This window comes from Ascidia mentula, chromosome 5 (genome assembly GCF_947561715.1).
Source record: "Ascidia mentula chromosome 5, kaAscMent1.1, whole genome shotgun sequence".
In the NCBI taxonomy this organism is placed as follows: domain Eukaryota; kingdom Metazoa; phylum Chordata; class Ascidiacea; order Phlebobranchia; family Ascidiidae; genus Ascidia; species Ascidia mentula.
In genome coordinates, this window is record NC_138570.1 from 19,932,444 (window position 1) to 20,195,262 (window position 262,819).

The 262,819-nt window shown below is 38.4% G+C and overlaps 18 protein-coding genes, 3 long non-coding RNA genes and 9 pseudogenes across 25 annotated transcripts; 12 read left to right on the plus strand and 18 right to left on the minus strand.

The window, feature by feature from the left end:
- Positions 1–499: 499 nt before the first annotated feature.
- Positions 500–2,693, minus strand: LOC145903164 (uncharacterized). The gene is made up of 3 exons (XM_082991237.1): positions 2,688–2,693; positions 1,801–2,080; positions 500–1,593 (listed from the first exon to the last, which is right to left on the minus strand). The coding sequence occupies exons 1-3, from the start codon at positions 2,691–2,693 to the stop codon at positions 500–502; spliced, it is 1,380 nt and encodes a 459-aa protein (XP_082847363.1).
- Positions 2,694–2,734: 41 nt separating this feature from the next.
- Positions 2,735–4,906, plus strand: LOC145903165 (cathepsin 8-like). Its single transcript, XM_082991238.1, has 7 exons — positions 2,735–2,795; positions 2,902–3,044; positions 3,199–3,423; positions 3,480–3,656; positions 4,025–4,193; positions 4,292–4,433; positions 4,652–4,906. Exons 1-7 carry the CDS (start codon positions 2,735–2,737, stop codon positions 4,773–4,775), a joined length of 1,041 nt encoding a protein of 346 aa, XP_082847364.1. The 3' UTR covers positions 4,776–4,906.
- Positions 4,907–36,565: 31,659 nt separating this feature from the next.
- LOC145903467 (GATOR2 complex protein WDR24-like) lies at positions 36,566–41,937 on the minus strand (annotated as a pseudogene).
- An 865-nt stretch (positions 41,938–42,802) lies between these two features.
- On the minus strand, positions 42,803–45,983 carry LOC145903166 (ankyrin and armadillo repeat-containing protein-like; annotated as a pseudogene).
- A 2,821-nt stretch (positions 45,984–48,804) lies between these two features.
- LOC145903532 (uncharacterized) lies at positions 48,805–49,938 on the minus strand. Of its 2 annotated transcripts, none has more exons than XR_014402658.1 (2): positions 49,801–49,938; positions 48,805–49,581 (listed from the first exon to the last, which is right to left on the minus strand). XR_014402658.1 is itself a non-coding variant. In XM_082991618.1 (2 exons), exons 1-2 carry the CDS (start codon positions 49,858–49,860, stop codon positions 49,031–49,033), a joined length of 717 nt encoding a protein of 238 aa, XP_082847744.1. In that variant the 5' UTR covers positions 49,861–49,920; the 3' UTR covers positions 48,805–49,030. The 2 variants fall into 2 exon arrangements, 1 of the variants encoding a protein (XP_082847744.1); XM_082991618.1 differs by having other exon boundaries at positions 48,805–49,687; positions 49,801–49,920.
- A 3,666-nt stretch (positions 49,939–53,604) lies between these two features.
- Positions 53,605–55,533, minus strand: LOC145903167 (uncharacterized). The gene has a single exon (XM_082991239.1). The coding sequence runs from the start codon at positions 55,531–55,533 to the stop codon at positions 53,605–53,607; it is 1,929 nt and encodes a 642-aa protein (XP_082847365.1).
- Positions 55,534–55,549: 16 nt separating this feature from the next.
- Positions 55,550–57,610, plus strand: LOC145903168 (uncharacterized). Its single transcript, XM_082991241.1, has one exon. The coding sequence runs from the start codon at positions 55,550–55,552 to the stop codon at positions 57,608–57,610; it is 2,061 nt and encodes a 686-aa protein (XP_082847367.1).
- A 566-nt stretch (positions 57,611–58,176) lies between these two features.
- On the plus strand, positions 58,177–62,211 carry LOC145903169 (cathepsin 8-like). The gene is made up of 7 exons (XM_082991242.1): positions 58,177–58,237; positions 58,346–58,488; positions 58,644–58,868; positions 58,925–59,101; positions 59,469–59,637; positions 59,736–59,880; positions 61,786–62,211. Exons 1-7 carry the CDS (start codon positions 58,177–58,179, stop codon positions 61,910–61,912), a joined length of 1,047 nt encoding a protein of 348 aa, XP_082847368.1. The 3' UTR covers positions 61,913–62,211.
- Positions 62,212–67,147: 4,936 nt separating this feature from the next.
- LOC145903171 (uncharacterized) lies at positions 67,148–68,065 on the minus strand (annotated as a pseudogene).
- Positions 68,066–76,142: 8,077 nt separating this feature from the next.
- Positions 76,143–78,229, plus strand: LOC145903173 (protein NLRC3-like). Its single transcript, XM_082991245.1, has 4 exons — positions 76,143–76,238; positions 76,453–76,560; positions 76,740–76,772; positions 76,908–78,229. Exons 1-4 carry the CDS (start codon positions 76,160–76,162, stop codon positions 78,227–78,229), a joined length of 1,542 nt encoding a protein of 513 aa, XP_082847371.1. The 5' UTR covers positions 76,143–76,159.
- A 668-nt stretch (positions 78,230–78,897) lies between these two features.
- On the plus strand, positions 78,898–80,680 carry LOC145903783 (uncharacterized). Its single transcript, XM_082991924.1, has 5 exons — positions 78,898–78,984; positions 79,413–79,484; positions 79,844–80,076; positions 80,302–80,472; positions 80,540–80,680. Exons 1-5 carry the CDS (start codon positions 78,957–78,959, stop codon positions 80,672–80,674), a joined length of 639 nt encoding a protein of 212 aa, XP_082848050.1. The 5' UTR covers positions 78,898–78,956; the 3' UTR covers positions 80,675–80,680.
- A 3,234-nt stretch (positions 80,681–83,914) lies between these two features.
- On the minus strand, positions 83,915–89,629 carry LOC145902750 (GATOR2 complex protein WDR24-like; annotated as a pseudogene). Its single transcript, XR_014402624.1, has 11 exons — positions 89,232–89,629; positions 88,705–88,914; positions 88,011–88,154; positions 87,125–87,262; positions 86,783–86,972; positions 86,022–86,711; positions 85,543–85,706; positions 85,244–85,331; positions 84,845–85,113; positions 84,395–84,563; positions 83,915–84,217 (listed from the first exon to the last, which is right to left on the minus strand). The product of XR_014402624.1 is annotated as a GATOR2 complex protein WDR24-like (transcript).
- Positions 89,630–90,450: 821 nt separating this feature from the next.
- Positions 90,451–95,001, minus strand: LOC145903174 (ankyrin and armadillo repeat-containing protein-like). Its single transcript, XM_082991246.1, has 13 exons — positions 94,776–95,001; positions 94,337–94,462; positions 93,814–94,013; positions 93,470–93,676; positions 92,703–92,856; positions 92,335–92,496; positions 92,049–92,146; positions 91,863–91,985; positions 91,450–91,608; positions 91,187–91,304; positions 90,964–91,101; positions 90,628–90,807; positions 90,451–90,509 (listed from the first exon to the last, which is right to left on the minus strand). The coding sequence occupies exons 1-13, from the start codon at positions 94,999–95,001 to the stop codon at positions 90,451–90,453; spliced, it is 1,950 nt and encodes a 649-aa protein (XP_082847372.1).
- Positions 95,002–96,667: 1,666 nt separating this feature from the next.
- LOC145903175 (uncharacterized) lies at positions 96,668–97,928 on the minus strand. Its single transcript, XM_082991247.1, has 4 exons — positions 97,880–97,928; positions 97,554–97,705; positions 96,982–97,142; positions 96,668–96,674 (listed from the first exon to the last, which is right to left on the minus strand). The coding sequence occupies exons 1-4, from the start codon at positions 97,926–97,928 to the stop codon at positions 96,668–96,670; spliced, it is 369 nt and encodes a 122-aa protein (XP_082847373.1).
- Positions 97,929–99,993: 2,065 nt separating this feature from the next.
- Positions 99,994–102,397, plus strand: LOC145903177 (cathepsin 8-like). Its single transcript, XM_082991248.1, has 7 exons — positions 99,994–100,054; positions 100,161–100,303; positions 100,458–100,682; positions 100,739–100,915; positions 101,287–101,437; positions 101,536–101,677; positions 101,897–102,397. The coding sequence occupies exons 1-7, from the start codon at positions 99,994–99,996 to the stop codon at positions 102,021–102,023; spliced, it is 1,026 nt and encodes a 341-aa protein (XP_082847374.1). The 3' UTR covers positions 102,024–102,397.
- A 9,922-nt stretch (positions 102,398–112,319) lies between these two features.
- On the minus strand, positions 112,320–112,850 carry LOC145903303 (uncharacterized; annotated as a pseudogene).
- Positions 112,851–117,475: 4,625 nt separating this feature from the next.
- Positions 117,476–122,059, plus strand: LOC145903443 (protein NLRC3-like). The gene is made up of 9 exons (XM_082991524.1): positions 117,476–117,642; positions 117,851–117,958; positions 118,138–118,170; positions 118,311–119,615; positions 120,269–120,361; positions 120,791–120,862; positions 121,222–121,454; positions 121,665–121,829; positions 121,898–122,059. The coding sequence occupies exons 1-9, from the start codon at positions 117,561–117,563 to the stop codon at positions 122,000–122,002; spliced, it is 2,196 nt and encodes a 731-aa protein (XP_082847650.1). The 5' UTR covers positions 117,476–117,560; the 3' UTR covers positions 122,003–122,059.
- A 2,215-nt stretch (positions 122,060–124,274) lies between these two features.
- Positions 124,275–129,391, minus strand: LOC145902546 (GATOR2 complex protein WDR24-like). The gene is made up of 11 exons (XM_082990561.1): positions 129,154–129,391; positions 128,629–128,838; positions 128,138–128,281; positions 127,698–127,835; positions 127,362–127,544; positions 126,561–127,274; positions 126,079–126,242; positions 125,780–125,867; positions 125,374–125,642; positions 124,872–125,040; positions 124,275–124,646 (listed from the first exon to the last, which is right to left on the minus strand). Exons 1-11 carry the CDS (start codon positions 129,325–129,327, stop codon positions 124,344–124,346), a joined length of 2,556 nt encoding a protein of 851 aa, XP_082846687.1. The 5' UTR covers positions 129,328–129,391; the 3' UTR covers positions 124,275–124,343.
- A 7,880-nt stretch (positions 129,392–137,271) lies between these two features.
- Positions 137,272–138,660, plus strand: LOC145903178 (crustapain-like). The gene is made up of 5 exons (XM_082991249.1): positions 137,272–137,332; positions 137,441–137,583; positions 137,748–137,972; positions 138,029–138,315; positions 138,534–138,660. The coding sequence occupies exons 1-5, from the start codon at positions 137,272–137,274 to the stop codon at positions 138,658–138,660; spliced, it is 843 nt and encodes a 280-aa protein (XP_082847375.1).
- A 36,111-nt stretch (positions 138,661–174,771) lies between these two features.
- Positions 174,772–207,767, minus strand: LOC145903179 (GATOR2 complex protein WDR24-like; annotated as a pseudogene).
- Positions 188,012–196,927, plus strand: LOC145901672 (uromodulin-like). Its single transcript, XM_082989430.1, has 11 exons — positions 188,012–188,017; positions 191,041–191,222; positions 192,606–192,687; positions 192,800–192,938; positions 193,482–193,533; positions 193,909–194,074; positions 195,201–195,367; positions 195,434–195,614; positions 196,039–196,109; positions 196,401–196,587; positions 196,808–196,927. The coding sequence occupies exons 1-11, from the start codon at positions 188,012–188,014 to the stop codon at positions 196,925–196,927; spliced, it is 1,353 nt and encodes a 450-aa protein (XP_082845556.1).
- On the plus strand, positions 197,223–197,883 carry LOC145903839 (uncharacterized). Its single transcript, XR_014402697.1, has 2 exons — positions 197,223–197,327; positions 197,604–197,883. It is a non-coding gene; the product is annotated as an uncharacterized LOC145903839 (long non-coding RNA).
- LOC145901673 (ankyrin and armadillo repeat-containing protein-like) lies at positions 199,288–204,978 on the minus strand (annotated as a pseudogene).
- A 599-nt stretch (positions 207,768–208,366) lies between the features above and the next one.
- On the minus strand, positions 208,367–213,426 carry LOC145903180 (uncharacterized). Its single transcript, XM_082991251.1, has 5 exons — positions 213,286–213,426; positions 209,357–209,846; positions 209,196–209,322; positions 208,770–208,905; positions 208,367–208,438 (listed from the first exon to the last, which is right to left on the minus strand). The coding sequence occupies exons 1-5, from the start codon at positions 213,424–213,426 to the stop codon at positions 208,367–208,369; spliced, it is 966 nt and encodes a 321-aa protein (XP_082847377.1).
- Positions 213,427–214,070: 644 nt separating this feature from the next.
- Positions 214,071–216,651, plus strand: LOC145903181 (protein NLRC3-like). Its single transcript, XM_082991252.1, has 4 exons — positions 214,071–214,229; positions 214,443–214,550; positions 214,730–214,762; positions 215,330–216,651. Exons 1-4 carry the CDS (start codon positions 214,151–214,153, stop codon positions 216,649–216,651), a joined length of 1,542 nt encoding a protein of 513 aa, XP_082847378.1. The 5' UTR covers positions 214,071–214,150.
- A 1,712-nt stretch (positions 216,652–218,363) lies between these two features.
- On the plus strand, positions 218,364–219,046 carry LOC145901487 (uncharacterized). Its single transcript, XR_014402527.1, has 3 exons — positions 218,364–218,490; positions 218,719–218,883; positions 218,951–219,046. It is a non-coding gene; the product is annotated as an uncharacterized LOC145901487 (long non-coding RNA).
- A 2,289-nt stretch (positions 219,047–221,335) lies between these two features.
- Positions 221,336–227,135, minus strand: LOC145902692 (GATOR2 complex protein WDR24-like; annotated as a pseudogene). The gene is made up of 11 exons (XR_014402621.1): positions 226,480–227,135; positions 225,955–226,164; positions 225,457–225,600; positions 224,569–224,706; positions 224,242–224,424; positions 223,463–224,154; positions 223,000–223,163; positions 222,758–222,845; positions 222,349–222,626; positions 221,906–222,074; positions 221,336–221,729 (listed from the first exon to the last, which is right to left on the minus strand). The product of XR_014402621.1 is annotated as a GATOR2 complex protein WDR24-like (transcript).
- Positions 227,136–227,701: 566 nt separating this feature from the next.
- On the minus strand, positions 227,702–257,146 carry LOC145903182 (ankyrin and armadillo repeat-containing protein-like). Its single transcript, XM_082991253.1, has 16 exons — positions 257,100–257,146; positions 256,321–256,550; positions 255,856–256,038; positions 255,374–255,499; positions 254,851–255,050; positions 254,510–254,716; positions 254,079–254,255; positions 230,115–230,289; positions 229,797–229,937; positions 229,430–229,539; positions 229,244–229,366; positions 228,686–228,844; positions 228,438–228,540; positions 228,215–228,352; positions 227,879–228,058; positions 227,702–227,760 (listed from the first exon to the last, which is right to left on the minus strand). Exons 1-16 carry the CDS (start codon positions 257,144–257,146, stop codon positions 227,702–227,704), a joined length of 2,358 nt encoding a protein of 785 aa, XP_082847379.1.
- Positions 231,276–233,772, minus strand: LOC145901488 (uncharacterized). Its single transcript, XR_014402528.1, has 3 exons — positions 233,577–233,772; positions 231,768–232,432; positions 231,276–231,444 (listed from the first exon to the last, which is right to left on the minus strand). It is a non-coding gene; the product is annotated as an uncharacterized LOC145901488 (long non-coding RNA).
- LOC145901484 (GATOR2 complex protein WDR24-like) lies at positions 245,462–251,077 on the minus strand (annotated as a pseudogene). The gene is made up of 11 exons (XR_014402525.1): positions 250,853–251,077; positions 250,334–250,540; positions 249,872–250,012; positions 248,984–249,121; positions 248,657–248,839; positions 247,859–248,570; positions 247,378–247,543; positions 247,083–247,170; positions 246,704–246,972; positions 246,203–246,371; positions 245,462–246,021 (listed from the first exon to the last, which is right to left on the minus strand). The product of XR_014402525.1 is annotated as a GATOR2 complex protein WDR24-like (transcript).
- Positions 257,147–262,819: the final 5,673 nt, after the last annotated feature.

The window sequence follows — 262,819 nt, forward strand, 5'->3', positions numbered from 1 at the left end:
ATTGTGCATTGTTGGAGTGTGACTTCAGTGTATATGCAGAGAAACTTATACGCAGCAAAATGATGTAATACATAATATGTCCTGACGCGGCAATAGTGATAACTTATCATATACCCTGCTATTTTTGTTGCCAGGCATACTAATTAATCAGAATTGCTCTTCTGGCACTTAGTTTCTAACGTGTTTATTGGAAACCAACGTTTCGTCTGCCATCCGGCGAGACTTCTTCAGGGTTATGTCAACAATAAAGCATCACGCACATAAAACACTAAAAACGTAGGAAAAACGCAGGAAAAACACAAGGAAAAAGGAATAGATAACACTGGCACCGCTTGCATCGTCACGTGAACCAGGTGTGTAGCGGGGCGTAACATTTACAACAAGTTGTTGTATACAGCTGGAAAATATACGCATTGCTCCTTATCGTTTATGCAATTGTCGTTTTTATGGATGTGGAGCGTCTCCAGGAACAGACGTTTTGTATGATCGTCCTCCATCTCTAGGATTTGCACGTCATCAAAGTTAACTCGGTGGCAGCGTGTTTTGCCAGTGCTTTCCTCTGGCTGTTCTTCGCTGCAACGTCGCGGCGATGCTCTTTTAACCGGGTCTGTAACCTTCTCCCTGTCTCGCCGATGTACGCTCCACCGCAGTCCTTGCACGGAATGTAATAGACAACGCCTTTTGGTTGGACCGTGCCCTTCTCGATAGGATGAGACAACATCCTGCCCAGTGTTCTGTGTGGCTTAGTGTAGACCGCAATACCATAGTCCAACATCATACGCCTTAGCGTGTCTGTTAGAACCGGAACATATGGCAAAACGATCGTACCGGTAGTTGGCGCTGTTTCTTGTGGCTTGACCGCAGGCTTTCTTCTAAACATCCATGACGGATACTGATGTTTCCGCAGTACCTTCTTTATGAACTTCACCTCTTTATCACGGTCTTCTTCTCGGGAAACCAGAGCCTCGGCTCTATCCATCAGCGACCGCACTACCGCTGTCTTGTGTTGTATCGGATGTGCCGACTTAAACGACAAGTACCGATTGGTGTGCGTCGGCTTTCGATACACACGAGTGCTGATCAAACCTTTCTCATCACGGATAACCTCTGTATCTAAAAACGGTAATTTACCACCACTTTCCTTTTCTAAAGTGAATTTGATTGAATCTTCCACATGGTTAATGTGGGTAAGGAACAACTGGAGCTGTGCTTCGTCAACGATGGCGAAGGTGTCGTCGACATATCGCTTCCAGTAACGAGGAGGATGCGCAAAAGTGGCGAGTGCCTTATCCTCAATTGTTTCCATTACAATGTTCGCCACTACCACAGAGATGGGAGAACCCATCGCCGTACCAAACACCTGTTGGTAAAACACACCACGAAAGGAAAAATAGGTGGCGTTCAAACATAATTTCAGCCCTTCTGCGATATCCTCACAGGATAGCAACGTGCGTTGCTCAAGGTTACTGTCATCTTTTAAGCGTGCCATGACATTAGTAACAGCTACCGATATTGGCACATTGGTGAAAAGAGACACGACGTCAAAGGACACCATACATTCACCATCCGCTATTGTCAAATCCCTCAATTCGGCTGCAAATTCACGTGAGTTTTTAACGTGATATGGGCTATTCCCAACCAAAGGGGAAATAATCCTTGCTATAAATTTGGCGAGCATATAAGACGGGGACCCGATAAAGGAAACAATGGGTCTGAGGGGTACGCCTGGCTTGTGGACCTTGGGAAGCCCGTACAATTCGGGCGTCCTACCGTCTGTGCAATGCAGCTGTCGAAACTTACCAACAGATAACGCCTCACGCTCCCTGTGTAAGTAACCGATGAAGCGGTTTATCTTTCGTTCTAAAGACAGGGTCGGGTTTCTGGACAACTTTTTGTAAGTTTTTGCGTCATTTAAAAGTTCCAGCAGTTTAGTGTTATATTCGGAACGGTTCATGACCACCGTTCGATTGCCCTTGTCGGCACGCAATATGACGATATTCTGGTTGTTGCGAAGTTCTCGTGCAGCCGACAAATATGACCTAGGGGTGTTAGAGCCAACGGTATTGTGGCCACTGTGGTCCTATCGAGAAGGGCACGGTCCAACCAAAAGGCGTTGTCTATTACATTCCGTGCAAGGACTGCGGTGGAGCGTACATCGGCGAGACAGGGAGAAGGTTACAGACCCGGTTAAAAGAGCATCGCCGCGACGTTGCAGCGAAGAACAGCCAGAGGACAGCACTGGCAAAACACGCTGCCACACTCGGCCACCGAGTTAACTTTGATGACGTGCAAATCCTAGAGATGGAGGACGATCATACAAAACGTCTGTTCCTGGAGACGCTCCACATCCATAAAAACGACAATTGCATAAACGATAAGGAGCAATGCGTATATTTTCCTGCTGTATACAACAACTTGTTGTAAATGTTACGCCCCGCTACACACCTGGTTCACGTGACGATGCAAGCGGTGCCAGTGTTATCTATTCCTTTTTCCTTGTGTTTTTCCTGCGTTTTTCCTACGTTTTTAGTGTTTTATGTGCGTGATGCTTTACTGTTGACATAACCCTGAAGAAGTCTCGCCGGATGGCAGACGAAACGTTGGTTTCCAATAAACACGTTAGAAACTAAGTGCCAGAAGAGCAATTCTGATTAATTATCATATACCGTTATCATGTTTACACTTACTGGCATTTTTATGTAGGCATAACTTTTTTGCTTCAACGTACTGAACAATGTTTGGCGATCTTGATGATGACGTAGATCAAGTATGGAATGAGTGGATCGCAAAATACAGTACGTTTATTCCTGGTTTCAACCAAATTGCTTCAATAAGTTTCATTCTTATTTTACACCCAATTAACATTTATAGTTATGTTGCAGTTATTTCGATGGTTTGCAGATAAACAATATTTAAACGAGGACGAACTTCGTGAAAGAAAAATTATTTGGGAAAGAAGTTTAGCTGAAGTGAAAGAACACAATGAAGATTTCAAGACTGGAAAGTTCACATACAGGATTTCACTGACACAGTTCAGCGATCGGGTAAAAAAACAACACATGTCCAAACAATGCAGTAATGTTTCATACAATAGTGGCTGATCCAGCTAGACTGCGATGCCTGGGCTGCGAAACCTGTTAACCTAATGACTTCCTACTAAGTTTGAATAAACGTTTGTTTAAATACATTTCCACACAGAAAAACGATGAAATTCCATGGATGGACGATCGGAATGTGGCAGAATGTTACAGACCACCCTTGTTATTCGGAGCATCGAAACTGTGCGAAGAACCTCAAGAAACTGACCCAGATGTTGGCATTGAGGAACCCAACCCTGAAAGTTTTGACTGGAGGGACAAGGGTTGTGTAACACCGGTGCAAGACCAAGGAACTGAGTTACCCGTTTGCTGGATATTCAGTGCAGTAAGCGTTCGTAACAAATGCCTAACTAGTATAACTACTGTGATTTAAATATGCAGGTAGCAGCCGTTGAATCTCATCACAAGATAAACAATGGAGAATTGGTCAAACTTTCTGAACAACAATTAGTTGATTGTGACAAAAAGGGTGGAGGAACAGGAGATCTGGAATGGGCGTTTAATTACATTCGAAGGAATGGACTCGTTTTTGAGCATGAATATCCTTTTATTGGCAAGGTTTGTTCAACGAAAATCCATTTTTAATATTAAGCAATAATTGGATCTTCAGTGTGCTTTTTTCCTCATAACATACTTCCCATAGACGTCCATTACTAAAGTACCTTGTAGATTGCCAGAGTTATAACGCAACCACCACTAAAGTACTGGTTTTTGTAATTGAGAGTCTTGAAAAGAGATACGTTTAATTGTATCTTCCAGTACTGGTTTGGTTTGAGAAACCAAACATCAAAATCAGCAAAACTTATTAGGTTGAACCAATGTAATCGAAATTTACGAAAAGATCTTCGTAAATAAAAAGTTACATAACATACATCGTGATTTGGTGAAAATATGTGTACGACAATTTGAGCTGTTACATTGGACAGAGAACACGATGCAGAGATGGACCTTGTAGACGTATCGGAATCAAAGGATTCAAGAAAATAAAAAGATGTGAAAAAGAACTTGAAAATGTGGTGGCGAAAGTTGGGCCGGTTGCTGTCAGTTTGGTTGTTTCAAATAAATCCAAATTCCACGCTCACACCAACTATGAAGGTAACTTTTTGAAAACAACTTCTTATAATTTAACTGTAAATAAATTTGCCTCTTTGCGAGCAAATATTAAATATCATAGCAGTGCAATGAACTTTCAGATATATTTTATGATCCTGATTGGGAAAAAGGTTTAAATCCAACGAACGAAAACGCGTTACGTCACACAGTGTTGGTCGTTGGTTATGGAAAAGATCAGAGCAAACCACATGGCGAAGACAAGTACTGGATTATCAAGAACAGGTATACCATCATATTTTTGTGTAAACGCCATAAGACAACATGTTATAAAACATTAGTTACCAATGTGGAACAAAACCAAACTACAACAAATCAGCAAAGTGTTTATCGTTTCAATCGTGTACAATTATACCTTTAATAAGATATATCCTTGTTGGTAAAGTCTTTGAAAACTTCTTAAAAATACTTTAAAACTTCTCAAATTGAGAATATTTACTCAGTTGGGGAGTTGACGATGATTCGGGTTTCAAGAAAATTGCCAAAGATCGAGACAACAATTGTTCTGTTTCCGGACGAGCAATTTATCCTGTTGGCGTGGGTTGCTACTCACCAGAGGAAAGCTAGACCACAGTTAAAAATTGTCAATGTGCCAAGAAGAATAAAAACGTAACAAGGACTCGCATATTTTGACTAAAATAATAAAATAGTTTTCGACCAGTCCGACCACACTTGAAAAGCCCGTGAGGTAACTACGTAGCAACCAGGATAACGTTGCCATGTAATTTTCTGGTGATTGTTTGTTGGTCGTCTCCATGGCGCCAGTTTTCCTGTGTAAAGTTTAACCCGGATTTCCAGTAACTGATTGTCTTCTGTTAAATGACATAATACTCTTTGCTTTATGTGTTAACTATGTGTACTTGCATACTGAAAGTATATTTGTTAATGCGTGTGACTAAATCTTTGACTAACTTTTTATCAAAGTAGTTTTGATGAAGTAATAAAGATGTATTTAGTGTAATTCTCTGCATCGGGTTTTCAATTAAAGTCATGCTAGGGAAGAACATAAGAACTAACGTGCGACTTTATGTCAAATGTACTGAACAAATAGGATTTCACAATTAAATGTTACTCAAGTTATATTAGATTTATGTATCGCAAAATTGGAGAACAAGTTAGAAAAAAAATGCAGCGGTTGAAGAATGCAATGCATCACAACGCAATTAAAAATGTGGGTAAATTCAATATTATCAAGTGTCCATAAAACTAATATCAAAGGAACAAAAATCCATGTTTAATATTTACATCCCAGTAATAAATGCTTAACTGATCGGAACCGGGGGCACCCTGGGGTTGTGGATTATTGATTTAAGCGTGTGAGAAGTCACAAGGTTTGTGTTAAAAAACTTCAAATTTCAACATTCTGCCCCAGGCTTTAATGCAGATTCTTAATTTCTTTGCTGCATTCGGGCCACTTTGAAACGTAAATTCCAATGCGAAAAACATGTGGCCTTGTAATTATCATGCTTTTTGTCTTTGGTTTAAATTAATGCCGGATAATTGTCCATGCTTTAACAGTTTGATATTTCGACAATTTCTACGAAGGAATGTGAACCGTTAAGTTATCATTATATACCTTAGTTGTTCAGCCACAATTTACACTTCCGTCAGGATGTTTATATTACTTGTGGTACAATCTATCCGCGGTGGAGTTAACATGGACGTGAGCCACAAGCAAAACGTTGCGCGTCATCTTCTCCACTGTGGTGAATGCAGATATCATAGAAAATTTAATACATGAGTTACAACTCTGTGATGTTTGATCCCGAAATAAAAGTGAGAACATGCATACGATGAACAAACTCTCCTTTGTTTGTGATCAACGTTGTAATTATCTATATATAGCGTCCTGAAACCCGGTAGCAATAAACATTGCTGGGCTTGCACGCACGTTCAATTTCCGTACCGTGTTTACTGCGTGCCTTTGATTGCAGTATTATGATGTCATGCAGTACCTGGTACAAGATTAATCTCAGGTTGTTTGGTGGGAGACGAGATTAGAAGATGAAGTAAGCGCTTGGCGCTGCGTGTCGCGATTGCTAAAGTAGTGTTTGCCACAAAACTGGAAATTGACAATTGCACACGCGTCCTTGAAAACACCTATTTATAAAAGTCGGGATGGTTGAACCCAGAATAATAGTTGAATGTGCCTGATATTCTGAATGCAAACGAAGAACAGGAAACAATGCAAACGAATGTCGTTTTGCAAACACTTTTCAACCACCTGTCTGCAAAAAATAAGTAACTTTAATAATGACAAATTGATTGCAAAAATAACCATAACATAAGAGTCCAGTTTAATCTTACCCTCCTGGTATATTAAAATCTTAACTGATCGAAACCTGACCGCACCCAGGGGTTTAAATAACATTGAGTTAAGTGTGTGAGAAGTCGAGATTTTGTTTTAATAAAGTCGCCTGAAACATTCGATCGGAGCAAAATATTGTAAACAAAATAAAATCAGAACCGAAATGTGAAACTTTCTGCCCCCAGGCTTCGGTGCACATATTGTTACGTCATTTTGTCTGACACGCGACTGCAATTTCGCTCTTTCTGCATTCGGGCAACTTTGAAACGTAAATTCCAATGCAAGCCGTTTGTGACGTTAAAAATCATTAAAGCCGGAGAATCTTTCTCGCTTAAAGGCTTAGTAACATTTCCTTTAAAATATTATCTTTTGTCAAGTCGTCATGTAAGGTATTGACCTGAATGTGGATTTGTTCTCTTATCAAAAATGACCTGTTTATATTGCTTTTGTTGGTTCCACTGCAAGCGACGATTTAGAATAAAATTTCTCTTGCAAGTAAAACGTTTGCGCATCACCTCTGTTGCGATGTCTGCTCATATCATAGAAAGCGTGAAACATTCAATATTCTGTGCATGGATGCGCGTTGAAATCACCTCATGTTTATTCACATATTTATGATGTCATGCGGTACCTGTCCGACCACACTTGAAAAGCCCGTGAGGTAACTACGTAGCAACCAGGATAACGTTGCCATGTAATTTTCTGGTGATTGTTTGTTGGTCGTCTCCATGGCGCCAGTTTTCCTGTGTAAAGTTTAACCCGGATTTCCAGTAACTGATTGTCTTCTGTTAAATGACATAATACTCTTTGCTTTGTGTGTTAACTATGTGTACTTGCATACTGAAAGTGTATTTCTTAATGCGTGTGACTAAATCTTTGACTAACTTTTTATCAAAGTAGTTTTGATGAAGTAATAAAGATGTATTTAGTGTAATTCTCTGCATCGGGTTTTCAATTAAAGTCATGCTAGGGAAGAACATAGGAAATCACGTGCGACTTTATGTCAAATGTACTGAACAAATAGGATTTCCCAATCAAATTCTACTCAAGTTATATTAGATTTATGTATCGCAAAATTGGAGAACAAATTAGAAATAAAAAATGCAGCGATTGAAGAGTGCAATTCATCATAACGCAATTAAAAATTTGGGTAAATTCAATATTATCAAGTGCCCATAAAACTAATATCAAAGGAACAAAAATCCATGTTTAATATTTACATCCCAGTAATAAATGCTTAACTGATCGGAACCGGGGGCACCCTGGGGTTGTGGATTATTGATTTAAGCGTGTGAGAAGTCACAAGGTTTGTGTTAAAAAAAACTTCAAGTTTCAACATTCTGCCCCAGGCTTCAATGCAGATTCTTACGTCATTTTGTCTGACTCGCGCCTTGAAATTTGTTTGCTGCATTCGGGCAACTTTGAAACGTAAATTCCAATGCGAAAAACATGTGGCCTTGTAATTATCATGCTTTTTGTCTTTGGTTAAAATTAATGCCTTATGATTGTCCATGCTTTGGTTAATACCTTTGGTTCTTCAGCCACAATTCACGCTTCCGTCTGGAATTTGTATTATTTGTGGTACAATCTATTTAAGTCTAGGGTGCACAACTTGCCGCGGCACGGCCTCATGTGGTCGTGGATGCTAATTCATGCAGCCGTACACATGCGTGAAAGTACTTTTGTATTGACGCCATACATTGTTAAAACCGAATAAGAAAACAAAACTCACGGGTTTTCTCATAATTCTGAGTATACTCAGAATAAGAAAAATTGTTAACTTTATAACAATTTTAGGCATAGGTAAATGCGAAATTATCAGTATGGACTCACTGGCGGCCGTTGGTGAAATAAAGTTTGCGCAATGCGGCCGGCATTAACAAAAAGTTTGTGCGTCTCTGATCTAAGTGGATGTGAGCCACAAGCAAAACGTTGCGCGTCATCTTCTCCACTGTGGTGAATGCAGATATCATAGAAAATTTAATACATGAATTACAACTCTGTGATGTTTGATACCGAAATAAAAGTGAGAACATGCATACGATGAACAAACTCTCCTTTGTTTGTGATCAACGTTGTAATTATTTATATATAGCGTCCTGAAACCCGGTAGCAATAAACATTGCTGGGCTTTGCACGCACGTTCAAATCTCCTTACCGTGTTTACTGGGTGTCTGTGATTGCAGTGTTATGATGTCATGCAGTACCTGGTACAAGATTAATCTCAGGTTGTTTGATGGGAGACGAGATTAGATGATGAAGTAAGCGCTTGGTGCTGCGTGTCGCGATTGCTAAAAGTAGCGTTTGCCACAAAAACTTGAAATTGACAATTTGCCAACGCTTCTTTGAAAACACCTATTTATAAAAGTCGGGATGGTTGAACCCAGAATAATAGTTGAATGTGTCTGATATTCTGAATGCAAACGAAGAACAGGAAATAATGCAAACGAATGTCGTTTTGCGAACACTTTTCAACCACATGTCTGTAAAAAATGTGTACCTTTATTAATGACAAATTGATTGTAAAAATAACCTTGATATAAAGAGTTATGTTTAATCTTACCCTCCTGGTATTAAATTCTTAACTGATCGAAACCTGACCGCACCCAGGGGTTTAAGTAACATTGAGTTAAATCTGTGAGAGGTCGAGAATTTTGTTTTAATAAAGTCGCCTGAAACGTTCGATCGGAGCAAAATATTGTAAATAAAATAAAATCAGAACCGAAATGTGAAACTTTCTGCCCCCAGGCTTCAGTGCACATATTGTTACGTCATTTTTCTGACACACGACGGCAATTTTGGTCTTTCTGCATTCGGGCAACTTTGAAACGTAAATTCCAATGTAAATCGATGGTGACGTTGAAAAATATTAAAGCCAGAGAATCGTTCCTGCCTCAAAGACTTGACATTTACTATAAAATATTATCATCTGTCAAGTCGTCATATAAGGTATTGACCTGAATGTGGAGTTGTTCTCTCATTAAAATATTTACCTGTTTCTATTACTTTTGTTGGTTGTGCCGCAAGCGACGATTTAGAATAAAATTTCTCTTGCAAGTAAAACGTTTGCGTATCACCTCTGTTGCGATGTCTGCTCATATCATAGAAAGCATGAAACATTAAATATTCTGTGCATAGATGCGCGTTGAAATCACCTCATGTTTATTCACATATTCATGATGTCATGCAGTACCTGGTACAAGATTAGTGTTAGGCGGTGCGTGTCGCGATTGCTAAAAGTAGCAACAACTTCACCTCATGTGGTTGGGAAGTTACCTGCTGCGTGTTTAGTGGTAATGCAGTTTTTCTATAAAGCCGGGAGTCTTGCAGCTGTTTGTCCGCATTCAGTTGCCTGGGACAGGAAGGTGTCGAGGGACAGGTAAAGAAAAGTGTTAAGAAATAATACGAGATCTAACTAACTTGGATGCAAATTACTTGGGTCGCATTACAAGAAATTGTCGATTAACATTGGTAGCTCACATTGTAATCCTTGTCCTCAGTTTCGCCACATTTAACGTTTCTCTGTGAAGTAAGTACGTATCCTCGACAACACAAAGCGTGTACGTCTAAAGAACAACAGGTTACCTTACAATAAAGATAATGCAAGTCAGGGAAAATAAATGACTGCAGGAATCAGCCTGTGCAGGTCGCGGTGATCGGTGGACTCCTTTTGGAGGCTCAGGAATATAATAGAGATAATGCAAGTTCACAATTGTTTGGTCGAATACAAAACAAAGACGTGAGCAGAAGAATGTGATAAAAATAATGTAGTGTTGATATTAGTCACAAGAGTAAGTTTTGTAGCTGTTTCAAAACAGGTTTGTACGCATGTAGTTCGATGGAACGGTTAATCAAACGTTTCTTCTCAAAAAAGGTCATGCTTTATCATTGAATCCATATTTTCACATGATTGTTTATATCGTTGTCATAGCAACGAAAGCGTGGGAGTGGCGCACCTAGTGGCATTAATTGCTAGTTGATTGTTACGATGTTTTACAATCGGTTTACATTCTTTGTAACTTCATGTGTAGAATTTATTGCAACAAGTTGATTTTTAAGATTCTCCCTTGATTTGAAATGGAATTTATTTTCTTCTCATGTTTGTTCCTGCAAGTTGCTGCAGGTATTTATATAAAGACATTATGTTAAAATCGTTATATGTTATTCACGAATATATTACACGTCGTACTTGTGTAGGTGGAGGTTCGTCAACTTGCCGACCATCAGCGTATAGTGGACACAGTACTGGTTTCCGCATCTCACAATCTTGTTCAAGTTATGGGAAAGTTTTATCCACTGGAAATAATGGGGGAATTGCTGCAATACATTTGTGCTTCAGAACACTCGGCAACAACATTTGTTCGGTAAAAATACTCGCTCTGTAGTTCTACTAAACCAACCTTAACTTTAAGTTGTGGGAGATCTTGTGCTTACGTGAACCAAACTTATCACATTAAGTTGATAAATATTCTGTTCGCTACTGAAAGATATAAAAATAGTCAGCGTGACGAGAAACACTTTTGTTATTTTTGCGGATCGAATATTCTACTTTAACATTTGTGCCTGTTTTCAGTTTTCTAAAAGATTTATTCAGGAATCCGTGGTTTTAATATTTTCTTGCATTGATGTCAAAACGACCTGAAAGCCAACCATGGAACCAACTCATTCATGCGGAACAACTTACGTCACATACTTTCGAAAAAAACTTAAATAATTCTTTATTGTAAATTCACTTTTAATTAATATTTGTTAACAACAAGTCAACCTCCAACTAATGAGGTAATCTGAAAACCTATTCCAAAACAACTGCTTGAAGAGGTGCCAATCGTTTGATAGTCAACAAAACGAACGTAAACCAAACCATGCGTGTAATGCATTGAGATACAAAATGACATTTTTGTCAGAGAGATATAATACTGGTACAGGGAAATCCCCATTTTCTTGCTAATTTATTATATATTATATTATGTTATAATTTTAATGTAGGTTTACGAAGGAAGCAACACAAACGGTGCCTTGTTAGGAACGTTTACTGGTGATGGAAGCACAACAGGAATTGTGAAATCAGATACCGGTTCCATGTATTTGAGTTGTCCCACGTTGCGAGGTTCTCCTAATCCCTACTTTGTATTCATAAAAGGTAAGAAACCAAAACAAACCAGACAATCTAAGAAACAAGCAGGAAATGTATTTGAATATCACAAATCGATTAAACTTAAGATGCAACCGCATTCATTAATTATTAAATGTTTAACATCGGTTTTGTCGACGAATATTAAACACCGTTAAACAGTCACGCTTCACTAAACCTTTACATTTTTAAAATAGTAAAAATTTCCCCAGTGAAGAAGATATTTGTATTTTTTCTGAATTTCGGAAAGAATCGTTTTGTGAATCACTGAAAGACTTCAACAGTTTTTGGAGTTTAAAAAAACTTTGTCCTGATAAAGTTCGATTGCATAACGACCGAAATGTCGACCAAGCAAATAATTATTTGCCATAAGAACTTATGAGGTTTTGCAACTATATGCCTAAGATTTAAACGTTTGAAAACAATTGAACCCTTTAAGATTTAAACGCTTTATATATTTTTTGTGAAAACTAAAGTTCGAACTAGTTTGATTTGAAAATAATTCTAAAACTGGTAAAAAAAATCGCTTTGAAGAAAGTTCGATTGAAACTTAAACTCTGTAAATACGCGTTATGAGACTTCGATGGATTCAGATAATGTCAAGATTGCAATAAATCTAACGTCCTTGACATACAGTGTACACAAAAACATTCAAAAAAAAATTAGTTTTGTAACCGAGCTGGTGGAAAAACATCTGCGAAACAAATATCCACACAAAATGTGTTAAAATGATAAATATTTGGTTAAATTGGAATCTGAGCTGAACTGCATTGAAACCACTTTCATCTAAAGTCCGGGCTAAATTCAACGCTTTTGCTGAGCAGTAATCACTCTCCTGTCTGAACGTGTAGAGTGGATTAAGCTACACTTATGCGGCTGCTCACAACGCGTCAGACTAGCTTCACATATGAGAAGGTGACCACCACCGTATAGCGCAGCACAAACATGTATATTTTTTTACTACACCGGGAATCGAACCCAGGATATCCAAAGCACCACGATCAGATTTAAACATACTTTCGTATTTGTGAATACAATTTTTAACGAAGGTAACAACAATTGTTTGATTCAGTTTCCAATACGTCACCAACTTATTTGCCAGCATTAGTCTTTTTCCGTCGAATATTAAAGATTCGGTCAAATACTGAAACAATAAAAACGTTTAATGCAACATAAATTAAGTAAAATACTATATTTTTTAGAGTGATTCCCAACAGGAATTGCCGCGGTATACAATTGATTGAAGTTTATACGATGCTGTGCAGTGATATTATAACAAAAATTGTCAACTTATAGTCGTAATGAAAAAAGTGGACTTGCTCTGATTCCGCCAACTTTCAGTTTAATTTTATTTCTACAATCTCATGCAAGGACGTAAAATACGAAATGTTTTTTAGTTAACGAACAATCTTGTGATTCGGAGTTGAACGTGGACGATCTTCCAACAACTCTTGTTCTTCCAACTTCGAGCGATGGAAACTTGTTACAATACCTAGCTTGTAATTATACTGTGAAAAGCCCAGTGCGATGTAATTTCACAATATCTGCTTCAGCTTCTTCTCGGTTCGGTAATACTGGAGACTATAGGGACGGTCTGTACGTAAGTTAATAGGATCGGATTTTTTTAAAAATGAAAGTAGGTTAATTTGATCTCCTGTACCTTGCTGTTGAATAGATTTTATCTGATGATCCTTCACATCCTGGGGTAATTATTGGCGGGGATCAAATAATAAAACTTCAAGCCCGAAGAATTAATATTCAAATATTCGTTTATTACTCTGGCACTCCTCATCCTTCAATCAACATCAGCTCAGGTTTGTATTAAACCAAGTTCGAGAATAATGTGAAGCGGAAGTAATGAAGTGGATTGAACAAGTTGAGCAACCGATCATATAAAGTGACTTAAGCACAAACCGATTACATAATTCACAAATGCGGACACTGTGTAGTGCACAATGCTTAGTGTGTGTGGACGACATAGTTATTATGTGTCTGACTCATGAAAGATTGAAACCAAATATTTTCCACATAAGTTTTCACGGGGACAGTTGTGTGTCACCATAAACATTTCCACTAAATAACTTTGCCTCCGATATTACGCACTTCTTGTGTTTGCAAGCTGTTACTTTGGTTTTCGATGCAAAGCTAACTGTGTGACGGTCAGCTGCTTTCATTTTAAAACTTCAAGTAATTAATGTAAACATAATAGTCAGAAAGAATAAAAAAAAAATCTATTGCGACAAAATAAGGTATATTGACCCAGGAATAGTTTTGATCTAAAATCAGCGCAGTTTAAAACAGGAAAGGTGAAACTAGAATATTATTTATTTTCAGATTGCAAGATGTATCACGAAATGGAATGCAACACCAATTCTATCAAGTTGAAGTAAGACTTAAAATTTCTAGAAATTGCTAGAGAATTAAATAGTTTTTTCATGAATTGTTACTTTGGATTTATCCAAACTAAACCAAAAAAATAGAAAAACAAATATACAAAATTTAAAAATATTATTGATGTTGTAGACATTTATTGATCAACTTCTATTATCATTTGATCTGTTAAATTAGAACGACAACTTTTAACTTTGTTTTAATTATAAGTTTTGTTGCTTAAATGAAATTTGTTTTGATAAAACTTCAGTTAACCTAAAAAAAAATCAAAATGAAATTGTGATCACAGTTATTGTAAGTAATCACAATCTCATTTTGATGTCGATCTTTTCTTACTGATTTAAACGAAATATTACACGTCTATTATTTGCTTCTATTGTTTTTTCATAGTTCAAAAAGTTAGCGACACATTTTACAACATCAACTTCACCAATCTTTTGGTTATTTAAACAACTTTTATTCCAGTGTCAGTTCTTATGGGTTAAGTAAATTGGAAGCAAGCGGAAAAGATATTTTGTATATTTCGAATCGTACAATGACAAGTCTTGATTCTCTCCCTGGAAGTTGTAAAGTTGCAGCGAAAAATCCTGTTTTCCAATTTGAACTGGATGCGTGTCCTTCAACTCTGGAGGTAATTGTGTTCAGTGAAGAAATATTGTCCGATGTACATCTGAATTTATTGAATCTTGCAGTAAATAATCTGGTCAGCAATACTGTTAATAATAATATGGTTATTATATAGAAAAGTGGGGTAGTTCAGTAGCAGAAAAAACTACTGTGACCCCCTTAGGGCAACCGAGTTGTACAACTGCGTCTCGGTCCTCGCACTCAAAGGGGCCGACACATTTTCTTCGAACATGGGCAGTACCAAACCATAACCAACAACCTAGACCCTAGCACAGCAACAGTTGAAACACATTGATTGTCAAGCGCTAGTCGCTCTGCTTATGTAGTCAGCGATTGCCAACGTGTTGATACCGTATGGAATTGTTACGCAACTTGAAGTTGCTTACCGATTTAGTCAATCAAGTCTGTTACTTATATAGCTTGATTACCTGTGCCCTAGATAGGTTGTTTTATGTTTAGGTGGACTTTGTTGTCCGAAAAGTAGTTATGTTTATTTTGGCTTTATTTATAATTTATGTTATATATATGGCTTTATGGTCTAAATGACGTGGTTCATGACACAACTGTAATGTCGCTACCTATAAAGGCTAGCATTTCTTCACCAGCTACCGGCTCAACAAGTTTTTCCTGCTAAATTGTTCGATTAGGTCGTGGCCTAAACCGGGAATTAGATCATTTCTTCGATGCCGCTTTGTTTGAGATTACAACTTGGTCATGCGTTGAACGCGTGATTACAATGAGTTTGGTTTTAACTTCTGCCTATAAATTAGTCATGATTTTTTAGCCTTTTTTCTTTGTAAACATGTGTTGTGCAGCGACACCACTGACGCAACCTGAATCAATAGATAAGTCTCGTGTAGGAGGTGACTTCCATTATGTTCACTAACTTTGCACCTTAATGACGTCATCGTCGTTATAGTTGTTGACCTATTTTCAAAGCGGTAATACTTGACTTCACTCATAACTTAAAGACGTCACTCACGTTGTGAATAGTTTAACTGATGATTTGTGTAATTTGTGAGTGCACGTATAATGAGTTGCGATTTTCTTGATATTTTCTCTGAATTACTTTCGTAGAAAACTTAAATCAACCTAAGTTTTGTAAACGAACTTAGCAATTAGGCATATTAATCTTGACTGAGATAAAGTACGCCATAAACCTTCAAAAATCATGTAACAAGAGCATAGTCTTCATTATTAATTATTCAAACAAAAATATACTTTACATGTTTTTGAAAGAAATCCCAAAGCAACGTAAGCATCATGTACCAAGTTCGCAATTACAAATTTACTACTCAAGTTGTGAGACGGACAACTTACAATCCACTCTGGGAAATATCGTGCTTTATTCCAGGAATGTTAAACAGAGATATCAAAACTGCTTCTGGAGCAATATCAACTAAACTGTACGCATTGTAATATATTTACTTTTTTAGTTTGGTGAAATTCATGCTTTTGTTGAAACTTAACAGGAAAGAAAGTTATCTGACTTCACATCGTAGTGTCGGGAATATTACGATCAGATTTGAGTTGTTTAGTGACGAGCAAATGAAAAATCCACTCAGATCAAATTCAATCGTCCAAGTTCCAAACTTCGTTTACGCTAAGGTTGATTCGGCCAGTGGAAGTGGAAAGTTTCACACATCTCTAAGGGTATGTTTGTTCAATAATAATTTGAAACAAATATGTCTCAGTATTCTGTGCATGATTAAGGCTCTGCTGGTCATCAGTTAAGTCGTAGAAGTGTGGCCTAAAATACACATATATGCGTTCACACATGGCATAATGTTATGCTAAATAAATAAATTCATTAATGAATTTCTCGAAGTCAAGTTTGTGAATAAATTAACTTTTAATAGAAAAACTTTGTTGACCATTCTACTCCTTTATAACTAAACTTACGTCACAAGTTGGCTGACCCTAAAGGCGCTTGCCGTTATTGGAACTGACAAGACGTTGTTTATTTATGTATGGTTTCTATTATATATGTTAGGAAATTTTTTTTACATAATTAGTGATAGGATTCCTTGTTTAGCCACTGTTTTATTCAAACTCTATTTGTCAGTTAAAATCGTGCTGGGTCAGCAACCTGGATTCTGATGAAGGAGGTTTGAAATATGAACTCATCACAGAAAGGTAAAAATGTCGCTGAAACAAAACCTTCCAAATACATTCCTGTCAATTATGTTCAAGTGAAAGTGATTTAAGAATTGCAGAAAACATAAGCATGAAATTTCACATATTTTCAACCTTACACACTATTTCTCATTTAAATTCAGTGTTTGTTTAATTTGTATTTCATGCCACAATATTAACACAGGTCTATAGAAATTTGTTTTATTCTTAATTAAAATGTTTGACGGCTTCTTATTAGAGATTTGTTCGAGTTAAAATATAAAAAGTTTACAGATAAAATCATATTATCGCAGTTGCAAAGTTGTCCACGAGATGGAGTCTGAAGATTCAATCGTAATTTTGAGAAACTACCAAAGCACTTTCGTATCCTTTAAGTTTCGCTCATTCGTGTGGAACAACGTGTCTGTGAACGAACAATCACTGTACGCTCACTGTTACGTGCAATTATGCGACAATGCCAACCACAATTGTCAACAACCGGTGAGGTTTTATACGCAGTAACATATTGGTTGTTTTGCACAAATACAAAACTAATTTTACGATACATTTTCGAACTAGTAATTATGGAAATACATAGCAATATAAGATAATACTTTTACATATGTGTTTCACAGGATTGCTCACAAAGACGTGAACGGCGATCAGTGGATGCGGATATAGAAGAGATTTTAACGGTTGGACCATTCTACGTTTCAGCTCCGGATTTGTGTGGAAAGGTGAGGTGACACAAAGTTTAGATACCTCGGTATATTGTGTGATAAAAATATGCATCAGGCCAAACTGCACGACGAATGCAAGCCAAGTTTATAGCATGTAGGTAAGTGGTACAAGGAGATATGTGTAAACAGGGTAATCTACTTGGAAACAAAATTTTGCAGGCTGTTTTCCGATGACGTAATAGATTAACATGCAATCGCAACTAAATTTAAAATTAATGTTGAATTTGTAACAAAAACGTAGTCTGCCAGTCTTGCAATATTGCATGATACAAAAGCAGAATAAACTTGGTTCGATCTTTCGAATGCAATTTCATAATTGTTCGCACACCAAATATAGATTTTGTTTAAGAGGTCAATTCTTCGCAAATGAAATGTTTCCCGTTAATTGAGCAACTACAAAATTTATGCATATTGTAGGAAAATGGTGGATGTTCAGATTTCTGTAACGATGAACTTGGAGTTGTTCAATGTTCTTGTTTTAAAGGCCGCTATCTTGGGAATGAAGAAAAAACTTGCATTGGTGAGAATACAGTTTAGATAAATATTATCATTTATTATACCTCGTTCTTCATACAGAGATATGTTGGATTCTGGTGATATATCAATTCTAGTTATTATCATTCATATTCTTACCAAGCAATTTGCGACAATGATTAATATTTTTCTTATGTTTTAATAAATTTGTGCGAGTTAATATTCACCATACATATCTAACTTTACCTATTTATGTGCATATGTGCAGATGTGGAAGAAGCATTGAAATCTGAAGGTTTGCAGCACATGAAAGGTGTTTACATATCAGTTGGATTCATCGTTCTCCTGCTTGTTATGGTGCTGGGGTTGGTTGCTTGGTTTATAAGAGGAAGATTCAACGAGAGAACTGATCGTAGATCGTTGCAGTCGAAGACATACATGTTCATCCCTGCCAAATAACTGATCGTTTGCTGCCAAGTTGTATTTGTATTAAACACGTGCATGAATACTTGACTAACTGAGTTTGTGGAACACGTTGTAAATACAAGCCTCCATATGTATGTTTACAATTTTGAGTTTTGTGGTCATACAGACTAGAGGAATTACTCCCAGTATTGTGTTCCATCTGAGATAATGGAATACGTGAGTTCTGTACACTTCATTATTCATTATGCCACGTTGTCCTGTAAATGTGTCTGTCGTATTTCAAGGTTACCAACCTAACTCATAAAAAAAAACCTTACACAAACGTGCGGAGTACCTCGGACAAAAATATGCATTTCGAAGTCAGCAACTGATCTCGATTTCATCAAAGACTAGCTTACATTATTGAAGGTTTGCCTATTACAACTAGCCGTGTTGTGAGGTAAGATTCAAATCGTCCACATACAGTACGGTCAAAAACATATAAAAGGGGACTGAAATTTGCAATCAATTCATGTCTTTTCTGTACGATGTTTATCTCCATATATATTGCTTTACTCAACGGACTTTGTTTGTTTTTCTGTTCGCCTCTTTGGAAAGAGTTTTAATCAACGCAATCACTACCTTCAAGTCAACTAAGAAGATTTCAAACTGTTCGGTCCTGGAAGTGAATAATTTCTCATCAAAACCAGAGTGCAAAGTGTGCAACCCAAATTAAGTGACTGCTGGGCACTTTGTTACACTTTTCCATTACGAGTCAGTTGTGGTGTTAAATGCATGCATGGAACGCTTGGTTTATAAGAGGAAGATTCGACGAGAGATCGTAGATCGTTGCAGTCGAAGACATACATGTACATCCCTGCTAAATAACTGATCGTTTGCTGCCAAGTTGTATTTGTATTAAACACGTGCATGAATACTTGACTAACTGAGTTTGTGTAACACGTTGTAAATACAAGTCATCATATCTATGTACAATTTTGATTTATGTCGTCACACAGAATATGGGAATCTAAGATAATGGCACACATGAGATCTGTACTTCATTGTTCATGTTGCGATGTAATCTTGTCAATGGATTTGTCGTATTTCAAGTTGATTAGGTTACGAAACAACAACCTTAGTTGATGGTTTGATGCTTATGAGTATCCTATAAAGAACAATGGTAATGAAACGGTAAAATGACCACAAATCAAATCGATTGTATGTCACGCGAAAAGTGAACAATATCCACCAGAAATAAGAAATATTCAGATTGCATGTGACGTTAGGTGGACACACGGCAGTGCTGGCCAAAGCAAAACGCAATATATGACAAGAAAACGGCAAGCCGAAGCCCAGTTTGGGCTACGAAGTATTTTTACGTTGTTTCATCCCATTATCAAGCAAGCGCCGATAGACTATTGGATTTATTGGAAAACCCACCGGATCACGATAAGTACAATTCACTAAAGCAACGGTTAATAAACACTTACGACTGCTCGGATTATGAAAGAGCGCATAAACTGTTACATATATCTGAACTTGGAGACCGATCTCAAGCAGAATTAATGAATGAGATGCTGTCATTGTTAGGTCGCCGTAAGCAGTGTTTTTTTTGTTATATCTTTCTGCAAAGGATGCCCGAAGAAATACGAATTATACTCGCAAAAGAAGATTTTGACGACCCACGTGTTTTGCACAACGTGCTACCATTCTATGGAAGGCAAGGGCCGAGGAGTGCTATGCGTTCACGGCTGCCGCAAAGGTAGACAAGCGCAACGCGCTCGCGGCGTCTCCACGTGCATCTACATGCACTGCAGCAAGTCAGAAATTGAGGTAAGCGTTTTTCCGGCTTCACATCTTGCTCGTCAACAGCAAGCTAAAGGAATCAAGTTAATTGCAGCTAACGGAAACTAACGGCAGCTAACGGCAGCTAACGGCAGCTAACGGCAGCTAACGGCAGCTAACGGCAGCTAACGGCAGCTAACGGCAGCTAACGGCAGCTAACGGCAGCTAACGGCAGCTAACGGCAGCTAACGGCAGCTAACGGCAGCTAACGGCAGCTAACGGCAGCTAACGGCAGCTAACGGCAGCTAACGGCAGCTAACGGCAGCTAACGGCAGCTAACGGCAGCTAACGGCAGCTAACGGCAGCTAACGGCAGCTAACGGCAGCTAACGGCAGCTAACGGCAGCTAACGGCAGCTAACGGCAGCTAACGGCAGCTAACGGCAGCTAACGGCAGCTAACGGCAGCTAACGGCAGCTAACGGCAGCTAACGGCAGCTAACGGCAGCTAACGGCAGCAGGATGAATACTTTTGGGAAAAAGATGCTCAAACTCGCAGCAGGCAAATTTCGTTGAAAATGCATACTTGCCGCTGTATCGCAACCTATTCTGGGAGCCGACTTTCTGCGTGCACATTCCTTGCTGGTAGATCTATACGTCACAGTTGCCTTGTTCATTCATAATCGTTCGCCAGCATTCCTACAAAACATAACAAATCGTCGCGCATTTGCAAATTGACCACATCTACTGGCGTTTTTACAAATCTTGTCTCACGATTTCCGTCTTTAACCGCACCGAAGTTTTCCAGCATTGCCCCCAGACACAAGGTCCAGCATCGCATTTGCGCTAATGGACCACTGGTTCATGCAAAGGCACGTCGTTTATCTCCCGAAAAGCTTGCAATCGCTAGAGCGGAGTTTTCCGAGATGCTTCAAATGGGGATCATTCGTCGTTCATCTGGTCCTTGGGCCGCACCACTACATATGGTACCAAAGTCATCAGGTAAAATTCGCTCCTGCGGTGACTACCGCCGCGTAAATGTGTTTACCCAGCCAGATCGCTACAACATTCCGCATATTCAAGACTTTAACATCGCGGTTGTCCGGCGCCAAGGTATTTTCTAAGATCGATCTAGTTCGGGGCTACCACCAGGTTAAGACATCCAAAAAAATTGCTATCATAACTTCGTTTGGATTGTTTGTATTCCTAAGAATGCTTTCGGCCTAAATAATGCAGCCCAGACTTTCTAACGGCTTATAGACCAGGTTTGTCAATCTTTACCATTTGTTTTCGTTTACCTGGACGACATACTGGTGACCAGCACTTCCCAAGTCAACATAAACTACACCTGGCCTTCTAATCAACTTAAACAAATGTGTTTTTGTAAAAAACAAATCCAGTTTCTAGGTCATTTGGTTGATGCCGAAGGCTCAAAACCTTTGTCCAGTAAAGTGGAAGTCATAGAAAAATTTCCTCGGCCCACCGCTGTTAATGGTTTGCAAAGATTTGCTGGAATGATAAACTTTTATCACAGATTTATTCCTTCTGCCGCAAGTATCATGTCCCCCATTTATAATTCCATGTCCAAAAGGAATGCTCAGCTGCAGTGGTCTCGTGATTTGCAATGTGCTTTTGACGCAGCAAAACTTGCGCTGGCAAATGCAACGAAACTTAACCATCCACATCGTGATACCACAGTCGCCCTGACTGTTAATGCATCTGATAGGGTTGTAGGAGCGGTGCTTAAACAGCATATAAACGGGGTTTGCAAACCTCCCTTTTTTTAGTCGTCATTTGCGTGCTAACGAGATGAAGTACAGCGCTTTCCGACCGAGAGTTGCTGGCGGCTCATCTGGCTATTCGGCACTTCCGATACTTTCTGGAGGGCCGCATATTTACCCTCTACACCGACCACAAATTGTTGACTTTTGCGTTACAAGGGCATCGGATCTTTTCGGCAAGACAACAGCATCACTTGTCCGTCATATCCGAATATACAACGGACCTTCGTCATGTACAAGGTAAATAAAATTGTGTTGCTGATACATTATCCAAAGCAGTGATTGGCTCCATTCAAAATCCTGCAATCAATCTGGATCACATTACTCTTACCAAAGCACAGCATGTTTCACAAGTTGGGGGGCGCTTGATGACATGGAAAAATTTCTCTTGTAGCGTAAGTCAGTGTTTCCCACCGGTGGTACTTATAACCACTAGTGGTATGCGACCGCATTCCAGGTGGTACGCGAGCACCTTTCCCTGATTATCTTAGCTCTTACTTGGTGGAACGTGCGTTTAGCGCCTTCACCACTTTTTTAGATATAAAAAGAAATCGTCTTGATTTCGGCAGTTGAGGAACTTACCATTGTTTTTGTCAGACATGAAATCTGATATTGAGAAATTTGTGTCATTCCACCAACCTCACCAATCGCATGAATTGAAAATAAATTCCTTGTGATTTTTGTATGTTCTGTTGGGCGTTGTTAAATGACTAAGGTGTTTAGGGGGGCGGTACAGAAAAAAAGTTTGAGAAACACTGGTCTAGCCCATCCATCAGTCAGAACAACAATCATTTCGTCAAGGTTTGTGCGGCGGTTTAAACAAGCAAGTTGCAGAGTGGGCTCGACAATGCTTGCAGTGCCAACGTGCAAAGATTCAAACTTTTTTTTTTTTTGACCACACCGGGATTCGACCAATGATATCCTGGCCACGAATCCCGATCAGATTTTCTTCTTGGTATATGGGTCGGGCGCTTGACCAATGCTGCCAATCACCCGCCATCATGACTTACCACGTTGATATTGATATTGTTGGTCCTCTACCGCCATCACAAGGAAGTAGATACTTACTTACCATCGTCGACTGCCCAGAAGCCATGTGGCGGATGCCACCCTTGAATTTATTGAAGCGTGATGCGTTTTGCTTTGTGTGTCTCGCCCTTTTTCTGTGCCTTTCTTTAGAAATTTAGCGTGATCTTGCAACGACACGCGGTCAATAAAATACAATACATGCTCAAACACCCACTTCAATATCAAGATAATTACGCAACAGATAAAAAGTGCCTCATGCTTGTGACAACGTCTTTTTCAAATGATGAACGTGAGTTGTCCAGGTTATAGTCTGTCATCATTGTAAACCCCGAGATATTTAATATTATTTGATCGCATGAGGTTTCATGTCCGATGATGATGGGGAAATCCCCAGTGCTTGAGGTGGAAGGGGAAATACAATAGGAACTTTGTCTCCGAATGTTAAGGGAAACCACAGGTGTCCTATTTAATCCAAGGCCTTATTTCCGGTTTTGTTTGTGTTTCAAATGAATAAGTGAACATTGTGAATCTTGAAGAACAAATGAAAACGTTAACTTGCTCGTGAACATCCAACCAGGATTTGTTTCCACGCTGACATTAGAGCGGTTACCATTTATAGAAAAATTTGTATTATTTACCTGTGGTCGACATATGTATGGAGTGATAATAAAACGATTCCATAGGATTGTTTTGTGCAATATCCCGCATGGTTTAAGTGATACCGGAAGCCCTTATGACTGACAAATATCTGTAAAGTCGAGGCCAAAAGCGCATGCTCTTAATTATTCGTACAGAAGGTTGCAGCTTAGGAAGAAAGCAGCCCTCAAACATGCTAAATAACGCCCTAAAGTTGTTTCTGTGTAATGTTAAACTTTAGGTGACTTTGCTTACATAAAGTTTGTCGTCAGCTGTGACGTCAACAATTTGAGAGCGCTCAGCTCGGTAAATACTCAAACCACCTCACAGATGGTCGATGGGGATTTCCTTGGTTTATGCGTGGCATGGTTAAACTAGTGCGTTCTGCTTCCATATTGCGAGTCTTGACAAAACAAATCGTAAAACAGGTGATGTCAGAGGTCAGGTGCTTCATGGAACAACATGTTTCCGTCCCAAATTGAGTCAATACGATTTTAGTCAATTTTTGTTAATTTAAATTCGATGCTAGAATTTTAATAATACAAACCGCCTGAGGGCGCCAAAGAATTAAATGCTGAGTTACAAAGTTGATCGGCGACTGGTGAGCGGGCAATTATCCAACCGATAAAGGCGTTTGTCCCACATACACCTAATAAAACAATTGATCGGGATTTTGCCGATATTCGAAACCTGCTGGTGCGGCAAAATAATCGACCACCGGTGTGGATAAATGCAGAGCGTATGTTATCTCGAGTTCTGTATGCCAAGCAACAAAACCTCAACTTTTCACCAAAAGGTTACAGTCGTGTGGAGTGACGTCAACCTTCAAAACCTTTGAAATAACGAAGTTTAATTTGTATTTGACAACGAATTTCGTTTAAAAGCAATTTTAAACGCTTCCACAAGCCTGCAGAAGAGAGCCATAGGATGATATTTTGTTAGTAAATTGCAACTAGGCGTCACTTCCACAGCAACACTTACCCAATGGCACTAACATAAAGCATTATACATCGGTATTACGTCATCGTGGACTACGAATTCGACAACCGAATCGTAAGAATAATTAGTCCCGTTCACAAGTCCGCGTATAATGTTGATCGTCAACCATTGCTGCTCCCTGGTTTGGACCTGTATATTGGGTATGGCTGTTCAAGTCAAACGGATAACTAAACAACGACAATACATTCAATTTAACAGCCACCGAAAATCTTCAAGCTGGTGAAAAATGTTCAAACGCAAATATCTACGAATATCCTCCCTTTTGTAACCTTAAGATTGAATGAAATTCGGTGTGTGAAAGTGAATAATTAACCAGAAAGCACATAAAGTCCGTTTAATACTTGATTAAATTGAATAAAATTCCGAATGTGAAAGTAAACGCTTAACCACATAAAGTTCGTTTGTCAAAGATGACGTCAAAAGTTACAAAGAGTTCAACTTCTTTATTACATGTCTTGATTAAACAAATCGTAAACCAGGTGAAACCAGAAGTCAGGTCGGTCGTATTGATGGTCGTCGATCAATGTGTGTTGTCTCATGCTGGGAAAAATCAAATTAAATCCAATGTTCATCACTTGGAACGATCACTACTCATCGGTGTCCATGTATTCATTCATTTATTTAACATCGCATGTGTTTGTGTGGCCACAAATTGCATTTCTATCCATGAAACTTCAGTGACGAATTACCACAAATACGATATAATCAGACTACAATAACAGTTAGTACTCAACGCAGTGACACGCACTGATCAATAACTTGCTCTAAAATGACATGTTGGACACGTGACACGTGACATGTGACATATAACCAGTTACCATCCAATTTTTCATGTTTGGATTTACTTTTATTTCTTGTTCTGACTATAGCACATTGAATAGCTTGCTGCTGTCGTCAAAGTTAGAGCAAAGTTTGTCGTGATTTAATCTTTTTACAAGTTTTTTGCTTGGTATCCGTAATATAATCAATGTATTTTGTATGTTGAGAGTGCACGTGATGAATGGGGTTGTTGGCTTCACAAAATTAATGGATGTTTTGAGTATCACGTCTAAATGCTGATGGTGAACAGTTAACAACACTTCACTTAAGCATAAGCTTGTGAAATTGAAGTGCACAATTTCTAAATCGCGGAAATTCCCCCAACTAACGCACAGTCTCGTTTCATCTAAAAATATAGTTGTAAGTTAATACTTATGAGCAAAGGCTGTAATGGAAATCGGCTTTCCTATAAGTTTGTTTGTCAGCTGTGACGACAAACTTTCGAGCGCGCTTTCAGCTTCTCCATTCCGAGTCTTGATTAAACACATCGTAAACCAGGCTAAGCGAGAGGCCATTAAACAACTTATTTGTGTCACGTTTACTCCTGACATACCAGGAACATATTCGAAAATCCTAGAGCATAATTGTCATTAAACTTGATTGATACACGAATAAACTCAACATTTGTTGTGGAAAACATTGATATTAACTTAAATAATCCCATACGACGACCATAGACAACAAAATTAAATGCAAGGGATTAAAATTTTCTGCACGAATAAATATCCCATATATTAAATAAAACACGACTTTATCACAAATTTCATTATGATTTGAATTCGGTTCTGTTGTGTTAATATGAAAAACCGCTTGAGGACGCTAAAGAATCAAATGTAACTTTATTTCCGCGTGTCGATAAATGCTGATAGAATTGTATGTAAATTAGTTCATCTCAGCCCCAGTGTGTTAACACGAAAAGAGTTGTGTGAAGTGACGTCAACCTCCTAAACTTTAACTTTCGAAATAACGACATTTTAATTGGGATTTTCAGTTAAAAACAGAGCTTCGGTCCATCGTTGGAAGCAGTTAATGTTGCGTTGTTGCAAAATAAACAAAGACTTTCAGATTCACAGCACACTTGCAGGTCGCACTGTGGACATCACTTTGTAATACATCTAGGTGTGCCATTTTTGCAGCGATAATTTTTCCACGGCATTCGCGAGTTTCTCATTTTGATTTAGTGTTAAATTTGCCAAAAGTTGGTCACCGTGGAGTACGAAAAAGTATTAAATCCGCGTAATGCTGATCGTCGACCAATGCTGTAACACGCTGGTTTCAAACCATTGGGGTTTGGATAATCAGCCTCTATGTTTGGTATAGGTCTTTAACGTCAAACTGTTGACTAAACTACGTCATTATATATAAGCTAACAACCACCGATAACCGTCCATGTAGCGAATCACATTGCTCCGAAACCCTGGTTTATCTAACCTTAAAACTTGATATTTAAAACAAAGTTTGTTTGTCAACTGTGACGTCAAACGTTCGAGCGAGCGAGCGTTCAGCTTCTCCATTTCGAGTCTTGATTAAACAAATCGTAAACCAGTTGAAGTCAGATACACGGCTGCTGTGGAAGGCTTTTGAATGCGCGTTGTTGCAAATCCAATAAAGTCTTTCAGTCTCGCCCCAAGCACAGTGGAAAATGTTTCGTAAATGAGTAGATTTGTACTGGGTTTAAACTCTTGTACATATTAAGTTGTGTTTGGAGTTTTGATTATTTGGTCGAAACACGTTTTGTGGTCAGTTTTGAAAAAAATCTCGAAAATCTCAATTTTAAACAAATCGTAAACCAGGTGAAGCCAGAGGTCACGTCCTTCAGGGAACAACATGTTTGCGCCAATGAGGGTTAATAATTGTCTGCAATTTGCGTTTGTCAACGAGGCTTGGATTTTTTCATCATCAATACAGAAGTCAAGTTGAATCGCTCGCTGAAAGCGGAACTTTCGTATAGCAAGAAAAAACGTCATTTGTTAAAAGCATGAGGTTCGCGTTGGCATAACTACAACAACGATAAATGCAGAATAAGACAAAATATCGTCTTAACCACGAATAGTAGGCTTGATTATTTACCATTTGAGTTATTCACCATATGGGTTCGAGAATTAGCAGTTAACGTGGTGCTTCAATATCGAAACTTCGTGTTTCTTGAGGTCCATATTTGGGACGAGACGCTACACGTGCGAAATCTTGGTTTACTTCACCTTAAAGTTGTCTGTTTAAATTCAGTAAGCTGGAGCACAATTAAATTTGTTTGTCCATTATGACGTCAAACGTTACGACGCGTTCGGTTTCTTTGTTCGAATCTTTATTCAAACAAATCATAAACTAGAAGCCAAAGTTCGGGCACGCCATGAAACAACATGTTTGTGTCACGAGCGCTGTGTGACGCAGCAGGATGAGAATTATTTACTCGAGAATTGCGCGCGCGCAAAGTTCGTCGACGTGGAATACGAAAATGTGCAGATATTTCACATCTTGCTACGTCACACAACACACGTGAATTTCGAAATCCGAATCATGCAAAGTGATTTTTCCAATGGTCGGGGATAATTGTGGACCAATATGTATTGTTTAGCGCTACTTCGGTCCAGGTGAAGTAAGCAAATTAAGTTTTAATGTCGCTTTCATATTTACCACACGGCTTTAGAAAGATATTGTAGGTAAAGAAAACATTGTCACAAAACCTTTCCCATCAGTCATACATTGTTTGAGGCAGTGATTACTTTATATTGTGACGTAATAAGTAAGGCGTGGTACTACACTTTGACACGCTTGGTTACTCACTGGTGAATCCATGCAACTGAACCAATTTCTCACTCAAAAGCGTAAACTGTTTGGAAGGTCAACAATACGCAGACGGTGGTTGTGAAGTAAGTGGCGCACTGCCTTTGTTTGCTGAAGGTTTCTTACTCGGAAAAACTGTGGCTTGCGAGTCTAGCAGGAACCAGACCAGCTAAGTACGAAAAGTCAAAGGTTTATTTCGTCATCTGTACAGAAGTTAAATCGCTCGCTAAAGCTGTGCTTTCGTATAGCAAGAAAGCGCCATTTGTTAAAAGCATGGGGTTCGCGTTGGCAAAACTACAACAACGATAAATGCAGAATAAGACAAAATATCGTTTTAACCACGAATAGTAGCCTTGATTATTTAACACTTGCGTTGTGTGGGTTCAAGCAAATCTTCAAATAACAGAGAACTCGCAGTTAACATCGGTCTGACATTGAAAGCAATTAAATTCGCACTGGATTTGAACGAGTGGTGCTTCGATATCCGTGCGCAAAAACAGTTGAAAACGATACGTCATCATATGAAAAGTGTTAGCCATCGAAAATTATATTTGGTGCGAGACGCTACACGTCCGAAAATCCTGGTTTACTTCACCTTAAAAAGTTGCTTGTAAACTGGAGCGCAGATTAGTTTTGTTTGTCAGCTATGACGTCAAACGTCGAGCGCGCGTTTAGCTTCTCCATTACATGGGTCTTTATTAAACAAATCGTAAACCAGGCTAAGCGAGAGGTCATGTCTTTCATGAAACAACATGTTTGTGTCACGTTTACCCCAGACATACCAGGATCATATTCGAAAATCCAAATGTATTGAAGCATGAATTATGAGCATAGGAATGGGTCTGAACCATATTGCAAGTAGAAAACATAGTAGACAATAGTAGCCAGGATAACCAGAGCAGAAATTAATTTAGGATATAAAGATCCTATTCCAATTCCTGCCAAATTGCCTGAAATTTAACACAAATTTAAATTCTGAAAAAAAGGGCCACACCTATATTCCAAAAATTTTTATGTTTTCTATTTTTTGGATGTCTCAGCCCATTTCTTTTATTCTCAAAATTTTAGTAAATCTGTTTTTGGTGAAAGCACACAAGCTTGCTTAAAACCTGATTAAAGACCAATTTAATTATTAAACTGATCTAAACAGACCACAACACCCGAATTTTTTAAATGTTTGCTCAATAGTGCCACAAAGCGGTAGCGTCCACAGTCGTCTGCGCAACGATAACTGGGTTACAGAGGTCACAATGTCACAAGCAGGGTGAAAGGATTGCGCTGGAGTACCAACGAAATATCTTTGTGTTTTATTTACATAAATAAGTTTATGCAGACTTTCTTTGGTTTTAAAGAGTTGCAAGATTAATCTGTACTGAGGTTTTGTTTTGTAGTTTAAGCTTGGATTAAAGAAATGATTTCTGTGAGCTGCATTTATGTTTGTTTACAGTGAAAAGGTTTCAAAAATTGTGACAAGTTGCTGCATTTGTTTTCGAAAGAGGGACATTGCCGACAAACATCATGACGGAGTCAGAAAGCAAGAGAAGAATGACTACAACAATTTCAGAATCTGGTTCGAAAGTTGTCCAACGGAAAGCAGGTCTAATGTGTTATTCTCTCCTTTATTACATAAAACTGAGTGCAAAGTTACTAAAATGAATTATGCCTTATACTAAACCTTAGCTTTATTGGGAATGTATCATGCATAGTGACTTTTTAATTAAAGTAGCCTAACTAAAATGAAATTTTTATTTTTAGGCAAGTAATGTACAAATGATATTTCAGGCACTAACAAGATATTAACTTTGAATCAGATTCCACACAGCACATATCAGCACCGGGAGCAACCATAACTGGTAGCATTGCTGCAGTTCAGGGCAATGTCAATCAACCAACAATAATAAACCACTACAATACTCCAGGTATATTTGTCAACTGATCAATGCACTGTAAACTAATGCAACATTAAATGGTACATTCTGTTTATGTTCACATTTAATTTTTGCAATGAAACTTTTTAACCTTTGCACCAACCAACCGTTTCATTTTATACAAAGCCGATATTATACCCTTAAAGTCAGATTAGTGTGAATTTTTGCAGGTCCATCAAACGAAGGTGAACAAGCAGATGAAAGTAAGCTGTTTCATCCTCTTTACTGCATTTAAAATATTTACCTAGATAATGTCTGACAATAATGCCCGAATGCTTCCATATGATAATGTCTAGTGAGCCATAATTACTTGTCTCTAGTTATATTTCTGTCTGCAGACAAAAAGCAGCGAGAAGCCATTCAAATCACCAAACATGAACAGGACAAAATTAAGTCTGTCACACCTCTTTCTGGTTTAAATGAAGAAGGAATCCCAGATGTTTGTCCACAGCTGGAGAAACGTGATTTCTACCAAGGTATTGATACCAAGAAAGGTGAAGAGTTTGTGCCATCAACAATAAGGTACAATGAAAATAAAGTTAAAGGAGAGCGTATAACTTTTGATGAGCTGCTTTCCACAATCGAAAGTGGTGATCAGTTTCTTGCCATTATTGGCGCAGCTGGTGCAGGGAAATCCACTTTGTCCAAGAAACTTTTGAGAAAAAACAAAGATGGGTATTTGGTGTTACACCTAAGTTTCATGAATTTAGATTATGGAGATAAAAAACTCACACTTCAAGAACTCCTACTTGATAGGCAGTTTCCAGATGTTGAGCAAACTGACCTTGATGCTGCATTTAAATGGATGAAACAAAACCAAGAAAAATGTGTTTTGGTATTTGATGGTCTGGACCAGGCAACATGGTCATTAGAAAATATGAAGCGAATTAATACAGATTATAAAACTCCGTTCACAGTTCAACAGCTTGTTGCTAATCTCTGCAGCAAAACCCTGTTCAAAAAATCATCATTGATCTTTACATCACGTCCTCATTCACTGCTTTCCATTCCTATGGGACTTCGTCCAAAACCCACTATATATATCCGTGACCTTACTACAGAAAACACGAAGAAGCTATTTGATTTCTTTGCTGGAGAAAAGGCAAACGAACTGTGGGAAAAACTTAAAGAAACTCCAGAAATGCTAGACTTTTGTCACAATCCATTACTTTTGCAGTTTGCTGTGTATGCTGGTTTGTTTGGTGACAAAAACTGTTTTGGCACAATTACAAGCTTATTTGATGTTGTTTTGCAACAACTCGATGCATCCGAGCATGCTAAGGGTAGTATACACTTTTTGAGAGAAGCACTTGGCAGAATGGCATATAATGGAATGACTCGCAAAACTGTTGTATTTGCCCACCAAGAACTCTCAAATGTGGGCCTGGAGTATCTTAAAGTACAAGATGTAATAATAAAACTACCAAAATTTTCGTGGTTTTCAGAAAGAAAAGTTTTCGATGTTGCAGCTTCTTGTTTTTTCTTTGTTCACCAAATGATTCAGGAATTTTCTGCTGCTTCGTACATTTCCTTGTTCATGCCAGATGAAGACTTTGACAAATTCCTTGATACATTGGTTGGAGAAGAACACTGGAACATGACGCGACGATTTGTTTGTGGCCTCTTGCTTGGAAAGGAAAGTTGTAAGTACATTCCTTAATCTGTATATTTTGTGTCATAAGGTTTGCAGGCTTGGCACCCCACGCATTGCTGCCTGGCTGGATCAGCCACTTTTTCCTGACAAGTCGGAGCAAAATTTGAAAAATCAAGCTCCCGGTGAGGTTTGAACTTACGACCCTGGTATATGAGCTCAGTGGTTTCACGGGGTATATTGTGGCGAAGGGACACTGGTGCGCAACCGCACAACTTGCCAGGCAACCTTCACATACACGTAGGGGATCTCTACCACCGTATCAGATAACGCAGTAATATTTCATGCAATGGCATGATCGCCCAACTGCACAGTTCCTTGCTTGGCGATACTGCCAATCATGCCATTGCATGAAATATTAGTGGTATAGATCTCCTGTAGCTCAGTTGGTAGAGCGTTGGTTGTCCCATGGTCATGAGTTCAAACCTCACCTGATTTTTCAAATCTTGCTCCGACTTGTCAGGAAAAAGGCTGCAATGCCTGGGCTGCCAAGCCTGAAAACACAATATTCGCGATACGTTAGCTGTGATCGCCAAGCAAGGACCTGCGCAGTGGGGCGATCATGCCATTGCATGAAATGTTACTGCGTTTTGTGTCATAATTTCTTTTTTGCTGACAGCTTCAAGAAGTGACAATACTGAAACCAACTTGGACCCTGGATGTGCTACTAGTTCCGCTAGCAAGATGACATTCCCCAGCATTCCACAAAAAGGTTTTGTTGCATTTGATGTTGCCAGTTAAGCTGTTAAGGTCAAGTAACTGAAAATATTTCAAAAACTTGCAAAACTGGACCAAAACTAAATGCCAGCCTAACTTCAATGTGAATCTAGCAGGCTACAAGTTGGAGTAAACCAATGAATCTGCTTTGTGTTATTCGCATGTATCGGTCATTGCCCTGTCTTCATAACATTACAAAAATACGCAGTCGCGTATGCTATTTGAATTAACATATTTATACTCAACAATTTCACAGCACTGCGGTTAGGTTTGCACAGCGCTTTTTACACTTCACATGGTAACGCAAATCTTCAACAAATAATGGCTGTGTTTGTAAAAATATATATGAGTGCAAATAATTCGTCCAACCAAATACATTTTTACAATTTCCATTGCAAATGTTGGTCTTTCTTGTTTTCCAGACAAACGTGCGAAATTATTGGATGCGCTTTCAAGATATCTCCAATCTCAACCCTTGCAATACCATCTACTGAGTGAGTAAATGATATAAATGCCAACAGTTTAATGCGTGTTTGTAAACACAACATTTATTTATGTAACAATGGGTGGGTTTGTTACGTCACACAGTCATTGTTTGAACCGAACACTCAGTGCAGTTTTTTTCAGTTGCTAAAAAATCTTGTAAAGGAAGGTCGTGTTTATTTCTTTCATAATATTTTGTGATAATTTAAACCTTTTATATTGGATTGATTTGTTGGTTCTTGTGTTGATTAAATCCGACTTAAACGTGGAGAATTCTGTGCAAGAATAAAGTAAGTTTTATTTTAAGTGATTTTATAAAAACTAGAAACCAGACATCTGCTTTTTGATAAACTTGCTTCTGTTTTGTTTCAGATTTATTTCTTGATTTGAAGGAAATCCAAAAATGCCATCTAGAAATATTCGCCAGGTTTTGTCCTGGGAAGTTGGATTTTTCCGCAACCCGACTTCACTCAATCCTTGAGGTTTTGTCGGATTTTTTACCAAAAGTTACAACAAATGATTTGTTGCTGTGTATGTGGGATTGCGAACTGAACTCCGAAGATTTAACGATTATTTGTGAAGCAATAAAAAGAATGGAATACGGGGTTTGTTCGGTGTTTCTTTATTTTCTGAATAAGTTTTTATTTGAATAAAAGCATTTTTTACCAAAGTTTTCGATTTTAAGAAAAATGACATAAAATATTTTTATTGTAGTTTAGGGAATAATTTTGTTTGTGTATTTTTTACTCTTTTCCAGTTTTAATATTTGTTTATTCCTGGTTTAAAGAGAATCAAAACATTTCCTACAAACAATATTTATATTTTAAACAGTTGTATTATCTCGCCCTGAGTGGAAACGACTTTCATGGAAGAGAAGATGGGGAAAAAATTTGTGGGATTTTACCGAAGGTTGGGATGTTGTTGAGTCTGCGTTACTGCAAATTGGATCCGGATTCGATTAAGATGGTGGAGGACGCACTTGGGAATATGGAAGATCCTGTGAGGATTTAATTTAAAATATTTATTTGTAAATATTAATAAAATCAAAACTTTTGTGACTTTTCAGCCGGAAGTTGAGGATTTGGATGATCAGTCCCCCCACACCTACGATTCTGACTCCAGTGGTTCGGATTCGAGTGATCCTGACTCCAGTGGTTCGGATTGAAGCAGAAGCTCAACACAAAAACTACCTCATGTTCCTCATAATTATTTGTGTTTTCGTGATTCCTCAAAAATAAATAAATTTAACAAAAACAAAACTTCCGCCATTTTTTTTTCTTCCGCAGCAGTCACCAAGACCGAAACTTTAACGATGCCGGTAGGGTTTTTTAAACAAATAGAAATAAAATTAGGATTGAACACCGGGCCGATTTTTTTGGCAATTAAAATACGTGCAGTTTTAAAAACAAAGATTTACACTTTTGATTTAAAGATTTAATATTTTAGTTAATATCTGTTTGTAAATTTAGCACGTTACGACCAACCAATAGATGCGTGAATTTGATAAGTTTTCCAACTTCTGTCATTTCGTCAAAATTGTTTTTTAAAAACTAAATTAAATATCATGTTCGAATAAACACAAATTGAAAAGATATCACAAAATCAAGACAGCTTATGACAAGCAACGAATTAACAATTGGGAAAACGTGATTCAGGCTTGGGAAGAGTAATTTAACGTATCCTTTGTAATTTAGTTTACTGGAATCGCAGCTAGGGCAATAAAGGAGTCTGGGCCTAGGCTTCTTTTTCCGGTAGATACTCTAACACGTCACGAACGGACGATAGGGATTTCCCCGGCTCTTGCGTAGCTACTTAAACTTGCGTTTTCACGAGACTAAGCAATAGTACAACTCCAATATTAGGTTTATTATAGCACAAACCTTATTACGTACAAAGAGCGTCATGTTTTTTAGCGGGATTTGTTTGAAGGCCGTGAATTTCGACACTATAGGACATGTGTACCATTGTCTATCAGCACGTGGAGAACGAAACGTTTCGTTTATGTAAGATGTTTCGTTTGTTTTTAAAATACCTCTGTGCAATGCCTTAATAATTTTTTTTAGTTCGGAAAGAATGATATTTCCAACAAACATGTCCAAAGCGCTGGTTTAACCATGCCACGCATGAACCAAGGAAACCGACCGTTCGTGAGGCGGTTAGAGAATTGTCGCCGCACAGCACATGTATATACTAAAAAAAGGCCAAAGCGTATAACTATCTTATGACCGAGAGTTAAAACCAAAGTCATTGTAATCACGCGTTCAACGCATGTCCGAGTTGTGATGTCCAATAAAACGACATGGGAAAAAAGAAGAACTCATTTCCGGTTTAGGTCAATTCCTGATCGGACAATTTAATAGGAAAAACTTGCCGAGCTGGTGGCAGGTGAAAAAATTGTAGCCGGTAGAAGCAGCCACATTATAGTTGTGTTATAAACCATGTAATTTGGGAAATAAAGCCATATAGGTAACTTAGGCAACAAAACTAACTGCGTAAATCAAGTTAAAATAATTATAGGCATTTCTTTGCCAAAATTTAAACACAAGTACTTCTTTCGCAAATGAAAAATAATGCTTTTATAAACATAACTACTTTTAGTTATTCGGAAAACAAAGTCAATCTAAACATAAACAACCTATTTAGGGCACTTAGATAATCAAGCTACATAAATAACTGACGTAATCGACCAACTTCAAGTTGCATTAAAGTTGCGCAACAACTCCAAATAAGGTATCAATACGTGTGGCCAACCGCAGACTATATAAGCAGAGCGACTAGCGCCTGCCAAATCAGTGTGTTTTAACTGTTGCTGTGTAAGGGTCTAGGCTGTTGGTTCTGCTTTAGTACTCTCCGTGTTTTGAAGAAACTTCTGTGCTGTGTTGTATTATATTACTGGATTATAAACGATAAACGGATTTATGAACAACTTTGAACTGGTTTGAAGCTTGGTGGATGTATGTGCTTAGTCGGGGCTTAGACTATTTAGAAAACGCACAGACTTGTGCAAAGGAGTTATTTAACTCCAACAGTAACCTTGAGATAGCGAAGGCAAGTTGCCTACGAGGCCGAGTTGCCATCGAGACTCGGTCGGATCCTTTGGGTGCGAGGCCCGAGACGCAGTCGTACCCCACGGTCCCGCAGCGGGGGCGTACGCCGACAGTATCTACCACTTTTCCGACAAGTCGGAGCGAGATATGCAAAATAACCCCACCTGCTGGTATGTTTCAAACTAAGGCAATGGGTTAACCAGACCCAACGCTCTACCAACTGAGCTACGCGATTTCAGAGATTTGAAGGTAGTTTATAATGGTCAAGATACACTGGTGAGTCAGCACACAACTTTACTAACGATCTTCACATCTCTACCACTAATCACACCACGCAGAAATATATCATGATATCATATGTGAAGGTTAGCTATTGTCGATGAGGTTGCCAAGTACGGGTTTTCATAGTAGAGCGATCCTGACTAGTTCCTGCGTTAGTAATTCGTACAACCATGTATTTGCCTGTGGTCGAGTCAAGACATCAACTTGCAGTCATTTTTATTGATTTTAAAGACAGTGATATCTGCATGTTATAGGAATATCGTTTTTCTGACATTGTTTTATCCAAGTTGCCACACAGTTGGAATGTCCCCCGAAGCTACAGCCTTGACAATATGTGTAGAGTCCGCGCACTTGAAGTTGACAGTACAAACACGTGACTGGTTTGTTTTTGTGTTCGGCATCAATGCGTCGGTCACATGACCAGGGGTTACTCTGGGGCATTCGTCGTTGGCAGACTTGGCAGCCCAGGGTGAAAGTTGAAGAGGATGAAAGAGATTGGATTGCAGGAACTCGGCTCAGCTTTACAACCTGAATGAAAATTGTAAAGCTAGCACAGTGCCACTCAACAGCTGCACTGATGAGACCTTACAGGCCGAAACAGTGCATGTGCACACTCTGTCTGCAGCTTTGAATGAAAATTATTTTAATTGACAAATGTGAAAAAGAGTTGAATTTGTTGATGTCCTGGTGCAAGTTTCAAACTAAAAGTAAATGTATTGATATTGTCGCAACTTGGATAAAAAGGGAACAGTGGCAATCTGTATACAACTTACACAATTCATATTATTGGCTCCACTTTGCTTATCATAGAGTAGTTATTTCACCTGAGCATGTTGTATCCATAACCTGTTCTTTGCCAACAAATCAAGGTAGGAGTTTTGCCAATGATCAACTGTTTCAACATCAATAGGAAGGTTATATGTGGATGGATAGGATGACATTGCAAGCAACATACACACTGGACTTTGCACATCATTCATTTCAGCAAAAAATCTGCAAATACATTGACAGCAAACTGAAAACTGTTAGAGTTTTGTGAAAAAATAGAAAAAGAAATTCAACTCCACAACTAATTTTGAGTGAATAAACATTATTGAAGGTTATGTGTGTTGTGGATGGCAACATTAGAGAGAAGAACATTCTTGTAAAGACTTTTTACCTACGTACAAGCAGTTGGCACATTATTTTATCTCATTGTCTGGTAAGTGTTAGTTCGGTTGTTTCAAAACATGCTGTTAATGAATTGTTGTATTTCTAATAATGTATTAAAATCCAAACACAGCAATCTTCAGACAGCTCAGATCGATTTATTTAGAGAAAAATATATTTCGCCTAAAACGGCATCATCAGTTTCTCCATTTACCAAAACTTATTCAAATAGATTCTATTTGAATAAGTTTTGGTAAATGGAGAAACTGATGATGCCGTTTTAGGCGAAATATATTTTTCTCTAAATAAATCGATCTGAGCTGTCTGAAGATTGCTGTGTTTGGATTTTAATACATTATTATTGATACGGTGTGCGATCGACAGCCTGCCAGGGGCCTTTGGTTTTTTTGATCCAGATTTGATTTACTAATCACATTGTTGTATTTCTTTGTCAATTTTAAAAATGCGATGTTTTGCCGGAATGCTTTGAACTGCACAAACTTACTCTAATTGCTGACAGGCAATCTCTTCTTTAATTGAATCGAGTGGAGCTGGCCAGAGAGTGGGACACACACTGATGACTCCATCTGAGATGTTAAGCTCCTCATCAGCAGGAGATGTTGAGGAAGAAGAATCCATCTCCTTGGTAATGACCTTCTCATGCCACCTCCCACCGTGAGCAGTCAGGATTCGTTTTTCAGATTCATTTTCAATGTTCATTCCAGAAGGTGCATCTATTCGACCAAACTTTGATATCGCGTCCAGTTCGATGTCCTGAAAAAGACAGGAGATTGTTTCTTACATCTTTCATTACTTAGGGTGTGGTGCAACCTTAAAACTGTGTTCACAGCAACCATATGTTTAGCAACACAAAACAGTGTGGCCTATCTATCTATATATATCGATCACACCTCTCTCTGTTGGAACGCTTCAGTTGGAACGAGATATTCGTGCTCAGACAAAAACTCAGCTTCTGATGTTATTCCACCATAACCAAACCTAAATCATTAAACTAGATTACAGACTATAATTTCCACTACATCAATTTTAGACATCTTGGTGTTTAATTGTAACACCCTGAATTCTGTTGTGGATGCAGCAACAGGAAAGCATGATAATATATTCTTTTACCAGTTTTTGCACAATTGTGTTGCAACAAACTTTGCATGATTTTATATTTGAGAATAATATCTCTAAACTACCCAGGGTCATCATCTGTCATGTAGAGATCAGGTTCTGATTGTCGTCCTCGAGCGATATCAGTGAGATAATCTTCTACCTCAAGTCTTCCATCATCAGAACGTTGATCAGCTTCCCCACCATGGATTGCTGAACCATTCAATGCATGCGAACCATGCAGTTCATCCTACAGCAAACACAAACCAGTTATTGTGTGTGGAAGCAATCTTGTTAAAATTTATATCCAACGACTAGTGATAATCAATATTTGCCATGTTTTGAACAAATGCTGCTATAACGTTAGAAAATCATTTTGTTTTTTAAACATCAAACCATGGTCACAAGAATCCTTTGATTCCATCCCCACAAAAAAACATGGCATAATTATATGTCTGAATACCAGGCATTTTGCAACAATTTATGAGGTGAAGATCTGTAACAATTGTTTATTCAGTAGCAGATATTACGTCACTAAAACCACCTCACCTTTTTCACAGTGAGTGAGTGCCTTTTGTTTTTTGCCTCTGCTTTTTCTAACTTTTCTGAAACTTCAGGTTGTGATTTGTTCAAATGAATCTCTTTGTTGAAAAAAACTCCAAGCAATTTCCACTTCCGAGCAACATTACAGAATCCACCTTTCAAAGCAACATCAGAGTTGTGCGAGCAAAGCTCTTCGAATGTCATTTTTGTCCCACTTCCATCTAAAACATAGTTTTTCGCAACATGCCTAAATTGGTTAAGAGTTAATTGCTCTACAACAGAGTCTGTCATAGTTGGATAATCATCAAAGTCCGAACTTGGTTTTAAATCAGACTTGGTGCTTGAAAATATTCTGAACTTTGATCTGGAATTAAGAAAGTTGTTTTGTCTTTGAAATGCAACTGGCGAAGAAGGACTGGAAATACTCAAACCGTCCAAATCAATCACGTCTTTTGATCCAGTCTTCCATCCAAATATTATTGGTAATTTTGAAGCAGAACCAGTGGGACTCTGTGTCCTGGGTGTTGATGCTGTGGCTTGACTTGCAAGGGCGATATGACCACATGAGCTGATGGCAAGTCCACTACTCATGGCCTGCTTAGCTGGACAAGAAGCGTCAAGTAATGAATGCATCATGAGACGGCCATCTTTCGAACATGACAAAATAAAATTTGGATCTGACTTTTTCCAAACTATTCCAGAGGGGCTGTCTGTGTGATCCTTAAAATATGTTCAGTTCATTGTTTAAAAAGTAAATCAATCAAAAAACAAATGGTTGTTTGATACAACTACAATTATAATTCATACCTGGAAATGAGCAAATGGGACATATTTCCTATGCAGATGCCAAATGTTCACGCTGAATTCAAGCATCATAGATATAGTAGCAAGTTGCTCTGGATGGTGGGGTCTCCATTTAACCGAAGCTACGGACGACATGGTTGGAACATTGTTTATTTCTTTCTCCCTGTTGTTTTCAATCGACCAAACCTGGCATGCGACAAGTGGAAACAAGGGAAAACAAATATTTAACACGGACAATGATTAGATCCATTACCAGCAATAACATGAAAACCACCTTTCACACGCCCCCCAGTGCAAAAACAGAGTTAAAAAATTATTCGTGTTATTACAATCACTCACCTTAACCATGTTATCACGCCCTCCAGTGGCAAGAGTCATTTTGTGATCTGGATCAGGGTGCCAGTCAAGAGTATACACAGATCCCTTGTGTGCGATAAACTGGTGAACGTAACCTGTAGGTCGCCTGTAATCCCATATCTAGTAACAACAACAACCAAAATTAACATGAAAACTTTTGGTGCAATATTTTAATTTTTTCTCACTAAAATGCTGAGTTTGCATTTATACCGGGAACATTTTTAGTATCACAAGCACTGGTTTACTGTTTCACTGGAAGGACATACCAACTATTTCAAAAAAACCTAGATTTTGAATTGGTTTCATATGTTACAATATGACAGTGAGGGGATTTTCACAACATGACAGCATTAAATATCCAGATTCAGTTTAAAATTGGCTGCAGGTATTTTTAAATAAGTTAGCACACCCCTAAAACTTACTTGTACATAACCATTATCGAAGCTAGCAGCAAAAATAAAATATTCATGAGGATTGAACTGAACACTTCTCACGCCATCAGCTTTGCTTTGAAATGTGTAGGTACTTTCCCTTCTCCTCAAATCAAACAGCTTCATCGTTCCGTCCTTTAAAAAACAAATGATACAATATGGCTTCTAAGCTTGTCATTTGAATAAACACATAAAATATATTTTTATAAAAGGCTTGTGTCATATGACAATGCAAATTTAAACAAACTTGTCTAACGGTCTTGACAGGTCCCATCTACATAAGAAACACATTTTTATTTAAAAACCATACATATATAAAACACCTGTGATCCACTTAGCAAAAGATTTCCTTCCGAGTTGTGAAACGAAACTTTTGTGAACGTGCGACGATGTTCAGACAATATAGCGAGCTTCTTCTCACGACCAGGAGTGTTTAAATCCCAAGCTTCAACCGCTCCATTAGTAGCAGCAGTTGCGATCAAATTTCATCCACGGGACTCCAACCCACGTCAGAACAACTCATGTTCAAACCCTGAAATGAAAAAACAAAACATTTTAATTAATTGTGTATGTGTGAACTAATTATGCTGATGAACAGCAATTGTAATCTTGAAAAATTTGGTTAAGCATGCAGCCACAGGTAAAAGCTAATTTGATTTCAATAACTTATGATGTATTATTTTGTTGGGTGGTAACTGGCTTTGGCCAGTCATGAGCAAAGAAAAATACCAATATCCCTCCCTTAAAAATACAACAGCAATTGCAAAAATACACACTTATAACATGAAACGAAAACACAATCAGCTCTATCAGACTTAGTGGCACACATTAATTCCATCGGAGCAAACCTGTTTTCTTCCAACATGAAGATTAAGGTGCTCGCTGAAACCATTAACCTCATCAACATGATAAATTTTCAACAGAGACCGTCCAGCGATGACCACTTTACTGTTGTCTTTACTGAGGCAAAGTGCATTCACTGCTGTTCCAACATCTATTGAAACGGCTTTGTTTCTCTTCATAATTTCAAGTTTTCCGATGAAATATGCGGTGTTTTATATTTAATATCACTTCCACAACACATAAGCACTTTGGTTTACAGAAGACAAGGTCATGAAATTTATTGTATATTTAAAGAACAACACACTGGCTCTGTTTGCCCTTGTAATTTTGATAAAATTACACAATAACCACAATTATTCCAATCCGACCCAGAAAAACCATTTAAGCGCAGATGCAAAGGTGATTTTTCACAGATAAAGAAACCTGCTTACGGTTAACTACATAAGTACTGTAGCAGCAAGTTCTTAAACAAACTAATTCCCGAGAAAATGTAAACAAAACAAATTCGTCTCTTGCACGCTTAAGTGATTTTCCAAAACGAACAGCGATTTTATCCTCGCAACCAGAACATTAACTTTTCTAATGCTGATTGCTGACTTGCAATAATTACCTATTTTTTTTGTATACACAAAATAGGCAGATTGAATCAAGGTGATATACATTTTGCATGAACGAGCAATATTCTATATTACAAATATTCGGTTGGAAGCCAACAATTTATTGTAGTAAAGCTACTCGATTTCTACAAAAACTTAAGGTAAATATGCATATGTCTAACTTTGTCAAACATACTTTACTAAGTGCACACGATGCAATTATGAGTAAAAAAATGTTACATCAGTGGAAGAATCTGGGATGTTTACAGTTTTATAAATCTCACAAAACGTGTCACTTCAAAAGGGAATGCAAGAACATAAAAAAACAGCATCGTATCTTTCACATAATACAGGAAGCATACAAATTTCCACAGTGAAATATTTACAAACTACACGAATTTGTCGCGCAACTGCATACAATGTTTTGAACCTGACAAGAAAAGAAAAACAGGAAACTGTTGTTCTAAAATAAGTAAAACAAAGGAACAGAAAAGTTTTATTTGTTTGTAGAAACTTTTCTGTTGGCCGGGGAAATCGAACGTGCTCTCATCGTCCGGTGAGCAGCTCTGAAAAAATCCACATTTCAGTGTTCCTGTATTTTAACGTACACTACGAGGCATTTCCTACCCGTTAACATGTAAGGTGTTTCCCCTCGTTTGCGCTGTTTGAGGTCTTGACGGCGCTAAATAAACAAAGGTTAATATTTTTATGATTGAAATAAACCCCAGAACTTTTGCTGCATGAAAGCTTGTGTCTAAGCTCAGTAGAAATGTACGTTAACACAAATTGTAACGAACTTACTCCTCTTTTCTTTAACAATCGGCAAACCGATGGTCGCCTGTCGTTTAAACTCGGCTACAAACTCATCAGACACTTTTCCATCTTCATCCAAATTGTCTGTAAGAGTGACGTAAAGGCCTTCAGTCGCTCTACATGACGTCATCAACTCTCTGCTCGCCGTTCGGTTGAAAGATAAATATTCTGAAAATGTCATCATAAAGTTTAAACCACGTGGAAATAGATAATTGTCAATGTAATACATAAGGTAATAGGGAAACCAAGTGCATGTTTTCCTAAACAATCTCACGTTATTTTGTCACCCGACAACTCCATAGAAATCATATATAGACAGCCAACCTAATGCCTGGGCAGCAGTTTGTCGAACCAACTGATTCTCCGACTTCACTTTACCAAGAAGTTTCTCCACAGCGCCGCAAGTGACGATGGCTTCAGGAACGCCCGCCCTCGTGTGGGCGAGTGACGCAAGATAATCCGCTGTAATACGTCATCATTACGTCATCTTTCTTTCATGTGAAACTACAAATCACCCAAAAAGTCGAATATATATTTCAACACGTACCTGCCATTGCCACTACGTCATCGTTGACGTCATCGAGGAAGTTGACGAGCGTAATGACGCCTCTAGCGGAAGATTCGACAAGGGAAGTGTTTGTTATGATGCGAGCGAGAACAACCAGCTGTTAAATACACAACTGCTATAACTTAAAACCACTTCCTTCACGCTTTCGTCCCACATAAACCACAAGGTTTAGATTATTGCATGAGGTTTTAATTCATCTCACAAAGCTTTCTCAGATACAAGATATTTCTTTCCAACTTTACCTGAAAAGCTGCGGTAGTTTTAAAAATCGGATCCTTGCACCGAAATAAATCCTCAAACGTTGTGAGGCTCAAACCACCCAAGCGTGAAATCCGTTGTTGTTGTTGGATTCGGTTGAATGCGAACATGGTTAGTGCGGATACTGCTTGTAATTTCACCGCCTTAGAAAGAACAAAACAATTGTTAGTAAAAATTACGTCCAATTCGTTCACATATAAACTTGCACACGCAATTAACTTTATCGCCAATTATTTGTACGTAAATTTCAATAGAAAGTAAATACCCTGGCTTAAAGCAAGCTTCGCAGATTCAACAGGAGTTGTGGGAAACAAGTAGTAGAGGTGGGGATTACCCACCCGGTACTATATATTGAGCATTCTTTATTACATCACAAAGGTTTTACAACAAACCCACCATACTGGGCGAGTTGCAGACTTGCAGAATAATTTCGAATCCGAATTCGTCCAATTCGTTCCGTTTGTCTTCGTTCTCCTGACAACCGCTAACAAGACACGATAAACAAATGGAGAAGATCGACCTTTAGAACAAACATCTTTTGTTTAATCGCGACTCTATGACGTAATTTCTGGCATCGCGTCACCTGCATCTTCTCGTCACGTGACGTTTTCCACACTCTGTTGACCAGCAGCTCAATGGCGCCCTCTTCGGCAATTGTGAGTTGAGAGTTCTAGTTGTTTATGTGGGCTACACCTGGACCGATGTGAAAATAAAGTGAAATAATAATAAACAAATTTATCAAAAACAAACTTTAGGAAATTCACTGATTTTACAAACACAAAATATTGCATTCTGAACGAAAGTTAAAGCTCCCTCTAATGCTTTAGAAAACAAAAAAGCTTCACGCGCAGCCATTGTCGTTATGATAATACCTGAAATGCACGTTACAGAGGTAGGAAAAATTGTCACGTACCAATGCACATCTTGTTGATAGCATCCAGTGTTCCCATGACGACTTTCCGACTGGTTTTCTCCAACCTGAGCAACCGGATGAGCGGAGGGATAGTGTTGTCACGTGACAAACGCGCCTGACTCGATGAACTTTTCCAGCTCCATGCTACCACCGCCTGGCAACCTACAAACGAGTCAATACATTCCAGCCATTGACATCATGAAATCGTTTTGCTAAAATACTCCGCGAAGAATCTTTTTAGCGACAACTTCCACTGATTGGGATCTTGTGTTTCCTGAACTCATTTTGTTTTACCGACATACACTGTTTTATTTTTAATATTATTCGTTTGTTTTATTTCAAATATCAGAAATAAAGCAACTTTTTACCGATCAACTGAAGCGTGTCGGATTTGCTGAGTAACATGTCAATTATTTGACTCGTCCCGATTCTGCGAGCAATTGCTCTCTGCTGCTCAGGGTGGTGACCGGCCAACGACCACAGTGCGCATGCGCCGCGTTCCTTCACCTCATCCGACCAAATCTGTTACGAAAATGACAGTTGATGGAAATCTTTACATTGGGTTGATTAATATTTTTTTTCAAAATGGAAAGGAAAAATCAAAAAATGCCGTAAAAGAGTTCCACTAAAAGTCACAAGGTTTCAATAAAAAAATTCTTTAAACTTGACAAACTTGATTTTTGTAACTTCATTCTCTACTTAATTGAAACAGACGACACAGAGCGGTCGGAGCTTCTTCTAACGACGCCTCGTGTTGGGCTCCCTGGTTCCCTCTAGTAATGCATCCAACAGCAAGCGCAGCTTTCATCTGAGCGGGAATGCAATGACCTCGCAAATATCGCCACCAGCGGCGCTAAGACTCCGATTTGAACAAACTCGTTCTGCGTGAAATCTTCGGTTAACTTTTCAACTTTCTGACATTTAGAAAACAACAAAAAAGACCAATTTAATATTTCCATAAATCTTTTGTAAAAACAACACCGGCCAAACAAAATGATTACTGCAAGCAATATAAACAACGACTTCACTTCTTGACTGAAATTATTCAATTCTTTAACAGGTGCAAAATCCCACAAGTGTGGATCAATATTTAGGTCACAATTCACAACAAGCTTCATCCCCACACCCGTTATACCTGGTTGTCCTGGTTGTCATCGCAAACAGCAGCAATCGCGTCAGCAGTCGCCGTCTGAAGCGAATCGTCCTTCACCGTGAGAAAATCAACCAGGAACCCGGAAGCTCCACACTCCATAATTCTCCGCTGGATGTCGCCCGCACCACTCGTGTCTCCCCGACAGACTGAAGCCAGGGTGTTGATAAACAAAAAAAAAACAAAAAAAAAAACAAAAAAAAAAGCCAGGGTGTTGATGACGTTGACAAGCACATCCACAACCCGGAACAATACAAGCTGGAAAGTTACAATTACCTCAAATCCCATGGGAAGTATACGACGGACGTGAGGCATCGGTTTTAAACTAACTGCAAAATTTAATCAAGAATTCCCCTCCTGTATTTCTGACTCACGTCAACTTGGAGGAGTTCAACTAACGGCCGGATACCACCATGTGCGGCGATGCGTGACGCGTTGTCATCCACGTGGGCGAGATCCGAGAGAACGACAGAAGAACGCGATTGAATCTCGCATCTCTCATCCGTAGATTCCAGATCCTGGTTCTCCGGATCATGATCGTGGGAGGCCATGGGTTTCAACAGAGAAATAAGTGCTGCGAAAAATAGTTCCCGATTGAAAAGAAACAAGTCTGACCAATCGACGGCATATTCAATACATTTTACACTTAACTTAATCAAATGCTGCACGATAAGCATACATTGCACAAATTACATAATTTTTACGCAAAGTTACTGCAGACATGAACAGAAAACGTGATACATAAAATAGCACCGATAAAACCATGAGGGTTTCCGAGTCAGACACACAAGTTCTCTTCCGTGTTCACGTGGTTTTCAAAAATACTGAACTGGTATTCAAGTACGATTTCTATCCCGACAAAAGTGAAATATTAACCACGTGACTTAACACTTACTTGGAATCGCGCCAGCGTTCGCAATCTCAACTCTGACGTCATCCTGTTCCGACATGAGGCAAATAACAGAACAAGCGAGTGATCTTATGGGAGAAGTCGTCTCGTCTTCCAAATCCTTCCCTAAACCTTCAACACAAATGTTCACTGAGTCCTCGACCACAAAGTTCGATGGTTTGGGATTTCTGTAGTTACAACTTGGACTCCAACCCCAAACACACACTCGGTGCATCCGCGTAAAGATTTAACGAAGCTTATTGCGGGAATAAAAACGTTGCAGCGACATCTAGCGGTAAACAACACATGTCTTTTAGTGAGTGCCAGTCAGGTTTAGTGGGTGTTTCGACCATTAGGTTTCATCCCTGCAGCTTTTGGGCCAGTGACGAAACATCCGGGCGAACACCACGCACAGTCGCCGGGATAGCTTTAAATTTAATTTACCCGACGAAAAACATGTGTCCACATTAACCACAGTTAAAAACGAACCAGAATCAAGGGACATGGTTCCTGACTTGGGTCTTTTTCTTGCGCTCCGGAGCAAATTAACAAGAGGAGGAACTGCATCAACCGCCAACAGAGGGCGCCAGTAAGTCGGTGTGCGATGAAGCAGAACCTCGAGGCAACGAAGCGAAGCGTCTTGGCGGGAAACGAATCGGCATTCCAGCATTTCTTAAATAGAGAATTTGTTTTTTGTGAGGTTGCAATAATGTTAGGGAATAATAAATAAATAAATTGTCACATTTTCCACACACAGAGTTTCTGACTTATTCCGAAAATAAACAACATTTACACAAATTTACAACATACAACCGATGAAACCAAAGTTCCTAAAAGAGTCATCCACCCTGTTATTAAATTGGTGAATACATACGCATATACACAAAGCATCGTCAGCGTAATTTCAGTATGTTATTATTACGCAACAATGACGTCACTCACCAACTAATGCTGGCCACACGTTTAAACTTTCCTCGTCATCACCATCCTTCCTCCCCTCCAAACTAATCAAATATTTGATGACGTCAGTGTTGTAACTGGGGGTGCTCTTGTCACGGGACCGTCATTGTTGACGTCACGCGATCGCACGGTGGCGCCAGACTTGATGGGAAATTTGAGACAATCGTGCGCCCCACTTGAGGCAGCAACGAGCAGTGGTGTAGCGTTGTCCCTGTTTCAACAACATTGGTGAAGGCGCTCGACGTTATATTAAGCACAAAAAGCCTGATCGGAATTCATGGCAAGGAGAGTCAGGGTTCGAACCCCGGTGTGGTAAAAGATCAGCAGCTGTTTTTCATTAAATCCCCATTTTCGTGACGTATTTGTTTCATTGATGACGAAATTAGCAGTGGTTGGATACCGGGTTAGTTTAAATAAGTGCATATACACAGGGATGAGTCAGACCTAACCCGAATATCGTACGTGGAATGCGCTCCACTCAGATTGTAACAACATCGCTAGGAATCACACACCTGTTTATATAATAATGTCGCTGTTTCTTTTGAGACCAATTAGATTTGATGACGCAACTCTAGCAATATATGATAAATGTGCGGCAAGTTGAAAGTAAAAATAAACTAGGTTGATATATACTGGTTAGTGCAGTAATTATGGATGTGTGTTAGATCTGCGGATACATGCACGCACTGTTTCAATCTATAAAGGTCTCATCAGTGCAGCTGGTGACTGTGACACTGGCTGGGACAACTTGGATACTGACAGGGACACAGATTTTAATTTCAAGGTGTCTGTGGTGTAAGTGTGCATGGTAGTCTACAAGCTAGCCCAGTGCCACAGTCACACCAAACTGCACTAATGAGACCTTATAGGATGAAATATTGTGTGCACGTGTCCGCATTTCTCATGGATTCTTATGGCTCTTTACTGCTTGTAAGGAAGAAACACATTTAGTGCTTGTTTTGTAGTTTGACTGATTCTGTTTAAAGTCAGAATACTGCACTTCATTATAGATATTTTGATAACCCAACCCCCGTTTTGCCATTGTGAATTATTAAACATATATATAATGTTTTTGTTGCTGCCAGGCATATTGTAACTTAATAATCTGTTCTTCTGGCAAAGATAAAACGTAACTTTATTCACCGACGTTTCGCCTGTTATTCAACAAGGCTTCCTCAAGGTAATGGTACAGTGCAGCACACAACTAACGCCAAAAAACGTGCCAACACGAAAAAGGGGATAACGCTAACACCGCTTGTAAAATCATGTGATGTATAAAAAATGGGCGGGAAAACTACAGTTACAGTAAGTTGTTATAGAGCACCGGGAAGTAAACGCACTGTTCCCTATCATTAACACAGCGATTGTTCTTGTGGATGTGGAGCGCTTCTAGGAAGAGGCGCTTTGTATGGTCCACCTCCTTTTCCAAAACCTTAGCCTTGTCAAAGGCGATCTGATGACCTTTTAAGGCAGCATGCTTGGCTAACGCTGTTTTATTTGCGTCTTTCGACGCAACGTCGCGGCGGTGCTCCTTAATTCTGGTTTTCAAGGCTCTTCCGGTTTCCCCGATGTAGACACCCTCGCACTCTCCACATGGAATTGAATAAACTACTCCTTTTGGTTCCGCTACCTCCATGACAATGGAGGTAGCGGAACCGCTGCGAAAAATAGTTTTGACCCCAAACTTATTGTACCTCACTTTTGCCTTCATTTTAACACATACCGCAGGTTCAAGTATTTTCCCATGGATCATCATGAGATCACAAACAAAATAACATAAATTTGTCTTATCAGACTTACCAGAAGCAGTGTTTCCACAAACTATTTGAGCAGTCGGTTGGGATTTGAGAACTGCAAATAAATCATTAAACGAAGTTGGTCGGATCCATGAAGTTCCACCATTAAATAATTTAAGCCTGGTTGCTTTTAGTTGCACTAACCTGACCTTTTTAAGGTCCTAAGAAACAAAAACTGTTGAACATTTCTTGAGATACAATGTTGTTTAATTCAAGTATTTGTTGGTAACAGAAAAGGAATCAGGAAGTTTGTACATTTTATTGCATGTTGTACCTCAATGTCTGAACATTTTTCCAGCAGTTTTGGGTCAGCATCTGTTGCAGAAGATTTCATTGCATCAAGTATGGGACGATATCCTGTACAACGACAAATGTCTCCATCAAAACTATCTTTGCTCGGTTGGAGTTGGATCTTCTGATAAAAGGCTAAAAAGACGAGAGGGTTACTTTATGGTTTTATTGGCAACTACATATAACCAAGCATATACTGCAATGATTTAATATAATAAGCACAGTTGTGTTTGAAAGGCCAGAAAAACATACTCTGAATAACCCACCACAAATTTTCTGTGTATTCTAATTTATAAGCGAACCTGTACATATTCATGACGAAGCCAGGAGTGCAATAACCACACTGTGAACCATCAAACTCAGCTACACGAGTTTGTATTGCATTGTAGCCATCTCTTCGTGACCCAAGTCCTTCCACAGTTGTTACTCTGCACCCGTCCACTGAAGCAAGCAGGCTGAGGCACTAAATACATTTGTCAATACATAAATTTTTTTTAATGTGCATTTTTATGTCAAACACAGTAAAATTAGTTAATGAATAGAAAGCATCTGCATATCAGTTATGATTAAACAACAAACCAGAACATAGAGTTTAACTTTTAACATTCACCGAGTTTACAGCTTCTATCTTTCCAGGAGTTTTCTCCATGGCAACCACGCAACATCCACATCCACTCCCTCATAACACATCACTTTTGTTCCAGTGAGTCCTGGTTGTGATCGGAGCCATGAGTTCAGGCTCATCATGGGATCCACATCATCAACTGAACAAAGCAAACAGGTTTACAACAACTAATAATTTCTACTTCTATCTTTAACAAACATGTCCACATTTTTTGTGTTATCTGTTGCCAACAACTAAAATTAACTAAATAAAAATGCATTAAAAAGCTAAAAAAAGAAATGCAGAAGATTTTTGCATATAAGCTTCAACAAACCTGTATACAGTTGTCCATTTACATGGAATGATATTGAGGTACTTGTCATTGTACCAAGTATAACCACCTAAAGTGGATGAATAGAAAGTTTTGTCCCACGTATTTAAGAAATTCCTACAAAATCTTGTTGACAAAAAATGCACCATCAGTTTTGTATTAAAATTTATAACCTTTTACAATGGGGTTGAGAGATAAAATATAAAAAAGACAAACCACAGCAATTAATTCATGGATGGATCCCGGATTGGAAAGTTTGTTTTTTTGCGCGGATTTTGTTTTTGGCGATCGTTAATTGTGCAGACGATCGCAACGTTTTTTTCGTATGTTAGTGCATTACAGACAACTATGGAAAACAAGTAGAAGTTACAGAGTTGATCGTAATAATTACAGTGTCAAATAAAAATATAAGTAAAGTGATCGAGAAAGTGGTCAAATATGAAATACTGCCAAATGCAAAAACTGTCTGCAAGAATTTGTCAGAAACAACCAATCTGGGGGCTTACCTATCTAACAACTAATTCTAAAACTGACTACACAAAAACATGATGATAAATCTTGATAATATAAATTTAAATTAACGTGAAAACAAACTTTCGCACGTCAGGTAATACACAAAAGCTTTCACAGCATTGTAATTAAACTCCGCTGGTGAACTCTCTGTGACGCTTAGCTGAAAAGTCATCATTCATTTGTTTTTCTGAGTTTCCATTTTTTCCTAAAAACGTGACTTGGCACTGGACAGATAGGGGATTTCCCAGTTTGTTAAAATAATGACGTCAGTGTTTTTTTGATGATCAGAAAAGGTTGTGCTTCAGGGGCCGTTTTCTGACGCCATAAAAATTTAGGGATTTTTGGAAGACCATAATTTCATCTGTTTTTTTTTTTTCAATTACAATACATTTTCCAAACAGAAATAAAAAAGAATTTTGTGTCCTAAGATTGCGGAACCTTCCCTTAACGCGAAACATAGACTGTACGTTTCAAGTTACGCCTCAACTACTATGCAAAATGTAACGGTTACGACCCACTGAAACTAAACACGCCCAGTCTCCTCGCAACCAGCATTCAGTTGTTAAGTGTGTAGTAGTTTGCTGATTCACTGAAGATTTGTAAGGGTTAGTATTTGTTACTAAGATTGTTTTTTTACTGACTTCGCGAGCAATCGGTAAAGAAAACCTGAAACTCTGGCTTATTGTGAGTTGGGCAGGGGTCTACTTTCATATTGAACTGAGAAAACGTTATGCGGAAACGTTTTGTAGAAAATGTTGATTTTTCGTATTTGTGTTACGCTTCTTAAACCAAACGCTTTCCAAGGTCCTCAGGACGCTGTATTACCGGCTCACCACAAGCCTGTTCCAGCACAATGGTTTTCCAATCAGATTAAATCTTGTTCATAAAACTTTAAAATACAAGCAGGCGAATAACGATCTACAAAGCAGCCTGGCAGTCCTCTTTCAGAGTCTCGCGTTAGTCCCGTTTCTATCTTTTATATCACTCGTGATTGGCCCAATCGTGTCACGTGAGAGAGAGGGAGTTAGCGCTGCTATGTAAAATCAACGTGCGGTGACTGGTGCGTTCGAGACAATTACGTGAATTAAAATATAAATTAACATAAAAACATTTAATTAAGTAGGCGGAAGGTTTAAGAATAAGAGGTGAAAAAACGTGGCGATGAATACGTGAATACGTGATATAATAAAGCGTGAAAACTTGGAAAGAAAACGTCAAACGAGTGATCGCAGGTTCTTTTGCGCTACATTTGTGGAGTTAACTTTTAAGATAACCAGTTATCTGCAGACAGTTGTGCACACGGTTTCGACCTATTGGGTCTCATCAGTGTATTTGATGACTGACGACGGTCTGGTCGACTAACAAGCCACACAGACACTATTTGAGTTGTATGTGGAGGTTAAATATAAACATCACATTTTATGATTATATTTGCGATCAATCAACTTACCAACGTTGGAATTCAAGGATGTAATTCAATGGTTCTCAAACTGTTCGTCGGGACGCCCTGGTGCATTCATTTCAATTTCCAAAAGCGTCGGGTAACTTGAAACCCAGCCTTTCACGATAATCAGTGCGTCACAAGTACTGTGAATATCTCCAAATGCGTCGCACTGCAATATGTTCATTTACTTATTTGTTTCAACACCGAGATTCGAACCCACGACATCCTGGGGACGAATCCCGATCGCTTTTTTTGTTTGTATGACTCGGGTGATTTAACCGAAGTTTTCATTCGATGTGCTCTCCAGCGACACCTATCTAATCAGCCACAGTCATTTCTCATGACGTAACAGCGGTCGGTTTCGCTTTGCAATCAATCGTTTTGATCGCGCAGCGTTAAAATGAGTTGAAAGCGAGAAGTTGGTAAATCATGTGTGACGTCAAGCAAGTAGCCATGGTGGAGACTCATAGTTTTATGTACGGTTGTGTATGCGTACAAATCTGTTGTATTCGAACAAGAATTTGTATGTTAAATCTTATATGTTGCTCACAGCAGTAGTTGATTAAATTATTCCAGCAAGTTTGTTGCTAACGCTGCCAGGCATACTATTTGTAATTAAAAGCTCTTCTGGCAAAAGAAAACTTGTTAGATCGACGTTTCGGTTGTCATACAACAACCTTCATCAGGATAATGAAGTAAAAAAACGCCCACACGGTGATAAATATTCACGCGCGCATAAAGCACAAAAAAGGCAAAAAAGGGCAAAAAAGGCGAAGGAAACAACACAAGCTAGGAAGCGGGGATGGGGGGAAACACCAATAATAGAAAACGCGCGTCAACAGGACGAAACCGAGGTCTAAAGCATAGCGCCTCGAGGTGCGCAAGACCATAACGTTCAACCAGGGGGCATGTCGTGCAGACCGTTTATCAAATTGCGATAAACGGGTGGAAAGAAGGTTTCCCTCTTATCATTAAGTGCGCACCCATGTGCGTTTATATGAACAGACTCGATGAACATCCTCTTGTATCTGTCCTTTTCCCGGTCCAGAATTATTGTGTTCTCAAAATTAACCGTGTGTCCTGTTGCTGCAACATGTTGCGACAATGCCGTCCCTGCCACCTTATTGGGCTTGCCAACATCCCGTTGATGTTCCTTTAGACGTGTTCTTAGGGCGCGACCCGTCTCACCAATGTACACCTTCTCACACCCTCCACATGGAATGCGGTATACTACCCCTCTAGCATCTAGCGTACCACCAGCGCGATCTTTAGGATGCGATACCAAGGAGCGTAGTGTAACCGCAGGACGCTCGTACACCAGGATGGAAAAGTCCTCCAGCAGTCTCTTTAAGGTCTCTGAAAGTCCTGGAAAATATGGGAGAACAACCACACCAGCGGTGGGACTTTTGTTGCACTTAGGCAGGGATGCAGGATTTTGTCGCAGAAAGGAGATTGGGTAACCATTTCTTAAAAGAGCATCCCGCACACTACCCACCTCTTGTTCTCGGGCCTTTTCCTCTGTAACAAGATTGTCCGCTCTGGTGTATAGTGCACGCACTACAGCCCGCTTGTGGGATATAGGGTGCGCTGACCGGAAAGATAGATACCTGTCAGAATGTGTCGGTTTTCGGTAAACACTCGTGCGTAGGGACCCACGGTTTTCCCTTTGAACAGCAACATCTAAAAACGATAAAATCCCACCATGCTCAACCTCCATGGTGAACTTAATGCTCGCTTCGATCGAGTTGAGGTGCTCAAGCAGCGATTCCACGTAGTCGCGATGCACAACCACAAACGTATCGTCCACGTAACGTCGCCACAAGCGTGGGGGACTCAAAAACGTTGACAACGCTCTTTGCTCCACGGACTCCATGACTATGTTGGCGACCACCACTGAAAGCGGAGACCCCATGGCTGTACCAAATATTTGCTTGTAAAATTCACCTTTGAACGACAAATAGGTGGCGTCCAGACAAAGTTGAATGCACTCCACGATCTCCGGTAGTGGCCACGAACAACGTGCCTCCAATGTTTCATCTCTCTGCAGTCTTTCTGCCGCCACTTCCACCGCCAACTTCACCGGTACGTTTGTGAAGAGAGAGACGACATCAAATGATACCATTACCTCTTCGTGGTCCACGCGCAATTCTTTCACCTGTGCCGCAAAATCAATAGAATTCCGGACGGTCTCATCCGTTGCACCCACAAGGGGGGCCAAAATACGGGCCACATGTTTAGCAAGATTATACGTTGGAGATCCTACGAACGACACAATAGGCCTAAGTGGAACCCCAGGTTTATGAATCTTTGGAAGACCATAAAGACACGGCGTCCGCCCATCCGTGCTATGCAACTCGAAAAACTCCCTTATTGATAACACTTGCTTATCCCTGTGTAAGCGTCCAACCATTGCATTAACCTTTCGTTCGACAACGTGACAGGGATCCCTCTTCACTTTGCGGTAGGTCTTTTCGTCAGCCAACATTAACTTAAGCTTGTTCTCGTAATCCGATCTATTCATAACCACCGTCACATTTCCTTTGTCCGCAGGGAGTATTACAATGTCATTATTATGGCGTAACTGCTTGATAGCTGCGAACTCTTCCCTTGACAAATTAGGCTGCGCCCGTTGATGGCTCTTGATGCAGTTAACCACTTTGCTCTGCAACATAGATTTTATGTGGGCCGGCTGGTGCGCAATTCCTTTCTCTACAGACGCTACGATTTGCCTCCAGGGTACACTTGACTGCGCGACGGCGAAGTTCAACCCCAAGGAAAGGACTTCCGATTGTTGGGGCGAAAGCGGGCTACTGGAAAGATTCATTACCCACTTTTTGCTAATGGTTGTGACACCCTGTCGATTCGATCCGTTGTTACACAACTTCAAGCAAGAGGGTGCGCTACGCTTGTCGAAGTTGTGTAACAACGGATCGAATCGACAGGGTGTCACAACCATTAGCAAAAAGTGGGTAATGAATCTTTCCAGTAGCCCGCTTTCGCCCCAACAATCGGAAGTCCTTTCCTTGGGGTTGAACTTCGCCGTCGCGCAGTCAAGTGTACCCTGGAGGCAAATCGTAGCGTCTGTAGAGAAAGGAATTGCGCACCAGCCGGCCCACATAAAATCTATGTTGCAGAGCAAAGTGGTTAACTGCATCAAGAGCCATCAACGGGCGCAGCCTAATTTGTCAAGGGAAGAGTTCGCAGCTATCAAGCAGTTACGCCATAATAATGACATTGTAATACTCCCTGCGGACAAAGGAAATGTGACGGTGGTTATGAATAGATCGGATTACGAGAACAAGCTTAAGTTAATGTTGGCTGACGAAAAGACCTACCGCAAAGTGAAGAGGGATCCCTGTCACGTTGTCGAACGAAAGGTTAATGCAATGGTTGGACGCTTACACAGGGATAAGCAAGTGTTATCAATAAGGGAGTTTTTCGAGTTGCATAGCACGGATGGGCGGACGCCGTGTCTTTATGGTCTTCCAAAGATTCATAAACCTGGGGTTCCACTTAGGCCTATTGTGTCGTTCGTAGGATCTCCAACGTATAATCTTGCTAAACATGTGGCCCGTATTTTGGCCCCCCTTGTGGGTGCAACGGATGAGACCGTCCGGAATTCTATTGATTTTGCGGCACAGGTGAAAGAATTGCGCGTGGACCACGAAGAGGTAATGGTATCATTTGATGTCGTCTCTCTCTTCACAAACGTACCGGTGAAGTTGGCGGTGGAAGTGGCGGCAGAAAGACTGCAGAGAGATGAAACATTGGAGGCACGTTGTTCGTGGCCACTACCGGAGATCGTGGAGTGCATTCAACTTTGTCTGGACGCCACCTATTTGTCGTTCAAAGGTGAATTTTACAAGCAAATATTTGGTACAGCCATGGGGTCTCCGCTTTCAGTGGTGGTCGCCAACATAGTCATGGAGTCCGTGGAGCAAAGAGCGTTGTCAACGTTTTTGAGTCCCCCACGCTTGTGGCGACGTTACGTGGACGATACGTTTGTGGTTGTGCATCGCGACTACGTGAAATCGCTGCTTGAGCACCTCAACTCGATCGAAGCGAGCATTAAGTTCACCATGGAGGTTGAGCATGGTGGGATTTTATCGTTTTTAGATGTTGCTGTTCAAAGGGAAAACCGTGGGTCCCTACGCACGAGTGTTTACCGAAAACCGACACATTCTGACAGGTATCTATCTTTCCGGTCAGCGCACCCTATATCCCACAAGCGGGCTGTAGTGCGTGCACTATACACCAGAGCGGACAATCTTGTTACAGAGGAAAAGGCCCGAGAACAAGAGGTGGGTAGTGTGCGGGATGCTCTTTTAAGAAATGGTTACCCAATCTCCTTTCTGCGACAAAATCCTGCATCCCTGCCTAAGTGCAACAAAAGTCCCACCGCTGGTGTGGTTGTTCTCCCATATTTTCCAGGACTTTCAGAGACCTTAAAGAGACTGCTGGAGGACTTTTCCATCCTGGTGTACGAGCGTCCTGCGGTTACACTACGCTCCTTGGTATCGCATCCTAAAGATCGCGCTGGTGGTACGCTAGATGCTAGAGGGGTAGTATACCGCATTCCATGTGGAGGGTGTGAGAAGGTGTACATTGGTGAGACGGGTCGCGCCCTAAGAACACGTCTAAAGGAACATCAACGGGATGTTGGCAAGCCCAATAAGGTGGCAGGGACGGCATTGTCGCAACATGTTGCAGCAACAGGACACACGGTTAATTTTGAGAACACAATAATTCTGGACCGGGAAAAGGACAGATACAAGAGGATGTTCATCGAGTCTGTTCATATAAACGCACATGGGTGCGCACTTAATGATAAGAGGGAAACCTTCTTTCCACCCGTTTATCGCAATTTGATAAACGGTCTGCACGACATGCCCCCTGGTTGAACGTTATGGTCTTGCGCACCTCGAGGCGCTATGCTTTAGACCTCGGTTTCGTCCTGTTGACGCGCGTTTTCTATTATTGGTGTTTCCCCCCATCCCCGCTTCCTAGCTTGTGTTGTTTCCTTCGCCTTTTTTGCCCTTTTTTGCCTTTTTTGTGCTTTATGCGCGCGTGAATATTTATCACCGTGTGGGCGTTTTTTTACTTCATTATCCTGATGAAGGTTGTTGTATGACAACCGAAACGTCGATCTAACAAGTTTTCTTTTGCCAGAAGAGCTTTTAATTACAAATATTCCAGCAAGTACTTAGTTATTTATAACAACAATTAAAGTTAATTAGCTAATCAAAAACATTGATTTGTTTATCAAGTGTAGTCACCACGTATTGTATACTATTGGAATGTGACTGCAGCGTATATACAGAAACTTATACGCAGCAAAATGATGTAACCCATAGTATATCCTGGCGTTGAAATGGTGATAACTTATCATATACCGTTATCATGTTAATACATACTGGCATTTTTATGTAGGCATAACTTTTTTATTTCAACGTGCTGAGCCTGAACAATGTTTGGCGATCTTGATGATGACGTAGATCAAGTATGGAATGAGTGGATCGCAAAATACAGTAAGTTTATTCCTGGTTTCCACCAAATTGCTTTAATAAGTTTCATTCTTAATTTACATCGATTTAACATTTAGAGTTATATGTTGCAGTTATTTCGATGGTTTGCAGATAAACAATATTTAAACGAGGACGAACTTCGTGAAAGAAAAATTATTTGGGAAAGAAGTTTAGCTGAAGTGAAAGAACACAATGAAGATTTCAAGACTGGAAAGTTCACGTACAGGATTTCACTAACACAGTTCAGCGATCGGGTAAAAAAACAACACATGTCCAACTCAACTCAGTAATGTTTCATACAATGGTGGCTGATCCACCTACACTGCGATACCTGGGCTGCGAAGCCTGATAACCTAATGACTTCCTACTAAGTTTGAGTGAACGTTTGTTTAAATACATTTCAACACAGAAAAACGATGAACTCCCATGGATGGACGATCGGAATGTGGCAGAATGTTACAGACCGCCCTTGTTATTCGGAGCATCGAAACTGTGCGAAGAACCTCAAGAAACTGACCCAAATGTTGGCATTGAGGGACCCAACCCTGAAAGTTTTGACTGGAGGGACAAGGGTTGTGTAACACCGGTGCAAGACCAAGGAACAGAGTTACCCGCTTGCTGGATATTCAGTGCAGTAAGCGTTCGTAACAAATGCCTAACTGGTATAACTACTGTGATTTAAATATGCAGGTTGGAGCCGTTGAATCTCATCACAAGATAAACAACGGAGAATTGGTCAAACTTTCTGAACAACAATTAGTTGATTGTGACAAAAAGGGTGGAGGTACAGGAGATCTGGAATGGGCTTTTGATTACATTCGAAGGAATGGACTCGTTTTTGAACATGAATATCCGTTCATTGGAAAGGTTTATTTAAAGAAAATCTATTTTTAATATTAAGCAACAATTGGATCTTCAGTCTGCTTTTATCTCATAACATACTTCCCATAGACGTCCATTACTAAAGTACCTTGTAGATTGCCGGAGTTATAACGTAACCACCATTGAAGTACTGGTTTCTGTAATTGAGAGTCTTGAAAATAGATACGTTTGATTGTATCTTCCAGAACTGGTTTGGTTTGAGAAACCAAACATCAAAATCAGCAAAACTTATTAGGTTGAACCATTGTAATCGAAATTTACGAAAAGATCTTCGTAAACAAAAAGTTACATAACATACATCATGATTTGGCGAAAATATGTGTACGACAATTAGTGCTGTTACATTGGACAGAGAACACGATGCAGAGATGGACCTTGCAGACGCATCGAAATCAAAGGATTCAGGAAAATAAATGGATGTGAAAAAGAACTTGAAAATGTGGTGGCGAAAGTTGGGCCGGTTGCTGTCAGTTTGGTTGTTTCAAATAAATCCAAATTCCACGCTCACACAAACTATGAAGGTAACTTATTGAAAACAACCTCTTATAATTTAACTGTAAATAAATTTGCCTCTTTGCAAGCAAATATTAAATATCATAGCAGTGTAATGAACTTTCAGATATATTTTATGATCCTGATTGGGAAAAAGGTTTAAATCCAACGAACGAAAACGCGTTACGTCACACAGTGTTGGTCGTTGGTTATGGAAAAGATCAGAGCAAACCACGTGGCGAAGACAATAAGTACTGGATTATCAAGAACAGGTATACGATCATGTTTTGTGTAAACGCCATAAGACAACATGTTATAAAACATTAGTTACCAATGTGGAACAAAACCAAACTACAACAAATCAGTCAAGTGTTTATCGTTTTTATCGTGCACAATTATACCTTAAATAAGATATATCCTTGTTGGTAAAGTCTTTAAAACTTCTTAAAAATACTTTAAAATTTCTCAAATTGACAATATTTGCTCATTGTAACGTAATTTTCATGAATTATGAATCTGACGCTCTTCTGGTGGAGAACAACAAATATACACCTTTTGTTTAAAAAAAGATTGTATTTTCTGACGTTTCGCCTGTACGTACGACTAGGCTTCTTCAGAGAATAAAACAAACACAGTAGCGAAGCGAACCCACAGGGCAAAGAAATTGAGCGACGAAAAACAAAAGGGCGTAACAGCTAAAACACAGCGGGACATAATTCAATGGACAACATCGATCATGGGTCAAACGGCCAAACATGGGAAACAAAAGTCACGAATTGTTACGGGCGAAATTGCGGAACACGGGCGAAAGTACTTTTCCATCGTTCCGATTTAAAACATTCGGTAGCCAATTAATATAATAATTTTCCACAACCAACCGTTTTGCCAAAATTGTTTCTTGTTTTAATACTTTTGCTTCCTTCCAATTGATACGGTGGTCGGTGTCAAGCATGTGGGCACATAGGGCAGATTTATTGGGTTCCATATTGCGTATGGCTGCCTTGTGTTCTTTAATACGGGACGTTAAATTGCGCTTAGTCTGGCCAATATACACAGTGTTACAATCAAGACAAGGGATTAAGTAAACTACACCGGTCATTTGAAGCATGGGAATACGGTCTTTAGGTTTGGGAAACATGTTTTCTAAAGTGCATACCGGTTTCATGGCAACTTTTACGCCAGTGGCATTGAGTATTCTTGATATCCGCTCAGAAACTCCCTGTACATATGGTATGGAAGTGAATGCTGTGTATGTTTGTGTGGGTTTGTTGTGTGTGTGGGTGTGAGATTTAGGTTAGTGGGAAATTTGTTTAGTTTTAGAACGTTCCGAATGTGTTTGCGTTCAACTCTCCGAGTGTGTGGATCGGCAATATGTGTAATCGTTCTGTTATATAAGGTTCTGGCCACAGTGAGTTTTTGATGTTTCGGATGGTGTGAGGTGTATTGTAAGTAGCGGTTAGTGTGTGTAGGCTTGTAAAAATGGAGGTGGTAAGTTTCCCGTCCGGGTTTGCAGTGACGTTTACGTCCAAAAATGACAGACTATGGTCATGTTGTGTTTCCCGGGTAAACTTAATAGAAGGTTCGATGCTGTTTATGTGGTTATGAAACCCTGCGACCTCGTCTTTTGCTATGATGACGTACGTGTCATCGACATAGCGGAGCCAAAGTCGCGGGGGTGTTTTGAAGGAAGCAAGAGCGGTTTGCTCAAGTTGTTCCATTATAATGTTGGCCAGAACCGGTGAAATGGGAGAGCCCATGGGGGTGCCAAAAATTTGTTGGAAAATGTCGTGTTTATATGTGAAAACAGTCGAGTCTAAGCACAACTGTAATGCCTCTTGGATGTGTGTTAACTTAAGATTGGTACGTTCATGTAGTGTTGTGTCTTGTTGTAGTTGGTCCGATGTTGTCCATTGAATTATGTCCCGCTGTGTTTTAGCTGTTACGCCCTTTTGTTTTTCGTCGCTCAATTTCTTTGCCCTGTGGGTTCGCTTCGCTACTGTGTTTGTTTTATTCTCTGAAGAAGCCTAGTCGTACGTACAGGCGAAACGTCAGAAAATACAATCTTTTTTAAACAAAAGGTGTATATTTGTTGTTCTCCACCAGAAGAGCGTCAGATTCATAATTCATTATGATACCTGGTGGTCAAAGCCTATTTTCAGTTTTCAATATTTGCTCAGTTGGGGAGTTGGTGACGATGATTCGGGTTTCAAGAAAATTGCCAAAGATCGAGACAACAATTGTTTTGTTTCCGGACAAGCAATTTATCCTGTTGGCGTGGGTTGCTACTCACCAGAGGAAAGCTAGACCACAGTTAAAAATTGTCAATGTGCCAAGAAGAATAAAAACGTAACAAGGACTCGCATATTTTGACTAAAATAGTAAAATAGTTTTCGATCAGTCCGACCACACTTGAAAAGCCCGTGAGGTAACTACGTAGCAACCAGAATAACGTTGCCATGTAATTTTCTGGTGATTGTTTGTTGGTCGTCTCCATGGCGCCGGTTTTCCTGTGTAAAGTTTAACCCGGTTTTCCAGTAACTGAATGTCTTCTGTTAAATGCTTGCTGTGAACAATCTTTTTTCAGAACCTCTAAATCGTCACCCCTCTCACTGGTATATGAAGTGTGCTTTTATATCAGGCGCAGCCTCTACTACCTGACATAATACTCTTTGCTTTATGTGTTAACTATGCGTACTTGCATACTGAAAGTGTATTTGTTAATGCGTGTGTCTAAATCTTTGACTAACTTTTTATCAAAGTAGTTTTAATGAAGTAATAAAGATGTATTTAGTGTAATTCTCTGCATCAGGTTTTCAACCAAAGTCATGCTAGGGAAGAACATAAGAACTCACGTGCGACTTTATGTCAAATGTGCTGAACAAATAGGATTTCCCAATTAAATTCTACTCAAGTTATATTAGATTTATGTATCGCAAAATTGAAAAACAAACTATAAAAAAATGCAGCGATTGAAGAGTGCAATTTATCATAACGCAATTAAAAATTTGGGTAAATTCAATATTATCAAGTGTACAAAAAACTAATATCAACAGAACAAAAATCCATGTTTAATATTTACGTTTACATATTTACAACTTATCGGAACCGGGGGCACCCTGGGGTTGTGGATTATTGATTTAAGCGTGTGAGAAGTCACAAGGTTTGTGTCAAAAAACTTCAAATTTCAACATTCTGCCCAGGCTTTAATGCAGATTCTTAAATGCAGACGTCATTTTGTCTGACTGCGCCTTGAAATTTCTTTGCTGCATTCGGGCCACTTTGAAACGTAAATTCCAATGCGAAAAACATGTGGCCTTGTAATTATCATGCTTTTTGTCTTTGGTTAAAATTAATGCCGGATAATTGTCCATGCTTTAACGGTTTAGTCTTTTCACAATTTCTACGAAGGAATGTGAACCGTGATGTTGTCATAAAATACCTTTGGTTGTTCAGCCACAATTTACGCTTCCGTCGGAATTTTTATATTATTTGTGGAACAATCTATTCCGGTGGAGTTAACATGGATGTGAGCCACAAGCAAAACGTTGCGCGTCATCTTCTCCACTGTGGTGAATGCAGATATCATAGAAAATTTAATACATGAGTTACAACTCTGTGATGTTTGAACCCGAAATAAAAGTGAGAACATGCATACGATGAACAAACTCTCCTTAGTTTGTGATCAACGTTGTAATTATCTATATATAGCGTCCTGAAACCCGGTAGTAATAAACATTGCTGGGCTTGCACGCACTTTCAATCTCTTTACCGTGTTTACTGCAAACTTGTGATTGATTGCAGTATTACTGATGGCATGCAGTACCTGGTACAAGATTAATCTCAGGTTGTTTGGTGGGAGACGAGATTAGAAGATGAAGCAAGAGCTTGGTGCTGCATGTCGCGTTTGCTAAAAGTAGCGTTTGCGGCAAAAAATTGAAATTGACATTTGCAAACGCGTCCTTGAAAACACCTATTTATAAAAGTCGGGATGGTTGAACCCAGAATAATAGTTGAATGGGTCGGATATTCTGAATGTAAACGAAGAACAGGAAACATTGCAAACGAATGTCGTTTTGCGAACACATTTCAACCACATGTCTGTAAAAAATGTGTAACTTTAATAATGACAAATTTATTGCAAAAATAACCTTGATATAAAGAGTTCTGTTTAATCTTACCCTCCTGGTATTAAATGCTTAACTCAAGGTATTGACCTGAATGTGGAGTTGTTCTGTCATTAAAAATTACTTGTTTGTGTTACTTTTGTTGGTTGTGCTGCAAGCGACGATTTAGAATAAAATTGGTCTTGCAAGTAAAACGTTTGCGCATCACCTCTGTTGCGATGTCTGCTCATATCATAGAAAGTGTGAAACATTAAATATTCTGTGCATAGATGCGCGTTGAAATCACCTCATGTTTATTCACATATTCATGAATTCATGCAGCACCTGGTACAAGATTAGTGCTTGGCGGTGCGTGTCCCGACTGCTGAAAGTAGCAACAACTTCACCCCATCAGTCATTTTGTCGAAGTTGAGTTGTTTTTGTTCAGAATAAGTTTCTGAGTAAAGGTGAAAATATCAATGAAGCAAACAGCTCAAAGATGTTTAATATCAGACAAATATATTTCGCCTAAAGAGGCATCATCAGTTTCTGTGACTGCAGAGTGTATAAATCATAAGCAATGTAACCATTTAAATTAACACAAGGTTTATAACTTCTATTACAATAACTTCTATTCTCTTCATTTGTCGATGTTATGAAAAACATTTGAAATGGAAATTATTTTCCTCTTATGTTTGTATCGGCAAGTTGCAGGTTTTTGGCCATCTGCAGGTATTTATATGAAGACATTGTGTTAAAATCGTTATATGTTATTCACGAATATATTACACGTCGTACTTGTGTAGATTTGATGACGTCCAAATGCCGACCATCAGCTTATAGTGGACAGAGAACTAGTTTCAACATCTTAATATTTTGTCCAACGTTTGAGAGAGGTTTATCCACTGGAAATGATGAGAGAATTGCTGCAATACATTTGTCCTCCAGATCACTCGGCAACAAGATTTGTTCGGTGAAAATACTCGCTCTGTTGTTCTACTCAACCAACCTTAACTTTAAGTTGTGGGAGATCTTGTGTTTACGTGAACCAAACTTATTACAACATGTTTATAAATATTCCTGTTCGCAACTGCAAGATATAAAAATAATTAGCGTGACGATAAATTCTAACGTTATTTTTGCGGATCGAATATTCTACTTCAACATTTGTGGCATTTTTTAATTATCTGTATAATTTATTCAGGTGTCAGTGGTTGAATTCTTTTCTGATAATGATAATAAAACAACCTGAAAGCGAACCATAGAAATAACTGACTAATGCGTTTAGAGGGCAAATACCGGTATGTGGAACAGGGAAATTCCTATTTTTCATACCAGTTATTTGTATGTTTTGTTATATTGTAGGTTTTCGAAGGAAAAATAGGACCCGGTGACATGACAGGAGTCTTGTTAGGAGAGTTTACTGGTAATGGGAGTGCAACAGGAATTGTGAAATCAGATACAGGTTTCATGTATTTACATTGTTGGACGATGAAAGGCATTCCTTCTGTGACTTTTCCCTTCGTTGCATTCATGGAAGGTAAGAAACGTAAAATCAAACAATGTAAGAAACAAGCAGGAAATGTATTTGAATATCATAAATCGATTAAAGTTAAGATGCAACGGCATTCGGCCAACTTTCAGTTTAATTTAATTTCTACAAACTCATGCAAGTACGTAAAATACGAAATGTTGTTTAGTCAACGAACAATCTTGTGATTCGGAGTTGAACGTGGACGATCTTCCAACAACTCTTGTTCTTCCAACTTCGAGCGATGGGAACTTGTTACAACGCCTAGCTTGTAATTATACTGTGACAAGCCCAGTGAGATGTAATTTCACAATATCTGCTTCCTCTGTTAGCCCTAGGTTTGAAGGCCCTGACGGACTCTATGTAAGCTGCATTCTGAAAGTTTTCGTGACTGCCATTATAGAGACGTTGTTGTTATCTTTGATATAAAACAAACTAAGTTCATTTGACCTACTGTACCTTGTTGTTGGATAGATTTTATCCGATGATCCTTCACATCCTGGGGTAATTGTTGGCGGGGATCAAATTATAAAACTTCAAGCCCGAAGAATTAATATTCAAATATTCGTATATGACTCTGACACTCCTCCTCCTTCAATCAGCATCAGCTCAGGTTTGTATTATATCAAGTTCGACAATAATGTGTGGCAGAAGTAATGAAGTGGGTTGAACAAGTTGAACAACCGAACATATAAAGAGACTTAAACAAAAACCGATTACATAATTTAAAAATGCGGACACTGTGTAGTGCACAATGCTTAGTGTGTGTGGATGACGTAGTTATTATGTGTCTGACTTATGGAATTTTCAAACAAATATTTTTCATACAAGTTTGTGTTTAATTAAACCCTGTTCTCACGGGGAAAGTTATGTGTCACCATAAGCACTTTCACTACATGGCTTTGCCTATGATATTACGCACTTCTTGTGTTTGCAAGATTTTGCTTGACATTTCGATGCAAAGCTAACTCTGTGATGGTCAGCTGCTTTCATTTTTAAAACTTTAAGTAATTAATGTAAACATAATAGTCAGAAAGATTAACTGAGAATATAAATTGAGACGAAATAAGGTTTATTGGCCCAGAAATATTTTTGCACTAAAATCAAAGTAGTTTAAAACAGGAAAAGTGAAACAAGAATATTATTTTATATTCAGATTGCAAGATGTATAACGAAATGGAATGCAACACAAATTCTATCAAGTTAAAGTAAGATTTAAAATTTATAAAAATTGCTAGAGGAATAAATATTTTTTTCATGAATTTGTTACTTTGAATTCATCCAAACTAAACCAAAACAATGATATAAAATTTCTTTGTTTTAGTTATAAGTTTTGTTGCTTAAATGAAATTTGTTTTGATAAAACTTCAGTTAATCTAAAATAATAAACAAGTTATGATGAGTAATCACAATCTCATTCAGATGTCGGTCATCCGAACTTTTCTAACTGATTATAAATATAAACGACATCTTACACATCTATTGTTTTCGTTGGTGCAAAGCACGGAATTGAGAGTGCGAAGTTGTGGCGGTTGGTGTAGAGACGTTTTTAAGGGATAGCCCGTGAACACCTCTGAGTGAACAAGATGTTTCCTGTCAACGTCGACAAGCAGGCGATTAGCGCGGAGAAAGTCAGCACCGAGCAGTGGACGTGAGACATCGGCCAACACGAACTTCCATTTGTAAACACCAGAGGGGATGTGGAGTTGAACAACTTTGTAGCCGTAAGTGGCTATGGAGCTTCCATTAGCGGCCTTGAGAACGGAACCCTTAGGTATAGTGCGACGTTCGAAGCCAGTGGGCGAAAGTGCGCGACTTCAGCACCAGTGTCAACCCAAAAGTTGCGGCCGGAAACTTTGTCCCACAGAAAGAACAGGCTTAAAGAGTCGCCGGTTGCCCCAGCCATTACAGGCAACCGGCGTTGTTGTTTCCCTAATAAGAGCACGGGGGGCAACATTGGCGCGCGTCTGCTCCAAAGCGCCTGTGATAGAAGCACATGCTGGAGGGCTTCGCAGTGCGGCGTGGAGTTGACCGAGTGCGTTGCTCCTTGCTGACAGCAAATTCCGCGTTGTGATTACGAGAAAGCCATAATAAATCCGCCCGTTGGGCAAGCTGCCGCGGATCTGCAGTATCTTCACTGACCAAAACCACCCTAATATCTTCAGACATGTGCTGCAGGAATAAGTGATGAAAAAGAAAGCAAGCGTGGTGGTCACCTAGCAAGGCAAACATTTCGTCTATGAAAACCGACGGTTTCTTGTCACCTAACGGTGGCATGTTCAGGAGACGGGCTGTACGTTCTTGTGGGGAAAGAGCAAATGATTGCAGCAAGCGCCTTCGAATGGCTTCAAACTTGTTTTCGGCAGGCGGTCGTTCAAGCAAGTCAATAAGTCGCGCTGCTGTGGCCTGGTCCAAGGCCGAAACCACGTGAAAGTACTTTGTTTCATCTGCTGTGATCTTCTTTATCGCAAACTGCGCCTCAGCTTGCTGCAACCAAACACGTGGTTGGGTTGGCCAGAACGTGGGCAGCTTAAGCGCGACAGCATGTTTCGTCCCTTTGACCTTCAAATAATGTTTTTGGAGCCTCGGGGTCACCAGAAAAGCGGTTGATCCTTTATTGCGAGAGTTGCACAGTCAGAAGAGATCGAAAAACACAAAAAACACGGGTATTTAAGTTGGCAACTGCGACACGAGAAAAAGGCAATAGCACGCTTCAATGCATAGGTGAACACTACAGTTCGGTCGCCACAAGAGTACGATATGAATTTGTAACAACTTTTTAAACAAAATCAACGTTGACATTTAAACCTTAATATTTATCATTGCCTTCATGGAAGCAGACAAATAAGAACCAGGAAAGTTTCTTCTCGATCAAATTAAACCAAAAACATTGTTATACGAGACACACGTGAATATTATAACTGTGCTAAAAAAGCAGTAGCTTTTTATTACAGGATCAGCTTGGCTTTTGATCAGGAATATATATTTCGCCCCAAGGGCATCTTCAGTTCCTTGCAGTAAACACAATACAAGATATTAAAAAACGTCTTATTCAAAAGCCAGGCTGATCCTGTAGAAAAAAGCTACTGCTTTTTTGGCATTATTAGGAAAGTAACAGTAATCGCTAGGCCTGCATCTGCAGTTTTGGATAGATCTCATTATTTCAATTTTTGAAGTCAGTATTATAACTGTGCAACAGTTTTCTTTGCCTCACACAAAAACCAATCATAAATTAGATATTTGTATACATACAGTATATAGATATAATTAATTTGCGATCAACTTCTTTTGTCATGAAATAGAATCCTTGTTTAAAACGATGCACTAAACTATTGCTTTGTATGATGTAGGCACAGTAAGAGTTATGCAAAAAAAGCAAAATTTTTATTTAAAAATTTTACATCTCTGTGACACCGCGAGGAAAGAAATGTGATCATGGATCTGCGTTTAATTGGCGATTAACGATGCAACCATGTAGTTGCGCCACTCGTATCAGTTGTGTCTGATTGAAATATACAGGTTTCAAACAATCAATGAACAACGCCCTGTAGACACCCACCAAATACCAGGTAGATCGTGTTTCATGTTATCGCGCTGGATGCGTTCCTTTGTATGGAGACCTAGGGTTGGTTATTGTCTATGCACAGAAACAATAAGTAGTGTAAGAGAATGTATAGAAATCATAAAATTTACAACCGCCGCAACAATACTGGAGCAGGGGTTCTTAAACTGTGGTCAGCAGCGACTGCGCTGGGAACCGTGAAGATTTAGCAGAAAGAGAATGTATAGAAATCATTAGTGTTATTAGCCCGCGAAAACGTCGGCCCGTCGCCCGGGCGAGGAGGGTTTGCCGTGTCTTCACTTCTGTAGCCTGGCGCCCCGTCCGAGAAAGTGCGTCGCCCATTAGGGACTGTGGTCGGTTACCGGTGGGCAACGTCTTGAAACACGGACCGAGTGGTCTAACGTGCGCGCGAGCTACTGGAAAGTGCGAAACGAATAGGCGCAGTGAAGGTAAATGTTGGCGCGGTCCGGCGGAGGTGAGATGCCGTTTCTCGCGTGATGCATTCTTTCGCCCGCTCGGGCGAAAAAGTCCGAGGCGATTCTGACGTAAAATTCTTTAGACAAATTTGGATATAGGGGCGAACATGATTAAAAGAAATCATAGCAGTGATTCGTAGACATTGTATATTATTACATTGTTGTTGCGCTATCTTAGAAATTGAAAGTTGTTGACAATCGCTGTCTAATTATGCGTCTGGCGTAATATTTAAGACTGATCTCAAGTTGCTGTCCCAATAAAATCATACTTGCCGTTCTTCGCATGAAAAGGACTTTCGTGAAGTTTCGATTAACAGGCTTAAGTAAAGACCTTGTGAATCGGAGGTGTAAAATAAACTAGCTTTACGATATGTTTTATTTCTCAGAGAACAATGTGACCAGTGCGGTTGGGACAAATTAGCGACTCAGTTGCCAAATAGATCATATTTCTTGTTTTTGTTCCTTAGTACGCGTACATTGTTTGTCATATGGATGTGAATTAAAAATACTTAAGGTGCAACAAACAGCCATTGTTCCAAATGAGAAAAGCGATAGTGACAAAACAATGAAACAATACACAGATGCGTGGAGAAAAACAATCGCGATTTGATTTGGAGTCGCATTGTTCTCACTCTACAACTCGCCTCACAATAAGTGCGTTACGGTTGTTCGTGGACTCTCTCCACTCATCAACCCTGCTTTGCTTTGCGTTCGAAATGCGGAACTAACTCCGGACAGTATTACGTAAGGCAGCAGTTACTTTGTGAAAACAGCTTGTTTATTTGTAATTGGAAGTTAATATTCAAAGCAAAGCAAGTTTATAATGACATTTATAAGTGAATTGTGATCAGGAGCAAACGTTTTTGTTATGATTGAAGTTAAATGTGTGACATTGATCCTTGTGAATGGGCTGGATGTTTTTTTTTGGGGGGGGGGGGGGGGTTGTAATGTAATTACAGAGGTTGTAATGTATGGTGATGTGCTATGATTATTTAGGTTCCAATACATACGCATTGTTCTGGTGTGGTAATATGCTTGTAAAATGGAGATGTGAACACTTATTGAACGTACATATAACTAAAATTCAACACTAATATATGTCTGCAATTGTTCTTCGTTATTGCTTTCCATAAGGTAAACAACAACACACATGAAATGAGCACAGCATGAGTTCTGCCACATGAATGAGGAATTTCCATTTCGATTTATAATCTATGGATCAAGTAATGAGAAATCAGACCGTTTATTGCGTTTAATCGTGTTTCATGTTATCGCGCTGGATGCGTTCCTTTGTATGGCGACACAGGGTTGGTTTTTGTATATGCGCAGAAACACTGAGTGATGTAAATAATGAATGTTACGGGACAGCAGGGTGGAGACAAAACTTTCCTTCAGTCGACTTTAAATCTGGTAAAACTTGGTGTTTGGGCGAATTGTTGATCGATCAGCCTTGAATTAGCTTAGCCGAGCGTTTGCTATTTTGAATTCTGATTTTGTATTGGAAGTAAATTTATAATGTATAGTATTTATATACAGAATAATTTCTAATACTATTGAAAAGTTACAGCAGAAAGATGGGTTAAATGCTTATGTAATAAACCGCCAGTGAGTACATAAATGCGGGTTAGTTCTGGATTAGATGAAAGAATTAACTGTGCTGTTTTCGCAAATGTATTTATTCGAGAATTGCGCGCGCGCAAAGTTCGTCGACGTGCAATACCAAAATGCATCGTTCGCCGAATCGTCCAAAGTGATTTTTCCAAAGCTCAGGTATTGATAATTGTGGACCAATAAATGTTGTCTCGCGCTGTTTCGGTACAATTTAACCCTGGTTGGATTTGTTAAATGTCCCGGGTTAATTTGTGTCTAAACCAGTTGACGTTTAATACAAACATGTAAGATTATATCCTCACATGTTAACAAGCTTCAGGTGGCGATCAAAGCGATTAGATTGCTAAATCCATTATGTCTAGGCCTATCATCAGATTGGACAAAATGGGCCATGCATTTGCGCCATTCAATTACTGCACTCGTAAACTTTTTAACCGATAATGGAGTCTGGCGCTACTTCGGTCCAGGTGACGTAAGCAAATTAAGTTTTAATGTCGCTTTCATATTTACCACACGGCTTTGGAAAGATATTGTAGGTAAAGAAAACATTGTAACAAAACCTTTCCCATCAGTCATACATTGTTTGAGGCAGTGATTACTTTATATTGGGCCGTAATAAGTAAGGCGTGGTGTGCCACACTTTGACATGCTTGGTTACTTACTGGTGAATCCATGCAACTGAACCAATTTCTCACTCAAAAGCGTAAACTGTTTGGAATGTAAACAATACACAGACGGTGGTTGTGACGTAAGTGGCGCACTGCCTTTGTTTGCTGAAGGTTTCTTACTCGCAAAAACTGTGGCTTGTTGGTCTTGGAGGAACCAGCCCAGCTAAGTACGAAATGTCAAAGATTGCTTTCGTCATTTTAAACAGAAGTTAAGTTGAGTCGCTCGTTTAAGCTGCGCTTTCGTGTAGCAAGAAAGCTCTATTATTTGAAAGCACTGAGTTCCCGTTGGCAACAACTACAACAACGATAAATGCAGACACAAAATATCGTTTTAACCACGAACAGAAGGCTTGATTATTTATCACTTGCGTTGTTTGGGTTCAAGCAAATCTTAACATCGGTCTGCCATTGAAAGCAATTAAATTCGCACTGGATTTGAACGAGCGGTGTTTCGATATCTGTGCGCAAAAACGGTTGAAAACGATACGTCATCATATCAAAAGTGTTAGCCATCGAAAATTATATTTGAGACCAGATGCTACACGTCCGAAAAACCTGGTTTACTTCACCTTAAAGTTGCTTAGAACCTGGAGCGCAGATTAATTTTCTTTGTCAACTATGACGTCAACGTTCGAGCGCGCGTTTAGTTTCTCCATTACGAGTCTTCATTAAACAAATCATAAACCAGGTGAAGCCAGAGGTCAGGACCTTGTGTCACGTTTACTCCTGACATACCAGGATCGTATTCAAAAATCCTAGAGCATAATTGTCATTAAACTTTATTGAAACACGAATAAACTCAACAATTTCACAGGAAAATATTGATATTAATTTAAATGATTCCACACGATGACCACAGAAAACAAAATCAACACAAGGGATTAAAATTTTCTGCACGAATAAATATCCCATATATTAAATAAAACACGGCTTTATCGCAAATTTCATTATGATTTAATTTCGGATCCATTGTGTTAATATGGAAAACCGCTTGAGGACGCTAAAGAATGAAATGTAACTTTATTTCCGCGTGTCGATAAATGCTGATAGAATTGTATGTAAATTAGTTCATCTCAGCCCCAGTGTGTTAACACGAAAAGATTTGTGTGAAGTGACGTCAACCTCCTAAACTTTAATTTTCGAAATAACGACATTTTAATTGGAATTTGCAGTTGAAAACGGAGCTTCGGTCCATCGTTGGATGCGATTAATGGCGCGTTGTTGCAAAATAAACAAAGACTCTCAGATTCACAGCACACTTGCAGGTCGCACTGTGGACATCACTTTGTAATACATCTAGGTGTGCCATTTTTACAGCGATAATTTCTCCACGGCATTCGCGAGTTTCTCATTTTTAATTTAGTGTTAAATTTGCCAAAAGTTGGTCACCGTGGAGTACGAAAAAGGAAATTAGTCCACGTAATGCTGATCGTCGACCAATGTTGTAACACGCTGGTTTCAAACAATTGGGGTTTGGATAATCAGCCTGCATATTTGGCAAAGGTAATTAATGTCAAACTGTTGACTAAACTACGTCATTATATTTAAGTTAATAGCCACTGAAAATCGTCCATCTGGCGAATCATATTGTGTCGAAATCCTGGTTTATGTAACCTTAAAATTGAATATTTAAAATCGGTATGTAAAACTGTACGCTTGACCAGAAAGCACACAAATTTGTTTGTCAGCTATGACGTCAAACGTTCGAGCGCGCGTTCAGCTTCCCCATTTCAAGTCTTGATTAAACAAATCGTAAACCAGGTGGAGTCAGATACACGGCTGCTGTGGAAGGCTTTTAAATGCGCGTTGTTGCAAATCAAATAATGTCTTTCAGTCTCGCCCCAAGCACAGTGGAAGTTGTTTCGTAAATGAGTAGATTTGTACTGGGTTTAAACTCTTGTACATAGAAAGTTGTGTTTGGAGTTTTGATTATTTGGTCGAAACACGTTTTGTGGTCAGTTTTGAAGAAAATCTCGAAAATCTCAATTTTAAACAAATCGTAAACCAGGTTAAGCCAGAGGTCAGGTCCTTCAGGGAACAACATGTTTGCGCCAATGAGGGTTAATAATTGTCTGCAATTTGCGTTTGTCACGAGGCTTGGATTTTTTCATCATCAATACAGAAGTCAAGTTGAATCGCTCGCTGAAAGCGGAACTTTCGTATAGCAAGAAAAATGTCATTTGTTAAAAGCATGAGGTTCGCGTTGGCAAAACTACTACAACGATAATTGCAGAATGAGACAAAATATCGTCTTAACCACGAATAGTAAGCTTGATTATTTACCATTTGAGTTATTTACCATATGGGTTAGAGAATTAGCAGTTAACGTCGGCACTTTGTTTTGCTGTTTTGAACGAGTGGTGCTTCAATATCGAAACTTCATGTTTCTTGAGGTCGGTTATGAGGAAAAACGGTTGAAAAAGATTCGTCATCATATTTAAAGTGTTAGCCAACGAAAGTTATATTTGGGACGAGACGCTACACGTGCGAAATCTTGGTTTACTTCACCTTAAAGTTGTCTGTTTAAATTCAGTAAGCTGGAGCACAATTAAATTTGTTTGTCCATTATGACGTCAAACGTTACGACGCGTTCGGTTTCTTTGTTCGAATCTTTATTCAAACAAATGATAAACTAGAAGCCAAAGTTTGGGCACGCCATCACAAAACATGTTTGTGTCACGTGTGCTGTGTGACGTAGCAGGATGAGAATTGTTTACTCGAGAATTGCGCGCGCGCAAAGTTCGTGGACGTAGAATACGAAAATGTGCAGATATTTCACATCTTGCTACGTCACACAACACACGTGAATTTCGAAATCCGAATCGTGCAAAGTGATTTTTCCAATGGTCGGGGATAATTGTGGACCAATATGTATTGTTTAGCGCTACTTCGGTCCAGGTGACGTAAGCAAATTAAGTTTTAATGTCGCTTTCATATTTACCACACGGCTTTAGAAAGATATTGTAGGTAAAGAAAACATTGTCACAAAACCTTTCCCATCAGTCATACATTGTTTAAGGCAGTGATTACTTTATATTGTGACGTAATAAGTAAGGCGTGGTGTGCCACACTTTGACACGCTTTGCTACTCACTGGTGAATCCATACAACTGAACCAATTTCTCACTCAAAAGCGTAAACTGTTTGGAATGTAAACAATACACAGACGGTGGTTGTGACGTAAGTGGCGCACTGCCTTTGTTTGCTGAAGGTTTCTCACTCGCAAAAACTGTGGCTTGTTGGTCTAGGAGGAACCAGCCCAGCCAAGTACGAAACGTTAAAGGTTGCTTTCGTCATCTGTACAGAAGTTAAATCGCTCGCTTAAGCTGTGCTTTCGTATAGCAAGAAAGCGCCATTTGTTAAAAGCATGGGGTTCGCGTTGGCAACAACTACAACAACGACAATTGCAGAATGACACAAAATATCGTTTTAACCACGAATAGTAGGATCAGTTACCACTTGCGTTGTGTGGGTTCAAGCAAATCTTCAAATAAGAGAGAAGTCGCAGTTAACATCGGTCTGCCATTGAAAGCAATTAAATGCGCACTGGATTTGAACGAGTGGTGCTTCGATATCCGTGTTTAAAAACGGTTGAAAACGATACGTCATCATATTAAAAGTGTTAGCCATCATAAATTATATGTGGGACGAGAAGCTACACATCCGAAAATCCTGGTTTACTTCACCTTAAAGTTGCTTAGAACCTAGAGCGCAGATTAATTTTGTTTGTCAACTATGACGTCAAACGTCGAGCGCGCGTTTAGCTTCTCCATTACGAGTCTTCATTAAACAAATCGTAAACCAGGTGAAGACAGAGTTCAGGTCCTTCATGAAACAACATGTTTTTGTCACGTTTACTCCTGACATACCAGGATCATATTCGAAAATCCAAATGTATTGAAGCATGAATTATGAGCATAGGAATGGGTCTGAACCATATTGCAAGTAGTAGACAATAGTAGCCAGGATAACCAGAGCAGAAATTAATTTAGGATATAAGGATCCTATTCCAATTCGTTTTCAGCCAAATTGCCTGAAATTTAACACAAATTTAAATTCTGAAAAAAAGGGCCAGACCTACATTCCAAAAATTTTTATGTTTTCTATTTTTTGGATGTCTCAGCCCATTTCTTTTATTCTCTTAATTTTAGTAAATCTGTTTTTGGTGAAAGCACACAAGCTTGCTTAAAACCTGATTAAAGACCAATTTAATTATTTAACTGATCTAAACAGACCACAACACCCGAATTTTTTAAATGTTTGCTCAATAGTGCCACAAAGCGGTAGCGTCTACAGTCGCCTGCGCAACGATAACTGGGTTACAGAGGTCACAATGTCACAAGCAGGGTGAAAGGATTGCGCTGGAGTACCAACGAAATATCTTTGTGTTTTATTTACATAAATAAGTTTATGCAGACTTTCTTTGGTTTTAAAGAGTTGCAAGATTAATCTGTACTGAGGTTTTGTTTTGTAGTTTGAGCTTGGATTAAAGAAATGATTTCTGTGAGCTGCATTTATGTTTGTTTACAGTGAAAAGGTTTCAAAAATTGTGACAAGTTGCTGCATTTGTTTTCGAAAGAGGGACATTGCCGACAAACATCATGACGGAGTCAGAAAGCAAGAGAAGAATGACTACAACAATTTCAGAATCTGGTTCGAATGTTGTCCAACGGAAAGCAGGTCTAATGTGTTATTCTCTCCTTTATTACATAAAACTGAGTGGAAAGTTACTAAAATCAATTATGCCTCATACTAAACCTTAGCTTTATTGGGAATGTATCATGCATAGTGACTTTTTAATTAAAGTAGCCTAACTAAAATGAAATTTTTATTTTTAGGCAAGTAATGTACATATGATATTTCAGGCACTAACAAGATATTAACTTTGAATCAGATTCCACACAGCACATATCAGCACCAGGAGCAACCATAACTGGTAGCATTGCTGCAGTTCAGGGCAATGTCAATCAACCAATAATAATAAACCACTACAATACTCCAGGTATATTTGTCAACTGATCAATGCACTGTAAACTAATGCAACATTAAATGGTACATTCTGTTTATGTTCACATTTAATTTTTGCAATGAAACTTTTTAACCTTTGCACCAACCAACCGTTTCATTTTATACAAAGCCGATATTATACCCTTAAAGTCAGATTAGTGTGAATTTTTGCAGGTCCATCAAACGAAGGTGAACAAGCAGATGAAAGTAAGCTGTTTCATCCTCTTTACTGCATTTAAAATATTTACCTAGATAATGTCTGACAATAATGCCCGAATGCTTCCATATGATAATGTCTAGTGAGCCATAATTACTTGTCTCTAGTTATATTTCTGTCTGCAGACAAAAAGCAGCGAGAAGCCATTCAAATCATCAAACATGAACAGGACAAAATTAAGTCTGTCACACCTCTTTCTGGTTTAAATGAAGAAGGAATCCCAGATGTTTGTCCACAGCTGGAGAAACGTGATTTCTACCAAGGTATTGATACCAAGAAAGGTGAAGAGTTTGTGCCATCAACAATAAGGTACAATGAAAATAAAGTTAAAGGAGAGCCCATAACTTTTGATGAGCTGCTTTCCACAATCGAAAGTGGTGATCAGTTTCTTGCCATTATTGGCGCAGCTGGTGCAGGGAAATCCACTTTGTCCAAGAAACTTTTGAGAAAAAACAAAGATGGGTATTTGGTGTTACACCTAAGTTTCATGAATTTAGATTATGGAGGTAAAAAACTCACACTTCAAGAACTCCTACTTGATAGGCAGTTTCCAGATGTTGAGCAAACTGTCCTTGATGCTGCATTTAAATGGATGAAACAAAACCAAGAAAAATGTGTTTTGGTATTTGATGGTCTGGACCAGGCAACATGGTCATTAGAAAATATGAAGCGAATTAATACAGATTATAAAACTCGGTTCACAGTTCAACAGCTTGTTGCTAATCTCTGCAGCAAAACCCTGTTCAAAAAATCATCATTGATCTTTACATCACGTCCTCATTCACTGCTTTCCATTCCTGTGGGACTTCGTCCAAAACCCACTATATATATCCGTGACCTTACTACAGAAAACACGAAGAAGCTATTTGATTTCTTTGCTGGAGAAAAGGCAAACGAACTGTGGGAAAAACTTAAAGAAACTCCAGAAATGCTAGACTTTTGTCACAATCCATTACTTTTGCAGTTTGCTGTGTATGCTGGTTTGTTTGGTGACAAAAACTGTTTTGGCACAATTACAAGCTTATTTGATGTTGTTTTGCAACAACTCGATGCATCCGAGCATGCTAAGGGTAGTATACACTTTTTGAGAGAAGCACTTGGCAGAATGGCATATAATGGAATGACTCGTAAAACTGTTGTATTTACCCACCAAGAACTCTCAAATGTGGGCCTGGAGTATCTTAAAGTACAAGATGTTATAATAAAACTACCAAAATTTTCGTGGTTTTCAGAAAGAAAAGTTTTCGATGTTGCAGCTTCTTGTTTTTTCTTTGTTCACCAAATGATTCAGGAATTTTCTGCTGCTTCGTACATTTCCTTGTTCATGCCAGATGAAAACTTCGACAAATTCCTTGATACATTGGTTGGAGAAGAACACTGGAACATGACGCGACGATTTGTTTGTGGCCTCTTGCTTGGAAAGGAAAGTTGTAAGTACATTCCTTAATCTGTATATTTTGTGTCATAAGGTTTGCAGGCTTGGCACCCCACGCATTGCTGCCTGGCTGGATCAGCCACTTTTTCCTGACAAGTCGGAGCAAAATTTGAAAAATCAAGCTCCCGGTGAGGTTTGAACTCACGACCCTGGGCTGACCAGGCACAACGTTCTACCAACTGAGCTACAGGAGTTCAGTGGTTTCACGGGGTATATTGTGGCGAAGGGACACTGGTGCGCAAGCGCACAACTTGCCAGGCAACCTTCACATACACGTAGGGGATCTCTACCACCGTATCAGATAACGCAGTAATATTTCATGCAATGGCATGATCGCCCAACTGCACAGTTCCTTGCTTGGCGATACTGCCAATCATGCCATTGCATGAAATATTAGTGGTATAGATCTCCTGTAGCTCAGTTGGTAGAGCGTTGGTTGGCCCATGGTCATGAGTTCAAACCTCACCTGATTTTTCAAATCTTGCTCCGACTTGTCAGGAAAAAGTGGCTGATCCAGCTAGGCTGCAATGCCTGGGCTGCCAAGCCTGAAAACACAATATTCGCGATACGTTAGCTGTGATCGCCAAGCATGCAAGGACCTGCGCAGTGGGGCGATCATGCCATTGCATGAAATGTTACTGCGTTTTGTGTCATAATTTCTTTTTTGCTGACAGCTTCAAGAAGTGACAATACTGAAACCAACTTGGACCCTGGATGTGCTACTAGTTCCGCTAGCAAGATGACATTCCCCAGCATTCCACAAAAAGGTTTTGTTGCATTTGATGTTGCCAGTTAAGCTGTTAAGGTCAAGTAACTGAAAATATTTCAAAAACTTGCAAAACTGGACCAAAACTAAATGCCAACCTAACTTCAATGTGAATCTAGCAGGCTACAAGTTGGAGTAAACCAATGAAATCTGCTTTTTGTTATTCTCATGTATCGGTCATTGCCTTGCCTTCATAACATTACAAAAATACGCAGTCGCGTATGCTATTTGAATTAACATATTTAAACTCAACAATTTCACAGCACTGCGGTTAGGTGTGCAAAGCGCTTTTTACACTTCACTTGGTAACGCAAATCTTCAACAAATAATGGCTGTGTTTGTAAAAATATATATGAGTGCAAATAATTCGTCCAACCAAATGCATTTTTACAATTTCCATTGCAAATGTTGGTCTTTCTTGTTTTCCAGACAAACCTGCGAAATTATTGGATGCGCTTTCAAGATATCTCCAATCTCAACCCAGGGAATACGATCTACTGAGTGAGTAAATGATATAAATGCCAACAGTTTAATGCGCGATTGTAAACATTACATTTATTTATGTAACAATGGGTGGGTTTGTTACGTCACACAGTCATTGTTTGAACCGAACACTCAGTGCAGTTTTTTTCAGTTGCTGAAAAATCTTGTAAAGGAAGGTCGTGTTTATTTCTGTCCTAATTTTGTGATAATTTAAACGTTTTATATTGGATTGATTTGTTGGTTCTTGTGTTGATTAAATCCGACTTAAACGTGGGGAATTCTGTGCAAGAATAAAGTAAGTTTTATTTTAAGTGATTTTATTAAAACTGGAAACCAGACATCTGCTTTTTAATAAACTTGTTCCTGTTTTGTTTCAGATTTATTCCTGGATTTGAAGGAAATCGAAAAATGCCATCTAGAAAAACTCGCCAGGTTTTGTCCTGAGATGTTGGATTTTTCCGAAACCCGACTTCACCCAATCGTTCAGGTTTTGTCGGAATTTTTACCAAAAGTTACAAGAAACGATTTGTGGCTGTCGATGATTGTTTGCCACCTGAACTCCGAAGATTTAACGATTATTTGTGAAGCAATAAAAAGAATGAAATACGGGGTTTGTTCGGTTTTTGTTTATTTTCTGAATAAGTTTTTATTTGAATAAAAGCATTTTTTACCAAAGTTTTCGATTTTAAGAAAAATGACATAAAATATTTTTAATGCAGTTTAGGGAATAAATTTGTTTGTGTATTTTTTACTCTTTTCCGGTTTTAATATTTGTTTATTCCGTTTTAAAGAGCATCAAAACATTTCCTACAAACAATATTTATATTTTAAATAGTTGGAAGATCTCGACCTGGGTGGAAACGACTTTCATCGAATAGAAGATGTCGAAAAAATTTGTTGGATTGTACCGAAGGTTGGGGGGTTGGGGTTGGATCTGGATTACTGCAAATTGGATCCGGATTCGATTAAGATGGTGAAGGACGCGCTTGGGAATATGGAAGATCCTGTGAGGATTTAATTTAAAATATTTATTTGTAAATTTTAATAAAATCAAAACTTTTGTGACTTTTCAGCCGGAAGTTTGGGGTTTGGATGAAGGTGATCAGTTCCCCCCCACCTCCGATTCTGACTCCAGTGGTTCGGATTCGATTGATCCTGACTCCAGTGGTTCGGATTCGAGTTATACTGACTCCAGTGGTTCGGATTGAAGCAGAAGCTCAACACAAAAACTACCTCATGTTCCTCATAATTATTCGTGTTTTCGTGATTCCTCAAAAATAAATAAATTTAACAAAAACAAAACTTCCGCCATTTTTTTTTCTTCCGCAGCAGTCGCCAAGACCGAAACTTTAACGATGCCGGTAGGGGTTTTTGAACAAATAGAAATAAAATTAGGATTGAACACCGGGCCGATTTTTTTGGCAATTAAAATACGTGCAATTTTAAAAACAAAGATTTACACTTTTGATTTAAAGATTTAATATTTTAGTTAATATCTGTTTGTAAATTGAGCACATTACGACCAACCAATAGATGCCGCGAATGTAATAAGTTTTCCAACTTCTGTCATTTCGTCAAAATTGTTTTTTTTTGAAACAAAATTAAATATCATGTTCGAATAAACACAAAAGATATCACAAAATCAAGACAGCTTATGACAAGCAAAGAATGAACAATAAGGAAAACGTGATTCAGGCTTGGGAACAGTAATTTAACGTATCCTATGTAATTTAGTTCACTGGAATCGCAGCTAGGGCAATAAAGGAGTCTGGGCCTAGGCTACTTTTTCCGGTAGATACTCTAACACGTCACGAACGGACGATAGGGATTTCCCCGGCTCTTGCGTAGCTACTTAAAATCGCGTTTTCACGAGACTAAGCAATAGTGCAACTCCAATATTTGGTTCATTATAGCACAAACCTTATTACGTACAAAGAGCGTCATGTTTTTTGCGGGATTTGTTTGGAGGCCGTGAATTTCGACACTATAGGACATGTGTACCATTGTCTATCAGCACGTGGTGAACGAAACGTTTCGTTTAGGTAAGAAGTTTTCTTGTTTTTAAAATACCTCTGTGCAATGCCTTAATAATTATTTTAGTTCGGAAAGAATGATATTTCCAACAAACAGGTCCAAAGCGCTGGTTTAACCATGCCACGCATGAACCAAGGAAACCGACCGTTCGTGAGGCGGTTAGAGAATTGTCGCCGCACAACACATGTATATACTAAAAAAGCCCAAAGCGTATAACTATCTTATGACCGAGAGTTATAACCAAAGTCATTGTAATCACGCGTTCAACGCATGTCCGAGTTGTGATGTCCAATAAAACGACATGGGAAAAAAAGAAGAACCAATTTCCGGTTTAGGTCAATTCCTGATCGGACAATTTAACAAAAAAAAACTTGCCGAGCTGGTGGCAGGTGAAAAAATTGTAGCCGGTAGAAGCAGCCACATTATAGTTGTGTTATAAACCATGTAATTTGGGAAATAAAGCCATATAGGTAACTTAGGCAACAAAACTAACTGCGTAAATCAAGTTAAAATAATTATAGGAATTTCTTTGCCAAATAATAAATAAGGTTAATTTAAACACAAGTATTTTTTTCGCAAATGATAAAAGAAGCTTAAATAAACATAACTACTTTTAGTTATTCGGAAAACAAAGTCAACCTAAACATAAACAACCTATTTAGGGTACTTAGATAATCAAGCTATATAAATAACTGACGTAATCAACCAACTTCAAGTTGCATTAAAGTTGCGCAACAACTCCAAATAAGGTATCAATTCGTGTGGCCAACCCCAGACTGTATAAGCAGAGCGACTAGCGCCTGCCAAATTAGTGTGTTTTAACTGTTGCTGTGTAAGGGTCTAGGCTGTTGGTTCTGCTTTTGGACCTATATAGGTATTAATTTGGGCAAATTCTGTTTTCAAGGCCCTCTGCAATAATGCACCTGGTGACTTTTCCACTTGTTTCCCAACAACCGTTGATGGGTCTTGTGACTTACATAGGGACCTAATATTCTTCAAGGTTAAAAAAAAATTGCTGCTCCTGGATGAAACGGTACAGAGCAAGGACTTGTTACGCCTCCTGGAAGATCATATCACTAACAGGGGGGGTCATAACCAGCCCTGGAGGGTTGCCTAGGTACTTTTTCAGCAACTAACTTTGCTGCAATTGCATGGAGAAGAGTTGGGACTTACACAAAAACTCAAATGAGTGGGTAGTTAAACGATTCAATTTTCTGCAAAATTAGGTTTCATTTTTTGTTGCTTGTTTTACCAAAATACTGAGTAACCAGGGTGGCAAATGACCCTAGGGGGGCGGCTAAACCATTTTTTCACACACAAATTTTGATCAAAATTTGTAGATATGGGATGAACCTTTCATAAAATCAAAAATGATTGGACACTTAAACGATTCATTTTTCCACAAATACAGCCTGAATTTTTTACTCCATTTTCACCATAATTTTCAGCAGCACCCACCATCAAGTAACTACCTCATTAAAATAGCCCAAAACCCCACTAAAACTGCCCCAAACACCCTAAAATTCGCCATGACAACAGCACGCACATGTGCGCTCATTCACCCGTTAATTTAACTTAATTGCGTCACTGCTTTGCTTACTGATGCATGACTTTGCATTGTGACACAGGCCTACACGTTGGGCATTTCCCAGCACCAAAACTAATTTTCATAGAAATACCAATATGCGTCCTTTAGTGCTCTCCATGTTTTGAATAAACTTCTGTGCTGTATTATATTACTGGATTATAAACAATAAACGGATTTATGAACACCTTTGGACTGGTTTGAAGCTTGGTGGATGTATGTGTTTAGTCGGGAGTTAGACTACTTAGAAGACGCACAGACTTGTGTAAAGGAGTTATTTAACCCCAACAGTAACCTTGAGATAGAGAAGGCAAGTTTCTTACGAGGCCGAGTTGCCATCGAGACTCGGTCGGATCCTTTGGGTGCGAGGCCCGAGACGCAGTCGTACCCCACGATCCCGCAGTGGGGGCGTACGCCGACAGTATCTACCACTTTTTTCCGACAAGTCGGAGCGAGATATGCAAAATAACCCCATCTGCTGGTATGTTTCTAACTAAAGGCAATGGGTTAACCAGACCCAACGCTCTACCAACTGAGCTACGCGATTTCAGAGATTTGAAGGTAGTTTATAATGGTCAAGATACACTGGTGAGTCAGCACACAACTTTCCTAACGATCTCAAAATCTCTACCACTAATCACACCACGCAGAAATGTATCATGATACTATATGTCAAGGTTAGCTATTGTAGATGAGGTTGCCAAGTACGGGTTTTCACAGTAGAGCGATCCTGTCTAGTTCCTGCGTTAGTAATTCGTACAACTATAAACAACCATGTATTTGCCTGCGGTCGAGTCAAGATATCAGCTTGCATTCATTTTTATTGATTTTACAGACAGTGATATCTGCATGTTATAGGAATATCGTTTTTCTGACACTGTTTTATCCAAGTTGCCACACAGTTGGAATGTCCCCCGAAGCTACAGCCTTGACAATATGTGTAGAGTCCGCGCACTTGAAGTTGACAGTAGAAACACGTGACTGGTTTGTTTTTGTGTTCCGCATCAATGCGTCGGTCACATGACCAGGGGTTACTCTGGGGCATTCGTCGTTGGCAGACTTGGCAGCCCAGGGTGAAAGTTGAAGAGGATGAGAGAGATTGGATTGCAGGAACTCGGCTCAGTTTTACAACCTGAACGAAAACTACTTTCATCAACAAATGCGAAAAAGAGTTTAATCTGTTGATGTCCTGGTGCAAGTTTCAAACTAAAAGTAATTGTATTGATATTGGCATAACATAAAATAAAAAGTAAAAAATTAACAAGAAAAGAACTGCAAATTGAAACAAAACGTACAGTAGTTATTCCACCTGAGCATGTTGTATCCATAACCTGTTCTTTGCCAACAAATCAAGGTAGGAGTTTTGCCAATGATCAACTGTTTCAACATCAATAGGAAGGTTATATGTGGATGGATAGGATGACATTGCAAGCAGCATACACACTGGACTTTGCACATCATTCATTTCAGCAAAAAATCTGAAAATACATTGAATACAACACATGTAGCATGTTGAAACCTGTGAATGTTTTGAGAAAATAAAAAAGTAAATTCAACACAAGAACTATTTTTGAGTGAATAAACATTCTTGTAAAGACTTTTACCTATGTACAAGCAGTTGGCAGATTATTTTATCTCATTGTCTGGTGAGTGTTAGTTCTGTTGTTTTAAAAATATGCTGTTGATGAATCGTTGCATTTCTTTGTCAATTTCAAAAATACGATGTTTTGTCGGAATATTTTAAACTGCGCAAACTCACTCTAATTGCTGACAGGCAATCCCTTCTTTAATTGAATCGAGTGGGGCCGGCCAGAGAGTGGGACACACACTGATGACTCCATCTGAGATGTTAAGCTCCTCATCAGCAGGAGATGTTGAGGAAGAAGAATTCATCTCCTTGGTAACGACCTTCTCATGCCACCTCCCACCGTGAGCAGTCAGGATTCGTTTTTCAGATTCATTTTCAATATTCATTCCAGAAGGTGCATCTATTCGACCAAACTTTGATATCGTGTCCGGCTCGATGTCCTGAAAAAGACAGGAGATTGTTTCTTACATCTTTCATTACTTAGTGTAACCTTAAAACGGTGTTCACAGCAACCATATGTTTAGCAACACAAAACACTGTGGCCTATCTATCTATATATATTGATCACACCTCTCTCTGTTGGAAAGCTTCAGCTGGAACAAGATATTCGTGCTCAGACAAAAACTCAGCTTCTGATGTCATTCCACCATAACCAAACCTAAATCATTGAACTAGATTACAGATTATAATTTCCACTACATGTTTTAATTTTGGACATCTTGGTGTTTAATTGTAGATAACACCGTGAATTTTGTTGCGGATGCAGCAACAGGAAAGCATGATAATATATTCTTTTACTAATTTATGCACAATTGTGTTGCAACAAACTTTGCATGATTTTATATTTAAGAATAATATCTCTAAACTACCCAGGGTCATCATCTGTCATGTAGAGATCAGGTTCTGACTGTCGCCCCCGAGCGATATCAGTGAGATAATCTTCTACCTCAAGTCTTCCATCATCAGAACGTTGATCAGCTTCCCCACCATGGATTGCTGAACCATTCAATGCATGTGAACCATGCAGTTCATCCTACAGCAAACACAAACCAGTCATTGTGTGTAGAAGCAATCTTGTTAACATTTATATCCAACGACTAGTGATAATCAATATTTGCCATGTTTTGTTATGAACAAATGCTGCTATAACGTTAGAAAATCATTTTGTTTTTTAAACATCAAACCATGGTCACAAGAATCCTTCGATTCCACCCCAAAAAAACATGGCATAATTATATCTATTCCTACAACTGTCTGCATACCATGCATTTCGCAACTATTTATGAGGTGAAGATCTGTAACAATTGTTTATTCAGTAGCACATATTACGTCACTAAAACCACCTTACCTTTTTCACAGTGAGTGAGTGCCTTTTGTTTTTTGCCTCTGCTTTTTCCAACTTTTCTGAAACTTCAGGTTGTGATTTGTTCAAATGAATCTCTTTGTTGAAAAACACTCCAAGCAATTTCCACGTCCGAGCAACATTACAGAATCCACCTTTCAAAGCAACATCAGAGTTGTGCGAGCAAAGCTCTTCGAAAGTCATTTTTGTCCCACTTCCATCTAAAACATAGTTTTTCGCAACAAACCTAAATTGGTTAAGAGTTAATTGCTCTACAACAAAGTCTGTCATAGTTGGATAATCATCAAAGTCAGAACTTGGTGCTTGAAAATATTCTGAACTTTGATCTGGAATTAAGAAAGTTGTTTTGTCTTTGAAATGCAACTGGCGAAGAAGGACTGGAAATACTCAAACCGTCCAAATCAATCACGTCTTTTGATCAAGTTTTCCATCCAAATATTGTTGGTAATTTTGAAGCAGAACCAGTGGGACTCTGTGTCCTTGGTGTTGATGCTGTGGTTTGACTTGCGTGGGCGATATGACCACATGAGCTGATGGCAAGTCCACTACTCATGGCCTGCTTAGCTGGACAAGAAGCGTCAAGTAATGAATGCATCATGAGACGGCCATCTTTCGAACATGACAAAATAAAATTTGGATCTGACTTTTTCCAAACTATTCCAGAGGGTGATCCTTAAAATATGTTCAGTTCATTGTTTAAAAAGTAAATTAATCAAAAAACAAATGGTTGTTTGATACAACTACAATTCATACCTGGAAATGAGCAAATGGGACATATTTCCTATGCAGATGCCAAATGTTCACGCTGAATTCAAGCATCATAGATATAGTAGCAAGTTGCTCTGGATGGTGGGGTCTCCATTTAACCGAAGCTACGGACGACATGGTTGGAACATTGTTTATTTCTTTCTCCCTGTTGTTTTCAATCGACCAAACCTGGAATGTGACAATTGGAAACATTGGAAAACAATATTTAACACTGACAATGATTAGATCCGTTACCAGCAATGACACGAAAAGCACCTTTCACACGCCCTCCAGTGCAAAAACAGAGTTGAAAACTTATTCGTGTTATTACAATCACCCACCTTAACCATATTATCACGCCCTCCAGTGGCAAGAGTCATTTTGTGATCTGGTTCCGGGTGCCAGTCGAGAGTATACACAGATCCCTTGTGTGCGATAAACTGGTGAACGTAACCTGTAGGTCGCCTGTAATCCCATATCTAGTAACAACAACAACCAAAATTAACATGAAAACTTTTGGTGCAATATTCTGATTTGCTCTCACTAAAATGCTGAGTTTGCATTTAAACTGAGAACATTTTTAGTATCACAAGCACTGGTTTACTGTTTCACTGCATTTATATTTACCAAAAGGACAGACCAAATATTTCAAAAAAACTTACATTTTAAATTGGTTTTATATGTTAGAACAGTGTGGTCCAACTAAATTTCGTCGCAGGCCATAACAAACCGTTAGTTTATCCCACAGGCCATTGTACATACGGAATTACGGATCGAAATTGCTATTACACGAATAGCACAACTCAATTTTTGATAAATGCGATTTGTGGTCGAGCAGCTTCTTTTAACGAAAGGGGTCGTGTAAACAGGAATTTGGTTGTGGCCATGCAAAGAGTCGCACAAAGTTGTGTTTCAAGTCAGGTTACAATTCTCGGGCAAACGAAAATTAGATCACGGGCCAAAATTTGCCCGCGGGCCTGTAGTTGGACCACGCTGTGTTAGAATATAACAGTGAGGTGATTTTAACAAAAATCAATTTAATGTGAGATTCCTTGAGTCGGTTTGAGTTGTTTTATTTATTCCATGACATCCATGTGCTTCTGGCATTATTATTTTATTATATTTCTATGATAACATGTTTACAACACGACAGCATTAAATATCCAGATTCAGTCGAAAATTGGCTGCAGGTATTTTTATGAAAATTAGCACACCCCTAAAACTTACTTGTACATAACCATTATCGAAGTTGGCAGCAAAAATAAAATATTCATGAGGATTGAACTGAACACTTCTCACGCCATCAGCTTTGCTTTGAAACGTGTAGGTACTTTCCCTTCTCCACAAATCAAACAGCTTCATCGTTCCGTCCTTAAAAAACAAATGATGCAGTGTTGCTTCTAAGCTTGTGATTTGAATAAACACATAAAATATATTTTTATAAACTTTACACTTCGCTTTGACTTGTTTGCAGCCAAAAGTAAAATAACACTTATAATACAGAAAATTTGTAACAGAAAAATGTACGTGCTCCTGTAAGACGTGTTACAAGTTACATTGAGCACCAAACTAAACTTTATCGATCAAGATTTGTGATTGCGAAAAAGGCTTGTGTCACAAAAAATGCAAATTTGAACAAACTTGTCTTATGGTCTTGACAGGTCCCATCTATGTAAGAAACTCATTTTTATTTAAAAACCATACATATATATAACACCTGTGATGCACCCGCGCGAGCCTTATCTGTGACGTCGGTCAGGTCAGCTCCTTATATTGATGGAGCTCTACCAATCGCGTCAGTCAAACTGATGATGACAAAAGTTTTTGTCGAAACGTCTTTAACATGACAGTGTTAATAACAATATGGGCCAGTCTATTCATACTCAGCATTATGAGAAAACCTGTGAGTTGTGTTTCATACCTGTGATCCACTTAGCAAAAGATTTCCTTCCGAGTTGTGAAACGACACTTTGGTGACCGTGCAACGATGTTCAGACAATATAGCGAGCTTCTTCTCACGACCAGGAGTGTTTAAATACCAAGGTACAACCGCTCCATTAGTAGCAGCGGTTGCGATCAAATTTTCATCCACGGAACTCCAACCCACGTCAGAACAACTCATGTTCAAACCCTGAAATGAAAAAACAAAACATTTTAATTAATTGTGTATGTGTGAACTAATAATGCTGATGAACAGCAATTGTAATCACATGAAAAATTAGGTTAAGCATGCAGCCACAGGTAAAAGCTGATTTGATTTCAATAACTTATGATGTATTATTTTGTTGGGTGGTAACTGGCTTTGGCCAGTCATGAGCAAAGAAAAATACCAATATCCCTCCCTTAAAAATACAACAGCAATTGCAAAAACATACACTTATAACATGAAACGAAACACAATCAGCACTATCAAACACAGTGGCACACATTAATTCCATCGCAGCACACCTGTTTTCTTCCAACATGAAGATTAAGGTGCTCGCTGAAACCATTAACCTCATCAACATGATAAATTTTCAACTGAGACCTTCCAGCGATGACCACTTTACTGTTGTCCTTACTGAGGCAAAGTGCATTCACTGCTGTTCCAACATCTATTGAAACGGCTTTGTTTCTCTTCATAATTTCAAGTTTTCCGATGAAATATGTGGTGTTTTATATTTAATATCACTTCCACAACACATAAGCACTTTGGTTTACAGAAGACAAGGTCATGAAATTTATTGTATATTTAAAGAACAACACACTGGCTCTGTTTGCCTTTGCAAATTTTTGATAAAATTACACAATAACAACAATTATTCCAATCCGACCCAGAAAAACCATTTAAGCGCAGATGCAAAGGTGATTTTTCACAGATAAAGAAACCTGCTTACGGTTAACTACATCAAGTACTGTAGCAGCAAGTTCTTAAACAAACTAATTCCCGAGAAAATGTAAACAAAACAAATTCGTCTCTTGCACGCTTCAGTGATTTTCCAACACGAACAGCGATTTTATCCTCGCAACCAGAACATTAACTTTTCTAATGCTGATTGCTGACTTGCAATAATTACCTAATTTTTTTGTATACACAAAATAGGCAGATTGAATCAAGTTGATATACATTTTGCATGAACGAGCAATATTCTATATTACAAATATTCGGTTGGAAGCCAACAATTTATTGTAGTAAAGCTACTCGATTTCTACAAAAATTTAAGGTAAATATGCATATGTCTAACTTTGTCAAACATTCTTTACTAAGTACACACGATGCAATTATGAGTAAAAAAATGTTACATCAGTGGAAGAATCTGGGATGTTCACAGTTTTATAAATCTCACAAAACGTGTCACTTCAAAAAGGAATGCAAGAACATAAAAAACAGCATCTAACAATCTTTCACATAATACAGGAAGCATACAAATTTTCACAGTGAAATATTTACAAACTACACGAACTTGTCGCGCAACTGCATACAATGTTTTGAACCTGACAAGAAAAGCAAAACAGGAAACTGTTGTTCTAAAATAAGTAAAACTTGGGAACAGAAAAGTTTTGTTTCTCTGTAGAAACTGTTCTGTTGGCCGGGGAAATCGAACGTGCTCTCATCGTCCGGTGAGCAGCTCTGAAAAAATCCACATTTCAGTGTTCCTGTATTTTAACGCACACTACGAGGTATTTCCTACCCGTTAACATGTAAGGTGTTTCCCCTCGTTTGCGCTGTTTGAGGTCTTGACGGCCCTGAATAAACAAAGGTTGATATTTTTATGATTGAAATAAACCCCAGAACTTTTGCTGCATGAAAGCTTGTGTCTAAGCTCAGTAGAATGTACGTTAACACAAATTGTAACGAACTTACTCCTCTTTTCTTTAACAATCGGCAAACCGATGGTCGCCTGTCGTTTAAACTCGGCTACAAACTCATCAGACACTTTTCCATCTTCACCCAAATTGTCTGTAAGAGTGACGTAAAGGCCTTCGGTCGCTCTACATGACGTCATCAACTCTCTGCTCGCCGTTCGGTTGAAAGATAAATATCCTGAAAATGTCATCATAAAGTTTAAACCACGTGGAAATAGTTAAATGTCAATGTAATACATAAGGTAATAGGGAAACCAAGTGCATGTTTTCCTAAACAATCTCACGTTATTTTGTCACCCGACAACTCCATAGAAATCGTATATAGACAGCTAACCTAATGCCTGGGCAGCAGTTTGTCGAACCAACTGATTCTCCGACTTCACTTTACCAAGAAGTTTCTCCACAGCGCCGCAAGTGACGATGGCTTCAGGAACGCCCGCCCTCGTGTGGGCGAGTGACGCAAGATAATCCGCTGTAATACGTCATCATTACGTCATCTTTCTTTCATGTAAAACTACAAATCACCCAAAAAGTCGAATATATATTTCAACACGTACCTGCCATTGCCACTACGTCATCGTTGACGTCATCGAGGAAGTTGACGAGCGTAATGACGCCTCTAGCGGAAGATTCGACAAGGGAAGTGTTTGCTATGATGCGAGCGAGAACAACCAGCTGTTAAATACACAACTGCTATAACTTAAAACCAATTCCTCCACGCTTTCGTCCCACATAAACCACAAGGTTTAAATTATTGCATGAGGTTTTAATTCATCTCACAAAGCTGTCTAAGATACAAGATATTTCTTTCCAACTTTACCTGAAAAGCTGCGGTAGTTTTAAAAATCGGATCCTTGCACCGAAATAAATCCTCAAACGTTGTGAGGCTCAAACCACCCAAGCGTGAAATCCGTTGTTGTTGTTGGATTCGGTTGAATGCGAATATGGTTAGTGCGGATACTGCTTGTAATTTCACCGCCTTAGAAAGAACAAAACAATTGTTAGTAAAAAATACTTCCAATTCGTTCACACATAAACTATGCACACGCAATTAACTTTATCGCCAATTATTTGTACGTAAATTTCAATAGAAAGTAAATACCCTGGCTTAAAGCAAGCTTCGCAGATTCAACAGGAGTTGTGAGTAACAAGTAGTAGAGGTGGGGATTACCCACCCGGTACTATATATTGAGCATTCTTTATTACATCACAAAGGTTTTACAACAAACCCACCATACTGGGCGAGTTGCAGACTTGCAGAATAATTTCGAATCCGAATCCGTCCAATTCGTTCAGTTTGTCTTCGTTCTCCTGACAACCGCTAACAAGACACGATAAACAATGGAGAAGATCGACCTTTAGAACAAACATCCTTTGTTTAATCGCGACTCTATGACGTAATTTCTGGCATCGCGTCACCTGCATCTTCTCGTCACGTGACGTTTTCCACACTCTGTTGACCAGCAGCTCAATGGCGCCCTCTTCGGCAATTGTGAGTTGAGAGTTTAGGAAATTCACTGATTTTACAAACACAAAATATTGGATTCTGAACGAAACCAGTATTTTCTAATAGTGAAAAAAAAACAACACCAGACGTTCAAGCTCCCTCTAACGCTTTAGGAAACAAAAAAGCGTTCACGCGCAGCCATTGTCGTTGATAATACCTGAAATGCACGTTACAGAGGAAGGAAAAATTGTCACGCACCAATGCACATCTTGTTGATAGCGTCCAGTGTTCCCATGACGACTTTCCGACTGGTTTTCTCCAACCTGAGCAACCGGATGAGCGGAGGGATAGTGTTGTCACGTGACAAACGCGCCTGACTCGATGAACTTTTCCAGCTCCATGCTGCCACCGCCTGGCAACCTACAAACGAGTCAATACATTCCAACCATTGACATCATAAAATCGTTTTGCTAAAATACTCCGCGAAGAATCTTTTTAGCGACAACTTCCACTGATTGGGATCTTGTGTTTCCTGAAGTCATTTTGTTTTACCGTCATACACTGTTTCATTTTTAATATTATTCGTTTGTTTTTTTTCAAATATCAGAAATAAAGCAACTTTTTACCGATCAACTGAAGCGTGTCGGATTTGCTGAGTAACATGTCAATGATTTGACTCGTCCCGATTCTGCGAGCAATTGCTCTCTGCTGCTCAGGGTGGTGACCGGCCAACGACCACAGTGCGCATGCGCCGCGTTCCTTCACCTCATCCGACCAAATCTGTTACGAAAATGACAGTTGATGGAAATCTTTACATTGGGTTGAATAATATTTTTTTGCAAAATGGAAAGGAAAAATTAAAAAATGCCGTAAAAGAGTTCCACTAAAAGTCACAAGGTTTTAATAAGAAATTTCTTTAAACTTGACAAACTTGTTTTTTGTGACTTCATTCTCTACTTACTTGAAACAGACGACACAGAGCGGTCGGAGCTTCTTCTAACTACGCCTCGTGTTGGGCTCCCTGGTTCCCTCTAGTGATGCATCCAACAGCAAGCGCAGCTTTCATCTGAGCGGGAATGCAATGGCCTCGCAATATCGCCACCAGCGGCGCTAACACTCCGATTTGAACAAAATCGTTCTGTGTAAAATCTTCGGTTAAGTTTTCAACTTTCTGGCATTTAGGAAACAACAAAAAAGACCAATTTTAATATTTCAGTAAATCTTTTGTAAAAACAACACTGGCCAAACAAAATGATTACTGCAAGCAATATAAACAACGACTTCACTTCTTGACTGAAAATATTCAATTCTTCAACAGGTGCAAAATCCCACAAGTGTGGATTAATATTTAGGTCACAATTCACAACAAGCTTCATCCCCACACCCGTTATACCTGGTTGTCCTGGTTGTCATCGCAAACAGCGGCAATCGCGTCAGCAGTCGCCGTCTGAAGCGAATCGTCCTTCACCGTGAGAAAATCAACCAGGAACCCGGAAGCTCCACACTCCATAATTCTCCGCTGGATGTCGCCCGCACCACTCGTGTCTTCCCGACAGAGTGAAGCCAGGGTGTTGATGACGTTGACAAGCACATCCACAACCTGGAACAATACAAGCTGGAAAGTTGCAATTACCTTAAATCCCATGGGAAATATACGACGGACGTGAGGCATCGGTTTTAAACCAACTAAAAGCAATAAATTTAATCCAGAATTCCCCTCCTGTATTTCTGACTCACGTCAACTTGGAGGAGTTCAACTAACGGTCGGATACCACCATGTGCGGCGATGCGTGACGCGTTGTCATCCACGTAAGCGAGATCCGAGAGAACGACGGAGGAACGCGATTGAATCTCGCATCTCTCATCCGTAGATTCCAGATCCTGGCTCTCCGGATCAAGATCGTGGGAGGCCATGGGTTTTAACAGAGAAATAAGAGCTGCGAAAAATAGTCCCCGATTGAAAAGAAACAAGTCTGACCAATCGACGGCATATTCAATATATTTTACACTTAACTTAATCAAATGCTGCACGATAAGCATACATTGCACAAATTACATAATTTTTACACAATGTTACTGCAGACATGAACAGAAAACGTGACACATAAAATAGCACCGATAAAACCATGAGGGTTTCCGAGTCCGACACACAATTTCTCTTCCGTTTTTACGTGGTTTTCAAAAAAATACTGAACTGGTATTCAACTACGATTTCTATCCTGACAAAAGTGAAATATTAACCACGTGACTTAACACCTACTTGGAATCGCGCCAGCATTCGCAATCTCAACTCTGACGTCATCCTGTTCCGACATGAGGCAAATAACAGAACAAGCGATTGATCTTATGGGTGAAGTCGTCTCGTCTTCCAAATCCTTCCCTAAACCTTCAACACAAATGTTCACTGAGTCCTCGACCACAAAGTTTGATGGTTTGGGATTTCTGGAGTTACAACTTGGACTCCAACCACAAACACACACTCGGTGCATCCGCGTAAAGATTTACCGAAGCTTATTGCGGGAATAAAAACGTTGTAGCGACATCTAGCGGCAAACAACACATGTCTTTTAGTGAGTGCCAGTCAGGTTTAGTGGGTGTTTCGACCATTAGGTCTCATCCCTGTAGCTTTTGGGGCCAGTGACGAAACATCCGGGCGAACACCACGCACAGTCGCCGGGATAGCTTTAAATTTAATTTACCCGACGAAAAACATGTGCCCACATGGACCACAGTTAAAAACGAACCAGAATCAAGGGACATGGTTCCTGACTTGGGTCTTCTTCTTGCGCTCCGGAGCAAATTAACAAGAGGAGGAACTGCATCAGCCGCCAACAGAGGGCGCCAGTAAGTCGGTGTGCGATGAAGCAGAACCTCGAGGCAACGAAGCGAAGCGTCTTGGCGGGAAACGGATCGGCATTCCAGCATTTCTTAAATAGAGAATTTGTTTTTTGTGAGGTTACAATAATGTTAGGGAATAATAAATAAATAAATTGTCACATTTTCCACACACAGAGTTTCCGACTTATTCCGAAAATAAACAAAATTTACACAAATTTACAACATACAACCGATGAAACCAAAGTTCCTAAAAGAGTCATCCACCCTGTTATTAAATTGGTGAATACATACGAATATACACAAAGCATCGTCAGCGTAATTTCAGTATGTCATGGTACTATTACGCAACCAGTGACGTCACTCACCAACTAATGCTGGCCACACGTTTAACCTTTCCTCGTCATCACCATTCTTCCTCCCCTCCAAACTAATCAAATATTTGATGACGTCAGTGTGGTAACTGAGGGCTGCTCTTTGCACGGGACCGTCATTGTTGACGTCACGCGATCGCACGGTGGCGCCAGACTTGATGAGAAATTTGAGGCAATCGTGTGCCCCACTTGAGGCAGCAACGAGCAGTGGTGTAGCGTTGTCTCTGTTTCAACAACATTGGTGAAGGCGCTCGACGTTATATTAGGCAAAAGACTCCTGATTGGGATTCATGGCAAGGAGAGTCAGGGTTCGAACCCCGGTGTGGTAAAAAATCACCAGCTGTTTTTCATTAAATTCCCATTTTCGTGACGTATTTGTTTCATTGATGACGAAATTAGCAGTGGTTGGATACCGGGTTAGTTTAAATAAGTGCATATACACAGGGATGAGTCAGACCTAACCCGAATATCGTACGTGGAATGCGCTCCACTCAGATTGTAACAACGTCGCTAGGAATCTTACACCTGTTTATATAATAATGTCCCTGTTTCTTTTGAGACCAATTAGAATTGATGACGCAACTCTAGCAATATACGATAAATGTGCGGCAAGTTGAAAGTAAAAATAAACTAGGTTGATATATACTGGTTAGTACAGTAGTTACGGATGTGTGTTAGATCTGCGGACACATGCACGCACTGTTTCAATCTATAAAGGTCTCATCAGTGCAGCTGGTGACTGTGGCACTGGGACTTGGATACTGACAGGGACACAGATTTTAACTTTGTGGTGTCTGTGGTGTAAGTGTGCATGGTAGTCTACAAGCTAGCCCAGTGCCACAGTCACACCAAACTGCACTAATGAGACCTTATAGAATGAAATATTGTGTGCAAGTGTCTGCAGTTCTCATGCATTATTATGGCTCTTTACTGCTTGTAAGGAAGAAACACACGTTGTGCTTGTTTTGTAGTTTGACTGATTCTGTTTGAAGTCAGAATACTGCACTTCATTATAGAACAAAAAATTTAAGCTGGTTTAGTGCCTTTTTGAACCCTATTTTGATAACCCAACCCCCGTTGTGTAATATTAAACATATATATATATATATATATGTCTATGCACGTCTTTACCCTTGACAGATCCAAGTATGGAAACTCATTATCACACGATCAACCCAAATCCACCAACCTGTGATCCACTCAGCAAAAGATTTCCATCAGAGTTGTGAAACTTTTGTGATCGTGCGACGATGTTCAGACAATATAGCGAGCTTCTTTTCACAACCAGAAGTGTTTGAATCCCAAGCTACAACCGCTCCATTAGTAGCAGCAGTCGCGATCTAGTTTACATCCATGGCACTCCAATCCACATCAACTCATGTTCAAACCCTAAAATTTGTAAAAAAAAATTCATTTCAGCTAATTATGTGTTAGGGCTAACATGCTGATGACCAGGAATTGTGATCAAATCAAATATTAGGTTTAGCAAACTATGTCAACTTTATGATTTTATTTGGTTGCGACTAGCAACAAGTTACAATATAAACTTAATGTTTGTTCTTTAAACAAGCAGTTGCCTGAATACTCAACAGCAATAATTTTATATAAATAAGCACAGTTGTGTTTGAAAGGCCAGAAAAACATACTCTGAATAACCCACCACAAATTTTCTCTGTATTCTAATTTATAAGCGAACCTGTACATATTCATGACGAAGCCAGGAGTGCAATAACCACACTGTGAACCATCGAACTCAGCTACACGAGTTTGTATTGTATTGTAGCCATCTCTTCGTGACCCAAGTCCTTCCACAGTTGTTACTCTGCACCCGTCCACTGAAGCAAGCAGGCTGAGGCACTTAATACATTTGTCAATACATAAGTTATTTTTAAATATGCCTTTTTTATGCCAAACACAGTAAAATTATTTCATGTGTATTTCTGCATGGTTACAATAGGCTTGGACAACATACCATGACATGAAAATTTATTAACTATGCAGAAACAAAAATTTTAGACAAATGAACTTATAAATGTTATCCCATAATGTTATCATGTATAAGCAAAACAGTTATGATTCTTTTTATAATGAGATGCAGACAGGGCTCCATAAGTCAAGAGCTATCTGGTCGACTAGTCTGCAGCTCACTATAAAAACATGTTGTTATATTGATTATTTATATTATATATCTAAAAAGAAAACTCCTTGCAAAACATCTTTAATTTAAGACATGCACCACAGACTAATCAAACAGCTTCCAAAACTCACCGAGTTTACAGCTTCTATCTTTCCGGGAGTTTTCTCCATGGCAACCACGCAACATCCACATCCTCCCTCATAACACATCACTTTTGTTCCAGTGAGTCCTGGTTGTGATCGGAGCCATGAGTTCAGGCTCATCATCGGATCCACATCATCAACTGAACAAAGCAAACAGGTTTACAACAACTAATAATTTCTACTTCTATCTTTAACAAACACGTCCACATTTTTGTGACAGCTATTGCCAACAACTAAAATTAACTAAATTAAAATGCATTAAACGCCTAAAAAAAGAAATGCAGAAGTTTTTTTGCAAATAAGTTTCAACAAACCTGTATACAGTTGTCCATTTACATGGAATGATATTGAGGTACTTGTCATTGTACCAAGTATAACCACCTAAAGTGGAAGCATAGATAGTTTCGTCGTATTTAAGAATTAGCTACAAAATTTTGTTGACAAAAAATGCACCATCGGTTTTGTATTAAAATTAATAACCTTTTACAATGGGGTTGAGAGATAAAATATATAAAAAAAATTCACAAATGGCTGACAAACCACAGCAAATCAATACATGGATCCCAGAGTGGAAAGTTTGTTTTTTGCTCAGAGGATTTTGTTTTGGCGATCGTTATTTGCGCAGACGTTTTTTTCATATGTTAATGCATTAGTTCATTAATATTTTGCGGATTATCGGTAAATTTTCACAAAATTATTTGACATTTTTTCCTAAAACATGATAATGATAAATCTTGATAATATAAATTTAAAATTAACGTGAAAACAAAACTTTTGTAAATCAGAAGAAATACACAAGAGCTTTCACAGCATTGGAATTAAATCTCGCTGGTAAACTCCCTGCGACGCATAGCTGAAAAGTCATCATTCATTTGTTTTCTGAGTTTACATTTTTACCTGAAAACGTGACTTCGCACGGAATGGACAGGGGATTTCCCAATACGTGAAATAATTACGTCAGCTATTTTTAATGATCAGAAATGGTTGGGCTTCAGGGGCCTTTTAACTGACACTATAAAAAATTAAGGATTTTTGTAAGGCCACAGTTTCATCTGTTTCTTTCCACAGCAATACATTTTCCAAACAGAAATAGAAACAAAATTTGTGTCCGAAAAGAACCTCCCCTTACGCGAAACCCTGTGTAGGTTTCAAGTTACGCATCAACTTCTTTGTAACGGTTACGACCCACTGAAACTAAACACACCCTGTCTCCTCGCAACCAGCATTCAGTTGCTAAGTGTGTAGTAGTTTGCTGATTCACTGAAGGTTTGCAAGGGTTAATATTTGTCACTAAGCTTGTTCTAGCTGACTTTGCGAGCAATCAGTTAAGAAACCGTGAAACTCTGGCTTATTTTGAAGTGGACAGGGGTCTACTTTCACATTGAACTGAGAAAACGATACGCGGAAACGGTTTGAGTTATAGTAGAAGTTAAAAAGAAACATTGGATTTTATGATTATGATGATACATGCGATCAATCAACTCACCAAAGTTGGAATTTAAGGATGTAATTTAATGGTTCTCAAACTGGTCGTCGCGTTACCTCGGTGCGTTGTTTCGAATATCCAAGGGCGTCGGGTAACTTAAAACCCGGCCTTTTACAATAATCAGTGCGTCTCACGTACTGTGCATATCTGCAAATGCGTCGCACTGCAATATGTTCAATTACTTATTTGTTGCCACACCGGGATTCAAACCCGCGACATCCTGTGGACGAATCCCGATCGCTCTTTTGTTTGTTTGACTCGGGTGCTTTAACCGATGTAGAAGTTTTATGTCATTCGATGTGCTCTCCAGCGACACTTATCGAATCAGCCACATATATATAAAGTCATTTCCTTCAATGACGTAACAGCGGTCGGTTTCGCTTTGCAATTTATTGATTTGATTGCGCAGCGTTAAATTGAGTTGAAAGCGAAGTTGGTAAATGATATGTGACGTCAAGTAGCAAATGTTGAGACTCACAGTTTTATGTACGGTTGTGAATGCGTACAAAGCTATTGTATTTGAACAAGAATTTGTATGTTAAATTTTATTTGTTACTCACGGAAAAGAAGATAACATTTATGATTTAATCGATAGCAAACAAAACAAGATCTTGGTTTATTTACTTGCGATAAAAAGCACAGCAGTAGTTTAGCGTTGATTAAATTATTCCGGCAATTACTAAGTTATTTATTCCAACATTTAATTTAGTTGATTAGCTAATTAAAAAGCACTGATTAGTTTATCAAATGTAGTATCACCCCATATTGTGCATTGTTGGAATGTGGCTGCACCGTATATGCAGAGAAACTTACACGCAGCAAAATGATGTAATACATAATATGCCATGACGTGGCGTGATAACTTATCATATACCGTTATCATGTTTATACTTACTGGCATTTTTATGTAGGCATAACTTTTTTGCTTCAACGTACTGAACAATGTTTGGCGATCTTGATGATGACGTAGATCAAGTATGGAATGAGTGGATCGCAAAATACAGTAAGTTTATTCCTGGTTTCCACCAAATTGCTTTAATAGGTTTCATTCTTAATTTACATCGATTTAACATTTAGAGTTATGTTGCAGTTATTTCGATGGTTTGCAGATAAACAATATTTAAACGAGGACGAACTTCTTGAAAGAAAAAGTATTTGGGAAACAAGTTTAGCTGAAGTGAAAGAACACAATGAAGATTTCAAGACTGGAAAGTTCACATACAGGATTTCACTGACACAGTTCAGCGATCGGGTAAAAAACAACACATGTCCAAATCAACGCAGTAATGTTTCATACAATGGTGGCTGATCCACCTACACTGCGATACCTGGGCTGCGAAGCCTGATAACCTAATGACTTCCTACTAAGTTTGAGTGAACGTTTGTTTAACTACATTTCCACACAGAAAAACGATGAACTCCCATGGATGGACGATCGGAATGTGGCAGAATGTTACAGACCGCCCTTGTTATTCGGAGCATCGAAAATGTGCGAAGAACCTCACGACACTGACCCAAATGTTGGCACTGAGGAACCCAACCCTGAAAGTATTGACTGGAGGGTCAAGGGTTGTGTAACACCGGTGCAAGACCAAGGAACAGAGTTACCCGCTTGCTGGATATTCAGTGCAGTAAGCGTTCGTAACAAATGCCTAACTGGTATAACTACTGTGATTTAAATATGCAGGTTGGAGCCGTTGAATCTCATCACAAGATAAATAACGGAGAATTGGTTAAACTTTCTGAACAACAATTAGTTGATTGCGACAAAAAGGGTGGAGGAACAGGAGATCTGGAATGGGCGTTTGATTACATTCGAAGGAATGGACTCGTTTTTGAACATGAATATCCGTTCATTGGCAAGGTTTATTTAAAGAAAATATATTTTTAACATTCAACAATAATTGGATCTTCAGTGTGCTTTTAACCTCATATCATACTTCCCATAGACGTCCATTACTAAAGTACCTTGTAGATTGCCAGAGTTATAACGTAACCACCACTAAAGTACTAGTTTCTGCAAATAAGAGTCTTAAAAATGGATACGTTTAATTGTATCTTCCAGTACTGGTTAGTTTTGAGAAACCAAACATGGAAATTAGCAAAACTTATTAGGTTGAACCATTGAAATCGAAATTTACGAAAAGATCTTCGTAAACAAAAAGTTACATAACTTATTGCATTATGATTTGGTGAAAATATGTGTACGACAATTTGTGCTGTTACATTGGACAGAGAACACGATGCAGAGATGGACCCTGCAGACGTATCGGAATCAAAGGATTCAAGAAAATAAAAGGATGTGAAAAAGAGCTTGAAAATGTGGTGGCTGTCAGTTTGGTTGCTTCAAATAAATCCAAATTCCACGCTCACACAAACTATGAAGGTAACTATTTGAAAACAACTTCTTATAACTTAACTGTAAATAAATTTGCCATTTTGCGAGCAAATATTAAAAATCATAGCAGTGTAATGAACTTTCAGACATATTTTATGATCCTGATTGGGAAAAAGGTTTAAATCCAACGAACGAAAACGCGTTACGTCACACAGTGTTGGTCGTTGGTTATGGAAAAGATCAGAGCAAACCACGTGGCGAGGACAAGTACTGGATTATCAAGAACAGGTATACGATCATATTTTTGTGTAAATGCCATGAAGACAACATGTTATAAACCATTAGTAACCAATGTGGAACAAAACCAAACTACAACAAATCAGCAAAGTGTTTATCGTTTTTATCGTGTACAATTATGCCTTAAATATGATACATCCTTGTTGGTAAAGTCTTTAAAAACTTCTTACAAATACTGTAAAATTTCTCAAATTGAGAATATTTGCTCAGTTGGGGAGTTGGTGACGATGATTCGGGTTTCAAGAAAATTGCCAAAGATCGAGACAACAATTGTTTTGTTTCCGGACAAGCAATTTATCCTGTTGGCGTGGGTTGCTACTCACCAGAGAAAAGCTAGACCACAGTTAAATAATGTCAATGTGCCAAGAAGAATAAAAACGTAACAAGGACTCGCATATTTTGACTAAAATAGTAAAATAGTTTTCGATCAGTCCGATCACACTTGAAAGGCCCGTAACGTAACTACGTAGCAACCAAGATAACGTTGTCATGTAATTTGCTGGTGATTGTTTGTTGGTCGTCTCCATGGCGCCAGTTTTCCTGTGTAACGTTTAACCCGGTTTTCCAGTAACTGAATGTCTTCTGTTAAATGCTTGCTGTGAACAATCTTTTTTCAGAACCTCTAAATCGTCACCCCTCTCACTAGTATAGTGTGCTTTTATCAGTCTCAGCCTCTACTACTTAACCTAATAGTCTCCGCTTTATGTGTTAACTCTGTATGCTTACATACCGATAGTGTATTTGTTAATGCGTGTGTCTAATTCTTTGACTAACTTTGTATCAATGTAGTTTTGATGAAATAATAAAGATGTATGTAGTATAATTCTCTGCATCATGTTTTCAATTAAACTCAGGAAAAGGAACAACATAAGCACCCATGTGCGACTTTATGTCAAATGTACTGAACAAATATGATTTCCCAATCAAATTCTACGCAAGTTATATTAGATTTATGTATCGCAAAATTGGAGAACAAATTAGAAAAAAAATGCAGCGATTAAAGAGTGCAATTCATCATAACGCAATTAAAAATGTGGGTAAATTCAATATTATCAAGTGTCCATAAAACTAATATCAAAGGAGCAAAAATCCATGTTTAATATTTACATCCCAGTAATAAATGCTTAACTGATTGGAACCGGGGGCACCCTGGGGTTGTGAATTATTGAGTTAAGCGTGTGAGAAGTCACAAGGTTTGTGTTAAAAAACTTCAAATTTCAACATTCTGCCCCAGGCTTCAATGCAGATTCTTACGTCATTTTGTCTGACTCGCGCCTTGAAATTTGTTTGCTGCATTCGGGCCACTTTGAAACGTAAATTCCAATGCGAAAAACATGTGGCCTTGTAATTATCATGCTTTTTATCTTTTTTAAAAATTAATGCCGGATAATTGTCCATGATTTAACGGTTTAGTCTTTTCACAATTTCTACGAAGGAATGTCAACCGTGATGTTGTCATAAAATACCTTTGGTTGTTCAGCCACAATTTACGCTTCCGTCGGAATTTTTATATTATTTGTGGTGCAACCTATCCAGGTGGAGTTAACATGGACGTAAGCCACAAGCAAAACGTTGCGCGTCATCTTCTCCACTGTGCTGAATGCAGATATCATAGACAATTTAATACATTAGTTACAACTCTGTGATGTTTGGTCCCCCGAAGTAAAAGTGAGAACATGCATACGATGAACAAACTCTCCTTTGTTTGTGATCAACGTTGTAATTATCTATATATAGCGTCCTGAAACCCGGTAGTAATAAACGTTGCTGGGCTTTGCACGCACGTTCAATCTCCTTATCATGTTTACTGCGTGTCTGTGATTGCAGTGTTATGATGTCATGCAGTACCTGGTACAAGATTAATCTCAGGTTGTTTGGTGGGAGACGAGATTAGAAGATGAAGTAAGCGCTTGGCGGTGCATGTTGCGATTGCTAAAGTAGTGTTTGCCACAAAAACTTGAAATTGACAATTTGCAAACGCGTCCTTGAAAACACCTATTTATAAAAGTCGGGATGGTTGAACCCAGAATAATAGTTGAATTTGTCTGATATTCTGAATGCAAACGAAGAACAGGAAACATTGCAAACGAATGTCGTTTTGCGAACACTTTTCAACCACATGTGTGTAAAAAATGTGTAACTTTAATAATGACAAATTTATTGCAAAAATAACCTTAACATAAGAGTCCAGTTTAATCTTACCCTCCTGGTATTAAATTCTTAACTGATCGAAACCTGACCGCATCCAAGGGTTTAAATAACATTGAGTTAAGTGCGTGAGAAGTCGAGAATTTTGTTTTAATAAAGTCGCCTGAAACATTCGATCGGAGCAAAATATTATAAATAAAATAAAATCAGAACCGAAATGTGAAACTTTCTGCCCCCAGGCTTCCGTGCACATATTGTTACGTCATTTTGTCTGACACGCGAATGCAATTTCGGTCTTTCTGCATTCGGGCAACTTTGAAACGTAAATTCCAATGCAAGCCGTTGGTCACGTTAAAAATCATTAAAGCCGGAGAATCTTTCTCGCTTAAAGGCTTATTGATATTTCCTTTAAAATATTATCTTCTGTCAAGTCTTCATGTAAGGTATTGACCTGAATGTGGAGTTGTTCTCTTATTAAAAATTACCTGTTTCTATTAATTTTGTTAGTTGTGCTGCAAGCGACGATTTAGAATAAAATTTCTCTTGCAAGTAAAACGTTTGCGCATCACCTCTGTTGCGATGTCTGCTCATGTCATAAAAAGCGTGAAGCATTCAATATTCTGTGCATGGATGCGCGTTGAAATCACCTCATGTTTATTCACATATTCATGAAATCATGCAGTTCCAGGTACAAGATTAGTGTTAGGCGGTACGTGTTGCAATTGCTAAAAGTAGCAACAACTTCACCTCATGTGGTTGGGAAGTTACCTGCTGCGTGTTTAGTGGTAATGCAGTTTTTCTATAAAGCCGGGAGTCTTGCAGCTGTTTGTCCGCATTCAGTTGCCTGGGACAGGAAGGTGTCGAGGGACAGGTAAAGAAAAGTGTTAAGAAATAATACGAGATCTAACTAACTTGGATGCAAATTACTTGGGTCGCATTACAAGAAATTGTCGATTAACATTGGTAACTCACATTGTAATCTTGGAATGCAGTTTTCTAACATTTAACGTTGATCTATGAAGTAAGCTTGAGGTACAATGTTGCATGTCCTCGCCAAGACAAAACGTGTACGTCCAAAGTACAACAGGTTACCTTACAATAGAGATAATGAAAGCCTAAAAAAATGTGGTAAATTACTGCAGGAATCAACCCGTGCAGGTCGCGGTGACCGGTGGATCTGTTTTTACAAATCAATATATTATATTCCTGTGACTCGGAGTAAAGCACGATCACCGCCTGTGTGTAATTTTTATTTTTTCTCATAAATAATAATTTCGCCTGTTGGCATCCTCAGTTTCTGTCTTATTCAAATTGAAATGTTTCCACTCCTTTTGGAGTCTCAGGAATATAACAGATATAATGCAAGTTCACAATTGTTAATGCGAATACAAAGCAAAGACGTGAGCAGAAGAATGTGATAAAAATAATGTAGTGTTGATATTAATCACAAGAGTAAGTTTTGTAGCTGTTTCAAAACATGTTTGTGTGTAGTTCGGTGGAACGGTTAATGAAACACTTCTTTTCTAAAATAGGTCATGCTTTACCATTGCATCGACATTTTCACATGATTGTTTATATCGTTGTCATAGCACCGAATGCGTGGGTGTGGCGCACCTAGTGGCCATATTTGAAAGTTAATTATCACGACGGTTGACAATTGGTTTGCATTCTTTGTAACTTCATATATGGAATTTATTGCAACAAGTTGATTTTTAAGATTCTCCCATCAGTCTTAGAAGTCAGTTCGCTGAACAGTATAGCTGCCCTTGTTAATGTGATTAAGTTTACGCACGGTGTTGACGCTGTCTTTGTACTCACAGTGTCTCTCTTGCATTTGTACACACGTGAAGCGTGTGGTATTCAATCTTCTGCCGCCCAAAGTTATCGGTAAGCATTGTGTGTGTTACGTCATAGTGGCGCATTGTAGTTTATGTTGCCTGTTTCGTTTAGGTGTAACTGCTTGGACCGTTTTTGTGGTCCAGAGTTTCCCGGTTCCCAAATAGTTGGTGAGCGTTATGCTGTAATTATCTACGTGAAGTGTATTTGTTTGACACATTGCCTTCTGTGTAGAAACCGTGTTCTAAGGGTCCACGTGTCCTATACGTGTCTTTCGTCTCCTCCCGACGTCTGTACCGTCTATACTTCGAATACATTCCATCTTGCGTACGAGTGCGTACTGCACATTCGATAACAAACATAACATCAACTGAGTGAGCGAGTTTGAGGCCCATTAAAGATACGCGTTTTAACTGCGGGAATTCCGCCTCGTGTGACGTTCCGCGCCAAGAACCGGGGCGCGTTCAACGGACGTTACACTCTGCATCAGGTTTTCAATTAAAGTCAGGTTAGGGAAGAACATAAGAACTCACGTGCGACTTTATGTCAAATGTACTGAACAAATAGGATTTCCCAATTATATGTTACTCAAGTTATATTAGATTTATGTATCGCAAAAATGGGAAGCAAATTATAAAAAATAGTAACGATTGAAGAGTGCAATTCATCATAACGTAATTAAATAATTGGGTAAACTCAGTTTGATCAAATGTACATAAAACAAATATCAACAGAACAAAAGGTCATGTTTAATATTTACATCCCAGTAATAAATGCTTAACTGATCGGAACCGGGGGCACCCTGGGGTTGTGAATTATTGAGTTAAGCGTGTGAGAAGTCACAAGGTTTGTGTTAAAAAACTTCAAATTTCAACATTCTGCCCCAGGCTTCAATGCAGATTCTTACGTCATTTTGTCTGACTCGCGCCTTGAAATTTGTTTGCTGCATTCGGGCCACTTTGAAACGTAAATTCCAATGCGAAAAACATGTGGCCTTGTAATTATCATGCTTTTTATCTTTTTTAAAAATTAATGCCGGATAATTGTCCATGATTTAACGGTTTAGTCTTTTCACAATTTCTACGAAGGAATGTCAACCGTGATGTTGTCATAAAATACCTTTGGTTGTTCAGCCACAATTTACGCTTCCGTCGGAATTTTTATATTATTTGTGGTGCAACCTATCCAGGTGGAGTTAACATGGACGTAAGCCACAAGCAAAACGTTGCGCGTCATCTTCTCCACTGTGCTGAATGCAGATATCATAGACAATTTAATACATTAGTTACAACTCTGTGATGTTTGGTCCCCCGAAGTAAAAGTGAGAACATGCATACGATGAACAAACTCTCCTTTGTTTGTGATCAACGTTGTAATTATCTATATATAGCGTCCTGAAACCCGGTAGTAATAAACGTTGCTGGGCTTTGCACGCACGTTCAATCTCCTTATCATGTTTACTGCGTGTCTGTGATTGCAGTGTTATGATGTCATGCAGTACCTGGTACAAGATTAATCTCAGGTTGTTTGGTGGGAGACGAGATTAGAAGATGAAGTAAGCGCTTGGCGGTGCATGTCGCGATTGCTAAAAGTATCGTTTGCCACAAAAACTTGAAATTGACAATTTGCAAACGCGTCCTTGAAAACACCTATTTATAAAAGTCGGGATGGTTGAACCCAGAATAATAGTTGAATTTGTCTGATATTCTGAATGCAAACGAAGAACAGGAAACATTGCAAACGAATGTCGTTTTGCGAACACTTTTCAACCACATGTGTGTAAAAAATGTGTAACTTTAATAATGACAAATTTATTGCAAAAATAACCTTAACATAAGAGTCCAGTTTAATCTTACCCTCCTGGTATTAAATTCTTAACTGATCGAAACCTGACCGCATCCAAGGGTTTAAATAACATTGAGTTAAGTGCGTGAGAAGTCGAGAATTTTGTTTTAATAAAGTCGCCTGAAACATTCGATCGGAGCAAAATATTATAAATAAAATAAAATCAGAACCGAAATGTGAAACTTTCTGCCCCCAGGCTTCAGCGTACATATTGTTACGTCATTTTGTCTGACACGCGAATGCAATTTCGGTCTTTCTGCATTCGGGCAACTTTGAAACGTAAATTCCAATGCAAGCCGTTGGTCACGTTAAAAATCATTAAAGCCGGAGAATCTTTCTCGCTTAAAGGCTTATTGATATTTCCTTTAAAATATTATCTTCTGTCAAGTCTTCATGTAAGGTATTGACCTGAATGTGGAGTTGTTCTCTTATTAAAAATTACCTGTTTCTATTAATTTTGTTAGTTGTGCTGCAAGCGACGATTTAGAATAAAATTGCTCTTGCAAGTAAAACGTTTGCGCATCACCTCTGTTGCGATGTCTGCTCATGTCATAAAAAGCGTGAAGCATTCAATATTCTGTGCATGGATGCGCGTTGAAATCACCTCATGTTTATTCACATATTCATGAAATCATGCAGTTCCAGGTACAAGATTAGTGTTAGGCGGTACGTGTTGCAATTGCTAAAAGTAGCAACAACTTCACCTCATGTGGTTGGGAAGTTACCTGCTGCGTGTTTAGTGGTAATGCAGTTTTTCTATAAAGCCGGGAGTCTTGCAGCTGTTTGTCCGCATTCAGTTGCCTGGGACAGGAAGGTGTCGAGGGACAGGTAAAGAAAAGTGTTAAGAAATAATACGAGATCTAACTAACTTGGATGCAAATTACTTGGGTCGTATTACAAGAAATTGTCGATTAACATTGGTAACTCACATTGTAATCTTGGAATGCAGTTTTCTAACATTTAACGTTGATCTATGAAGTAAGCTTGAGGTACAATGTTGCATGTCCTCGCCAAGACAAAACGTGTACGTCCAAAGTACAACAGGTTACCTTACAATAGAGATAATGAAAGCCTAAAAAAATGTGGTAAATTACTGCAGGAATCAACCTGTGCAGGTCGCGGTGACCGGTGGATCTGTTTTTACAAATCAATATATTATATTCCTGTGACTCGGAGTAAAGCACGATCACCGCCTGTGTGTAATTTTTATTTTTTCTCATAAATAATAATTTCGCCTGTTGGCATCCTCAGTTTCTGTCTTATTCAAATTGAAATGTTTCCACTCCTTTTGGAGTCTCAGGAATATAACAGATATAATGCAAGTTCACAATTGTTAATGCGAATACAAAGCAAAGACGTGAGCAGAAGAATGTGATAAAAATAATGTAGTGTTGATATTAATCACAAGAGTAAGTTTTGTAGCTGTTTCAAAACATGTTTGTGTGTAGTTCGGTGGAACGGTTAATGAAACACTTCTTTTCTAAAATAGGTCATGCTTTACCATTGCATCGACATTTTCACATGATTGTTTATATCGTTGTCATAGCACCGAATGCGTGGGTGTGGCGCACCTAGTGGCCATATTTGAAAGTTAATTATCACGACGGTTGACAATTGGTTTGCATTCTTTGTAACTTCATATATGGAATTTATTGCAACAAGTTGATTTTTAAGATTCTCCCATCAGTCTTAGAAGTCAGTTCGCTGAACAGTATAGCTGCCCTTGTTAATGTGATTAAGTTTACGCACGGTGTTGACGCTGTCTTTGTACTCACAGTGTCTCTCTTGCATTTGTACACACGTGAAGCGTGTGGTATTCAATCTTCTGTCGCCCAAAGTTATCGGTAAGCATTGTGTGTGTTACGTCATAGTGGCGCATTGTAGTTTATGTTGCCTGTTTCGTTTAGGTGTAACTGCTTGGACCGTTTTTGTGGTCCAGAGTTTCCCGGTTCCCAAATAGTTGGTGAGCGTTATGCTGTAATTATCTACGTGAAGTGTATTTGTTTGACACATTGCCTTCTGTGTAGAAACCGTGTTCTAAGGGTCCACGTGTCCTATACGTGTCTTTCGTCTCCTCCCGACGTCTGTACCGTCTATACTTCGAATACATTCCATCTTGCGTACGAGTGCGTACTGCACATTCGATAACAAACATAACATCAACTGAGTGAGCGAGTTTGAGGCCCATTAAAGATACGCGTTTTAACTGCAGGAATTCCACCTCGTGTGACGTTCCGCGCCAAGAACCGGGGCGCGTTCAACGGACGTTACACTCTGCATCAGGTTTTCAATTAAAGTCATGCTAGGGAAGAACATAAGAACTCACGTGCGACTTTATGTCAAATGTACTGAACAAATAGGATTTCCCAATTAAATGTTACTCAAGTTACATTAGATTTATGTATCGCAAAAATGGGAAACAAATTATAAAAAATAGTAACGATTGAAGAGTGCAATTCATCATAACGTAATTAAATAATTGGGTAAACTCAGTTTGATCAAATGTACATAAAACAAATATCAACAGAACAAAAGGTCATGTTTAATATTTACATCGCAGTAATAAATGCTTAACTGATCGGAACCGGGGGCACCCTGGGGTTGTGGATTAATGATTTAAGCATGTGAGAAGTCACAAGGTTTGTGTTAAAAAACTTCAAATTTCAACATTCTGCACCAGGCTTGCACAACCCCAGGGTGCACATTTACGAGGCGCGAGTCAGACAAAATGACGTAAGAATCTGCATTTTGTCTCGCGCCTCGAAATTTGTTTGCTGCATTCTGGCAACTTTGAAACGTAAATTCCAATGCGAACCGTTTGAGGCTTTGTAATTATCATGCTTTTTGTCTTTGGTTAAAATTGAAGAAAGATAATTGTTCATGCCTCAGCGGTTTGGTCTTTCGACAATTTCTACGAAGGAATGTCAACCGTGAAGTTGTCATAAAATACCTTGGTTATTCAGCCACAATTTACACTTCCGTCAGGATTTTTATATTATTTGTGGTACAATCTATCCGCGGTGGAGTTAGCATGGACGTGAGCCACAAGCAAAACGTTGCGCGTCATCTTCTCCACTGTGGTGTATGCAGATATCATAGACAATTCAAAACGTGAGTTACATCTCTGTGATGTTTGATCCCGAAATAAAAGTGAGAACATGCATACGATGAACAAATTCTCCTTAGTTTGTGATCAACGTTGTAATTATCTATATATAGCGTCCTGAAACCCGGTAGAAATAAACATTGCTGGGCTTGCACGCACGTTCAATCTCCTTACCGTGTTTACTGCAAACTGCTAGTAATTAACATTACTTGCACGCACGTTCAATCTCCTTACCGTGTTTACTGCAAACTGCTAGTAATTAACATTACTTGCACGCACGTTCAATCTCCTTGCCGTGTTTGCTGCAAACTGCTAGTAATTAACATTACTTGCACGCACGTTCAATCTCCTTACCGTGTTTACTGCAAACTTGTGATTGCAGTATTATAATGACGTTATGCAGTACCTGGTACAAGGCTAATCTCAGGTTGTTTGGTGGGAGACGAGATTAGAAGATGAAGTAAGCGCTTGGCGCTGCGTGTCGCGAAGTAGCGTTTGCCGCAAAAACTTGAAATTCACAATTGCAAACGCGTTCTTGAAAACACCTATTTATAAAATTCGGGATTGTTGAACCCAGAATAATAGTTGAATGTGTCTGATATTCTGAATGCAAACGAAGAACAGGAAACAATGCAAACGAATGTCGTTTTGCGAACACTTTTCAACCACATGTCTGTAAAAAATGTGTAACTTTAATAATGACAAATTTATTGCAAAAATAACCTTGATATAAAGAGTTCTGTTTAATCTTACCCTCCTGGTATTAAATGCTTAACTCAAGGTATTGACCTGAATGTGGAGTTGTTCTGTCATTAAAAATTACCTGTTTGTGTTACTTTTGTTGGTTGTGCTGCAAGCGACGATTTAGAATAAAATTGCTCTTGCAAGTAAAACGTTTGCGCATCACCTCTGTTGCGATGTCTGCTCATATCATAGAAAGCTTGAAACATTAAATATTCTGTGCATGGATGCGCGTTGAAATCACCTCATGTTTATTCACATATTCATGAAGTCATGCAGTACCTGGTACAAGATTAGTGCTTGGCGGTGCGTGTTGCGATTGCCAAAAATAGCAACAACTTCACCTCATGTGGTTGGGAAGTTACCTGCTGCGTGTTTAGTGGTAATGCAGTTTTTCTATAAAGCCGGGGGTCTTGCAGCTGTTTGTCCGCATTCAGTTGCCTGGGACAGGAAGGTGTCGAGGGACAGGTGAAGAACAGTGAAAAATGTTATTCAGACAACTTTAAAGAAATTGTCAATTTACAGTGGTATCTCACATTGTAATCCTATCAAGCAACTTCTTAAAGTGCATGTGACACGGAAAAAAAAAACATGTTAATAGTTAAACTAAGAGATGGTCATAACTTTAAACAATTTTTGGCGAAAAAGGTAGCTTGATATGGCGACTGGTTTCTGAGATACAGCTGATCAAAGTCGCAATTTTACCGCTGCGAACGAAATCGTGCGAAAGAGAGATTATTGTTGCGTGACGTCATATAATGTCAACCAAAAAGTTGCGGCCGGAAACTTTGTCCCAAAGAAAGAACAGGCTGAAAGAAACGCCGGTTGCCCCTGTCATTACAGGCAACCGGCGTTGTCGTTTCCCTGATAAGAGCACGGAGAGCAACATTGGCGCGCGTCTGCTCCAAAGCGCCTGTGATAGAAGCACATGCTGAAGGGCTTCGCAGTGCGTGGAGTTCACCGAGTGCGTTGCTCCTTGCTGACAGCAAATTCCGCGTTGTGATTACGAGAAAGCCATAATAAATCTGCCCGTTGGGAAAGCTGCCGCGAATCTGCAGTATCTTCACTGACCAAAACCACCCTAATATCTTCAGACATGTGCTGCAGGAAAAAGTGATGAAAAAGAAAGCAAGCGTGGTGGTCACCTAGCAAGGCAAACATTTCGTCCATGAAAACCGACGGTTTCTTGTCACCTAACGGTGGCATGTTTAGGAGACGGGCTGCACGTTCTTGTGGGGACAGGGCAAATGATTGCAGCAAGCGCCTTCGAATGGCTTCAAACTTGTTTTCGGCAGGCGGTCGTTCAAGCAAGTCAATAAGTCGCGCTGCTGTGGCCTGGTCCAAGGCCGAAACCACGTGAAAGTACTTTGTTTCATCTGCTGTGATTTTCTTTATCGCAAACTGCGCCTCAGCTTACTGCAACCAAACACGTGGTTGGGTTGGACAGAACGTGAGCAGCTTAAGTGCGACAGCGTGTTCAGTCTCCATGACCTCCGTTTTGGAGCCTCGGGGTCACCAGTAAGGCGGTTGATGCTATATTGCGAGAATAGCGCAGAGTCAGAAGAACGAGCAACACAAAAAATACGAGTATATAAGGTGGTAACCGCGACACGAGAAAAAGGCAATAGCACGCTTCAATGCACAGGCGAACACTACAGTTCGGTCGCCTCATACCAACCATTTGATAGACCCCTTCAAAAATCATGGGGTCAGCGTTCACTGTAGTTCCTGCAGATCTAAACATAGTAAACGTAAAAATAATTGTGAAATAACTTCAAGAAAAGACAAAAAAAAAACAACCAAAATATGTTACGGAGAATTCTTACCATCAAACGAGCATTACCAGTTCATCTGTGGTGGAGTTATCTGACGTTGGTTTATTTTGTATCAGGAAAACCAAACCAAACATACGTTAACATTGATTTGTATTCTGTTGGCTTGTTTCGAGGAATGCAACTATATTTACAACGCGTATGACGTATTATTGCTTTGACACATACTTTTCAGACAATGTCCAATGTCGTATATCAACCCCCAAGACTTCAAAACTGTCGCCAGAACCTTGATCCAAACAAAGTACGTTTTGCGTGCAGTGATGCGTGACGAGTGAAGAGAAAAGTTTCGTGATGACCACGTGATCGGTGGGTTGCTATAACAACAGTTGGCCTACCCAGAGCACATGTATTTTTAATCGAACCAAGATAATGATGAACAAAGTACAATATGTTGTTGAAGCCTTACAGTACACAGGACAATGTAGGCAAGCGCAATACTTGAAACAATGAAAACATGCGCACACAAAGCACTTGATTGTGTAATCGCGAGCCGCACTGAAAGAATATTTTGTACGGTTTTAAGGTACAACATACTATTTGAATTAATAAATCAAGCACTCAGTCTAAGGTGAGATTCTTGAGCAAACATGTACGTTATCATGTCCTAAATAACAAACAACCTTGGTTGCAATTTGTATATTTTTAAATCGTTAAAATGGTCGAACTACGAACAATACAGTGTAAATACCTCAAACCGCTACCGCGTAAAACAGCAAAGTTATCTACGTATTTGTTAATTTACCAACAATATATTGTCAATCTTTCCGCCGTCGACTCACTCGCTTTGTCCGCAGTAAGATTGTGACGCAACAAATACCAGCTGCCCAGCCAAGCGGAACACACAGTATTTCCTCTCTCAGAGCTCAACGAAAATGCGGAACTAAATTCACAGCCGTTGACTTGGGCAGAATTAATGAGGAAACTATTACTTTGTGAAAGCGGATTGATTCCTTTATTCGTTCTCAAGTGAAGATTGCAGTAAGCAAAATTGACTACAAACAAGTTCAATACATGTTCTCCAAGCATGGTTTCAGGAAATAGGCAAGGTTTGCGCGAGGTTTTATCGACGAAAGTGTGTGGCGCGTATGCATATGACTTGGTGGCAACTAATAGAGCGGCGGGCGACGGTAGGGTTGGAGTGAGTTATCGTCGAATTTAGCATAGGGTCCTCGACTGAATTGGTTAAAGTATAATTTCATTCGATAGTAGGTGGTTTTGTATAGGATTGTTGTTTCAAAAGAACAGCTTGGGCCAACGTTTCTGCAAGGTTTTATCGGCGAAAGTGTACATCGGACCACCCTTAAACCGTGTTTACAATACAGCAGCGTACAGCAGCAGCTTAATGTGCTTTAGACAAGTTTAATATTTTTGGAAAGCTTGATTTTAGTGCTTTCGTTTGGTTGGAAATTGATAGCGGGGTAATTTCTTGAGAAAAAAAATTTTTTTTTCAATTAGCCTCTGGTCCAATGCCAATCTTTCCGCCGTCGACTCTCTTGTTTTGTCCGCAGCAAGATTGTGACGCAACAAATATCAGCTGCCCAGCCAAGCGGAACCCACATTATTTCCTCTCTCAACGCCCAACGAAAATGCGGAACTAAACTCACAGCCGTTGACTTGGGCAGAATTTGTGAGGAAACTGTTACTTTGTGAAAGCGTCTTGATTCCTTTATTCATTCTCAAGTGAAGATTGCAGCAAGCAAACCTTTATCACAAACAAGTTTAAAAGATGTTCTCCAAGCATGATTTTATGGAATAGCCCGAGTTGAAATTTGAGCCACAATGCTGAGAAAAAAACGCTTAGAAGTTTGTTTGTTGTGAGTTGGGCCCACATCAGTTATACATACTTTGAGGCAGTGATTACTTTATATTGTGACGTAATAAGTAAGGCGTGGTACCACACTTTGACACGCTTGGTTACTCACTGGTGAATCCATACAACTGAAGCAATTTCTCACTCAAAAGCGTAAACTGTTTGGAAGGTAAACAATACACAGACGGTGGTTGTGACGTAAGTGGCGCACTGCCTATGTTTGCTGAAGGTTTCTTACTCGCAAAAACTGTGGCTTGTGGGTCTTGGAGGGACCAGCCCAGCTAAGTACGAAAAGTCAAATGTTTGTTTCGTCATCTAAACAGAAGTTAAATCGCTCGCTTAAGCTGTGCTTTCGTATAGCAAGAAAGCGCCATTTGTTAAAGTGCATATGACACGGCCATGACAACTTTGCGTAAAACTAAAGGTACATCTACAACAAACATATATCCAAAGTTTTACGGCTCTACGTCAACTAAAAAATGTAGAAAACTGCACGAAAAGTAACGGCGACCAAAGATCGTAAACCTTTTGCGCTGAGGAGAAAAGGACATCGGCGCTTGCGTCGAAAAAATGCATTGTTTAGATAGGAGAAGGTGCCTGTTTTTGCAGATATCAAATAGTTTCAAACTTAGGAGAATCCACAGATTACGTTACCTTAAAGGTCAGGACAGGGTTTTGCATCACACAAAAATTTGGCATTGTGACGTCACGAATCGAAGGCTTATTTGTCCCTAATTAACGGAAGACCATAGGGTATAGCAGAAACGATATAACTGTGAATGGACAAAACGACAATGCTAAACTAATGGTTTGTCTCTGTCGTGTTTTCAAAAGTTCATGTATCACGTTCGCGATCATAAATGCTGTAACAACAAGAACACCCTGTCCCAGTAACTGTTTTACTATTACACAACTAAATTAGACATAATAGGTCGAACAGCGGCCATCTGACTTCAGCTTAAATTAAAATCAAAATCCGTTTATTGCACTTGTTCACTTTTTGTTGTTTAATGCAATATTATGCTTAAATCAGTTTTACAATGTTTTCCATTCCTACGCATAAGGCTTGCTGCCAGCACTCGCGCACGACCGAAGCACCTTCTATGACGTCACGCAACAATATCTCGCTTTCGCACGATTTCGTTTCGCAGCAAAAGTGCGACTTTGATCAGCCGTATCTCAGAAACCAGTCATCGTATCAAGCTACTTTTTTCGCCAAAAATGTTCTAAAGTTATGCACATTTCTTAGTTTGATTATTAACATGTTTGATTTTTACGTGTCATATGCACTTTAAAAGCATGGGGTTCGCGTTGGCAACTACTACAACAACGATAATTGCAGAATGAGACAAAATATCGTTTTAATCACGAATAGTAGGCTTGATTATTCACCACTTGCGTTGTGTGGGTTCAAGCAAATCTTCAAATAACAGAGAACTCGCAGTTAACATTGGTCTGCCATTGAAAGCAATTAAATTCGCACTGGATTTGAACGAGTGGTGCTTCGATATCCGTGCGCAAAAACGATTGAAAACGATACGTCATCATATTAAAAGTGTTAGCCATCGAAAATTAAATGTGGGGCGAGACGCTACACGTCCGAAAATCCTGGTTTACTTCACCTTAAAGTTGCTTGTAAACTGGAGCGCAGATTAATTTTGTTTGTCAACTATGACGTCAAACGTTCGAGCGCGCGTTTAGCTTCTCCATTACGAGTCTTCATCAAACAAATCGTAAACCAGGTGAAGACAGAGTTCAGGTCCTTCATGAAACAACATGTTTGTGTCACGTTTACTCCAGACATACCAGGATCATATTCGAAAATTCAAATGTATTGAAGCATGAATTATGAGCATGGGAATGGGTCTGAACCATATTGCAAGTAGAAAACATAGTAGACAATAGTAGCCAGGATAACCAGAGCAGAAATTAATTTAGGATATAAGGATCCTATTCCAATTCGTTTTCTGCCAAATTGCCTGAAATTTGGCTGCAATTTAACACAAATTTAAATTCTGAAAAAACGGCCAGACCCTTATTACAAAAAAATGATATGTTTAAGCCCATTTCTTTTCTTCTATTAATTTTAGTAAATCTGTTTTTGGTGAAAGCACACAAGCTTGCTTAAACCCTGGTTAAAGACCAATTTAATTATTCAACTGTTCTTAACAGACCACAAAACCCGGATTTTTTTAATGTTTGCTCAATAGTGCCACAAAGCGGTAGCGTCCACAGTCGCCTGCGCAACGATGGGTTGCAGATGTCGCAATGTCACATACAGGGTGAAAGGATTGCGCTGGAGTATTCTTGTGTTTTTTTACATAAATAAGTTTATGCAGACTTTCTAAGTTTTTTTCAAGTTTTAAAGAGTTGCTAGATTAATCTGTACTGAGGTTTTGTTTTGTAGTTTAAGCTTGGATTAAAGAAATGATTTCTGTGAGCTGCATTTATGTTTATTTACAGTGCAAAAGGTTTCAAACACTGAAAAGGTTTAAAAAATTGTGCCAAGTTGCTGCATTTGTTTTCGAAAGAAAGACACTGCCGACAAACATCATGACGGACACAGAAAGTAAGAGAAGAAGAATGACTACAACAATTTCAGAATCTGGTTCGAAAGTTGACCAACAGAAAGCAGGTCTAATGTGTTATTCTCTCCTTTGTTGCATAAAATTGAATGGAAAGTTACTAAAATCAATTATGCCTTAAACTAAACCTTAGCTTTATTGGGAATGTATCATGCATAGTGACTTTTTAATTAAAGTGATTAAAATAAAATTTTGTTTTTAGGCAAGTAATGTACAAATGCTATTTTAGGCACTAACAAGATATTAACTTTGAATCAGATTCCACACAGCACATATCAGCATCAGGAGCAACCATAACTGGTAGCAATGCCGGGGTTCAAGGTGATGTCAATCAACCAACAATAATAATCAACTACAATACTCCAGGTATATTTGTCAACTGATCAATGCACTGTAAACTAATGCAACATTAAATGGTACATTCTGTTTATGTTCACATTTAATTTTTGCAATAAAACTTTTTAACCTTTGCACCAACATACCATTTCATTTTATACAAAGACGATATTATGCCCTTAAAGTCAGATTAGTGTGAATTTTTGCAGGTCCATCAAAAGAAGATGACCAAGCAGATGAAAGTAAGCTCTTGTATCCTCTTTACTGCGGCATTTAAAATATTAAACTCCATAATGTCTCACGATAATGCCTAAATGCTTTCTTATGATAATGTGTAGTTAGCCATAATTACAAGTATCTTCAGTTATATGTCTGTTTGCAGAAAAAACGCAGCAAGAAGCCATTCAAATCATCAAAAATCAACAGGATGAAATTAAGTCTGTCACATCTCTTTTTGGTTTAAATGAAGAAGGAATCCCAGATGTTTGTCCACAGTTGGAGAAACGTGATTTTTACAAAGGTATTGATACCAAGAAAGGTGAAGAGTTTGTGCCATCAACAATAAGGTACAATGAAAATAAAGTTAAAGGAGAGCGTATAACTTTTGATGAGCTGCTTTCCACAATCGAAAGTGGTAATCAGTTTCTTGCCATTGTTGGCGCAGCTGGTGCAGGGAAATCCACTTTGTCCAAGAAACTTTTGAGAAAAAACAAAGATGGGTATTTGGTGTTACACCTAAGTTTCATGAATTTAGATTATGGAAATGAAAAACTCACACTTCAAGAACTCCTACTTGATAAGCAGTTTCCAGAAGTTGATCAAACTGTCCTTGATGCTGCATTTAAATGGATGAAACAAAACCAAGAAAAATGTGTTTTGGTATTTGATGGTCTGGACCAGGCAACATGGTCATTAGAAAATATGAAGCGAATTAATACAGATTATAAAACTCGGTTCACAATTCAACAGCTTGTTGCCAATCTCTGCAGCAAAACCCTGCTCAAAAAATCATCATTGATCTTTACATCACGTCCTCATTCACTGCTTTCCATTCCTGTGGGACTTCGTCCAAAACCCACTATATATATCCATGACCTTACTACAGAAAACACGAAGAAGCTATTTGATTTCTATGCTGGAGAAAAGGCAAACGAACTGTGGGAAAAACTTAAAGAAACTCCAGAAATGCTAGACTTTTGTCACAATCCATTGCTTTTGCAGTTTGCTGTGAATGTTGGTTTGTCTAGTGACAAAAGCTGTTTTGGCACAATTACAAGCTTATTTGATGTAGTTTTGCAACAACTCGATCAATCCAACCACGCAAAGGGTAGTATACTCTCTTTGAGAGAACCACTTGGCAGAATGGCATATAATGGAATGACTCGTAAAACTGTTGTATTTACCCACCAAGAACTCTCAAATGTGGGCCTGGAGTGTCTTAACGTACAGGATGTTGTAATAAAACTACCAAACTTTTCGTGGTTTTTAGAAAGAAAAGTTTTCGATGTTGCAGATTCTTGTTTTTTCTTTGTTCACCAAATGATTCAGGAATTTTCTGCTGCTTCGTACATTTCCTTGTTCATGCCAGATGAAGACTTCGACAAATTCCTTGATACATTGGTTGGAGAAGAACACTGGAACATGACGCGACGATTTGTTTGTGGCCTCTTGCTTGGAAAGGAAAGTTGTAAGTACATTCCTTGATCTGTATATTTTGTGTCATAAGGTTTGCAGGCTTGGCAACCCACGCATTGTAGCCTAGAAAAGTCAGAGCAAGATTTCAAAAATCAAGCTCCCGGTGAGGCTTGAACTCACGACCCTGGGCTAACCAGGCCCAACGCTCTACCAACTGAGCTAAAGGAGCTCAGTGGTTTCACGGGGTATATTGTGGCCAAGGTACACTGGTGCGCAAGCGCACAACTTGCCAGGCAACCTTCATATATACGTAGGGGATCTCTACCACCGTATCAGATAACGCAGTAATATTTCATGCAATGGCATGATCGCCCAACTGCACAGTTCCTTGCTTGGCGATACTGCCAATCATGCCATTGCATGAAATATTAGTGGTATAGATCTCCTATAGCTCAGTTGGTAGAGCGTTGGTTGGCCCATGGTCATGAGTTCAAACCTCACCTGATTTTTCAAATCTTGCTCCGACTTGTCAGGAAAAAGTGGCTGTTCCAGCTAGGCTGCAATGCCTGGGCTGCCAAGCCTGAAAACACAATATTCGCGATACGTTAGCTGTGATCGCCAAGCAAGGACCTGCGCAGTGGGGCGATCATGCCATTGCATGAAATGTTACTGCGTTTTGTGTCATAATTTCTTTTTTGCTGACAGCTTCAAGAAGTGACAATACTGAAACCAACTTGGAGCCTGGATGTGCTACTAGTTCCGCTAGCAAGAGGACATTCCCCAGCATTCCACAAAAAGGTTTTGTTGCATTTGATGTTGCCAGTTAAGCTGTTAAGGTCAAGTAACTGAAAATATTTCAAAAACTTGCAAAACTGGACCAAAACTAAATGCCAACGTAACTTCAATGTGAGTCTAGCAGGCTACAAGTTGGAGTAAACCAATCAAATCTGCTTTTTGTTATTCTCATGTATCGGTCATTGCCTTGCCTTCATAACATTACAAAAATACGCAGTCGCGTATGCTATTTGAATTGACATATTTATACTCAACAATTTCACAGCACTGCGGTTAGTTTTGCACTGCGTTTTTTAACACAGCACATGGTAACGCAAAGCTTCTACAAATAGTGGCTGTGTTTGTAAAAATATATATGAGTGCAAATGATTCGTGCAACCAAATACATTTTAACAATTTCCATTGCAAATGTTGATCTTTCTTGTTTTCCAGACAAAAGTGCGAAATTATTGGATGCCCTTTCAAGATATCTCCAATCTCAACCCAGGGGTTACGATCTACTGAGTGAGTAAATGATATAAATGCCAACAGTTTAATGCGTGTTTGTAAACATTACATTTATTTATGTAACAATGGGTGGATTTGTTACGTCACACAGCCATTGTTTGAACCGAACACTCAGTGCAGTTTTTTTCAGTTGTGAAAAAATCTTGTAAAGGAAGGTCGTGTTTATTTCTGTCCTAATATTTTGTGATAATTTAAACGTTTTATATTGGATTGATTTGTTGGTTCTTGTGTTGATTAAATCCGACTTAAACGTGGAGAATTCTGTGCAAGAATAAAGTAAGTTTTATTTTAAGTGATTTTATTAAAACTGGAAACCAGACATCTGCTTTTTTGTAAACTTTCCTGTTTTGTTTCAGATTTATTTCTTGATTTGAAGGAAATCCAAAAATGCCATCTAGAAAAAATCGCTAGGTTTTGTCCTCTGGGGTTGTATTTTTCCTATACCCGACTTCACTCAATCGTTGAGGTTTTGTCGGAATTTTTACCAAAAGTTACAAGAAATGATTTGTGGCTGGTGATGATGAATTGCGGCCTGAACTCCGAAGATTTAACGATTATTTGTGAAGCAATAAAAAGAATGGAATACGGGGTTTGTTCGGATAAATAAGTTTTTATTTAAATAAAAGCATTTTTTACCAAAGTTTTCGATTTTAAGAAAATTGACATAAAATATTTTTATTGTAGTTTAGGGAATAATTTTGTTTGTGTATTTTTTACTCTTTTCCAGTTAATATTTGTTTATTCCTGGTTTAAAGAGCATCAAAACATTTCCTACAAACAATATTTATATTTTAAATAGTTGGAAGTTCTCGACCTGAGTTTGAACGACTTTCATCGAAGAGATGGGGAAAAAATTTGTGGGATTTTACCGAAGGTTGGGTGGAGGTTGGAGCTGAGTTGGTGCAAATTGGATCCGGATTCGATTAAGATGGTGGAAGACGCACTTGGGAATATGAGAGTTCCTGTGAGGATTTAATTTAAAAGATTTATTTGTAATTTTTATTAAAATCAAAAACTTTTGTGACTTTTCAGCCGGACGTTTGGGGTTTGGATGAAGGTGAACAGTTCTACCCCACCTCCTATCCTGACTCCAGTGGTTCGGATTCGAGTTATACTGACTCCAGTGGGTCGGATTGAAGCAGAAGCTCAACACAAAAACTACCTCGTGTTCCTCATAATTATTTGTTTTCGTGATTCCTCAAAAATAAATAAATTTAACAAAAACAAAACTTCCGCCATTTTTTTTTCTTCCGCAGCGGTCACCAAGACCGAAACTTTAACGATGCCGGTAGGGGTTTTTAAACAAATAGAAATAAAATTAGGATTGAACACCGGGCCGATTTTTTTGGCAATTAAAATACGTGCAGTTTTAAAAACAGAGAATTGCACATTTGATTTAAAGATTTAATATTTTAGTTAATATCTGTTTGTAAATTTTAGCACGTAACGACCAACCAATAGATGCGCGAATTTGATAAGTTTTTCAACTTCTGTCATTTCGTCAAAATTGTTTTTTTTTAAAACAAAATTAAATATCATGTTCGAATAAACACAAATTGAAATGACATCACAAAATCAAGACAGCTTATGACAAGCAACGAATTAACAATTAGGAAAACGTGATTCGGGCTTGGGAAGAGTAATTTAACGTATCCTTTGTAATTTAGTTCACTGGAATCGCAGCTAGGGCAATAAAGGAGTCTGGGCCCAGGCTACTTTTCCCGGTAGATTCTCTAACACGTCACGAACGGACGATGGGGATTTCCCCGGCTCTTGCGTAGCTACTTAAACTTGTGTTTTCACGAGACTAAGCAATAGTACAACTCCAATATTAGGTTTATTATAGCACAAACCTTATTACGTACAAAGAGCGTCATGTTTTTTTGCGGGATTTGTTCGAAGGCCGTGGATTTCGACACTATAGGACATGTGTACCATTGTCTATCAGCACGTGGTGAACGAAACGTTTCGTTTATGTAAGATGTTTTCTTGTTTTTAAAATACCTCTGTGCAATGCCTTAATAATTATTTTAGTTCGGAAAGAATGATATTTCCAACAAACATGTCCAAAGCGCTGGTTTAACCACGGCACGCGTGAACCAAGGAAACCGACCGTTCGTGAGGTGGTTAGAGTATTGTCGCCGCACAATACATGTATATACTAAAAAAGGCCCAAAGCGTATAACTATCTTATGACCGAGAGTTAAAACCAAAGTCATTGTAATCACGCGTTCAACGCATGTCCGAGTTGTGATGTCCAATAAAACGACATGGGGAAAAAATTAAGAATTAATTTCCGGTTTAGGTCAATTCCTCTGATCGGACAATTTAATGAGAAAAACTTGCCGAGCTGGTGGCAGGTGAAAAAATTGTAGCCGGTAGAAGCAGCCACATTAAAGTTGTGTTTTAAACTATGTAATTTGGGAAATAAAGCCATATAGGTAACTTAGGCAACAAAACTAACTGCGTAAATCAAGTAAAAATAATTATAGGAATTTCTTTGCCAAAATTTAAACACAAGTACTTCTTTCGCAAATGATAAATAAAGCTTAAATAAACATAACTACTTTTAGTTATTCGGAAAACAAAGTCAACCTAAACATAAACAACCTTATTTAGGGCACTTAGATAATCAAGCTATATGAATAACTGACGTAATCGACCAACTTCAAGTTGCATTAAAGTTGCGCAACAACTCCAAATAGGGTATCAATACGTGTGGCCAACCGCAGACTACATAAGCAGGGCGACTAGCGCCTGCCAAATTAGTGTGTTTTAACTGATGCTGTGTAAGGGTCTAGGCTGTTGGTTCTGCTTTAGTACTCTCCATGTTTTGAAGAAACTTCTGTGCTGTGCTGTATTATATTACTGGATTGTCGAAAATGTACGGATTTATAAACAACTTTGAACTGGTTTGAAGCTTGGTGGATGGATTTGCTGTAACCTTGAGATAGCGAAGGCAAGTTGCCTACGAGGCCGAGTTGCCATCGAGACTTGGTCGGATCCTTTGGGTGCGAGGCCCGAGACGCAGTCGTACCCCACGGTCCCGCAGCGGAGGCGTACGCCGACAGTATCTACCACTTTTTTCCGACAAGTCGGAGCGAGATATGCAAAATAACCCCACCCGCTGGTATGTTTCAAACTAAAGGCAATGGGTTAACCAGACCCAACGCTCTACCAACTGAGCTACGCGATTTCAGAGATTTGAAGGTAGTTTATAATGGTCAAGATACACTGGTGAGTCAGCACACAACTTTACTAACGATCTTCACATCTCTACCACTAATCATACCACGCAGAAATATATCGCGATATCATATGTGAAGGTTGGCTATTGTAGATGAGGTTGCCAAGTACGGGTTTTCACAGTAGAGCGATCCTGTCTAGTTCCTGCGTTAATAATTCGTACAACCATAAACAAACATGTATTTGCCTGCGGTCGAGTCAAGACATCAGCTTGCATTCATGTTTATTGATTTTACAGACAGTGATATCTGCATGTTATAGGAATATCGTTTTTCTGACATTGTTTTATCCAAGTTGCCACACAGTTGGAATGTCCCCCGAAGCTACAGCCTTGACAATATGTGTAGAGTCCGCGCACTTGAAGTTGACAGTAGAAGCACGTGACTGGTTTGTTTTTGTGTTCGGCATCAATGCGTCGGTCACATGACCAGGGGTTACTCTGGGGCATTCGTCGTTGGCAGACTTGGCATCCCAGGGTGAAAGTTGAAGAGGATGAGAGAGATTGGATTGCAGGAACTCGGCTCAGCTTTACAACCTGAATGAAAATTGTAAAGCTAGCACAGTGCCACTCAACAGCTGCACTGATGACACCTTACAGGCCGAAACAGTGCATGTACACACTCTGTCTGCAGCTTTGAATGAAAATTATTTTAATTGACAAATGTTGATATTGTCGTAACTTGGATAAAAAAGGGAACAGTGGCCATCTGTATACAACTTACACAGCTCCACTTTGCTTATCATAGAGTAGTTATTTCACCTGAGCATGTTGTATCCATAACCTGTTCTTTGCCAACAAATCAAGGTAGGAGTTTTGCCAATGATCAACTGTTTCAACATCAATAGGAAGGTTATATGTGGATGGATAGGATGACATTGCAAGCAACATACACACTGGACTTTGCACATCATTCATTTCAGCAAAAAATCTGCAAATACATTGAATACAACGCATGCAGCAAACTGAAAACTGTTAGAGTTTTGTGAAAAAATAGAAAAAGAAATTCAACTCCACAACTATTTTTGAGTGAATAAACATGACTGAAGGTTATGTGTGTTGTGGATGGCAACTTTAGAGTAAAGAACATTCTTGTAAAGACTTTTTACCTACGTACAAGCAGTTGGCAGATTATTTTATCTCATTGTCTGGTAAGTGTTAGTTCTGTTGTTTCAAAAATATGCTGTTGATAAATCGTTGTATTTCTTTGTCAATTTCAAAAATACGATGTTTTGCCGGAATGCTTTGAACTGCACAAACTCACTCTAATTGCTGACAGGCAATCTCTTCTTTGATTGAATCGAGTGGAGCCGGCCAGAGAGTGGGACACACACTGATGACTCCATCTGAGATGTTAAGCTCCTCATCAGCAGGAGATGTTGAGGAAGAAGAATTCATCTCCTTGGTAACGACCTTCTCATGCCACCTCCCACCGTGAGCAGTCAGGATTCGTTTTTCAGATTCATTTTCAATATTCATTCCAGAAGGTGCATCTATTCGACCAAACTTTGATATCGCGTCCAGTTCGATGTCCTGAAAAAGACAGGAGATTGTTTCTTACATCTTTCATTACTTAGGGTGTGGTGCAACCTTAAAACTGTGTTCACAGCAACCATATGTTTAGCAACACAAAACACTGTGGCCTATCTATCTATATATATTGATCACACCTCTCTCTGTTGGAACGCTTCAGTTGGAACAAGATATTCGTGCTCAGACAAAAACTCAGCTTCCGATGTTATTCCACCATAACCAAACCTAAATCATTAAACTAGATTACAGATTATAATTTCCACTACATGTTTTAATTTTGGACATCTTGGTGTTTAATTGTAGATAACACCGTGAATTTTGTTGCGGATGCAGCAACAGGAAAGCATGATAATATATTCTTTTACTAGTTTATGCACAATTGTGTTGCAACAAACTTTGCATGACTTTATATTTAAGAATAATATCTCTGAACTACCCAGGGTCATCATCTGTCATGTAGAGATCAGGTTCTGATTGTCGTCCTCGAGCGATATCAGTGAGATAATCTTCTACCTCAAGTCTTCCATCATCAGAACGTTGATCAGCTTCCCCACCATGGATTGCTGAACCATTCAATGCATGTGAACCATGCAGTTCATCCTACAGCAAACATAAACCAGTCATTGTGTGTAGAAGCAACCTTGGTAAAATTCATGTCCAACAATTAGTGATAATCAATATTTGCCATGCCATGTTATGAACAAATACTGGTTTAACTTTAGAAAATCATTTTGTTTTTTAAACATCAAACCATGGTCACAAGAATCCTTCGATTCCATCCCCATAAAAAAACATGGCATAATTATATCTATTCCTACAACTTTCTGCATACCAGGCATTTCGCAACTACTCATAAGGTGAAGATCTGCAACAATTGTTTATTCAGTAGCAGATATTACGTCACTAAAACCACCTCACCTTTTTCACAGTGAGTGAGTGCCTTTTGTTTTTGGCCTCTGCTTTTTCTAACTTTTCTGAAACTTCAGGTTGTGATTTGTTCAAATGAATCTCTTTGTTGAAAAAAACTCCAAGCAATTTCCACGTCCCAGCAACATTACAGAATCCACCTTTCAAAGCAACATCAGAGTTGTGCGAGCAAAGCTCTTCGAAAGTCATTTTTGTCCCACTTCCATCTAAAACATAGTTTTTCGCAACAAACCTAAATTGGTTAAGAGTTAATTGCTCTACAACAGAGTCTGTCATAGTTGGATAATCATCAAAGTCAGAACTTGGTTTTAAATTAGACTTGGTGCTTAAAAATATTCTGAACTTTGATCTGGAATTAAGAAAGTTGTTTTGTCTTTGAAATGCAACTGGCGAAGAAGGACTGGAAATACTCAAACCGTCCAAATCAATCACGTCTTTTGATCCAGTCTTCCATCCAAATATTGTTGGTAATTTTGAAGCAGAACCAGTGGGACTCTGTGCCCTGGGTGTTGATGCTGTGGCTTGACTTGCGAGGGCGATATGACCACATGAGCTGATGGCAAGTCCACTACTCATGGCCTGCTTAGCTGGACAAATAGCGTCAAGTAATGAATGCATCATGAGACGGCCATCTTTCGAACATGACAAAATAAAATTTGGATCAGACTTTTTCCAAACTATTCCAGAGGGGCTGTCTGTGTGATCCTTAAAATATGTTTAGTTCATTGTTTAAACAGAAAAATAATCAAAAAACAAATGGTTGTTTGATACAACTACAATTATAATTCATACCTGGAAATGAGCAAATGGGACATATTTCCTATGCAGATGCCAAATGTTCACGCTGAATTCAAGCATCATAGATATAGTAGCAAGTTGCTCGGGATGGTGGGGTCTCCATTTAACCGAAGCTACGGACGACATGGTTGGAACATTGTTTATTTCTTTCTCCCTGTTGTTTTCAATCGACCAAACCTGGAATGTGACAAGTGGAAACATTGGAAAACAAATATTTAACACGGACAATGATTAGATCCATTACCAGCAATGACATGAAAACCACCTTTCACACGCCCTCCAGTGCAAAAACAGAGTTAAAAAATTATTCGTGTTATTACAATCACTCACCTTAACCATGTTATCACGCCCTCCAGTGGCAAGAGTCATTTTATGATCTGGATCAGGGTGCCAGTCAAGAGTATACACAGATCCCTTGTGTGCGATAAACTGGTGAACGTAACCTGTAGGTCGCCTGTAATCCCATATCTAGTAACAACAACAACCAAAATTAACATGAAAACTTTCGGTGCAATATTTTAATTTTTTCTCACTAAAATGCTGAGTTTGCATTTAAACGGAGAACATTTTTAGTATCACAAGCACTGGTTTACTGTTTCACTGGAAGGACATACCAAATATTTCAAAAAAACCTAGATTTTGAAATGGTTTCATATGTTACAATATGACAGTGAGGGGATTTTCACAACATGACAGCATTAAATATCCAGATTCAGTTGAAAATTGGCTGCAGGTATTTTTAAATAAGTTAGCACACCCCTAAAACTTACTTGTACATAACCATTATCGAAGCTAGCAGCAAAAATAAAATATTCATGAGGATTGAACTGAACACTTCTCACGCCATCAGCTTTGCTTTGAAACGTGTAGGTACTTTCCCTTCTCCTCAAATCAAACAGCTTCATCGTTCCGTCCTTTAAAAAACAAATGATGCAATATGGCTTCTAAGCTTGTTATTTGAATAAACACATATTTTTATAAACTTTACACTCTGCTTTGACTTGTAGGCAGCCAAAAGCAAAATATCACTTGTGATGCATATATTTTCTTACAGAAAAATGTACATGCTCTGCTCCTGTAAGAAGTGTTACAAGTTATATTGAGCACAAAAATAAACTTTAACGAACAAGATTTGCTGATTGCGAAAAAGGCTTGTGTCATATGACAATGCAAATTTAAACAAACTTGTCTAACGGTCTTGACAGGTCCCATCTACATAAGAAACACATTTTTATTTAAAAACCACCCATATATAAAACACCTGTGATCCACTTAGCAAAAGATTTCCTTCCGAGTTGTGAAACGAAACTTTTGTGACCGTGCGACGATGTTCAGACAATATAGCGAGCTTCTTTTCACGACCAGGAGTGTTTAAATCCCAAGCTACAACCGCTCCATTAGTAGCAGCAGTTGCGATCAAATTTTCATCCACGGGACTCCAACCCACGTCAGAACAACTCATGTTCAAACCCTGAAATGAAAAAACAAAACATTTTATTTAATTGTGTATGTGTAAACTAATTATGCTGATGAACAGCAATTGTAATCTTAAAAAATTAGGTTAAGCATGCAGCCACAGGTAAAAGCTAATTTGATTTCAATAACTTATGATGTATTGTTTTGTTGGGTGGTAACTGGCTTTGGCCAGTCATGAGCAAATAAAAATACCAATATCCCTCCCTTAAAAATACAACAGCAATTGCAAAAACATACACTTATAACATGAAACGAAACACAATCAGCACTATCAAACTTAGTGGCACACATTAATTCCATCGGAGCAAACCTGTTTTCTTCCAATATGAAGATTAAGGTGCTCGCTGAAACCATTAACCTCATCAACATGATAAATTTTCAACAGAGACCGTCCAGCGATGACCACTTTACTGTTGTCCTTACTGAGGCAAAGTGCATTCACTGCTGTTCCAACATCTATTGAAACGGCTTTGTTTCTCTTCATAATTTCAAGTTTTCCGATGAAATATGCGGTGTTTTATATTTAATATCACTTCCACAACACATAAGCACTTTGGTTTACAGAAGACAAGGTCATGAAATTTATTGTATATTTAAAGAACAACACACTGGCTCTGTTTGCCCTTGCAAATTTTTGATAAAATTACACAATAACAACAATTATTCCAATCCGACCCAGAAAAACCATTTAAGCGCAGATGCAAAGGTGATTTTTCAGATATAAAGAAACCTGCTTACGGTTAACTACATAAGTACTGTAGCAGCAAGTTCTTAAACAAACTAATTCCCAAGAAAATGTAAACAAAACAAATTCGTCTCTTGCACGCTTCAGTGATTTTCCAACACGAACAGCGATTTTATCCTCGCAACCAGAACATTAACTTTTCTGGAAGATACTTTTACACCGGGTCACAAAGTTTTTTCCAAACTTGATCCACATATAAACCTATGCAACATAGAAATCTGTGCGAATATTAACGCTACGATTTCGTGTAGTATTTCAAGTTAAATTTACAAACAAAAATAACAGGTGGTTGCCCTGTTCACGCCTAATCTTTAAAATTTGCACGGAATTCTGTTTTACACAGACTTATACGTGGATCAAGTTTGGAAAAAACTTTGTTACCCAGTGTAGTAGCATTTTCCAACTGTTCTAATGCTGATTGCTGACTTGCAATAATTACCTAATTTTTTTTTGTACACACAAAATAGGCTGATTGAATCAAGTTGATATACATTTTGCATGAACGAGCAATATTCTATATTACAAATATTCGGTTGGAAGCCAACAATGTATGGTAGTAAAGCTACTCGATTTCTACAAAAATTTAAGTTAAATATGCATATGTCTAACTTTGTCAAACATTCTTTACTAAGTACACACGATGCAATTATGAGTAAAAAAATGTTACATCAGTGGAAGAATCTGGGATGTTCACAGTTTTATAAATCTCACAAAACGTGTCACTTCAAAAGGGAATGCAAGAACATAAAAAAACAGCATCGTATCTTTCACATAATACAGGAAGCATACAAATTTTCACAGTGAAATATTTACAAACTACACGAACTTGTCGCGCAACTGCATACAATGTTTTGAACCTGACAAGAAAAGAAAAACAGGAAACTGTTGTTCTAAAATAAGTAAAACAAAGGAACAGAAAAGTTTTATTTGTTAGTAGAAACTTTTCTGTTGGCCGGGGAAATCGAGCGTGCTCTCATCGTCCGGTGAAAAGCTCTGAAAAAATCCACATTTCTGTGTTCCTGTATTTTAACGTACGCTACGAGGCATTTCCTACCCGTTAACATGTAAGGTGTTTCCCCTCGTTTGCGCTGTTTGAGGTCTTGACGGCCCTGAATAAACAAAGGTTGATATTTTTATGATTGAAATAAACCCCAGAACTTTTGCTGCATGAAAGCTTGTGTCTAAGCTCAGTAGAATGTACGTTAACACAAATTGTAACGAACTTACTCCTCTTATCTTTAACAATCGGCAAACCGATGGTCGCCTGTCGTTTAAACTCGGCTACAAACTCATTAGACACTTTTCCATCTTCACCCAAATTATCCGTAAGAGTGACGTAAAGGCCTTCAGTCGCTCTACATGACGTCATCAACTCTCTGCTCGCCGTTCGGTTGAAAGATAAATATCCTAAAAATGTCATCATAAAGTTTAAACCACGTGGAAATAGATAAATGTCAATGTAATACATAAGGTAATAGGGAAACCAAGTGCATGTTTTCCTAAACAATCTCACGTTATTTTGTCACCCGACAACTCCATAGAAATCATATATAGACAACCAACCTAATGCCTGGGCAGCAGTTTGTCGAATCAACTGATTCTCCGACTTCACTTTACCAAGAAGTTTCTCCACAGCGCCGCAAGTGACGATGGCTTCAGGAACGCCAGCCCTCGTGTGGGCGAGTGACGCAAGATAATCCGCTGTAATACGTCATCATTACGTCATCTTTCTTTCATGTGAAACTACAAATCACCCAAAAAGTCGAATATATATTTCAACACGTACCTGCCATTGCCACTACGTCATCGTTGACGTCATCGAGGAAGTTGACGAGCGTAATGACGCCTCTAGCGGAAGATTCGACAAGGGAAGTGTTTGTTATGATGCGAGCGAGAACAACCAGCTGTTAAATACACAACTGCTATAACTTATAACCACTTCCTCCACGCTTTCGTCCCACATAAACCACAAGGTTTAGATTATTGCATGAGGTTTTGATTCATCTCACAAAGCTTTCTCAGATACAAGATATTTCTTTCCAACTTTACCTGAAAAGCTGCGGTAGTTTTAAAAATCGGATCCTTGCACCGAAATAAATCCTCAAACGTTATGAGGCTCAAACCACCCAAGCGTGAAATCCGTTGTTGTTGTTGGATTCGGTTGAATGCGAACATGGTTAGTGCGGATACTGCTTGTAATTTCACCGCCTTAGAAAGAACAAAACAATTGTTAGTAAAAATTACTTCCAATTCGTTCACACATAAACTATGCACACGCAATTAACTTTATCGCCAATTATTTGTACGTAAATTTCAATAGAAAGTAAATACCCTGGCTTAAAGCAAGCTTCGCAGATTCAACAGGAGTTGTGGGAAACAAGTAGTAGAGGTGGGGATTACCCACCCGGTGCTATATATTGAGCATTCTTTATTACATCACAAAGGTTTTACAACAAACCCACCATACTGGGCGAGTTGCAGACTTGCAGACTTGCAGAATAATTTCGAATCCGAATTCGTCCAATTCGTTCAGTTTGTCTTCGTTCTCCTGACAACCGCTAACAAGACACGATAAACAATGGAGAAGATCGACCTTTAGAACAAACATCTTTTGTTTAATCGCGACTCTATGACGTAATTTCTGGCATCGCGTCACCTGCATCTTCTCGTCACGTGACGTTTTCCACACTCTGTTGACCAGCAGCTCAATGGCGCCCTCTTCGGCAATTGTGAGTTGAGAGTTCTTGTTGTTATGTGGGGTACACCTGGACCCATGTGAAAATAAAGTGAAATAATAATAAACAAATTTATCAAAAACAAACTTTAGGAAATTCACTGATTTTACAAACACAAAATATTGGATTCTGAACGAAAGTTAAAGCTCCCTCTAATGCTTTAGAAAACAAAAAAGCTTCACGCGCAGCCATTGTCGTTATGATAATACCTGAAATGCACGTTACAGAGGTAGGAAAAATTGTCACGCACCTTTACACAAACATTTACACAAATTTACAACATACAACCGATGAAACCAAAGTTCCTAAAAGAGTCATCCACCCTGTTATTAAATTGGTGAATACATACGCATATACACAAAGCATCGTCAGCGTAATTTCAGTATGTTATTATTACGCAACAATGACGTCACTCACCAACTAATGCTGGCCACACGTTTAAACTTTCCTCGTCATCACCATCCTTCCTCCCCTCCAAACTAATCAAATATTTGATGACGTCAGTGTTGTAACTGGGGGTGCTCTTGTCACGGGACCGTCATTGTTGACGTCACGCGATCGCACGGTGGCGCCAGACTTGATGGGAAATTTGAGGCAATCGTGCGCCCCACTTGAGGCAGCAACGAGCAGTGGTGTAGCGTTGTCCCTGTTTCAACAACATTGGTGAAGGCGCTCGACGTTATATTAAGCACAAAAAGCCTGATCGGAATTCATGGCAAGGAGAGTCAGGGTTCGAACCCCGGTGTGGTAAAAGATCAGCAGCTGTTTTTCATTAAATTCCCATTTTCGTGACGTATTTGTTTCATTGATGACGAAATTAGCAGTGGTTGGATACCGGGTTAGTTTAAATAAGTGCATATACACAGGGATGAGTCAGACCTAACCCGAATATCGTATGTGGAATGCGCTCCACTCAGATTGTAACAACGTCGCTAGGAATCACACACCTGTTTATATAATAATGTCGCTGTTTCTTTTGAGACCAATTAGAATTGATGACGCAACTCTAGCAATATATGATAAATGTGCGGCAAGTTGAAAGTAAAAATAAACTAGGTTGATATATACTGGTTAGTGCAGTAATTATGGATGTGTGTTAGATCTGCGGACACATGCACGCACTGTTTCAATCTATAAAGGTCTCATCAGTGCAGCTGGTGACTGTGACACTGGCTGGGACAACTTGGATACTGACAGGGACACAGATTTTAATTTCAAGGTGTCTGTGGTGTAAGTGTGCATGGTAGCCTACAAGCTAGCCCAGTGCCACAGTCACACCAAACTGCACTGATGAGACCTTATAGGATGAAATATTGTGTGCAAGTGTCTGCAGTTCTCATGGATTCTTATGGCTCTTTACTGCTTGTAAGGAAGAAACACATTTAGTGCTTGTTTTGTAGTTTGACTGATTCTGTTTAAAGTCAGAATACTGCACTTCATTATAGATATTTTGATAACCCAACCCCCGTTTTGCCATTGTGAATTATTAAACATATATGTTTATGCACGTCTTATGGCCTCGGCAGATCCCAGCATGGAAACTCGTTATCACACGATCATCTAAAATCCACCAACCTGTGATCCACTCAGCGAAAGATTTCCATGAGAGTTGTGACACTTTCGTGACCGTGTGACCAACATTCAGACAATATAGCAAGCCAGAAGTGTTTAAATCCCAAGCTACAATCGCTTCATTAGTAGCAGCAGTTGCGGTCAAGTTTACATCCACAGGACTCCAACCCATGTCAACTCATGTTTAAGCCCTGAAATTAAAAAAAATGCTAATTATGTGTTAGGACAAACATGTTGATGACCAGGTACTGTGATCATGTCAAATGTTAGGCTTAGTGAATTATGTCAACTATATGATTTTATTGGGTGATGACTAGCAACATGTTACAATATAAACTTGTTGATGTTTGTTGTTTAAACAAACAGTTGCCTGAATACTCAGGGCTATAGGGTGAGAAATTCTTACCACAAACAAATCAAAGTTTGGGTCAACTTCTGACATTGTAAATGCAAGTTGAATTATAACCACAATTACTTTAATCATTATCACAGCTTTGTTTTCACCCCAAACTTATTGCACCTCATTTTTGCCTTCATTTTGACACATACTATAGGTTCAAGTATTTTCCCATGGATCATCATGAGATCACAAACAAAAAAACAGAAATTTGTCGTGTCAGATTTACCAGAAGCAGTGTTTCCACAAATTATTTGAGCAGTCGGTTGGGATTTGAGAACTGCAACTAAATCATTGAACGAAGTTGGTCGGATCCATGAAGTTCCACCATTAAATAATTCAAGCCTGGTTGCTTTTTGTTGCACTAACTTTCGTTTGTTGCATTTTGAATGACATAAATCCTTTTCAAGATCCTAAGAAACAAAAACTGTTAAAAATTTCTAGAGATACAATGTTGTTTAATTAAAGTATTTGTTGGTAACAGAAAAGGAATCAGGAAGTTTGTACATTTTATTGCATTTGTCAATACATAAGATTTTTTATAAATATGCATTTTTATGTCAAACACAGCAAAATTAGTTCGTGAATAGGAAGCATCTGCATATCAGTTGTGATTAAATAACAAACCAAGACATAGAGTTTAACTTTTAACATTCACCAAGTTTACAGCTTCTATCTTTCCGGGAGTTTTCTCCATGGCAACCACGCAACATCCACATCCACTCCCTCATAACACATAACTTTTGTTCCAGTGAGTCCTGGTTGTGATCGGAGCCATGAGTTCAGGCTCATCATCGGATCCACATCATCAACTGAACAAAGCAAACAGGTTTACAACAACTAATAACTTCTACTTCTATCTTTAACAAACATGTCCACATTTTTGTGTCAGCTATTGCCAACAACTAAAATTAACTTAATAAAAATGCATTAAAAGCCTTAAAAAAAGAAACGCAGAAGTTTTTTTGCAAATAAGCTTCAACAAACCTGTATACAGTTGTCCATTTACATGGAATGATATTGAGGTACTTGTCATTGTACCAAGTATAACCACCTAAAGTGGAAGCATAGATAGTTCTTTCGAATTAAGAATTAGCTACAAAATTTTGTTGACAAAAAATGCACCATCGGTTTTGTTTTAAAATTAATAACCTTTCACAACGGGGTTGAGAGATAAAATATATAAAAAAATTCACAAATTGCTGACAAACCACAGCAAATCAATACATGGATCCCAGAGTGGAAAGTTTGTTTTTTGCTCAGAGGATTTTGTATTGGCGATCGTTAACTGCGCAGACGATCGCAACGTTTTTTTCATATGTTAATGCATTAGTTCATTCATATAGTGCGGATTATTGGTAAATTTAGCAAAATTGTTTGACATTTTTTCCAGTCTTGAATGGATCATCCAAGATTTTCACAAAGGCAGTACATTTGAAGGACAACCATTGAACACCAGCAGAAGTTACAGAGTTGTACGTAATAATTACAGTGTCAAATAAAAATATAAGTGATCGAAAAAGTGGTCAAATATGAAATATTGCCAAATGCAATTTAAACTGCCTGCAAGAATTCCGTCAAATTTGAAGAATTTGTCAGAAACAACCAATCTGGGGGCTTACCTATATAAAAACTAATTGTAACGAAAAAATCAAGCAATTCAAAACAGACCACACAAAACCATGCTGATGATAAATCATAAGGTTCACAGGCTTCGCAGCCAAGGCCTTGCTATGCGTAAGCATGGCATTACTTCTGCGTTGTCTGATGATAAATCTTGATAATATAAATTTAAAATTAACGTGAAAACAAAAACATTTGCAAATCAGAAGAAATACACAAGAGGTCTTACAGCATTGGAATTAAATCTCGCTGGCAAACTCTCTGCGACGCTTAGCTTAAAAGTCATCATTCATTTGTTTTTCTGAGTTTCCATTTTTTCCTTAAAACGTGACTTGGCACTGGACCGATAGGGGATTTCCCAATTCGCAAAAATAGTGACGTCAGCTATTTTTAATGATCAGAAATGGTTGGTCTTCAGGGTCCTTTTAACTGACGCCACAATTTTATCTGTTTCTTTCCATAACAATACATTTTCCAAACAGATATAGAAACAAAATTTGTGTCCGAAGAGAACCTCCTCTTACGCGAAACCCTGTGTAGGTTTCAAGTTACGCCTCAACTTCTATGTAACGGTTACGACCCACTGAAACTAAACACACCCTGTCTCCTCGCAACCAGCATTCAGTTGCTAAGTGTGTAGTAGTTTGCTGATTCACTGAAGGTTTGCAAGGGTTAATATTTGTCACTAAGCTTGTTCTAGCTGACTTTGCGAGCAATCAGTTAAGAAACCGTGAAACTCTGGCTTATTGTGAGGAGGACAGGGGTCTACTTTCATATTGAACTGAGAAAACGATATGCGGAAACGGTTTGAGTTATAATTAAGTTAAAGATAAACATTGGATTTTATGATTATGGTGATACATGCGATCAATCAACTCACCAAAGTTGGAATTTAAGGATGTAATTTAATGGTTCTCAAACTGGTCGTCGCGTTACCTCGGTGCGTTGTATCGAATATCCAAGGGTGTCGGATTCGAACCCGCGAGATCCTGTGGACGAATCCCGATCGCTCTTTTGTTTGTATTTTGTTTGACTCGGGTGCTTTCACCGATGTAGAAGTTTTATGTCAATCGATGTGCTCTCCAGCGACACCTATCGAATCAGCCACATATATATAAAGTCATTTCCTTCAATGACGTAACAGCGGTCGGTTGTTTATCAAATGTAGTATCACCCCATATTGTGTACTGTTGGAATGTGTGAACAGTGTATATGCAGAGAAACTTATACGCAGCAAAATGATGTAATACATAATATGCCCTGACGTGGCGTGATAACTTATCATATACCGTTATCATGTTTATACTTACTCGCATGTTTATGTAGGCATAATTTTTTGCTTCAACGTACTGAACAATGTTTGGCGATCTTGATGATGACGTAGATCAAGTATGGAATGAGTGGATCGCAAAATACAGTAAGTTTATTCCTGGTTTCCACCAAATTGCTTTGATAAGTTTCATTCTTATTTTACACCCAATTAACATTTATAGTTATATGTTGCAGTTATTTCGATGGTTTGCAGATAAACAATATTTAAACGAGGACGAACTTCGTGAAAGAAAAAGTATTTGGGAAAGAAGTTTAGCTGAAGTGAAAGAACACAATGAAGATTTCAAGACTGGAAAGTTCACGTACAGGATTTCTCTAACACAGTTCAGCGATCGGGTAAAAAACAACACATGTCCAAATCAACTCAGTAAACCATTGCATGTTTCATGCAATGGTTGCTGATGCAGCCAGACTGCGATACCTGGGCTGCGAAACCTGTTAACCTAATGATTTCCAACTAAGTTTTGAGTAAACGTTTGTTTAAATACATTTCAACACAGAAAAACGATGAACTCCCATGGATGGACGATCGGAATGTGGCAGAATGTTACAGACCACCCTTGTTATTCGGAGCATCGAAAATGTGCGAAGAACCTCAAGAAACTGATCCAAATGCTGGCATTGAGGAACCCAACCCTGAAAGTTTTGACTGGAGGGACACGGGTTGTGTAACACCCGTGAAGGACCAAGGAACTGAGTTACCCGCTTGCTGGATATTCAGTGCAGTAAGCGTTCGTTACAAATGCCTAACTGGTATAACTACCGTGATTTAAATATGCAGGTAGCAGCCGTTGAATCTCATCACAAGATAAACAATGGAGAATTGGTCAAACTTTCTGAACAACAATTAGTTGATTGTGACAAAAAGGGTGGAGGTACAGGAGATCTGGAATGGGCGTTTGATTACATTGGGAGGAATGGCCTCGTATTTGAACATGAATATCCGTTCATTGGCAAGGTTTGTCCAACGAACGAAAACGCGTTACGCCACACAGTGTTGGTCGTTGGTTATGGAAAAGATCAGAGCAAACCACGTGGCGAAGACAAGTACTGGATTATCAAGAACAGGTATACCATCATATTTTTGTGTAAACGCCATAAGACAACATGTTATAAAACATTAGTTACCAATGTGGAACAAAACCAAACTACAACAAATCAGCAAAGTGTTTATCGTTTTTATCGTGTACAATTATACCTTTAATAAGATATATCCTTGTTGGTAAAGTCTTTGAAAACTTCTTAAAAATACTTTAAAATTTCTCAAATTGACAATATTTGCTCAGTTGGGGAGTTGGTGACGATGATTCGGGTTTCAAGAAAATTGCCAAAGATCGAGACAACAATTGTTCTGTTTCTGGACAAGCAATTTATCCTGTTGGCGTGGGTTGCTACTCACCAGAGGAAAGCTAGACCACAGTTAAAAATTGTCAATGTGCCAAGAAGAATAAAAACGTAACAAGGACTCGCATATTTTGACTAAAATAGTAAAATAGTTTTCGATCAGTCCGACCACACTTGAAAAGCCCGTGAGGTAACTACGTAGCAACCAGGATAACGTTGCCATGTAATTTTCTGGTGATTGTTTGTTGGTCGTCTCCATGGCGCCAGTTTTCCTGTGTAAAGTTTAACCCGGATTTCCAGTAACTGATTGTCTTCTGTTAAATGACATAATACTCTTTGCTTTATGTGTTAACTATGTGTACTTGCATACTGAAAGTGTATTTGTTAATGCGTGTGACTAAATCTTTGACTAACTTTTTATCAAAGTAGTTTTAATGAAGTAATAAAGATGTATTTAGTGTAATTCTCTGCATCGGGTTTTCAATTAAAGTCATGCTAGGGAAGAACATAAGAACTAACGTGCGACTTTATGTCAAATGTACTGAACAAATAGGATTTCCCAATTAAATTCTACTCAAGTTATATTAGATTTATGTATCGCAAAATTGGAGAACAAGTTAGAAAAAAAATGCAGCGGTTGAAGAATGCAATTCATCACAACGTAATTAAAAATGTGGGTAAATTCAATATTATCAAGTGTCCATAAAACTAATATCAAAGGAACAAAAATCCATGTTTAATATTTACATCCCAGTAATAAATGCTTAACTGATCGGAACCGGGAGCACCCTGGGGTTGTGGATTATTGATTTAGGCGTGTGAGAAGTCACAAGGTTTGTGTCAAAAAACTTCAAATTTCAACATTCTGCCCCAGGCTTTAATGCAGATTCTTACGTCATTTTGTCTGACTCGCGCCTTGAAATTTCTTTGCTGCATTCGGGCCACTTTGAAACGTAAATTCCAATGCGAAAAACATGTGGCCTTGTAATTATCATGCTTTTTGTCTTTGGTTTAAATTAATGCCGGATAATTGTCCATGCGTTAACGGTTTGATATTTCGACAATTTCTACGAAGGAATGTGAACCGTTAAGTTATCATTATATACCTTAGTTGTTCAGCCACAATTTACACTTCCGTCAGGATGTTTATATTACTTGTGGTACAATCTATCCGCGGTGGAGTTAACATGGACGTGAGCCACAAGCAAAACGTTGCGCGTCATCTTCTCCACTGTGATGAATGCAGATATCATAGAAAATTTAATACATGAGTTACAACTCTGTGATGTTTGATCCCGAAATAAAAGTGAGAACATGCATACGATGAACAAACTCTCCTTTGTTTGTGATCAACGTTGTAATTATTTATATATAGCGTCCTGAAACCCGGTAGTAATAAACATTGCTGGGCTTGCACGCACGTTCAATTTCCGTACCGTGTTTACTGCGTGCCTTTGATTGCAGTATTATGATGTCATGCAGTACCTGGTACAAGATTAATCTCAGGTTGTTTGGTGGGAGACGAGATTAGAAGATGAAGTAAGCGCTTGACGGTGCATGTTGCGATTGCTAAAGTAGTGTTTGCCACAAAAACTGGAAATTGACAATTGCACACGCGTCCTTGAAAACACCTATTTATAAAAGTCGGGATGGTTGAACCCAGAATAATAGTTGAATGGGTCTGATATTCTGAATGTAAACGAAGAACAGGAAACATTGCAAACGAATGTCGTTTTGCAAACACTTTTCAACCACCGGTCTGCAAAAAATAAGTAACTTTAATTATGACAAATTGATTGCAAAAATAACCTTAACATAAGAGTCAAGTTTAATCTTACCCTCCTGGTATTAAATTCTTAACTGATCGAAACCAGACCGCACCCAGGGGTTTAAATAACATTGAGTTAAGTGTGTGAGAAGTCGAGAATTTTGTTTTAATAAAGTCGCCTGAAACATTCAATCGGAGCAAAATATTGTAAATAAAATAAAATTAGAGCCGAAATGTGAAACTTTCTGCCCCCAGGCTTCAGCGCACATATTGTTACGTCATTTTGTCTGACACGCGACTGCAATTTCGCTCTTTCTGCATTCGGGCAACTTTGAAACGTAAATTCCAATGCAAGCCGTTTGTGACGTTAAAAATCATTAAAGCCGGAGAATCTTTCTCGCTTAAAGGCTTAGTAACATTTCCTTTAAAATATTATCTTTTGTCAAGTCGTCATGTAAGGTATTGACCTGAATGTGGATTTGTTCTCTTATCAAAAATGACCTGTTTCTTTTACTTTTGTTGGTTCCGCTGCAAGCGACGATTTAGAATAAAATTTCTCTTGCAAGTAAAACGTTTGCGCATCACCTCTGTTGCGATGTCTGCTCATATCATAGAAAGCATGAAACATTCAATATTCTGTGCATGGATGCGCGTTGAAATCACCTCATGTTTATTCACATATTTATGATGTCATGCGGTACCTGTCCGACCACACTTGAAAAGCCCGTGAGGTAACTACGTAGCAACCAGGATAACGTTGCCATGTAATTTTCTGGTGATTGTTTGTTGGTCGTCTCCATGGCGCCAGTTTTCCTGTGTAAAGTTTAACTCGGATTTCCAGTAACTGATTGTCTTCTGTTAAATGACATAATACTCTTTGCTTTATGTGTTAACTATGTGTACTTGCATACTGAAAGTGTATTTGTTAATGCGTGTGACTAAATCTTTGACTAACTTTGTATCAATGTAGTTTTAATGAAGTAATAAAGATGTATTTAGTGTAATTCTCTGCATCGGGTTTTCAATTAAAGTCATGCTAGGGAAGAACATAGGAAATCACGTGCGACTTTATGTCAAATGTACTGAACAAATAGGATTTCCCAATTAAATTCTACTCAAGTTATATTAGATTTATGTATCGCAAAATTGGAGAACAAGTTAGAAAAAAAATGCAGCGGTTGAAGAATGCAATTCATCATAACGCAATTAAAAATGTGGGTAAATTCAATATTATCAAATGTACATAAAACTAATATCAACAGAACAAAAATCCATGTTTAATATTTACATCCCAGTAATAAATGCTTAACTGATCGGAACCGGGGGCACCCTGGGGTTGTGGATTATTGATTTAAGCGTGTGAGAAGTCACAAGGTTTGTGTTAAAAAAACTTCAAATTTCAACATTCTGCCCCAGGCTTTAATGCAGATTCTTACGTCATTTTGTCTGACTCGCGCCTTGAAATTTCTTTGCTGCATTCGGGCCACTTTGAAACGTAAATTCCAATGCGAAAAACATGTGGCCTTGTAATTATCATGCTTTTTGTCTTTGGTTTAAATTAATGCCGGATAATTGTCCATGCTTTAACGGTTTGATATTTCGACAATTTCTACGAAGGAATGTGAACCGTTAAGTTATCATTATATACCTTAGTTGTTCAGCCACAATTTACACTTCCGTCAGGATGTTTATATTACTTGTGGTACAATCTATCCGCGGTGGAGTTAACATGGACGTGAGCCACAAGCAAAACGTTGCGCGTCATCTTCTCCACTGTGGTGAATGCAGATATCATAGAAAATTTAATACATGAGTTACATCTCTGTGATGTTTGGTCCCGAAATAAAAGTGAGAACATGCATACGATGAGCAAACTCTCCTTAGTTTGTGATCAACGTTGTAATTATCTATATATAGCGTCCTGAAACCCGGTAGTAATAAACATTGCTGGGCTTTGCACGCACATTCAATCACCTTTCCGTGTTTACTGCGTGTCTGTGATTGCAGTGTTATGATGTCATGCAGTACCTGGTACAAGATTAATCTGAGGTTGTTTGATGGGAGACGAGATTAGATGATGAAGTAAGCGCTTGGTGCTGCGTGTCGCGATTGCTAAAAGTAGCGTTTGCCACAAAAACTTGAAATTGACAATTTGCCAACGCTTCCTTGAAAACACCTATTTATAATAGTCGGGATGGTTGAACCCAGAATAATAGTTGAATGTGTCTGATATTCTGAATGCAAACGAAGAACAGGAAACAATGCAAACGAATGTCGTTTTGCGAACACTTTTCAACCACCTGTCTGTAAAAAATAAGTAACTTTAATAATGACAAATTGATTGCAAAAATAACCTTGATATAAAGAGTCCAGTTTAATCTTACCCTCCTGGTATTATATGCTTAACTGATCGAAACCAGACCGCACCCAGGGGTTTAAATAACATTGAGTTAAGTGTGTGAGAAGTCGAGATTTTGTTTTAATAAAGTCGCCTGAAACGTTCGATCGGAGCAAAATATTGTAAACAAAATAAAATCAGAACCGAAATGTGAAACTTTCTGCCCCCAGGCTTCCGTGCACATATTGTTACGTCATTTTTCTGACACACGACGGCAATTTTGGTCTTTCTGCATTCGGGCAACTTTGAAACGTAAATTCCAATGTAAATCGTTGGTGACGTTGAAAAATATTAAAGCCAGAGAATCGTTCCAGCCTCAAAGACTTGACATTTACTATAAAATATTATCATCTGTCAAGTCGTCATATAAGGTATTGACCTGAATGTGGAGTTGTTCTCTCATTAAAATATTTACCTGTTTCTATTACTTTTGTTAGTTGTGCTGCAAGCGACGATTTAGAATAAAATTTCTCTTGCAAGTAAAACGTTTGCGCATCACCTCTGTTGCGATGTCTGCTCATATCATAGAAAGCATGAAACATTAAATATTCTGTGCATGGATGCGCGTTGAAATCACCTCATGTTTATTCACATATTCATGATGTCATGCAGTACCTGGTACAAGATTAGTGTTAGGCGGTGCGTGTCGCGATTGCTAAAAGTAGCAACAACTTCACCTCATGTGGTTGGGAAGTTACCTGCTGCGTGTTTAGTGGTAATGCAATTTTTCTATAAAGCCGGGGGTCTTGCAGCTGTTTGTCCGCATTCAGTTGCCTGGGACAGGAAGGTGTCGAGGGACAGGTAAAGAAAAGTGTTAAGAAATAATACGAGATCTAACTAACTTGGATGCAAATTACTTGGGTCGTATTACAAGAAATTGTCGATTAACATTGGTAGCTCACATTGTAATCCTTGTCCTCAGTTTCGCCACATTTAACGTTTCTCTGTGAAGTAAGTACGTATCCTCGACAACACAAAGCGTGTACGTCTAAAGAACAACAGGTTACCTTACAATAAAGATAATGCAAGCCAGGGAAAATAAATGACTGCAGGAATCAGCCTGTGCAGGTCGCGGTGATCGGTGGACTCCTTTTGGAGGCTCAGGAATATAATAGAGATAATGCAAGTTCAAAATTGTTTGGTCGAATACAAAACAAAGACGTGAGCAGAAGAATGTGATAAAAATAATGTAGTGTTGATATTAGTCACAAGAGTAAGTTTTGTAGCTGTTTCAAAACATGTTTGTACGCATGTAGTTCGATGGGACGGTTAATCAAACGTTTCTTCTCAAAAAAGGTCATGCTTTATCATTGAATCCATATTTTCACATGATTGTTTATATCGTTGTCATAGCAATGAAAGCGTGGGAGTGGCGCACCTAGTGGCATTAATTGCTAGTTGATTGTTACGATGTTTTACAATCGGTTTCCATTCTTTGTAACTTCATGTGTAGAATTTATTGCAACAAGTTGATTTTTAAGATTCTCCCTTCATTTGAAATGGAATTTATTTTCTTCTTATGTTTGTTCCTGCAAGTTGCTGCAGGTATTTATATAAAGACATTATGTTAAAATCGTTATATGTTATTCACGAATATATTACACGTCGTACTTGTGTAGGTGGAGGTTCGTCCACTTGCCGACCATCAGCTTATGGTAGACACAAAACAGCTTTCTACATCTCACCATCTTGTTCAAGTTATGGGCAAGTTTTATCAACTGGAAATGATGGGGGAATTGCTGCTATACATTTGCACTACAGAACACTCGGCAACAACATTTGTTCGGTGAAAATACTCGCTCTGTAGTTCAACCCAACTAACCTTAACTTTGAGTTGTGGGAGATCTTGTGCTTATGTGAACCAAACTTATCACATTAAGTTGATAAATATTCCTGTTCGCTACTGAAAGATATAAAAATAGTCAGCGTGACGAGAAACACTTTTGTTATTTTTGCGGATCGAATATTCCGCTTTAACATTTGTGACATTTTTCAATTTACTAAAAGATTTATCCAGGAATCCGTGGTTTTAATATTTTCTGACATTGATGTCAAAACGACCTGAAAGCCAACCATGGAACCAACTCATTCATGCGGAACAACTTACGTCACATACTTTCGAAAAAAACTTAAATAATTCTTTATTGTAAATTCACTTTTAATTAATATTTGTCAACAACATGTCAACCTCCAACTAATGAGGTAATCTGAAAACCTATTCCAAAACAACTACTTCAAGACGAGCCAATCGTTTGATAGTCAACAAAACGAACGTAAACCAAACCACGCGTGTAATACATTGAGAAACAAAATGACATTTTTGTCAGAGAGATATAATACTGGTACAGGGAAATCCCCATTTTCTTGCTAATTTATAATATATTATATTATGTTATAATTTTAATGTAGGTTTACGAAGGAAGCAACACAAACGGTGCCTTGTTAGGAACGTTTACTGGTGATGGAAGCACAACAGGAATTGTGAAATCAGATACCGGTTCCATGTATTTCAGTTGTCCCACGTTGCGAGGCATTTCTTCTTCTTCCTATCCCTACTTTGCATTCATAAAAGGTAAGAAACCAAAACAAACCAAACAATCTAAGAAACAAGCAGGAAATGTATTTGAATATCACAAATCGATTAAACTTAAGATGCCACCGCATTCATTAATTATTAAATGTTTAACATCGGTTTTGTCGACGAATATTAAACACCGTTAAACAGTCACGCTTCAATGAACCTTTACATTTTTAAAATAGTAAAAATTTCCCTAGTGAAGAAGATATTTGTATTTTTTCTGAATTTCGGAAAGAATCGTTTTGTGAATCACTGAAAGACTTCAACAATTTTTGGAATTTAAAAAAGCTTTGTCCTGATAAAGTTCGATTGCATAACGACCGAAATGTCGACCAAGCAAATAATTATTTGCCATAAGAACTTATGAGGTTTTGCAACTATATGCCTAAGATTTAAACGTTTAAAAACAATTGAACCCTTTAAGATTTAAACGCTTTATATTTAAACGCTTTATATTTTTTTTGTGAAAACTAAAGTTCGAATTAGTTTGATGCGAAAATAATTCTAAAACTGGTAAAAAAAATCCCTTTGAAGAAAGTTCGATTGAAACTTAAACTCTGTAAATACGCGTTATGAGACTTCGATGGATTCAGATAATGTCAAGATTACAATAAATCTAACGTCCTTGACATACAGTGGACACAAAAACTTTTGAAAAACAATTAGTTTTGTAACCGAGCTGGTGGAAAAACATCTGCGAAACAAATATCCACACAAAACGTAAAATGTTGCAAAATGAAAAATATTTGGTTAAATTGGAATCCAAGCTGAACTCCATTGAAACCACTTTCATCTAAAGTCCGGGCTAAATTCAAAAACTCCTGACCATTAGCATTCCAGGCATCCTGTCTGAACCTTTTTGCTGAGCTGTAATAACTCTCCTGTCTGAACGTGTAGAGTGGATTAAGCTACACTTATGCAGCTGCTCACAACGCGTCAGACTAGCTTCACATATGTGAAGGTGACCACCACCGTATAGCGCAGCACAAACATGTATATTTTTTTACTACACCTGGAATCGAACCCAGGATATCCAAAGCACCACGATCAGATTTTAACATACTTTCGTATTTGTGAATACAATTTTTAACGAAGGTAACAACAATTGTTTGATTCAGTTTCCAATACGTCACCAACTTATTTGCCAGCATTAGTCTTTTTCCGTCGAATATTAAAGATTTGGTCAAACACTGAAACAATAAAAACGTTTGATGCAACAAACAATTAAAGTAAAAATATACAGTATTTAATACAGTGGTTTCCAGCAGGAATTGCCGCGGTACAATCGATTCCAAGTTTATACGATGCTGTGCAGTGATATTATCACAAAAATTGTCAACTTATAGTCGTGTTTCGGTCGAAAAAAGTGGACTTGCTCTGATTCGGCCAACTTTCAGTTTAATTTAATTTCTACAAACTCATGCAAGTACTTGAATTATGAAATGTTGTTTAGTTAACGAACAATCTTGTGATTCGGAATTGAACGTGGACGATCTTCCAACAACTCTTGTTCTTCCAACTTCGAGCAATGGAAACTTGTTACGATACATAGCTTGTAATTATACTGTGACAAGCCCAGTGCGATGTAATTTCACAATATCTGCTTCAGCTTCTTCTCGGTTCGGTAATAATGCTGAAGGCTATGGGGACGGTCTGTACGTAAGTTACAAAGCTTTTGTTGCTGTCTCAATATAGGAACGACTTTTTTAAAATTAAACAAACTAAGTTCATTTGATCTACTGTACCTTGTTGTTGGATAGATTTTATCGGATGATCCTTCACATCCTGGGGTAATTGTTGGCGGGGATCAAATAATAAACCTTCAAGCCCGAAGAATTAATATTCAAATATTCGTATATCACTCTGACACTCCACCTCCTTCAATCAACATCAGCTCAGGTTTGTATTATATCAAGTTCGACAATAATGTGTGGCAGAAGTAATGAAGTGGGTTGAACAAGTTGAGCAACCGATCATATAAAGAGACTTAAACACAAACCGATTACATAATTTAAAAATGCGGACACTGTGTAGTGCACAATGCTTAGTGTGTGTGGATGACGTAGTTATTATGTGTCTGACTCGTGAAAGTTTAAAACCAAATATTTTCCACATAAGTTCTCAAGGGGACAGTTATGTGTCACCGTAAACACTTCCACTAAATAGCTTTGCCTCCGATATTACGCACTTCTTGTGTTTGCAAGATTTTGCTTGACATTTCGATGCAAAGCTAACTCTGTGATGGTCAGCTGCTTTCATTTTTAAAACTTCAAGTAATTAATGTAAACATAATAGTCAGAAAGAATATCTGAGAAAATAATTACGTGAATCTATTGCGACGAAATAAGGTTTGTTGACCCAGGAATAATTTTGATCTAAAATCAGCGCAGTTTAAAACAGGAAAGGTGAAACTAGAATATTATTTTATCTTCAGATTGCCAGATGTATAATGAAATGGAATGCAACACAAATTCTATCAAGTTAAAGTAAGACTTAAAATTGCTAGAAATTGCTAGAGAATTAAATAGTTTTTTCATGAAGTTGTTGCTTTGAATTTATCCAAACTAAACCAAAACAATACAAATAAAAGATATAAAATATAAAAATATTATTCATATTGTAGACATTTATAGACTTGTTAACTTCCATCATCACTCAATCTGTTAAATTAGAACGACAACTTTTAACTTTGTATTGGTTATAAGTTTTGTTGCTTCAATGACATTTATAGACTTGTTAACTTCCATTATCACTTAATCTGTTAAATTAGAACGACAACTTTTAACTTTGTATTGGTTATAAGTTTTGTTGCTTCAATGAAATTTATTTTGATAAAACTTCAGTTAATCTAAAAAAATAATCCAGTTATAATAAGTTATCACAATCTCATTGAGATGTCGGTCATCCGAACTTTTCTAACTGATTATAAATCTAAACGAAATCTTACACGTCTATTATTTGCTTCTATTATTTTTCATAGTTCAAAAAATTAGCGACACATTTTACAACATCAATTTCACCAATCTTACAGTTATTTAAACAACTTTTGTTCCAGTGTCAGTTCCCATGGGTTAAGTAGATTGGAAGCAAGCGGAAAAGATATTTTGTATATTTCGAATCGTACAATGACAAGTCTTGATTCTCTCCCTGGAAGTTGTAAAGTTGCAGCGAAAAATCCTGTTTTCCAGTTTGAACTGGATGCGTGTCCTTCAACTCTGGAGGTAATTATGTTTAGTGAAGAAATATTGTCCGATGTACGTCTGAATTTATTGAATCTGACTGAAACTAATCTGGTCCGATATGCACTTAACAATAATATGGTTATTACATACAAATGTGTCGCCTCATTTAGAGCGACCAAGGGGTACGAGTGCGTATCGGGCATCGCACCCAACGGGGCTGACTGAGTCTCGATGGCAACTCGGCCTCGTAGGCAACTTGCCTTCTCTATCTCAAGGATACTGTTGGAGTTAAATAACTCCTTTACGCAATCCACCAAGCTTCAAACCAGTCCAAAGTTGTTTATAAATCCGTTTATTGTCGATTATCCAGTAAAGTAATACAGCACATGGCGCTTCAGAACATAGGCAGTACTAAACCATAACCAACAGCCTAGACCCTAACACGGCAACAGTTGAAACACATTGATTTTCAGGCGCATAGTCTCTCTGCTTATGTAGTCAGCGATTGCCAACGTGTTGATACCGTATGGAATTGTTACTCAACTTGAAGTATGCTTACCGATTTAATCGATCAAAGTCTGTTACTTATATAGCTTGATTACCTGTGCCCTAGATAGGTTGTTTTATGTTAAGGTGGACTTTGTTGTCCGAAAAGTAGTTATGTTTATTTTGGCTTTATTTATAATTTATGATATCTATGTGGCTTTATGGCCTAAATGACGTGGTTCATGACACAACTGTAATGTCCCTACCTAAAAAGGCTAGCATTTCTTCACCAGCTACCGGCTCAACAAGTTTTTCCTGCTAAATTGTTCGATTAGGTCGTGGCCTAAACCGGGAATTAGCTCATTTCTTCGATGCCGCTTTGTTTGAGATTACAACTTGGTCATGCGTTGAACGCGTGATTTCAATGAGTTTGGTTTTAACTTCTGCCTATAAATTAGTCATGATTTTTTAGCCTTTTTTCTTTGTAAACATGTGTTGTGCAGCGACACCACTGACGCAACCTGAATCAATAGATAAGTCTCATGTAAGAGGTGACTTCCATTATCTTCACTAACTTTGCACGTTAATGACGTCGTCGTCGTTAGAGTCGTTGACCTATTTTCAAAGCGGTAATATTTGACTTCAGTCACAACTTACATGACGCCACTAACGTTGTGAATAGTTTTTGTGTAATTTGTGAGTGCACGTATAATGAGTTGCGATTTTCTTGATATTTTCTCTGAATTACTTTCGTAGAAAACTTAAATCAACCTAAGGTTTGTAAACTTAGCAATTAGGCATATTTATCTGAACTGAGATAAAGTCATAAACCTTCAAAAAACATGTAACAATTTTTATTATCGACCAACTGATAAGAGCATGGTCTTCATTATTAATTATTCAAACAAAAATATACTTAACATGTTTTTGAAAGAAATCCCAAAGCAACGTCAGCATCATGTACCAAGTTCGCAATTACAAATTTACTACTCAAGTTGTGAGACGGACAACTTACAATCCACTCTGGGAAATATCGTGCTTTATTCCGGGAATGTTAAACAGAGATATCAAAACTGCTTCTGGAGCAATATCAACTAAACTGTACGCATTGTAATATATTTACTTTTTTAGTTTGGTGAAATTCATGTTTTTGTTGAAACTTAACAGGAAAGAAAGTTATCTGACTTCACATCGTAGTGTCGGGAGTATTACGATCAGATTTCAGTTGTTTAGTGACGAGCAAATGACAAATCCACTCAGATCAAATTCAATCGTCCAAGTTCCAAACTTCGTTTACGCTAAGGTTGATTCGGCCAGTGGAAGTGGAAAGTTTCACACATCTCTAAGGGTATGTTTGTTCAATGATAATTTGAAACAAATATGTCTCAGTATTCTGTGCATTATTAAGGCTCTGCTGGTCATAAGTTAAGTCGTAGAAGTGTGGCCTGAAATACACATATATGCGTTCACACACGGTAAAAATTTTATGCTAAATAAATAAATTCATCAATGAATTTCTCGAAGTAGAGTTTGTGAATAAATTAACTTTTAATACGAAAACTTCGTTGACCATTCTACTCCTTTATTACTAAACTTACGTCACAAGTTGGCTGACCCTAAAGGCGCTTGCCGTTATTGGAACTGACAAGACGTTGTTTATTTATGTATGGTTTCTATTATATATGTTAGGAATTTTTTTTTACATAATTTGTGATAGGATTCCATGTTTAGCCAATGTTTTAATGAAACTCTGTTTGTCAGTTAAAATCGTGCTGGGTCAGCAACATGGATTCTGATGAAGGAGGTTTGAAATATGAACTCATCACACAAAGGTAAAAATGTCGCTGAAACAAAACCTTCCAAATACATTCCTGTCAATTATGTTCAAGTGAAAGTGATTTAAGAATGTCAGAAAACATAAGCATGAAACTTCACATATTTCCAACCTTACACACTATTTCTCATTTAAATTCAGTGTTTGTTTAACTTCTATTTCTTGCCACAATATTAACACAGGTCTATAGAAATTTGTTTTATTCTTGCTTAAAATGTTTGAAGGCATCTTATTAGAGATTTGTTCGAGTTAAAATATACAAAGTTTACAGATAAAATCATATAATCGCAGTTGCAAAGTCGTCCACGAGTTGGAGTCTGAAGATTCAATTGTAATTTTGAGAAACTACCAAAGCACTTTCGTATCCTTTAAGTTTCGCTCATTCGTGTGGAACAACGTGTCTGTGAACGAACAATCCTTGTACGCTCACTGTTACGTGCAATTATGCGACAATGCCAACCACAATTGTCAACAACCGGTGAGGTTTTATACACAGTAACATATTGGTTGTTTTGCACAAATACAAAACTAATTTTACGATACATTTTCGAACTAGTAATTATGGAAATACATAGCAATATAAGATAATACTTTTACATATGTGTTTCACAGGATTGCTCACAAAGACGTGAACGGCGATCAGTGGATGCGGATATAGAAGAAATTTTAACGGTTGGACCATTCTACGTTTCAGCTCCGGATTTGTGTGGAAAGGTGAGGTGGCACAAAGTTTAGATACCTCGGTATATTGTGTGATAAAAATATGCATCAGGCCAAACTGCGCGACGAATGCAAGCCAAGTTTATAGCATGTAGGTAAGTGGTACAAGGAGATATGTGTAAACAGGGTAATCTACTTGGAAACAAAATTTTGCAGGCTGTTTTCCGATGACGTAATAGATTAACATGCAATCGCAACTAAATTTAAAATTAATGTTGAATTTGTAACAAAAACGTAGTCTGCCAGTCTTGCAATATTGCATGATACAAAAGCAGAATAAACTTGGTTCGATCTTTCGAATGCAATTTCATAATTGTTCGCACACCAAATATAGATTTTGTTTAAGAGGTCAATTCTTCGCAAATGAATTTTTCCCCGTTAATTGAGCAACTACAAAATTTATGCATATTGTAGGAAAATGGTGGATGTTCAGATTTCTGTAACGATGAACTTGGAGTTGTCCAATGTTCTTGTTTTAAAGGCCGCTATCTCGGGAATGACGAAAAAACTTGTATTGGTGAGAATACAGTTTAGATAAATATTATAATTTATTATACCTCGTTCTTCATACAGAGATATGTTGGATTCTGGTGATATATCAATTCTAGTTATTATCTGATAAGTTATTATCTAGTTATTATCATTCATATTCTTACCAAGCAATTTGCGACAATGATTAATATTTTTCTTATGTTTTAATATATTTGTGCGAGTTAATATTCACCATACTTATCTAACTTTACCCATGGTATGTGCATGTGTGCAGATGTGGAAGAAGCATTGAAATCTGAAGGTTTGCAACACATAAAAGGTGTTTACATATCAGTTGGATTCATCGTTCTCCTGCTTGTTATGGTGCTGGGGTTGGTTGCTTGGTTTATAAGAGGAAGATTCAACGAGAGAACTGATCGTAGATCGTTGCAGTCGAAGACATACATGTACATCCCTGCTAAATAACTGATCGTTTGCTGCCAAGTTGTATTTGTATTAAACACGTGCATGAATACTTGACTAACTGAGTTTGTGTAACACGTTGTAAATACAAGTCATCATATCTATGTACAATTTTGATTTATGTCGTCACACAGAATATGGGAATCTAAGATAATGGCACACATGAGATCTGTACTTCATTGTTCATGTTGCGATGTAATCTTGTCAATAGATTTGTCGTATTTGAAGTTTATTAGGTTACGAAACAACAACCTTAGTTGATGGTTTGATGCTTATGAGTATCCTATTGAGAAAAATGGTAATGAAACGGTAAAATGACCACAAATCAAATCGATTGTATGTCACGCGAAAAGTGAACAATATCCACCAGAAATAAGAAATATTCAGATTGCATGTGACGTTAGGTGGACACACGGCAGTGCTGGCCAAAGCAAAACGCAATATATGACAAGAAAACGGCAAGCCGAAGCCCAGTTTGCGCTACGAAGTATTTTTACATTGTTTCGTTCCTTAATCAAGCAAGCGCCGGTAGACTATTGGATTTATTGAAAAACCCACCGGATAATGATAAGTAGAATTCACTAAAGCAACGGTTAATAAACACTTACGACTGCTCGGATTATGAAAGAGCGCATAAACTGTTACATATATCTGAACTTGGAGACCGATCTCAAGCAGAATTAATGGTCGCCGTAAGCAGTGTTTTTTTCGTTATATCTTTCTGCAAAGGATGCCCGAAGAAATACGAATTATACTCGCAAAAGAAGATTTTGACGACCCACGTGTTTTGCACAACGTGCTACCATTCTATGGAAGGCAAGGGCCGAGGAGTGCTATGCGTTCACGGCTGCCGCAAAGGTAGACAAGCGCAACGCGCTCGCGGCGTCTCCACGTGCATCTACATGCACTGCAGCAAGTCAGAAACTTTGTTTTTACCATCAGCGTTTTGGTGAAAAGGCAAAGAAATGTCAACCTCCCTGCAGTTTCTAGGGAAACTCGTCAGCCGGCCGTTGTTAGTTGCTTCATCGGCCGGCAAAGCTCCTCTTTCACATTTGGGATCAAACCACTCGCCGTTATTTCTTAGTTGATACAGGCGCCGAAGTAAGCGTTTTTCTGGCATCACGTCTTGCTCGTCAACAGCAAGCTAAAGGAATCAAGTTAATTGCAGCTAACGGTAGCAGTATGAATACTTTTGTGGAAAAGATACTCAACCTGGAACCCGCAGCTGGCAAATTTCGTTGGAAATTCATACTTGCCGCTGTATCGCAACCTCTACTGGGAGCCTACTTCCTGCGTGCACATTCCTTGCTGGTAGATCTACGTCACAGTTGCCTTGTTCATTCATAATCGTTCGCCAGTATTCCTACAAAAGGCACAAATGACAAATCGTCGCGCATTTGCAAATTAACCACATCTACTGACGATTTTACAAATCTTGTCTCACGATTTCCGTCTTTAACCGCACCGAAGTTTTCCAGCATTGACCCCAGACACAAGGTCCAGCATCGCATTTGCACAAATGGACCACCGATTCATGCAAAGGCACGTCGTTTATCCCCCGAAAAGCTTGCAATCGCTAGAGCGGTGTTTGCCAAGATGCTTCAAATGGGGATCATTCGTCGTTCATCTAGTCCTTGGGCCGCACCACTACATATGGTACCAAAGTCATCAGGTGAATGGCGCCCCTGCGGTGACTACCGCCGCGTAAATGTGTTTACCCAGCCAGATCGCTACAGCATTCCGCATATTCAAGACTTTAACATCGCGGTTATCCGGCGCCAAGATATTTTCTAAGATCGATCTAGTTCGGGGCTACCACCAGGTAAAGACATCCAAAAAATTGCTATCATAACTCCGTTTGGATTGTTTGAATTCCTAAGAATGCTTTCGGCCCAAATAATGCAGCCCAGACTTTCTAACGGCTTATAGACCAGGTTTGTCAATCTTTACCATTTGTTTTTGTTTACCTGGACGACATATTGGTGACCAGCACTTCCCCAAGTCAACAAAATTACACCTGGCCTTCTAATCAACTTAAAACAAATGTGTTTTTGTAAAAAACAAATCCAGTTTCTAGGTCATTTGGTTGATGCCGAAGGCTCAAAACCTTTGCCCAAAGTGGAAGTCATAGAAAAATTTCCTTGACCCACCACTGTTAAAGGTTTGCAGAGATTTGCTGGAATGATAAACTTTTATCACAGATTTATTCCTTCTGTCGCAAGTATCATGTTCCCCATTTATACCATCGTCGACTGGCCAGAAGCCATGTGGCGGATGCCACCCTTGAATTTATTGAAGCGTGATGCGTTTTGCTTTGTGTGTCTCGCCCTTTTTCTGCGCCTTTCTTTAGAAATTTAACGTGATCTTGCAACGACGCGCGGTCAATAAAATACAATACATGCTCAAACACCCACTTCAATATCAAGATAATTACGCAACAGATAAAAAGTGCCTCATGCTTGTGACAACGTCTTTTTCAAATGATGAACGTGAGTTGTCCAGGTTATAGTCTGTCATCATTGTAAACCCCGTGATATTTAATATTATTTGATCGCATAAGGTTTTCATGTCCGATGGTGATGGGGAAATCCCCAGTGCTTGAGGTGGAAGGGGAAACATTAGGAACTTTGTTTCCGAATGTTAAGAGAAACCACAGGTGTCCTGTTTAAGCCAAGGCCTCCGGTTTCTCCTTGTGTTTCAAAAGAATAACTGAACATTGTGAATCTTGAAGAACAAATGAAAACGTTAACTTGCTCGTGAACATCCAACCAGAGTTTGTTTCTACGCTGACATTAGAGCAGTTACCATTTATAGAATAATTTGTATTATTTACCTGTGGTCGACATATGTATGGAGTGATAATAAAACGATTCCATAGGATTGTTTTGTGCAATATCCCGCATGGTTTAAGTGATACCGGAAGCCCTTATGACTGACAAATATCTGTAAAGTCGAGACCAAAAGCGCATGCTCTTAATTATTCGTACAGAAGGTTGCAGCTTAGGAAGAAAGCACCCCTCAAACATGCTAAATAACGCCCGAAAGTTGTTTCTGTGTAATGTTAAACTTTAGGTGACTTTGCTTACATAAAGTTTGTCGTCAGCTGTGACGTCAACAATTTGAGAGCGCTCAGCTCGGTAAATACTCAAACCACCTCACAGATGGTCGATGGGGATTTCCTTGGTTTATGCGTGGCATGGTTAAACTAGTGCGTTCTGCTTCCATATTGCGAGTCTTGACAAAACAAATCACTTCATGGAACAACATGTTTCCGTCCCAAATTGAGTCAATACGATTTTAGTCAATTTTTGTTAATTTAAATTCGATGCTAGAATTTTAATAATACAAACCGCCTGAGGGCGCCAAAGAATTAAATGCAGAGTTACAAAGTTGATCGGCGACTGGTGAGCGGGCAATTATCCAACCGATAAAGGCGTTTGTCCCACATACACCGAATAAAACAACTGATCGGGATTTTGCCCATATTCGAAACCTGCTGGTGCGGCAAAATAATCGACCACCGGTGTGGATAAATGAAGAGCGTTATCTCGAGTTCTGCATGTCAAACAACTAAACCTAAACATTTCACCAAAAGGTTGCAGTCGTGTGGAGTGACGACAACCTTCAAAACCTTTGAAATAACGAAGTTTAATTTGTATTTGACAACGAATTTCGTTTAAAAGCAATTTTAAACGCTTCCACAAGCCTGCAGAAGAGAGCTATAGGATGATATTTTGTTAGTAAATTGCAACTAGGCGTCACTTCCACAGCAACACTTACCCAATGGCACTAACATAAAGCATTATACATCGGTATTACGTCATCGTGGACTACGAATTCGACAACCGAATCGTAAGAATATTTAGTCCCGTTCACAAGTCCGCGTGTAATGTTGATCGTCAACCATTGCTGCTCCCTGGTTTCAAATAATTGATGGTTGGAAAATGGACCTGTATATTGGGTATGGCAGATTCAAGTCAAACGGATAACTAAACAAGGACAATACATTCAATTTAATAGCCACCGAAAATCTTCAAGCCGGTGAAAAATGTTCAAACGCAAATATCTACGAATATCCTCCCTTTTGTAACCTTAAGATTGAATGAAATTCGGTGTGTGAAAGTGAATAATTAACCAGAAAGCACATAAAGTTCGTTTAATACTTGATTAAATTGAATAAAATTCCGAATGTGAAAGTAAACGCTTAACCACATAAAGTTCGTTTGTCAAAGATGACGTCAAAAGTTACAGAGCCTTCAACTTCTTTATTACGAGTCTTGATTAAACAAATCGTAAACCAGGTGAAGCCAGAAGTCAGGTCCGTCGTGTTGATGGTCGTCGATCAATGTGTGTTGTATCATGTTGGGATAAATCAAATTGAATCCAATGTTCATCACTTGGAACGATCGCTACTGATAGCTGTCCATGTATTCATTCATTTATTTAACATCGCATGTGTTCTTGTGGCCACAACTTGCATTTCTATCCATGAAACTTCAGTGACGAATTACCACAACTACGATATAATCAGACTACAATAGCAGTTAGTACTCAACGCAGTGACACGCACTGATCAATAACTTGCTCTAAAATGACATGTTGGACACGTGACATGTGACATGTGACATATAACCAGTTACCATCCAATTTTTCATGTTTGGATTTACTTTTATTTCTTGTTCTGACTATAGCATATTGAATAGCTTGCTACGTTTGTTTGTCAGCTGTGACCTTAAACATTCGAGCGCGCTTTCAGCTTCTCCATTCCGAGTCTTGATTAAACACATCGTAAACCAGGCTAAGCCAGAGGTCATGTAGGCCATAAAACAACTTATTTGTGTCACGTTTACTCCTGACATACCAGGAACATATTCGAAAATCCTAGAGCACAATTGTCATTAAACTTTATTAAAACACGAATAAACTCAACATTTGTTGTGGAAAACATTGATATTAACTTAAATAATCCCACACGACTACCATAGACAACAAAATCAAATGCAAGTGAAAAAAACTATCTGCACGAATAAATATCCCAAATATTAAATACAACACGGCTTTATCGCAAAATTCATTATAATTTGAATTCGGTTCTATTGTGTTAGTAAGGCAAACCGCTTGAGCACGCTAAAGAATCAAATCTAACTTTATTTCCGCGTGTCGATAAATGCTGTTAGATTTGTATGTAAATTAGTTCAACTCAAACCCAGTGTGTTAACACGAAAAGAGTTGTGTGAAGTGACGTCAACCTCCTAAACTTTTACTTTCGAAATAACGACGTTTTGAATGGAATTTGCAGTTGAAAACGGAGCTTCGGTCCATCGTTGGAAGCAATTAATGGCACGTTGTTGCAAAATAAACAAAGACTTTCAGATTCACAGCACACTTGCAGATAGCACTGTAAACATCACTTTGTAATTGCAACTCGGTGTAACATTTTTACAGCGATAATTTTTCCACGGCATTCGCGAGTTTCTCATTTTTTACTTTAGTGTTAAATTTGCCAAAGTTGGTCACCGGAGTACGAAAAGGGATTTAGTCCGAGTAATGCTGATCGTCGACTAATGTTGTAACACGCTGGTTTCAAATAATTGGTGCTTGGATAATAAGCCTGTATATTTGACATAGGTGCTGATTCAAGTTAAACTGTTGACAAAGTACGTCATTATATTTAAGTTAATAGCCACTAAAATCGATAATCTAGTGAAAAATACTGGGTCCAAACGCAATATTTGCCAATATCCTGGTTTAAATAACCTTAAAATTGACTGAAATTCGGTATGTGAAAGTAAACGCTTAACCAGAAAGCACATAAAATTTGTTTGTCAAATATTATATCAAAAGTTGCAGATCGTTCAACTTCTTTATTACGAGTCTTGAATAAACAAATCGTAAACCAGGTGAAGCCAGGAGCCAGGTCCGTCGTGTTGATGGTCGTCGATCAATGTGTGTTGTCTCATGTTGGGCAAATCAAATTAAATCCAATGTTCATCACTTGGAACGATCGCTACTGATAGCTGTCCATGTATTCATTCATTTATTTAACATCGCATGTGTTTTTGTGGCCACAACTTGCATTTCTATCCATGAAACTTCAGTGACGAATTATCACAACAAAAACTACGGCAAAATCAAACTGCAATAGCAGTTAGTATTCAAAGCAGTGACACGCACTGATAAATAGCTTGCTCTAAAATGCCATGTTGGACACGTGACATGTGACAAATAAACGGTCACCATCCCTTTTTTCATGTTTGGGTTTACTTTTATTTCTTAATCTGACTATAGCACAGTGAATAGCTTGCTACTGCCTTCAAAGTTAGAGCAAAATTTGTCGTGATTTGATCTTTTTGGAAGTTTATTGCTTGGTATCCGTAATATAATCAATGTATTTGTATGTTGAGAGTGCACGTGATGTATCGTGTTGTTGGCTTCACAAAATTAGTGGATGTTTTGAGTATTGCGTCGAAATGCTGATGGTGAACAGTTTAACAAAATGTCACTTAAGCGTAAGCATTTGAAATTAAAATGCACAATTTCAAAAACGCGGAATTCCCTCCAACTAGCACACAGCCTCGTTTCATCTAAAAATATAGTTGTAAGTTAATATGTGTGAGTAAACGCTGTAATGGAAATCAGCTCTCCTATAAGTTTGTTTGTCAGCTGTGACGTCAAACGTTTGAGCGCGCGTTCAACTTCTCCATTACGAGTCTTGATTAAACAAATCGTAAACCAGCTTAAGCCAAATGTCAGGTCCACCATGGAACAACATGTTTGTGTCACGTTTACTCCTGACATACCAGGAACATATTCGAAAATCAGAGAGCATAATTTTCATTAAACTTTATTGCAACACGAATAAACTCAACAATTTCATAGGAAAATATTGATATTAATTTAAATGATTCCACACGATGACCATTGAAAACAAAATCAAATACAAGGGATTAAAATTTTCTGCACGAGTAAATATCCCATATATTAAATACAACACGGCTTTATCACAAATTTCATTATGATTTGAATTCGGTTCCATTGTGTTAATATGGAAAACCGCTTGAGGACGCTAAAGAATCAAATGTAACTTTATTTCCGCGTGTCGATAAATGCTGATAGAATTGTATGTAAATTAGTCCAACTCAAACCCAGTGTGCTAACACGAAAAGAGTTGTGTGAAGTGACGTCAACCTCCTAAACTTTAACTTTCGAAATAACGACATTTTAATTGGGATTTGCAGCAAAAAACGGAGCTTCGGTCCATCGTTGGAAGTAATTAATGACGCGTTGTTGCAAAATAAACAAAGACTTTCAGATTCACAGCACACTTGCAGGTCGCACTGTGGACATCACTTTGTAATACATATAGGTATGCCATTTTTACAGCGATAATTTTTCCACGGCATTCGCGAGTTTCTCATTTTTTACTTAAATTTGCCAAAGTTGGTCACCGGAGTACGAAAAAGGATTTAGTCCGCGTAATGCTGATCGTCGACCAATGTTGTAACACGCTGGTTTCAAACAATTGGGCTTTGGATAATCAGCCTCTATGTTTGGTATAGGTCTTTAACGTCAAACTGTTGACTAAACTACGTCATTATATTTATAGCCACCGAAAATCGTCCGTCTGGCGAATCATATTGTGTCGAAATCCTGGTTTATGTAACCTTAAATTGACTATTTAAAATCGGTATGTAAAACTATACGCTTGACCAGAAAGCACACAAAGTTTGTTTGTCAGTTATGACGTCAAACGTTCAAGCGCGCGTTCAGCTTCTCCATTTCGAGTCTTGATTAAACAAACCGTAAACCAGGTGGAGTCAGATACACGGCTGCTGTGGAAGGTTTTTGAATGCGCGTTGTTGCAAATCAAATAAAGTTTTCAGTCTCGCCCCAAGCACAGTGGAAGTTGTTTCGTAAATGAGTAGATTTGTACTGGGTTTAAACTCTTGTACATATTAAGTTGTGTTTGGAGTTTTTGATTATTTGGTCGAAATACGTTTTGTGGTCAGTTTTGAAGAAAATCTCGAAAATCTCAATTTTAAACAAATCGTAAACCAGGTAAAGCCAGAGGTCACGTCCTTCAGAGAACAACATGTTTGCGCCAATGAGGGTTAATAATTGTCTGCAATTTGCGTTTGTCAACGAGACTTGGATTTTTTCATCATCAATACAGAAGTCAAGTTGAATCGCTCGCTGAAAGCGGAACTTTCGTATAACAAGAAAAAACGTCATTTGTTGAAAGCATGAGGTTCGCGTTGGCAAAACTACAACAACGATAAATGCAGAATAAGACAAAATATCGTCTTAACCACGAATAGTAGGCTTGATTATTTACCATTTGAGTTATTTACCATATGGGTTTGAGAATTAGCAGTTAACGTGGTGCTTCAATATCGAAACTTCGTGTTTCTTGAGGTCCATATTTGGGACGAGACGCTACACTAGAAAAGTGAAACGTGTTGTTTCAACACGTCAATTCTGTAGCCGTATACAACACTGTACACGTGTTGCATAACAGCCGTGTTGTTTCTCCCTGTGAATGTTCTGACACACCTAACGTGTTGTTTTGCCGTGAAAATCTGCGATCCTGCCTAAACAACACGCGTGTAATGTGTCGTATACGGCTACAAGCCCATTACACGGGAAATGCGTGTTGTTTCAAACCACACAGTTATATATGCACCAAGTTGTATTACAATAGTAAAGGCAATTGAAAAGGACTGGAACGAGATGCAGAAAAACAAATACAACTGTGAAAATTTGTATATGGCACTAATTATAACCACATTTGAAACCATCAAGTAGCACAAGTAGTTGAAATACATATCATGCACCTTTTTGTGTTAAACATGCAAAATGTCAAAGTCAACAGTTTTCTTACAATTTTGTCTAAGGCATTAACTTCAACTATGTTAACTTTTTATGGCTGCAAAGTACAAAATCAAACTATAATGAACAGCCAACCAAGCAAATATGTTTGGTAGCTTTACTTTATATAGAGATATCCACAGCAATGGACATCAGTCCAATGAACCCAACATTATTTGTATTGATTACAATACAAGCATGGGCTAGCATCTTGGGCTGTTCATTCTGAAAAGAAAATAAATAGACATAAGATAAAATATATGAAAATAGCATTGACATTAACACAATTAGTTATTTTTAAAACCATGAAAACCAAAATTGAGACAACAATACAACTTTGCCTTGAAAAGTCAATGTATGAATATGAATTATCACCAACATGTTTTCAGCCTTCGAATATGCGAATTAATGGAAAACAAGAATGCCATATAGTAATTTGCTACCACAAAATGAGCATTTTCAGTAACTTGTTTTTGTAAGCGGCTTCATACATACTACTTACAAAACTAACTTATAGTTTGTGAATAAAAAAAATATTTACCTTCCTCAGAACAAAAATGGCAGTAGAATGCTTGCTGATATTACTTTTTCCTTTGTATCTTCATGTTGTCCACCCCAACATTAATTAACCTAAAAGGAATTGTTGTTGAAAAATTTTATTTGCCGAAGGGCAAAGGCGAAATACAGAACACAAAAATGCTATATTTGTTACTTTGATAAGAAATGACAATACTTACTGAACATTACTTTTCATGTGTCAACATATTCTTCTGGTATCAGGCCCAAACCAGCAAGTAAGACAATCTACAACACATTCAACAACAAAAATAACATCTGCACAACATTTATTGTTATGTATGTTTTAAAGTGCCTGGTGTTTGGTTTATTGTACATGCAATTGTTAATGAAGTGAATAAAAGCACATGCTTAAAAAGCACACATGTTGATAAAGTGCTTGAAACTAACCTCAGGGTGATCCATCTAATCCACAATTTGTGTTGCAACAAGTTGATCAACAGTATACAAGGACTTAGTTTATACAAGATAACCTAAAAGAATTTTGCAAACCAAACCGCTCATATTAAAAATGGCAAAATACACATTTTAACATAGCTAAAAACGAAGTGGCACGACTTACCCTTGTAGTTGTAACAACATAGTTAACATACAAGCCATCCTGGCAAGCTGCTTTGAAACATTTCGCCACAAATTCCCGCCGAAATATTTTCAAGGCAAGGGGTAAATAAAACCTTGTCTACACAGTCCCAAAAATTCTCAGCTTCCAAGTTTATAACAATCTGACATTACAAGATGTTATTGCATTAATACAGTTTATTTACGTTTAAAAATAATGGACAAATAAGTAGGTAGTAATTAATTTATACTTACATTTGCCGGACCCCCATGCTTCGGATTGTGCGTTTTCGAAACGTGGGCGAGAGAACCTAAATTTTACTCGCAATGCCCTTAAACGATAGGAGTATAGTTTGATAATATCTGACTCAAAACGCTCTTAATTATACACTAGCAATTGCGCATACAACTGTGCTTAGCAGTAAAATCAGCATTAATGCATTTTACTGATTGCTTGCTTTATGACGTAATTTAAAATACATTATGACAGAGGAATACATGTTGGGCATTTCCCATCGCCAATACTTACTTCAATAGAAATATTGATATGCAATACCAAACACTTCTTTAGTAATTTATCTTGTCACCAGCCTTCGAATTTTAACCGTAAATATCCTATGCAAACATAGATGTCTGATGACAACACGGAAAGCGTGTTGCTAACATTAGTGCATATAACACGTTGATGTGTTATTGTGCAAATTTGCAACACGTTTGCCAGAAACTGCCGTGTTGTTTCCAAAGAACACACGTGTTGTTTGCAGATTTTAACGCTAAAACACACACCGCCGTGTTAGAAATACACATCAAGCGTGTTGTTTTCACTCGGTGCTTATAAAACAACACGTTTGGCAACACAGAAGTGTGTCATTTCAACACGTTGCAGTGTCAAAACAACACGTCTAATTTTCTAGTGTACACGTGCGAAATCTTGGTTTTCTTCCCTTAAAGTTGTGTGTTTAAATTCAGTAAGCTGGAACACAAATTAAATTTGTTTGTCCATTATGACGTCAAACGTTCCGACGCGTTCGGTTTCTTTGTTCGAATCTTTATTCAAACAAATCATAAACTAGAAGCCAAAGTTCGGCACGTCATTACAAAACATGTTTGTGTCACGTGTGCTGTGTGACGTAGCAGGATGAGAATTATTTATTCGAGAATTGCGCGCGCGCAAAGTTCGTCGACGTGGAATACGAAAAAGTGCAGATATTTCACATCTTGCTACGTCACACAACACACGTGAATTTCGAAATCCGGATTATGCAAAGTGATTTAAAGCTCGGAGTATTGATAATTGTGTAACAATAAATGTTGTCTCGCGCTGTTTCGGTATAATTTAACCCTGCTTGGATTTGCTAAATGTCCAGTGTTAATTTGTGTCTAGATCAGATGACGTAACACAAACATGTAAGATTTTATCCTCACATGTTAACAAGCTTCAGGTGACGATCAAATCGATTAGATTGCCAACTCCATTATGTCTAGGCCTATCATCAGATTGGACAAAACATGGGCCATGCATTTACGCCATTCAATTACTGCACCCGTAAACTTTTTAACCCATAATGGAGTCTGGCGCTACTTCGATCCAGGTGACGTAAGCAAATTAAGTTTTAATGTCGCTTTCATGTTTACCGCGCGGCTTTAGAAAGATATTGTAGGTAAAGAAAACATTGTCACAAAATCTTTCCCATCAGTCATACATTGTTTGAGGCAGTGATTACTTTAAATTGTGACCTAATAAGGGAGGCGTGGTACCACACTTTGACACGCTTGGTTACACACTGGTGAATCCATACAACTAAACCAATTCCTCACTTAAAAACGTAAACTGTTTGGAATGTAAACAATACGCAGACGGTGGTTGTGACGTAAGTGGCGCACTGCCTTTGTTTGCTGGAGGTTTCTCACCCGCAAAAACTGTGGCTTGTTGGTCTTGGAGGGATCAGCCCAGCTAAGTACGAAATGTCAAAGATTGCTTTCGTCATTTTAAACAGAAGTTAAGTTGAGTCGCTCGTTTAAGCTGCGCTTTCGTATAGCAAGAAAGCTCTATTATTTGAAAGCACTGAGTTCCCGTTGGCAACAACTACAACAACGATAAATGCAGAGACAAAATATCGTTTCAACCACGAATAGAAGGCTTGATTATTTACCACTTGCGTTGTGTGGGTTCAAGCAAATCTTCAAATAACAGAGAACTCACAGTTAACATCGGTCCATTGAAAGCAATTAAATTTGCACTGGATTTGAACGAGTGGTGCTTCGATATCCGTGCGCAAAAACGGTTGAAAACGATACGTCATCATATTAAAAGTGTTAGCCATCGAAAATTATATGTGGGACGAGACGCTACACGTCCGAAAATCCTGGTTTACTTCACCTTAAAGTTGCTTGTAAACTGGAGCGCAGATTAATTTTCTTTGTCAACTATGACGTCAACGTTCGAGCGCACGTTTAGCTTCTCCATTACGAGTCTTGGTCAAACAAATCATAAACCAGGTGAAGTCAGAGGTCAGGACCTTGTGTCACGTTTACTCCTCACATACCAGGATCGTATTCAAAAATCCTAGAGCATAATTGTCATCAAACTTTATTGAAACACGAATAAACTCAACAATTTCATAGGAAAACATTGATATTAACTTAAATAATCCCACACGATGACCACAGAAAACAAAATCGAATACAAGTGGAAAAAACTATCTGCACGAATAAATATCCCATATTTTAAATACAACACGGCTTTATCGCAAATTTCATTATAATTTGAATTCGGTTCTATTGTGTTAATATGGAAAACCGCTTGAGGACGCTAAAGAATCAAATGTAACTTTATTTCCGCGTGTCGATAAATGCTGATAGAATTGTATGTAAATTAGTTCATCTCAAACCCAGTGTGTTAACACGAAAAGAGTTGTGTGAAGTGACGTCAACCTCTTAAACTTTAACTTTCGAAATAACGACATTTTAATTGGGATTTGCAGTAAAAAACGGAGCTCGGTCCATCGTTGGAAGCAATTAATGGCGCGTTGTTGCAAAATAAACAAAGACTCTCAGATTCACAGCACACTTGCAGGTGGCACTGTGGACATCACTTTGTTATACATCTAGGTGTGCCATTTTTACAGCGATAATTTCTCCACGGCATTCGCAAGTTTCTCATTTTTAATTTAGTGTTAAATTTGCCAAAAGTTGGTCATCGTGGAGTACAAAAAAGTATTTAATTCGCGTAATGCTGATCGTCGACCAATGGTGTAACACGCGGGTTTCAAACAATTGGGCTTTGGATAATCAGCCTCTATATTTGGTACAGATCTTTAACGTCAAACTGTTGACTAAACTACGTGATTATATTTAAGCTAATAGCCACCGATAACCGTCCATGTAGCGAATCACATTGCTCCGAAATCCTGTTTTGTGTAACCTTAAAACTTGATATTTGAAACAAAGTTTGTTTTTCAGCTATGACGTCAAACGTTCGAGCTCGCGTTCAGCTTCCCCATTTCGAGTCTTGATTAAACAAATCGTAAACCAGTTGAAGCCAGATAACGGCTGGCTGTGGAAGGCTTTTAAATGCGCGTTGTTGCAAATCAAATAAAGTTTTCAGTCTCGCCCCAAGCACAGTGGAAATTGTTTCGTAAATGAGTAGGATTGTACTGGATTTAAACCATTGTACATATAAAATTGTGTTTGGAGTTTTTGCTTATTCGTTCGAAATACGTTTTGTGGTCAGTTTTGAAGAAAATCTCGAAAATCTCTATTTTGAAGAAACATACAATAAGGAGTTAAAATATATGTGATAATAATTCTAGGTAAAACCCTCGGTAATTCCTGGCAAAAAGCACAAATTTTTCTTTAACCTTAAGATAAAGTTTTGTCCGGACATGTAATCGAAGTAAAAATAATTTATGGCGTGTTGGTCGGCTGTGACGTCAACAGTTACATCGCGTTTAGCATCTCCATGACGAGAATTTGCTGCCTGATATACCAGAATCTAATTTGAAAATAACATATTATTGAAGCTGGAATTAGCAAAACAGATAATTTCTTAAAAATAACTGCATTTATTTTTCAATAACTTTGAAAAGACTATCGAGAGTACAAATGTCGGGTTTTAAATAATCTACACTCGCGTCAAAAGTTTTAAATAAAAATGCAGTTTTAAATAAAAAATTTATATGTGTATGAGCAAACGTCGTAATGGAAATCGGCTGTCTTGTAAGTTTGTTTATCAGCTATGACGTCAAACGTTCCAACGCGTTCGGTTTCATTGTTCGAATCTTTGACATACAGGTATTTATAGCATCGTTCCAAAACTCGGGGTATTATAGTTGTGGACCAATAAATGTTGTCTCGCGCTGTTTCGGTTTAATTTGTGAGATGTCGTTCCATACTTTGACAGCTTGGCGACTCACTTGTAAACCAATACAACAACGGCAATTTGTTCTGTGAATAATTAACAGCGTAAACTGTTTGGAATGTAAACAATACGCAGACGGTGGTTGTGAAGTAAGTGGCGCACTGCCTTTGTTTGCTGAAGGTTTCTTACTCGCAAAAACTGTGGCTTGTTGGTCTTGGAGGGATCAGCCCAGCTAAGTAAAAAAAGTCAAAGGTTTGCTTTCGTCTTTTTAAACAGAAGTCAAGTTCAATTTCTGAAGCTGTCTTCCACCGCTACATGAGGCCGGAACTTTAATATAGCAGAAATAACTGTACTTCTCATGAGCATGGGAGTGACAGTGGCAACAACTACTTGTTCGTTATGGACGTTTACTTGGCAACATAGGAATAGGAGTCTGACCCATCTTGTAAGTAGAAAACATAACGGAAAATAATTGCCGGGACCAGACCCAACGCTCACCAACTGAGCTTCAGAGACTTGGTTTCGCAGGGTATATTGTGGCCAAGGTACGCTATGGTGCGCAAACCCACAACTTGCCAGGCAAACTTCCCATATACGTAGGGGATCTCTACCACTATAGCCAGACCACGTAGTAATGTTTCATACAAATGCAATGCCTGGGAAACCTGCAAACCTAACGATCTCGATTATATCGCTGTGATCGCCGATCAAGGACCTGCGCAGTGAGGCGAACATCACTGCAACAATTTAACGTGTTTAAAATTCTGAAAACGAAAAGACAGTCCCCATATTACAAAAAAACATTACTAAGTTTTCTTTATTTTTGATGTTTCGATCCATTTATTATGCTTCGTCAACTTTAGTCAAATCCATTGTTTTAGTTCCTACGTGGAGTCGTTGCGCCATTTCTGGCACAACTTAAACGGTTGTTGAAGCTGGCAAGCCTGCGTTAAACCCTGATCAAAGATTAACTTAATTATTTAACTGTTCTGAACAAACATCGACACCCGATTTCGGTCCATTTGTTATGGGATTCAAATGCAACATTGTCAATATTTTTTTAACCAAGTGCTCATTAGTGCCACATAGCGGTAGCCTCAACGGTCGCCTGCGAATCAGAGGTCACAAACAGGGTCAAACAAGAATTACGCTAGAATCCTAACGAACTATTCTAATTTGTGTATAAGCTGCAGACAGATGGCCACTGTTTCGGCCTATATGGTCTCATCAGTGCAGCTGGTATGACTATCAGACGACTTGGCTGACCAAACGGCCAAGCAAAGACTTCCACTTTGTGGTGACTAATTCTAAGTTTATGCAGATTTCCTTGTAGGTGCAAAATCCTGCCAGCTAAAAACTTATTGAATTTTTTAAAAATTGATACAACTTGGAAAACATTTTGAAAGAAACAAACTACCAAGAAACATCATGGGTAACACAGAAAGTAAGAAAAGAACAACAACTGTCACAAGCTCTAAATCTGGTTCGAGTGTTGACCAACAGAAAGCAGGTTAAAAAAAAGAATAAACTAGAAGTTCAAAGTTACTAAAATCACCTATGTCTGAAACTAATATCTTGCACAGTAAACCAAACATGTAACAGCTCTAATAACAACACTTACTTTGTTAGAAATGTATCTCAAGTTGTGAGTAATTGCTAATATTTTACATACGCTTCTGTTGACACTGATAAAGTTTTATTGTGTAAACATTAAGGTTCCTCGCAGCAAATATCAGCTCAAGAAGCAACCATAACTGGAAGCATTCTTGGGGTTCAGGGTGATATCATTGCTCCAACCATAAACGTTTACAATACTCCTGGTAAGATAATTTGTCAATGCAATGGAAACTAATTCAACACATAATGCTGCTGTAAGCCTATTCACACAAAAATTTTTAACTATAAAACTTTTCAATTTTATGCCCCGAATTTCCATCATAATATATTATATTCATACACTAAGTAAACTTGCTGTGAATATATTTGCAGGTTTAACAACAAACACCACAAAAGAAAACCAAGGAGATAAAGGTAAAGTATTACAAAAACTTTATCTTAGAATAATCTTTACTGAAACCATTTACAATCTTTACCAAAATAAGTCACCTATGTAGCAAATGGTTTGGTTTGGGGCAATAGAATTTTAGTTGGAGAGTTAAAATATGCAGGCAACTTTGTTATTTAAACACAATTTTGCAAACTGTAAAGAAAGAAGTCAATCAATAATTCATTTGGCCTAAAGTTTATGTTTTCCCACAGAAAAGCAGCAAGAAGCCATTCAAATCATCAAAAAGCAGCAGGATATAATTACGTCTGTCACACCTCTTTCTGGTTTAAATAAAGATGGAATCCCTGATGTTTGTCCACAGCTGGAAAAACTTGATTTCTACAAAGGTATTGATACCAAAAAAGGTAAAGAGTTTGTGCCATCAACAGAAAGGTACAATGAAAATCAAGTTAAAGGAGAGCCCATAACTTTTGATAAATTGCTTTCCACAATTGAAAGTGGTGATCAGTTTCTTGCCATTGTTGGCGCAGCTGGTGCAGGGAAAACCACTTTGTCCAAGAAACTTTTGAGAAAAATTAAAGATGGGTATTTGGTTTTACACCTGAGTTTCATGAATTTAGATTATGGAGATGAAAAACTCACACTTCAAGAACTCCTACTTGATAGGCAGTTTCCAGATGTTGAGCAAACTGTCCTTGATGCTGCATTTAAATGGATGAAACAAAACCAAGAAAAATGTGTTTTGGTATTTGATGGGCTGGACCAGGCAACATGGTCATTAGAAAATATTAAGCGAATTAATACAGATTATAAAACTCCGTTCACAGTTCAACAGCTTGTTGCCAATCTCTGCAGCAAAACCCTGCTCAAAAAATCATCATTGATCTTTACATCACGTCCTCATTCACTGCTTTCCATTCCTGTGGGACTTCGTCCAAAACCCACTATATATATCCATGACCTTACTACAGAAAACACGAAGAAGTTATTTGATTTCTATGCTGGAGAAAAGGCAAACGAACTGTGGGAAAAACTTGAAGAAACTCCAGAAATGCTAGACTTTTGTCACAATCCATTACTTTTGCAGTTTGCTGTGTATGCTGGTTTGTTTAGTGACAAAAGCTGTTTTGGCACAATTACAAGCTTATTTGATGTTGTTTTGCAACAACTCGATGCATCCGAACATGCAAAGGGTAGTATACACTTTTTGAGAGAAGCACTTGGCAGAATGGCATATAATGGAATGACTCGTAAAACTGTTGTATTTACCCACCAAGAACTCTCAAATGTGGGCCTGGAGTATCTTAAAGTACAAGATGTTATAATAAAACTACCAAACTTTTCATGGTTTCCAGAAAGAAAAGTTTTCGATGGTGCAGCTTCTTGTTTTTTCTTTGTTCACCAAATGATTCAGGAGTTTCTTGCTGCCTCGTACATTTCCTTGTTCATGCCAGATGAAGATTTCGACGAATTCCTTGATATATTGGTTGAAGTAGAACACTGGAACATGACCCGACGATTTGTTTGTGGCCTCTTGCTTGGAAAGGAAAGTTGTGAGTACATTTCTTGATCTGTATATTTTGTGTCATAAGGTTTGCAGGCTTCGCACTCTAGGCTTTGCAGCCTAGGTGGATCGACCACTTTTACTGAAAAGTCGGAGCAAAATTTGAAATATCAAGCTCCCGGTGAGGTTTGAACTTACGACCCTGGGCTAATCAGGCCCAACGCTCTACCAAGTGAGCTATAGGAGCTCAGTGGTTTCACGGGGTATATTGTGGCCAAGGTACATTGGTGCGCAAGCGAACAACTCGCCAGGCAACGTTTGCATATAAGAAGGGGATCTCTACCACCGTATCAGATAACGCAGTAATATTTCATGCAATGGCATGGTCGCCCCCACTCCACAGGTCCTTTGCTTGGCAATCCTGGCAATCATGCCATTGTATGGAATATTAGTGGTAGAGATCTCATGTAGCTCAGTTGAGAGTTAGGCCTGGTTAGCCCAGAGTCATGAGTTCAAACCTCACAGGGAGCTTGATTTTGCAAATCTTGCTCCAACTTGTCAGAAAAAGTGGCAGATCCAGCTAGGCTGCATTGCCTGGGCTGCCAAGCCTGAAAAACCTCACGATCGTGATACATTAGCAGTGATCGCCAAACAAGGACCTTTGCAGTAGGGCCAATCGTGCCAATGAAATGTTATGCTTTTATTGTCATATTTTTTTTCTTCATAGCTTCAAGTAACAATACTGAAACCAACTTGGAACCTGGATGTGCTACTAGTTCCACTAGCCAGATGCCATTCCCCAGCATCCAACAAAAAGGTTTGTTTGCATTTGCTGTGCCCAGTTAAGCTGTTAAGGTTGATCAAGTAACTAAAATTTTTCCTAAAACCAGAACTAAACCTTTTCGTAAAACCAAAAAATATCAGCCTAACTTCATTGCGAGTCTAGCAGGCTACAAGTTGGAGTAAACCAATGAAATCTGCTTTTTGTTATTCGCATGTATCGGTCATTGCCTTGCATCCATAAAATTACAAAAACATGCAGTCGCGTATGCTATTTTAATTAACATATTTAAATTCAACAATTTCTCAGCACTGCGGTTAGTTGCAAAGCGTTTTTTAACACTGCACATGGTAACGCAAAGCTTCTACAAATAATGGCTGTGTTTGTAAAAAGTAATGAGTGCAAATAATTCGTCCAACCAAATACATTTTTAAAATTTTCATTGCAAATGTTGGTCTTTCTTGTTTTCCAGACAAAAGTGCGAAATTATTGGATGCGCTTTCAGGATATCTCCAATTTGAACACGAGCTAGACGAACCACTGAGTGAGTAAATGATATAAATGCCAACAGTTTAATGCGTGTTTGCAAACATTACATTTATTTATGTAACAATGGGTGGGTTTGTTACGTCACACAGCCATTGTTTGAACCGAACACTCAGTGCAGTTTTTTTCAGTTGTGATAAAATCTTGTAAAGGAAAGTCGTGTTTATTTCTGTCCTAATGTTTTCTGATAATTTAAGCGTTTTATATTGGATTGATTTGTTGGTTCTTGTGTTGATTAAATCCGACTTAAACGTGGAGAATTCTGTGCAAGAATAAAGTAAGTTTTATTTTAAATGATTTTATTAAAACTGGAAATGAGACATCTACTTTTTAATAAACTTGTTCCTGTTTTGTTTCAGATTTATTTCTGGATTTAAAGGAAATCCAAAAATGCCATCTAGAAAAACTCGCCGGGTTTTGTCCTCAGGAGTTGGGTTTTCCCCGAACCCGACTTCACTCAATCGTTGAGGTTTTGTCGGAATTTTTACCAAAAGTTACAAGAAACGATTTCAGCCTGGCGATGATTCAATGCGACCTGAACTCCGAAGATTTAACGATTATTTGTGAAGCAATAAAAAGAATGGAATACGGGGTTTGTTCGGTTTTTGTTCGTTTTCTGATGAAGTTTTTATTAAAATAAAAGCATTTTTTACCAAAGTTATCGAATTAAAGAAAATTGACATAAATTATTTTTATTGTAGTTTAGGGAATAATTTTGTTTGTGTACTTTTTGTTCTTTTCCGGTTTTAATATTTGTTTAATCCTGGTTTAAAGAGCATCAAAACATTTCCTACAAACACTATTTATATTTTAAATAGTTGGAAGTTCTCTACCTGGATGGAAACGACTTTCATCGAAGAGAAGATGGGGAAAAAATTTGTGGGATTTTACCGAAAGTTGGGAGGGTGTTGGGTCTGGAGGACTGCGAATTGGTTCGGGATTCTATTAAGATGGTGGAGGACGCACTTGAGAATATGGAAGATCCTGTGAGGATTTAATTTAAAAGATTTATTTGTAAATTTTATTAAAATCAAAACTTTTGTGACTTTTCAGCCGGAAGTTTTGGGTTTGGATGATTCTGACTTCAGTGGTTCGGATTCGAGTGATCCTGACTCCAGTGGTTCGGATTGAAGCAGAAGCTCAACACAAAAACTACCTCATGTTCCTAATAATTATTTGTGTTTTCGTGATTCCTCAAAAATAAAATCAATTTAACAAAAACAAAACTTCCGCCATTTTTTCTTCAGCAGCAAGACCAGAACTTTAACGATGCCGGTAGGAGTTTTTAAAAAAATAGAAATAAATTTAGGATTGAACACCAGGCAGATGCGGAATATGCGTTTTAGAAACAAAGTTTTACACTTTTAATTTAAATGTTTTAATTAAAATGTGTTTGTAACCAATTGATGCCGCGAATGTGGTACGATTTCCAACTAACTTACTGCCATTTCGTCAAAATTATTTTTTTAAAAAACAAAATTAAATTTCCAACTCGAGTGATTCAATTATTGGGAACACGTAATTTACTGCATCCTATGTAATTTAGTTCACTGGAATCGCAACTAGAGGGCAGTAAGACGTCTGGAACTAGGCTACTTTCGGTAGATATTCCAGAACAGACAATGGGGATTTCCCCGGCTCTTGCGCAGTTGCTTGAATTTGCGTTTTTCGACGAAGCAATATATTCGACCAAGCAATATATTTGACCAAGCAATATATTTGTACAAATTAAAGAATTAGGTTTATAATAGAACAACTCCAATATTAGGTTCATTATAGCACAAACCTTGTTACGTAAAAAGAAACGTTTCGTTTATGTAAGATGTTTCGTTTGTTTTTAAAATACATCTGTGCAATGCCTTAATAAATATTTTAGTTCGAAAGGAACGATACTTTCAACAAACATGTCTAAAGCGCTGGTTTAACCACGCCACACATGAACCAAAGAAATCGACCGTTCGTGAGGCGGGTAGAGTATCTATTACTTTTTTCCGACTAGTCGAAGCGAGATATGTAAAATCACCCCACCTGCTGGCAAGTTTTAAACTAAAGGCTTTGGGCTAACCAGACCCAACGCTCAACCAAATGAGCTACGCGATTTCAGAGATTTGAAAGTAGTTTATAATGGTCAAGATACACTGGTGAGTCAGCACACAACTTTACTAACGATCTACACATATACATCACTAACCATACCACGCAGAAATGTATCGCGATATCATATGTGAAGGTTGGCTATTGCAGATGAGGTTGCCAAGTACGGGTTTTCACAGTAGAGCAATCCTGTCTAGTGTTTCCGACGTCATATTTCTCGTGTGTTATGCGGTGTTTCGTGGCATCAACTGTGTTTTTATTAACGTCGGATACTAGTCAAGATACGAACCCATTTATACCCATACGGCGAGCGTGCTATTCATTCGTTTGCACGGAAGACAACTAAATATCCGGCCGACCTATTCCGTGACAACTTCCAGCAACAAGCTGTCTTTTCAAATGAGTCACGGATTAATCCGAACTCAAACGACCCTGTATGCATTTATTATGTAAGCCACATATCTTTGGGAAAAAAGACAAAGCCATTCGAAGTGTCATTCAGAGTAATTAAGAGAGTCACTAAAAGAGTTATTAAGTCAGTGAAAGTTATTCCTTCACGCATTCGAGTCTGGTTTTCTAACAGTCTATAATTCAACTCGGGGTTAAAAACAGACATAGACTTTAGTACGCGTTGTAACGTTTTATTGTAATACTGGTGCGACTGTTATTTATGTATTAAGCTGACAGATTGACTTTGGGTTAGAGGGTAGCCTTTTGATCAGGAGTCAGATATACGGCAGTGTTATTATTTTGTGTATACGTTTTAAATAACTCCTACACTAGTTCCTGTGTTAGTAATTCGTACAACCATAAACAAACATGTATTTGCCTGCGGTCGAGTCAAGACATCAGCTTGCGTTCATTTTTATTGATATTACAGACAGTGATATCTGCATGTTATAGAAATATCGTTTTTCTGACACTGTTTTATCCAAGTTGCCACACAGTTGGAATGTCCCCCGAAGCTACAGCCCTGACAATATATAGAGTCCGCGCACTTGAAGTTGACAGTAGAAACACGTGACTGGTTTGTTTTTATGTTCCGCATCAATGCGTCGGTCACATGACCAGGGGTTACTCTGGGGCATTCGTCGTTGGCAGACTGGGTATCCCAGGGTGAAAGTTGATGAGGATGGAGATTGGATTGCAGTAACTCGGCTCAGTTTTACAACCTGGACGAAAATTACGTTTATCAACAAATGCGAAAAATACTTTGACCTGTTCATGTTATGGTGCCAGTTTTAAACTAAAAGTAATTGTACTGATATTGGCATCACATAAAATAAAAAAGAAACAGTGGCCATCTGTTTGCAGCTTACACAATTCATATTATTGGCTCCACTTTGCTTATCATATAGTAGTTACTTCACCTGAGCATGTTGTATCCATAACCTGTTCTTAGACAACAAATCAAGGTAGGAGTTTTGCCAATGATGGACTGTTTCAACATCAATAGGAAGGTTATATGTGGATGGATAGGATGACATTGCAAGCGACATGCATACTGGACTTTGCACATCATTCATTTCAGCAAAAAATCTACAAATACATTGAATACAACGCATGCAGCAAACTGAAAACTGTTAGAGTTTTGTGAAAAAATAGAAAAAGAAATTCAACTCCACAACTAATTTTGAGTGAATAAACATGACTGAAGGTTATGTGTGTTGTGGATGGCAACATTAGAGTAAAGAACATTCTTGTAAAGACTTTTTACCTACGTAGAAGCAGTTGGCAGATTATTTTATCTCATTGTCTGGTAAGTGTTAGTTCGGTTGTTTCAAAATATGCTGTTAATGAATTGCTGTATTTCTTTGTCAATTTTAAAAATGCGAAGTTTTGCCGGAATGCTTTGAACTGCACAAACTCACTCTAATTGCTGACAGGCAATCTCTTCTTTAATTGAATCGAGTGGAGCCGGCCAGAGAGTGGGACACACACTGATGACTCCATCTGAGATGTTAAGCTCCTCATCAGCAGGAGATGTTGAGGAAGAAGAATTCATCTCCTTGGTAACGACCTTCTCATGCCACCTCCCACCGTGAGCAGTCAGGATTCGTTTTTCAGATTCATTTTCAATGTTCATTCCAGAAGGTGCATCTATTCGACCAAACTTTGATATCGCGTCCAGTTCGATGTCCTGAAAAAGACAGGAGATTGTTTCTTACATCTTTCATTAATTAGGGTGTGGTGTAAACTTACAATTATGTTCACAGCAACCATATGTTTAGCAACACAAAACACTGTGGCCTATCTATCTATATATATTGATCACACCTCTCTCTGTTGGAACGCTTCAGTTGGAACGAGATATTCGTGCTCAGACAAAAACTCAGCTTCTGATGTTATTCCACCATAACCAAACCTAAATCATTAAACTAGATTACAGATTATAATTTCTACTACATCAATTTTAGACATCTTGGTGTTTAATTGTAACACCATTAATTTGGTTGTGGATACAGCAACAGGAAGGCATGACAATATATTCTTTTATCAGTTTATGCACAATTGTGTTGCAACAAACTTTGCATGATTTTATATTTAAGAATAATATCTCTAAACTACCCAAGGGTCATCATCTGTCATGTAGAGATCAGGTTCTGATTGTCGTCCTCGAGCAATATCAGTGAGATAATCTTCTACCTCAAGTCTTCCATCATCAGAACGTTGATCAGCTTCCCACCATGGTTTGCTGAACCATTCAATGCATGCGAACCATGCAGTTCATCCTACAACAAACACAAACCAGTTATTGTGTGTAGAAGCAATCTTGTTAACATACATATCCAACGACTAGTGATAATCAATATTAGCCATGTTATGAACAAATGCTGGTATACTGTTAGAAAATCATTTTGTCTTTTAAACATCAAACCATGGTCACAAGAATTCTTCGATTCCACCCCTAAAAAAACATGGCATAATTATATCTATTCCTACAACTGTCTGCATACCATGCATTTCGCAACTATTTATAAGGTGAAGATCTGCAACAATTGTTTATTCAGTAGCAGATATTGTGTCACTAAAACCACCTCACCTTTTTCACAGTGAGTGAGTGCCTTTTGTTTTTTGCCTCTGCTTTTTCCAGCTTTTCTGAAACTTCAGGTTGTGATTTGTTCAAATGAATCTCTTTGTTGAAAAAAACTCCAATCAATTTCCAAGTCCGAGCAACATTACAGAATCCACCTTTCAAAGCAACATCAGAGTTGTGCGAGCAAAGCTCTTCGAATGTCATTTTTGCCCCATTTCCATCTAAAACATAGTTTTTCGCAACAAACCTAAATTGGTTAAGAGTTAATTGCTCTACAACAGAGTCCGTCATAATTGGATAATCATCAAAGTCAGAACTTGGTTTTAAATCAGACTTGGTGCTTGAAAATATTCTTAACTTTGATCTGGAATTAAGAAAGTTGTTTTGTCTTTGAAATGCAACTGGCGAAGAAGGACTGGAAATATTCAAACTCTCAAAACCAATCACGTCTTTTGATCCAGTCTTCCATCCAAATATTATTGGTAGGAATGAAGTTCAACCAGTAGGACTCTGTACCCTTGGTGTTAATGCTGTGGCTTGACTTGCAAGGACCATATGACCACATGAGCTGATGGCAAGTCCACTACTCATGGCCTGCTTAGCTGGACAAGAAGCATCAAGTAATGAATGCATCATGAGACGGCCATCTTTCGAACATGACAAAATAAAATTTGGATCTGACTTTTTCCAAACTATTCCAGAGGGGCTGTCTGTGTGATCCTTGAAATATGTTTAGTTCATTGTTTAAAAAAAGAAAATGAATCAAAAAACAAATGGTTGTTTGATACAACAACAATTATAATTCATACCTGGAAATGAGCAAATGGGACATATTTCCTATGCAGATGCCAAATGTTCACGCTGAATTCAAGCATCATAGATATAGTAGCAAGTTGCTCTGGATAGTGGGGTCTCCATTTAACCGAAGCTACGGACGACATAGTTGGAACATTGTTTATTTCTTTCTCCCTGTTGTTCTCAATCGACCAAACCTGGAATGTGACAAGTGGAAACATTGGAAAACAATATTTAACACGGACAATGATTAGATCCGTTACCAGCAATGACACGAAAAGCACCTTTTACACGCCCTCCAGTGCAAAAAAGAGTTAAAAAATTATTCGTGTTATTACAATCACTCACCTTAACCATGTTATCACGCCCTCCAGTGGCAAGAGTCATTTTATGATCTGGTTCCGGGTGCCAGTCGAGAGTATACACAGATCCCTTGTGTGCGATAAACTGGTGAACGTAACCTGTAGGTCGCCTGTAATCCCATATCTAGTAACAACAACAACAAAAATTAACATGAAAACTTTTGGTGCAATATTCTAACTTGCTCATACTAAAATGCTGAGTTTGCATTTAAACTGAGAACATTTTTAGTATCACAAGCACTGGTTTACTGTTTCACTGCATTTATATTTACCAAAAGGACAGACCAAATATTTCAGAAAAACTTACATTTTGAATTGGTTTTATATGTTAGAACAGTGTGGTCCAACTAAATTTCGTCGCAGGCCATAACAAACCGTTACTTTATCCCGCGGGCCATTGTACATACGAAATTACGGATCGAAATTGCTATTACACAAATAGCACAACTCAATTTTTAATAAATGCGATTTGTGGTCGAGCAGCTTCTTTTAACGAAAGGGGTCGTGTAAACAGGAATTTGGTTGTGGCCATGCAAAGACAGTCGCACAAAGTTGTGTTTCAAGTCAGGTTACAATTCTCGGGCAAACGAAAATTAGATCACGGGCCAAAATTGGCCCGCGGGCCTGTAGTTGGACCAAGCTGTGTTAGAATATAACAGTGAGGTGATTTTAACAAAAATTAATTTAATGTGAGATTCCTTGAGTCGGTTTGAGTTGTTTTATTTATTCTATGACATCCATGTGTTTCTGGCATGATTATTTTATTATATTTCCATGATAACATGTTCACAACACAACAGCATTAAATATCCAGATTCAGTCGAAAATTGGCTGCAGGTATTTTTATGTAAATTAGCACACCCCTAAAACTTACTTGTACATAACCATTATCGAAGCTAGCAGCAAAAATAAAATATTCATGAGGATTGAACTGAACACTTCTCACGCCATCAGCTTTGCTTTGAAACGTGTAGGTACTTTCCCTTCTCCTCAAATCAAACAGCTTCATCGTTCCGTCCTTTAAAAAACAAATGATACAATATGGCTTCTAAGCTTGTGATTTGAATAAACACATAAAATATATTTTTATAAACTTTACATTCTGCTTTGACTTGTATGCAGCCAAAAGCAAAATATCACTTGTGATGCATATATTTTCTTACAGAAAAATGTACATGCTCTGCTCCTGTAAGAAGTGTTACAAGTTACATTGAGCACGAAAATAAACTTTAACGAACAAGATTTGCTGATTGCGAAAAAGGCTTGTGTCATATGCCAATGCAAATTTAAACAAACTTGTCTAACGGTCTTGGCAGGTCCCATCTATATAAGAAAATCATTTTTATTTAAAAACCACCCATATATAAAACACTGTGATCCACTTAGCAAAAGATTTCCATCAGAGTTGTGAAACTTTTGTGACCGTGCGACGATGTTCAGACAATATAGCGAGTTTTTTCTCACGACCAGGATTGTTTAAATCCCAAGCTACAACTGCTCCATTAGTTTTCATCAGCTAATTATGTGTTAGGACTAACATGTTGATGACCAGGAATGTTGATCATGTCAAATATTAGGTTTAGTGAATTATGTCAACTATATGATTTTATTGGGTGATGACTAGCAACATGTTACAATATAAACTTGTTGATGTTTGTTGTTCAAACAAACATTTGCCTGAATACTCAGGGCTATAGGGTGAGCAATTCTTACCACAAACAAATCAAAGTTTGGGTCAACTTCTGACATTGTAAATGCAAGTTGAATTATAACCACAATTACTTTAATCATTATCACAGCTTTGTTTTCACCCCAAACTTATTGTACCTCATTTTTTTGCCTTCATTTTAACACAAACCATAGGTTCAAGTATTTTCCCATGGATCATCATCAAATCACAAACAAAAAAACAGAAATTTGTCTTGTTAGACTTACCAGAAGCAGTGTTTCCACAAACTATTTGAGCAGTCGGTTGGGATTCGAGAACTGCAACTAAATCATTAAACGAAGTTGGTCGGATCCATGAACTTCCACCATTAAATAATTCAAGCCTGGTTGCTTTTTGTTGCACCAACTTTTGTTACTTGCATTTTAAATGACATAAATCCTTTTCAAGATCCTAAGAAAGAAAAACTGTCTTCAAAATCTTCAACTTTCTGCTCGGTTGGAGTTGGATCTTCTGATAAAAGGCTAAAAAGACAAGAGGGTTACTTTATGGTTTTATTGGCAACTACATATAAACATGCATATACTGCAATGATTTAATATAATAAGCACAGTTGTGTTTGAAAGGCCAGAAAAGCATACTCTGAATAACCCACCACAAATTTCCTGAGTATTCTAATTTATAAGCGAACCTGTACATATTCATAACGAAACCAGGAGTGTAATAACCACACTGTGAACCATCGAACTCAGCTACACGAGTTTGTATTGCATTGTAGTCATCTCTTCATGACCGAAGTCCTTCCACAGTTGTTACTCTGCACCCGTCCACTGAAGCAAGCAGGCTGAGGCACTTAATATGTTTGTCAATACATAATTTTTTTTTAATATGCATTTTTATGTCAAACACAGTAAAATTAGTTATTGAATAGAAAGCATCTGCATATCAGTTATGATTAAACAACAAACCAAAACATAGAGTTTAACTTTTAAAATTCACCGAGTTTACAGCTTCTATCTTTCCAGGAGTTTTCTCCATGGCAACCACGCAACATCCACATCCACCCTCATAACACATCACTTTTGTTCCAGTGAGTCCTGGTTGTGATCGGAGCCATGAGTTCAGGCTCATCATCGGATCCACATCATCAACTGAACAAAGCAAACAGGTTTACAACAACTAATAATTTATACTTCAATCTTTAACAAACATGTCCGCATTTTTTGTGTTATCTGTTGCCAACAACTAAAATTAACTAAATTAAAATGCATTAAAAAGCTAAAAAAAGAAATGCAGAAGATTTTTGCATATAAGCTTCAACAAACCTGTATACAGTTGTCCATTTACATGGAATGATATTGAGGTGCTTGTCACTGTACCAAGTATAACCACCTGACGTGGATGCATAGAAAGTTTTGTCCCACGTATTTAAGAAATTCCTACAAAATCTTGTTGACAAAAAATGCTCCATCGGTTTTGTATTAAAATTTATAACCTTTTACAACGGGGTTGAGAGAAAAAATATAAAAAAGACAAACCACAGCAATTAATTCATGAATGGATCCCGGATTGGAAAGTTTGTTTTTTTGCGCGGATTTTGTTTTTGGCGATCGTTAATTGTGCAGACGATCGCAACGTTTTTTTCGTATGTTAGTGCATTACAGACAACTATGGAAAGCAAGTAGAAGTTGCAGAGTTGTTCGTAATAATTACAGTGTCAAACAAAAATATAAGTAAAGTGATCGAAAAAGTGGTCAAATATGAAATACTGCCAAATGCAAAAACTGCCTGCAAGAATTTGTCAGAAACAACCAATCTGGGGGCTTACCTATCCAACAACTAATTCTTAAACAGACCACACAAAAACATGATGATAAATCTTGATATAAATTTAAAATTAACGTGAAAACAAACTTTCGCAGGTCAGGTAATACACAAAAGCTTTCACAGCATTGGAATTAAACTCCGCTGGTGAACTCTCTGCGACGCTTAGCTGAAAAGTCATCATTCATTTGTTTTTCTGAGTTTCCATTTTTTCCTAAAAACGTCACTTGGCACTGGACAGATAGGGGATTTCCCAATTTGTTAAAATAATGACGTCAGTGTTTTTTTGATGATCAGAAAAGGTTGTGCTTCAGGGGCCGTTTTCTGACGCCATAAAAATTTTGGGATTTTTGTAAGGCCATAATTTCATCTGTTTTTTTTTTTCAATATCAATACATTTTCAAAACAGAAATAAAAAAGAATTTTGTGTCCTAAGCGGAACCTTCCCTTAACGCGAAACATAGACTGTACGTTTCAAGTTACGCCTCAACTACTATGCAAAATGTAACCGTTACAATCCAATGAAACTAAACACACCCAGTCTCCTCGCAACCAGCATTCAGTTGTTTAAGTGTGTAGTAGTTTGCTGATTCACTGAAGGTTTGTAAGGGTTAAAATTTGTTACTAGGATTTAAGAAAATCAAAGGATGTGAAAAAGAACTTGAAAATGTGGTGGCGAAAGTTGGGCCGGTTGCTGTCAGTTTGGTTGCTTCAAATAAATTCAAATTCCATGCTCACACAAACTATGAAGGTAACTTTTTGAAAACAACTTCTTATAACTTAACTGTAAATAAATTTGCCATTTTGCGAGCAAATATTAAATATCATATCAGTGTAATGAACTTTCAGATATATTTTATGATCCTGATTGGGAAAAAGGTTTAAATCCAACGAACGAAAACGCGTTACGTCACACAGTGTTGGTTGTTGGTTATGGAAAAGATCAGAGCAAACCACGTGGCGAAGACAAGTATTGGATTATCAAGAACAGGTATACCATCATATTTTTGTGTAAACGCCATAAGACAACATGTTATAAACCATTAGTTACCAATGTGGAACAAAACTAAACTACAACAAATCAGCAAAGTGTTTATCGTTTTTATCGTGTACAATTATACCTTAAATAAGATATATCCTTGTTGGTAAAGTCTTTAAACTTCTTAAAAATAATTTCAAATTTCTCAAATTGACAATATTTGCTCAGTTGGGGAGTTGGTGAAAATGATTTGGGTTTCAAGAAAATTGCCAAAGATCGTGACAACAATTGTTTTGTTTCTGGACAAGCAATTTATCCTGTTGGCGTGGGTTGCTACTCACCAGAGGAAAGCTCGACCACAGTTAATAAATGTCAACGTGCCAAGAAGAATAAAAACGTAACAAGGACTCGCATATTTTGACTAAAATAGTAAAATAGTTTTCGATCAGTCCGACCACACTTGAAAAGCCCGTGACGTAACTACGTAGCAACCAGGATAACGTTGCCTTTTAATTTGCTGGTGATTGTTTGTTGGTCGTCTCCATGGCGCCAGTTTTCCTGTGTAAAGTTTAACCCGGTTTTCCAGTAACTGATTGTCTTCTGTTAAATGCTTGCTGTGAACAATCTTTTTTTTCAGAACCTCTAAATCGTCACCCCTCTCACTAGTATATAAAGTGTGCTTTTATATCAGGCTCAGCCTCTACTACCTGACATAATACTCTTTGCTTTGTGTGTTAACTCTGTACTTGTATACCGAAAGTGTAGTAGTTAATGCGTGTGTCTAATTATTTGACTAACTTGATATCAAAGTAGTTTTAATGAAGTAATAAAAACGTATTTAGTATAATTCTCTGCATCAGGTTTTCAATTAAACTCAGGTAAAGGAACAACATAAGCACCCATGTGCGACTTTATGTCAAATGTACTGAACAATTATGATTTCCCAATCAAATTCTACTCAAGTTATATTAGATTTATGTATCGCAAAATTGGAGAACAAATTAGAAATAAAAATGCAGCGATTGAAGAGTGCAATTCATCATAACGTAATTAAATAATTGGGAAAATTCGATATTATCAAGTGTCCATAAAACTAATATCAAAGGATCAAAAATTCATGTTTAATATTTACATCCCAGTAATAAATGCTTAACTGATCGGAACCGGGGGCACCCTGGGGTTGTGGATTATTGATTTAAGCGTGTGAGAAGTCACAAGGTTTGTGTTAAAAAACTTCAAATTTCAACATTCTGCCTCAGGCTTCAATGCAGATTCTTACGTCCTTTTGTCTGACTCGCGCCTTGAAATTTGTTTGCTGCATTCGGGCAACTTTGAAACCTAAATTCCAATGCGAAACGTTTGTGGCCTTGTAATTATCATGCTTTTTGTCTTTGGTTAAAATTAATGCCTTATAATTGTCCATGCTTTGGTTAATACCTTTGTTTCTTCAGCCACAATTCACGCTTCCGTCTGGATTTTGTATTATTTGTGGTACAATCTATTTAAGTCTAGGGTGCACAACTTGCCGCGGCACGGCCTCATGTGGCCGTGGATGCTAATTCATGCAGCCGTACACATGCGTGAAAGTACTTTTGTATTGACGCCATACATTGTTAAAAATTTTTCTGGCTTATGAAATTGGCCAGTCTTTGTTTTAAAACAGAATAAGAAAACAAAACTCACGGGTTTTCTCATAATTCTGAGTATACTCAGAATAAGAAAAATTTTTAACTTCATAACAATTTTAGGCATAGAATAATGCGAAATTATCAGTATGGACTCACTGGTGGCCGTTGGTGAAATAAAGTTTGCGCAATGCGGCCGGCATTAACAAAAAGTTTGTGCGTCTCTGATCTAAGTGGATGTGAGCCACAAGCAAAACGTTGCGCGTCATCTTCTCCACTGTGGTGAATGCAGATATCATAGAAAATTTAATACATGAATTACAACTCTGTGATGTTTGATCCCGAAATAAAAGTGAGAACATGCATACGATGAACAAACTCTCCTTTGTTTGTGATCAACGTTGTAATTATCTATATATAGCGTCCTGAAACCCGGTAGCAATAAACATTGCTGGGCTTTGCACGCACGTTCAATCACCTTACCGTGTTTACTGCGTGTCTGTGATTGCAGTGTTATGATGTCATGCAGTACCTGGTACAAGATTAATCTGAGGTTGTTTGATGGGAGACGAGATTAGAAGATGAAGTAAGCGCTTGGTGCTGCGTGTCGCGATTGCTAAAAGTAGCGTTTGCCACAAAAACTTGAAATTGACAATTTGCCAACGCTTCTTTGAAAACACCTATTTATAAAATTCGGGATAGTTGAACCCAGAATAATAGTTGAATGTGTCTGATATTCTGAATGTAAACGAATAACAGGAAACATTGCAAACGAATGTCGTTTTGCAAACACTTTTCAACCACATGTCTGTAAAAAATGTGTAACTTTAATAATGACAAATTTATTGCAAAAATAACCTTGATATAAAGAGTTCTGTTTAATCTTACCCTCCTGGTATTAAATTCTTAACTGATCGAAACCAGACCGCACCCAGGGATTTAAATAACATTGAGTTAAGTGTGTGAGAAGTCGAGAATTTTGTTTTAATAAAGTCGCCTGAAAAGTTCGATCGGAGCAAAATATTGTAAATAAAATAAAATCAGAGCCGAAATGTGAAACTTTCTGCCCCCAGGCTTCAGCGCACATATTGTTACGTCATTTTGTCTGACACGCGACTGCAATTTCGGTCTTTCTGCATTCGGGCAACTTTGAAACGTAAATTCCAATGCCAGCCGTTGGTCACGTTAAAAATTATTAAAGCCAGAGAATCTTTCTCACATAAAGGCTTCTTGACATTTCCTTCAAAATATTATCTTCTGTCAAGTCGTCATGTAAGATATTGACCTGAATGTGGAGTTGTTCTCTTATGAAAAATGACCTGTTTCTATTGCTTTTGTTGGTTCCACTGCAAGCGACGATTTAGAATAAAATTGCTCTTGCAAGTAAAACGTTTGCGCATCACCTCTGTTGCGATGTCTGCTCATATCATAGAATGTGTGAAACATTAAATATTCTGTGCATGGATGCGCGTTGAAATTACCTCATGTTTATTCACATATTCATGATGTCATGCAGTACCTGGTACAAGATTAGTGCTTGGCGGTGCGTGTCCCGACTGCTAAAAGTAGCAACAACTTCACCTCATGTGGTTGGGAAGTTACCTGCTGCGTGTTTAGTGGTAATGCAGTTTTTCTATAAAGCCGGGAGTCTTGCAGCTGTTTGTCCGCATTCAGTTGCCTGGGACAGGAAGGTGTCGAGGGACAGGTAAAGAAAAGTGTTAAGAAATAATACGAGATCTAACTAACTTGGATGCAAATTACTTGGGTCTTATTACAAGAAATTGTCGATTAACATTGATAGCTCACCTTGGCATCAGTTTCCTAACATTTAACATTTATCTATGAAGTTAGTCGTAACTGCTTGAGGTAACAACGTTGCTTATCCTCGACAACACGAAGTGTGTACGTCTAATGTACAACAGGTTATCTTACATTAGAGATAATACAAGCCAGAGAATATGTGAAAAATGAATGCAGGAACCAACCTGTGCAGGTCGCGGTGACCGGTGGATCTGTCTTTACAAATCAATATATTATATTCCTGTGACTCGGAGTAAAGCACGATCACCGCCTGTGTGTAATTTTTATTTTTTCTCATAAATAATAATTTCGCCTGTTGGCATCCTCAGTTTCTGTCGTATTCAAATTGAAATGTTTCCACTCCTTTTGGAGTCTCAGGAATATAACAGAGATAATGCAAGTTCACAATTGTTAACGCGAATACAAAACAAAGACGTGAGCAGAAGAATGTGATAAAAATAATGTAGTGTTGATATTAGTCGCAAGAGCAAGTTTTGTAGTTGTTTCAAAACATGTTTTTGTGTAGTTCGATGGAACGGTTAATGAAACACTTCTTTTCTAAAATAGGTCATGCTTTACCATTGCATCGACATTTTCACATGATTGTTTATATCGTTGCCATAGCACCGAAAGCGTGGGTGTGGCGCACCTAGTGGCCATAATTGCAAGTTAATTATCACGACGGTTGACAATTGGTTTGCATTCTTTGTAACTTCATATATGGAATTTATTGCAACAAGTTGATTTTTAAGATTCTCCCATCAGTCTTAGAAGTCAGTTCGCTGAACAGTATAGCTGCCCTTGTTAATGTGATTAAGTTTACGCATGGTGTTGACGCTGTCTTTGTACTCACAGTGTCTCTCTTGCACTTGTACACACGTGAAGCGTGTGGTATTCAATCTTCTGTCGCCCAAAGTTATCGGTAAGCATTGTGTGTGTTACGTCATAGTGGCGCATTGTAGTTTATGTTGCCTGTTTCGTTTAGGTGTGCGACAGTAACTGCTTGGACCGTCTTTGTGGTCCAGAGTTTCCCGGTTCCCAAATAGTTGGTGAGCCTTATGCTGTAATTATCTACGTGAAGTGTATTTGTTTAACACATTGCCTTCTGTGTAGAAACCGTGTTCTAAGGGTCCACGTGCCCTATACGTGTCTTTCGTCTCCTCCCGACGTCTGTACCGTCTATACTTCGAATACATTCCATCTTGCGTACGAGTGCGTACTGCACATTCGATAACAAACATAACATCAACTGAGTGAGCGAGTTTGAGGCCCATTAAAGATACGCGTTTTAACTGCGGGAATTCCGCCTCGTGTGACGTTCCGCGCCAAGAACCGGGGCGCGTTCAACGGACGTTACACTCTGCATCAGGTTTTCAATTAAAGTCATGCTAGGGAAGAACATAAGAACTCACGTGCGACTTTATGTCAAATGTACTGAACAAATAGGATTTCCCAATTAAATGTTACTCAAGTTATATTAGATTTATGTACCGCAAAAATGGGAAACAAATTATAAAAAATAGTAACGATTGAAGAGTGCGATTCATCATAACGTAATTAAATAATTGGGTAAACTCAGTTTGATCAAATGTACATAAAACAAATATCAACAGAACAAAAGGTCATGTTTAATATTTACATCGCAGTAATAAATGATTAACTGATCGGAACCGGGGGCACCCTGGGGTTGTGGATTATTGATTTAAGCGTGTGAGAAGTCACAAGGTTTGTGTTAAAAAACTTCAAATTTCAACATTCTGCCCCAGGCTTGCACAACCCCAGGGTGCACATTTTCGTGGCGCGAGTCAGACAAAATGACGTAAGAATCTGCATTTTGTCTCGCGCCTCGAAATTTTTTTGCTGCATTCGGGCAACTTTGAAACGTAAATTCCAATGCGAACCGTTTGTGGCCTTGTAATTATCATGTTTTTTGTCTTTGGTTAAAATTGAAGAAAGATAATTGTTCATGACTCAGCGGTTTGGTCTTTCGACAATTTCTACGAAGGAATGTCAACCGTGAAGTTGTCATAAAATACCTTGGTTATTCAGCCACAATTTACACTTCCGTCAGGATTTTTATATTATTTGTGGTACAATCTATCCGCGGTGGAGTTAGCATGGACGTGAGCCACAAGCAAAACGTTGCGCGTCATCTTCTCCACTGTGGTGTATGCAGATATCATAGACAATTTAAAACGTGAGTTACATCTCTGTGATGTTTGATCCCGAAATAAAAGTGAGAACATGCATACGATGAACAAATTCTCCTTAGTTTGTGATCAACGTTGTAATAATCTATATATAGCGTCCTGAAACCCGGTAGAAACAAACATTGCTGGGCTTGCAAGCACGTTCAATCTCCTTACCGTGTTTACTGCAAACTGCTAGTAATTAACATTACTTGCACGCACGTTCAATCTCCTTACCGTGTTTACTGCAAACTGTTAGTAATTAACATTACTTGCACGCACGTTCAATCTCCGTACCGTGTTTTCTGCAAACTTGTGATTGCAGTATTATAATGACGTTATGCAGTACCGGGTACAAGGCTAATCTCAGGTTGTTTGGTGGGAGACGAGATTAGAAGATGAAGTAAGTGCTTGGCGCTGCGTGTCGCGAAGTAGCGTTTGCCGCAAAAACTTGAAATTCACAATTGCAAACGCGTTCTTGAAAACACCTATTTATAAAATTCGGGATGGTTGAACCCAGAATAATAGTTGAATGTGTCTGATATTCTGAATGTAAACGAAGAATAGGAAACATTGCAAACGAATGTCGTTTTGCGAACACATTTCAACCACATGTCTGTAAAAAATGTGTAACTTTAATAATGACAAATTTATTGCAAAAATAACCTTGATATAAAGAGTTCTGTTTAATCTTACCCTCCTGGTATTATATGCTTAACTCAAGGTATTGACCTGAATGTGGAGTTGTTCTGTCATTAAAAATTACCTGTTTGTGTTACTTTTGTTGGTTCCGCTGCAAGCGACGATTTAGAATAAAATTGCTCTTGCAAGTAAAACGTTTGCGCATCACCTCTGTTGCGATGTCTGCTCATGTCACAGAAAGTGCGAAACATTAAATATTCTGTGCATGGATGCGCGTTGAAATCACCTCATGTTTATTCACATATTCATGATGTCATGCAGTACCTGGTACAAGATTAGTGCTTGGCGGTGCGTGTCCCGACTGCTGAAAGTAGCAACAACTTCACCTCATGTGGTTGGGAAGTTACCTGCTGCGTGTTTAGTGGTAATGCAGTTTTTCTATAAAGCCGGGGGTCTTGCAGCTGTTTGTCCGCATTCAGTTGCCTGGGACAGGAAAGTGTCGAGGGACAGGTAAAGAAAAGTGTTAAGAAATAATACGAGATCTAACTAACTTGGATGCAAATTACTTGGGTCGTATTACAAGAAATTGTCGATTAACATTGGTTGCTCACCTTGGCATCAGTTTCCTAACATTTAACTATGAAGTTAGTCGTAACTGCTTGAGGTAACAACGTTGCTTATCCTCGACAACACGAAGTGTGTACGTCTAAAGTACAACAGGTTATCTTACATTAGAGATAATACAAGCCAGAGAATATGTGAAAAATGAATGCAGGAACCGACCTGTGCAGGTCGCGGTGACCGGTGGATCTGTCTTCACAAATCAATATATTATATTCCTGTGACAATGAGTGAAGCACGATCACCGCTTGTGTGTAATTTTTATTTTTTCTCATAAATAATAATTTCGCCTGTTGGCATCCTCAGTTTCTGTCTTATTCAAATTGAAATGTTTCCACTCCTTTTGGAGTCTCAGGAATATAACAGAGATAATGCAAGTTCACAATTGTTAATGCGAATACAAAACAAAGACGTGAGCAGAAGAATGTGATAAAAATAATGTGGTGTTGATATTAGTCACAAGAGTAAGTTTTGTAGCTGTTTCAAAACATGTTTGTGTGTAGTTCGGTGGAACGGTTAATGAAACACTTCTTTTCTAAAATAGGTCATGCTTTACCATTGCATCGACATTTTCACATGATTGTTTATATCGTTGTCATAGCACCGAGAGCGTGGGTGTGGCGCACCTAGTGGCCATAATTGAAGGTTAATTATTACGAAGTTTTACAATTGGTTTACATTCTTTGTAACTACGTATGTGGAATTTATTGCAACAAGTTGATTTTTATGATTCTCCTATCAGTCATTTTGTCGAAGTTGAGTTGTTTTATGTTCAGAATAAGTTTCTGAGTAAAGGTGAAAATATCAATCAAGCCCAACAGCTCAAAGATGTTTAATATCAGACAAATATATTTCGCCTAAAGAGGCATCATCAGTTTCTGTGACTGCAGAGTGTATAAATCAGAAGCAACGTAACCATTTAAGTTAACACAAGGTTTATAACTTCTATTACAATAACTTCTATTCTCTTCAGTTGTCGATGTTAGGAAAAACATTTGAAATGGAAATTATTTTCCTCTTATGTTTGTTTCGGCAAGTTGCAGGTTTTGTGCCAGCTGCAGGTATTTATATAAAGACATTATGTTAAAATCGTTATATGTTATTCACGAATATATTACACGCCATACTTGTGTAGATTTTATACACCCCATGTGCAAATCAGGACATTTTAGTGGACAGAGTACTACATTCAACATCTTAACCTCTTGTCCATCGTTTGAGAGTCGTTTATCCATTGGAAATGATGGGGGAATTGCTGCAATACATTTGTCCTCCGGCACAATCTTCAACAACATTTGTTCGGTGAAAATACTCGCTCTGTAGTTCTACTAAACCAACCTTAACTTTGAGTTGTGGGAGATCTTGTGCTTACGTGAACCAAACTTATTACAACAATTTTATGAATATTCCTGTTCGCAACTGCAAGATATAAAAATAATTAAAGTGACGATAAATTCTAACGTTATTTTTGCGGATCGAATATTCTACTTCAACATTTGTGGCATTTTTTAATTATCTGTATAATTTATTCAGGCGTCAGTGGTTGAATTCTTTTCTGATAATGATAATAAAACAACCTGAAAGCGAACCATAGAAATAACTGACTAATGCGTTTAGAGGGCAAATACCGGTATGTGGAACAGGGAAATTCCTATTTTTCATACTAGTTATTTGTATGTTTTGTTATATTGTAGGTTTTCGAAGGAAAATTCGGACCCGGTGACATGACAGGAGCCTTGTTAGGAGAGTTTACTGGTAATGGAAGTGCAACAGGAATTGTGAAATCGGATACAGGTGTCATGTATTATTGTTGGATATTGTTGGACGATGAAAGGCCTTTCTTCTGTGACTTTTCCCTTCGTTGCATTCATGGAAGGTAAGAAACGTAAAACCAAACAATGTAAGAAACAAGCAGGAAATGTATTTAAATATCATAAATCGATTAAAGTTAAGATGCATCGGCATTCTTTAGTTTTCGTTATCAAATGTTGAACATCGGTTTTGTGGACGCATATTAAACAGCGCTAAACGGTCAAGCTTCACTGAACCTTCACAGTTTTGATATAATAAGAAGTTTCCCAGACAAAAAAAAATTTGTATTTTTTCTGAATTTTCGAAAGAATCGTTTAATGAATCACTCAACGACTTTAGCAATTTTCGGTGTTTGTCCTGATGAAGTTCGATTGCATAACGACCGAAATGTCGACCAAGCAAATTATTATTTTTCATAAGAGCTCATAAGGTTTTACAACATTATGCCTGGCAGCGTTATTTAAAAACAATTGAACCCTTTGAGATTTAAACGTTTTATATTTTTTTTTTGTGGAAACTAAAGTTCGAATTCGTTTGATGTGAAAATAATTCTAAAGCTGGTGATAAAAAATCGCGTTGAAGAAAGTTCGATTGAAACTTAAACTCTCGGTAAGGCATCGATGGATTCAGATGATGTAAAGATTGCAATAAATCTAACATGCTTGACATACAGTGGACACAAAAACTTTTGAAAAACATTTAGTTTTGTAACCGAGCTGGTGGAAAAACATCTGCGAAACAAATATCCACACAAAATGTGTTAAAATGATAAATATTTGGTTAACTTGGAATCTGAGCTGAACTGCATTGAAACCACTTTCATATAAAGTCCGGGCTAGACTCGAAAACGTTTGACCTTCAGCATTCCAGGCATCCTCCGTCCTTTTTGCTAAGCTGATATAACTCTCCGGTCTGAACCTGTATAGTGGATTAAGCTACACTTATGCGTCAGGTCACAACGCGTCAGACTAGCTTCACATATGTGCAGGTGACCACCACCGTATAGCGCAGTTCACATCACAAACATATATTTTTACTACACCTGGATTCGAACCCAGGATATCCAAAGCACCACGATCAGATTTAAGCATACTTTTGTATTTGTGAATACATTTTTAACGAAGGTGACAACAAGTGTTTGATTCAGTTTCCAATACGTCACCAACTTATCTGCCACCTTTAATCTTTTTCCATCGAATATTAAAGATTCGGTCAAATACTGAAACTAAGTCGAAAAAAGTGGACTTGCTCTGATTCGGCCAACTTTCAGTGTAATTTAATTTCTACAAACTCATGCAAGTACGTGAAATACGAAATGTTGTTTAGTTAACAAACAATCTTGTGATTCGGAGTTGAACGTGGACGATCTTCCAACAACTCTTGTTCTTCCAACTTCGAGCTATGGATTCTTGTTACAATACATAGCTTGTAATTATACTGTGACCAGTCCAGTGAGATGTAATTTCACAATATCTGCTTCCTCTGTTAGCATTACGTTTGGTCGCAATGGATATAAAGACGGACTCTATGTAAGCTGCATTCTGAAAGTTTTCGTGACTGCCATTATAGAGACGTTGTTGTTATCTTTGATATAAAAACAAACTAAGTTCATATGATCTACTGTACCTTGTTGTTGAATAGATTTTATCCGATGATCCTTCACATCCTGGGGTAATTATTGGCGGGGATCAAATTATTAAACTTCAAGCCCGAAGAATTAATATTCAAATATTCGTTTATCGACCATTCACTCCTCCTCCTTCAATCAGCATAAGCTCAGGTTTGTATTATATCAAGTTCGAGAATAATGTGAGGCGGAAGTAATGAAGTGGGTTGAACAATTTGAGCAACCGATCATATAAAGAGACTTAAACACAAACCGATTACATAATTCACAAATGCGGACACTGTTTAGTGCACAATGCTTAGTGTGTGTGGATGACGTAGTTATTATGTGTCTGACTTATGGAATTTTCAAACAAATATTTTTCATACAAGTTTGTGTTTAATTAAACCCTGTTCTCACGGGGAGAGTTATGTGTCACCATAAGCACTTCCACTACATGGCTTTGCCCATGATATTACGCACTTCTTGTGTTTGCAAGCTTTTGCTTGACATTTCGATGCAAAGCTAACTATGTGATGGTCAGCTGCTTTCATTTTTAAAACTTCCAGTAATTAATGTAAACATAATAGTCAGAAAGATTAACTGAGAATATAAATTGAGACGAAATAAGGTTTATTGACCCAGAAATATTTTTGCACTAAAATCAAAGTAGTTTAAAACAGGAAAAGTGAAACTAGAATATTATTTTATGTTCAGATTGCAAGATGTATAACGAAAAGGAATGCAACACAAATTCTATCAAGTTAAAGTAAGACTTAAAATTTCTAGAAATTGCTAGAGGAATAAATATTTTTTTCATGAATTTGTTACTTTGAATTCATCCAAACTAAACCAAAACAATGATATAATATTTCTTTGTTTTAGTTATAAGTTTTGTTGCTTAAATGAAATTTGTTTTGATAAAACTTCAGTTAATCTAAAATAATAAACAAGTTATGATGAGTAATCACAATCTCATTCAGATGTCGGTCATCCGAACTTTTCTAACTGATTATAAATATAAACGACATCTTACACATCTATTATTTTCTTGTATTGCTTTTTTATAGGTTATAAATTAGCGACACATTTTACAACATCAAGTTCACCAGTCTCATGGTTATTTAAACAACTTTTATTCCAGTGTCAGTTCCCATGGGTTAAGAGCATTGGAAGCAAGTGGAAAAGATATTTTGTATATTTCAAATCGTCCCATGACAAGTCTTGATTGTCTCCCTGGAAGTTGTAAAGCTGCAGCGAAAAATCCTGTTTTCCAATTTGAACTGGACGCGTGTTTTTCAACTCTGGAGGTATTTGTATTTAGTGAAGAAATATTATCCGATGTACATCTGAATTTATTGAATCTGGCAGTAACTAATCTGGTCCGCAATACAGTTAATAATAATGTGGTTATTACATACAATTTGTGGGGTTGTTCAGTAGCAGAAAACAAACTACTGTCGCCTCCCTTAGAGCGGGCCTCGCACCCAACGGGGCTGACTGAGTCTCGATGGCAATTCGGCCTCGTAGGCAACTTGCCTTCTCTATCTCAAGGTTACTGTTGGAGTTAAATAACTCCTTTACACAAGTCTGTGCGTCTTCTAAGTAGTCTAACTCCCGACTAAACACATACATCCACCAAGCTTCAAACCAGTCCAAAGGTGTTCATAAATCCGTTTATTGTCGATAATCCAGTAAAGTAATACAGCACACAGCACAGAAGTTTCTTTGACTTTGTTTATGATTTCAGTTATATATATGGCTTTATGGCCTAAATGTCGTGGTTTATGACACAAGTGTAATGTCGCTGCCTCTGCAGGCTAGCATTTTTTCACATGCTACTGACGCCGCTTTGTTGGACATCACAACATGGGCATTCGTTGAACGCGTGATTACAATGACTTTGGTTTTAACTCCCGGCTTGGTTTTAACATAAATTAGCTGTAAGTTTTAGGGCCTTTTTTCTTTGTAAACATGTGTTGTGCAGCGACACTACTGATGCAACCTGAGTCAATAGATAAGTTTCGTGTAAGAGGTGATTTCCATTAACTTAACTTACTTTGCACGTTAATGACGTCATCGTCGTTAGAATTGTTGACCTATTTTCAAAGCGATAATATTTGACTCCACTCACAACTTAAAGACGTCACTCATGTTATGAAAAGTTAAAATGATAAGCAGCGTAATATGTGAGTGCACGTATGATAAGTTGCGATTTTCTTGATATTTGCTCTGAATTACTTTCGAAGAAAAGTAAAATCAACCTAAGTTTTGTAAACGAACTTAGCAATTAGGCATATTAATCTTGAATAAGACAAAGCATGTCATAAACCTTTAAAAAACATATAACGATTTTTATTATCGACCAACTGATCAGAGCATAATCTTCATTATTAATTATTCCAACAAAAATATACTTTACATGTTTTTTCGAAGAAATCCCAAGGCAACGTAAGCATCATGTACCAAGTTCGCAATTACAAATTTACCACTCAAGTTGTGAGACGGAGATCTTACAATCCACACTTGGAAATATCGTGCTTTATTTCGGAAATATTAAACAGAGATATCAAAACTGCTTCTAGAGCAATGTCAACTAAACTGTACGCATTGTAATTTAATTACTTTTTTAATTTGGTGACATTTATGCTTTTGTTGAAACTTAACAGGAAAGAAAGTTATCTGACTTCACATCGTAGTGTCGGGAATATTACGATTAGATTTGAGTTGTTTAGTGACGAGCAAATGAAAAATCCACTCAGATCAAATTCAATCGTCCAAGTTCCAAACTTCGTTTACGCTAAGGTTGATTCGGCCAGTGGAAGTGGAAAGTTTCACACATCTCTAAGGGTATGTTTGTTCAATAATAATTTGAAATAAATATGTATCAGTGCATTATTAAGGCTCTGCTGGTCATAAGTTAAGTCTTAGAAGTGTGGCCTGAAATACACATATATACGTTCACACACGGTAAAAATTTTATGCTAAATAAATAAATTCATTGATGGATTCCTCGAAGTCAAGTTTGTGAATAAATTAACTTTTAATACAAAAACTGTGTTGAACATTTTACTCCTTTATTACTAAACTTACGTCATAAGTTATGTAGGTGGACTGGATTATTGGCTGGACCTAAATGCGCTCGTTGTTGTTGGCTGACAAAGCGTTGTTTATTTATGTATGGTTTCTATTAGATATATTAGGAATTTTTTTCATATGATTTGTGCAAGGATTTTATGTTTAGCCACTGTTTTAATGAAACTCTGTTTGTCAGTTAAAATCGTGCTGGGTCAGCAACATGGGTTCTGATGAGGGAGGTTTGAAACATGAACTCATCACAGAAAGGTAAAATGTCGCTGAAAAAAACCTTCCAAATACATTCCTGTCAATTATGTTCAAGTGAAAGTGAATTAAGAATGCCAGAAAACATAAGCACGAAACTTCACATATTTCCAACCTTACCCACTATTTCTCATTTAAATTCAGTGTTTTTTCTACTTCTATTTCATGCCACAATATTAACACAGGTCTATAGAAATTTGTTTTATTCTTGCTCAAAATGTTTGATGGCATCTTATTAGAGATTTGTTCGAGTTAAAATATAAAAAGTTTACAGATAAAATCATATTATCGCAGTTGCAAAGTCGTCCACGAGATGGAGTCTGAAGATTCAATCGTAATTTTGAGAAACTACCAAAGCACTTTCGTATCTTTTAAGTTTCGATCATTCGTGTGGAACAACGTGCCTGTGAACGAACAATCACTGTACGCTCACTGTTACGTGCAATTATGCGACAACACTTCTGATGGTTGTCAACAACCGGTAAGGTTTTGTATAGACAGTAAAATTGACTCTTTCTTCCTTGGCAGAATTACGTACATAGTAACATATTAGCTGTCCTACACAAGAACAAAACTGATATTACGAAAAAATACTCACACAATTTTCAATCGAATAATCTTGATAAGCTTCTGGAATTATTTACAAATTTTCAGAGTTTTATTATGAAAACGCAAAACATTTATTCATGTGTGTTTCACAGGATTGCTCACAAAGACGTGAACGGCGATCAGTGGATGCGGATATAGAAGAGATTTTAACGGTTGGACCATTCTACGTTTCAGCTCCGGATTTGTGTGGAAAGGTGAGTAGATGCATTTAAGCTCTCGGTATATAGCATAGAGCCGTACTTAGTTGTACATCACGTTATATACTAAACGAAAAACAGATTGAGTAATCTTCAAAAACACGTAAGCAGCTAAGTTAGCGAAAGGTCCAGTGTGTATTGGTGCGTTCGTATATTTAGTTTTACACATAAACTACTAACAGGGTTATCGATCCACAGTCTACCGGGGCAGTCATCAGTAATTCAGCTTGTTAATTTTTTTTTGCTATTCTTTGGTTGTACAAATATTCCAGTCTGTTGTCTAGTCTGTATCATAAATATCTTTTATTGTAGGAAAATGGTGGATGCACAGATTTCTGCAACGAAGAACTTGGAGTTGTCCAATGTTCTTGTTTTAAAGGCCGCTATCTCGGGAATGACGAAAAAACTTGCATTGGTGAGAACTTATATCTTTCGACCCGATTTTAAGCTGCAATTTTTGAGGAACAAAATTACCTTTCCAAGTCAAAGAACAACAAAAGAGAGTTTCACATCTTATCTTCAAAAATAATTGAAGTTGTCTGACCTAAAAATTCTGAAACGTTTGCTGATGAAAATTCTATAAATCATGACAACCAATCAGCAAATAAACAATACTGGTATTTCTTTTTCCATACCATGTAACTATATGTCCCAATAACTCTATCTTACCTTAATATATGTGTGTGTGTAGAGGTGGAAAAAGCATTGGAATCAGAAGGTGTCCAGGATATGAAAGGTGTTTACATAGCAGTTGGATTCATCGTCGTTCTGCTTGTTATTGTGCTTGGGTTGGTTGCTTGGTTTATGAGACGTCGTTTCAACAAGGATGTTTAATGTGATAACTGAAGACATAAGTGCACCCTGCGTGTAACTAACTGATTGATTTAATTAACAGCTTAACGTATATTTGTATAATCCCGTGTATAACGCACACTTTTGTATCTTGCTGCAAAAATACAACCTGGCATATATCTGTGTGTGTAGAATTGTTGCTTTATAAGAGATTAGTTTCAAAGTGCTGCGTTGTATCCAAGCACAATCCAACCACTCAACTTAAAAGCTGACTCAAAGTTGGTAATGTAACAAACACAACGAAAATATACAAACATAAAAACGCATACTATGACATCAGCTCATTACAACATACTATTTGAATCAACAAATCAAGCACTCAGCCCAAGGTGAGGTTCTTGAGCAAACATGTACGTTATCATGTCCTCAATAACAAACAACCTTGGTTGGAATTTGTATGTGTTGATGTCTTTGAAAAGGTCGGACTACGAACAACGCTGTGTAAATATCTCAATCCGCTACCGCGTCAAACAGCAAAGTTATCTGCGTATTCGATAATTTACCCAACAATATATTGTCAATCTCTCCGCCGTCGACTCACTCGCTTTGTCCGCAGTAAGATTGTGACGCAACAAATATCAGCTGTCCAGCCAAGCGGAACCAGTAATTCCTCTCTCAGCAGCGAAACAAAATGCGGAACTTAATTCACAATCGTTGCCTGGGGCAGCATTTGTAAGGAAACTATTACTTTGTGAAAGCGGATTCCTTTATTCGTTTTTAAGTGTAGCAGCAAGTTCTTAAACAAACTAATTCCCAAGAAAATTGTAAACAAAATTCGTCTCTTGCACGCTTCAGTGATTTTCCAACACGAACAGTGATTTTATCCTCGCAACCAGAACATGAACTTTTCCAATGCTGATTGCTGACTTGCAACATAGAATACTGTTTTAGTATTCTATGCTAGCAATAATTACCTATTTTTTTTTGTATACACAAAATAGACAGATTGAATAAAGTTGATATACATTTTGCATGAACGAGCAATATTCTATATTACAAATATTCGGTTGGAAGCCAACAATTTATTGTAGTAAAGCTGCCCGATTTCTACAAAAATTTAAGGTAAATATGCATATGTCTAACTTTGTCAAACAATCTTTACTAAGTACACACGATGCAATTATGAGTAAAAAAATGTTACATCAGTGGAAGAATCTGGGATGTTCACAGTTTTATGAATCTCACAAAACGTGTCACTTCAAAAGAAAATGCAAGAACATAAATAAACAGCATCGTATCTTTCACATAAAACAGGAAGCATACAAATTTTCACAGTGAAATATTTACAAACTACACGAACTTGTCGCGCAACTGCATACAATGTTTTGAACCTGACAAGAAAAGAAAAAAAGAAACTGTTGTTCTAAAATAAGAAAAACTTGGGAACAGAAAAGTTTTATTTGTTTGTAGAAACTTTTCTGTTGGCCGGGGAAATCGAACGTGCTCTCATCGTCCGGTGAGCAGCTCTGAAAAAATCCACATTTCAGTGTTTCCTGTATTTTAACGTACACTACGAGGCATTCCTACCCGTTAACATGTAAGGTGTTTCCCCTCGTTTGCGCTGTTTGAGGTCTTGGCGGCCCTGAATAAAGAAAGGTTGATATTTTTATGATTGAAATAAACCCCAGAACTTTTGCTGCATGAAAGCTTGTGTCTAAGCTCAGTAGTATGTACGTTAACACAAATTGTAACGAACTTACTCCTCTTTTCTTTAACAATCGGCAAACCGATGGTCGCCTGTCGTTTAAACTCGGCTACAAACTCATCAGACACTTTTCCATCTTCACCCAAATTGACTGTAAGAGTGACGTAAAGGCCTTCAGTCGCTCTACATGACGTCATCAACTCTCTGCTCGCCGTTCGGTTGAAAGAAAATATCCTAAAAATGTCATCATCAAGTTTAAACCACGTGGAAATAGATAAATGTCAATATAATAAATAAGGTAATAGGGAAACCAAGTGCATGTTTTCCTAAACAATCTCACGTTATTTTGTCACCCGACAACTCCATAGAAATCATATATAGACAGCTAACCTAATGCCTGGGCAGCAGTTTGTCGAACCAACTGATTCTCCGACTTCACTTTACCAAGAAGTTTCTCCACAGCGCCGCAAGTGACGATGGCTTCAGGAACGCCCGCCCTCGTGTGGGCGAGTGACGCAAGATAATCCGCTGTAATACGTCATCATTACGTCATCTTTCTTTCATGTGAAACTACAAATCACCCAAAAAGTCGATTATGTATTTCAACACGTACCTGCCATTGCCACTACGTCATCGAGGAAGTTGACGAGCGTAATGACGCCTCTAGCGGAAGATTCGACAAGGGAAGTGTTTGTTATGATGCGAGCGAGAACAACCAGCTGTTAAATACACAACTGCTATAACTTAAAACCACTTCCTCCACGCTTTCGTCCCACATAAACCACAAGGTTTATATTATTGCATGAGGTTTTAATTCATCTCACAAAGCTTTCTCTGATACAAGATATGTCTTTCCAACTTTACCTGAAAAGCTGCGGTAGTTTTAAAAATCGGATCCTTGCACCGAAATAAATCCTCAAACGTTATGAGGCTCAAACCACCCAAGCGTGAAATCCGTTGTTGTTGTTGGATTCGGTTGAATGCGAACATGGTTAGTGCGGATACTGCTTGTAATTTCACCGCCTTAGAAAGAACAAAACAATTGTTAGTAAAAATTACGTCCAATTCGTTCACACATAAACTATGCACACGCAATTAACTTTATCGCCAATTATTTGTACGTAAATTTCAATAGAAAGTAAATACCCTGGCTTAAAGCAAGCTTCGCAGATTCAACAGGAGTTGTGGGAAACAAGTAGTAGAGGTGGGGATTACCCACCCGGTACTATATATTGAGCATTCTTTATTACATCACAAAGGTTTCACAACAAACCCACCATATTGGGCGAGTTGCAGACTTGCAGAATAATTTCGAATCCGAATCCGTCCAATTCGTTCAGTTTGTCTTCGTTCTCCTGACAACCGCTAAAAAGACAAGATAAACAATGGAGAAGATCGACCTTTAGAACAAACATCTTTCGTTTAATCGCGACTCTATGACGTAATTTCTGGCATCGCGTCACCTGCATCTTCTCGTCACGTGACGTTTTCCACACTCTATTGACCAGCAGCACAATGGCGCCCTCTTCGGCAATTGTGAGTTGAGAGTTCTTGTTGTTTATGTGGGCTACACCTGGACCGATGTGAAAATAAAGTGAAATAATAATAAACAAATTTATCAAAAACAAACTTTAGGAAATTCACTGATTTTACAAACACAAAATATTGCATTCTGAACGAAACCAATATTTTCTTATTGCTGAAAACCAACACCAGACGTTCAAGCTCCCTCTAATGCTTTAGAAAACAAAAAAGCTTCACGCGCAGCCATTGTCGTTATGATAATACCTATAATGCACGTTACAGAGGTAGGAAAAATTGTCACGCACCAATGCACATCTTGTTGATAGCATCCAGTGTTCCCATGACGACTTTCCGACTGGTTTTCTCCAACCTGAGCAACCGGATGAGCGGAGGGATAGTGTTGTCACGTGACAAACGCGCCTGACTCGATGAACTTTTCCAGCTCCATGCTGCCACCGCCTGGCAACCTACAAACGAGTCAATACATTCCAGTCATTGACATCATAAAATCGTTTTGCTAAAATACTCCGCGAAGAATCTGTTTAGCGACAACTTCCACTGATTGGGATCTTGTGTTTCCTGAACTCATTTTGTTTTACCGTCATACACTGTTTTAATTTTTAATATTATTCGTTTGTTTTATTTCAAATATCAGAAATAAAGCAACTTTTTACCGATCAACTGAAGCGTGTCGGATTTGCTGAGTAACATGTCAATTATTTGACTCGTCCCGATTCTGCGAGCAATTGCTCTCTGCTGCTCAGGGTGGTGACCGGCCAACGACCACAGTGCGCATGCGCCGCGTTCCTTCACCTCATCCGACCAAATCTGTTACGAAAATGACAGTTGATGGAAATCTTTACATTGGGTTGATTAATGTTTTTTTTTCAAAATGGAAAGGAAAAATCAAAAAATGCCGTAAAAGAGTTCCACTAAAAGTCACAAGGTTTCAATAAAAAAATTCTTTAAACTTGACAAACTTGATTTTTGTAACTTCATTCTCTACTTACTTGAAACAGACGACACAGAGCGGTCGGAGCTTCTTCTAACGACGCCTCGTGTTGGGCTCCCTGGTTCCCTCTAGTAATGCATCCAACAGCAAGCGCAGCTTTCATCTGAGCGGGAATGCAATGTCCTCGCAATATCGCCACCAGCGGCGCTAAGACTGCGATTTGAACAAACTCGTTCTACGTGAAATCTTCGGTTAAATTTTCAACTTTCTGACATTTAGAAAACAACAAAAAAAAACAATTTTAATATTTCAGTAAATCTTTTGCAAAAATAACACCGGCCAAACAAAATGATTACTGCAAGCAATATAAACAACGACTTCACTTCTTGACTGAAAATATTCAATTCTTCAACAGATTCAAAATCCCACAAGTGTGGATTAATATTTAGGTCACAATTCACAACAAGCTTCATCCCCACATCCGGTATACCTGGTTGTCCTGGTTGTCATCGCAAACAGCAGCAATCGCGTCAGCAGTCGCCGTCTGAAGCGAATCGTCCTTCACCGTGAGAAAATCAACCAGAAACTCGGAAGCTCCACACTCCATAATTCTCCGCTAGATGTCGCCCGCACCACTCGTGTCTCCCCGACAGAGTGAAGCTAGGGTGTTGATGACGTTGACAAGCACATCCACAACCTGGAACAATACATGCTGGAAAGTTACAATTACCTCAAATCCCATGGGAAGTATACGACGGACGTGAGGCATCGGTTTTAAACCAACTGCAATAAATTTAATCCAGAATTCCCCTCCTGTTATTTCTGACTCACGTCAACTTGGAGGAGTTCAACTAACGGCCGGATACCACCATGTGCGACTATGCGTGACGCGTTGTCATCCACGTGAGCGAAATCCGAGAGAACGACGGAGGAACGCGATTGAATCTCGCATCTCTCATCCGTAGATTCCAGATCCTGGTGCTCCGGATCAAGATCGTGGGATGCCATGGGTTTTAACAGAGAAATAAGAGCTGCGAAAAATAGTCCCCGATTGAAAAGAAACAAGTCTGACCAATCGACGGCATATTCAATATATTTTACACTTAACTTAATCAAATGCTGTACGATAAGCAGACATTGCACAAATTACATAATTTTTACGCAAAGTTAATGCAGACATGAACAGAAAACGTGGGTTTCCGAGTCAGACACACAATTTCTCTTACGTTTTTACGTGATTTTCAAAAAAATACTGAACAGGTATTCAACTACGATTTCTATCCTGACAAAAGTGAAATATTAACCACGTGACTTAACACCTACTTGGAATCGCGCCAGCGTTCGCAATCTCAACTCTGACGTCATCCTGTTCCAACATGAGGCAAATAACAGAACAAGCGAGTGATCTTAAGGGAGAAGTCGTCTCGTCTTCCAAATCCTTCCCTAAACCTTCAACACAAATGTTCACTGAGTCCTCGACCATCAAGTTCGATGGTTTGGGATTTCTGGAGTTACAACTTGGACTCCAACCACAAACACACACTCAGTGCATCCGCGTAAAAATTTAAAGAAGCTTATTGCGGGAATAAAAACGTTGCAGCGACATCTAGCGGCAAACAACACACGTCTTTTAGTGAGTGCCAGTCAGGTTTAGTGGGTGTTTCGACCATTAGGTCTCATCCGTGCAGCTTTTGGGGCCAGTGACGAAACATCCGGGCGAACACCACGCACAGTCGCCGGGATAGCTTTAAATTTAATTTATCCGACGAAAAACATGTGCCCACATTGACCACAGTTAAAAACGAACCAGAATCAAGGGACATGGTTCCTGACTTGGGTCTTCTTCTTGCGCTCCGGAGCAAATTAACAAGAGGAGGAACTGCATCAGCCGCCAACAGAGGGCGCCAGTAAGTCGGTGTGCGATGAAGCAGAACCTCGAGGCAACGAAGCGAAGCGTCTTGGCGGGAAACGAATCGGAATTCCAGCATTTCTTAAATAGAGAATTTGTTTTTTGTGAGGTTGCGATAATGTTAGGGAATAATAAATAAATAAATTGTCACATTTTCCACACACAGAGTTTCCGACTTATTTCGAAAATAAACAAAATTTTCTCAAAATTACAACATCAACCGATGGAACCAAAGTTCCTTAAAGAGTCATCCGCCCTGCTAATAAATTCACAAATACATACGCATATACGCAAAAAGCATCTTCAGCGTAATTTCAGTACGTAATCCTGGTGCTATTACGCAACAATGACGTCACTCACCAACCAAAGATGGCCACACGTTTAAACTTTCCTCGTCATCACCATCCTTCCTCCCCTCCAAACTAATCAAATATTTGATGACGTCAGTGTGGTAACTGAGGGCTGCTCTTTGCACGGGACCGTCATTGTTGACGTCACGCGATCGCACGGTGGCGCCAGACTTGATGAGAAATTTGAGGCAATCGAGCGCTCCACTTGAGGCAGCAACGAGCAGTGGTGTAGCGTTGTCCCTGTTTCAACAACATTGGTGAAGGCGCTCGACGTTATATTAAGCACAAAAAGCCTGATCGGGATTCATGGCAAGGAGAGTCAGGGTTCGAACCCCGGTGTGGCAAAAAAAAATCAGCAGCTGTTTTTCATTAAATTCCCATTTTCGTGACGTATTTGTTTCATTGATGACGAAATTAGCAGTGGTTGGATACCGGGTTAGTTTAAATAAGTGCATATACACAGGGATGAGTCAGACCTAACCCGAATATCGTACGTGGAATGCGCTCCACTCAGATTGTAACAACGTCGCTAGGAATCACACACCTGTTTATATAATAATGTCGCTGTTTCTTTTGAGACCAATTAGAATTGATGACGCAACTCTGGCAATATATGATAAATGTGCGGCAAGTTGAAAGTAAAAATAAACTAGGTTGATATGTACTGGTTAGTACAGTAATTATGGATGTGTGTTAGATCTGCGGATACATGCACGCACTGTTTCAATTTATAAAGTCTTATCAGTGCAGCTGGTGACTGTGGCACTGGGGCAGCTTGGATACTGTCAGGGACACAGATTTTAACTTCGTGGTGTCTGTGGTGTAAGTGTGCATGGTAGTCTACAAGCTATCCCAGTGCCACAGTCACACCAAACTGCACTTATGAGACCTTATAGGATGAAATATTGTGTGCAAGTGTCTGCAGTTCTCATGGATTATTATGGCTCTTTACTGCTTGTAAGGAAGAAACACATTTTGTGCTTGTTTTGTATTTGGACTGATTCTGTTTGAAGTCAGAATACTGCACTTCATTATAGATTTGAAATTTAAGCAGGTTTAGTGCATTTTTGAAACCTTATTTTGATAACCCAACCCCCGTTTTGCCATTATTTTGCCCAAACATATATATCTTATATGCACGTCTTATGCCCGCGACAGATCCCAGTATGGAAACTCGTTATCACACGATCATCTCAAATCCACCAACCTGTGATCCACTCAGCAAAACATTTCCATGAGAGTTGTGACACTTTCGTGACCATGTGACCAACATTCAGACAATATAGCAAGCCAGAAGTGTTTAAATCCCAAGCTACAATCGCTTCATTAGTAGCAGCAGTTGCGGTCAAGTTTACATCCACAGGACTCCAACTCATGTCAACTCATGTTTAAGCCCTGAAATGCTAATTATGTGTTAGGACTAACATGCTGATGACCAGGAACTGTGATCATGTCAAATGTTAGGCTTAGTGAATTATGTCAACTATATGATTTTATTGGGTGATGACTAGCAACATGTTACAACACAAACTTGTTGATGTTTTTTGTTTAAACAAACATTTGCCTGAACACTCAGGGCTATAGGGTGAGAAATTCTTACCACAAACAGATCAAAGTTTGGGTCAATTTCCGACAAATGCAAGTTGAATTATAACCACAATTACTTTAATCATTATCACAGCTTTGTTTTGACCCCAAACTTATTGTATATAAACGAGTGATCGCAGGTTCTTTTGCGCTACATTTGTGGAGTTAACTTTTAAGATAACCAGTTATCTGCAGACAGTTGTGCACACGGTTTCGACCTATTAGGTCTCAGCAGTGTATTTGATGACTGACGACGGTCTGGTCGACCAACCAGCCACACAGACACTATTTGAGTTGTATGTGGAGGTTAAATATAAACATCACATTTTATGATTATATTTGCGATCAATCAACTTACCAACGTTGGAATTCAAGGATGTAATTCAATGGTTCTCAAACTGTTCGTCGGGACGCCCTGGTGCATTCATTTCAATTTCCAAAAGCGTCGGGTAAATTTAATCCCAGCCTTTCACAATAATCAGTGCGTCACACGTACTGTGAATATCTCCAAATGCGTCGCACTGCAATATGTTCATTTACTTATTTGTTTCCACACCGAGATTCGAACCCACGACATCCTGGGACGAATCCCGATCGCTTTTTTTGTTTGTATGACTCGGGTGCTTTAACCGAAGTTTTCATTCGATGTGCTCTCCAGCGACACCTATCTAATCAGCCACAGTCATTTCTCATGACGTAACAGCAGTCGGTTTCGCTTTGCAATCAATCGTTTTGATCGCGCAGCGTTAAAATGAATTGAAAGCGAGAAGTTGGTAAATCATGTGTGACGTCAAGCAAGTTGCAAATGTGGAAACTCACAGTTTTATGTACGGTTGTGTATGCGTACAAAGCTGTTGTATTTGAACAAGAATTTGTATGTTAAATCTTATATGTTACTCACAGCAGTAGTTGATTAAATTATTCCAGCAAGTACTTAGTTATTTATTACAACAATTAAAGTTAATTAGCTAATCAAAAACATTGATTTGACTGCAGCGTATATACAGAAACTTATACGCAGCAAAATGATGTAACCCATAGTATATCCTGGCGTTGAAATGGTGATAACTTATCATATACCGTTATCATGTTAATACATACTGGCATTTTTATGTAGGCATAACTTTTTTATTTCAACGTGCTGAGCCTGAACAATGTTTGGCGATCATGATGATGACGTAGATCAAGTATGGAATGAGTGGATCGCAAAATACTGTAAGTTTATTCCTGGTTTCAACCAAATTGCTTTAATAAGTTTCATTCTTAATTTACACCCAATTAACATTTATAGTTATTGCGTAATACTGCTCTTCTGGCAAACTTTATTGTATTTACGTTTCTCGACGTTTCGGCTATAATTGATTTGCAATTTAAGCTGGTTTAGTGCCTTTTAAAACCTTATTTTGATAACTCCCATTTTCACATTGTGTAATCCTAAACATATATGTCTATGCACGTCTTATGGCCTCGACAGATCCCAGTATGGAAACTCATTATCACACGATCATCTCAAATCCACCAACCTGTGATCCACTCAACAAAAGATTTCCATCAGAGTTGTGAAACTTTGGTGACCGTGCGACGATGTTCAGACAATATAGCGAGCTTTTTCTCACGACCAGGAGTGTTTAAATCCCAAGCTACAACCGCCCCATGTGTGGCAGAAGTTGCTGGATGTAAAATATTTCTACTTTTACCATGGATTTAAATTATCGCTCATGAGGGACTACTTCCAAATACTGTTGGTTTATTATTTGGTTCTGCGGAGTTGGACTTGGTTTAGAAGCCACCGCACCACGTCAAGGTACCAACCCTCGCGGTGGGTCTCATCTGAGTCAGTAGAGAGACCCTCGTTCGGCGCAGAACCACAACCGAAATGAGGAAAACAGACTGGCCCGGATTGGGCGTCATTTGTTGGTGGATATTCAAATCCCACGAAATGAAGTCTGCAAAATAAAAGTCTTGAATTTTTAGGTAAATTGATGAAACATGCAACAGATTCTTTAAATAAAATACATGAACATGTATCCGTCCATTTAAACCAACTGCATCCTGATAACCTGCCAGCCTGTCATAGAGTATATCCATTATATGAACGGAGAGCAACGCGCTAATGGATATTCCCACATTTTTTTCCCGGCCACGATGGATAGCAGGGTGTGATACTGAAGCTTCGACACCAACAGTTTATAAACTGCTGTTACCAGCATAGAACTAGTGGTTGTGTGCTGATGGTGAGGACAGCAATAATACGCGGTGACACCACACGGTTGGCATCTGTTACAATATTCGATACTTGGTTGTAAACTGCTTGTAACGAAGATCGCACTCTGGGCACAGGCGAGTATCAGGTTAGGCGGTGAGTAGTTTTTTTACTACGTGTGTCCGGGCAAGGTGCATTACAGATCCAAGTGAAATATTATGCTTGGAATGTTACCTTGTGATTTTACATGCGTCGAACAACAAGATAAACGCAAGTACCTTTCAGCTATCAACCCGAACAATACCAGTCTAACGGTTTAACAGTGGACAGCACTGACCCATGCTATGAGCAAACATGTTCAGCGCATCGCTCACTCCATACCATGGCATAAAAATCGTTTGTCAAATAGTAGATTTTACATCGAGTGGAATGTTAATATCCCTCGGAAGGATATTTTTCAGCAGGCTCCACATTAACTTGTTGTCTACTAAGAATACACCGAACCTAAAATTACATGATTGCGGTGTCACGTTTATGCCTAACCACAGTGTACTATGGACTAATACAATGACTTACCTAAAGCGGTTGAATGTTTATTGCGAGAATAGCGCAGAGTCAGAAGAACGAGCAACACAAAACACACGTTTATAAAGCGGTAACGGCGACACGAGAAAAAGGCAATAGCACGCTTCAATGCACAGGCGAACACTACAGTTCGGTCGCCACAGGACCCCCCTCCAGAAGCGGGCAAATGTCACACTGAATAACGTTGCGGTGGTCGTACATTGCGCCGTGGTCTGCCTCTCGCTAGGGGTACGGCAACTGGAACTGGTACCGTAATGTCGACGTGAGCCGGCTTAAGGCGGTCGATCGAAATCGTTTGTGGCAGACCTCCCATGTCCAAAGTGAATGTTTTGTCCGACGCCAGCAAGACCTTGTACGGGCCATCGTATGGCCTGGTCAGCGGAGGTCTATGAACGTCGCGACGAACGAATGCATATGGGCTGGTCCTCAACGAGGAAGGGACGGCTGCGGCAAAATTCGTTGTAAGTTGTCCCGCAATGACGGCAAAAACTTGACAGTGGCGTCACCTGTAGGGGCAATAAAATCAGAACGGAACCCTTAGGTATAGTGCGACGTTCGAAGCCAGTGAAAGAAGTGCGCTGACTTCAGCACCAGTGTCAACCAAAATGTTGCGGCCGGAAACTTTGTCCCACAGAAAGAACGGGCTGAAAGAGACGCCGGTTGCCCCAGCCATTACCGGCAACCGGCGTTGTCGTTTCCCTGATAAGAGCACGGAGGGCAACATTGGCGCGCGTCTGCTCCAAAGCGCCTGTGATAAGCACATGCTGGAGGGCTTCGCAGTGCGGCGTGGAGTTGACCGAGTGCGTTGCTCCTTGCTGACAGCAAATTCCGCGTTGTGATTACGAGAAAGCCATAATAAATCCGCCCGTTGGGCAAGCTGCCGCGGATCTGCAGTATCTTCACTGACCAAAACCACCCTAATATCTTCAGACATGTGCTGCAGGAATAAGTGATAAAAAAGAAAGCAAGCGTGGTGGTCACCTAGCAAGGCAAGCATTTCGTCTATGAAAACCGACGGTTTCTTGTCACCTAACGGTGGCATGTTCAGGAGACGGGCTGCACGTTCTTGTGGGGACAAGGCAAATGATTGCAGAAAGCGCCTTCGAATGGCTTCAAACTTGTTTTCGGCAGGCGTTCGTTCAAGCAAGTCAATAAGTCGCGCTGCTGTGACCTGGTCCAAGGCCGAAACCACGTGAAAGTACTTTGTTTCATCTGCTGTGATCTTCTTTATCGCAAACTGCGCCTCAGCTTGCTGCAACCAAACACGTGGTTGGGTTGGCCAGAACGTGGGCAGCTTAAGCGCGACAGCATGTTTCGTCCCTTTGACCTTCAAATAATGTTTTTGGAGCCTCGGGGTCACCAGAAAAGCGGTTGATCCTTTATTGCGAGAGTTGCACAGTCATAAGAGATCGAAAAACACAAAAAAACACGGGTATATAAGTTGGCAACTGCGACACGAGAAAAAGTCAATAGCACGCTTCAATGCACAGGTGAACACTACAGTTCGGTCGCCACAAGAGGAAGACATGAATTTTCAACTTTTTTTTTTTAACTTTTTAAACAAAATCAACGTTGACATTTAAACCTTAATATTTATCATTGCCTTCATGGAAGCAGACAAATAAGAACCAGGAAAGTTTCTTCTCGATCAAATTAAACCAAAAACATCGTTATACGAGACACTCGTGAATATTATAACTGTGCTAAAAAAGCAGTGGCTTTTTATTACAGGATCAGCTTGGCTTTTGATCAGGAATATATATTTCGCCCCAAGGGCATCTTCAGTTCCTTGCAGTAAACACAATACAAGATATTAAAAAACGTCTTATTCAAAAGCCAGGCTGATCCTGTAGAAAAAAGCTACTGCTTTTTTTGGCATTATTAGGAAAGTAACAGTAATCGCTAGGCCTGCATCTGCAGTTTTGGATAGATCTCATTATTCCAATTTTTGAAGTCAGTATTATAACTGTGCAACGGTTTTCTTTGCCTCACACAAACCAATTAAAAATTAGATATTTGTATACATACAGTATATAGATATAATTAATTTGCGATCAACTTCTTTTGTCATGAAATAGAATCCTTGTTTAAAACGATGCACTAAACTATTGCTTTGTATGATGTAGGCACAGTAAGAGTTATGCAAAAAAAGCAAAATTTTTATTTAAAAATTTTACATCTCTGTGACACCGCGAGGAAAGAAATGAGATCATGGATCTGCGTTAGATTGGCGAGTAACGACACAACCATGTAGTTGCCCCACTCGTATCAGCTGTGTCTGGTTCAAATAAACAGGTTCCAAACAATCAATGAACACCGCTCTGTAGACACCCACCAAATACCAGGTAGATCGTGTTTCATGTTATTGCGTTGGATGCGTTCCTTTGTATGGCGACACAGAGTTGGTTTTTGTCTTTGCACAGAAACAATCAGTAGTGTGAATTTACAACCGCCGCAACAATATTGGAGCAGGGGTTCCCAAACTTTGACCAGCAGCGACTGCGCTGTGAACCGTGAAGATTTAGCAGAAAGAGAATGTGTAGAAATCGTTAGTGTTACTGGTGCGCGAAAACGTCGGCCCGTCGCCCGAGCGAGGAATTGCCGCGTCTTCACTTTGTGGGCCGGGCGCCACGTCCGAGCAAGTGTGTTGCCCATTGGGGACGCAAGTTACCCAGTCGGTTGCCGGTGGGCAGCGCCACCCGAGACGCACGAGGCCGGCGTCTAACGTCTTGAAACACTAACCGAGTGGTGTAACTAGCGCGCGAGCCACGGGAAAGTGCGAAACTAATAGGCACAATGAAAGTGAATTTCGGCGCGGTCTGTCGGAGGTGAGATGCCGTCTCTCGCGTGATGCAGTATTTCGTCGCTCGGCCTGAAGGGCCCTTGGCGATTCTGACGTGCTAATATTTAGACAAATTTGGATATAGGAGCGAACGTGTTCAAAGAAATTATAGCAGTGATTCGCAAGAATTGAATATTATTAAATTGTTGTTGCGCTATCTGATGATTTGACAATCGCTGTATTATTATGCGTCTGGCGTAATATTTTAAAACTGATTTCAAATTGCTGCTCCAATAAAATCATATTTGCCGTTCTTCGAATGAAAAAGACTTTCGTGATGTTTCTATAAACAGGCTTAAGTAAACAGCTTGTGAATCGTAGGTGTAAAATAAACTAGCTTTACGGTAAAGTTTTATTTCCCAGAGAACAATGTGACCAGTGCGGTTGGGACAAATCAACGACGCAGTTGCCAAATATTTCGTATTTCTTGTTTTCGTTCTTTAGTACGCGTACATTGTTTGTCATATGGATGTGAATTAAAAATACTTAAGGTGCAACAAACATCCATTGTTCCAAATCAGAGAAGCGATAGTGACAAAACAATGGAACAATACACAGATGCGTGGAGAAAAACAATCGCTATTTGATTGAGAGTCGCATTGTTCTTGCTCTACAACACAAGAGTTCGCTTAACAATAAGTGCGTGACGGTTTGTTCGTTAAGGCAGCTGTTACTTTGTGAAAACAGCTGGTTTATTTAGTCTCACTTTAATGTTGTTGGAAGTTAATACTGAAAGCAAAGCCAGTTTAAAATGTCATTTATAAGTGAATTGTGACCAGGAGCAAATTTAAATGTGTGACATTGATCCTTGTGAATGAGCTGGGGGTGCTTTTATTGCAAACCAACAACAGCTGTTACGTATGGTGATGTTTTGGGGAGGTTGTAATGTAATTAAAGAAGTGTGCAATGTAGGGTGATGTGCTGTGATTTTTTTCAGGTTCCAAAATATACGAATTGATCTGGTGTGGTAATATGCTTGTAAAATGGCGATTGTGAACACTCATTGAACGTACATATAACTAAAATACAACACTAATATATGTCTGCCATTGTGCAACAAGGAGTTCTGCCAGAAGAACGAGGAACTTTCCATTCGATTTATGATCTATGGATCAAGACATGAGAAATCAGATCATTTATTGCGTTTAATTATCAAGTAACATTTCAACTCGGTACTTCGTCACTCGTATCGGTCGGGTCTGGTCAAATAAACAGGTTCCAAACAATCAATGAACCCAGCCCTGTAGACACCCACCAAATACCAGGTAGATCGTGTTTCATGTTATCGCGTTGGATGCGTTCCTTTGTATGGCGACACAGGGTTGGTTTTTGTATATGCACAGAAACACGGAGTAATGTGAATAATGAATGTTACGGGATAGCAAGGTGGCAGCAAAACTTTCCATCAGTCGACTTCAAATGTGTGGCATCCCCATTTCCTACGAAAATAACGAGCTTCCGTGTATTTACTAAAGTGTTGCATGAACGCGTCAACATGCACAGACTATCTGCGTCGCGCTACCAATCGTGAAAAGTATGTACTATTTTTTTTTGTGGACCAATCTATATGTATTGTCTAACGCTACTTACACAGGTGACGTAGGTAAATTGATTGCCTTGTGTTGTGACGTAATAAGTAAGGCGTGGTACCACAATTTGACATGCTTGGTTACTTACTGGTAAATCCATGCAACTAAACCAATTTCTCACTTAAAAGCGAAAACTGGTTGCGAAACAATACGTAAACGGTGGTTGTGACGTAAGTGGCGCACGGCCTTTCTTTGTTTAAGGTTTCTTACTCGCAAAAACTGTGACTTGTGGGTCTTGGAGGAACCAGCCCAGTTAAGTACGAAACGTCAAAAGTTGCTTTCGTCATCTATACAGAAGTCAGGTTATTTCGCTCGCCCAAGCTGGGCTTTCGTACAGCAAGAATGCGCCATTTGTTAAAAGCATGGAGTTCGCTTTGGAAATAATTAAACGTTAAAGTTGCTTGTAAACTGGAGCGCAGACTAATTTCTTTGTCAGTTATGACGTCAAACGTCGAGCCCGCGTTCTGTTTCTCCATTACGAGTCTTTATTAAACAAATCGTAAACCAGGTGAAGCCAGAGGTCATGTCCTTCATGGAACAACATGTTGGGGATATATGGATACTATTCCAATTCGTTTTCTGCCAAATTGCCTGAAATCTGGCTGCAATTTAACTCAAATTTAAAATTCCGAAGAAAAGAGCCAGACCCTTATTACAAAAAATGGATAAGTTTTCTATTTTTTAGATGTCTCAGCCCATTTCTTTTCTTCTCTTAATTTTCGTAAATATGTTTTTGAAGAAAGCTCACAAGCCTGTGTTAAACCTAATTAAAGATCAATTTAATTATTTAACTGATCTAAACAGACCACAACACCCGATTTTTTTAAAATGTTTGCTCAATAGTACCACAAAGCGGTAGCGTCCACAGTCACCTGCGCAACGATAACTGGGTTACAGAGGTCACAATGTCACAAACAGGGTGAAAGGATTGTGCTGGAGTACCAACGAAATATCCTTGTGCTTTTTTACATAAATAAGTTTATGCAGACTTTCTTAGTTTTTTTCAAGTTTTAAAGAGTTGCTAGATTAATCTGTACTGAGGTTTTGTTTTGTAGTTTAAGCTTGGATTAAAGAAATGATTTCTGTGAGCTGCATTTATGTTTATTTACAGTGAAAAGGTTTCAAACACTGAAAAGGTTTAAAAAATTGTGACAAGTTGCTGCATTTGTTTTCGAAAGAAAGTCACTGCCGACAAACATCATGACGGACACAGAAAGCAAGAGAAGAATGACTACAACAATTTCAGAATCTGGTTCAAAAGTTGACCAACAGAAAGCAGGTCTAATGCATTATTCTCTCCTTTGTTGCATAAAATTGAATTGGAAGTTACTAAAATCAATTAGGCCTTAAACTAAACCTTAGTTTTATTGGGAATGTATCATGCATAGTGACTTTTTAATTAAAGTAACTAAAATATAATTTTTATTTTATTTTTTTTAAGTAATTTGCAAATGCTATTTTAGGCACTAACAAGATATTAACCTTGAATCAGATTCCTCACAGCACATATCAGCACCAGGAGCAACCATAGCTGGTAGCATTGCCGGGGTTCAAGGTGATGTCAATCAACCAACAATAATAAACAACTACAATACACCAGGTATATTTGTCAACTGATCAATGCACTGTAAACTACTGCAACATTTAATGGTACATTCTGTTTATGTTCACATTTAATTTTTGCAATACAACTTTTTAACCTTTGCACCAACATACCGTTTCATTTTATACATAGACGATATTATACCCTTAAAGTCAAATTAGTGTGAATTTTTGCAGGTCCATCAAACGAAGGTGACCAAGCAGATGAAAGTAAGCTGTTGTATCCTCTTTACTGCATTTAAAATATTCACCGAGATAATGTCTGACAATAATGCCCGAATGCTTCCATATGATAATGTCTAGTGAGCCATAATTACTTGTCTCTAGTTACCGTATTTTACGGACCATAAGGCGCAACTTAAATCCTTTTTTTTCCTCATAAATTGATCGTGCGCCTTATTAGCCGGTGCGCCTAATGTATGGATCAAGTAGTGCTTTATTGCCTACACTCAAAACCAGTACCGATACTATTATAAATAAACCACCGTCGTACACAATAAACTACGGTAAAAGCAACTAGCAACTGTGATATTCATACTATTGAGACTTGCTTACATGATCCATACATTAGGCGCACCGGCTAATAAGACTTGCTTACAAGTTTTTGTTTAATGAGCTTTATACGGTATAACCCATACTCCTTAAAATACCTTGCGTTCTATAGCCCGGTGCGCCTTATGTATGAACAAAAAACTAATCAAAGGAATTTATTGACAGTGCGCCTTATAATCGGGTGCGCTTTATGGTCCGTAAAATACGGTATATTTCTGTCTGCAGACAAAAAGCAGCAAGAAGCCATTCAAATCATCAAACATGAACAGGATAAAATTAAGTCTGTCACACCTCTTTCTGGTTTAAATGAAGAAGGAATCCCAGATGTTTGTCCACAGCTGGAGAAACGTGATTTCTACCAAGGTATTGATACCAAGAAAGGTGAAGAGTTTGTGCCATCAACAATAAGGTACAATGAAAATAAAGTTAAAGGAGAGCGTATAACTTTTGATGAGCTGCTTTCCACAATCGAAAGTGGTGATCAGTTTCTTGCCATTATTGGCGCAGCTGGTGCAGGGAAATCCACTTTGTCCAAGAAACTTTTGAGAAAAAACAAAGATGGGTATTTGGTGTTACACCTAAGTTTCATGAATATAGATTATGGAGATGAAAAACTCACACTTCAAGAACTCCTACTTGATAGGCAGTTTCCAGATGTTAAGCAAACTGACCTTGATGCTGCATTTAAATGGATGAAACAAAACCAAGAAAAATGTGTTTTGGTATTTGATGGGCTGGACCAGGCAACATGGTCATTAGAAAATGTGAAGCGAATTAATACAGATTATAAAACTCGGTTCACAGTTCAACAGCTTGTTGCTAATCTCTGCAGCAAAACCCTGTTCAAAAAATCATCATTGATCTTTACATCACGTCCTCATTCACTGCTTTCCATTCCTGTGGGACTTCGTCCAAAACCCACTATATATATCCGTGACCTTACTACAGAAAACACGAAGAAGCTATTTGATTTCTATGCTGGAGAAAAGGCAAACGAACTGTGGGAAAAACTTAAAGAAACTCCAGAAATGCTAGACTTTTGTCACAATCCATTACTTTTGCAGTTTGCTGTGTATGCTGGTTTGTTTGGTGACAAAAACTTTTTTGGCACAATTACAAGCTTATTTGATGTTGTTTTGCAACAACTCGATGCATCCGAGCATGCTAAGGGTAGTATACACTTTTTGAGAGAAGCACTTGGCAGAATGGCATATAATGGAATGACTCGTAAAACTGTTGTATTTACCCACCAAGAACTCTCAAATGTGGCCCTGGAGTATCTTAAAGTACAAGATGTTATAATAAAACTACCAAAATTTTCGTGGTTTTCAGAAAGAAAAGTTTTCGATGTTGCAGCTTCTTGTTTTTTCTTTGTTCACCAAATGATTCAGGAATTTTCTGCTGCTTCGTACATTTCCTTGTTCATGCCAGATGAAGACTTCGACAAATTCCTTGATACATTGGTTCGAGAAGAACACTGGAACATGACGCGACGATTTGTTTGTGGCCTCTTGCTTGGAAAGGAAAGTTGTAAGTACATTCCTTAATCTGTATATTTTGTGTCATAAGGTTTGCAGGCTTGGCACCCCACGCATTGCTGCCTGGCTGGATCAGCCACTTTTTCCTGACAAGTCGGAGCAAAATTTGAAAAATCAAGCCCCCGGTGAGGTTTGAACTCACGACCCTGGGCTGACCAGGCCCAACGTTCTACCAACTGAGCTATATGAGCTCAGTGGTTTCGCGGGGTATATTGTGGCCAAGGGACACTGGTGCGCAAGCGCACAACTTGCCAGGCAACCTTCACATACACGTAGGGGATCTCTGCCACCGTATCAGATAACGCAGTAATATTTCATGCAATGGCATGATCGCCCAACTGCACAGTTCCTTGCTTGGCGATACTGCCAATCATGCCATTGCATGAAATATTAGTGGTATAGATCTCCTGTAGCTCAGTTGGTAGAGCGTTGGTTGGCCCATGGTCATGAGTTCAAACCTCAACAGATTTTTCAAATCTTCCTCCGACTTGTCAGGAAAAATGATCCAGCTAGGCTGCAATGCCTGGGCTGCCAAGCCTGAAAACACAATATTCGCGATACGTTAGCTGTGATCGCCAAGCAAGGACCTGCGCAGTGGGCCAATCATGCCATTGCATGAAATGTTACTGCGTTTTGTGTCATAATTTCTTTTTTGCTTACAGCTTCAAGAAGTGACAATACTGAAACCAACTTGGACCCTGGATGTGCTACTAGTTCCGCTAGCAAGATGACATTCCCCAGCATTCCACAAAAAGGTTTTGTTGCATTTGATGTTGCCAGTTAAGCTGTTAAGGTCAAGTAACTGAAAATATTTCAAAAACTTGCAAAACTGGACCAAAACTAAATGCCAACGTAACTTCAATGTGAGTCTAGCAGGCCACAAGTTGGAGTAAACCAATCAAATCTGCTTTTTGTTATTCTCATGTATCGGTCATTGCCTTGCCTTCATAACATTACAAAAATACGCAGTCGCGTATGCTATTTGAATTGACATATTTATACTCAACAATTTCACAGCACTGCGGTTAGTTTTGCACTGCGTTTTTTAACACAGCACATGGTAACGCAAAGCTTCTACAAATAGTGGCTGTGTTTGTAAAAATATATATGAGTGCAAATGATTCGTCCAACCAAATGCAATTTTACAATTTCCATTGCAAATGTTGGTCTTTCTTGTTTTCCAGACAAAAGTGCGAAATTATTGGATGCCCTTTCAAGATATCTCCAATCTCAACCCAGGAATAACGATCTACTGAGTGAGTATATGATATAAATGCCAACAGTTTAATGCGTGTTTGTAAACATTACATTTATTTATGTAACAATGGGCTGGTTTGTTACGTCACACAGTCATTGTTTGAACCGAACACTCAGTGCAGTTTTTTTCAGTTGTTAAAAAATCTTGTAAAGGAAAGTCGTGTTTATTTCTGTCCTAATATTTTGTGATAATTTAAACGTTTTATATTGGATTGATTTGTTGGTTCTTGTGTTGATTAAATCCGACTTAAACGTGGGGAATTCTGTGCAAGAATACAGTAAGTTTTATTTTAAATGATTTTATTAAAACTGGAAACCAGACATCCGCTTTTTTATAAACTTTCCTGTTTTGTTTCAGATTTATTTCTGGATTTGAAGGAAATCCAAAAGTGCCACCAAGAAAAAATCGCCCCGTTTTGTCCTGAGATGTTGTATTTTTCCCAAACCCGACTTCACTCAATCGTTCAGGTTTTGTCGGAATTTTTACCAAAAGTTACAAGAAACGATTTGGTGCTGGGGGGGTTTGATTGCGACCTGAACTCCGAAGATTTAACGATTATTTGTGAAGCAATAAAAAGAATGAAACCAAAGGTTTGTTTGTGTTTTTATTTATTTTCTGAATAAGTTTTTATTTTAATAAAAGCATTTTTTACCAAAGTTTTCGATTTTAGGAAAAATGACATAAAATATTTTTATTGTAGTTTAGGGAATAATTTTGTTTGTGTATTTTTTACTTCTTTTCCAGTTTTAATATTTGTTTATTCCTGGTTTAAAGAGCTTCAAAACATTTCCTACAAACAATATTTATATTTTAAATAGTTGGAATATCTCGCCCTGAGTCAAAACGACTTTCATGGAAGAGAAGATGTGGAAAGAATTTGTGAGATTTTACCGAAGGTTGGGAGGTTGGATCTGAATTGGTGCAGATTGGATCCGGATTCGATTAAGATGGTGGAGGACGCACTTGAGAATATGGAAGATCCTGTGAGGATTTAATTTAAAAGATTTATTTGTAAATTTTAATAAAATCAAAACTTTTGTGACTTTTCAGCCGAAAGTTGAGGGTTTGGATTATCAGTTCCCCACCTCCTATCCTGACTCCAGTGGTTCGGATTGAAGCAGAAGCTCAACACAAAAACTACCTCACGTTCCTCATAATTATTTGTGTTTTCGTGATTCCTCAAAAATAAATAAATTTAACAAAAACAAAACTTCCGCCATTTTTTTTTCTTCCGCAGCGGTCACCAAGACCGAAACTTTAACGATGCCGGTAGGGTTTTTTAAACAAATAGAAATAAAATTAGGATTGAACAAAGGGGCCGATTTTTTTGGCAATTAAAATACGTGCAGTTTTAAAAACAAAAATTTACACTTTTGATTTAAAGATTTAATATGTTAGTTAATATCTGTTTGTAAATTTAGCACGTTACGACCAACCAATAGATGCGCGAATTTGATAAGTTTTTCAACTTCTGTCATTTCGTCAAAATTGTTTTTTTTTAAAACAAAATTAAATATCATGTTCGAATAAACACAAATTGAAAAGATATCACAAAATCAAGACAGCTTATGACAAGCAACGAATTAACAATTAGGAAAACGTGATTCAGGCTTGGGAACAGTAATTTAACGTATCCTTTGTAATTTAGTTTACTGGAATCGCAGCTAGGGCAATAAAGGAGTCTGGGCCTAGGCTACTTTTCCCGGTAGATACTCTAACACGTCACGAACGGACGATGGGAATTTCCCCGGCTCTTGCGTAGCTACTTAAACTTGCGTTTTCACGAGACTAAGCAATAGCACAACTCCAATATTAGGTTCATTATAGCATAAAACCTTATTACGTACAAAGAGCGTCATGTTTTTTTGCGGGATTTGTTTGAAGGCCGTGAATTTCGACACTATAGGACATGTGTACCATTGTCTATAAGCACGTGGTGAACGAAACGTTTCGTTTATGTAAGATGTTTTCTTGTTTTTAAAATACCTTTGTGCAATGCCTTAATAATTATTTTAATACGGAAAGAATGATATTTCCAACAAACATGCCCAAAGCGCTGGTTTAACCACGCCAAGCATGAACCAAGGAAATCGACCGTTCGTGAGGCGGTTAGAGTATTGTCGCCGCACAATACATGTATATACTAAAAAGGCCCAAAGCGTATATAACTATCTTAAGACCGAGAGTTAAAACCAAAGTCATTGTAATCACGCGTTCAACGCATATGTCCGAGTTGTGATGTCCAATAAAACGACATGGGAAAAAAAGAAGAACCAATTTCCGGTTTAGGTCAATTCCTGATCGGACAATTGAATAGAAAAAAACTTGCCGAGCTGGTGGCAGGTGAAAAAATTGTAGCCGGTAGAAGCAGCCACATTATAGTTGTGTTATAAACCATGTAAATTGGGAAATAAAGTCATATAGGTAACTTAGGCAACAAAACTAACTGCGTAAATCAAGTTAAAATAATTACAGGCATTTCTTTGTCAAAATTTAAATAGAAGTACTTCTTTCGCAAATGATAAATAAAGCGGAAATAAACATAACTACTTTTAGTTATTCGGAAAACAAAGTCAACCTAAACATAAACAACTTATTTAGGGCACTTAGATAATCAAGCTATATAAATAACTGACGTAATCGACCAAATCGGCCAACTTCAAGTTGCATTAAAGTTGCGCAACAACTCCAAATAGGGTATCAATACGTGTGGCCAACCGCAGACTACATAAGCAGAGCGACTAGCGCCTGCCAAATCAGTGTGTTTTAACAGTTGCTGTGTAAGGGTCTAGGCTGTTGGTTCTGCTTTAGTACTCTTCATGTTTTGAAGAAACTTCTGTGCTGTATTATACTACTGGATAATCGACAATAAACGGATTTATGAACAACTCTGAACTGGTTTGAAGCTTGGTGGATGTGTGTTTAGTCGAAGTTAGACTACTTAGAAGAAGCACAGACTTGTGTAAAGGAGTTCTTTAACTCCAACAGTAACCTTGAGATAGCGAAGGCAAGTTGCCTACGAGGCCGAGTTGCCATCGAGACTCGGTCGGATCCTTTGGGTGCGAGGCCCGAGACGCAGTCGTACCCCACGGTCCCGCAGCGGGGGCGTACGCCGACAGTATCGACCACTTTTTTCCGACAAGTCGGAGCGAGATATGCAAAATAACCCCACCTGCTGGTATGTTTCAAACTAAAGGCAATGGGTTAACCAGACCCAACGCTCTACCAACTGAGCTACGCGATTTCAGAGATTTGAAGGTAGTTTATAATGGCCAAGATACACTGGTGAGTCAGCACACAACTTTACTAACGATCTACACATATACATCACTAACCATACCACGCAGAAATATATCGCGATATCATATGTGAAGGTTGGCTATTGCAGATGAGGTTGCCAAGTACGGGTTTTCACAGTAGAGCGATCCTGTCTAGTTCCTGCGTTAGTAATTCGTACAACCATAAACAACCATGTATTTGCCTGCGGTCGAGTCAAGACATCAGCTTGCATTCATTTTTATTGATGTTACAGACAGTGATATCTGCATGTTATAGGAATATCGTTTTTCTGACATTGTTTTATCCAAGTTGTCACACAGTTGGAATGTCCGCCGAAGCTACAGCCTTGACAATATGTGTAGAGTCCGCGCACTTGAAGTTGACAGTAGAAACACGTGACTGGTTTGTTCTTGTGTTCCTCATCAATGCGTCGGTCACATGACCAGGGGTTACTCTGGGGCATTCGTTGTTGGCAGACTTGGCAGCCCAGGGTGAAAGTTGAAGAGGATGAGAGAGATTGGATTGCAGGAACTCGGCTCAGTTTTACAACCTGAACGAAAATTACTTTCATCAACAAATGCGAAAAATAGTTTAATCTGTTGATGTCCTGGTCCAAGTTTCAAACTAAAAGTAATTGTATTGATATTGCCATCACATAAAATAAAAACTAAAAAATTAACAAGAAAAGAATTAACTGCAAATTGCAACAAAACATACAGTAGTTACCTGAGCATGTTGTATCCATAACCTGTTCTTTGCCAACAAATCAAGGTAGGAGTTTTGCCAATGATCAATTGTCTCAACATCAATAGGAAGGTTATATGTGGATGGATAGGATGACATTGCAAGCAGCATACACACTGGACTTTGCACATCGTTCATTCCAGCAAAAAATCTGAAAATACATTGAATACAACACATGTAGCACGTCGAAACCTGTGAATGTTTTCAGAAAATAAAAAAATAAATTCAACACAAGAACTATTTTTGAGTGAATAAACATTCTTGTAAAGACTTTTTACCTATGTACAAGCAGTTGGCAGATTATTTTATCTCATTGTCTGGTGAGTGTTAGTTCTGTTGTTTTAAAAATATGCTGTTGATGAATCGTTGCATTTCTTTGTCAATTTCAAAAATACGATGTTTTGTCGGAATGTTTTAAACTGCACAAACCCCCCTCTAATTGCTGACAGGCAATCTCTTCTTTAATTGAATCGAGTGGAGCCGGCCAGAGAGTGGGACACGCACTGATGACTCCATCTGAGATGTTAAGCTCCTCATCAGCAGGAGATGTTGAGGAAGAAGAATCCATCTCCTTGGTAACGACCTTCTCATGCCACCTCCCACCGTGAGCAGTCAGGATTCGTTTTTCAGATTCATTTTCAATGTTCATTCCAGAAGGTGCATCTATTCGACCAAACTTTGATATCGCGTCCAGTTCGATGTCCTGAAAAAGACAGGAGATTGTTTCTTACACCTTTCATTACTTAGGGTGTGGTGCAACCTTAAAACTGTGTTCACAGCAACCATATGTTTAGCAACACAAAACACTGTGGCCTATCTATCTATCGATCACACCTCTCTCTGTTGGAAAGCTTCAGTTGGAACGAGATATTCATGCTCAGACAAAAACTCAGCTTCTGATGTTATCCCACCATAACCAAACCTAAATCATTAAACTAGATTACAGACTATAATTTCCACTACATCAATTTTAGACATCTTGGTGTTTAATTGTAACACCATTAATAGTTTTTGCACGATTGTGTTGCAACAAACTTTGCATGATTTTATATTTGAGAATAATATCTCTAAACTACCCAGGGTCATCATCTGTCATGTAGAGATCAGGTTCTGATTGTCGTCCTCAAGCGATATCAGTGAGATAATCTTTTACCTCAAGTCTTCCATCATCAGAACGTTGATCAGCTTCCCCACCATGGATTGCTGAACCATTCAATGCATGTGAACCATGCAGTTCATCCTAGAGCAAACACAAATCAGTCATTGTGTGTGGAAGCAATCTTGGTAAAATTCATGTCCAACAATTAGTGATAATCAATATTTGCCATGCCATGTTATGAACAAATACTGGTTTAACTTTAGAAAATCATTTTGTTTTTTAAACATCAAACCATGGTCACAAGAATCCTTCGATTCCCCCCCAAAAAAAACATGGCATAATTATATGTCTGCATACCAGGCATTTCGCAAACTACTTATAAGGTGAAGATCTGTAACAATTGTTTATTAGCACATATTACGTCACTAAAACCACCTCACCTTTTTCACAGTGAGTGAGTGTCTTTTGTTTTTTGCCTCTGCTTTTTCAAGCTTTTCTGAAACTGAATCTCTTTGTTGAAAAAAACTCCAAGCAATTTCCACGTCCGAGCAACATTACAGAATCCACCTTTCAAAGCAACATCAGAGTTGTGCGAGCAAAGCTCTTCGAATGTCATTTTTGTCCCACTTCCATCTAAAACATAGTTTTTCGCAACAAACCTAAATTGGTTAAGAGTTAATTGCTCTACAACAGAGTCTGTCATAGTTGGATAATCATCAAAGTCAGAACTTGGTTTTAAATCAGACTTGGTGCTTGAAAATATTCTGAACTTTGATCTGGAATTAAGAAAGTTGTTTTGTCTTTGAAATGCAACTGGCGAAGAAGGACTGGAAATACTCAAACCGTCCAAATCAATCACGTCTTTTGATCCAGTCTTCCATCCAAATATTGTTGGTAATTTTGAAGCAGAACCAGTGGGACTCTGTGCCCTTGGTGTTGATGCTGTGGCTTGACTTGCGAGGGCGATATGACCACATGAGCTGATGGCAAGTCCACTACTCATGGCCTGCTTAGCTGGACAAGAAGCGTCAAGTAATGAATGCATCATGAGACGGCCATCTTTCGAACATGACAAAATAAAATTTGGATCTGACTTTTTCCAAACTATTCCAGAGGGGCTGTCTGTGTGATCCTTAAAATATGTTCAGTTCATTGTTTAAAAAGTAAATTAATCAAAAAACAAATGGTTGTTTGATACAACTACAATTATAATTCATACCTGGAAATGAGCAAATGGGACATATTTCCTATGCAGATGCCAAATGTTCACACTGAATTCAAGCATCATAGATATAGTGGCAAGTTGCTCGGGATGGTGGGGTCTCCATTTAACCGAAGCTACGGACGACATGGTTGGAACATTGTTTATTTCTTTCTTCCTGTTGTTTTCAATCGACCAAACCTGGAATGTGACAATTGGAAACATTGGAAAACAATATTTAACACGGACAATGATTAGATCCGTTACCAGCAATGACACGAAAAGCACCTTTCACAGATGCAAAAACAGAGTTGAAAAATTATTCGTGTTATTACAATCACCCACCTTAACCATATTATCACGCCCTCCAGTGGCAAGAGTCATTTTGTGATCTGGTTCCGGGTGCCAGTCGAGAGTATACACAGATCCCTTGTGTGCGATAAACTGATGAACGTAACCTGTAGGTCGCCTGTAATCCCATATCTAGTAACAACAACAACCAAAATTAACATGAAAACTTTTGGTGCAATATTCTAATTTGCTCTCACTAAAATGCTGAGTTTGCATTTAAACTGAGAACATTTTAGTATCACAAGCACTGGTTTACTGTTTCACTGCATTTATATTTACCAAAAGGATAGACCAAATATTTCAGAAAAAACTTACATTTTAAATTGGTTTTATATGTTAGAACAGTGTGGTCCAACTAAATTTCGTCGCAGGCCATAACAAACCGTTACTTTATCCCGCGGGCCATTGTACATACGGAAGTACGGATCGAAATTACTATTACACGAATAGCACAACTCAATTTTTAATAAATGCGATTTTTGGTCGAGCAGCTTCTTTTAACGAAAGGGGTCGTGTAAACAGGAATTTGGTTGTGGCCATGCAAAGACAATCGCACAAAGTTGTGTTTCAAGTCAGGTTACAATTCTCGGGCAAACGGAAATTAGATCACGGGCCAAAATTGGCCCGCGGGCCTGTAGTTGGACCACGCTGTGTTAGAATATAACAGTGAGGTGATTTTAACAAAAATCCATTTAATGTGAGATTCCTTGAGTCGGTTTGAGTTGTTTTATTTATTCTATGACATCCATGTGTTTCTGGCATGATTATTTTATTATATTTCCATGATAACATGTTTACAACACAACAGCATTAAATATCCAGATTCAGTCGAAAATTGGCTGCAGGTATTTTTATGTAAATTAGCACACCCCTAAAACTTACTTGTACATAACCATTATCGAAGCTAGCAGCAAAAATAAAATATTCATGAGGATTGAACTGAACACTTCTCACGCCATCAGCTTTGCTTTGAAACGTGTAGGTACTTTCCCTTCTCCTCAAATCAAACAGCTTCATCGTTCCGTCCTTTAAAAAACAAATGATGCAGTATGGCTTCTAAGCTTGTGATTTGAATAAACACACAAAATTTATTTTTATAAACTTTACACTCTGCTTTGACTTGTATGCAGCCAAAAGCAAAATATCACTTGTGATGCATAAATTTTCTTACAGAAAAATGTACATGCTCTGCTCCTGTAAGAAGTGTTACAAGTTACATTGAGCACGAAAATAACCTTTAACGAACAAGATTTGCTGATTGCGAAAAAGGCTTGTGTCATATGACAATGCAAATTTAAACAAACTTGTCTAACGGTCTTGACAGGTCCCATCTACATAAGAAACACATTTTTATTTAAAAACCACCCATATATAAAACACCTGTGATCCACTTAGCAAAAGATTTCCTTCCGAGTTGTGAAACGAAACTTTTGTGACCGTGCGACGATGTTCAGACAATATAGCGAGCTTCTTCTCACGACCAGGAGTGTTTAAATCCCAAGCTACAACTGCTTCATTAGTAGCAGCAGTTGCGATCAAATTTTCATCCACGGGACTCCAACCCACGTCAGAACAACTCATGTTCAAACCCTGAAATGAAAAAACAAAACATTTTAATTAATTGTGTATGTGTAAACTAATTATGCTGATGAACAGCAATTGTAATCTTGAAAAATTAGGCTTAGCATGCAGCCACAGGTAAAAGCTAATTTGATTTCAATAACTTATGATGTATTATTTTGTTGGGTGGTAACTGCCTTTGGCCAGTCATGAGCTAAGAAAAATACCAATATGCCTCCCTTAAAAATACAACAGCAATTGCAAAAATACACACTTATAACATGAAACGAAACACAATCAGCACTATCAAACTCAGTGGCACACATTAATTCCATCGGAGCACACCTGTTTTCTTCCAACATGAAGATTAAGGTGCTCGCTGAAAGCATTAACCTCATCAACATGATAAATTTTCAACAGAGACCGTCCAGCGATGAACACTTTACTGTTGTCCTTACTGAGGCAAAGTGCATTCACTGCTGTTCCAACATCTATCGAAACGGCTTTGTTTCTCTTCATAATTTCAAGTTTTCCGATAAAATATGCGGTATTTTATATTTAATATCACTTCCACAACACATAAGCACTTTGGTTTACAGAAGGCAAGGTCATAAAATTTATTGTATATTTAAAGAACAACACACTGGCTCTGTTTGCCCTTGCAAATTTTTGATAAAATTACACAATACCAACAATTATTCCAATCCGACCAAGAAAAACCATTTAAGCGCAGATGCAAAGGTGATTTTTCACAGATAAAGAAACCTGCTTACGGTTAACTACGTAAGTACTGTAGCAGCAAGTTCTTAAACAAACTAATTCCCGAGAAAATGTAAACAAAACAAATTCGTCTCTTGCACGTTTCAGTGATTTTCCAACACAAACAGCGATTTTATCCTCGCAACCGCAACCAGAACATTAACTTTTCTAATGTTGATTGCTGACTTGCAATAATCACCTAATTTTTTTGTATACACAAAATAAACAGATTGAATAAAGTTGATTTACATTTTGCATGAACGAGCAATATTCTATATTACAAATATTCGGTTGAAAGCCAACAATTTATTGTAGTAAAGCTACTCGATTTCTACAAACATTTAAGTTAAATATGCATATGTCTAACTTTGTCAAACATTCTTTACTAAGTACACACGATGCAATTATGAGTAAAAAAATGTTACATCAGTGGAAGAATCTGGGATGTTCACAGTTTTATAAATCTCACAAAACGTGTCACTTCAAAAGGGAATGCAAGAACATAAAAAAACAGCATCGTATCTTTCACATAATACAGGAAGCATACAAATTTTCACAGTGAAATATTTACAAACTACACGAACTTGTCGCGCAACTGCATACAATGTTTTGAACCTGACAAGAAAGTAATAACAGGAAACTGTTGTTCTAAAATAAGTAAAACTTGGGAACAGAAAAGTTTTATTTCTTAGTAGAAACTTTTCTGTTGGCCGGGGAAATCGAACGTGCTCTCATCGTCCGGTGAAAAGCTCTGAAAAAATCCACATTTCAGTGTTCCTGTATTTTAACGTACACTACGAGGCATTTCCTACCCGTTAACATGTAAGGTGTTTCCCCTCGTTTGCGCTGTTTGAGGTCTTGACGGCCCTGAATAAAGAAAGGTTGATATTTTTATGATTGAAATAAACCCCAGAACTTTTGCTGCATGAAAGCTTGTGTCTAAGCTCAGTAGAATGTACGTTAATACAAATTGTAACGAACTTACTCCTCTTTTCTTTAACAATCGGCAAACCGATGGTTGCCTGTCGTTTAAACTCGGCTACAAACTCATCAGACACTTTTCCATCTTCAACCAAATTATCTGTAAGAGTGACGTAAAGGCCTTCAGTCGCTCTACATGACGTCATCAACTCTCTGCTCGCCGTTCGGTTGAAAGATAAATATCCTGAAAATGTCAACATAAAGTTTAAACCACGTGGAAATAGATAAATGTCAATGTAATACATAAGGTAATAGGGAAACCAAGTGCATGTTTTCCTAAACAATCTCACGTTATTTTGTCACCCGACAACTCCATAGAAATCATATATAGACAGCCAACCTAATGCCTGGGCAGCAGTTTGTCGAACCAACTGATTCTCCGACTTCACTTTACCAAGAAGTTTCTCCACAGCGCCGCAAGTGACGATGGCTTCAGGAACGCCCGCCCTCGTGTGGGCGAGTGACGCAAGATAATCCGCTGTAATACGTCATCATTACGTCATCTTTCTTTCATGTGAAACTACAAATCACTTAAAAAGTCGAATATATATTTCAACACGTACCTGCCATTGCCACTACGTCATCGAGGAAGTTAACGAGCGTAATGACGCCTCTAGCGGAAGATTGTTTGTTATGATGTGTTATGATGCGAGCGAGAACAACCAGCTGTTAAATACACAACTGCTATAACTTAAAACCACTTCCTCCACGCTTTCGTCCCACATAAACCACAAGGTTTATATTATTGCATGAGGTTTTAATTCATCCCACAAAGCTGTCTGAGATACAAGATATTTCTTTCCAACTTTACCTGAAAAGCTGCGGTAGTTTTAAAAATCGGATCCTTGCACCGAAATAAATCCTCAAACGTTGTGAGGCTCAAACCACCCAAGCGTGAAATCCGTTGTTGTTGTTGGATTCGGTTGAATGCGAGCATGGTTAGTGCGGATACTGCTTGTAATTTCACCGCCTTAAAAAGAACAAAACAATTGTTAGTAAAAAATACGTCCAATTCGTTCACACATAAACTTTGACTTCAATAATTGAAATATTGGGATCTAACCAAAACTGCAGATGCAGGCCTAGCGATCACTGTAACTTTCGTAATAACACTAAAAAAAGCAGTAGCTTTTTACTACAGGATCAGCCTGACTATAAATCAGGAAAAAAAATCAGCAAAAACGCAATTAACTTTATCGCCAATTATTTGTACGTAAATTTCAATAGAAAGTAAATACCCTGGCTTAAAGCAAGCTTCGCAGATTCAACAGGAGTTGTGGGAAACAAGTAGTAGAGGTGGGGATTACCCACCCGGTGCTATATATTGAGCATTATTTATTACATCACAAAGGTTTTACAACAAACCCACCATACTGGGCGAGTTGCAGACTTGCAGAATAATTTCGAATCCGAATCCGTCCAATTCGTTCAGTTTGTCTTCGTTCTCCTGACAACCGCTAACAAGACACGATAAACAATGGAGAAGATCGACCTTTAGAACAAACATCTTTTGTTTAATCGCGACTCTATGACGTAATTTCTGGCATCGCGTCACCTGCATCTTCTCGTCACGTGACATTTTCCACACTCTGTTGACCAGCAGCTCAATGACGCCCTCTTCGGCAATTGTGAGTTGAGAGTTCTTGTTGTTTATGTGGGCTACACCTGGACCGATGTGAAAATAAAGTGAAATAATAATAAACAAATTTATCAAAAACAAACTTTAGGAAATTCACTGATTTTACAAACACAAAATATTGCACTCTGAACGAAACCAATATTTTATAATTGCTAAAAACCAACACCAGACGTTCAAGCTCCCTCTAATCCTTTAGAAAACAAAAAAAGCTTCACGCGCAGCCATTGTCGTTATGATAATACCTGAAATGCACGTTACAGAGGTAGGAAAAATTGTCACGCACCAATGCACATCTTGTTAATAGCATCCAGTGTTCCCATGAGGACTTTCCGACTGGTTTTCTCCAACCTGAGCAACCGGATGAGCGGAGGGATAGTGTTGTCACGTGACAAACGCGCCTGACTCGATGAACTTTTCCAGCTCCTCCATGCTCCATTCCAGCCATTGACATCATAAAATCGTTTTGCTAAAATACTCCGCGAAGAATCTTTTTAGCGACAACTTCCACTGATTGGGATCTTGTGTTTCCTGAAGTCATTTTGTTTTACCGACATACACTTTTTTATTTTTAATATTATTCGTTTGTTTTATTTCAAATTTCAGAAATAAAGCAACTTTCTACCGATCAAGCAAAGCGTGTCGGATTTGCTGAGTAACATGTCAATTATTTGACTCGTCCCGATTCTGCGAGCAATTGCTCTCTGCTGCTCAGGGTGGTGACCGGCCAATGACCACAGTGCGCATGCGCCGCGTTCCTTCACCTCATCCGACCAAATCTGTAACGAAAATGACAGCTAATGGAAATCTCTATATTGGGTTGATTAATGTTTTTTTTTGCAAAATGGAAAGAAAAAATCAAAAAATGCCGTAAAAGAGTTCCACTAGAAGTCACAAGGTTTTAATAAGAATTTTCTTTAAACTCGACAAACTTGATTTTTGTAACTTCATTTTCTACTTACTTGAAACAGACGACACCGAGCGGTCGGAGCTTCTTCTAACGACGCCTCGTGTTGGGCTCCCTGGTCCCCTCTAGTGATGCATCCAAAAGCAAGCGCAGCTTTCATCTGAGCGGGAATGCAATGACCTCGCAATATCGCCACCAGCGGCGCTAAAACTCCGATTTGAACAAATTCGTTCTGTGTAAAATCTTTGGTTAAATTTTTAACTTTTTGACATTTAGGAAACAACAAAAAAGACCAATTTTAATATTTCAGTAAATCTTTTGCAAAAGTAACACTGGCCAAACAAAATGATTACTGCAAGCAATATAAACAACGACTTCACTTCTTGACTGAAAATATTCAATTCTTCAACAGGTTCAAAATCCCACAAGTGTGGATTAATATTTAGGTCACAATTCACAACAAGCTTCATCCCCACACCCGTTATACCTGGTTGTCCTGGTTGTCATCGCAAACAGCGGCAATCGCGTCAGCAGTCGCCGTCTGAAGCGAATCGTCCTTCACCGTGAGAAAATCAAACAGGAACCCGGAAGCTCCACACTCCATAATTCTCCGCTGGATGTCGCCCGCACCACTCGTGTCTCCCCGACAGAGTGAAGCCAGGGTGTTGATGACGTTGACAAGCACATCCACAACCTGGAACAATACAAGCTGGAAAGTTACAATTTCCTCAAATCCCATGGGAAGTATACGACGGACGTGAGGCATCGGTTTTAAACCAACTGCAATAAATTTAATCCAGAATTCCCCTCCTGTATTTCTGACTCACGTCAACTTGGAGGAGTTCAACTAACGGCCGGATACCACCATGTGCGGCGATGCGTGACGCGTTGTCATCCACGTGAGCGAGATCCGAGAGAACGACAGAAGAACGCGATTGAATCTCGCATCTCTCATCCGTAGATTCCAGATCCTGGTGCTCCGGATCAAGATCGTGGGAGGCCATGGGTTTTAACAGAGAAATAAGAGCTGCGAAAAATAGTTCCCGATTGAAAAGAAACAAGTCTGACCAATCGACGGCATATTCAATATATTTTACACTTAACTTAATCAAATGCTGTACGATAAGCAGACGTTGCACAAATTACATAATTTTTACGCAAAGTTACTGCAGACATGAACAGAAAACGTGATACATAAAATAGCAACGATAAAACCATGAGGGTTTCCGAGTCAGACACACAACTTCTCTTACGTTTTTACGTGGTTTTCAAAAAAATATTGAACAGATATTCAACTACGATTTCTATCCTGATAAAAGTGAAACATTGACCACGTGACTTAACACCTACTTGAAATCGCTCCAGCGTTTGCAATCTCAACTCTGACGTCATCCTGTTCCTACATGAGGCAAATAACAGAACAAACGAGTGATCTTATGGGAGAAGTCGTCTCGTCTTCCAAATCCTTCCCTAAACCTTCAACATAAATGTTCACTGAGTCCTCGACCACAAAGTTCGATGGTTTGGGATTTCTGGAGTTACAACTTGGACGCCAACCACAAACAAGCACTCGGTGCATCCGCGTAAAGATTTAACGAAGCTTATCAAGGGAATAAAACGTTGCAGCGACATCTAGCGGCAAACAACACACGTCTTTTAGTAAGTGCCAGTCAGGTTTAGTGGGTGTTTCGACCATTAGGTCTCAATAGTGCAGCTTTTGGGCCTGTGACGAAACAGCCGGGCGAACACCACGCACAGTCGCCGGGATAGCTTTAAATTTAATTTATCCGACGAAAAACATGTGCCCACATGGACCACAGTTAAAAACAAACCAGAATCAAGGGACATGGTTCCTGACTTAAGCCTTCTTCTTGCGCTCCGGAGCAAATTAACAAGAGGAGGAACTGCATCAGCCGCCAACAGAGGGCGCCAGTAAGTCGGTGTGCGATAAAGCAGAACCTCGAGGCAACGAAGCGAAGCGTCCTGGCGGGAAACGAATCGGCATTCCAGCATTTCTTAAATAGAGAATTTGTTTTTTGTGAGGTTGCGATAATGTTAGGGAATAATAAATAAATAAATTGTCACACTTTCCACACACAGAGTTTCCGACTTATTCCGAAAATAAACAACATTTTCTCAAAATTACAACATCAACCGATGGAACCAAAGTTCCTTAAAGAGTCATCCGCCCTGCTAATAAATTCATAAATACATACGCATATACGCAAAATGCATCTTCAGCATAATTTCAGTACGTAATCCTGGTGCTATTACGCAAGAATGACGTCACTCACCAACCAAAGATGGCCACACGTTGTTTTTCATTAAATTCCCATTTTCGTGACTTTTCATGTTGGTTTCATTGATGACGAAATTAGCAGTGGTTGGATACCGGTTTAGTTTAAATAAGTGCATATACACAGGGATGAGTCAGACCTAACCCGAATATCGTACGTGGAATGCGCTCCACTCAGATTGTAACAACGTCGCTAGGAATCACACACCTGTTTATATAATAATGTCGCTGTTTCTTTTGAGACCAATTAGAATTGATGACGCAACTCTGGCAATATACGATAAATGTGCGGCAAGTTGAATGTAAAAATAAACTAGGTTGATATATACTGGTTAGTACAGTAATTATGGATGTGTGTTAGATCTGCGGACACATGTACGCACTGTTTCAATCTGTAAAGTCTTATCAGTGCAGCTGGTGACTGTGACACTGGGACTTGGATACTGACAGGGACACAGATTTTAACTTCATGGTGTCTGTGGTGTAAGTGTGCATGGTAGTCTACAAGCTAGCCCAGTGCCACAGTCACACCAAACTGCACTTATGAGACCTTATAGAATGAAATATTGTGTGCAAGTGTCTGCAGTTCTCATGGATTATTATGGCTCTTTACTGCTTGTAAGGAAGAAACACATTTTGTGCTTGTTTTGTATTTGGACTGATTCTGTTTGAAGTCAGAACACTGCACTTCATTATAGATTTAAAATTTAAGCTGGTTTAGTGCCTTTTAAAACCTTATTTTGATAACCCAACCCCCGTTTTGCCATTATTTTGCCCAAACATATATGTCTATGCACGTCTTTACCCTTGACAGATCCCAGTATGGAAACTCATTATCACGCGATCATCTAAAATCCACCAACCTGTGATCCACTCAACAAAAGATTTCCATCAGAGTTGTGAAACTTTTGTGATCGTGTGACGATGTTCAGACAATATTGCGAGCTTCTTTTCACAACCAGAAGTGTTTGAATCACAAGCTACAACCGCTCCATTAGTAGCAGCAGTCGCGATCTAGTTTACATCCATGGGACTCCAATCCAAATCAACTCATGCTCAAACCCTAAAATTTGTAAAAAAAAAAAATTCATTTCAGCTAATTATGCGTTAGGGCTAACATGCTGATGACCAGGATTTGTGATCAAATCAAATATTAGGTTTAGCAAACTATGTAAACTTTATGATTTTATTGGGTTGCGACTAGCAACAAGTTACAATATAAACTTAATGTTTGTTCTTTAAACAAGCAGTTGCCTGAATACTCAACAGCAATAATTTTTTTTTTTTTGCAATAATTTAATATAATAAGCACAGTTGTGTTTGAAAGGTCAGAAAAACATACTCTGAATAACTCACCACAAATTTTCTCTGTATTCTAATTTATAAGCGAACCTGTACATATTCATGACGAAGCCAGGAATGCAATAACCACACTGTGAACCATCAAACTCAGCTACACGAGTTTGTATTGTTTGTAGCCATCTCTTCGTGACCCAAGTCCTTCCACAGTTGTTACTCTGCACCCGTCCACTGAAGCAAGCAGGCTGAGGCACTTAATACATTTGCCAATACATAAGATTTTTTTAAATATGCCTTATTATGCCAAACACAGTAAAATTATTTCATGTGTATTTCTGCATGGTTACAATAGGCTTGGACAACATACCATGACATGAAAATCTATTAACCATGCAGAAACAAAAATTTTAGACAGATGAACTTATAAATGTTATCCCATAATGTTATCATGTATAAGCAAAACAGTTAATATTCTTTTTATGATGAGATGCAGACAAGGCTCCATAAGTCAAGAGCTATCTGGTCAACTAGTCTGCAGCTCACTATAAAAAACATGTTGTTATATTGATTATTTATATTATATATCTAAAAAGAAAGCTCCTTGCAAAACATCTTTAATTAAGACATGCACCACAGACTAATCAAACAGCTTCCAACACTCACCGAGTTTACAGCTTCTATCTTTCCAGGAGTTTTCTCCATGGCAATCACGCAACATCCACATCCTCCCTCATAACACATCACTTTTGTTCCAGTGAGTCCTGGTTGTGATCGGAGCCATGAGTTCAGGCTCATCATGGGATCCACATCATCAACTGAACAAAGCAAACAGGTTTACAACAACTAATAATTTCTACTTCTACCTTTAACAAATATGTCCACATTTTTTGTGTTATTTGTTGCCAACAACTAAAATTAACTAAATAAAAATGCATTAAGAGCCTTAAAAAAAGAGATGCAGAAGTATTTTTTGCATATAAGCTTCAACAAACCTGTATACAATTTTCGATTTACATGGAATGATATTGAGGTACTTGTCATTGTACCAAGTATAACCGCCTAAAGTGGAAGCATAGATAGTTTTGTCCCACGAATTTAAGAAATTCCTACAAAATCTTGTTGACAAAAATGTACCATCGGTTTTGTATTAAAATTTATAACCTTTTACAACGGGGTTGAGAGATAAAATATATAAAAAAAATTCACAAATTGCTGACAAACCACAGCAAATCAATACATGGATCCCAGAGTGGAAAGTTTGTTTTTTGCTCAGAGAATTTTGTATCGGCGATCGTTAACAGCGCAGACGATCGCAATGTTTTTTTAATATGTTAATGCATTAGTTCATTCATATAGTGCGGATTATTGGTAAATTTAGCAAAATTGTTTGACATTTTTTCCAGTCTGGAATGGATCATCCAAGATTTTTACAATGTCAGTATATTTGAAGGACAACCATTGGGGTCTGGTGTACTTTTGGGTCTGGTGTACTTTTAGCACCACACCTGATATCTCAGCTATCCCTAGTACAACAAACCTGAAACTTTAATTGAATGTTAAATGACACCTTACGAGTTACCATACCAAAAATGACGTCATCACCTATGACGTAACGAAATTTACAAGACTTCGAAATTTTCCTCTCTATACGCGCTACGCCAGTCAACGAACTGCAATAGCATACTCCGTAAGGTACAACACCCACAAAACAAAAGTGTTGTTTGATGAAAATTTAAAAGTCCAAGTAACCTGCTTGCGTTGTGTGACTATTACTGATTTATTAAATGCCTTCTTAAGCAAACACGCCAAAGTAGACCGCAGTTATTACAAAAAAAACACAACAAACAGCATGTACTTTTTTCACCACTGCAAATTGTCAGGATCATATAGCAAACACCACTGGTCCAATAGAGTCCATTGTGGCATCATTACAAAGGTATAACCCTCTACTTTACACCAAAGTTACATTTAAAGATATATTTCAATTGTGCGACACCTAGTGGCGTTTAGAACAAGGACAATATACGTAACATTGTGACGTCACAAGCAAACTACTTATCGAATCGAAATTGGGAGCGATCGAAAGACATGTCCTTTGTGACAAAGCGTACCAAATTTCAGCATGCAGCAGCCTTTACTTTTGAGTTGGGAGCCCATCAAAGACCCCCACCTAATTCGCTCGTATACACGCAAAAAGGCCGAAACCGACCATGTGTACTATTAGCACCACATATTCGATGGGTCGTAGCGTCCAAAGTAGAGACCCCATAGGGTCGGTTGATGCATCGTGTGGAAGGTCTATCCTTCTACTTTACCATCCACCGAAATTTAAGTACCTACTGTGTTTGTGCGACACCTAGTGTCGTTTAGAACAAGGACGATTTGCGCAACGAAACCCCGGCACCCTTTGCGTTGTTGCACACAAATATGCTCTGTTACGCAGAAGTTCGAGAAGGTTATGGGGCTTCGCAATTAGTTGTTTTTGGGCAACGCCTTTTGGCTTTTTTTTGCGCGACATCTACTGGTTTAGGATTTACACTAAATTTTGAAAATACATCATTTTCAACGCGTATGACGTATTATTGCGTCGACACATACTTTTCAGACAATGTACAATGTGACATGTACGTTATCATGTCCTAAATAACAAACAATCTTGGTTGGAATTTGTACATGCTGATGTCGTTGAAATGGTCGGACTACGAACAATGCTGTGTAAATACCTCAAACCGCTACCGCGAAAAACAGCCAAGTTATCTGCGTTCATAATATGGTTAACTCGCTATTCGTCAATTAGAATCCCCTCGGTCCTTTTATCTTTTGCCTTGCTTGGAAGAACAAAAACGTAATAAATTGTTCAATCGGTGTTTCAGTTGTTATCGCGAAACTCATTAAAGGGAAAACTCACTAAAAATAAAAGTGTTATTTGATAATTTCCCAACAATATATTGTCAATCTTTCCGCCGTCGACTCACTCGCTTTGTCCGCAGTAAGATTGTGACGCAACAAATATTAGCAGCCCAGCCAAGCGGAACCCACATTATTTCCTCTCTCAGCGCTCAACGAAAATGCGGAACTAAATTCACAACCGTTGACTTGGGCAGAATTTATGAGGAAACTGTTACTTTGTGAAAGCGGATTGATTCCTTTATTCGTTCTTAAGTGAAGATTGCGGCAAGCAAACCTTTATCACAAACAAGTTCAATATATGTTCTTCAAGCATGATGTTAGGTTTTGGAAGACACGAAAAATAATTATTTGCGAAACTTAGTTGAATGCTGTAGCATAGGAGGTTGGTGTTGGTATAATTATGTGAAACATGAGGTCAGCTGTTGCTGAAATCATCAATTGAGGTGTAGTAATATCGTATTACCTGCAGAACAGAGAGTTAAACTTTTAAATTTCCAGGTTGCAACTAAAAACACAGGTTGTTATAGGTAAACATGCTATATGGTATTTCCTGCCTTTCTCCAACATACGTCGCTTTCATGTTTACCGCACGGCTTTGGAAAGATATAGTCGGTAAAGAAAACAATGTCACAAAACCTTTCCCATATCAAGGTTGTAAGAAACGTAACATGCCTTTGTTGGACTATTGTCATTCTGGTAGAATCCAAATATGTTTTTCGAAAATAGCGTTCCCCATCAATGATCACGATTTCACAAAATAGTTTAGCAGATACATATGTTTTTGTTCTGTGCAAATCACAGTACGTCTACAGGACGTTATTTAAAACGTCTAAATAAATATTAACACTGCCCTATATCTGACTCCTGATAAAAATGCTACTCTCAAACCAAAAGCCAATCGAAAGTTTAGTACACAATTAGCAATTGCACGATGGCTTACTTCACAAACCACACATATGACGTCTGACACGTAGCCCATGTCGCCTTGAGTTGTCTTAACGAAGATGCTGATCTTAAACTAAGACTGATTTGCTTTTCTCTTCTCTTTCTCTGGTCTAATGCAAAGGGTCTGTGGCTTATATAGGAAGCGCCTTTACAGTTAATTATGTTAGATTCTTGGCAGATACAGAGATTGTAAAAGAATTATGACGCGGTTGAATGTGACGTACCCGCATAGCATAATTCGTAAAGTCGATCGTGTTTGAAGTAATTCTGATGGTAAACCTGTGGTTTTCTGCGAGTAATTATCGTGCATCTGCGAGTAGATAGTTGAGATTGTTTGTTAGTCAGTCATACATTGTTTGAGGTAGTGATTACTTTATATTGTGACGTAATAAGTAAAGCGTGGTAACACACCTTGACATGCTTAGTTACTCACTTGTAAACCCATACAACTAAACCAATTTCTCACTCAAAAACTGTAGCTTGGAGGTCTTGGACCAGTCCAGCTAAGTACGAAATGTCAAAGGTTGTTTTCGTCATCTATAGAGAACTCAAGTTAAAATGCTCGCCAAAGCTGTATTCCATCGCCAGATGAGGTCGGAACTTTCACACAGCAGAAAGAAAGTCAGTTGTTATGAGCATGGGAATTACACTGGCAACAAGGCTACTTGTTCGTTATGAACGTTTACTTGGCAACATAAGAATATGAGTCTGACCCATATTGCAAGTAGAAAACGTAATGAGGATTAGTAGCCAGGTTAACCAAAGTTGAAATTAATTTAGGATATAAGGATCTCATTCCAATTCGTTTTCTGTCCAATTGCCTGAAATTTGGCTGCAATTTAACACGAATTTAAATTTCTGAAGAAAAGAGCCAGACCCTTATTCCAAAAAATGAATAAGTTTTCTATTTTTTAGATGTCTCAGCCCATTTATTCTATTCTCTTAATTTTCGTAAATAAGTTTTTGAAGAAAGCTCACAAGCCTGTGTTAAACCCTGATTGAAGATCAATTTAATTACTTAACTGTTATAAACAGACCTTAACACCCGATTTTTTTAAAATGTTTGCTCAATAGTGCCACAAAGCGGTAGCGTCCACAGTCGCCTGCGCAACGATAACTGGGTTACAGAGGTCACAATGTCACATACAGGGTGAAAGTATTGCGCTGGAGTCCTAACGAAATATCCTTGTGTTTTTTTTACATAAATAAGTTTATGCAGACTTTCTTTGGTTTCAAAGAGTTGCTAGATTAATCTGTACTGAGGTTTTGTTTTGTAGTTTAAGCTTGGATTAAAGAAGTGATTTCTGTGAGCTGCATTTATGTTTATTTACAGTGAAAAGGTTTCAAAAATTGTGCCAAGTTGCTGCATTTGTTTTCGAAAGAGGGACATTGCCGACAAACATCATGACGGAGTCAGAAAGCAAGAGAAGAAGAATGACTACAACGATAAAATGCTACCTTCTGTTTATGTTCACATTTAATTTTTGCAAAAAAACTTTCTAACATTTGCACCAACATACCGTTTCATTTTATACAGAGCCGATATTATACCCTTAAAGTCAGATTAGTGTGAATTTTTGCAGGTCCATCAAACGAAGGTGACCAAGCAGATGAAAGTAAGCTGTTGTATCCTCTTTACTGCATTTAAAATCTTGACCGAGATAATGTCTGACGATTATGCCTAAATGCTTCCATACGATAATGTATGGTGAGCCATAATGACAAGCATCTTCAGTTTTATTTCTGTCTGCAGATAAAAAGCAGCAAGAAGCCATTCAAATCATCAAAAATCAACAGGATGAAATTAAGTCTGTCACATCTCTTTTTGGTTTAAATGAAGATGGAATCCCAGATGTTTGTCCACAGCTGGAGAAACGTGACTTTTACAAAGGTATTGATACCAAGAAAGGTGAAGAGTTTGTGCCATCAACAATAAGGTACAACAAAAATAAAGTTAAAGGAGAGCCCATAACTTTTGATGAATTGCTTTCCACAATCGAAAGTGGTGATCAGTTTCTTGCCCTTGTTGGCGCACCTGGTTCAGGGAAATCCGTTTTGTCCAAGAAACTTTTGAGAAAAATCAAAGATGGGTATTTGGTGTTACACCTAAGTTTCATGAATTTAGATTATGGAGATGAAAAACTCACACTTCAAGAACTCCTACTTAATAGGCAGTTTCCAGATGTTGATCAAACTGTCCTTGATACTGCATTTAAATGGATGAAACAAAACCAAGAAAAATGTGTTTTGGTATTTGATGGGCTGGACCAGGCAACATGGTCATTAGAAAATATGAAGCAAATTAATACAGATTATAAAACTCGGTTCACAGTTCAACAGCTTGTTGCCAATCTCTGCAGCAAAACCCTGCTCAAAAAATCATCATTGATCTTTACATCACGTCCTCATTCACTGCTTTCCATTCCTGTGGGACTTCGTCCAAAACCCACTATATATATCCATGACCTCACTACAGAAAACACGAAGAAGCTATTTGAATTCTATGCTGGAGAAAAGGTAAACGCACTGTGGGAAAAACTTAACGAAACTCCAGAAATGCTAGACTTTTGTCACAATCCATTGCTTTTGCAGTTTGCTGTGAATGTTGGTTTGTTTGGTGACAAAAGCTGTTTTGGCACAATTACAAGCTTATTTGATGTAGTTTTGCAACAACTCGATCAATCCAACCACGCAAAGGGTAGTATACTCTCTTTGAGAGAAGCACTTGGCAGAATGGCATATAATGGAATGACTCGTAAAACTGTTGTATTTACCCATCAAGAACTCTCAAATGTGGGCCTGGAGTGTCTTAACGTACAAGATGTTATAATAAAACTACCAAACTTTTCGACGTTTTTAGAAAGAAAAGTTTTCGATGTTGCAGCTTCTTGTTTTTTCTTTGTTCACCAAATGATTCAGGAATTTTCTGCTGCTTCGTACATTTCCTTGTTCATGCCAGATGAAGACTTTGACAAATTCCTTGATACATTGGTTCGAGAAAAACACTGGAACATGACGCGACGATTTGTTTGTGGCCTCATGCTTGGAAAGGAAAGTTGTAAGTACATTCCTTGATCTGTACAATTTGTGTCGTAAGGTTTGCAGGCTTGGCAACCCACGCATTGCTGCCTGGCTGGATCAGCCACTTTTTCCTGAGAAGTCGGAGCAAAATTTGAATAATCAGGTGGGGTTTGAACTCACGACCCTGGGCTAACCAGGCCCAACGCTCTACCCTCTGAGCTACAGGAGTTCAGTGGTTTCGCGGGGTATATTGTGGCCACGGTACACTGGTGCGCAAGCGCACAACTTGCCAGGCAACCTTCACATATACGTAATGGATCTTTACCACCATATCAGATAACGCAGTAATATTTCATGCAATGGCATGATTGACAGGATCGCCTCACTGCACAGGTCCTTGCTTGGCGATACTGCCAATCATGCCATTGCATGAAATGTTAGTGGTAGGTATCTCCTGTAGCTCAGTTGAGCGTTGGGCCAGGGTCGTGAGTTCAAACTTCACCGGGAGCTTGATTTTTCAAATCTTGCTCCGACTTGTCAGGAAAAAGTGGCTGATCCAGGTAGGCTGCAATGCCTGGGCTGCCAAGCCTGCAAACTAATGATCGCGATACGTTAGCTGTGATCGCCAAGCAAGGACCTACGCAGATCGTGCCAATCATGCCATTGCATAAAATGTTACTGCTTTTTGTGTCATAATTTTTGTTTTGCTGACAGCTTCAAGAAGTGACAATACTGAAACCAACTTGGACCCTGGATGTGCTACTAGTTCTACTAGCCAGATGACATTCCCCAGCATTCAACAAAAAGGTTTGTTTGCAGTTGATGCCCAGTTAAGCTGTTAAGGTCTGAAAATGTTTCAAAAACTTGCAAAACTGGACCAAAACTAAATGCCAGCCTAACTTCAATGTGAGTCTAGCAGGCTACAAGTTGGAGTAAACCAATGAATCTGCTTTGTGCTATTCGCATGTATCGGTCATTGCCTTGCCTTCATAACATTACAAAAACATGCAGTCGCGTATGCTATTTGAATTAACATATTTTTCTCGACAATTTCACAGCACTGCGGTTAGGTGCAAAGCGTTTTTTAACACTGTACATGGTAACGCAAAGCTTCTACAAATAATGGCTGTGTTTGTAAAAATATACATGAGTGCAAATAATTCGTCCAACCATATGCAATTTTACAATTTCCATTGCAAATGTTGGTCTTTCTTGTTTTCCAGACAAAAGTGCGAAATTATTGGATGCGCTTTCAGGATATCTCGAAGTTGGACCCAAGGAATACGATCTACTGAGTGAGTTTTTGATATGAATGCCAACAGTTTAATGCGTGGTTGTAAACATTACATTTATTTGCGTAACAGTGGGTGGGTTTGTTACGTCACACAGCCATTGTTTGAACCGAACACTCAGTGCAGTTTTTTTCAGTTGTTAAAAAATCTTGTAAAGGAAAGTCGTGTTTATTTCTGTCCTAATATTTTGTGATAATTTTTTTTATATTGGATTGATTTGTTCTTGTGTTGATTAAATCCGACTTAAACGTGGGGAATTCTGTGCAAGAATAAAGTAAGTTTTATTTTAAGTGATTTTATTAAAACTGGAAAGCAGACATCTGCTTTTTTAATAAACTTTCCTGTTTTGTTTCAGATTTATTTCTGGATTTGAAGGAAATCCAAAAATGCCACCAAGAAAAAATCGCCAAGTTTTGTCCTGGGATGTTGTATTTTTCCTCAACCCGACTTCACTCAATCCTTCAGGTTTTGGCGAAATTTTTACCAAAAGTTACAAGAAATGATTTGTTGCTGGGGCTGGGGGATTGCGACCTGAACTCCGAAGATTTAACGATTATTTGTGAAGCAATAAAAAGAATGAAACCAAAGGTTTGTTTGTGTTTTTATTTATTTTCTGAATAAGTTTTTATTTTAATAAAAGCATTTTTTACCAAAGTTTTCGATTTTAGGAAAAATGACATCAAATATTTTTAATGTAGTTTACGGAATAATTTTGTTTGTGTATTTTTTACTCTTTTCCAGTTTTAATATTTGTTTATTCCGTTTTAAAGAGCATCAAAACATTTCCTGCAAACAATATTTATATTTTAAATAGTTGGAACATCTTTACCTGAGTTTCAACGACTTTCATCGAAGAGAAGATGGGGAAAAAATTTGTGGGATTTTACCGAAGGTTGGGAGGTGGTTGGGTCTGAGTTGGTGCAAATTGGATTCGGATTCGATTAAGATGGTGGAGGACGCACTTGAGAATATGGAAGATCCTGTGAGGATTTAATTCAAAAGATTTATTTGTAAATATTAATAAAATCAAAACTTTTGTGACTTTTCAGCCGAAAGTTGAGGGTTTGGATGAACAGTTCCCCCCCACCTCCGATTCTGACTCCAGTGGTTCGGATTCGAGTGATTCTAACTCTAGTGGTTCGGATTGAAGCAGAAGCTCAACACAAAAACTACCTCATGTTCCTCATAATTATTCGTTTTTTCGTGATTCCTCAAAAATAAATAAATTTAACAAAAAACAAAACTTCCGCCATTTTTTTTTCTTCCGCAGCAGTCACCAAGACCGAAACTTTAACGATGCCGGTAGGGGTTTTTAAACGAATAGAAATAAAATTAGGATTGAACACCGGGCCGATTTTTTTGGCAATTAAAATACGTGCAGTTTTAAAAACAAAGATTTAAACTTTTGATTTAAAGATTTATTATTTTAGTTAATATCTGTTTGCAAATTGAGCACGTTACGACCAACCAATAGATGCGCGAATTTGATAAGTTTTCCAACTTCTGTCAATTCGTCAAAAGTTTTTTTAAAACAAAATTAAATATCATGTTCGAATAAACACAAATTGAAAAGATATCACAAAGTCAAGACAGCTTATGACAAGCAACGAATTAACAATTGAGAAAACGTGATTCAGGCTTGGGAAGAGTAATTTAACGTATCCTTTGTAATTTAGTTCACTGGAATCGCAGCTAGGGCAATAAAGGAGTCTGGGCCTAGGCTACTTTTTTCGGTAGATACTCTAACACGTCACGAACGGACGATGGGGATTTCCCCGGCTCTTGCGTAGCTACTTAAACTTGCGTTTTCACGAGACTAAGTAATAGTACAACTCCAATATTAGGTTCATTATAGCACAAACCTTATTACGTACAAAGAGCGTCATGTTTTTTGCGGGATTTGTTTGAAGGCCGTGAATTTCGAAACTATAGGACATGTGTACCATTGTCTATCAACACGTGGTGAACGAAACGTTTCGTTTATGTAAGATGTTTTCTTGTTTTTAAAATACCTCTGTGCAATGCCTTAATAATTATTTTAGTTCGGAAGAAATGATATTTCGAACAAACATGAATAAAGCGCTAGTTTAACCACGCCACGCGTGAACCAAGGAAATCGACCGTTCGTGAGGCGGTTAGAGTATTGTCGCCGCACAATAGGCTACATGTTTATACTAAAAAAGGCCCAAAGCGTAGGCTATATAACTATCTTATGACCGAGAGTTAAAACCAAAGTCATTGTAATCACGCGTTCAACGCATGTCCGAGTTGTGATGTCCAATAAAACGACATGGGAAAAAAAGAAGAACTCATTTCCGGTTTAGGTCAATTCCTGATCGAACAATTTAATTGGAAAAACTTGCCGAGCTGGTGGCAGGTGAAAAAATTGTAGCCGGTAGAAGCAGCCACATTATAGTTGTGTTATAAACCATGTAATTTGGGAAATAAAGCCATATAGGTAACTTTGGCAACAAAACTAACTGCGTAAAATAAGTTAAAGTAATTACAGGAATTTCTTTGCCAAAATTTAAACACAAGTACGTCTTTCGCAAATGATAAATAAAGCTTAAATAAACATAACTACCTTTAGTTATTCGGAAAACAAAGTCAACCTAAACATAAACAACCTATTTAGGGCACTTAGATAATCAAGCTATATAAATAACTGACGTAATCGACCAAATCGGCCAACTTCAAGTTGCATTAAAGTTGCGCAACAACTCCAAATAGGGTGTCAATACGTGTGGCCAACCGCAGACTACTGCCAAATCAGTGTGTTTTAACTGTTGCTGTGTAAGGGTCTAGGCTGTTATTGGTTCTGCTTTAGTACTCTCCATGTTTTGAAGAAACTTCTGTGCTGTGTTGTATTATATTACTGGATTATAAACAATAAACGGATTTATGAACAACTTTGGACTGGTTTGAAGCTTGGTGGATGTGTGTTTAGTCGAAGTTAGACTACTTAGAAGACGCACAGACTTGTGTAAAGGAGTTCTTTAACTCCAACAGTAACCTTGAGATAGAGAAGGCAAGTTGCCTACGAGGCCGAGTTGCCATCGAGACTCGGTCGGATCCTTTGGGTGCGAGGCCTGAGACGCAGTCGTACCCCACGGTCCCGCAGCGGGGGCGTACGCCGACAGTATCGACCACTTTTTTCCGACAAGTTGGAGCGAGATATGCAAAATAACCCCACCTGCTGGTATGTTTTAAACTAAAGTTTACCAAGACCCAACGCTCTACCAACTGAGCTACGCGATTTCAGAGATTTGAAGGTAGTTTATAATGGTCAAGATACACTGGTGAGTCAGCACACAACTTTACTAACGATCTACACATATACATCACTAACCATAGCACGCAGAAATATATCGCGATATCATATGTGAAGGTTGGCTATTGCAGATGAGGTTGCCAAGTACGGGTTTTCACAGTAGAGCGATCCTGTCTAGTTCTTGCGTTAGTAATTCGTGCAACCATAAACAACCATGTATTTGCCTGCGGTCGAGTCAAGACACCAACTTGCATTCATTTTTTTTGAAATTTCAGACAGTGATATCTGCATGTTAAAGGGATATCGTTTTTCTGACATTGTTTTATCCAAGTTGCCACACAGTTGGAATGTCCCCCGAAACTACAGCCTTGACAATATGTGTAGAGTCCGCGCACTTGAAGTTGACAGTAGAAACACGTGACTGGTTTTTTTGTGTTCCGAATCAATGCGTCTGTCACATGACCAGGGGTTACTCTGGGGCATTCGTCGTTGGCAGACTTGGCAGCCCAGGGTGAAAGTTGAAGAGGATGAGAGAGATTGGATTGCAGGAACTCCACTCAGTTTTACAACCTGAACGAAAATTACTTTCATCAACAAATGCGAAAAATAGTTTGATTTGTTGATGTCCTGGTGCAAGTTTCAAACTAAAAGTAATTGTATTGGTAATGGCATAACATAAAATAAAAACTAAAAAATTAACAAGAAAATAATTAACTGCAAATTGAAACAAAACATACAGTAGTTATTCCACCTTAGCATGTTGTATCCATAACCTGTTCTTTGCCAACAAATCAAGGTAGGAGTTTTGCCAATGATCAACTGTTTCAACATCAATAGGAAGGTTATATGTGGATGGATAGGATGACATTGCAAGCAGCATACACACTGGACTTTGCACATCATTCATTTCAGCAAAAAATCTGCAAATACATTGAATACAACGCATGTAGCAAACTGAAAACTGTTAGAGTTTTGTGAAAAAATAGAAAAAGAAATTCAACTTCACAACTATTTTTGAGTGAATAAACATAATTGAAGGTTCTGTGTGTTGTGGATGGCAACATTAGAGTGAAGAACATTCTTGTAAAGACTTTTTACCTACGTACAAGCAGATGGCAGATTATTTTATCTCATTGTCTGGTAAGTGTTAGTTTGGTTGTTTCAGAATATGCTGTTAATGAATTGTTGTATTTCTTTGTCAATTTTAAAAATGCGATGTTTTGCTGGAATGCTTTGAACTGCACAAACTCACTCTAATTGCTGACAGGCAATCTCTTCTTTAATTGAATCGAGTGGAGCCGGCCAGAGAGTGGGACACACACTGATGACTCCATCTGAGATGTTAAGCTCCTCATCAGCAGGAGATGTTGAGGAAGAAGAATCCATCTCCTTGGTAACGACCTTCTCATGCCACATCCCACCGTGAGCAGTCAGGATTCGTTTTTCAGATTCATTTTCAATATTCATTCCAGAAGGTGCATCTATTCGACCAAACTTTGATATCACGTCCAGTTCGATGTCCTGAAAAAGACAGGAGATTGTTTCTGGCAACTTACAATTATGTTCACAGCAACCATATGTTTAGCAACACAAAACACTGTGGCCTATCTATCTATATATATCGATCACACCTCTCTCTGTTGAAACGCTTCAGTTGGAACGAGATATTCGTGCTCAGACAAAAACTCAGCTTCTGATGTTATTCCACCATAACCAAACCTAAATCATTAAACTAGATTACAGACTATAATTTCCACTAAATGTTTCAATTTTGGACATCTTGGTGTTTAATTGTAACACCCTGAATTTTGTTGCGGATGCAGCAACAGTAAAGCATGATAATATATTCTTTTAATGGTTTTTGCACGATTGTGTTGCAACAAACTTTGTATGATTTTATATTTAAGAATAATATCTCTAAACTACCCAGGGTCATCATCTGTCATGTAGAGATCAGGTTCTGATTGTCGTTCTCGAGCGATATCAGTGAGATAATCTTCTACCTCAAGTCTTCCATCATCAGAACGTTGATCAGCTTCCCCACCATGGTTTGCTGAGCCATTCAATGCATGTGAACCATGCAGTTCATCCTACAGCAAACACAAACCAGTCATTGTGTGTAGAAGCAATCTTGGTAAAATTCATATCCAACAATTAGTGATAATCAATATTTGCCATGCCATGTTATGAACAAATACTGGTATAACGTTAAAAAATCATTTTTTTTTAAACATCAAACCATGGTCACAAGAATCCTTCGATTCCATTCCCATAAAAAACATGGCATAATTATATCTATTCCTACAACTGTCTGTATACCATGCATTTCGCAACTACTTATAAGGTGAAGATCTGCAACAATTGACTATTCAGTAGCACATATTGTGTCACTAAAACCATCTCATCTTTTTCACAGTGAGTGAGTGCCTTTTGTTTTTTGCGTCTGCTTTTTCCAGCTTTTCTGAAACTTCAGGTTGTGATTTGTTCAAATGAATCTCTTTGTTAAAAAAAACTCCAAGCAATTTCCATGTCCGAGCAACATTACAGAATCCACCTTTCAAAGCAACATCAGAGTTGTGAGAGCAAAGCTCTTCGAATGTCATTTTTGTCCCACTTCCATCTAAAACATAGTTTTTCGCAACAAACTAAATTGGTTAAAGAGTTAATTGCTCCACAACAGAGTCTTTCATAGTTGGATAATCATCAAAGTCAGAACTTGGTTTTAAATCAGACTTGGTGCTTGGAAATATTCTGAACTTTGATCTGGAATTAAGAAAGTTGTGTTGTCTTTGAAATGCAACTGGCGAAGAAGGACTGGAAATATTCAAACCGTCCAAATCAATCACGTCTTTTGATCCAGTCTTCCATCCAAATATTGTTGGTAATTTTGAAGCAGAACCAGTGGGACTCTGTGCCCTGGGTGTTGATGCTGTGGCTTGACTTGCGAGGGCGATATGACCACATGAGCTGATGGCAAGTCCACTACTCATGGCCTGCTTAGCTGGACAAGAAGCGTCAAGTAATGAATGCATCATGAGACGGCCATCTTTCGAACATGACAAAATAAAATTTGGATCTGACTTTTTCCAAACTATTCCAGAGGGGCTGTCTGTGTGATCCTTAAAATATGATTAGTTTATTGTTTAAAAAGTAAATTAATCAAAAACAAATGGTTGTTTGATACAACTACAATTATAATTCATACCTGGAAATGAGCAAATGGGACATATTTCCTATGCAGATGCCAAATGTTTACGCTGAATTCAAGCATCATAGATATAGTGGCAAGTTGCTCGGGATGGTGGGGTCTCCATTTAACCGAAGCTACGGACGACATGGTTGGAACATTGTTTATTTCTTTCTCCCTGTTGTTTTCAATCGACCAAACCTGGAATGTGACAAGTGGAAACATTGGAAAGTAATATTTAACACGGACAATGATTAGATCCATTACCAGCAATGACATGAAAAGCACCTTTCACAGATGCAAAAACAGAGTTGAAAACTTATTCGTGTTATTACAATCACCCACCTTAACCATATTATCACGCCCTCCAGTGGCAAGAGTCATTTTGTGATCTGGTTCCGGGTGCCAGTCGAGAGTATACACACATCCCTTGTGTGCGATAAACTGGTGAATGTAACCTGTAGGTCGCCTGTAATCCCATATCTAGTAACAGCAACAACCAAAATTAACATGAAAACTTTTGGTGCAATATTCTAATTTGCTCTCACTAAAATGCTGAGTTTGCATTTAAACTAAGAACATTTTTAGTATCACAAGCACTGGTTTACTGTTTCACTGCATTTATATTTACCAAAAGGACAGACCAAATATTTCAAAAAAACTTACATTTTAAATTGGTTTTATATGTTAGAACAGTGTGGTCCAACTAAATTTCGTCGCAGGCCATAACAAACCGTTAGTTTATCCTGCGGGCCATTGTACATACGGAATTACGGATCGAAATTGCTATTACACGAATAGCACAAATCAATTTTTAATAAATGCGATTTGTGGCCGAGCAGCTTCTTTTAACGAAAGGGGTCGTGTAAACAGGAATTTGGTTGTGGCCATGCAAAGACAATCGCACAAAGTTGTGTTTCAAGTCAGGTTACAATTCTTGGACAATCGAAAATTAGATCACGGGCCAAAACTGGCCCGCGGGCCTGTAGTTGGACCACGCTGTGTTAGAATATAACAGTGAGGTGATTTTAACAAATATCAATTTAATGTGAGATTCCTTGAGTCGGTTTGAGTTGTTTTATTTATTCTATGACATCCATGTGTTTCTGGCATTATTGTTTTATTATATTTCCATGGTAACATGTTCACAACATGACAGCATTAAAAATTCAGATTCACTTGAAAATTGGCTGCAGGTATTTTTGTATAAGTTAGCACACCCCTAAAACTTACTTGTACATAACCATTATCGAAGCTAGCAGCAAAAATAAAATATTCATGAGGATTGAACTGAACACTTCTCACGCCATCAGCTTTGCTTTGAAACGTGTAGGTACTTTCCATCCTTTAAAAACAAATGATGCAGTGTTGCTTCTAAGCTTGTCATTTGAATAAACACATAATATATATATATTTTTATAAACTTTACACTTCGCTTTGACTTGTTTGCAGCCAAAAGCAAAATAACACTTATAATACAGAAAATTTCTAACAGAAAAATGTACGTGCTCCTGTAAGACGTGTTACAAGTTACATTGAGCACCAAACTAAACTTTATCGATCAAGATTTGTGATTGCGAAAAAGGCTTGTGTCACAAAAAATGCAAATTTGAACAAACTTGTCTTATGGTCTTGACAGGTCCCATCTATATAAGAAACACATTTTTATTTAAAAACTATACATATATATAACACCTGTGATCAAAGCAAAAGATTTCCTTCCGAGTTGTCAAACGAAACTTTTGTGACCGTGCGACGATGTTCAGACAATATAGCGAGCTTCTTCTCACGACCAGGAGTGTTTAAATCCCAAGCTTCAACCACTCCATTAGTAGCAGCAGTTGCGATCAAATTTTCATCCACGGGACTCCAACCCACGTCAGAACAACTCATGTTCAAACCCTGAAATAAAAAATAATCATTTTTATCAATTGTGTATGTGTAAACTAATTATGCTGATGAACAGCAATTGTAATCTTGAAAAATTAGGTTAAGCATGCAGCCACAGGTAAAAGCTAATTTGATTTCAATAACTTATGATGTATTATTTTGTTGGGTGGTAACTGGCTTTGGCCAGTCATGAGCAACGAAAAATACCAATATGCCTCCCTTAAAATACAACAGCAATTGCAAAAACCTACACTTATAACATGAAACGAAACACAATCAGCACTATCAAACTCAGTGGCACATATTAATTCCATCGGAGCAAACCTGTTTTCTTCCAACATGAAGATTAAGGTGCTCGCTGAAACCATTAACCTCATCAACATGATAAATTTTCAACAGAGACCGTCCAGCGATGACCACTTTACTGTTGTCCTTACTGAGGCAAAGTGCATTCACTGCTGTTCCAACATCTATTGAAACAGCTTTGTTTCTCTTCATAATTTCAGAAACCTGCTTACGGTTAACTACATAAGTACAGTAGCAGCAAGTTCTTAAACAAACTAATTCCCGAGAAAATGTAAACAAAACAAATTCGTCTCTTGCACGCTTCAGTGATTTTCCAACACGAACAGCGATTTTATCCTCGCAACCGCAACCAGAACATTAACTTTTCCAATGCTGATTGCTGACTGGCAATAATTACCTAATTTTTTTGTACACACAAAATAGACAGATTGAATAAAGTTGATATACATTTTGCATGAACGAGCAATATTCTATTTTACAAATATTCGGTTGAAAGCCAACAATTTATTGTAGTAAAGCTACTCGATTTCTACAAAAATTTAAGTTAAATATGCATATGTCTAACTTTGTCAAACATTCTTTACTAAGTACACACGATGCAATTATGAGTAAAAAAATGTTACATCAGTGGAAGAATCTGGGATGTTCACAGTTTTATAAATCTCACAAAACGTGTCACTTCAAAAGGGAATGCAAGAACATAAAAAAACAGCATCGTATCTTTCACATATTACAGGAAGCATACAAATTTTCACAGTGAAATATTTACAAACTACACGAACTTGTCGCGCAACTGCATACAATGTTTTGAACCTGACAAGAAAAGAATAACAGGAAACTGTTGTTCTAAAATAAGAAAAACTTGGGAACAGACAAGTTTTATTTGTTTGCAGAAACTTTTCTGTTGGCCGGGGAAATCGAACGTGCTCTCATCGTCCGGTGAGCAGCTCTGAAAAATCCACATTTCAGTGTTCCTGTATTTTAACGCACACTACGAGGCATTTTTCTACCCGTTAACATGTAAGGTGTTTCCCCTCGTTTGCGCTGTTTGAGGTCTTGACGGCCCTGAATAAACAAAGGTTGATATTTTTATGATTGAAATAAACCCCAGAACTTTTGCTGCATGAAAGCTTGTGTCTAAGCTCAGTAGAAATGTACGTTAACACAAATTGTAACGAACTTACTCCTCTTTTCTTTAACAATCGGCAAACCGATGGTCGCCTGTCGTTTAAACTCGGCTACAAACTCATCAGACACTTTTCCATCTTCACCCAAATTATCCGTAAGAGTGACGTAAAGGCCTTCAGTCGCTCTACATGACGTCATCAACTCTCTGCTCGCCGTTCGGTTGAAAGATAAATATCCTAAAAATGTCATCAAGTTTAAACCACGTGGAAATAGATAAATGTCAATGTAATACATAAGGTAATAGGGAAACCAAGTGCATGTTTTCCCAAACAATCTCACGTTATTTTGTCACCCGACAACTCCATAGAAATCGTATATAGACAGCTAACCTAATGCATGGGCAGCAGTTTGTCGAACCAACTGATTCTCCGACTTCACTTTACCAAGAAGTTTCTCCACAGCGCCGCAAGTGACGATGGCTTCAGGAACGCCCGCCCTCGTGTGGGCGAGTGACGCAAGGTAATCCGCTGTAATACGTCATCATTACGTCATCTTTCTTTCATGTGAAACTACAAATCACCCAAAAAGTCGAATATATATTTCAACACGTACCTGCCATTGCCACTACGTCATCGTTGACGTCATCGAGGAAGTTGACGAGCGTAATGACGCCTCTAGCGGAAGATTCGACAAGGGAAGTGTTTGTTATGATGCGAGCGAGAACAACCAGCTGTTAAATACACAACTGCTATAACTTAAAACCACTTCCTCCACGCTTTCGTCCCACATAAACCACAAGGTTTATATTATTGCATGAGGTTTTAATTCATCTCACAAAGCTGTCTAAGATACAAGATATTTCTTTCCAACTTTACCTGAAAAGCTGCGGTAGTTTTAAAAATCGGATCCTTGCACCGAAATAAATCCTCAAACGTTATGAGGCTCAAACCACCCAAGCGTGAAATCCGTTGTTGTTGTTGGATTTGGTTGAATGCGAACATGGTTAGTGCGGATACTGCTTGTAATTTCACCGCCTTAGAAAGAACAAAACAATTGTTAGTAAAAATTACTTCCAATTCGTTCACACATAAACTATGCACACGCAATTAACTTTATCGCCAATTATTTGCATGTAAATTTCAATAGAAAGTAAATACCCTGGCTTAAAGCAAGCTTCGCATTCAACAGGAGTTGTGAGAAACAAGTAGTAGAGGTGGGGATTACCCACCCGGTACTATATATTGAGCATTCTTTATTACATCACAAAGGTTTTACAACAAACCCACCATACTGGGCGAGTTGCAGACTTGCAGAATAATTTCGAATCCGAATCCGTCCAATTCGTTCAGTTTGTCTTCGTTCTCCTGACAACCGCTAACAAGACACGATAAACAATGGAGAAAATCGACCTTTAGAACAAACATCTTTTGTTTAATCGCGACTCTATGACGTAATTTCTGGTATCGCGTCACCTGCATCTTCTCGTCACGTGACGTTTTCCACACTCTGTTGACCAGCAGCTCAATGGCGCCCTCTTCGGCAATTGTGAGTTGTGAGTTCTTGTTATTTATGTGGGCTACACCTGGACCGATGTGAAAATAAAGTGAAATAATAATAAACAAATTTATCAAAAACAAACTTTAGGAAATTCACTGATTTTACAAACACAAAATATTGGATTCTGAAAGAAAGTTAAAGCTCCCTCTAATGCTTTAGAAAACAAAAAAGCTTCACGCGCAGCCATTGTCGTTATGATAATACCTGAAATGCACGTTACAGAGGTAGGAAAAATTGTCACGCACCAATGCACATCTTGTTAATAGCGTCCAGTGTTCCCATGACGACTTTCCGACTGGTTTTCTCCAACCTGAGCAACCGGATGAGCGGAGGGATAGTGTTGTCACGTGACAAACGCGCCTGACTGGATGAACTTTTCCAGCTCCATGCTGCCACCGCCTGGAAATCTTTACATTGGGTTGATTAATATTTTTTTTCATAATGGAAAGGAAAAATCAAAAAATGCCGTAAAAGAGTTCCACTAAAAGTCACCAGGTTTCAATAAAAAAATTCTTTAAACTTGACAAACTTGATTTTTGTAACTTCATTCTCTACTTACTTGAAACAGACGACACAGAGCGGTCGGAGCTTCTTCTAACGACGCCTCGTGTTGGGCTCCCTGGTTCCCTCTAGTGATGCATCCAACAGCAAGCGCAGCTTTCATCTGAGCGGGAATGCAATGTCCTCGCAATATCGCCACCAGCGGCGCTAACACTCCGATTTGAACAAATTCGTTCTGTGCAAAATCTTTGGATAAATTTTTAACTTTCTGACATTTAGGAAACAACAAAAAAGACCAATTTTAATATTTCAGTAAAACTTTTGCAAAACAACACCGGCCAAACAAAATGATTACTGCAAGCAATATAAACAACGACTTCACTTCTTGACTGAAATTATTCAATTCTTTAACAGGTGCAAAATCCCACAAGTGTGGATTAATATTTAGGTCACAATTCACAACAAGCTTCATTCCCACACCCGTTATACCTGGTTGTCCTGGTTGTCATCGCAAACAGCGGCAATCGCGTCAGCAGTCGCCGTCTGAAGCGAATCGTCCTTCACCGTGAGAAAATCAACCAGGAACCCGGAAGCTCCACACTCCATAATTCTCCGCTGGATGTCGCCCGCACCACTCGTGTCTCCCCGACAGAGTGAAGCCAGGGTGTTGATGACGTTGACAAGCACATCCACAACCTGGAACAATACAAGCTGGAAAGTTACAATTACCTTAAATCCCATGGGAAGTATACGACGGACGTGAGGCATCGGTTTTAAACCAACTGCAATAAATTTAATCCTGAATTCCCCTCCTGTTATTTCTGACTCACGTCAACTTGGAGGAGTTCAACTAACGGTCGGATACCACCATGTGCGGCGATGGGTGACGCGTTGTCATCCACGTGGGCGAGATCCGAGAGAACAACAGAGGAACGCGATTGAATCTCGCATCTCTCATCCGTAGATTCCAGATCCTGGTTCTCCGGATCAAGATCGTGGGAGGCCATGGGTTTTAACAGAGAAATAAGAGCTGCGAAAAATAGTCCCCGATTGAAAAGAAACAAGTCTGACCAATCGACGGCATATTCAATATATTTTACACTTAACTTAATCAAATGCTGTACGATAAGCATACATTGCACAAATTACATAATTTTTACGCAAAGTTACTGCAGACATGAACAGAAAACGTGATACATAAAATAGCACCGATAAAATCATGAGGGTTTCCGAGTCAGACACAGAATTTCTCTTACGTTTTTACGTGATTTTCAAAAAAATACTGAACAGGTATTCAACTACGATTTCTATCCTGACAAAAGTGAAATATTAACCACGTGACTTAACACCTACTTGGAATCGCGCCAGCGTTCGCAATCTCAACTCTGACGTCATCCTGTTCCGACATGAGGCAAATAACAGAACAAGCGAGTGATCTTAAGGGAGAAGTCGTCTCGTCTTCCAAATCCTTCCCTAAACCTTCAACACAAATGTTCACTGAGTCCTCGACCACAAAGTTCGATGGTTTGGGATTTCTGGAGTTACAACTTGGACTCCAACCACAAACACACACTCAGTGCATCCGCGTAAAGATTTAACGAAGATTATTGCGGGAATAAAACGTTGCAGCGACATCTAGCGGCAAACAACACACGTCTTTTAGTGAGTGCCAGTCAGGTTTAGTGGGTGTTTCGCCAATTAGGTCTGATCCATGCAGCTTTTGGGCCAGTGACGAAACAGCCGGGCGAACACCACGCACAGTCGCCGGGATAGCTTTAAATTAAATTTATCCGACGAAAAGCATGTGCCCACATGGACCACAGTTAAAAACAAACCAGAATCAAGGGACATGGTTCCTGACTTGGGCCTTCTTCTTGCGCTCCGGAGCAAATTAACAAGAGGAGGAACTGCATCAGCCGCCAACAGAGGGCGCCAGTAAGTTGGTGTACGATGAAGCAGAACCTCGAGGCAACGAAGCGAAGCGTCTTGGCGGGAAACGAATCGGCATTCCAGCATTTCTTAAATAGAGAATTTGTTTTTTATTGTGAGGTTGCAATAATGTTAGGGAATAATAAATAAATAAATTGTCACATTTTCCACACACAGAGTTTCCGACTTATTCCGAAAATAAACAAAATTTTCTCAAAATTACAACATCAACCGATGGAACCAAAGTTCCTTAAAGAGTCATCCGCCCTGCTAATAAATTCATAAATACATACGCATATACGCAAAAAGCATCTTCAGCGTAATTTCAGTACGTAATCCTGGTGCTATTACGCAACAATGACGTCACACACCAACCAAAGATGGCCACACGTTTAAACTTTCCTCGTCATCACCATCCTTCCTCCCCTCCAAACTAATCAAATATTTGATGACGTCAGTGTGGTAACTGAGGGCTGCTCTTTGCACGGGACCGTCATTGTTGACGTCACGCGATCGCACGGTGGCGCCAGACTTGATGAGAAATTTGAGGCAATCGTGCGCCCCACTTGAGGCAGCAACGAGCAGTGGTGTAGCGTTGTCCCTGTTTCAACAACATTGGTGAAGGCGCTCGACGTTATATTAAGCACAAAAATCCTGATCGGAATTCATGGCAAGGAGAGTCAGGGTTCGAAACCCGGAGTGGTAAAAAATCAGCAGCTGTTTTTCATTAAATTCCTATTTTCGTGACGTATTTGTTTCATTGATGACGAAATTAGCAGTGGTTGGATACCGGGTTAGTTTAAATAAGTGCATATACACAGGGATGAGTCAGACCTAACCCGAATATCGTACCTGGAATGCGCTCCACTCAGATTGTAACAACATCGCTAGGAATCACACACCTGTTTATATAATAATGTCACTGTTTCTTTTGAGACCAATTAGAATTGATGACGCAACTCTAGCAATATATGATAAATGTGCGGCAAGTTGAAAGTAAAAATAAACTAGGTTGATATGTACTGGTTAGTACAGTAATTATGGATGTGTGTTAGATCTGCGGACACATGTACGCACTGTTTCAATCTATAAAGGTCTCATCAGTGCAGCTGGTGACTGTGACACTGGCTGGGGCAGCTTGGATACTGACAGGGACACAGATTTTAACTTCATGGTGTCTGTGGTGTAAGTGTGCATGGTAGTCTACAAGCTAGCCCAGTGCCACAGTCACACCAAACTGCACTAATGAGACCTTATAGAATGAAATATTGTGTGCAAGTGTCTGCAGTTCTCATGGATTATTATGGCTCTTTACTGCTTGTAAGGAAGAAACACACATTGTGCTTGTTTTGTATTTGGACCGATTCTGTTTGAAGTCAGAATACTGCACTTCATTATATATTTGAAATTTAAGCAGGTTTAGTGCGTTTTTTCAACATGTTACAATATAAACTTGTTGTTTAAACAAACATTTGCCTGAATACTCAGGTTATAGGGTGAGAAATTCTTACCACAGACAAATCAAAGTTTGGGTAAACTTCTGACATTGTAAATGCAAGTTGAATTATAACCACCATTACTTTAATCATTATCACAGCTTTGTTTTCACCCCAAACTTATTGTACCTCATTTTTGCCATCATTTTAACACATACTATAGGTTCAAGTATTTTCCCATGGATCATCATGAGATCACAAACAAAATAACAGAAATTTGTCTTGTTAGACTTACCAGAAGCAGTGTTTCCACAAACTATTTCAGCAGTCAGTTGGGATTTGAGAACTGCAACTAAATCATTGAACAAAGTTGGTCGGATCCATGAACTTCCACCATTAAATATTTCAAGCCTGGTTGCTTTTTGTTGCACCAACTTTTGTTTGTTGCATTTTAAATGACAAAACTCCTTTTCAAGATCCTGGGAAACAAAAACTGTTAAACATTTCCAGAGATACAATGTTGTTTACTTAAAGTATTTGTTGGTCACAGAAAAGGAATCAGGAAGTTTCTACATGTTATTGCATGTTGTACCTTAATGTCTGAAAATTTTTTCAGCAGTTTTGGGTCAGCATCTGTTGCAAAAGATTTCATTGCATAAAGTAAGGGACGATATCCTGTACAACGACAAATGTTTCCATCAAAACTATCTTCAACTTTCTGCTCAGTCGGAGTTGGATCTTCTGATAAAAGGCTAAAAAGACAAGAGGGTTACTTTATGGTTTTATTGGCAACTACATATAAACATGCATATACTACAATGATTTAATATAATAAGCACAGTTGTGTTTAAAAGGCCAGAAAAACATACTCTGAATAACCCACCACAAATTTTCTCTGTATTCTAATTTATAAGCGAACCTGTACATATTCATGACGAAGCCAGGAGTGCAATAACCACACTGTGAACCATCAAACTCAGCTACACGAGTTTGTATTGTATTGTACCCATCTCTTCGTGACCCAAGTCCTTCCACAGTTGTTACTCTGCACCCGTCCACTGAAGCAAGCAGGCTGAGGCACTTAATACATTTGTCAATACATAAATTTTTTTAATATGCATTTTTATGTCAAACACAGTAAAATTAGTTCATGAATAGGAAGCATCTGCATATCAGTTATGATTAAACAACAAACTGAAACATAGAGTGTAATTTTTAACATTCACCGAGTTTACAGCTTCTATCTTTCCAGGAGTTTTCTCCATGGCAACCACGCAACATCCACATCCACTCCCTCATAACACATAACTTTTGTTCCAGTGAGTCCTGGTTGTGATCGGAGCCATGAGTCCAGGTTCATCATCGGATCCACATCATCAACTGAACAAAGCAAACAGGTTTACAACAACTAATAATTTATACTTCTATCTTTAACAAACATGTCCACATTTTTTGTGACAGCTATTGCCAACAACTAAAATTAACTAAATAAAAATGCATTAAAAGCCTAAAAAAAGAAATGCAGAAGATTTTTTGCAAATAAGCTTCAACATACCTGCATACAGTTGTCCATTTACATGGAATGATATTGAGGTACTTGTCATTGTACCAAGTTTAACCACCTAAAGTGGAAGCATAGATAGTTTTGTCGTATTTAAGAAATTCCCGCAAAATCTTGTTGACAAAAATGTACCATCAGTTTTGTATTAAAATTTATAACCTTTTACAACGGGGATTGAGATAAAATATATAAAAAATTTCACAAATGGAAAGTTTGTTTTTTGCTCACAGGATTTTGTATCGGCGATCGTTAACTGCGCAGACGATCGCAACGTTTTTTTCATATGTTAATGCATTAGTACATTAATATAGTGCGGATTATTGGTAAATTTAGCAAAATTGTTTGACATTTTTTCCAGTCTTGAATGGATCATCCAAGATTTTTACAATGGCAGTACATTTGAAGGACAACCATTGAACACCAGCAGAAGTTACAGAGTTGTACGTATTACAGTGTCAAATAAAAATATAAGTGATCGAAAAAGTGGTCAAATATGAAATATTGCCAAATGCAATTTAAACTGCCTGCAAGAATTCGGTCAAATTTGAAGAATTTGTCAGAAACAACCAATCTGGGGGTTTACCTATATAACAACTAATTCTAACGAAAAAATCAAGCAGTTCAAAACAGACCACACAAAACCATGCTGATGATAAATCTTGGTAATATAAATTTAAAATTAACGTAAAAACAAAAATTTGCAAATCAGAAGAAATACACAAGAACTCTTAGAGCATTGGAATTAAATCTCGCTGGCAGACTCCCTGCGACGCTTAGCTTAAAAGTCATCATTCATTTGTTTTTCTGAGTTTCCATTTTTTCCTTAAAACGTGACTTGGCACTGGACCGATAGGGGATTTCCCAATTCGAAAAAATAGTGACGTCAGCTATTTTTAATGATCAGAAATGGTTGGTCTTCAGGGGCCTTTTAACTGACGCCATAAAAAATTAAGGATTTTTGTAAGGCCACAATTTTATCTGTTTCTTTCCATGACAATACATTTTCCAAACAGATATAGAAACAAAATTTGTGTCCGAAGAGAACCTCCCCTTACGCGAAACCCTGTGTAGGTTTCAAGTTACGCATCAACTTCTATGTAACGGTTACGACCCACTGAAACTAAACACACCCTGTCTCCCCGCAACCAGCATTCAGTTGCTAAGTGTGTAGTAGTTTGCTGATTCACTGAAGGTTTGCAAGGGTTAATATTTGTCACTAAGCTTGTTCTAGCTGACTTTGCGAGCAATCAGTTAAGAAACCGTGAAACTCTGGCTTATTGTGAAGTGTACAGGGGTCTACTTTCATATTGAACTGAGGAAACGATATGCGGAAACGGTTTGAGTTATAGTAGAAGTTAAAAAGAAACATTTTATGATTATGATGATACATGCGATCAATCAACTCACCAAAGTTGGAATTTAAGGATGTAATTTAATGGTTCTCAAACTGGTCGTCGCGTTACCTCGGTGCGTTGTTTCGAATATCCAAGGGCGTCGGGTAACTTAAAACCCGGCCTTACAATAATCGGTGCGTCTCACGTAATGTGAATATCTCCAAATGCGCCGCACTGCAATATGTTCTTTTACTTATTTGTTGCCACACCGGGATTGGAACCCGCGAGATCCTGTGGACGAATCCCGATCGCTCTTTTGTTTGTATTTTGTTTGACTCGGGTGCTTTAACCGATGTAGAAGTTTTATGTCATTCGATGTGCTCTCCAGCGACACCTATCGAATCAGCCATATATATATAAAGTCATTTCCTTCAATTACGTAACAGCTTCGGTTTCGCTTTGCAATCACTTGTTTTAATCGCGCAGAGTTAAAATGAGTTGAAAGCGAGAAGTTGGTAAATCGTGTGTGACGTCAAGTAGCAAATGTGGAGACTCACAGTTTTATGTACGGTTGTGAATGCGTACAAAGCTGTTCTATTTGAACAAGAATTTGTATGTCAAATTTTATTTGTTACTCACGGAAAAGAAGATAAGATTTATGATTAAATCGATAGCAAACAAAACAAGATCTTGCTTTATTTACTTGCGATAAAGTGCACAGCAGTAGTTTAGCGTTGATTAAATTATTCCGGCAAGTACTAAGTTATTTATTCCAACATTTAATTTAGTTGATTAGCGAATTAAAAAGCACTGATTTGTTTATCAAATGTAGTATCACCCCATATTGTGCATTGTTGGAATGTGGCTGCACCGTATATGCAGAGAAACTTATACACAGCAAAATGATGTAATACATAATATGCCATGACGTGGCGTGATAACTTATCACATACCGTTATCATGTTTATACTTACTGGCATTTTTATGTAGGCATAACTTTTTTGCTTCAACGTATTGAACAATGTTTGGCGATCTTGATGATGACGTAGATCAAGTATGGAATGAGTGGATCGCAAAATACAGTAAGTTTATTCCTGGTTCCACCAAATTGCTTTAATAAGTTTCATTCTTAATTTACATCGATTTAACATTTACAGTTATGTTGCAGTTATTTCGATGGTTTGCAGATAAACAATATTTAAACGAGGACGAACTACGTGAAAGAAAAAGTATTTGGGAAAGAAGTTTAGCTGAAGTGAAAAAACACAATGAAGATTTCAAGACTGGAAAGTTCACATACAGGATTTCTCTAACACAGTTCAGCGATCGGGTAAAAAACAACACATGTTCAACTCAACGCAGTAATGTTTCATACAATGGTTGCTGATGCAGCTAGACTGCAATACCTGGGCTGCGAAGCCTGTTAGCCTAATGACTTCCTACTAAGTTTGAGTGAACGTTTGTTTAAATACATTTCCACACAGAAAAACGATGAAATTCCATGGATGGACGATCGGAAGATGGCAGAATGTTACAGACCACCCTTGTTATTCGGAGCATCGACAATGTGCGAAGAACCTCAAGAAACTGATCCAAATGTTGGCATTGAGGAACCCAACCCTGAAAGTATTGACTGGAGGGACAAGGGTTGTGTAACACCCGTGCAAGACCAAGGAACTGAGTTGCCCGCTTGCTGGATATTCAGTGCAGTAAGCGTTCGTAACAAATGCCTAACTGGTATAACTACTGTTATTTCAATATGCAGGTAGCAGCCGTTGAATCTCATCACAAGATAAACAACGGAGAATTAATCAAACTTTCTGAACAATTTTAGTTGATTGTGACAAAAAGGGTGGAGGAACAGGAGATCTGGAATGGGCGTTTGATTACATTCGAAGGAATGGACTCGTTTTTGAACATGAATATCCGTTCATTGGCAAGGTTTGTTCAACGAAAATCCATTTTTAATGTTAAACAATAATTGGATCTTCAGTGTGCTTTTTACCTCATAACATACTTCCCATAGACGTCCATTACTAAAGTACCTTGTAGATTGCCAGAGTTATAACGTAACCACCACTAAAGTATTGGTTTCTGCAAAGAAGAGTCTTGAAAATAGATACGTTTAATTGTATCTTCCAGTACTGGTTTGTTTTGAAAAACCAAACATCAAAATCAGCAAAACTTATTAGGTTGAACCATTTGTAATCGAAATTTACGAAAAGATCTTCGTAAACAAAAAGTTACATAGCATACATCATGATTTGGTGAAAATATGTGTACGACAATTTGTGCTGTTACATTGGACAGAGAACACGATGCAGAGATGGACCCTGCCGACGTGTCGGAATCAGAGGATTCAAGAAAATAAAAGGATGTGAAAAAGAACTTGAAAATGTGGTGGCGAAAGTTGGGCCGGTTGCTGTCAGTTTGGTTGCTTCAAATAAATCCAAATTCCACGCTCACACCAACTATGAAGGTAGCTTATTGAAAACAACTTCTTATAACTTAACTATAAATAAATTTGCCATTTTGCGAG

What these genes read in the sequence shown, in the direction of transcription:
- LOC145903164 (XM_082991237.1), bottom strand. An exon ending in GCGTGAGGCGTTATCTGTTG is followed by an intron (nt 1,594 to 1,800) that starts GTAAGTTTCGAC and finishes GTGAATTTGCAG; the next exon opens with CCGAATTGAGGGATTTGACA.
- LOC145903165 (XM_082991238.1), top strand. Translation starts at nt 2,735, where the DNA reads ATGTTTGGCGATCTTGATGATGACGTAGATCAAGTATGGAATGAGTGG. An exon ending in TGAGTGGATCGCAAAATACA is followed by an intron (nt 2,796 to 2,901) that starts GTACGTTTATTC and finishes GATGGTTTGCAG; the next exon opens with ATAAACAATATTTAAACGAG. An exon ending in TACTGGATTATCAAGAACAG is followed by an intron (nt 4,434 to 4,651) that starts GTATACCATCAT and finishes ATATTTACTCAG; the next exon opens with TTGGGGAGTTGACGATGATT.
- LOC145903532 (XM_082991618.1), bottom strand. Translation starts at nt 49,860, where the DNA reads ATGAAATCTTCTGCAACAGATGCTGACCCAAAACTGCTGGAAAAATGT. An exon ending in AAAAATGTTCAGACATTGAG is followed by an intron (nt 49,688 to 49,800) that starts GTACAACATGCA and finishes TTTGTTTCTTAG; the next exon opens with GACCTTAAAAAGGTCAGGTT.
- LOC145903167 (XM_082991239.1), bottom strand. Translation starts at nt 55,533, where the DNA reads ATGAATCTTTCCAGTAGCCCGCTTTCGCCCCAACAATCGGAAGTCCTT.
- LOC145903168 (XM_082991241.1), top strand. Translation starts at nt 55,550, where the DNA reads ATGGTTGTGACACCCTGTCGATTCGATCCGTTGTTACACAACTTCAAG.
- LOC145903169 (XM_082991242.1), top strand. Translation starts at nt 58,177, where the DNA reads ATGTTTGGCGATCTTGATGATGACGTAGATCAAGTATGGAATGAGTGG. An exon ending in CGCTCACACAAACTATGAAG is followed by an intron (nt 59,638 to 59,735) that starts GTAACTTATTGA and finishes ATGAACTTTCAG; the next exon opens with ATATATTTTATGATCCTGAT. An exon ending in TACTGGATTATCAAGAACAG is followed by an intron (nt 59,881 to 61,785) that starts GTATACGATCAT and finishes ATATTTGCTCAG; the next exon opens with TTGGGGAGTTGGTGACGATG.
- LOC145903173 (XM_082991245.1), top strand. Translation starts at nt 76,160, where the DNA reads ATGACGGAGTCAGAAAGCAAGAGAAGAATGACTACAACAATTTCAGAA. An exon ending in TGTTGTCCAACGGAAAGCAG is followed by an intron (nt 76,239 to 76,452) that starts GTCTAATGTGTT and finishes ACTTTGAATCAG; the next exon opens with ATTCCACACAGCACATATCA. An exon ending in AGGTGAACAAGCAGATGAAA is followed by an intron (nt 76,773 to 76,907) that starts GTAAGCTGTTTC and finishes TTCTGTCTGCAG; the next exon opens with ACAAAAAGCAGCGAGAAGCC.
- LOC145903783 (XM_082991924.1), top strand. Translation starts at nt 78,957, where the DNA reads ATGACATTCCCCAGCATTCCACAAAAAG. An exon ending in TAAAAAGAATGAAATACGGG is followed by an intron (nt 80,077 to 80,301) that starts GTTTGTTCGGTT and finishes TATTTTAAATAG; the next exon opens with TTGGAAGATCTCGACCTGGG. An exon ending in TTGGGAATATGGAAGATCCT is followed by an intron (nt 80,473 to 80,539) that starts GTGAGGATTTAA and finishes GTGACTTTTCAG; the next exon opens with CCGGAAGTTTGGGGTTTGGA.
- LOC145903174 (XM_082991246.1), bottom strand. Translation starts at nt 95,001, where the DNA reads ATGCTGGAATGCCGATCCGTTTCCCGCCAAGACGCTTCGCTTCGTTGC. An exon ending in GGGCACATGTTTTTCGTCGG is followed by an intron (nt 94,463 to 94,775) that starts GTAAATTAAATT and finishes TTTGTGTTGAAG; the next exon opens with GTTTAGGGAAGGATTTGGAA. An exon ending in CACGTGACGAGAAGATGCAG is followed by an intron (nt 91,986 to 92,048) that starts GTGACGCGATGC and finishes TTTGTTCTAAAG; the next exon opens with GTCGATCTTCTCCATTGTTT.
- LOC145903175 (XM_082991247.1), bottom strand. Translation starts at nt 97,928, where the DNA reads ATGACAAGTACCTCAATATCATTCCATGTAAATGGACAACTGTATACA. An exon ending in AAATGGACAACTGTATACAG is followed by an intron (nt 97,706 to 97,879) that starts GTTTGTTGAAAC and finishes TGCTTTGTTCAG; the next exon opens with TTGATGATGTGGATCCGATG. An exon ending in AGATAGAAGCTGTAAACTCG is followed by an intron (nt 97,143 to 97,553) that starts GTGAGTTTTGGA and finishes AAATGTATTAAG; the next exon opens with TGCCTCAGCCTGCTTGCTTC.
- LOC145903177 (XM_082991248.1), top strand. Translation starts at nt 99,994, where the DNA reads ATGTTTGGCGATCTTGATGATGACGTAGATCAAGTATGGAATGAGTGG. An exon ending in CGCTCACACAAACTATGAAG is followed by an intron (nt 101,438 to 101,535) that starts GTAACTATTTGA and finishes ATGAACTTTCAG; the next exon opens with ACATATTTTATGATCCTGAT. An exon ending in TACTGGATTATCAAGAACAG is followed by an intron (nt 101,678 to 101,896) that starts GTATACGATCAT and finishes ATATTTGCTCAG; the next exon opens with TTGGGGAGTTGGTGACGATG.
- LOC145903443 (XM_082991524.1), top strand. Translation starts at nt 117,561, where the DNA reads ATGACGGACACAGAAAGTAAGAGAAGAAGAATGACTACAACAATTTCA. An exon ending in AATCAACTACAATACTCCAG is followed by an intron (nt 117,959 to 118,137) that starts GTATATTTGTCA and finishes GAATTTTTGCAG; the next exon opens with GTCCATCAAAAGAAGATGAC. An exon ending in CTTGCTTGGAAAGGAAAGTT is followed by an intron (nt 119,616 to 120,268) that starts GTAAGTACATTC and finishes TTTTGCTGACAG; the next exon opens with CTTCAAGAAGTGACAATACT.
- LOC145902546 (XM_082990561.1), bottom strand. Translation starts at nt 129,327, where the DNA reads ATGAAGAGAAACAAAGCCGTTTCAATAGATGTTGGAACAGCAGTGAAT. An exon ending in TTCATATTGGAAGAAAACAG is followed by an intron (nt 128,839 to 129,153) that starts GTTTGCTCCGAT and finishes TTTTCATTTCAG; the next exon opens with GGTTTGAACATGAGTTGTTC. An exon ending in ATTGCCTGTCAGCAATTAGA is followed by an intron (nt 125,041 to 125,373) that starts GTGAGTTTGTGC and finishes ATGTATTTGCAG; the next exon opens with ATTTTTTGCTGAAATGAATG.
- LOC145903178 (XM_082991249.1), top strand. Translation starts at nt 137,272, where the DNA reads ATGTTTGGCGATCTTGATGATGACGTAGATCAAGTATGGAATGAGTGG. An exon ending in TAACACAGTTCAGCGATCGG is followed by an intron (nt 137,584 to 137,747) that starts GTAAAAAACAAC and finishes ATTTCAACACAG; the next exon opens with AAAAACGATGAACTCCCATG. An exon ending in TACTGGATTATCAAGAACAG is followed by an intron (nt 138,316 to 138,533) that starts GTATACCATCAT and finishes ATATTTGCTCAG; the next exon opens with TTGGGGAGTTGGTGACGATG.
- LOC145901672 (XM_082989430.1), top strand. An exon ending in AGAGCAATGTCAACTAAACT is followed by an intron (nt 195,368 to 195,433) that starts GTACGCATTGTA and finishes GAAACTTAACAG; the next exon opens with GAAAGAAAGTTATCTGACTT. An exon ending in CTGATGGTTGTCAACAACCG is followed by an intron (nt 196,588 to 196,807) that starts GTAAGGTTTTGT and finishes TGTGTTTCACAG; the next exon opens with GATTGCTCACAAAGACGTGA.
- LOC145903180 (XM_082991251.1), bottom strand. Translation starts at nt 213,426, where the DNA reads ATGGAGAAACAGAACGCGGGCTCGACGTTTGACGTCATAACTGACAAA. An exon ending in ACAAATGGCGCATTCTTGCT is followed by an intron (nt 209,847 to 213,285) that starts GTACGAAAGCCC and finishes CATTATTTGAAG; the next exon opens with GTCAAAGGGACGAAACATGC. An exon ending in CGGCTCACGTCGACATTACG is followed by an intron (nt 208,439 to 208,769) that starts GTACCAGTTCCA and finishes ATGTAATTTTAG; the next exon opens with GTTCGGTGTATTCTTAGTAG.
- LOC145903181 (XM_082991252.1), top strand. Translation starts at nt 214,151, where the DNA reads ATGACGGACACAGAAAGCAAGAGAAGAATGACTACAACAATTTCAGAA. An exon ending in AGTTGACCAACAGAAAGCAG is followed by an intron (nt 214,230 to 214,442) that starts GTCTAATGCATT and finishes ACCTTGAATCAG; the next exon opens with ATTCCTCACAGCACATATCA. An exon ending in AGGTGACCAAGCAGATGAAA is followed by an intron (nt 214,763 to 215,329) that starts GTAAGCTGTTGT and finishes TTCTGTCTGCAG; the next exon opens with ACAAAAAGCAGCAAGAAGCC.
- LOC145903182 (XM_082991253.1), bottom strand. Translation starts at nt 257,146, where the DNA reads ATGCACACTTACACCACAGACACCATGAAGTTAAAATCTGTGTCCCT. An exon ending in AAGTTAAAATCTGTGTCCCT is followed by an intron (nt 256,551 to 257,099) that starts GTCAGTATCCAA and finishes TTGTTGAAACAG; the next exon opens with GGACAACGCTACACCACTGC. An exon ending in TCTGCAACTCGCCCAGTATG is followed by an intron (nt 228,845 to 229,243) that starts GTGGGTTTGTTG and finishes GTTCTTTTTAAG; the next exon opens with GCGGTGAAATTACAAGCAGT.